The sequence below is a fragment of the Phyllobates terribilis genome, unplaced genomic scaffold (assembly GCF_046119375.1).
Source record: "Phyllobates terribilis strain yellow unplaced genomic scaffold, ASM4611937v1 Scaffold_22__1_contigs__length_20350403, whole genome shotgun sequence".
In the NCBI taxonomy this organism is placed as follows: Eukaryota; Metazoa; Chordata; class Amphibia; order Anura; family Dendrobatidae; genus Phyllobates; species Phyllobates terribilis.
In genome coordinates, this window is record NW_027362782.1 from 17950632 (window position 1) to 18238989 (window position 288358).

Below are 288358 nucleotides of genomic sequence, written 5' to 3' on the forward strand. Positions count from 1 at the left end.
TTCCGCTGACTTTTAAAAATGCTTCGGAACTCTTCCATTGTTCTCAAAATTCCGCTGACGTTTAAAAATGCTTCAGAACTTTTCCATTGTTCTCAGAATTCTGCTGACGTTTAAAAATGCTTCGGAACTCTTCCATTGTTCTCGGAATTCCGCTGACGTTTAAAAATGCTTCGGAACTCTTCCATTGTTCTCGGAATTCCGCTGACGTTTAAAAATGCTTCGAAACTCTTCTATTGTTCTCGGAATTCTGCTGAAGTTTAAAAATGCTTCAGAACTCTTCCATTGTTCTCGGAATTCCGCTGACATTTAATAATGCTTCGCAACTCTTTGATTGTTCTCGGAATTCCGCTGATGTTTAAAAATGCTTCGGAACTCTTCCATTGTTCTCGGAATTCCGTTAAAGTTTAAAAATGCTTCGAAACTCTTCCATTGTTCTCGGAATTCCGCTGACATTTAAAAATGCTTCGGAAATCTTCCATTGTTTTCAAAATTCCGCTGACGTTTAAAAATGCTTCAGAACTCTTCCATTGTTCTCGGAATTCCGCTGACATTTAAAAATGCTTCGGAACTCTGCCATTGTTCTCGGAATTCCGCTGACGTTTAAAAATTGTTCGGTACTCTTCCATTGTTCTCGGAATTCCGCTGACATATAAAAATGCTTCGGAAATCTTGCATTGTTCTCGGCATTCCGCTGACGTTTAAAAATGCTTCGGAAATCTTCCATTGTTTTCAAAATTCCGCTGATGTTTAAAAATGCTTCAGAACTCTTCCATTGTTCTCGGAATTCCGCTGACGTTTAAAACTGCTTTGGAACTCTTCCATTGTTCTCGGAATTCCGCTGAAGTTTAAAAATGCTTCGGAACTCTTCCATTGTTCTCAGAATTCCGCTGACATTTAAAAATGCTTCGGAACTCTTCCATTGTTCTCAGAATTCCGCTGACGTTTAAAAACGCTACGGAAATCTTCCATTGTTTTCAAAATTCCGCTGACGTTTAAAAATGCTTCAGAACTCTTCCATTGTTCTCGGAATTCCGCTGACGTTTAATAATGCTTCGCAACTCTTTCATTGTTCTCGGAATTCCGCTGACGTTTAAAAATGCTTCGGAACTCTTCCATTGTTCTTGGAATTCCGCTGACGTTTAAAAATGCTTCGGTACTCTTCCATTGTTCTCGGAATTCCGCTGACATATAAAAATGCTTCGGAAAACTTGCATTGTTCTCGGCATTCCGCTGACGTTTAAAAATGCTTCGGAACTCTTCAATTGTTCTCGGAATTCTGCTGAACTTTTAAAATGCTATGGAACTCTTCCATTGCTCTCGGAATTCGGGTGAAGTTTAAAAATGCTTCGGAACTCTTCTATTGTTCTCGGAATTCCGCTGAAGTTTAAAAATGCTTAAAATCTCTTCCATTGTTCTCGTAATTCTGCTCATGTTTAAAAATGCTTCGGAACTCTTCCATTGTTCTCGTAGTTCCGCTGAAGTTTAAAAATGCTTCGGAACTCTTCCATTGTTCTCGGAATTCCGATGACGTTTTAAAATGCTTCGGTACTCTTCCATTGTTCTCGGAATTCCGCTGACGTTTAAAAATGCTTCGGAACTCTTCCATTGTTCTCGGAATTCCACTGAAGTTTAAAAATGCTTCGGAACTCTTCCATTGTTCTAGGAATTCTGCTGAAGTCTAAAAATTCATCTGAACTCTTACATTATTCTCGGAATTCGTGTGAATTTTAAAAATGCTTCGGAACTCTTCTATTGTTCTCGGAATTCCGCTGAAGTTTAAAAATGCTTCACAACTCTTCCATTGTTCTCGGAATTCCGCTGACTTTTAAAAATGCTTCGGAACTTTTCCATTGTTCTCAGAATTCTGCTGACTTTTAAAAATGCTTCAGAACTCTTCCATTGTTCTCGGAATTCCGTTGAAGTTTAAAAATGCTTCGAAACTCTTCCATTGTTCTCGGAATTCTGCTGACGTTTAAAAATGTTTCGGAACTCTTCCATTGTTCTCGAAATTCCGTTGAAGTTTAAAAATGCTTTGGAACTCTTCCATTGTTCTCGGAATTCTGCTGAAGTTTAAAAATGCTTCACAACTCTTCCATTGTTCTCAGAATTTTGCTGACGTTTAAAAATGCTTCGGAACTCTTCCATTGTTCTCGGAATTCCGCTGACGTTTAAAAATGCTTCACAACTCTTCCATTGTTCTCGGAATTCCGCTGACTTTTAAAAATGCTTCGGAACTCTTCCATTGTTCTCAAAATTCCGCTGACGTTTAAAAATGCTTCAGAACTTTTCCATTGTTCTCAGAATTCTGCTGACGTTTAAAAATGCTTCGGAACTCTTCCATTGTTCTCGGAATTCCGCTGACGTTTAAAAATGCTTCGGAACTCTTCCATTGTTCTCGGAATTCCGCTGACATTTAAAAATGCTTCGGAACTCTTCCATTGTTCTCGGAATTCCGCTGACGTTTAAAAATTGTTCGGTACTCTTCCATTGTTCTCGGAATTCCGCTGACATATAAAAATGCTTCGGAAATCTTGCATTGTTCTCGGCATTCCGCTGACGTTTAAAAATGCTTCGGAAATCTTCCATTGTTTTCAAAATTCCGCTGACGTTTAAAAATGCTTCAGAACTCTTCCATTGTTCTCGGAATTCCGCTGACGTTTAAAAATGCTTTGGAACTCTTCCATTGTTCTCGGAATTCCGCTGAAGTTTAAAAATGCTTTGGAACTCTTCCATTGTTCTCAGAATTCCGCTGACATTTAAAAATGCTTCGGTACTCTTCCATTGTTCTCGGAATTCCGCTGACATATAAAAATGCTTCGGAAATCTTGCATTGTTCTCGGAATTCCACTGACGTTTAAAAATGCTTCGGAACTTTTCTATTGTTCTCGGAATTCTGCTGAAGTTTAAAAATGCTTCACAACTCTTCCATTGTTCTCGGAATTCCGCTGACTTTTAAAAATGCTTCGGAACTCTTCCATTGTTCTCAAAATTCCGCTGACGTTTAAAAATGCTTCAGAACTTTTCCATTGTTCTCAGAATTCTGCTGACGTTTAAAAATGCTTCAGAACTCTTCCATTGTTCTCGGAATTCCGTTGAAGTTTAAAAATGCTTCGAAACTCTTCCATTGTTCTCGGAATTCTGCTGAAGTTTAAAAATGCTTCGGAACTCTTCCATTGTTCTCGAAATTCCGTTGAAGTTTAAAAATGCTTTGGAACTCTTCCATTGTTCTCGGAATTCTGCTGAAGTTTAAACATGCTTCGGAACTCTTCCATTGTTCTCAGAATTCCGCTGACGTTTAAAAATGCTTCACAACTCTTCCATTGTTCTCGGAATTCCGCTGACTTTTAAAAATACTTCGGAACTCTTCCATTGTTCTCCAAATTCCGCTGAAGTTTAAAAATGCTTCGGAACCCTTCCATTGTTCTCGGAATTCTGCTGAAGTTTAAAAATGCTTCGGAACTCTTCCATTGTTCTCAGAATTCCGCTGACATTTAAAAATGCTTCGGAAATCTTCCATTGTTTTCAAAATTCCGCTGAAGTTTAAAAATGCTTCGGAACCCTTCCATTGTTCTCGAAATTCCGTTGAAGTTTAAAAATGCTTTGGAACTCTTCCATTGTTCTCGGAATTCTGCTGAAGTTTAAACATGCTTCGGAACTCTTCCATTGTTCTCAGAATTCCGCTGACGTTTAAAAATGCTTCACAACTCTTCCATTGTTCTCGGAATTCCGCTGACTTTTAAAAATACTTCGGAACTCTTCCATTGTTCTCCAAATTCCGCTGAAGTTTAAAAATGCTTCGGAACCCTTCCATTGTTCTCGGAATTCTGCTGAAGTTTAAAAATGCTTCGGAACTCTTCCATTGTTCTCAGAATTACGCTGACATTTAAAAATGCTTCGGAAATCTTCCATTGTTTTCAAAATTCCGCTGAAGTTTAAAAATGCTTCGGAACCCTTCCATTGTTCTCGGAATTCTGCTGAAGTTTAAAAATGCTTCAGAACTCTTCCATTGTTCTCGGAATTCCGCTGACGTTTAATAATGCTTCGCAACTCTTTCATTGTTCTCGGAATTCCGCTGACGTTTAAAAATGCTGCGGAACTCTTCCATTGTTCTTGGAATTCCGCTGACGTTTAAAAATGCTTCGGTACTCTTCCATTGTTCTCGGTATTCCGCTGACATATAAAAATGCTTCGGAAATCTTGCATTGTTCTCGGCATTCCGCTGACGTTTAAAAATGCTTCGGAACTCTTCAATTGTTCTCGGAATTCTGCTGAACTTTTAAAATGCTATGGAACTCTTCCATTGCTCTCGGAATTCGGGTGAAGTTTAAAAATGCTTCGGAACTCTTCTATTGTTCTCGGAATTCCGCTGAAGTTTAAAAATGCTTAAAATCTCTTACATTGTTCTCGGAATTCCGCTGAAGTTTAAAAATGCTTCGGAACTCTTCCATTGTTCTCGGAATTCTGCTGACGTTTAAAAATGCTTCGGAACTCTTCCATTGTTCTCGGAATTCCGTTGAAGTTTAAAAATGCTTCGAAACTCTTCCATTGTTCTCGTAATTCTGCTCATGTTTAAAAATGCTTCGGAACTCTTCCATTGTTCTCGTAATTCCACTGAAGTTTAAAAATGCTTCGGAACTCTTCCATTGTTCTCGGAATTCCGATGACGTTTTAAAATGCTTCGGTACTCTTCCATTGTTCTCGGAATTCCGCTGACGTTTAAAAATGCTTCGGAACTCTTCCATTGTTCTCGGAATTCCACTGAAGTTTAAAAATGCTTCGGAACTCTTCCATTGTTCTAGGAATTCTGCTGAAGTCTAAAAATTCATCTGAACTCTTCCATTATTCTCGGAATTCGTGTGAATTTTAAAAATGCTTCGGAACTCTTCTATTGTTCTCGGAATTCCGCTGAAGTTTAAAAATGCTTCGGAACTCTTCCATTGTTCTCGGAATTCCGATGACGTTTTAAAATGCTTCGGTACTCTTCCATTGTTCTCGGAATTCCGCTGACATATAAAAATGCTTCGGAAATCTTGCATTGTTCTCGGCATTCCGCTGACGTTTAAAAATGCTTCGGAAATCTTCCATTGTTTTCAAAATTCCGCTGACGTTTAAAAATGCTTCAGAACTCTTCCATTTTTCTCGGAATTCCGCTGACGTTTAAAAATGCTTTGGAGCTCTTCCATTGTTCTCGGAATTCCGCTGATGTTTAAAAATGCTTCGGAACTCTTCCATTGTTCTCAGAATTCCGCTGACATTTAAAAATGCTTCGGTACTCTTCCATTGTTCTCGGAATTCCGCTGACATATAAAAATGCTTCGGAAATCTTGCATTGTTCTCGACATTCCGCTGATGTTTAAAAATGCTTCGGAACTCTTCCATTGTTCTCAGAATTCCGCTGACGTTTAAAAATGCTACGGAAATCTTCCATTGTTTTCAAAATTCCGCTGACGTTTAAAAATGCTTCAGAACTCTTCCATTGTTCTCGGAATTCCGCTGACGGTTAATAATGCTTCGCAACTCTTTCATTGTTCTCGGAATTCCGCAGACGTTTAAAAATGCTTCGGAACTCTTCCATTGTTCTCAGAATTCCGCTGAAGTTTAAAAATGCTTCGGAACCCTTCCATTGTTCTCGGAATTCTGCTGAAGTTTAAAAATGCTTCGGAACTCTTCCATTGTTCTCAGAATTCCGCTGACATTTAAAAATGCTTTGGAAATCTTCCATTGTTTTCAAAATTCCGCTGACTCTTAAAAATGCTTCGGAACTCTTCCATTGTTCTCGGAATTCTGCTGACGTTTAAAAATGCTTCGGAACTCTTCCATTGTTCTCGGAATTCCGCTGATGTTTAAAAATGCTTCGGAACTCTTCCATTGTTCTTGGAATTCTGCTGAAGTTTTAAAATGCTTCGGTACTCTTCCATTGTTCTCGGAATTCCGCTGACATATAAAAATGCTTCAAAATCTTGCATTGTTCTCGGCATTCCGCTGACGTTTAAAAATGCTTCGGAACTCTTCCATTGTTCTCGGAATTCCGCTGACGTTTAAAAATGCTTCGGTACTCTTCCATTGTTCTCGGAATTCTGCTGACATATAAAAATGCTTCGGAAATCTTGCATTGTTCTCGGCATTCCGCTGACGTTTAAAAATGCTTCGGAACTCTTCAATTGTTCTCGGAATTCTGCTGAACTTTTAAAATGCTTTGGAACTCTTCCATTGTTCTCGGAATTCCGCTGAAGTTTAAAAATGCTTCGGAAATCTTACATTGTTTTCAAAATTCCGCTGACGTTTAAAAATGCTTCGGAACTCTTCCATTGTTCTCGGAATTCCACTGACGTTTAAAAATGCTTTGGAACTCTTCCATTGTTCTCGGAATTCCGCTGAAGTTTAAAAATGCTTCGGAACTCTTCCATTGTTCTCAGAATTCCGCTGACGTTTAAAAATGCTACGGAAATCTTCCATTGTTTTCAAAATTCCGCTGACGTTTAAAAATGCTTCAGAACTCTTCCATTGTTCTCGGAATTCCGCTGACGTTTAATAATGCTTCGCAACTCTTTCATTGTTCTCGGAATTCCGCTGACGTTTAAAAATGCTTCGGAACTCTTCCATTGTTCTTGGAATTCCGCTGACGTTTAAAAATGCATCGGTACTCTTCCATTGTTCTCGGTATTCCGCTGACATATAAAAATGCTTCGGAAATCTTGCATTGTTCTCGGCATTCCGCTGACGTTTAAAAATGCTTCGGAACTCTTCAATTGTTCTCGGAATTCTGCTGAACTTTTAAAATGCTATGGAACTCTTCCATTGCTCTCGGAATTCGGGTGAAGTTTAAAAATGCTTCGGAACTCTTCTATTGTTCTCGGAATTCCGCTGAAGTTAAAAAATGCTTAAAATCTCTTCCATTGTTCTCGTAATTCTGCTCATGTTTAAAAATGCTTCGGAACTCTTCCATTGTTCTCGTAATTCCACTGAAGTTTAAAAATGCTTCGGAACTCTTCCATTGTTCTCGGAATTCCGATGACGTTTTAAAATGCTTCGGTACTCTTCCATTGTTCTCGGAATTCCGCTGACGTTTAAAAATGCTTCGGAACTCTTCCATTGTTCTCGGAATTCCACTGAAGTTTAAAAATGCTTCGGAACTCTTCCATTGTTCTAGGAATTCTGCTGAAGTCTAAAAATTCATCTGAACTCTTCCATTATTCTCGGAATTCGTGTGAATTTTAAAAATGCTTCGGAACTCTTCTATTGTTCTCGGAATTCCGCTGAAGTTTAAAAATGCTTAAAATCTATTCCATTGTTCTCGTAATTCTGCTCATGTTTAAAAATGCTTCGGAACTCTTCCATTGTTCTCGTAATTCCGCTGAAGTTTAAAAATGCTTCGGAACTCTTCCATTGTTCTCGGAATTCCGATGACGTTTTAAAATGCTTCGGTACTCTTCCATTGTTCTCGGAATTCCGCTGACATATAAAAATGCTTCGGAAATCTTGCATTGTTCTCGGCATTCCGCTGATGTTTAAAAATGCTTCGGAACTCTTCAATTGTTCTCGGAATTCTGCTGAACTTTTAAAATGCTTTGGAACTCTTCCATTGTTCTCGGAATTCCGCTGAAGTTTAAAAATGCTTCGGAAATCTTACATTGTATTTCAAAATTCCGCTGACGTTTAAAAATGCTTCGGAACTCTTCCATTGTTCTCAGAATTCCACTGAAGTTTAAAAATGCTTCGGAACTCTTCCATTGTTCTCAGAATTCCACTGAAGTTTAAAAATGCTTCGGAACTCTTCCATTGTTCTCGGAATTCCACTGAAGTTTAAAAATGCTTCGGAACTCTTCCATTGTTCTAGGAATTCTGCTGAAGTCTAAAAATTCATCTGAACTCTTCCATTATTCTCGGAATTCGTGTGAATTTTAAAAATGCTTCGGAACTCTTCTATTGTTCTCGGAATTCCGCTGAAGTTTAAAAATGCTTAAAATCTATTCCATTGTTCTCGTAATTCTGCTCATGTTTAAAAATGCTTCGGAACTCTTCCATTGTTCTCGTAATTCCGCTGAAGTTTAAAAATGCTTCGGAACTCTTCCATTGTTCTCGGAATTCCGATGACGTTTTAAAATGCTTCGGTACTCTTTCATTGTTCTCGGAATTCCGCTGACGTTTAAAAATTCTTCGGAACTCTTCCATTGTTCTCGGAATTCCACTGAAGTTTAAAAATGCTTCGGAACTCTTCCATTGTTCTAGGAATTCTGCTGAAGTTTAAAAATTCATGTGAACTCTTCCATTATTCTCGGAATTCGTGTGAATTTTAAAAATGCTTCGGAACTTTTCTATTGTTCTCGGAATTCCGCTGAAGTTTAAATATGCTTAAAATCTCTTACATTGTTCTCGGAATTCCGCTGAAGTTTAAAAATGCTTCGGAACTCTTCCATTGTTCTCGGAATTCTGCTGAAGTTTAAAAATGCTTCAGAACTCTTCCATTGTTCTCAGAATTCCGCTGACGTTTAAAAATGCTTCGGAAATCTTCAATTGTTCTCGGAATTCTGCTGAACTTTTAAAATGCTTTGGAACTCTTCCATTTTTCTCGGAATTCCGCTGAAGTTTAAAAATGCTTCGGAAATCTTACATTGTATTTCAAAATTCCGCTGACGTTTAAAAATGCTTCGGAACTCTTCCATTGTTCTCAGAATTCCACTGAAGTTTAAAAATGCTTCGGAACTCTTCCATTGTTCTCAGAATTCCACTGAAGTTTAAAAATGCTTCGGAACTCTTCCATTGTTCTCGGAATTCCACTGAAGTTTAAAAATGCTTCGGAACTCTTCCATTGTTCTAGGAATTCTGCTGAAGTCTAAAAATTCATCTGAACTCTTCCATTATTCTCGGAATTCGTGTGAATTTTAAAAATGCTTCGGAACTCTTCTATTGTTCTCGGAATTCCGCTGAAGTTTAAAAATGCTTAAAATCTATTCCATTGTTCTCGTAATTCTGCTCATGTTTAAAAATGCTTCGGAACTCTTCCATTGTTCTCGTAATTCCGCTGAAGTTTAAAAATGCTTCGGAACTCTTCCATTGTTCTCGGAATTCCGATGACGTTTTAAAATGCTTCGGTACTCTTTCATTGTTCTCGGAATTCCGCTGACGTTTAAAAATTCTTCGGAACTCTTCCATTGTTCTCGGAATTCCACTGACGTTTAAAAATGCTTCGGAACTCTTCCATTGTTCTAGGAATTCTGCTGAAGTTTAAAAATTCATGTGAACTCTTCCATTATTCTCGGAATTCGTGTGAATTTTAAAAATGCTTCGGAACTTTTCTATTGTTCTCGGAATTCCGCTGAAGTTTAAATATGCTTAAAATCTCTTACATTGTTCTCGGAATTCCGCTGAAGTTTAAAAATGCTTCGGAACTCTTCCATTGTTCTCGGAATTCTGCTGAAGTTTAAAAATGCTTCAGAACTCTTCCATTGTTCTCAGAATTCCGCTGACGTTTAAAAATGCTTCGGAAATCTTCCATTGTTTTCAAAATTCCGCTGACGTTTAAAAATGCTTCAGAACTTTTCCATTGTTCTCAGAATTCTGCTGACGTTTAAAAATGCTTCGGAACTCTTCCATTGTTCTCGGAATTCCGCTGACGTTTAAAAATGCTTCGGAAATCTTCCATTGTTTTCAAAATTCCGCTGACTCTTAAAAATGCTTCAGAACTCTTCCATTGTTCTCGGAATTCTGCTGACGTTTAAAAATGCTTCGGAACTCTTTCATTGTTCTCGGAATTCCGCTGACGTTTAAAAATGCTTCGGAACTCTTCCATTGTTCTTGGAATTCTGCTGAAGTTTTAAAATGCTTCGGTACTCTTCCATTGTTCTCGGAATTCTGCTGACGTTTAAAAATGCTTCGGAACTCTTCCATTGTTCTCGGAATTCCGCTGACATATAAAAATGCTTCAAAATCTTGCATTGTTCTCGGCATTCCGCTGACGTTTAAAAATGCTTCGGAACTCTTCCATTGTTCTCAGAATTCCGCTGACATTTAAAAATGCTTCGGAAATCTTCCATTGTTTTCAAAATTCCGCTGACGTTTAAAAATGCTTCAGAACTCTTCCATTGTTCTCGGAATTCCGCTGACATTTAAAAATGCTTCGGAACTCTGCCATTGTTCTCGGAATTCCGCTGACGTTTAAAAATTGTTCGGTACTCTTCCATTGTTCTCGGAATTCCGCTGACATATAAAAATGCTTCGGAAATCTTGCATTGTTCTCGGCATTCCGCTGACGTTTAAAAATGCTTCGGAAATCTTCCATTGTTTTCAAAATTCCGCTGATGTTTAAAAATGCTTCAGAACTCTTCCATTGTTCTCGGAATTCCGCTGACGTTTAAAACTGCTTTGGAACTCTTCCATTGTTCTCGGAATTCCGCTGAAGTTTAAAAATGCTTCGGAACTCTTCCATTGTTCTCAGAATTCCGCTGACATTTAAAAATGCTTCGGAACTCTTCCATTGTTCTCAGAATTCCGCTGACGTTTAAAAATGCTACGGAAATCTTCCATTGTTTTCAAAATTCCGCTGACGTTTAAAAATGCTTCAGAACTCTTCCATTGTTCTCGGAATTCCGCTGACGTTTAATAATGCTTCGCAACTCTTTCATTGTTCTCGGAATTCCGCTGACGTTTAAAAATGCTTCGGAACTCTTCCATTGTTCTCGGAATTCCGATGACGTTTTAAAATGCATTGGAACTCTTCCATTGCTCTCGGAATTCGGGTGAAGTTTAAAAATGCTTCGGAACTCTTCTATTGTTCTCGGAATTCCGCTGAAGTTTAAAAATGCTTAAAATCTCTTCCATTGTTCTCGTAATTCTGCTCATGTTTAAAAATGCTTCGGAACTCTTCCATTGTTCTCGTAATTCCGCTGAAGTTTAAAAATGCTTCGGAACTCTTCCATTGTTCTCGGAATTCCGATGACGTTTTAAAATGCTTCGGTACTCTTCCATTGTTCTCGGAATTCCGCTGACGTTTAAAAATGCTTCGGAACTCTTCCATTGTTCTCGGAATTCCACTGAAGTTTAAAAATGCTTCGGAACTCTTCCATTGTTCTAGGAATTCTGCTGAAGTCTAAAAATTCATCTGAACTCTTCCATTATTCTCGGAATTCGTGTGAATTTTAAAAATGCTTCGGAACTCTTCTATTGTTCTCGGAATTCCGCTGAAGTTTAAAAATGCTTAAAATCTATTCCATTGTTCTAGTAATTCTGCTCATGTTTAAAAATGCTTCGGAACTCTTCCATTGTTCTCGTAATTCCGCTGAAGTTTAAAAATGCTTCGGAACTCTTCCATTGTTCTCGGAATTCCGATGACGTTTTAAAATGCTTCGGTACTCTTCCATTGTTCTCGGAATTCCGCTGACGTTTAAAAATTCTTCGGAACTCTTCCATTGTTCTCGGAATTCCACTGAAGTTTAAAAATGCTTCGGAACTCTTCCATTGTTCTAGGAATTCTGCTGAAGTTTAAAAATTCATGTGAACTCTTCCATTATTCTCGGAATTCGTGTGAATTTTAAAAATGCTTCGGAACTTTTCTATTGTTCTTGGAATTCCGCTGAAGTTTAAAAATGCTTCACAACTCTTCCATTGTTCTCGGAATTCCGCTGACATATAAAAATGCTTCGGAAATCTTGCATTGTTCTCGGCATTCCGCTGACGTTTAAAAATGCTTCGGAACTCTTCCATTGTTCTCGGAATTCCACTGAAGTTTAAAAATGCTTCGGAACTCTTCCATTGTTCTAGGAATTCTGCTGAAGTCTAAAAATTCATCTGAACTCTTCCATTATTCTCGGAATTCGTGTGAATTTTAAAAATGCTTCGGAACTCTTCTATTGTTCTCGGAATTCCGCTGAAGTTTAAAAATGCTTAAAATCTATTCCATTGTTCTCGTAATTCTGCTCATGTTTAAAAATGCTTCGGAACTCTTCCATTGTTCTCGTAATTCCGCTGAAGTTTAAAAATGCTTCGGAACTCTTCCATTGTTCTCGGAATTCCGATGACGTTTTAAAATGCTTCGGTACTCTTCCATTGTTCTCGGAATTCCGCTGACATATAAAAATGCTTCGGAAATCTTGCATTGTTCTCGGCATTCCGCTGATGTTTAAAAATGCTTCGGAACTCTTCAATTGTTCTCGGAATTCTGCTGAACTTTTAAAATGCTTTGGAACTCTTCCATTGTTCTCGGAATTCCGCTGAAGTTTAAAAATGCTTCGGAAATCTTACATTGTATTTCAAAATTCCGCTGACGTTTAAAAATGCTTCGGAACTCTTCCATTGTTCTCAGAATTCCACTGAAGTTTAAAAATGCTTCGGAACTCTTCCATTGTTCTCAGAATTCCACTGAAGTTTAAAAATGCTTCGGAACTCTTCCATTGTTCTCGGAATTCCACTGAAGTTTAAAAATGCTTCGGAACTCTTCCATTGTTCTAGGAATTCTGCTGAAGTCTAAAAATTCATCTGAACTCTTCCATTATTCTCGGAATTCGTGTGAATTTTAAAAATGCTTCGGAACTCTTCTATTGTTCTCGGAATTCCGCTGAAGTTTAAAAATGCTTAAAATCTATTCCATTGTTCTCGTAATTCTGCTCATGTTTAAAAATGCTTCGGAACTCTTCCATTGTTCTCGTAATTCCGCTGAAGTTTAAAAATGCTTCGGAACTCTTCCATTGTTCTCGGAATTCCGATGACGTTTTAAAATGCTTCGGTACTCTTTCATTGTTCTCGGAATTCCGCTGACGTTTAAAAATTCTTCGGAACTCTTCCATTGTTCTCGGAATTCCACTGAAGTTTAAAAATGCTTCGGAACTCTTCCATTGTTCTAGGAATTCTGCTGAAGTTTAAAAATTCATGTGAACTCTTCCATTATTCTCGGAATTCGTGTGAATTTTAAAAATGCTTCGGAACTTTTCTATTGTTCTCGGAATTCCGCTGAAGTTTAAATATGCTTAAAATCTCTTACATTGTTCTCGGAATTCCGCTGAAGTTTAAAAATGCTTCGGAACTCTTCCATTGTTCTCGGAATTCTGCTGAAGTTTAAAAATGCTTCAGAACTCTTCCATTGTTCTCAGAATTCCGCTGACGTTTAAAAATGCTTCGGAAATCTTCAATTGTTCTCGGAATTCTGCTGAACTTTTAAAATGCTTTGGAACTCTTCCATTGTTCTCGGAATTCCGCTGAAGTTTAAAAATGCTTCGGAAATCTTACATTGTATTTCAAAATTCCGCTGACGTTTAAAAATGCTTCGGAACTCTTCCATTGTTCTCAGAATTCCACTGAAGTTTAAAAATGCTTCGGAACTCTTCCATTGTTCTCAGAATTCCACTGAAGTTTAAAAATGCTTCGGAACTCTTCCATTGTTCTCGGAATTCCACTGAAGTTTAAAAATGCTTCGGAACTCTTCCATTGTTCTAGGAATTCTGCTGAAGTCTAAAAATTCATCTGAACTCTTCCATTATTCTCGGAATTCGTGTGAATTTTAAAAATGCTTCGGAACTCTTCTATTGTTCTCGGAATTCCGCTGAAGTTTAAAAATGCTTAAAATCTATTCCATTGTTCTCGTAATTCTGCTCATGTTTAAAAATGCTTCGGAACTCTTCCATTGTTCTCGTAATTCCGCTGAAGTTTAAAAATGCTTCGGAACTCTTCCATTGTTCTCGGAATTCCGATGACGTTTTAAAATGCTTCGGTACTCTTTCATTGTTCTCGGAATTCCGCTGACGTTTAAAAATTCTTCGGAACTCTTCCATTGTTCTCGGAATTCCACTGACGTTTAAAAATGCTTCGGAACTCTTCCATTGTTCTAGGAATTCTGCTGAAGTTTAAAAATTCATGTGAACTCTTCCATTATTCTCGGAATTCGTGTGAATTTTAAAAATGCTTCGGAACTTTTCTATTGTTCTCGGAATTCCGCTGAAGTTTAAATATGCTTAAAATCTCTTACATTGTTCTCGGAATTCCGCTGAAGTTTAAAAATGCTTCGGAACTCTTCCATTGTTCTCGGAATTCTGCTGAAGTTTAAAAATGCTTCAGAACTCTTCCATTGTTCTCAGAATTCCGCTGACGTTTAAAAATGCTTCGGAAATCTTCCATTGTTTTCAAAATTCCGCTGACGTTTAAAAATGCTTCAGAACTTTTCCATTGTTCTCAGAATTCTGCTGACGTTTAAAAATGCTTCGGAACTCTTCCATTGGTCTCGGAATTCCGCTGACGTTTAAAAATGCTTCGGAAATCTTCCATTGTTTTCAAAATTCCGCTGACTCTTAAAAATGCTTCAGAACTCTTCCATTGTTCTCGGAATTCTGCTGACGTTTAAAAATGCTTCGGAACTCTTTCATTGTTCTCGGAATTCCGCTGACGTTTAAAAATGCTTCGGAACTCTTCCATTGTTCTTGGAATTCTGCTGAAGTTTTAAAATGCTTCGGTACTCTTCCATTGTTCTCGGAATTCTGCTGACGTTTAAAAATGCTTCGGAACTCTTCCATTGTTCTCGGAATTCCGCTGACATATAAAAATGCTTCAAAATCTTGCATTGTTCTCGGCATTCCGCTGACGTTTAAAAATGCTTCGGAACTCTTCCATTGTTCTCAGAATTCCGCTGACATTTAAAAATGCTTCGGAAATCTTCCATTGTTTTCAAAATTCCGCTGACGTTTAAAAATGCTTCAGAACTCTTCCATTGTTCTCGGAATTCCGCTGACGTTTAAAAATGCTTCGGAACTCTTCCATTGTTCTCGGAATTCCGCTGACGTTTAAAAATGCTTCGGTACTCTTCCATTGTTCTCGGAATTCCGCTGACATATAAAAATGCTTCGGAAATCTTGCATTGTTCTCGGCATTCCGCTGACGTTTAAAAATGCTTCGGAACTCTTCAATTGTTCTCGGAATTCCGCTGACATTTAAAAATGCTTCGGAACTCTTCCATTGTTCTCGGAATTCCGTTGAAGTTTAAAAATGCTTCGAAACTCTTCCGTTGTTCTCGGAATTCCGCTGACATTTAAAAATGCTTCGGAAATCTTCCATTGTTTTCAAAATTCCGCTGACGTTTAAAAATGCTTCAGAACTCTTCCATTGTTCTCGGAATTCCGCTGACATTTAAAAATGCTTCGGAACTCTGCCATTGTTCTCGGAATTCCGCTGACGTTTAAAAATTGTTCGGTACTCTTCCATTGTTCTCGGAATTCCGCTGACATATAAAAATGCTTCGGAAATCTTGCATTGTTCTCGGCATTCCGCTGACGTTTAAAAATGCTTCGGAAATCTTCCATTGTTTTCAAAATTCCGCTGATGTTTAAAAATGCTTCAGAACTCTTCCATTGTTCTCGGAATTCCGCTGACGTTTAAAACTGCTTTGGAACTCTTCCATTGTTCTCGGAATTCCGCTGAAGTTTAAAAATGCTTCGGAACTCTTCCATTGTTCTCAGAATTCCGCTGACATTTAAAAATGCTTCGGAACTCTTCCATTGTTCTCAGAATTCCGCTGACGTTTAAAAATGCTACGGAAATCTTCCATTGTTTTCAAAATTCCGCTGACGTTTAAAAATGCTTCAGAACTCTTCCATTGTTCTCGGAATTCCGCTGACGTTTAATAATGCTTCGCAACTCTTTCATTGTTCTCGGAATTCCGCTGACGTTTAAAAATGCTTCGGAACTCTTCCATTGTTCTCGGAATTCCGATGACGTTTTAAAATGCATTGGAACTCTTCCATTGCTCTCGGAATTCGGGTGAAGTTTAAAAATGCTTCGGAACTCTTCTATTGTTCTCGGAATTCCGCTGAAGTTTAAAAATGCTTAAAATCTCTTCCATTGTTCTCGTAATTCTGCTCATGTTTAAAAATGCTTCGGAACTCTTCCATTGTTCTCGTAATTCCGCTGAAGTTTAAAAATGCTTCGGAACTCTTCCATTGTTCTCGGAATTCCGATGACGTTTTAAAATGCTTCGGTACTCTTCCATTGTTCTCGGAATTCCGCTGACGTTTAAAAATGCTTCGGAACTCTTCCATTGTTCTCGGAATTCCACTGAAGTTTAAAAATGCTTCGGAACTCTTCCATTGTTCTAGGAATTCTGCTGAAGTCTAAAAATTCATCTGAACTCTTCCATTATTCTCGGAATTCGTGTGAATTTTAAAAATGCTTCGGAACTCTTCTATTGTTCTCGGAATTCCGCTGAAGTTTAAAAATGCTTAAAATCTATTCCATTGTTCTAGTAATTCTGCTCATGTTTAAAAATGCTTCGGAACTCTTCCATTGTTCTCGTAATTCCGCTGAAGTTTAAAAATGCTTCGGAACTCTTCCATTGTTCTCGGAATTCCGATGACGTTTTAAAATGCTTCGGTACTCTTCCATTGTTCTCGGAATTCCGCTGACGTTTAAAAATTCTTCGGAACTCTTCCATTGTTCTCGGAATTCCACTGAAGTTTAAAAATGCTTCGGAACTCTTCCATTGTTCTAGGAATTCTGCTGAAGTTTAAAAATTCATGTGAACTCTTCCATTATTCTCGGAATTCGTGTGAATTTTAAAAATGCTTCGGAACTTTTCTATTGTTCTTGGAATTCCGCTGAAGTTTAAAAATGCTTCACAACTCTTCCATTGTTCTCGGAATTCCGCTGACTTTTAAAAATGCTTCGGAACTTTTCCATTGTTCTCAGAATTCTGCTGACGTTTAAAAATGCTTCAGAACTCTTCCATTGTTGTCGGAATTCCGTTGAAGTTTAAAAATGCTTCGAAACTCTTCCATTGTTCTCGGAATTCTGCTGACGTTTAAAAATGCTTCGGAACTCTTCCATTGTTCTCGAAATTCCGTTGAAGTTTAAAAATGCTTTGGAACTCTTCCATTGTTCTCGGAATTCTGCTGAAGTTTAAAAATGCTTCACAACTCTTCCATTGTTCTCAGAATTCTGCTGACGTTTAAAAATGCTTCGGAACTCTTCCATTGTTCTCGGAATTCCGCTGACGTTTAAAAATGCTTCACAACTCTTCCATTGTTCTCGGAATTCCGCTGACTTTTAAAAATGCTTCGGAACTCTTCCATTGTTCTCAAAATTCCGCTGACGTTTAAAAATGCTTCAGAACTTTTCCATTGTTCTCAGAATTCTGCTGACGTTTAAAAATGCTTCGGAACTCTTCCATTGTTCTCGGAATTCCGCTGACGTTTAAAAATGCTTCGGAACTCTTCCATTGTTCTCGGAATTCCGCTGACATTTAAAAATGCTTCGGAACTCTTCCATTGTTCTCGGAATTCCGCTGACGTTTAAAAATTGTTCGGTACTCTTCCATTGTTCTCGGAATTCCGCTGACATATAAAAATGCTTCGGAAATCTTGCATTGTTCTCGGCATTCCGCTGACGTTTAAAAATGCTTCGGAAATCTTCCATTGTTTTCAAAATTCCGCTGACGTTTAAAAATGCTTCAGAACTCTTCCATTGTTCTCGGAATTCCGTTGACGTTTAAAAATGCTTTGGAACTCTTCCATTGTTCTCGGAATTCCGCTGAAGTTTAAAAATGCTTTGGAACTCTTCCATTGTTCTCAGAATTCCGCTGACATTTAAAAATGCTTCGGTACTCTTCCATTGTTCTCGGAATTCCGCTGACATATAAAAATGCTTCGGAAATCTTGCATTGTTCTCGGAATTCCACTGACGTTTAAAAATGCTTCGCAACTTTTCTATTGTTCTCGGAATTCCGCTGAAGTTTAAAAATGCTTCACAACTCTTCCATTGTTCTCGGAATTCCGCTGACTTTTAAAAATGCTTCGGAACTCTTCCATTGTTCTCAGAATTCTGCTGACGTTTAAAAATGCTTCAGAACTCTTCCATTGTTCTCGGAATTCCGTTGAAGTTTAAAAATGCTTCGAAACTCTTCCATTGTTCTCGGAATTCTGCTGACGTTTAAAAATGCTTCGGAACTCTTCCATTGTTCTCGAAATTCCGTTGAAGTTTAAAAATGCTTTGGAACTCTTCCATTGTTCTCGGAATTCTGCTGAAGTTTAAACATGCTTCGGAACTCTTCCATTGTTCTCAGAATTCCGCTGACGTTTAAAAATGCTTCACAACTCTTCCATTGTTCTCGGAATTCCGCTGACTTTTAAAAATACTTCGGAACTCTTCCATTGTTCTCCAAATTCCGCTGAAGTTTAAAAATGCTTCGGAACCCTTCCATTGTTCTCGGAATTCTACTGAAGTTTAAAAATGCTTCGGAACTCTTCCATTGTTCTCAGAATTCCGCTGACATTTAAAAATGCTTCGGAAATCTTCCATTGTTTTCAAAATTCCGCTGAAGTTTAAAAATGCTTCGGAACCCTTCCATTGTTCTCGGAATTCTGCTGAAGTTTAAAAATGCTTCGGAACTCTTCCATTGTTCTCAGAATTCCGCTGACGTTTAAAAATGCTTCGGAACTCTTCCATTGTTCTCGGAAATCCACTGACGTTTAAAAATGCTTTGGAACTCTTCCATTGTTCTCGGAATTCCGCTGAAGTTTAAAAATGCTTCGGAACTCTTCCATTGTTCTCAGAATTCCGCTGACGTTTAAAAATGCTACGGAAATCTTCCATTGTTTTCAAAATTCCGCTGACGTTTAAAAATGCTTCAGAACTCTTCCATTGTTCTCGGAATTCCGCTGACGTTTAATAATGCTTCGCAACTCTTTCATTGTTCTCGGAATTCCGCTGACGTTTAAAAATGCTGCGGAACTCTTCCATTGTTCTTGGAATTCCGCTGACGTTTAAAAATGCTTCGGTACTCTTCCATTGTTCTCGGTATTCCGCTGACATATAAAAATGCTTCGGAAATCTTGCATTGTTCTCGGCATTCCGCTGACGTTTAAAAATGCTTCGGAACTCTTCAATTGTTCTCGGAATTCTGCTGAACTTTTAAAATGCTATGGAACTCTTCCATTGCTCTCGGAATTCGGGTGAAGTTTAAAACTGCTTCGGAACTCTTCTATTGTTCTCGGAATTCCGCTGAAGTTTAAAAATGCTTAAAATCTCTTCCATTGTTCTCGTAATTCTGCTCATGTTTAAAAATGCTTCGGAACTCTTCCATTGTTCTCGTAATTCCACTGAAGTTTAAAAATGCTTCGGAACTCTTCCATTGTTCTCGGAATTCCGATGACGTTTTAAAATGCTTCGGTACTCTTCCATTGTTCTCGGAATTCCGCTGACGTTTAAAAATGCTTCGGAACTCTTCCATTGTTCTCGGAATTCCACTGAAGTTTAAAAATGCTTCGGAACTCTTCCATTGTTCTAGGAATTCTGCTGAAGTCTAAAAATTCATCTGAACTCTTCCATTATTCTCGGAATTCGTGTGAATTTTAAAAATGCTTCGGAACTCTTCTATTGTTCTCGGAATTCCGCTGAAGATTAAAAATGCTTAAAATCTATTCCATTGTTCTCGTAATTCTGCTCATGTTTAAAAATGCTTCGGAACTCTTCCATTGTTCTCGTAATTCCGCTGAAGTTTAAAAATGCTTCGGAACTCTTCCATTGTTCTCGGAATTCCGATGACGTTTTAAAATGCTTCGGTACTCTTCCATTGTTCTCGGAATTCCGCTGACATATAAAAATGCTTCGGAAATCTTGCATTGTTCTCGGCATTCCGCTGACGTTTAAAAATGCTTCGGAACTCTTCCATTGTTCTCGTAATTCCGCTGAAGTTTAAAAATGCTTCGGAACTCTTCCATTGTTCTCGGAATTCCGATGACGTTTTAAAATGCTTCGGTACTCTTCCATTGTTCTCGGAATTCCGCTGACGTTTAAAAATGCTTCGGAACTCTTCCATTGTTCTCGGAATTCCACTGAAGTTTAAAAATGCTTCGGAAATCTTCCATTGTTTTCAAAATTCCGCTGATGTTTAAAAATGCTTCAGAACTCTTCCATTGTTCTCGGAATTCCGCTGACGTTTAAAACTGCTTTGGAACTCTTCCATTGTTCTCGGAATTCCGCTGAAGTTTAAAAATGCTTCGGAACTCTTCCATTGTTCTCAGAATTCTGCTGACATTTAAAAATGCTTCGGAACTCTTCCATTGTTCTCAGAATTCCGCTGACGTTTAAAAATGCTACGGAAATCTTCCATTGTTTTCAAAATTCCGCTGACGTTTAAAAATGCTTCAGAACTCTTCCATTGTTCTCGGAATTCCGCTGACGTTTAATAATGCTTCGCAACTCTTTCATTGTTCTCGGAATTCCGCTGACGTTTAAAAATGCTTCGGAACTCTTCCATTGTTCTCGGAATTCCGATGACGTTTTAAAATGCATTGGAACTCTTCCATTGCTCTCGGAATTCGGGTGAAGTTTAAAAATGCTTCGGAACTCTTCTATTGTTCTCGGAATTCCGCTGAAGTTTAAAAATGCTTAAAATCTCTTCCATTGTTCTCGTAATTCTGCTCATGTTTAAAAATGCTTCGGAACTCTTCCATTGTTCTCGTAATTCCGCTGAAGTTTAAAAATGCTTCGGAACTCTTCCATTGTTCTCGGAATTCCGATGACGTTTTAAAATGCTTCGGTACTCTTCCATTGTTCTCGGAATTCCGCTGACGTTTAAAAATGCTTCGGAACTCTTCCATTGTTCTCGGAATTCCACTGAAGTTTAAAAATGCTTCGGAACTCTTCCATTGTTCTAGGAATTCTGCTGAAGTCTAAAAATTCATCTGAACTCTTCCATTATTCTCGGAATTCGTGTGAATTTTAAAAATGCTTCGGAACTCTTCTATTGTTCTCGGAATTCCGCTGAAGTTTAAAAATGCTTAAAATCTATTCCATTGTTCTAGTAATTCTGCTCATGTTTAAAAATGCTTCAGAACTCTTCCATTGTTCTCGTAATTCCGCTGAAGTTTAAAAATGCTTCGGAACTCTTCCATTGTTCTCGGAATTCCGATGACGTTTTAAAATGCTTCGGTACTCTTCCATTGTTCTCGGAATTCCGCTGACGTTTAAAAATTCTTCGGAACTCTTCCATTGTTCTCGGAATTCCACTGAAGTTTAAAAATGCTTCGGAACTCTTCCATTGTTCTAGGAATTCTGCTGAAGTTTAAAAATTCATGTGAACTCTTCCATTATTCTCGGAATTCGTGTGAATTTTAAAAATGCTTCGGAACTTTTCTATTGTTCTTGGAATTCCGCTGAAGTTTAAAAATGCTTCACAACTCTTCCATTGTTCTCGGAATTCCGCTGACTTTTAAAAATGCTTCGGAACTTTTCCATTGTTCTCAGAATTCTGCTGACGTTTAAAAATGCTTCAGAACTCTTCCATTGTTGTCGGAATTCCGTTGAAGTTTAAAAATGCTTCGAAACTCTTCCATTGTTCTCGGAATTCTGCTGACGTTTAAAAATGCTTCGGAACTCTTCCATTGTTCTCGAAATTCCGTTGAAGTTTAAAAATGCTTTGGAACTCTTCCATTGTTCTCGGAATTCTGCTGAAGTTTAAAAATGCTTCACAACTCTTCCATTGTTCTCAGAATTCTGCTGACGTTTAAAAATGCTTCGGAACTCTTCCATTGTTCTCGGAATTCCGCTGACGTTTAAAAATGCTTCACAACTCTTCCATTGTTCTCGGAATTCCGCTGACTTTTAAAAATGCTTCGGAACTCTTCCATTGTTCTCAAAATTCCGCTGACGTTTAAAAATGCTTCAGAACTTTTCCATTGTTCTCAGAATTCTGCTGACGTTTAAAAATGCTTCGGAACTCTTCCATTGTTCTCGGAATTCCGCTGACGTTTAAAAATGCTTCGGAACTCTTCCATTGTTCTCGGAATTCCGCTGACATTTAAAAATGCTTCGGAACTCTTCCATTGTTCTCGGAATTCCGCTGACGTTTAAAAATTGTTCGCTACTCTTCCATTGTTCTCGGAATTCCGCTGACATATAAAAATGCTTCGGAAATCTTGCATTGTTCTCGGCATTCCGCTGACGTTTAAAAATGCTTCGGAACTCTTCCATTGTTCTCGTAATTCCGCTGAAGTTTAAAAATGCTTCGGAACTCTTCCATTGTTCTCGGAATTCCGATGACGTTTTAAAATGCTTCGGTACTCTTCCATTGTTCTCGGAATTCCGCTGACGTTTAAAAATGCTTCGGAACTCTTCCATTGTTCTCGGAATTCCACTGAAGTTTAAAAATGCTTCGGAAATCTTCCATTGTTTTCAAAATTCCGCTGATGTTTAAAAATGCTTCAGAACTCTTCCATTGTTCTCGGAATTCCGCTGACGTTTAAAACTGCTTTGGAACTCTTCCATTGTTCTCGGAATTCCGCTGAAGTTTAAAAATGCTTCGGAACTCTTCCATTGTTCTCAGAATTCCGCTGACATTTAAAAATGCTTCGGAACTCTTCCATTGTTCTCAGAATTCCGCTGACGTTTAAAAATGCTACGGAAATCTTCCATTGTTTTCAAAATTCCGCTGACGTTTAAAAATGCTTCAGAACTCTTCCATTGTTCTCGGAATTCCGCTGACGTTTAATAATGCTTCGCAACTCTTTCATTGTTCTCGGAATTCCGCTGACGTTTAAAAATGCTTCGGAACTCTACCATTGTTCTCGGAATTCCGATGACGTTTTAAAATGCATTGGAACTCTTCCATTGCTCTCGGAATTCGGGTGAAGTTTAAAAATGCTTCGGAACTCTTCTATTGTTCTCGGAATTCCGCTGAAGTTTAAAAATGCTTAAAATCTCTTCCATTGTTCTCGTAATTCTGCTCATGTTTAAAAATGCTTCGGAACTCTTCCATTGTTCTCGTAATTCCGCTGAAGTTTAAAAATGCTTCGGAACTCTTCCATTGTTCTCGGAATTCCGATGACGTTTTAAAATGCTTCGGTACTCTTCCATTGTTCTCGGAATTCCGCTGACGTTTAAAAATGCTTCGGAACTCTTCCATTGTTCTCGGAATTCCACTGAAGTTTAAAAATGCTTCGGAACTCTTCCATTGTTCTAGGAATTCTGCTGAAGTCTAAAAATTCATCTGAACTCTTCCATTATTCTCGGAATTCGTGTGAATTTTAAAAATGCTTCGGAACTCTTCTATTGTTCTCGGAATTCCGCTGAAGTTTAAAAATGCTTAAAATCTATTCCATTGTTCTAGTAATTCTGCTCATGTTTAAAAATGCTTCGGAACTCTTCCATTGTTCTCGTAATTCCGCTGAAGTTTAAAAATGCTTCGGAACTCTTCCATTGTTCTCGGAATTCCGATGACGTTTTAAAATGCTTCGGTACTCTTCCATTGTTCTCGGAATTCCGCTGACGTTTAAAAATTCTTCGGAACTCTTCCATTGTTCTCGGAATTCCACTGAAGTTTAAAAATGCTTCGGAACTCTTCCATTGTTCTAGGAATTCTGCTGAAGTTTAAAAATTCATGTGAACTCTTCCATTATTCTCGGAATTCGTGTGAATTTTAAAAATGCTTCGGAACTTTTCTATTGTTCTTGGAATTCCGCTGAAGTTTAAAAATGCTTCACAACTCTTCCATTGTTCTCGGAATTCCGCTGACTTTTAAAAATGCTTCGGAACTTTTCCATTGTTCTCAGAATTCTGCTGACGTTTAAAAATGCTTCAGAACTCTTCCATTGTTGTCGGAATTCCGTTGAAGTTTAAAAATGCTTCGAAACTCTTCCATTGTTCTCGGAATTCTGCTGACGTTTAAAAATGCTTCGGAACTCTTCCATTGTTCTCGAAATTCCGTTGAAGTTTAAAAATGCTTTGGAACTCTTCCATTGTTCTCGGAATTCTGCTGAAGTTTAAAAATGCTTCACAACTCTTCCATTGTTCTCAGAATTCTGCTGACGTTTAAAAATGCTTCGGAACTCTTCCATTGTTCTCGGAATTCCGCTGACGTTTAAAAATGCTTCACAACTCTTCCATTGTTCTCGGAATTCCGCTGACTTTTAAAAATGCTTCGGAACTCTTCCATTGTTCTCAAAATTCCGCTGACGTTTAAAAATGCTTCAGAACTTTTCCATTGTTCTCAGAATTCTGCTGACGTTTAAAAATGCTTCGGAACTCTTCCATTGTTCTCGGAATTCTGCTGACGTTTAAAAATGCTTCGGAACTCTTCCATTGTTCTCGGAATTCCGCTGACATTTAAAAATGCTTCGGAACTCTTCCATTGTTCTCGGAATTCCGCTGACGTTTAAAAATTGTTCGCTACTCTTCCATTGTTCTCGGAATTCCGCTGACATATAAAAATGCTTCGGAAATCTTGCATTGTTCTCGGCATTCCGCTGACGTTTAAAAATGCTTCGGAACTCTTCCATTGTTCTCGTAATTCCGCTGAAGTTTAAAAATGCTTCGGAACTCTTCCATTGTTCTCGGAATTCCGATGACGTTTTAAAATGCTTCGGTACTCTTCCATTGTTCTCGGAATTCCGCTGACGTTTAAAAATGCTTCGGAACTCTTCCATTGTTCTCGGAATTCCACTGAAGTTTAAAAATGCTTCGGAACTCTTCCATTGTTCTAGGAATTCTGCTGAAGTCTAAAAATTCATCTGAACTCTTCCATTATTCTCGGAATTCGTGTGAATTTTAAAAATGCTTCGGAACTCTTCTATTGTTCTCGGAATTCCGCTGAAGATTAAAAATGCTTAAAATCTATTCCATTGTTCTCGTAATTCTGCTCATGTTTAAAAATGCTTCGGAACTCTTCCATTGTTCTCGTAATTCCGCTGAAGTTTAAAAATGCTTCGGAACTCTTCCATTGTTCTCGGAATTCCGATGACGTTTTAAAATGCTTCGGTACTCTTCCATTGTTCTCGGAATTCCGCTGACATATAAAAATGCTTCGGAAATCTTGCATTGTTCTCGGCATTCCGCTGACGTTTAAAAATGCTTCGGAAATCTTCCATTGTTTTCAAAATTCCGCTGACGTTTAAAAATGCTTCAGAACTCTTCCATTGTTCTCGGAATTCCGATGACGTTTTAAAATGCTTCGGTACTCTTCCATTGTTCTCGGAATTCCGCTGACTTATAAAAAGGCTTCGGAAATCTTGCATTGTTCTCGACATTCCGCTGATGTTTAAAAATGCTTCGGAACTCTTCCATTGTTCTCAGAATTCCGCTGACGTTTAAAAATGCTACGGAAATCTTCCATTGTTTTCAAAATTCCGCTGACGTTTAAAAATGCTTCAGAACTCTTCCATTGTTCTCGGAATTCCGCTGACGGTTAATAATGCTTCGCAACTCTTTCATTGTTCTCGGAATTCCGCAGACGTTTAAAAATGCTTCGGAACTCTTCCATTGTTCTCAGAATTCCGCTGAAGTTTAAAAATGCTTCGGAACCCTTCCATTGTTCTCGGAATTCTGCTGAAGTTTAAAAATGCTTCGGAACTCTTCCATTGTTCTCGGAATTCCGCTGACGTTTAAAAATGCTTCGGAACTCTTCCATTGTTCTTGGAATTCTGCGGAAGTTTTAAAATGCTTCGGTACTCTTCCATTGTTCTCGGAATTCCGCTGACATATAAAAATGCTTCAAAATCTTGCATTGTTCTCGGCATTCCGCTGACGTTTAAAAATGCTTTGGAACTCTTCCATTGTTCTCGGAATTCCGCTGACGTTTAAAAATGCTTCGGTACTCTTCCATTGTTCTCGGAATTCTGCTGACATATAAAAATGCTTCGGAAATCTTGCATTGTTCTCGGCATTCTGCTGACGTTTAAAAATGCTTCGGAACTCTTCAATTGTTCTCGGAATTCTGCTGAACTTTTAAAATGCTTTGGAACTCTTCCATTGTTCTCGGAATTCCGCTGAAGTTTAAAAATGCTTCGGAAATCTTACATTGTTTTCAAAATTCCGCTGACGTTTAAAAATGCTTCGGAACTCTTCCATTGTTCTCGGAATTCCACTGACGTTTAAAAATGCTTTGGAACTCTTCCATTGTTCTCGGAATTCCGCTGAAGTTTAAAAATGCTTCGGAACTCTTCCATTGTTCTCAGAATTCCGCTGACGTTTAAAAATGCTACGGAAATCTTCCATTGTTTTCAAAATTCCGCTGACATTTAAAAATGCTTCAGAACTCTTCCATTGTTCTCGGAATTCCGCTGACGTTTAATAATGCTTCGCAACTCTTTCATTGTTCTCGGAATTCCGCTGACGTTTAAAAATGCTTCGGAACTCTTCCATTGTTCTTGGAATTCCGCTGTCGTTTAAAAATGCTTCGGTACTCTTCCATTGTTCTCGGTATTCCGCTGACATATAAAAATGCTTCGGAAATCTTGCATTGTTCTCGGCATTCCGCTGACGTTTAAAAATGCTTCAGAACTTTTCCATTGTTCTCAGAATTCTGCTGACGTTTAAAAATGCTTCGGAACTCTTCCATTGTTCTCAGAATTCCGCTGACATTTAAAAATGCTTCGGTACTCTTCCATTGTTCTCGGAATTCCGCTGACATATAAAAATGCTTCGGAAATCTTGCATTGTTCTCGGAATTCCACTGACATTTAAAAATGCTTCGGAACTTTTCTATTGTTCTCGGAATTCCGCTGAAGTTTAAAAATGCTTCACAACTCTTCCATTGTTCTCGGAATTCCGCTGACTTTTAAAAATGCTTCGGAACTCTTCCATTGTTCTCAGAATTCTGCTGACGTTTAAAAATGCTTCGGAACTCTTCCATTGTTCTCGGAATTCCGCTGACGTTTAAAAATGCTTCGGTACTCTTCCATTGTTCTCGGAATTCCGCTGACATATAAAAATGCTTCGGAAATCTTGCATTGTTCTCGGCATTCCGCTGACGTTTAAAAATGCTTCGGAACTCTTCAATTGTTCTCGGAATTCCGCTGACATTTAAAAATGCTTCGGAACTCTTCCATTGTTCTCGGAATTCCGTTGAAGTTTAAAAATGCTTCGAAACTCTTCCATTGTTCTCGGAATTCCGCTGACATTTAAAAATGCTTCGGAAATCTTCCATTGTTTTCAAAATTCCGCTGACGTTTAAAAATGCTTCAGAACTCTTCCATTGTTCTCGGAATTCCGCTGACATTTAAAAATGCTTCGGAACTCTGCCATTGTTCTCGGAATTCCGCTGACGTTTAAAAATTGTTCGGTACTCTTCTATTGTTCTCGGAATTCCGCTGACATATAAAAATGCTTCGGAAATCTTGCATTGTTCTCGGCATTCCGCTGACGTTTAAAAATGCTTCGGAAATCTTCCATTGTTTTCAAAATTCCGCTGATGTTTAAAAATGCTTCAGAACTCTTCCATTGTTCTCGGAATTCCGCTGACGTTTAAAACTGCTTTGGAACTCTTCCATTGTTCTCGGAATTCCGCTGAAGTTTAAAAATGCTTCGGAACTCTTCCATTGTTCTCAGAATTCCGCTGACATTTAAAAATGCTTCGGAACTCTTCCATTGTTCTCAGAATTCCGCTGACGTTTAAAAATGCTACGGAAATCTTCCATTGTTTTCAAAATTCCGCTGACGTTTAAAAATGCTTCAGAACTCTTCCATTGTTCTCGGAATTCCGCTGACGTTTAATAATGCTTCGCATCTCTTTCATTGTTCTCGGAATTCTGCTCATGTTTAAAAATGCTTCGGAACTCTTCCATTGTTCTCGTAATTCCGCTGAAGTTTAAAAATGCTTCGGAACTCTTCCATTGTTCTCGGAATTCCGATGACGTTTTAAAATGCTTCGGTACTCTTCCATTGTTCTCGGAATTCCGCTGACGTTTAAAAATGCTTCGGAACTCTTCCATTGTTCTCGGAATTCCACTGAAGTTTAAAAATGCTTCGGAACTCTTCCATTGTTCTAGGAATTCTGCTGAAGTCTAAAAATTCATCTGAACTCTTCCATTATTCTCGGAATTCGTGTGAATTTTAAAAATGCTTCGGAACTCTTCTATTGTTCTCGGAATTCCGCTGAAGTTTAAAAATGCTTCACAACTCTTCCATTGTTCTCGGAATTCCGCTGACTTTTAAAAATGCTTCGGAACTTTTCCATTGTTCTCAGAATTCTGCTGACGTTTAAAAATGCTTCAGAACTCTTCCATTGTTGTCGGAATTCCGTTGAAGTTTAAAAATGCTTCGAAACTCTTCCATTGTTCTCGGAATTCTGCTGACGTTTAAAAATGCTTCGGAACTCTTCCATTGTTCTCGAAATTCCGTTGAAGTTTAAAAATGCTTTGGAACTCTTCCATTGTTCTCGGAATTCTGCTGAAGTTTAAAAATGCTTCACAACTCTTCCATTGTTCTCAGAATTCTGCTGACGTTTAAAAATGCTTCGGAACTCTTCCATTGTTCTCAAAATTCCGCTGACGTTTAAAAATGCTTCAGAACTTTTCCATTGTTCTCAGAATTCTGCTGACGTTTAAAAATGCTTCGGAACTCTTCCATTGTTCTCGGAATTCCGCTGACGTTTAAAAATGCTTCAGAACTCTTCCATTGTTCTCGGAATTCCGCTGACATTTAAAAATGCTTCGGAACTCTTCCATTGTTCTCGGAATTCCGCTGACGTTTAAAAATTGTTCGGTACTCTTCCATTGTTCTCGGAATTCCGCTGACATATAAAAATGCTTCGGAAATCTTGCATTGTTCTCGGCATTCCGCTGACGTTTAAAAATGCTTCGGAAATCTTCCATTGTTTTCAAAATTCCGCTGACGTTTAAAAATGCTTCAGAACTCTTCCATTGTTCTCGGAATTCCGTTGACGTTTAAAAATGCTTTGGAACTCTTCCATTGTTCTCGGAATTCCGCTGAAGTTTAAAAATGCTTTGGAACTCTTCCATTGTTCTCAGAATTCCGCTGACATTTAAAAATGCTTCGGTACTCTTCCATTGTTCTCGGAATTCCGCTGACATATAAAAATGCTTCGGAAATCTTGCATTGTTCTCGGAATTCCACTGACGTTTAAAAATGCTTCGGAACTTTTCTATTGTTCTCGGAATTCCGCTGAAGTTTAAAAATGCTTCACAACTCTTCCATTGTTCTCGGAATTCCGCTGACTTTTAAAAATGCTTCGGAACTCTTCCATTGTTCTCAGAATTCTGCTGACGTTTAAAAATGCTTCAGAACTCTTCCATTGTTCTCGGAATTCCGTTGAAGTTTAAAAATGCTTCGAAACTCTTCCATTGTTCTCGGAATTCTGCTGACGTTTAAAAATGCTTCGGAACTCTTCCATTGTTCTCGAAATTCCGTTGAAGTTTAAAAATGCTTTGGAACTCTTCCATTGTTCTCGGAATTCTGCTGAAGTTTAAACATGCTTCGGAACTCTTCCATTGTTCTCAGAATTCCGCTGACGTTTAAAAATGCTTCACAACTCTTCCATTGTTCTCGGAATTCCGCTGACTTTTAAAAATACTTCGGAACTCTTCCATTGTTCTCCAAATTCCGCTGACATTTAAAAATGCTTCGGAAATCTTCCATTGTTTTCAAAATTCCGCTGAAGTTTAAAAATGCTTCGGAACCCTTCCATTGTTCTCGGAATTCTGCTGAAGTTTAAAAATGCTTCGGAACTCTTCCATTGTTCTCAGAATTCCGCTGACGTTTAAAAATGCTTCGGAACTCTTCCATTGTTCTCGGAAATCCACTGACGTTTAAAAATGCTTTGGAACTCTTCCATTGTTCTCGGAATTCCGCTGAAGTTTAAAAATGCTTCGGAACTCTTCCATTGTTCTCAGAATTCCGCTGACGTTTAAAAATGCTACGGAAATCTTCCATTGTTTTCAAAATTCCGCTGACGTTTAAAAATGCTTCAGAACTCTTCCATTGTTCTCGGAATTCCGCTGACGTTTAATAATGCTTCGCAACTCTTTCATTGTTCTCGGAATTCCGCTGACGTTTAAAAATGCTGCGGAACTCTTCCATTGTTCTTGGAATTCCGCTGACGTTTAAAAATGCTTCGGTACTCTTCCATTGTTCTCGGTATTCCGCTGACATATAAAAATGCTTCGGAAATCTTGCATTGTTCTCGGCATTCCGCTGACGTTTAAAAATGCTTCGGAACTCTTCAATTGTTCTCGGAATTCTGCTGAACTTTTAAAATGCTATGGAACTCTTCCATTGCTCTCGGAATTCGGGTGAAGTTTAAAACTGCTTCGGAACTCTTCTATTGTTCTCGGAATTCCGCTGAAGTTTAAAAATGCTTAAAATCTCTTCCATTGTTCTCGTAATTCTGCTCATGTTTAAAAATGCTTCGGAACTCTTCCATTGTTCTCGTAATTCCACTGAAGTTTAAAAATGCTTCGGAACTCTTCCATTGTTCTCGGTATTCCGATGACGTTTTAAAATGCTTCGGTACTCTTCCATTGTTCTCGGAATTCCGCTGACGTTTAAAAATGCTTCGGAACTCTTCCATTGTTCTCGGAATTCCACTGAAGTTTAAAAATGCTTCGGAACTCTTCCATTGTTCTAGGAATTCTGCTGAAGTCTAAAAATTCATCTGAACTCTTCCATTATTCTCGGAATTCGTGTGAATTTTAAAAATGCTTCGGAACTCTTCTATTGTTCTCGGAATTCCGCTGAAGATTAAAAATGCTTAAAATCTATTCCATTGTTCTCGTAATTCTGCTCATGTTTAAAAATGCTTCGGAAATCTTCCATTGTTTTCAAAATTCCGCTGACGTTTAAAAATGCTTCAGAACTCTTCCATTTTTCTCGGAATTCCGCTGACGTTTAAAAATGCTTTGGAACTCTTCCATTGTTCTCGGAATTCCGCTGATGTTTAAAAATGCTTCGGAACTCTTCCATTGTTCTCAGAATTCCGCTGACATTTAAAAATGCTTCGGTACTCTTCCATTGTTCTCGGAATTCCGCTGACTTATAAAAAGGCTTCGGAAATCTTGCATTGTTCTCGACATTCCGCTGATGTTTAAAAATGCTTCGGAACTCTTCCATTGTTCTCAGAATTCCGCTGACGTTTAAAAATGCTACGGAAATCTTCCATTGTTTTCAAAATTCCGCTGACGTTTAAAAATGCTTCAGAACTCTTCCATTGTTCTCGGAATTCCGCTGACGGTTAATAATGCTTCGCAACTCTTTCATTGTTCTCGGAATTCCGCAGACGTTTAAAAATGCTTCGGAACTCTTCCATTGTTCTCAGAATTCCGCTGAAGTTTAAAAATGCTTCGGAACCCTTCCATTGTTCTCGGAATTCTGCTGAAGTTTAAAAATGCTTCGGAACTCTTCCATTGTTCTCGGAATTCCGCTGACGTTTAAAAATGCTTCGGAACTCTTCCATTGTTCTTGGAATTCTGCTGAAGTTTTAAAATGCTTCGGTACTCTTCCATTGTTCTCGGAATTCCGCTGACATATAAAAATGCTCGGAATTCCGCTGACGTTTAAAAATGCTTCGGTACTCTTCCATTGTTCTCGGAATTCCGCTGACATATAAAAATGCTTTGGAAATCTTGCATTGTTCTCGGCATTCCGCTGACGTTTAAAAATGCTTCGGAACTCTTCAATTGTTCTCGGAATTCTGCTGAACTTTTAAAATGCTTTGGAACTCTTCCATTGTTCTCGGAATTCCGCTGAAGTTTAAAAATGCTTCGGAAATCTTACATTGTTTTCAAAATTCCGCTGACGTTTAAAAATGCTTCGGAACTCTTCCATTGTTCTCGGAATTCCACTGACGTTTAAAAATGCTTTGGAACTCTTCCATTGTTCTCGGAATTCCGCTGAAGTTTAAAAATGCTTCGGAACTCTTCCATTGTTCTCAGAATTCCGCTGACGTTTAAAAATGCTACGGAAATCTTCCATTGTTTTCAAAATTCCGCTGACGTTTAAAAATGCTTCAGAACTCTTCCATTGTTCTCGGAATTCCGCTGACGTTTAATAATGCTTCGCAACTCTTTCATTGTTCTCGGAATTCCGCTGACGTTTAAAAATGCTTCGGAACTCTTCCATTGTTCTTGGAATTCCGCTGACGTTTAAAAATGCTTCGGTACTCTTCCATTGTTCTCGGTATTCCGCTGACATATAAAAATGCTTCGGAAATCTTGCATTGTTCTCGGCATTCCGCTGACGTTTAAAAATGCTTCGGAACTCTTCAATTGTTCTCGGAATTCTGCTGAACTTTTAAAATGCTATGGAACTCTTCCATTGCTCTCGGAATTCGGGTGAAGTTTAAAAATGCTTCGGAACTCTTCTATTGTTCTCGGAATTCCGCTGAAGTTAAAAAATGCTTAAAATCTCTTCCATTGTTCTCGTAATTCTGCTCATGTTTAAAAATGCTTCGGAACTCTTCCATTGTTCTCGTAATTCCACTGAAGTTTAAAAATGCTTCGGAACTCTTCCATTGTTCTCGGAATTCCGATGACGTTTTAAAATGCTTCGGTACTCTTCCATTGTTCTCGGAATTCCGCTGAAGTTAAAAAATGCTTAAAATCTCTTCCATTGTTCTCATAATTCTGCTCATGTTTAAAAATGCTTCGGAACTCTTCCATTGTTCTCGGAATTCCACTGAAGTTTAAAAATGCTTCGGAACTCTTCCATTGTTCTAGGAATTCTGCTGAAGTCTAAAAATTCATCTGAACTCTTCCATTATTCTCGGAATTCGTGTGAATTTTAAAAATGCTTCGGAACTCTTCTATTGTTCTCGGAATTCCGCTGAAGTTTAAAAATGCTTAAAATCTATTCCATTGTTCTCGTAATTCTGCTCATGTTTAAAAATGCTTCGGAACTCTTCCATTGTTCTCGTAATTCCGCTGAAGTTTAAAAATGCTTCGTAACTCTTCCATTGTTCTCGGAATTCCGATGACGTTTTAAAATGCTTCGGTACTCTTCCATTGTTCTCGGAATTCCGCTGACATATAAAAATGCTTCGGAAATCTTGCATTGTTCTCAGCATTCCGCTGACGTTTAAAAATGCTTCAGAACTCTTCAATTGTTCTCGGAATTCTGCTGAACTTTTAAAATGCTTTGGAACTCTTCCATTGTTCTCGGAATTCCGCTGAAGTTTAAAAATGCTTCGGAAATCTTACATTGTTTTCAAAATTCCGCTGACGTTTAAAAATGCTTCGGAACTCTTCCATTGTTCTCAGAATTCCACTGAAGTTTAAAAATGCTTCGGAACTCTTCCATTGTTCTCAGAATTCCACTGAAGTTTAAAAATGCTTCGGAACTCTTCCATTGTTCTCGGAATTCCACTGAAGTTTAAAAATGCTTCGGAACTCTTCCATTGTTCTAGGAATTCTGCTGAAGTCTAAAAATTCATCTGAACTCTTCCATTATTCTCGGAATTCGTGTGAATTTTAAAAATGCTTCGGAACTCTTCTATTGTTCTCGGAATTCCGCTGAAGTTTAAAAATGCTTAAAATCTATTCCATTGTTCTCGTAATTCTGCTCATGTTTAAAAATGCTTCGGAACTCTTCCATTGTTCTCGTAATTCCGCTGAAGTTTAAAAATGCTTCGGAACTCTTCCATTGTTCTCGGAATTCCGATGACGTTTTAAAATGCTTCGGTACTCTTTCATTGTTCTCGGAATTCCGCTGACGTTTAAAAATTCTTCGGAACTCTTCCATTGTTCTCGGAATTCCACTGAAGTTTAAAAATGCTTCGGAACTTTTCTATTGTTCTCGGAATTCCGCTAAAGTTTAAAAATGCTTAAAATCTCTTACATTGTTCTCGGAATTCCGCTGAAGTTTAAAAATGCTTCGGAACTCTTCCATTGTTCTCAGAATTCCGCTGACGTTTAAAAATGCTTCGGAAATCTTCCATTGTTTTCAAAATTCCGCTGACGTTTAAAAATGCTTCAGAACTTTTCCATTGTTCTCAGAATTCTGCTGACGTTTAAAAATGCTTCGGAACTCTTCCATTGTTCTCGGAATTCCGCTGACGTTTAAAAATGCTTCAGAAATCTTGCATTGTTCTCGGCATTCCGCTGACGTTTAAAAATGCTTCGGAACTCTTCAATTGTTCTCGGAATTCTGCTGAACTTTTAAAATGCTTTAGAACTCTTCCATTGCTCTCAGAATTCTGCTGAAGTTTAAAAATGCTTCAGAACTCTTACAGTGTTCTCGGAATTCTGCTGACGTTTAAAAATGCTTCGGAACTCTTCCATTGTTCTGGAAATTCCGTTGAAGTTTAAAAATGCTTCGGAACTCTTCCATTGTTCTCGGAATTCTGCTGAAGTTTAAAAATGCTTCGGAACTCTTCCATTGTTCTCAGAATTCCGCTGACGTTTAAAAATGCTTCGGTACTTTTCTATTGTTCTCGGAATTCCGCTAAAGTTTAAAAATGCTTAAAATCTCTTACATTGTTCTCGGAATTCCGCTGAAGTTTAAAAATGCTTCGGAACTTTTCTATTGTTCTCGGAATTCCGCTAAAGTTTAAAAATGCTTAAAATCTCTTACATTGTTCTCGGAATTCCGCTGAAGTTTAAAAATGCTTCGGAACTCTTCCATTGTTCTCAGAATTCCGCTGACGTTTAAAAATGCTTCGGAAATCTTCCATTGTTTTCAAAATTCCGCTGACGTTTAAAAATGCTTCAGAACTTTTCCATTGTTCTCAGAATTCTGCTGACGTTTAAAAATGCTTCGGAACTCTTCCATTGTTCTCGGAATTCCGCTGACGTTTAAAAATGCTTCAGAAATCTTGCATTGTTCTCGGCATTCCGCTGACGTTTAAAAATGCTTCGGAACTCTTCAATTGTTCTCGGAATTCTGCTGAACTTTTAAAATGCTTTAGAACTCTTCCATTGCTCTCAGAATTCTGCTGAAGTTTAAAAATGCTTCAGAACTCTTACAGTGTTCTCGGAATTCTGCTGACGTTTAAAAATGCTTCGGAACTCTTCCATTGTTCTGGAAATTCCGTTGAAGTTTAAAAATGCTTCGGAACTCTTCCATTGTTCTCGGAATTCTGCTGAAGTTTAAAAATGCTTCGGAACTCTTCCATTGTTCTCAGAATTCCGCTGACGTTTAAAAATGCTTCGGTACTCTTCCATTGTTCTCGGAATTCTGCTGACGTTTAAAAATGCTTCGGAACTCTTCCATTGTTCTCGGAATTCCGATGACGTTTTAAAATGCTTCGGTACTCTTCCATTGTTCTCGGAATTCCGCTGACGTTTAAAAATTCTTCGGAACTCTTCCATTGTTCTCGGAATTCCACTGAAGTTTAAAAATGCTTCGGAACTCTTCCATTGTTCTAGGAATTCTGCTGAAGTTTAAAAATTCATGTGAACTCTTCCATTATTCTCGGAATTCGTGTGGATTTTAAAAATGCTTCGGAACTCTTCTATTGTTCTCGGAATTCCGCTGAAGTTTAAAAATGCTTAAAATCTCTTACATTGTTCTCGGAATTCGGCTGAAGTTTAAAAATGCTTCGGAACTCTTCCATTGTTCTCGGAATTCTGCTGAAGTTTAAAAATGCTTCAGAACTCTTCCATTGTTCTCAGAATTCCGCTGACGTTTAAAAATGTTTCACAACTCTTCCATTGTTCTCGGAATTCCGCTGACTTTTAAAAATGCTTCGGAACTCTTCCATTGTTCTCCAAATTCCGCTGAAGTTTAAAAATGCTTCGGAACCCTTCCATTGTTCTCGGAATTCTGCTGAAGTTTAAAAATGCTTCGGAACTCTTCCATTGTTCTCGGAATTCCGCTGACATATAAAAATGCTTCAAAATCTTGCATTGTTCTCGGCATTCCGCTGACGTTTAAAAATGCTTCGGAACTCTTCCATTGTTCTCAGAATTCCGCTGACATTTAAAAATGCTTCGGAAATCTTCCATTGTTTTCAAAATTCCGCTGACGTTTAAAAATGCTTCAGAACTCTTCCATTGTTCTCGGAATTCCGCTGACGTTTAAAAATGCTTCGGAACTCTTCCATTGTTCTCGGAATTCCGCTGACGTTTAAAAATGCTTCGGTACTCTTCCATTGTTCTCGGAATTCCGCTGACATATAAAAATGCTTCGGAAATCTTGCATTGTTCTCGGCATTCCGCTGACATTTAAAAATGCTTCGGAACTCTTCAATTGTTCTCGGAATTCTGCTGAACTTTTAAAATGCTTTGGAACTCTTCCATTGTTCTCGGAATTCCGCTGAAGTTTAAAAATGCTTCGGAAATCTTACATTATTTTCAAAATTCCGCTGACGTTTAAAAATGCTTCGGAACTCTTCCATTTTTCTCGGAAATCCACTGACGTTTAAAAATGCTTTGGAACTCTTCCATTGTTCTCGGAATTCCGCTGAAGTTTAAAAATGCTTCGGAACTCTTCCATTGTTCTCAGAATTCCGCTGACGTTTAAAAATGCTACGGAAATCTTCCATTGTTTTCAAAATTCCGCTGACGTTTAAAAATGCTTCAGAACTCTTCCATTGTTCTCGGAATTCCGCTGACGTTTAATAATGCTTCGCAACTCTTTCATTGTTCTCGGAATTCCGCTGACGTTTAAAAATGCTTCGGAACTCTTCCATTGTTCTTGGAATTCCGCTGACGTTTAAAAATGCTTCGGTACTCTTCCATTGTTCTCGGTATTCCGCTGACATATAAAAATGCTTCGGAAATCTAGCATTGTTCTCGGCATTCCGCTGACGTTTAAAAATGCTTCGGAACTCTTCAATTGTTCTCGGAATTCTGCTGAACTTTTAAAATGCTATGGAACTCTTCCATTGCTCTCGGAATTCGGGTGAAGTTTAAAAATGCTTCGGAACTCTTCTATTGTTCTCGGAATTCCGCTGAAGTTTAAAAATGCTTAAAATCTCTTCCATTGTTCTCGTAATTCTGCTCATGTTTAAAAATGCTTCGGAACTCTTCCATTGTTCTCGTAATTCCGCTGAAGTTTAAAAATGCTTCGGAACTCTTCCATTGTTCTCGGAATTCCGATGACGTTTTAAAATGCTTCGGTACTCTTCCATTGTTCTCGTAATTCCACTGAAGTTTAAAAATGCTTCGGAACTCTTCCATTGTTCTCGGAATTCCGATGACGTTTTAAAATGCTTCGGTACTCTTCCATTATTCTCGGAATTCGTGTGAATTTTAAAAATGCTTCGGAACTCTTCTATTGTTCTCGGAATTCCGCTGAAGTTTAAAAATGCTTAAAATCTATTCCATTGTTCTCGTAATTCTGCTCATGTTTAAAAATGCTTCGGAACTCTTCCATTGTTCTCGTAATTCCGCTGAAGTTTAAAAATGCTTCGGAACTCTTCCATTGTTCTCGGAATTCCGATGACGTTTTAAAATGCTTCGGTACTCTTCCATTGTTCTCGGAATTCCGCTGACATATAAAAATGCTTCGGAAATCTTGCATTGTTCTCGGCATTCCGCTGACGTTTAAAAATGCTTCAGAACTCTTCCATTGTTCTCGGAATTCCGCTGACGTTTAAAAATGCTTTGGAACTCTTCCATTGTTCTCGGAATTCCGCTGAAGTTTGAAAATGCTTCGGAACTCTTCCATTGTTCTCAGAATTCCCCTGACATTTAAAAATGCTTCGGTACTCTTCCATTGTTCTCGGAATTCCGCTGACATATAAAAATGCTTCGGAAATCTTGCATTGTTCTCGACATTCCGCTGATGTTTAAAAATGCTTCGGAACTCTTCCATTGTTCTCAGAATTCCGCTGACGTTTAAAAATGCTACGGAAATCTTCCATTGTTTTCAAAATTCCGCTGACGTTTAAAAATGCTTCAGAACTCTTCCATTGTTCTCGGAATTCCGCTGACGGTTAATAATGCTTCGCAACTCTTTCATTGTTCTCGGAATTCCGCAGACGTTTAAAAATGCTTCGGAACTCTTCCATTGTTCTCAGAATTCCGCTGAAGTTTAAAAATGCTTCGGAACCCTTCCATTGTTCTCGGAATTCTGCTGAAGTTTAAAAATGCTTCGGAACTCTTCCATTGTTCTCAGAATTCCGCTGACATTTAAAAATGCTTCGGAAATCTTCCATTGTTTTCAAAATTCCGCTGACTCTTAAAAATGCTTCGGAACTCTTCCATTGTTCTCGGAATTCTGCTGACGTTTAAAAATGCTTCGGAACTCTTCCATTGTTCTCGGAATTCCGCTGACGTTTAAAAATGCTTCGGAACTCTTCCATTGTTCTTGGAATTCTGCTGAAGTTTTAAAATGCTTCGGTACTCTTCCATTGTTCTCGGAATTCCGCTGACATATAAAAATGCTTCAAAATCTTGCATTGTTCTCGGCATTCCGCTGACGTTTAAAAATGCTTCGGAACTCTTCCATTGTTCTCGGAATTCCGCTGACGTTTAAAAATGCTTCGGTACTCTTCCATTGTTCTCGGAATTCCGCTGACATATAAAAATGCTTCGGAAATCTTGCATTGTTCTCGGCATTCCGCTGACGTTTAAAAATGCTTCGGAACTCTTCAATTGTTCTCGGAATTCTGCTGAACTTTTAAAATGCTTTGGAACTCTTCCATTGTTCTCGGAATTCCGCTGAAGTTTAAAAATGCTTCGGAAATCTTACATTGTTTTCAAAATTCCGCTGACGTTTAAAAATGCTTCGGAACTCTTCCATTGTTCTCGGAATTCCACTGACGTTTAAAAATGCTTTGGAACTCTTCCATTGTTCTCGGAATTCCGCTGAAGTTTAAAAATGCTTCGGAACTCTTCCATTGTTCTCAGAATTCCGCTGACGTTTAAAAATGCTACGGAAATCTTCCATTGTTTTCAAAATTCCGCTGACGTTTAAAAATGCTTCAGAACTCTTCCATTGTTCTCGGAATTCCGCTGACGTTTAATAATGCTTCGCAACTCTTTAATTGTTCTCGGAATTCTGCTGAACTTTTAAAATGCTATGGAACTCTTCCATTGCTCTCGGAATTCGGGTGAAGTTTAAAAATGCTTCGGAACTCTTCTATTGTTCTCGGAATTCCGCTGAAGTTAAAAAATGCTTAAAATCTCTTCCATTGTTCTCGTAATTCTGCTCATGTTTAAAAATGCTTCGGAACTCTTCCATTGTTCTCGTAATTCCACTGAAGTTTAAAAATGCTTCGGAACTCTTCCATTGTTCTCGGAATTCCGATGACGTTTTAAAATGCTTCGGTACTCTTCCATTGTTCTCGGAATTCCGCTGAAGTTAAAAAATGCTTAAAATCTCTTCCATTGTTCTCGTAATTCTGCTCATGTTTAAAAATGCTTCGGAACTCTTCCATTGTTCTCGGAATTCCACTGAAGTTTAAAAATGCTTCGGAACTCTTCCATTGTTCTAGGAATTCTGCTGAAGTCTAAAAATTCATCTGAACTCTTCCATTATTCTCGGAATTCGTGTGAATTTTAAAAATGCTTCGGAACTCTTCTATTGTTCTCGGAATTCCGCTGAAGTTTAAAAATGCTTAAAATCTATTCCATTGTTCTCGTAATTCTGCTCATGTTTAAAAATGCTTCGGAACTCTTCCACTGTTCTCGTAATTCCGCTGAAGTTTAAAAATGCTTCGTAACTCTTCCATTGTTCTCGGAATTCCGATGACGTTTTAAAATGCTTCGGTACTCTTCCATTGTTCTCGGAATTCCGCTGACATATAAAAATGCTTCGGAAATCTTGCATTGTTCTCAGCATTCCGCTGACGTTTAAAAATGCTTCAGAACTCTTCAATTGTTCTCGGAATTCTGCTGAACTTTTAAAATGCTTTGGAACTCTTCCATTGTTCTCGGAATTCCGCTGAAGTTTAAAAATGCTTCGGAAATCTTACATTGTTTTCAAAATTCCGCTGACGTTTAAAAATGCTTCGGAACTCTTCCATTGTTCTCAGAATTCCACTGAAGTTTAAAAATGCTTCGGAACTCTTCCATTGTTCTCAGAATTCCACTGAAGTTTAAAAATGCTTCGGAACTCTTCCATTGTTCTCGGAATTCCACTGAAGTTTAAAAATGCTTCGGAACTCTTCCATTGTTCTAGGAATTCTGCTGAAGTCTAAAAATTCATCTGAACTCTTCCATTATTCTCGGAATTCGTGTGAATTTTAAAAATGCTTCGGAACTCTTCTATTGTTCTCGGAATTCCGCTGAAGTTTAAAAATGCTTAAAATCTATTCCATTGTTCTCGTAATTCTGCTCATGTTTAAAAATGCTTCGGAACTCTTCCATTGTTCTCGTAATTCCGCTGAAGTTTAAAAATGCTTTGGAACTCTTCCATTGTTCTCGGAATTCCGATGACGTTTTAAAATGCTTCGGTACTCTTTCATTGTTCTCGGAATTCCGCTGACGTTTAAAAATTCTTCGGAACTCTTCCATTGTTCTCGGAATTCCACTGAAGTTTAAAAATGCTTCGGAACTCTTCCATTGTTCTAGGAATTCTTTTGAAGTTTAAAAATTCATGTGAACTCTTCCATTATTCTCGGAATTCGTGTGAATTTTAAAAATGCTTCGGAACTTTTCTATTGTTCTCGGAATTCCGCTAAAGTTTAAAAATGCTTAAAATCTCTTACATTGTTCTCGGAATTCCGCTGAAGTTTAAAAATGCTTCGGAACTCTTCCATTGTTCTCGGAATTCTGCTGAAGTTTAAAAATGCTTCAGAACTCTTCCATTGTTCTCAGAATTCCGCTGACGTTTAAAAATGCTTCGGAAATCTTCCATTGTTTACAAAATTCCGCTGACGTTTAAAAATGCTTCAGAACTTTTCCATTGTTCTCAGAATTCTGCTGACGTTTAAAAATGCTTCGGAACTCTTCCATTGTTCTCGGAATTCCGCTGACGTTTAAAAATGCTTCAGAAATCTTGCATTGTTCTCGGCATTCCGCTGACGTTTAAAAATGCTTCGGAACTCTTCAATTGTTCTCGGAATTCTGCTGAACTTTTAAAATGCTTTAGAACTCTTCCATTGCTCTCAGAATTCTGCTGAAGTTTAAAAATGCTTCAGAACTCTTACAGTGTTCTCGGAATTCTGCTGACGTTTAAAAATGCTTCGGAACTCTTCCATTGTTCTGGAAATTCCGTTGAAGTTTAAAAATGCTTCGGAACTCTTCCATTGTTCTCGGAATTCTGCTGAAGTTTAAAAATGCTTCGGAACTCTTCCATTGTTCTCAGAATTCCGCTGACGTTTAAAAATGCTTCGGTACTCTTCCATTGTTCTCGGAATTCTGCTGACGTTTAAAAATGCTTCGGAACTCTTCCATTGTTCTCGGAATTCCGATGACGTTTTAAAATGCTTCGGAACTCTTCCATTGTTCTCGGAATTCCGATGACGTTTTAAAATGCTTCGGTACTCTTCCATTGTTCTCGTAATTCCACTGAAGTTTAAAAATGCTTCGGAACTCTTCCATTGTTCTCGGAATTCCGATGACGTTTTAAAATGCTTCGGTACTCTTCCATTGTTCTCGGAATTCCGCTGACGTTTAAAGATGCTTCGGAACTCTTCCATTGTTCTCGGAATTCCACTGAAGTTTAAAAATGCTTCGGAACTCTTCCATTGTTCTAGGAATTCTGCTGAAGTCTAAAAATTCATCTGAACTCTTCCATTATTCTCGGAATTCGTGTGAATTTTAAAAATGCTTCGGAACTCTTCTATTGTTCTCGGAATTCCGCTGAAGTTTAAAAATGCTTAAAATCTATTCCATTGTTCTCGTAATTCTGCTCATGTTTAAAAATGCTTCGGAACTCTTCCATTGTTCTCGTAATTCCGCTGAAGTTTAAAAATGCTTCGGAACTCTTCCATTGTTCTCGGAATTCCGATGACGTTTTAAAATGCTTCGGTACTCTTCCATTGTTCTCGGAATTCCGCTGACATATAAAAATGCTTCGGAAATCTTCCATTGTTCTCGGAATTCCGCTGACGTTTAAAAATTCTTCGGAACTCTTCCATTGTTCTCGGAATTCCACTGAAGTTTAAAAATGCTTCGGAACTCTTCCATTGTTCTAGGAATTCTGCTGAAGTTTAAAAATTCATGTGAACTCTTCCATTATTCTCGGAATTCGTGTGGATTTTAAAAATGCTTCGGAACTCTTCTATTGTTCTCGGAATTCCGCTGAATTTTAAAAATGCTTAAAATCTCTTACATTGTTCTCGGAATTCGGCTGAAGTTTAAAAATGCTTCGGAACTCTTCCATTGTTCTCAGAATTCCGCTGACGTTTAAAAATGTTTCACAACTCTTCCATTGTTCTCGGAATTCCGCTGACTTTTAAAAATGCTTCGGAACTCTTCCATTGTTCTCAGAATTCCGCTGACGTTTAAAAATGCTTCGGAAATCTTCCATTGTTTTCAAAATTCCGCTGACGCTTAAAAATGCTTCAGAACTCTTCCATTGTTCTCGGAATTCCGCTGACGTTTAATAATGCTTCGCAACTCTTTCATTGTTCTCGGATTTCCGCTGACGTTTAAAAATGCTTCGGAACTCTTCCATTGTTCTCGGAATTCCGTTGAAGTTTAAAAATGCTTCGGAACTCTTCCATTGTTCTCCAAATTCCGCTGAAGTTTAAAAATGCTTCGGAACCCTTCCATTGTTCTCGGAATTCTGCTGAAGTTTAAAAATGCTTCGGAACTCTTCCATTGTTCTCAGAATTCCCCTGACGTTTAAAAATGTTTCGGAAATCTCCCATTGTTTTCAAAATTCCGCTGACGCTTAAAAATGCTTCAGAACTCTTCCATTGTTCTCGGAATTCCGTTGAAGTTTAAAAATGCTTCGGAACTCTTCCATTGTTCTAGGAATTCTGCTGAAGTCTAAAAATTCATCTGAACTCTTCCATTATTCTCGGAATTCGTGTGAATTTTAAAAATGCTTCGGAACTCTTCTATTGTTCTCGGAATTCCGCTGAAGTTTAAAAATGCTTAAAATCTATTCCATTGTTCTCGTAATTCTGCTCATGTTTAAAAATGCTTCGGAACTCTTCCATTGTTCTCGTAATTCCGCTGAAGTTTAAAAATGCTTCGTAACTCTTCCATTGTTCTCGGAATTCCGATGACGTTTTAAAATGCTTCGGTACTCTTCCATTGTTCTCGGAATTCCGCTGACATATAAAAATGCTTCGGAAATCTTGCATTGTTCTCAGCATTCCGCTGACGTTTAAAAATGCTTCAGAACTCTTCAATTGTTCTCGGAATTCTGCTGAACTTTTAAAATGCTTTGGAACTCTTCCATTGTTCTCGGAATTCCGCTGAAGTTTAAAAATGCTTCGGAAATCTTACATTGTTTTCAAAATTCCGCTGACGTTTAAAAATGCTTCGGAACTCTTCCATTGTTCTCAGAATTCCACTGAAGTTTAAAAATGCTTCGGAACTCTTCCATTGTTCTCGGAATTCCACTGAAGTTTAAAAATGCTTCGGAACTATTCCATTGTTCTAGGAATTCTGCTGAAGTCTAAAAATTCATCTGAACTCTTCCATTATTCTCGGAATTCGTGTGAATTTTAAAAATGCTTCGGAACTCTTCTATTGTTCTCGGAATTCCGCTGAAGTTTAAAAATGCTTAAAATCTATTCCATTGTTCTCGTAATTCTGCTCATGTTTAAAAATGCTTCGGAACTCTTCCATTGTTCTCGTAATTCCGCTGAAGTTTAAAAATGCTTCGGAACTCTTCCATTGTTCTCGGAATTCCGATGACGTTTTAAAATGCTTCGGTACTCTTTCATTGTTCTCGGAATTCCGCTGACGTTTAAAAATTCTTCGGAACTCTTCCATTGTTCTCGGAATTCCACTGAAGTTTAAAAATGCTTCGGAACTCTTCCATTGTTCTAGGAATTCTGCTGAAGTTTAAAAATTCATGTGAACTCTTCCATTATTCTCGGAATTCGTGTGAATTTTAAAAATGCTTTGGAACTTTTCTATTGTTCTCGGAATTCCGCTAAAGTTTAAAAATGCTTAAAATCTCTTACATTGTTCTTGGAATTCCGCTGAAGTTTAAAAATGCTTCGGAACTCTTCCATTGTTCTCGGAATTCTGCTGAAGTTTAAAAATGCTTCAGAACTCTTCCATTGTTCTCAGAATTCCGCTGACGTTTAAAAATGCTTCGGAAATCTTCCATTGTTTTCAAAATTCCGCTGACGTTTAAAAATGCTTCAGAACTTTTCCATTGTTCTCAGAATTCTGCTGACGTTTAAAAATGCTTCGGAACTCTTCAATTGTTCTCGGAATTCTGCTGAACTTTTAAAATGCTTTAGAACTCTTCCATTGCTCTCAGAATTCTGCTGAAGTTTAAAAATGCTTCAGAACTCTTACAGTGTTCTCGGAATTCTGCTGACGTTTAAAAATGCTTCGGAACTCTTCCATTGTTCTGGAAATTCCGTTGAAGTTTAAAAATGCTTCGGAACTCTTCCATTGTTCTCGGAATTCTGCTGAAGTTTAAAAATGCTTCGGAACTCTTCCATTGTTCTCAGAATTCCGCTGACGTTTAAAAATGCTTCGGTACTCTTCCATTGTTCTCGGAATTCTGCTGACGTTTAAAAATGCTTCGGAACTCTTCCATTGTTCTCGGAATTCCGATGACGTTTTAAAATGCTTCGGTACTCTTCCATTGTTCTCGGAATTCCGCTGACGTTTAAAAATTCTTCGGAACTCTTCCATTGTTCTCGGAATTCCACTGAAGTTTAAAAATGCTTCGGAACTCTTCCATTGTTCTAGGAATTCTGCTGAAGTTTAAAAATTCATGTGAACTCTTCCATTATTCTCGGAATTCGTGTGGATTTTAAAAATGCTTCGGAACTCTTCTATTGTTCTCGGAATTCCGCTGAAGTTTAAAAATGCTTAAAATCTCTTACATTGTTCTCGGAATTCGGCTGAAGTTTAAAAATGCTTCGGAACTCTTCCATTGTTCTCGGAATTCTGCTGAAGTTTAAAAATGCTTCGGAACTCTTCCATTGTTCTCAGAATTCCGCTGACGTTTAAAAATGTTTCACAACTCTTCCATTGTTCTCGGAATTCCGCTGACTTTTAAAAATACTTCGGAACTCTTCCATTGTTCTCCAAATTCCGCTGAAGTTTAAAAATGCTTCGGAACCCTTCCATTGTTCTCGGAATTCTGCTGAAGTTTAAAAATGCTTCGGAACTCTTCCATTGTTCTCAGAATTCCGCTGACGTTTAAAAATGCTTCGGAAATCTTCCATTGTTTTCAAAATTCCGCTGACGCTTAAAAATGCTTCAGAACTCTTCCATTGTTCTCGGAATTCCGCTGACGTTTAATAATGCTTCGCAACTCTTTCATTGTTCTCGGAATTCCGCTGACGTTTAAAAATGCTTCGGAACTCTTCCATTGTTCTCGGAATTCCGTTGAAGTTTAAAAATGCTTCGGAACTCTTCCATTGTTCTCAGAATTCCGCTGACTCTTAAAAATGCTTCAGAACTCTTCCATTGTTCTCGGAATTCCGCTGACGTTTAAAAATGCTTCGGACCTCTTCCATTTTTCTCGGAATTCCGCTGACGTTTAAAAATGCTTCGGAACTCTTCCATTGTTCTTGGAATTCTGCTGAAGTTTTAAAATGCTTCGGTACTCTTCCATTGTTCTCCAAATTCCGCTGAAGTTTAAAAATGCTTCGGAACCCTTCCATTTTTCTCGGAATTCTGCTGACATTTAAAAATGCTTCGGAAATCTTCCATTGTTTTCAAAATTCCGCTGACGTTTAAAAATGCTTCAGAACTCTTCCATTGTTCTCGGAATTCCGCTGACATTTAAAAATGCTTCGGAACTCTTCCATTGTTCTCGGAATTCCGCTGACGTTTAAAAATTGTTCGGTACTCTTCCATTGTTCTCGGAATTCCGCTGACATATAAAAATGCTTCGGAAATCTTGCATTGTTCTCGGCATTCCGCTGACGTTTAAAAATGCTTCGGAACTCTTCAATTGTTCTCGGAATTCTGCTGAACTTTTAAAAATACTTCGGAACTCTTCCATTGTTCTCCAAATTCCGCTGAAGTTTAAAAATGCTTCGGAACCCTTCCATTTTTCTCGGAATTCTGCTGAAGTTTAAAAATGCTTCGGAACTCTTCCATTGTTCTCAGAATTCCGCTGACTCTTAAAAATGCTTCAGAACTCTTCCATTGTTCTCGGAATTCCGCTGACGTTTAAAAATGCTTCGGAACTCTTCCATTGTTCTCGGAATTCCGCTGACGTTTAAAAATGCTTCGGAACTCTTCCATTGTTCTTGGAATTCTGCTGAAGTTTTAAAATGCTTCGGTACTCTTCCATTGTTCTCCAAATTCCGCTGAAGTTTAAAAATGCTTCGGAACCCTTCCATTTTTCTCGGAATTCTGCTGACATTTAAAAATGCTTCGGAAATCTTCCATTGTTTTCAAAATTCCGCTGACTCTTAAAAATGCTTCAGAACTCTTCCATTGTTCTCGGAATTCCGCTGACGTTTAAAAATGCTTCGGAACTCTTCCATTGTTCTCGGAATTCCGCTGACGTTTAAAAATGCTTCGGAACTCTTCCATTGTTCTTGGAATTCTGCTGAAGTTTTAAAATGCTTCTGTACTCTTCCATTGTTCTCGGAATTCTGCTGACGCTTAAAAATGCTTCGGAACTCTTCCATTGTTCTCGGAATTCCGCTGACGTTTAAAAATGCTTCGGAACTCTTCCATTGTTCTCGGAATTCCGCTGACATATAAAAATGCTTCGGAAATCTTGCTTTGTTCTCGGAATTCCGCTGACGTTTAAAAATGATTCGGAACTCTTCCATTGTTCTCGGAATTCCGATGACGTTTTAAAATGCTTCGGTACTCTTCCATTGTTCTCGGAATTCCGCTGACGTTTAAAAATTCTTCGGAACTCTTCCATTATTCTCGCAATTCGTGTGAATTTTAAAAATGCTTCGGAACTTTTCTATTGTTCTCGGAATTCCGCTGAAGTTTAAAAATGCTTAAAATCTCTTACATTGTTCTCGGAATTCCGCTGAAGTTTAAAAATGCTTCGGAACTCTTCCATTGTTCTCGGAATTCTGCTGAAGTTTAAAAATGCTTCAGAACTCTTCCATTGTTCTCAGAATTCCGCTGACGTTTAAAAATGCTTCGGAAATCTTCCATTGTTTTCAAAATTCCGCTGACGTTTAAAAATGCTTCAGAACTCTTCCATTGTTCTCGGAATTCCGCTGACATTTAAAAATGCTTCGGAACTCTTCCATTGTTCTCGGAATTCCGCTGACGTTTAAAAATTGTTCGGTACTCTTCCATTGTTCTCGGAATTCCGCTGACATATAAAAATGCTTCGGAAATCTTGTATTGTTCTCGGCATTCCGCTGACGTTTAAAAATGCTTCGGAACTCTTCAATTGTTCTCGGAATTCTGCTGAACTTTTAAAATGCTATGGAACTCTTCCATTGCTCTCGGAATTCGGGTGAAGTTTAAAAATGCTTCGGAACTCTTCTATTGTTCTCGGAATTCCGCTGAAGTTTAAAAATGCTTAAAATCTCTTCCATTGTTCTCGTAATTCTGCTCATGTTTAAAAATGCTTCGGAACTCTTCCATTGTTCTCGTAATTCCGCTGAAGTTTAAAAATGCTTCGGAACTCTTCCATTGTTCTCGGAATTCCGATGACGTTTTAAAATGCTTCGGTACTCTTCCATTGTTCTCGGAATTCCGCTGACAATTAAAAATGCTTCGGAACTCTTCCATTGTTCTAGGAATTCTGCTGAAGTCTAAAAATTCATCTGAACTCTTCCATTATTCTCGGAATTCATGTGAATTTTAAAAATGCTTCGGAACTCTTCTATTGTTCTCGGAATTCCGCTGAAGTTTCAAAATGCTTAAAATCTCTTACATTGTTCTCGGAATTCCGCTGAAGTTTAAAAATGCTTCGGAACTCTTCCATTGTTCTCGGAATTCTGCTGAAGTTTAAAAATGCTTCAGAACTCTTCCATTGTTCTCAGAATTCCGCTGACGTTTAAAAATGCTTCGGAAATCTTCCATTGTTCTCGGAATTCCGATGACATTTAAAAATGCTTCGGAAATCTTCCATTGTTCTCGGAATTCCGATGACGTCTAAAAATGCTTCACAACTCTTCCATTGTTCTCGGAATTCCGCTGACTTTTAAAAATGCTTCGGAACTCTTCCATTGTTCTCCAAATTCCGCTGAAGTTTAAAAATGCTTCGGAACCCTTCCATTGTTCTCGGAATTCTGCTGAAGTTTAAAAATGCTTCGGAACTCTTCCATTGTTCTCAGAATTCCCCTGACGTTTAAAAATGTTTCGGAAATCTCCCATTGTTTTCAAAATTCCGCTGACGCTTAAAAATGCTTCAGAACTCTTCCATTGTTCTCGGAATTCCGTTGAAGTTTAAAAATGCTTCGAAACTCTTCCATTGTTCTCGGAATTCCGCTGACGTTTAATAATGCTTCGCAACTCTTTCATTGTTCTCGGAATTCCGCTGCAATTTAAAAATGCTTCAGAACTCTTCCATTGTTCTCAGAATTCCGCTGACGTTTAAAAATGCTTCGGTACTCTTCCTTTGTTCTCGGAATTCCGCTGACATATAAAAATGCTTCGGAAATCTTGCATTGTTCTCGGCATTCCGCTGACGTTTAAAAATGCTTCAGAACTCTTCAATTGTTCTCGGAATTCTGCTGAACTTTTAAAATGCTTTGGAACTCTTCCATTGCTCTCAGAATTCTGCTGAAGTTTAAAAATGCTTCAGAACTCTTACATTGTTCTCGGAATTCTGCTGACGTTTAAAAATGCTTCGGAACTCTTCCATTGTTCTCGAAATTCCGTTGAAGTTTAAAAATGCTTCGGAACTCTTCCATTGTTCTCGGAATTCTGCTGACGTTTAAAAATGCTTCGGAACTCTTCCATTGTTCTCGGCATTCCGCTGACGTTTAAAAATGCTTCGGAACTCTTCAATTGTTCTCGGAATTCTGCTGAACTTTTAAAAATGCTTCGGAACTCTTCCATTGTTCTCGGAATTCCGCTGACGTTTAAAAATGCTTCGGAACTCTTCCATTGTTCTTGGAATTCTGCTGAAGTTTTAAAATGCTTCGGTACTCTTCCATTGTTCTCCAAATTCCGCTGAAGTTTAAAAATGCTTCGGAACCCTTCCATTTTTCTCGGAATTCTGCTGACATTTAAAAATGCTTCGGAAATCTTCCATTGTTTTCAAAATTCCGCTGACTCTTAAAAATGCTTCAGAACTCTTCCATTGTTCTCGGAATTCCGCTGACGTTTAAAAATGCTTCGGAACTCTTCCATTGTTCTCGGAATTCCGCTGACGTTTAAAAATGCTTCGGAACTCTTCCATTGTTCTTGGAATTCTGCTGAAGTTTTAAAATGCTTCGGTACTCTTCCATATTTCTCAGAATTCTGCTGACGCTTAAAAATGCTTCGGAACTCTTCCATTGTTCTCGGAATTCCGCTGACGTTTAAAAATGCTTCGGAACTCTTCCATTGTTCTCGGAATTCCGCTGACATATAAAAATGCTTCGGAAATCTTGCATTGTTCTCGGAATTCCGCTGACATATAAAAATGCTTCGGAACTCTTCCATTGTTCTCGGAATTCCGATGACGTTTTAAAATGCTTCGGTACTCTTCCATTGTTCTCGGAATTCCGCTGACGTTTAAAAATTCTTCGGAACTCTTCCATTATTCTCGCAATTCCTGTGAATTTTAAAAATGCTTCGGAACTTTTCTATTGTTCTCGGAATTCCGCTGAAGTTTAAAAATGCTTAAAATCTCTTACATTGTTCTCGGAATTCCGCTGAAGTTTAAAAATGCTTCGGAACTCTTCCATTGTTCTCGGAATTCTGCTGAAGTTTAAAAATGCTTCAGAACTCTTCCATTGTTCTCGGAATTCCGCTGACGTTTAATAATGCTTCGCAACTCTTTCCTTGTTCTCGGAATTCCGCTGACGTTTAAAAATGCTTCGGAACTCTTCCATTGTTCTCAAAATTCCGCTGAAGTTTAAAAATGCTTCGGAACCCTTCCATTTTTCTCGTAATTCTGCTGAAGTTTAAAAATGCTTCGGAACTCTTCCATTGTTCTCAGAATTCCGCTGACTCTTAAAAATGCTTCAGAACTCTTCCATTGTTCTCGGAATTCCGCTGACGTTTAAAAATGCTTCGGAACTCTTCCATTGTTCTCGGAATTCCGCTGACGTTTAAAAATGCTTCGGAACTCTTCCATTGTTCTTGGAATTCTGCTGAAGTTTTAAAATGCTTCGGTACTCTTCCATTGTTCTCCAAATTCCGCTGAAGTTTAAAAATGCTTCGGAACCCTTCCATTTTTCTCGGAATTCTGCTGACATTTAAAAATGCTTCGGAAATCTTCCATTGTTTTCAAAATTCCGCTGACTCTTAAAAATGCTTCAGAACTCTTCCATTGTTCTCGGAATTCCGCTGACGTTTAAAAATGCTTCGGAACTCTTCCATTGTTCTCGGAATTCCGCTGACGTTTAAAAATGCTTCGGAACTCTTCCATTGTTCTTGGAATTCTGCTGAAGTTTTAAAATGCTTCGGTACTCTTCCATTGTTCTCGGAATTCTGCTGACGCTTAAAAATGCTTCGGAACTCTTCCATTGTTCTCGGAATTCCGCTGACATTTAAAAATGCTTCGGAACTCTTCCATTGTTCTCGGAATTCCGCTGACATATAAAAATGCTTCGGAAATCTTGCATTGTTCTCGGAATTCCGCTGACGTTTAAAAATGCTTCGGAACTCTTCCATTGTTCTCGGAATTCCGATGACGTTTTAAAATGCTTCGGTACTCTTCCATTGTTCTCGGAATTCCGCTGACGTTTAAAAATTCTTCGGAACTCTTCCATTATTCTCGCAATTCGTGTGAATTTTAAAAATGCTTCGGAACTTTTCTATTGTTCTCGGAATTCCGCTGAAGTTTAAAAATGCTTAAAATCTCTTACATTGTTCTCGGAATTCCGCTGAAGTTTAAAAATGCTTCGGAACTCTTCCATTGTTCTCAGAATTCTGCTGACGTTTAAAAATGCTTCTGAACTCTTCCATTGTTCTCGGAATTCCGTTGAAGTTTAAAAATGCTTCGAAACTCTTCCATTGTTCTCGGAATTCTGCTGAAGTTTAAAAATGCTTCAGAACTCTTCCATTGTTCTCGGAATTCCGCTGACGTTTAAAAATGCTTCGGAAATCTTCCATTGTTCTCGGAATTCCGATGACGTTTAAAAATGCTTCACAACTCTTCCATTGTTCTCGGAATTCCGCTGACTTTTAAAAATGCTTCGGAACTCTTCCATTGCTCTCCAAATTCCGCTGAAGTTTAAAAATGATTCGGAACCCTTCCATTGTTCTCGGAATTCTGCTGAAGTTTAAAAATGCTTCGGAACTCTTCCATTGTTCTCAGAATTCCGCTGACGTTTAAAAATGCTTCGGAAATCTTCCATTGTTTTCAAAATTCCGCTGACGCTTAAAAATGCTTCAGAACTCTTCCATTGTTCTCGGAATTCTGTTGAAGTTTAAAAATGCTTCGGAACTCTTCTATTGTTCTCGGAATTCCGCTGAAGTTTAAAAATGCTTAAAATCTATTCCATTGTTCTCGTAATTCTGCTCATGTTTAAAAATGCTTCGGAACTCTTCCATTGTTCTCGTAATTCCGCTGAAGTTTAAAAATGCTTCGGAACTCTTCCATTGTTCTCGGAATTCCGATGACGTTTTAAAATGCTTCGGTACTCTTTCATTGTTCTCGGAATTCCGCTGACGTTTAAAAATTCTTCGGAACTCTTCCATTGTTCTCGGAATTCCACTGAAGTTTAAAAATGCTTCGGAACTCTTCCATTGTTCTAGGAATTCTGCTGAAGTTTAAAAATTCATGTGAACTCTTCCATTATTCTCGGAATTCGTGTGAATTTTAAAAATGCTTTGGAACTTTTCTATTGTTCTCGGAATTCCGCTAAAGTTTAAAAATGCTTAAAATCTCTTACATTGTTCTTGGAATTCCGCTGAAGTTTAAAAATGCTTCGGAACTCTTCCATTGTTCTCGGAATTCTGCTGAAGTTTAAAAATGCTTCAGAACTCTTCCATTGTTCTCAGAATTCCGCTGACGTTTAAAAATGCTTCGGAAATCTTCCATTGTTTTCAAAATTCCGCTGACGTTTAAAAATGCTTCAGAACTTTTCCATTGTTCTCAGAATTCTGCTGACGTTTAAAAATGCTTCGGAACTCTTCCATTGTTCTCGGAATTCCGCTGACGTTTAAAAATGCTTCACAAATCTTGCATTGTTCTCGGCATTCCGCTGACGTTTAAAAATGCTTCGGAACTCTTCAATTGTTCTCGGAATTCTGCTGAACTTTTAAAATGCTTTAGAACTCTTCCATTGCTCTCAGAATTCTGCTGAAGTTTAAAAATGCTTCAGAACTCTTACAGTGTTCTCGGAATTCTGCTGACGTTTAAAAATGCTTCGGAACTCTTCCATTGTTCTGGAAATTCCGTTGAAGTTTAAAAATGCTTCGGAACTCTTCCATTGTTCTCGGAATTCTGCTGAAGTTTAAAAATGCTTCGGAACTCTTCCATTGTTCTCAGAATTCCGCTGACGTTTAAAAATGCTTCGGTACTCTTCCATTGTTCTCGGAATTCTGCTGACGTTTAAAAATGCTTCGGAACTCTTCCATTGTTCTCGGAATTCCGATGACGTTTTAAAATGCTTCGGTACTCTTCCATTGTTCTCGGAATTCCGCTGACGTTTAAAAATTCTTCGGAACTCTTCCATTGTTCTCGGAATTCCACTGAAGTTTAAAAATGCTTCGGAACTCTTCCATTGTTCTAGGAATTCTGCTGAAGTTTAAAAATTCATGTGAACTCTTCCATTATTCTCGGAATTCGTGTGGATTTTAAAAATGCTTCGGAACTCTTCTATTGTTCTCGGAATTCCGCTGAAGTTTAAAAATGCTTAAAATCTCTTACATTGTTCTCGGAATTCGGCTGAAGTTTAAAAATGCTTCGGAACTCTTCCATTGTTCTCGGAATTCTGCTGAAGTTTAAAAATGCTTCGGAACTCTTCCATTGTTCTCAGAATTCCGCTGACGTTTAAAAATGTTTCACAACTCTTCCATTGTTCTCGGAATTCCGCTGACTTTTAAAAATACTTCGGAACTCTTCCATTGTTCTCCAAATTCCGCTGAAGTTTAAAAATGCTTCGGAACCCTTCCATTGTTCTCGGAATTCTGCTGAAGTTTAAAAATGCTTCGGAACTCTTCCATTGTTCTCAGAATTCCGCTGACGTTTAAAAATGCTTCGGAAATCTTCCATTGTTTTCAAAATTCCGCTGACGCTTAAAAATGCTTCAGAACTCTTCCATTGTTCTCGGAATTCCGCTGACGTTTAATAATGCTTCGCAACTCTTTCATTGTTCTCGGAATTCCGCTGACGTTTAAAAATGCTTCGGAACTCTTCCATTGTTCTCGGAATTCCGTTGAAGTTTAAAAATGCTTCGGAACTCTTCCATTGTTCTCAGAATTCCGCTGACTCTTAAAAATGCTTCAGAACTCTTCCATTGTTCTCGGAATTCCGCTGACGTTTAAAAATGCTTCGGACCTCTTCCATTTTTCTCGGAATTCCGCTGACGTTTAAAAATGCTTCGGAACTCTTCCATTGTTCTTGGAATTCTGCTGAAGTTTTAAAATGCTTCGGTACTCTTCCATTGTTCTCCAAATTCCGCTGAAGTTTAAAAATGCTTCGGAACCCTTCCATTTTTCTCGGAATTCTGCTGACATTTAAAAATGCTTCGGAAATCTTCCATTGTTTTCAAAATTCCGCTGACGTTTAAAAATGCTTCAGAACTCTTCCATTGTTCTCGGAATTCCGCTGACATTTAAAAATGCTTCGGAACTCTTCCATTGTTCTCGGAATTCCGCTGACGTTTAAAAATTGTTCGGTACTCTTCCATTGTTCTCGGAATTCCGCTGACATATAAAAATGCTTCGGAAATCTTGCATTGTTCTCGGCATTCCGCTGACGTTTAAAAATGCTTCGGAACTCTTCAATTGTTCTCGGAATTCTGCTGAACTTTTAAAAATACTTCGGAACTCTTCCATTGTTCTCCAAATTCCGCTGAAGTTTAAAAATGCTTCGGAACCCTTCCATTTTTCTCGGAATTCTGCTGAAGTTTAAAAATGCTTCGGAACTCTTCCATTGTTCTCAGAATTCCGCTGACTCTTAAAAATGCTTCAGAACTCTTCCATTGTTCTCGGAATTCCGCTGACGTTTAAAAATGCTTCGGAACTCTTCCATTGTTCTCGGAATTCCGCTGACGTTTAAAAATGCTTCGGAACTCTTCCATTGTTCTTGGAATTCTGCTGAAGTTTTAAAATGCTTCGGTACTCTTCCATTGTTCTCCAAATTCCGCTGAAGTTTAAAAATGCTTCGGAACCCTTCCATTTTTCTCGGAATTCTGCTGACATTTAAAAATGCTTCGGAAATCTTCCATTGTTTTCAAAATTCCGCTGACTCTTAAAAATGCTTCAGAACTCTTCCATTGTTCTCGGAATTCCGCTGACGTTTAAAAATGCTTCGGAACTCTTCCATTGTTCTTGGAATTCTGCTGAAGTTTTAAAATGCTTCTGTACTCTTCCATTGTTCTCGGAATTCTGCTGACGCTTAAAAATGCTTCGGAACTCTTCCATTGTTCTCGGAATTCCGCTGACGTTTAAAAATGCTTCGGAACTCTTCCATTGTTCTCGGAATTCCGCTGACATATAAAAATGCTTCGGAAATCTTGCTTTGTTCTCGGAATTCCGCTGACGTTTAAAAATGATTCGGAACTCTTCCATTGTTCTCGGAATTCCGATGACGTTTTAAAATGCTTCGGTACTCTTCCATTGTTCTCGGAATTCCGCTGACGTTTAAAAATTCTTCGGAACTCTTCCATTATTCTCGCAATTCGTGTGAATTTTAAAAATGCTTCGGAACTTTTCTATTGTTCTCGGAATTCCGCTGAAGTTTAAAAATGCTTAAAATCTCTTACATTGTTCTCGGAATTCCGCTGAAGTTTAAAAATGCTTCGGAACTCTTCCATTGTTCTCGGAATTCTGCTGAAGTTTAAAAATGCTTAAAATCTCTTACATTGTTCTCGGAATTCCGCTGAAGTTTAAAAATGCTTCAGAACTCTTCCATTGTTCTCAGAATTCCGCTGACGTTTAAAAATGCTTCGGAAATCTTCCATTGTTTTCAAAATTCCGCTGACGTTTAAAAATGCTTCAGAACTCTTCCATTGTTCTCGGAATTCCGCTGACGTTTAAAAATTGTTCGGTACTCTTCCATTGTTCTCGGAATTCCGCTGACATATAAAAATGCTTCGGAAATCTTGTATTGTTCTCGGCATTCCGCTGACGTTTAAAAATGCTTCGGAACTCTTCAATTGTTCTCGGAATTCTGCTGAACTTTTAAAATGCTATGGAACTCTTCCATTGCTCTCGGAATTCGGGTGAAGTTTAAAAATGCTTCGGAACTCTTCTATTGTTCTCGGAATTCCGCTGAAGTTTAAAAATGCTTAAAATCTCTTCCATTGTTCTCGTAATTCTGCTCATGTTTAAAAATGCTTCGGAACTCTTCCATTGTTCTCGTAATTCCGCTGAAGTTTAAAAATGCTTCGGAACTCTTCCATTGTTCTCGGAATTCCGATGACGTTTTAAAATGCTTCGGTACTCTTCCATTGTTCTCGGAATTCCGCTGACAATTAAAAATGCTTCGGAACTCTTCCATTGTTCTAGGAATTCTGCTGAAGTCTAAAAATTCATCTGAACTCTTCCATTATTCTCGGAATTCATGTGAATTTTAAAAATGCTTCGGAACTCTTCTATTGTTCTCGGAATTCCGCTGAAGTTTCAAAATGCTTAAAATCTCTTACATTGTTCTCGGAATTCCGCTGAAGTTTAAAAATGCTTCGGAACTCTTCCATTGTTCTCGGAATTCTGCTGAAGTTTAAAAATGCTTCAGAACTCTTCCATTGTTCTCAGAATTCCGCTGACGTTTAAAAATGCTTCGGAAATCTTCCATTGTTCTCGGAATTCCGATGACATTTAAAAATGCTTCGGAAATCTTCCATTGTTCTCGGAATTCCGATGACGTCTAAAAATGCTTCACAACTCTTCCATTGTTCTCGGAATTCCGCTGACTTTTAAAAATGCTTCGGAACTCTTCCATTGTTCTCCAAATTCCGCTGAAGTTTAAAAATGTTTCGGAACCCTTCCATTGTTCTCGGAATTCTGCTGAAGTTTAAAAATGCTTCGGAACTCTTCCATTGTTCTCAGAATTCCCCTGACGTTTAAAAATGTTTCGGAAATCTCCCATTGTTTTCAAAATTCCGCTGACGCTTAAAAATGCTTCAGAACTCTTCCATTGTTCTCGGAATTCCGTTGAAGTTTAAAAATGCTTCGAAACTCTTCCATTGTTCTCGGAATTCCGATGACGTTTAAAAATGCTTCACAACTCTTTCATTGTTCTCGGAATTCTGCTGACGTTTAATAATGCTTCGCAACTCTTTCATTGTTCTCGGAATTCCGCTGACATTTAAAAATGCTTCGGAACTCTTCCATTGTTCTCGGAATTCCGTTGAAGTTTAAAAATGCTTCGAAACTCTTCCATTGTTCTCAGAATTCTGCTGAAGTTTAAAAATGCTTCAGAACTCTTCCATTGTTCTCGGAATTCCGCTGACGTTTAATAATGCTTCGCAACTCTTTCATTGTTCTCGGAATTCCGCTGCAATTTAAAAATGCTTCAGAACTCTTCCATTGTTCTCAGAATTCCGCTGACGTTTAAAAATGCTTCGGTACTCTTCCTTTGTTCTCGGAATTCCGCTGACATATAAAAATGCTTCGGAAATCTTGCATTGTTCTCGGCATTCCGCTGACGTTTAAAAATGCTTCAGAACTCTTCAATTGTTCTCGGAATTCTGCTGAACTTTTAAAATGCTTTGGAACTCTTCCATTGCTCTCAGAATTCTGCTGAAGTTTAAAAATGCTTCAGAACTCTTACATTGTTCTCGGAATTCTGCTGACGTTTAAAAATGCTTCGGAACTCTTCCATTGTTCTCGAAATTCCGTTGAAGTTTAAAAATGCTTCGGAACTCTTCCATTGTTATCGGAATTCTGCTGACGTTTAAAAATGCTTCGGAACTCTTCCATTGTTCTCGGCATTCCGCTGACGTTTAAAAATGCTTCGGAACTCTTCAATTGTTCTCGGAATTCTGCTGAACTTTTAAAAATGCTTCGGAACTCTTCCATTGTTCTCGGAATTCCGCTGACGTTTAAAAATGCTTCGGAACTCTTCCATTGTTCTTGGAATTCTGCTGAAGTTTTAAAATGCTTCGGTACTCTTCCATTGTTCTCCAAATTCCGCTGAAGTTTAAAAATGCTTCGGAACCCTTCCATTTTTCTCGGAATTCTGCTGACATTTAAAAATGCTTCGGAAATCTTCCATTGTTTTCAAAATTCCGCTGACTCTTAAAAATGCTTCAGAACTCTTCCATTGTTCTCGGAATTCCGCTGACGTTTAAAAATGCTTCGGAACTCTTCCATTGTTCTCGGAATTCCGCTGACGTTTAAAAATGCTTCGGAACTCTTCCATTGTTCTTGGAATTCTGCTGAAGTTTTAAAATGCTTCGGTACTCTTCCATATTTCTCAGAATTCTGCTGACGCTTAAAAATGCTTCGGAACTCTTCCATTGTTCTCGGAATTCCGCTGACGTTTAAAAATGCTTCGGAACTCTTCCATTGTTCTCGGAATTCCGCTGACATATAAAAATGCTTCGGAAATCTTGCATTGTTCTCGGAATTCCGCTGACATATAAAAATGCTTCGGAACTCTTCCATTGTTCTCGGAATTCCGATGACGTTTTAAAATGCTTCGGTACTCTTCCATTGTTCTCGGAATTCCGCTGACGTTTAAAAATTCTTCGGAACTCTTCCATTATTCTCGCAATTCCTGTGAATTTTAAAAATGCTTCGGAACTTTTCTATTGTTCTCGGAATTCCGCTGAAGTTTAAAAATGCTTAAAATCTCTTACATTGTTCTCGGAATTCCGCTGAAGTTTAAAAATGCTTCGGAACTCTTCCATTGTTCTCGGAATTCTGCTGAAGTTTAAAAATGCTTCAGAACTCTTCCATTGTTCTCGGAATTCCGCTGACGTTTAATAATGCTTCGCAACTCTTTCCTTGTTCTCGGAATTCCGCTGACGTTTAAAAATGCTTCGGAACTCTTCCATTGTTCTCAAAATTCCGCTGAAGTTTAAAAATGCTTCGGAACCCTTCCATTTTTCTCGGAATTCTGCTGAAGTTTAAAAATGCTTCGGAACTCTTCCATTGTTCTCAGAATTCCGCTGACTCTTAAAAATGCTTCAGAACTCTTCCATTGTTCTCGGAATTCCGCTGACGTTTAAAAATGCTTCGGAACTCTTCCATTGTTCTCGGAATTCCGCTGACGTTTAAAAATGCTTCGGAACTCTTCCATTGTTCTTGGAATTCTGCTGAAGTTTTAAAATGCTTCGGTACTCTTCCATTGTTCTCCAAATTCCGCTGAAGTTTAAAAATGCTTCGGAACCCTTCCATTTTTCTCGGAATTCTGCTGACATTTAAAAATGCTTCGGAAATCTTCCATTGTTTTCAAAATTCCGCTGACTCTTAAAAATGCTTCAGAACTCTTCCATTGTTCTCGGAATTCCGCTGACGTTTAAAAATGCTTCGGAACTCTTCCATTGTTCTCGGAATTCCGCTGACGTTTAAAAATGCTTCGGAACTCTTCCATTGTTCTTGGAATTCTGCTGAAGTTTTAAAATGCTTCGGTACTCTTCCATTGTTCTCGGAATTCTGCTGACGCTTAAAAATGCTTCGGAACTCTTCCATTGTTCTCAGAATTCCGCTGACATTTAAAAATGCTTCGGAACTCTTCCATTGTTCTCGGAATTCCGCTGACATATAAAAATGCTTCGGAAATCTTGCATTGTTCTCGGAATTCCGCTGACGTTTAAAAATGCTTCGGAACTCTTCCATTGTTCTCGGAATTCCGATGACGTTTTAAAATGCTTCGGTACTCTTCCATTGTTCTCGGAATTCCGCTGACGTTTAAAAATTCTTCGGAACTCTTCCATTATTCTCGCAATTCGTGTGAATTTTAAAAATGCTTCGGAACTTTTCTATTGTTCTCGGAATTCCGCTGAAGTTTAAAAATGCTTAAAATCTCTTACATTGTTCTCGGAATTCCGCTGAAGTTTAAAAATGCTTCGGAACTCTTCCATTGTTCTCAGAATTCTGCTGACGTTTAAAAATGCTTCTGAACTCTTCCATTGTTCTCGGAATTCCGTTGAAGTTTAAAAATGCTTCGAAACTCTTCCATTGTTCTCGGAATTCTGCTGAAGTTTAAAAATGCTTCAGAACTCTTCCATTGTTCGCGGAATTCCGCTGACGTTTAAAAATGCTTCGGAAATCTTCCATTGTTCTCGGAATTCCGATGACGTTTAAAAATGCTTCACAACTCTTCCATTGTTCTCGGAATTCCGCTGACTTTTAAAAATGCTTCGGAACTCTTCCATTGCTCTCCAAATTCCGCTGAAGTTTAAAAATGATTCGGAACCCTTCCATTGTTCTCGGAATTCTGCTGAAGTTTAAAAATGCTTCGGAACTCTTCCATTGTTCTCAGAATTCCGCTGACGTTTAAAAATGCTTCGGAAATCTTCCATTGTTTTCAAAATTCCGCTGACGCTTAAAAATGCTTCAGAACTCTTCCATTGTTCTCGGAATTCTGTTGAAGTTTAAAAATGCTTCGAAACTCTTCCATTGTTCTCGGAATTCCGATGACGTTTAAAAATGCTTCAGAACTCTTTCATTGTTCTCGGAATTCCGCTGACGTTTAATAATGCTTCGGAACTCTTCCATTGTTCTCGGAATTCTGCTGAAGATTAAAAATGCTTCAGAACTCTTCCATTGTTCTCGGAATTCCGCTGACGTTTAATAATGCTTCGCAACTCTTTCATTGTTCTCGGAATTCCGCTGAAATTTAAAAATGCTTCAGAACTCTTCCATTGTTCTCAGAATTCCGCTGACGTTTAAAAATGCTTCGGTACTCTTCCTTTGTTCTCGGAATTCCGCTGACATATAAAAATGCTTCGGAAATCTTGCATTGTTCTCGGCATTCCGCTGACGTTTAAAAATGCTTCAGAACTCTTCAATTGTTCTCGGAATTCTGCTGAACTTTTAAAATGCTTTGGAACTCTTCCATTGCTCTCAGAATTCTGCTGAAGTTTAAAAATGCTTCAGAACTATTACATTGTTCTCGGAATTCTGCTGACGTTTAAAAATGCTTCGGAACTCTTCCATTGTTCTCGAAATTCCGTTGAAGTTTAAAAATGCTTCGGAACTCTTCCATTGTTCTCGGAATTCTGCTGAAGTTTAAATATGCTTCGAAACTCTTCCATTGTTCTCAGAATTCCGCTGACGTTTAAAAATGCTTCGGTACTCTTCCATTGTTCTCGGAATTCTGCTGACGTTTAAAAATGCTTCGGAACTCTTCCATTGTTCTCGGCATTCCGCTGACGTTTAAAAATGCTTCGGAACTCTTCAATTGTTCTCGGAATTCTGCTGAACTTTTAAAAATGCTTCGGAACTCTTCCATTGTTCTCGGAATTCCGCTGACGTTTAAAAATGCTTCGGAACTCTTCCATTGTTCTTGGAATTCTGCTGAAGTTTTAAAATGCTTCGGTACTCTTCCATTGTTCTCCAAATTCCGCTGAAGTTTAAAAATGCTTCGGAACTCTTCCATTGTTCTAGGAATTCTGCTGAAGTCTAAAAATTCATCTGAACTCTTCCATTATTCTCGGAATTCATGTGAATTTTAAAAATGCTTCGGAACTCTTCTATTGTTCTCGGAATTCCGCTGAAGTTTAAAAATGCTTAAAATCTCTTACATTGTTCTCGGAATTCCGCTGAAGTTTAAAAATGCTTCGGAACTGTTCCATTGTTCTCGGAATTCTGCTGAAGTTTAAAAATGCTTCAGAACTCTTCCATTGTTCTCAGAATTCCGCTGACGTTTAAAAATGCTTCGGAAATCTTCCATTGTTCTCGGAATTCCGCTGACTTTTAAAAATGCTTCGGAACTCTTCCATTGTTCTCCAAATTCCGCTGAAGTTTAAAAATGCTTCGGAACCCTTCCATTGTTCTCGGAATTCTGCTGAAGTTTAAAAATGCTTCGGAACTCTTCCATTGTTCTCAGAATTCCGCTGACGTTTAAAAATGCTTCGGAAATCTTCCATTGTTTTCAAAATTCCGCTGACGCTTAAAAATGCTTCAGAACTCTTCCATTGTTCTCGGAATTCCGTTGAAGTTTAAAAATGCTTCGAAACTCTTCCATTGTTCTCGGAATTCCGATGACGTTTAAAAATGCTTCACAACTCTTCCATTGTTCTCGGAATTCCGCTGACGTTTAATAATGCTTCGCAACTCTTTCATTGTTCTCGGAATTCCGCTGACGTTTAAAAATGCTTCGGAACTCTTCCATTGTTCTCGGAATTCCGTTAAAGTTTAAAAATGCTTCGAAACTCTTCCATTGTTCTCAGAATTCTGCTGAAGTTTAAAAATGCTTCGGAACTCTTCCATTGTTCTCGGAATTCCGCTGACGTTTAATAATGCTTCGCAACTCTTTCATTGTTCTCAGAATTCCGCTGAAATTTAAAAATGCTTCAGAACTCTTTCATTGTTCTCAGAATTCCGCTGACGTTTAAAAATGCTTCGGTACTCTTCCTTTGTTCTCGGAATTCCGCTGACATATAAAAATGCTTCGGAAATCTTGCATTGTTCTCGGCATTCCGCTGACGTTTAAAAATGCTTCAGAACTCTTCAATTGTTCTCGGAATTCTGCTGAACTTTTAAAATGCTTTGGAACTCTTCCATTGCTCTCAGAATTCTGCTGAAGTTTAAAAATGCTTCAGAACTCTTACATTGTTCTCGGAATTCTGCTGACGTTTAAAAATGCTTCGGAACTCTTCCATTGTTCTCGAAATTCCGTTGAAGTTTAAAAATGCTTCGGAACTCTTCCATTGTTCTCGGAATTCTGCTGAAGTTTAAAAATGCTTCGAAACTCTTCCATTGTTCTCAGAATTCCGCTGACGTTTAAAAATGCTTCGGTACTCTTCCATTGTTCTCGGAATTCTGCTGACGTTTAAAAATGCTTCGGAACTCTTCCATTGTTCTCGGCATTCCGCTGACGTTTAAAAATGCTTCGGAACTCTTCAATTGTTCTCGGAATTCTGCTGAACTTTTAAAAATGCTTCGGAACTCTTCCATTGTTCTCGGAATTCCGCTGACGTTTAAAAATGCTTCGGAACTCTTCCATTGTTCTTGGAATTCTGCTGAAGTTTTAAAATGCTTCGGTACTCTTCCATTGTTCTCCAAATTCCGCTGAAGTTTAAAAATGCTTCGGAACTCTTCCATTGTTCTAGGAATTCTGCTGAAGTCTAAAAATTCATCTGAACTCTTCCATTATTCTCGGAATTCATGTGAATTTTAAAAATGCTTCGGAACTCTTCTATTGTTCTCGGAATTCCGCTGAAGTTTAAAAATGCTTAAAATCTCTTACATTGTTCTCGGAATTCCGCTGAAGTTTAAAAATGCTTCGGAACTGTTCCATTGTTCTCGGAATTCTGCTGAAGTTTAAAAATGCTTCAGAACTCTTCCATTGTTCTCAGAATTCCGCTGACGTTTAAAAATGCTTCGGAAATCTTCCATTGTTCTCGGAATTCCGCTGACTTTTAAAAATGCTTCGGAACTCTTCCATTGTTCTCCAAATTCCGCTGAAGTTTAAAAATGCTTCGGAACCCTTCCATTGTTCTCGGAATTCTGCTGAAGTTTAAAAATGCTTCGGAACTCTTCCATTGTTCTCAGAATTCCGCTGACGTTTAAAAATGCTTCGGAAATCTTCCATTGTTTTCAAAATTCCGCTGACGCTTAAAAATGCTTCAGAACTCTTCCATTGTTCTCGGAATTCCGTTGAAGTTTAAAAATGCTTCGAAACTCTTCCATTGTTCTCGGAATTCCGATGACGTTTAAAAATGCTTCACAACTCTTCCATTGTTCTCGGAATTCCGCTGACGTTTAATAATGCTTCGCAACTCTTTCATTGTTCTCGGAATTCCGCTGACGTTTAAAAATGCTTCGGAACTCTTCCATTGTTCTCGGAATTCCGTTAAAGTTTAAAAATGCTTCGAAACTCTTCCATTGTTCTCAGAATTCTGCTGAAGTTTAAAAATGCTTCGGAACTCTTCCATTGTTCTCGGAATTCCGCTGACGTTTAATAATGCTTCGCAACTCTTTCATTGTTCTCAGAATTCCGCTGAAATTTAAAAATGCTTCAGAACTCTTTCATTGTTCTCAGAATTCCGCTGACGTTTAAAAATGCTTCGGTACTCTTTCTTTGTTCTCGGAATTCCGCTGACATATAAAAATGCTTGGAAATCTTGCATTGTTCTCGGCATTCCGCTGACGTTTAAAAATGCTTCAGAACTCTTCAATTGTTCTCGGAATTCTGCTGAACTTTTAAAATGCTTTGGAACTCTTCCATTGCTCTCAGAATTCTGCTGAAGTTTAAAAATGCTTCAGAACTCTTACATTGTTCTCGGAATTCTGCTGACGTTTAAAAATGCTTCGGAACTCTTCCATTGTTCTCGAAATTCCGTTGAAGTTTAAAAATGCTTCGGAACTCTTCCATTGTTCTCGGAATTCTGCTGAAGTTTAAAAATGCTTCGAAACTCTTCCATTGTTCTCAGAATTCCGCTGACGTTTAAAAATGCTTCGGTACTCTTCCATTGTTCTCGGAATTCTGCTGACGTTTAAAAATGCTTCGGAACTCTTCCATTGTTCTCGGCATTGCGCTGACGTTTAAAAATGCTTCGGAACTCTTCAATTGTTCTCGGAATTCTGCTGAACTTTTAAAAATGCTTCGGAACTCTTCCATTGTTCTCGGAATTCCGCTGACGTTTAAAAATGCTTCGGAACTCTTCCATTGTTCTTGGAATTCTGCTGAAGTTTTAAAATGCTTCGGTACTCTTCCATTGTTCTCCAAATTCCGCTGAAGTTTAAAAATGCTTCGGAACTCTTCCATTGTTCTAGGAATTCTGCTGAAGTCTAAAAATTCATCTGAACTCTTCCATTATTCTCGGAATTCATGTGAATTTTAAAAATGCTTCGGAACTCTTCTATTGTTCTCGGAATTCCGCTGAAGTTTAAAAATGCTTAAAATCTCTTACATTGTTCTCGGAATTCCGCTGAAGTTTAAAAATGCTTCGGAACTGTTCCATTGTTCTCGGAATTCTGCTGAAGTTTAAAAATGCTTCAGAACTCTTCCATTGTTCTCAGAATTCCGCTGACGTTTAAAAATGCTTCGGAAATCTTCCATTGTTCTCGGAATTCCGCTGACTTTTAAAAATGCTTCGGAACTCTTCCATTGTTCTCCAAATTCCGCTGAAGTTTAAAAATGCTTCGGAACCCTTCCATTGTTCTCGGAATTCTGCTGAAGTTTAAAAATGCTTCGGAACTCTTCCATTGTTCTCAGTATTCCGCTGACTCTTAAAAATGCTTCAGAACTCTTCCATTGTTCTCGGAATTCCGCTGACGTTTAAAAATGCTTCGAAACTCTTCCATTGTTCTCAGAATTCTGCTGAAGTTTAAAAATGCTTCGGAACTCTTCCATTGTTCTCGGAATTCCGCTGACGTTTAAAAATGCTTCTGAACTCTTCCATTGTTCTCGGAATTCCGTTGAAGTTTAAAAATGCTTCGAAACTCTTCCATTGTTCTCGGAATTCTGCTGAAGTTTAAAAATGCTTCAGAACTCTTCCATTGTTCTCGGAATTCCGCTGACGTTTAATAATGCTTCGCAACTCTTTCCTTGTTCTCGGAATTCCGCTGACGTTTAAAAATGCTTCGGAACTCTTCCATTGTTCTCGGAATTCCGCTGACGTTTAAAAATGCTTCGGAACTCTTCCATTGTTCTTGGAATTCTGCTGAAGTTTTAAAATGCTTCGGTACTCTTCCATTGTTCTCCAAATTCCGCTGAAGTTTAAAAATGCTTCGGAACCCTTCCATTTTTCTCGGAATTCTGCTGACATTTAAAAATGCTTCGGAAATCTTCCATTGTTTTCAAAATTCCGCTGACGTTTAAAAATGCTTCAGAACTCTTCCATTGTTCTCGGAATTCCGCTGACATTTAAAAATGCTTCGGAACTCTTCCATTGTTCTCGGAATTCCGCTGACGTTTAAAAATTGTTCGGTACTCTTCCATTGTTCTCGGAATTCCGCTGACATATAAAAATGCTTCGGAAATCTTGCATTGTTCTCGGCATTCCGCTGACGTTTAAAAATGCTTCGGAACTCTTCAATTGTTCTCGGAATTCTGCTGAACTTTTAAAAATACTTCGGAACTCTTCCATTGTTCTCCAAATTCCGCTGAAGTTTAAAAATGCTTCGGAACCCTTCCATTTTTCTCGGAATTCTGCTGAAGTTTAAAAATGCTTCGGAACTCTTCCATTGTTCTCAGAATTCCGCTGACTCTTAAAAATGCTTCAGAACTCTTCCATTGTTCTCGGAATTCCGCTGACGTTTAAAAATGCTTCGGAACTCTTCCATTGTTCTCGGAATTCCGCTGACGTTTAAAAATGCTTCGGAACTCTTCCATTGTTCTTGGAATTCTGCTGAAGTTTTAAAATGCTTCGGTACTCTTCCATTGTTCTCGGAATTCTGCTGACGCTTAAAAATGCTTCGGAACTCTTCCATTGTTCTCGGAATTCCGCTGACGTTTAAAAATGCTTCGGAACTCTTCCATTGTTCTCGGAATTCCGCTGACATATAAAAATGCTTCGGAAATCTTGCATTGTTCTCGGAATTCCGCTGACGTTTAAAAATGCTTCGGAACTCTTCCATTGTTCTCGGAATTCCGATGACGTTTTAAAATGCTTCGGTACTCTTCCATTGTTCTCGGAATTCCGCTGACGTTTAAAAATTCTTCGGAACTCTTCCATTATTCTCGCAATTCGTGTGAATTTTAAAAATGCTTCGGAACTTTTCTATTGTTCTCGGAATTCCGCTGAAGTTTAAAAATGCTTAAAATCTCTTACATTGTTCTCGGAATTCCGCTGAAGTTTAAAAATGCTTCGGAACTCTTCCATTGTTCTCGGAATTCTGCTGAAGTTTAAAAATGCTTCAGAACTCTTCCATTGTTCTCAGAATTCCGCTGACGTTTAAAAATGCTTCGGAAATCTTCCATTGTTTTCAAAATTCCGCTGACGTTTAAAAATGCTTCGGAACTTTTCCATTGTTCTCAGAATTCTGCTGACGTTTAAAAATGCTTCGGAACTCTTCCATTGTTCTCGGCATTCCGCTGACGTTTAAAAATGCTTCGGAACTCTTCAATTGTTCTCGGAATTCTGCTGAACTTTTAAAAATGCTTCGGAACTCTTCCATTGTTCTCGGAATTCCGCTGACGTTTAAAAATGCTTCGGAACTCTTCTATTGTTCTCGGAATTCCGCTGAAGTTTAAAAATGCTTAAAATCTCTTACATTGTTCTCGGAATTCCGCTGAAGTTTAAAAATGCTTCGGAACTCTTCCATTGTTCTCGGAATTCTGTTGAAGTTTAAAAATGCTTCAGAACTCTTCCATTGTTCTCAGAATTCCGCTGACGTTTAAAAATGCTTCGGAAATCTTCCATTGTTCTCGGAATTCCGATGACGTTTAAAAATGCTTCACAACTCTTCCATTGTTCTCGGAATTCCGCTGACTTTTAAAAATGCTTCGGAACTCTTCCATTGTTCTCCAAATTCCGATGAAGTTTAAAAATGCTTCGGAACCCTTCCATTGTTCTCGGAATTCTGCTGAAGTTTAAAAATGCTTCGGAACTCTTCCATTGTTCTCAGAATTCCGCTGACGTTTAAAAATGCTTCGGAAATCTTCCATTGTTTTCAAAATTCCGCTGACGCTTAAAAATGCTTCAGAACTCTTCCATTGTTCTCGGAATTCTGTTGAAGTTTAAAAATGCTTCGAAACTCTTCCATTGTTCTCGGAATTCCGATGACGTTTAAAAATGCTTCACAACTCTTTCATTGTTCTCGGAATTCCGCTGACGTTTAAAAATGCTTCGGAACTCTTCCATTGTTCTCGTAATTCCGTTGAAGTTTAAAAATGCTTCGAAACTCTTCCATTGTTCTCAGAATTCTGCTGAAGTTTAAAAATGCTTCAGAACTCTTCCATTGTTCTCGGAATTCCGCTGACGTTTAATAATGCTTCGCAACTCTTTCATTGTTCTCGGAATTCCGCTGAAATTTAAAAATGCTTCAGAACTCTTCCATTGTTCTCAGAATTCCGCTGACGTTTAAAAATGCTTCGGTACTCTTCCTTTGTTCTCGGAATTCCGCTGACATATAAAAATGCTTCGGAAATCTTGCATTGTTCTCGGCATTCCGCTGACATTTAAAAATGCTTCAGAACTCTTCAATTGTTCTCGGAATTCTGCTGAACTTTTAAAATGCTTTGGAACTCTTCCATTGCTCTCAGAATTCTGCTGAAGTTTAAAAATGCTTCAGAACTCTTACATTGTTCTCGGAATTCTGCTGACGTTTAAAAATGCTTCGGAACTCTTCCATTGTTCTCGAAATTCCGTTGAAGTTTAAAAATGCTTCGGAACTCTTCCATTGTTCTCGGAATTCTGCTGAAGTTTAAAAATGCTTCGAAACTCTTCCATTGTTCTCAGAATTCCGCTGACGTTTAAAAATGCTTCAGAACTCTTACATTGTTCTCGGAATTCTGCTGAAGTCAAAAAATTCATCTGAACTCTTCCATTATTCTCGGAATTCATGTGAATTTTAAAAATGCTTCGGAACTCTTCTATTGTTCTCGGAATTCCGCTGAAGTTTAAAAATGCTTAAAATCTCTTACATTGTTCTCGGAATTCCGCTGAAGTTTAAAAATGCTTCGGAACTGTTCCATTGTTCTCGGAATTCTGCTGAAGTTTAAAAATGCTTCAGAACTCTTCCATTGTTCTCAGAATTCCGCTGACGTTTAAAAATGCTTCGGAAATCTTCCATTGTTCTCGGAATTCCGCTGACTTTTAAAAATGCTTCGGAACTCTTCCATTGTTCTCCAAATTCCGCTGAAGTTTAAAAATGCTTCGGAACCCTTCCATTGTTCTCGGAATTCTGCTGAAGTTTAAAAATGCTTCGGAACTCTTCCATTGTTCTCAGTATTCCGCTGACGTTTAAAAATGCTTCGGAAATCTTCCATTGTTTTCAAAATTCCGCTGACGCTTAAAAATGCTTCAGAACTCTTCCATTGTTCTCGGAATTCCGTTGAAGTTTAAAAATGCTTCGAAACTCTTCCATTGTTCTCGGAATTCCGATGACATTTAAAAATGCTTCACAACTCTTCCATTGTTCTCGGAATTCCGCTGACGTTTAATAATGCTTCGCAACTCTTTCATTGTTCTCGGAATTCCGCTGACGTTTAAAAATGCTTCGGAACTCTTCCATTGTTCTCGGAATTCCGTTAAAGTTTAAAAATGCTTCGAAACTCTTCCATTGTTCTCAGAATTCTGCTGAAGTTTAAAAATGCTTCGGAACTCTTCCATTGTTCTCGGAATTCCGCTGACGTTTAAAAATGCTTCTGAACTCTTCCATTGTTCTCGGAATTCCGTTGAAGTTTAAAAATGCTTCGAAACTCTTCCATTGTTCTCGGAATTCTGCTGAAGTTTAAAAATGCTTCAGAACTCTTCCATTGTTCTCGGAATTCCGCTGACGTTTAATAATGCTTCGCAACTCTTTCCTTGTTCTCGGAATTCCGCTGACGTTTAAAAATGCTTCGGAACTCTTCCATTGTTCTCGGAATTCCGCTGACGTTTAAAAATGCTTCGGAACTCTTCCATTGTTCTTGGAATTCTGCTGAAGTTTTAAAATGCTTCGGTACTCTTCCATTGTTCTCCAAATTCCGCTGAAGTTTAAAAATGCTTCGGAACCCTTCCATTTTTCTCGGAATTCTGCTGACATTTAAAAATGCTTCGGAAATCTTCCATTGTTTTCAAAATTCCGCTGACGTTTAAAAATGCTTCAGAACTCTTCCATTGTTCTCGGAATTCCGCTGACATTTAAAAATGCTTCGGAACTCTTCCATTGTTCTCGGAATTCCGCTGACGTTTAAAAATTGTTCGGTACTCTTCCATTGTTCTCGGAATTCCGCTGACATATAAAAATGCTTCGGAAATCTTGCATTGTTCTCGGCATTCCGCTGACGTTTAAAAATGCTTCGGAACTCTTCAATTGTTCTCGGAATTCTGCTGAACTTTTAAAAATACTTCGGAACTCTTCCATTGTTCTCCAAATTCCGCTGAAGTTTAAAAATGCTTCGGAACCCTTCCATTTTTCTCGGAATTCTGCTGAAGTTTAAAAATGCTTCGGAACTCTTCCATTGTTCTCAGAATTCCGCTGACTCTTAAAAATGCTTCAGAACTCTTCCATTGTTCTCGGAATTCCGCTGACGTTTAAAAATGCTTCGGAACTCTTCCATTGTTCTCGGAATTCCGCTGACGTTTAAAAATGCTTCGGAACTCTTCCATTGTTCTTGGAATTCTGCTGAAGTTTTAAAATGCTTCGGTACTCTTCCATTGTTCTCCAAATTCCGCTGAAGTTTAAAAATGCTTCGGAACCCTTCCATTGTTCTCGGAATTCCGCTGACGTTTAAAAATGCTTCGGAACTCTTCCATTGTTCTCGGAATTCCGCTGATGTTTAAAAATGCTTCGGAACTCTTCCATTGTTCTCGGAATTCCGCTGACGTTTAAAAATGCTTCGGAACTCTTCCATTGTTCTCGGAATTCCGCTGACATATAAAAATGCTTCGGAAATCTTGCATTGTTCTCGGAATTCCGCTGACGTTTAAAAATGCTTCGGAACTCTTCCATTGTTCTCGGAATTCCGATGACGTTTTAAAATGCTTCGGTACTCTTCCATTGTTCTCGGAATTCCGCTGACGTTTAAAAATTCTTCGGAACTCTTCCATTATTCTCGCAATTCGTGTGAATTTTAAAAATGCTTCGGAACTTTTCTATTGTTCTCGGAATTCCGCTGAAGTTTAAAAATGCTTAAAATCTCTTACATTGTTCTCGGAATTCCGCTGAAGTTTAAAAATGCTTCGGAACTCTTCCATTGTTCTCGGAATTCTGCTGAAGTTTAAAAATGCTTCAGAACTCTTCCATTGTTCTCAGAATTCCGCTGACGTTTAAAAATGCTTCGGAAATCTTCCATTGTTTTCAAAATTCCGCTGACGTTTAAAAATGCTTCAGAACTTTTCCATTGTTCTCAGAATTCTGCTGACGTTTAAAAATGCTTCGGAACTCTTCCATTGTTCTCGGCATTCCGCTGAAGTTTAAAAATGCTTCGGAACCCTTCCATTTTTCTCGGAATTCTGCTGACATTTAAAAATGCTTCGGAAATCTTCCATTGTTTTCAAAATTCCGCTGACTCTTAAAAATTCTTCAGAACTCTTCCATTGTTCTCGGAATTCCGCTGACGTTTAAAAATGCTTCGGAACTCTTCCATTGTTCTCGGAATTCCGCTGACGTTTAAAAATGCTTCGGAACTCTTCCATTGTTCTTGGAATTCTGCTGAAGTTTTAAAATGCTTCGGTACTCTTCCATTGTTCTCGGAATTCTGCTGACGCTTAAAAATGCTTCGGAACTCTTCCATTGTTCTCGGAATTCCGCTGACATTTAAAAATGCTTCGGAACTCTTCCATTGTTCTTGGAATTCTGCTGAAGTTTTAAAATGCTTCGGTACTCTTCCATTGTTCTCCAAATTCCGCTGAAGTTTAAAAATGCTTCGGAACCCTTCCATTTTTCTCGGAATTCTGCAGACATTTAAAAATGCTTCGGAAATCTTCCATTGTTTTCAAAATTCCGCTGACGTTTAAAAATGCTTCAGAACTCTTCCATTGTTCTCGGAATTCCGCTGACATTTAAAAATGCTTCGGAACTCTTCCATTGTTCTCGGAATTCCGCTGACGTTTAAAAATTGTTCGGTACTCTTCCATTGTTCTCGGAATTCCGCTGACATATAAAAATGCTTCGGAAATCTTGCATTGTTCTCGGCATTCCGCTGACGTTTAAAAATGCTTCGGAACTCTTCAATTGTTCTCGGAATTCTGCTGAACTTTTAAAAATACTTCGGAACTCTTCCATTGTTCTCCAAATTCCGCTGAAGTTTAAAAATGCTTCGGAACCCTTCCATTTTTCTCGGAATTCTGCTGAAGTTTAAAAATGCTTCGGAACTCTTCCATTGTTCTCAGAATTCCGCTGACTCTTAAAAATGCTTCAGAACTCTTCCATTGTTCTCGGAATTCCGCTGACGTTTAAAAATGCTTCGGAACTCTTCCATTGTTCTCGGAATTCCGCTGACGTTTAAAAATGCTTCGGAAATCTTCCATTGTTTTCAAAATTCCGCTGACGCTTACAAATGCTTCAGAACTCTTCCATTGTTCTCGGAATTCTGTTGAAGTTTAAAAATGCTTCGAAACTCTTCCATTGTTCTCGGAATTCCGATGACGTTTAAAAATGCTTCACAACTCTTTCATTGTTCTCGGAATTCCGCTGACGTTTAAAAATGCTTCGGAACTCTTCCATTGTTCTCGTAATTCCGTTGAAGTTTAAAAATGCTTCGAAACTCTTCCATTGTTCTCAGAATTCTGCTGAAGTTTAAAAATGCTTCAGAACTCTTCCATTGTTCTCGGAATTCCGCTGACGTTTAATAATGCTTCGCAACTCTTTCATTGTTCTCGGAATTCCGCTGAAATTTAAAAATGCTTCAGAACTCTTCCATTGTTCTCAGAATTCCGCTGACGTTTAAAAATGCTTCGGTACTCTTCCTTTGTTCTCGGAATTCCGCTGACATATAAAAATGCTTCGGAAATCTTGCATTGTTCTCGGCATTCCGCTGACATTTAAAAATGCTTCAGAACTCTTCAATTGTTCTCGGAATTCTGCTGAACTTTTAAAATGCTTTGGAACTCTTCCATTGCTCTCAGAATTCTGCTGAAGTTTAAAAATGCTTCAGAACTCTTACATTGTTCTCGGAATTCTGCTGACGTTTAAAAATGCTTCGGAACTCTTCCATTGTTCTCGAAATTCCGTTGAAGTTTAAAAATGCTTCGGAACTCTTCCATTGTTCTCGGAATTCTGCTGAAGTTTAAAAATGCTTCGAAACTCTTCCATTGTTCTCAGAATTCCGCTGACGTTTAAAAATGCTTCAGAACTCTTACATTGTTCTCGGAATTCTGCTGAAGTCAAAAAATTCATCTGAACTCTTCCATTATTCTCGGAATTCATGTGAATTTTAAAAATGCTTCGGAACTCTTCTATTGTTCTCGGAATTCCGCTGAAGTTTAAAAATGCTTAAAATCTCTTACATTGTTCTCGGAATTCCGCTGAAGTTTAAAAATGCTTCGGAACTGTTCCATTGTTCTCGGAATTCTGCTGAAGTTTAAAAATGCTTCAGAACTCTTCCATTGTTCTCAGAATTCCGCTGACGTTTAAAAATGCTTCGGAAATCTTCCATTGTTTTCAAAATTCCGCTGACGTTTAAAAATGCTTCAGAACTCTTCCATTGTTCTCGGAATTCCGCTGACATTTAAAAATGCTTCGGAACTCTTCCATTGTTCTCGGAATTCCGCTGACGTTTAAAAATTGTTCGGTACTCTTCCATTGTTCTCGGAATTCCGCTGACATATAAAAATGCTTCGGAAATCTTGCATTGTTCTCGGCATTCCGCTGACGTTTAAAAATGCTTCGGAACTCTTCAATTGTTCTCGGAATTCTGCTGAACTTTTAAAAATACTTCGGAACTCTTCCATTGTTCTCCAAATTCCGCTGAAGTTTAAAAATGCTTCGGAACCCTTCCATTTTTCTCGGAATTCTGCTGAAGTTTAAAAATGCTTCGGAACTCTTCCATTGTTCTCAGAATTCCGCTGACTCTTAAAAATGCTTCAGAACTCTTCCATTGTTCTCGGAATTCCGCTGACGTTTAAAAATGCTTCGGAACTCTTCCATTGTTCTCGGAATTCCGCTGACGTTTAAAAATGCTTCGGAACTCTTCCATTGTTCTTGGAATTCTGCTGAAGTTTTAAAATGCTTCGGTACTCTTCCATTGTTCTCCAAATTCCGCTGAAGTTTAAAAATGCTTCGGAACCCTTCCATTGTTCTCGGAATTCCGCTGACGTTTAAAAATGCTTCGGAACTCTTCCATTGTTCTCGGAATTCCGCTGATGTTTAAAAATGCTTCGGAACTCTTCCATTGTTCTCGGAATTCCGCTGACGTTTAAAAATGCTTCGGAACTCTTCCATTGTTCTCGGAATTCCGCTGACATATAAAAATGCTTCGGAAATCTTGCATTGTTCTCGGAATTCCGCTGACGTTTAAAAATGCTTCGGAACTCTTCCATTGTTCTCGGAATTCCGATGACGTTTTAAAATGCTTCGGTACTCTTCCATTGTTCTCGGAATTCCGCTGACGTTTAAAAATTCTTCGGAACTCTTCCATTATTCTCGCAATTCGTGTGAATTTTAAAAATGCTTCGGAACTTTTCTATTGTTCTCGGAATTCCGCTGAAGTTTAAAAATGCTTAAAATCTCTTACATTGTTCTCGGAATTCCGCTGAAGTTTAAAAATGCTTCGGAACTCTTCCATTGTTCTCGGAATTCTGCTGAAGTTTAAAAATGCTTCAGAACTCTTCCATTGTTCTCAGAATTCCGCTGACGTTTAAAAATGCTTCGGAAATCTTCCATTGTTTTCAAAATTCCGCTGACGTTTAAAAATGCTTCAGAACTTTTCCATTGTTCTCAGAATTCTGCTGACGTTTAAAAATGCTTCGGAACTCTTCCATTGTTCTCGGCATTCCGCTGAAGTTTAAAAATGCTTCGGAACCCTTCCATTTTTCTCGGAATTCTGCTGACATTTAAAAATGCTTCGGAAATCTTCCATTGTTTTCAAAATTCCGCTGACTCTTAAAAATTCTTCAGAACTCTTCCATTGTTCTCGGAATTCCGCTGACGTTTAAAAATGCTTCGGAACTCTTCCATTGTTCTCGGAATTCCGCTGACGTTTAAAAATGCTTCGGAACTCTTCCATTGTTCTTGGAATTCTGCTGAAGTTTTAAAATGCTTCGGTACTCTTCCATTGTTCTCGGAATTCTGCTGACGCTTAAAAATGCTTCGGAACTCTTCCATTGTTCTCGGAATTCCGCTGACATTTAAAAATGCTTCGGAACTCTTCCATTGTTCTTGGAATTCTGCTGAAGTTTTAAAATGCTTCGGTACTCTTCCATTGTTCTCCAAATTCCGCTGAAGTTTAAAAATGCTTCGGAACCCTTCCATTTTTCTCGGAATTCTGCAGACATTTAAAAATGCTTCGGAAATCTTCCATTGTTTTCAAAATTCCGCTGACGTTTAAAAATGCTTCAGAACTCTTCCATTGTTCTCGGAATTCCGCTGACATTTAAAAATGCTTCGGAACTCTTCCATTGTTCTCGGAATTCCGCTGACGTTTAAAAATTGTTCGGTACTCTTCCATTGTTCTCGGAATTCCGCTGACATATAAAAATGCTTCGGAAATCTTGCATTGTTCTCGGCATTCCGCTGACGTTTAAAAATGCTTCGGAACTCTTCAATTGTTCTCGGAATTCTGCTGAACTTTTAAAAATACTTCGGAACTCTTCCATTGTTCTCCAAATTCCGCTGAAGTTTAAAAATGCTTCGGAACCCTTCCATTTTTCTCGGAATTCTGCTGAAGTTTAAAAATGCTTCGGAACTCTTCCATTGTTCTCAGAATTCCGCTGACTCTTAAAAATGCTTCAGAACTCTTCCATTGTTCTCGGAATTCCGCTGACGTTTAAAAATGCTTCGGAACTCTTCCATTGTTCTCGGAATTCCGCTGACGTTTAAAAATGCTTCGGAAATCTTCCATTGTTTTCAAAATTCCGCTGACGCTTACAAATGCTTCAGAACTCTTCCATTGTTCTCGGAATTCTGTTGAAGTTTAAAAATGCTTCGAAACTCTTCCATTGTTCTCGGAATTCCGATGACGTTTAAAAATGCTTCACAACTCTTTCATTGTTCTCGGAATTCCGCTGACGTTTAAAAATGCTTCGGAACTCTTCCATTGTTCTCGTAATTCCGTTGAAGTTTAAAAATGCTTCGAAACTCTTCCATTGTTCTCAGAATTCTGCTGAAGTTTAAAAATGCTTCAGAACTCTTCCATTGTTCTCGGAATTCCGCTGACGTTTAATAATGCTTCGCAACTCTTTCATTGTTCTCGGAATTCCGCTGAAATTTAAAAATGCTTCAGAACTCTTCCATTGTTCTCAGAATTCCGCTGACGTTTAAAAATGCTTCGGTACTCTTCCTTTGTTCTCGGAATTCCGCTGACATATAAAAATGCTTCGGAAATCTTGCATTGTTCTCGGCATTCCGCTGACATTTAAAAATGCTTCAGAACTCTTCAATTGTTCTCGGAATTCTGCTGAACTTTTAAAATGCTTTGGAACTCTTCCATTGCTCTCAGAATTCTGCTGAAGTTTAAAAATGCTTCAGAACTCTTACATTGTTCTCGGAATTCTGCTGACGTTTAAAAATGCTTCGGAACTCTTCCATTGTTCTCGAAATTCCGTTGAAGTTTAAAAATGCTTCGGAACTCTTCCATTGTTCTCGGAATTCTGCTGAAGTTTAAAAATGCTTCGAAACTCTTCCATTGTTCTCAGAATTCCGCTGACGTTTAAAAATGCTTCAGAACTCTTACATTGTTCTCGGAATTCTGCTGAAGTCAAAAAATTCATCTGAACTCTTCCATTATTCTCGGAATTCATGTGAATTTTAAAAATGCTTCGGAACTCTTCTATTGTTCTCGGAATTCCGCTGAAGTTTAAAAATGCTTAAAATCTCTTACATTGTTCTCGGAATTCCGCTGAAGTTTAAAAATGCTTCGGAACTGTTCCATTGTTCTCGGAATTCTGCTGAAGTTTAAAAATGCTTCAGAACTCTTCCATTGTTCTCAGAATTCCGCTGACGTTTAAAAATGCTTCGGAAATCTTCCATTGTTCTCGGAATTCCGCTGACTTTTAAAAATGCTTCGGAACTCTTCCATTGTTCTCCAAATTCCGCTGAAGTTTAAAAATGCTTCGGAACCCTTCCATTGTTCTCGGAATTCTGCTGAAGTTTAAAAATGCTTCGGAACTCTTCCATTGTTCTCAGTATTCCGCTGACGTTTAAAAATGCTTCGGAAATCTTCCATTGTTTTCAAAATTCCGCTGACGCTTAAAAATGCTTCAGAACTCTTCCATTGTTCTCGGAATTCCGTTGAAGTTTAAAAATGCTTCGAAACTCTTCCATTGTTCTCGGAATTCCGATGACATTTAAAAATGCTTCACAACTCTTCCATTGTTCTCGGAATTCCGCTGACGTTTAATAATGCTTCGCAACTCTTTCATTGTTCTCGGAATTCCGCTGACGTTTAAAAATGCTTCGGAACTCTTCCATTGTTCTCGGAATTCCGCTGACGTTTAAAAATGCTTCGGAACTCTTCCATTGTTCTCGGAATTCCGCTGACGTTTAAAAATGCTTCGGAACTCTTCCATTGTTCTTGGAATTCTGCTGAAGTTTTAAAATGCTTCGGTACTCTTCCATTGTTCTCCAAATTCCGCTGAAGTTTAAAAATGCTTCGGAACCCTTCCATTGTTCTCGGAATTCCGCTGACGTTTAAAAATGCTTCGGAACTCTTCCATTGTTCTCGGAATTCCGCTGATGTTTAAAAATGCTTCGGAACTCTTCCATTGTTCTCGGAATTCCGCTGACGTTTAAAAATGCTTCGGAACTCTTCCATTGTTCTCGGAATTCCGCTGACATATAAAAATGCTTCGGAAATCTTGCATTGTTCTCGGAATTCCGCTGACGTTTAAAAATGCTTCGGAACTCTTCCATTGTTCTCGGAATTCCGATGACGTTTTAAAATGCTTCGGTACTCTTCCATTGTTCTCGGAATTCCGCTGACGTTTAAAAATTCTTCGGAACTCTTCCATTATTCTCGCAATTCGTGTGAATTTTAAAAATGCTTCGGAACTTTTCTATTGTTCTCGGAATTCCGCTGAAGTTTAAAAATGCTTAAAATCTCTTACATTGTTCTCGGAATTCCGCTGAAGTTTAAAAATGCTTCGGAACTCTTCCATTGTTCTCGGAATTCTGCTGAAGTTTAAAAATGCTTCAGAACTCTTCCATTGTTCTCAGAATTCCGCTGACGTTTAAAAATGCTTCGGAAATCTTCCATTGTTTTCAAAATTCCGCTGACGTTTAAAAATGCTTCAGAACTTTTCCATTGTTCTCAGAATTCTGCTGACGTTTAAAAATGCTTCGGAACTCTTCCATTGTTCTCGGCATTCCGCTGAAGTTTAAAAATGCTTCGGAACCCTTCCATTTTTCTCGGAATTCTGCTGACATTTAAAAATGCTTCGGAAATCTTCCATTGTTTTCAAAATTCCGCTGACTCTTAAAAATTCTTCAGAACTCTTCCATTGTTCTCGGAATTCCGCTGACGTTTAAAAATGCTTCGGAACTCTTCCATTGTTCTCGGAATTCCGCTGACGTTTAAAAATGCTTCGGAACTCTTCCATTGTTCTTGGAATTCTGCTGAAGTTTTAAAATGCTTCGGTACTCTTCCATTGTTCTCGGAATTCTGCTGACGCTTAAAAATGCTTCGGAACTCTTCCATTGTTCTCGGAATTCCGCTGACATTTAAAAATGCTTCGGAACTCTTCCATTGTTCTTGGAATTCTGCTGAAGTTTTAAAATGCTTCGGTACTCTTCCATTGTTCTCCAAATTCCGCTGAAGTTTAAAAATGCTTCGGAACCCTTCCATTTTTCTCGGAATTCTGCAGACATTTAAAAATGCTTCGGAAATCTTCCATTGTTTTCAAAATTCCGCTGACGTTTAAAAATGCTTCAGAACTCTTCCATTGTTCTCGGAATTCCGCTGACATTTAAAAATGCTTCGGAACTCTTCCATTGTTCTCGGAATTCCGCTGACGTTTAAAAATTGTTCGGTACTCTTCCATTGTTCTCGGAATTCCGCTGACATATAAAAATGCTTCGGAAATCTTGCATTGTTCTCGGCATTCCGCTGACGTTTAAAAATGCTTCGGAACTCTTCAATTGTTCTCGGAATTCTGCTGAACTTTTAAAAATACTTCGGAACTCTTCCATTGTTCTCCAAATTCCGCTGAAGTTTAAAAATGCTTCGGAACCCTTCCATTTTTCTCGGAATTCTGCTGAAGTTTAAAAATGCTTCGGAACTCTTCCATTGTTCTCAGAATTCCGCTGACTCTTAAAAATGCTTCAGAACTCTTCCATTGTTCTCGGAATTCCGCTGACGTTTAAAAATGCTTCGGAACTCTTCCATTGTTCTCGGAATTCCGCTGACGTTTAAAAATGCTTCGGAAATCTTCCATTGTTTTCAAAATTCCGCTGACGCTTACAAATGCTTCAGAACTCTTCCATTGTTCTCGGAATTCTGTTGAAGTTTAAAAATGCTTCGAAACTCTTCCATTGTTCTCGGAATTCCGATGACGTTTAAAAATGCTTCACAACTCTTTCATTGTTCTCGGAATTCCGCTGACGTTTAAAAATGCTTCGGAACTCTTCCATTGTTCTCGTAATTCCGTTGAAGTTTAAAAATGCTTCGAAACTCTTCCATTGTTCTCAGAATTCTGCTGAAGTTTAAAAATGCTTCAGAACTCTTCCATTGTTCTCGGAATTCCGCTGACGTTTAATAATGCTTCGCAACTCTTTCATTGTTCTCGGAATTCCGCTGAAATTTAAAAATGCTTCAGAACTCTTCCATTGTTCTCAGAATTCCGCTGACGTTTAAAAATGCTTCGGTACTCTTCCTTTGTTCTCGGAATTCCGCTGACATATAAAAATGCTTCGGAAATCTTGCATTGTTCTCGGCATTCCGCTGACATTTAAAAATGCTTCAGAACTCTTCAATTGTTCTCGGAATTCTGCTGAACTTTTAAAATGCTTTGGAACTCTTCCATTGCTCTCAGAATTCTGCTGAAGTTTAAAAATGCTTCAGAACTCTTACATTGTTCTCGGAATTCTGCTGACGTTTAAAAATGCTTCGGAACTCTTCCATTGTTCTCGAAATTCCGTTGAAGTTTAAAAATGCTTCGGAACTCTTCCATTGTTCTCGGAATTCTGCTGAAGTTTAAAAATGCTTCGAAACTCTTCCATTGTTCTCAGAATTCCGCTGACGTTTAAAAATGCTTCAGAACTCTTACATTGTTCTCGGAATTCTGCTGAAGTCAAAAAATTCATCTGAACTCTTCCATTATTCTCGGAATTCATGTGAATTTTAAAAATGCTTCGGAACTCTTCTATTGTTCTCGGAATTCCGCTGAAGTTTAAAAATGCTTAAAATCTCTTACATTGTTCTCGGAATTCCGCTGAAGTTTAAAAATGCTTCGGAACTGTTCCATTGTTCTCGGAATTCTGCTGAAGTTTAAAAATGCTTCAGAACTCTTCCATTGTTCTCAGAATTCCGCTGACGTTTAAAAATGCTTCGGAAATCTTCCATTGTTCTCGGAATTCCGCTGACTTTTAAAAATGCTTCGGAACTCTTCCATTGTTCTCCAAATTCCGCTGAAGTTTAAAAATGCTTCGGAACCCTTCCATTGTTCTCGGAATTCTGCTGAAGTTTAAAAATGCTTCGGAACTCTTCCATTGTTCTCAGTATTCCGCTGACGTTTAAAAATGCTTCGGAAATCTTCCATTGTTTTCAAAATTCCGCTGACGCTTAAAAATGCTTCAGAACTCTTCCATTGTTCTCGGAATTCCGTTGAAGTTTAAAAATGCTTCGAAACTCTTCCATTGTTCTCGGAATTCCGATGACATTTAAAAATGCTTCACAACTCTTCCATTGTTCTCGGAATTCCGCTGACGTTTAATAATGCTTCGCAACTCTTTCATTGTTCTCGGAATTCCGCTGACGTTTAAAAATGCTTCGGAACTCTTCCATTGTTCTCGGAATTCCGCTGACGTTTAAAAATGCTTCGGAACTCTTCCATTGTTCTCGGAATTCCGCTGACGTTTAAAAATGCTTCGGAACTCTTCCATTGTTCTTGGAATTCTGCTGAAGTTTTAAAATGCTTCGGTACTCTTCCATTGTTCTCCAAATTCCGCTGAAGTTTAAAAATGCTTCGGAACCCTTCCATTGTTCTCGGAATTCCGCTGACGTTTAAAAATGCTTCGGAACTCTTCCATTGTTCTCGGAATTCCGCTGATGTTTAAAAATGCTTCGGAACTCTTCCATTGTTCTCGGAATTCCGCTGACGTTTAAAAATGCTTCGGAACTCTTCCATTGTTCTCGGAATTCCGCTGACATATAAAAATGCTTCGGAAATCTTGCATTGTTCTCGGAATTCCGCTGACGTTTAAAAATGCTTCGGAACTCTTCCATTGTTCTCGGAATTCCGATGACGTTTTAAAATGCTTCGGTACTCTTCCATTGTTCTCGGAATTCCGCTGACGTTTAAAAATTCTTCGGAACTCTTCCATTATTCTCGCAATTCGTGTGAATTTTAAAAATGCTTCGGAACTTTTCTATTGTTCTCGGAATTCCGCTGAAGTTTAAAAATGCTTAAAATCTCTTACATTGTTCTCGGAATTCCGCTGAAGTTTAAAAATGCTTCGGAACTCTTCCATTGTTCTCGGAATTCTGCTGAAGTTTAAAAATGCTTCAGAACTCTTCCATTGTTCTCAGAATTCCGCTGACGTTTAAAAATGCTTCGGAAATCTTCCATTGTTTTCAAAATTCCGCTGACGTTTAAAAATGCTTCAGAACTTTTCCATTGTTCTCAGAATTCTGCTGACGTTTAAAAATGCTTCGGAACTCTTCCATTGTTCTCGGCATTCCGCTGAAGTTTAAAAATGCTTCGGAACCCTTCCATTTTTCTCGGAATTCTGCTGACATTTAAAAATGCTTCGGAAATCTTCCATTGTTTTCAAAATTCCGCTGACTCTTAAAAATTCTTCAGAACTCTTCCATTGTTCTCGGAATTCCGCTGACGTTTAAAAATGCTTCGGAACTCTTCCATTGTTCTCGGAATTCCGCTGACGTTTAAAAATGCTTCGGAACTCTTCCATTGTTCTTGGAATTCTGCTGAAGTTTTAAAATGCTTCGGTACTCTTCCATTGTTCTCGGAATTCTGCTGACGCTTAAAAATGCTTCGGAACTCTTCCATTGTTCTCGGAATTCCGCTGACATTTAAAAATGCTTCGGAACTCTTCCATTGTTCTTGGAATTCTGCTGAAGTTTTAAAATGCTTCGGTACTCTTCCATTGTTCTCCAAATTCCGCTGAAGTTTAAAAATGCTTCGGAACCCTTCCATTTTTCTCGGAATTCTGCAGACATTTAAAAATGCTTCGGAAATCTTCCATTGTTTTCAAAATTCCGCTGACGTTTAAAAATGCTTCAGAACTCTTCCATTGTTCTCGGAATTCCGCTGACATTTAAAAATGCTTCGGAACTCTTCCATTGTTCTCGGAATTCCGCTGACGTTTAAAAATTGTTCGGTACTCTTCCATTGTTCTCGGAATTCCGCTGACATATAAAAATGCTTCGGAAATCTTGCATTGTTCTCGGCATTCCGCTGACGTTTAAAAATGCTTCGGAACTCTTCAATTGTTCTCGGAATTCTGCTGAACTTTTAAAAATACTTCGGAACTCTTCCATTGTTCTCCAAATTCCGCTGAAGTTTAAAAATGCTTCGGAACCCTTCCATTTTTCTCGGAATTCTGCTGAAGTTTAAAAATGCTTCGGAACTCTTCCATTGTTCTCAGAATTCCGCTGACTCTTAAAAATGCTTCAGAACTCTTCCATTGTTCTCGGAATTCCGCTGACGTTTAAAAATGCTTCGGAACTCTTCCATTGTTCTCGGAATTCCGCTGACGTTTAAAAATGCTTCGGAAATCTTCCATTGTTTTCAAAATTCCGCTGACGCTTACAAATGCTTCAGAACTCTTCCATTGTTCTCGGAATTCTGTTGAAGTTTAAAAATGCTTCGAAACTCTTCCATTGTTCTCGGAATTCCGATGACGTTTAAAAATGCTTCACAACTCTTTCATTGTTCTCGGAATTCCGCTGACGTTTAAAAATGCTTCGGAACTCTTCCATTGTTCTCGTAATTCCGTTGAAGTTTAAAAATGCTTCGAAACTCTTCCATTGTTCTCAGAATTCTGCTGAAGTTTAAAAATGCTTCAGAACTCTTCCATTGTTCTCGGAATTCCGCTGACGTTTAATAATGCTTCGCAACTCTTTCATTGTTCTCGGAATTCCGCTGAAATTTAAAAATGCTTCAGAACTCTTCCATTGTTCTCAGAATTCCGCTGACGTTTAAAAATGCTTCGGTACTCTTCCTTTGTTCTCGGAATTCCGCTGACATATAAAAATGCTTCGGAAATCTTGCATTGTTCTCGGCATTCCGCTGACATTTAAAAATGCTTCAGAACTCTTCAATTGTTCTCGGAATTCTGCTGAACTTTTAAAATGCTTTGGAACTCTTCCATTGCTCTCAGAATTCTGCTGAAGTTTAAAAATGCTTCAGAACTCTTACATTGTTCTCGGAATTCTGCTGACGTTTAAAAATGCTTCGGAACTCTTCCATTGTTCTCGAAATTCCGTTGAAGTTTAAAAATGCTTCGGAACTCTTCCATTGTTCTCGGAATTCTGCTGAAGTTTAAAAATGCTTCGAAACTCTTCCATTGTTCTCAGAATTCCGCTGACGTTTAAAAATGCTTCAGAACTCTTACATTGTTCTCGGAATTCTGCTGAAGTCAAAAAATTCATCTGAACTCTTCCATTATTCTCGGAATTCATGTGAATTTTAAAAATGCTTCGGAACTCTTCTATTGTTCTCGGAATTCCGCTGAAGTTTAAAAATGCTTAAAATCTCTTACATTGTTCTCGGAATTCCGCTGAAGTTTAAAAATGCTTCGGAACTGTTCCATTGTTCTCGGAATTCTGCTGAAGTTTAAAAATGCTTCAGAACTCTTCCATTGTTCTCAGAATTCCGCTGACGTTTAAAAATGCTTCGGAAATCTTCCATTGTTCTCGGAATTCCGCTGACTTTTAAAAATGCTTCGGAACTCTTCCATTGTTCTCCAAATTCCGCTGAAGTTTAAAAATGCTTCGGAACCCTTCCATTGTTCTCGGAATTCTGCTGAAGTTTAAAAATGCTTCGGAACTCTTCCATTGTTCTCAGTATTCCGCTGACGTTTAAAAATGCTTCGGAAATCTTCCATTGTTTTCAAAATTCCGCTGACGCTTAAAAATGCTTCAGAACTCTTCCATTGTTCTCGGAATTCCGTTGAAGTTTAAAAATGCTTCGAAACTCTTCCATTGTTCTCGGAATTCCGATGACATTTAAAAATGCTTCACAACTCTTCCATTGTTCTCGGAATTCCGCTGACGTTTAATAATGCTTCGCAACTCTTTCATTGTTCTCGGAATTCCGCTGACGTTTAAAAATGCTTCGGAACTCTTCCATTGTTCTCGGAATTCCGTTAAAGTTTAAAAATGCTTCGAAACTCTTCCATTGTTCTCAGAATTCTGCTGAAGTTTAAAAATGCTTCGGAACTCTTCCATTGTTCTCGGAATTCCGCTGACGTTTAAAAATGCTTCTGAACTCTTCCATTGTTCTCGGAATTCCGTTGAAGTTTAAAAATGCTTCGAAACTCTTCCATTGTTCTCGGAATTCTGCTGAAGTTTAAAAATGCTTCAGAACTCTTCCATTGTTCTCGGAATTCCGCTGACGTTTAATAATGCTTCGCAACTCTTTCCTTGTTCTCGGAATTCCGCTGACGTTTAAAAATGCTTCGGAACTCTTCCATTGTTCTCGGAATTCCGCTGACGTTTAAAAATGCTTCGGAACTCTTCCATTGTTCTTGGAATTCTGCTGAAGTTTTAAAATGCTTCGGTACTCTTCCATTGTTCTCCAAATTCCGCTGAAGTTTAAAAATGCTTCGGAACCCTTCCATTTTTCTCGGAATTCTGCTGACATTTAAAAATGCTTCGGAAATCTTCCATTGTTTTCAAAATTCCGCTGACGTTTAAAAATGCTTCAGAACTCTTCCATTGTTCTCGGAATTCCGCTGACATTTAAAAATGCTTCGGAACTCTTCCATTGTTCTCGGAATTCCGCTGACGTTTAAAAATTGTTCGGTACTCTTCCATTGTTCTCGGAATTCCGCTGACATATAAAAATGCTTCGGAAATCTTGCATTGTTCTCGGCATTCCGCTGACGTTTAAAAATGCTTCGGAACTCTTCAATTGTTCTCGGAATTCTGCTGAACTTTTAAAAATACTTCGGAACTCTTCCATTGTTCTCCAAATTCCGCTGAAGTTTAAAAATGCTTCGGAACCCTTCCATTTTTCTCGGAATTCTGCTGAAGTTTAAAAATGCTTCGGAACTCTTCCATTGTTCTCAGAATTCCGCTGACTCTTAAAAATGCTTCAGAACTCTTCCATTGTTCTCGGAATTCCGCTGACGTTTAAAAATGCTTCGGAACTCTTCCATTGTTCTCGGAATTCCGCTGACGTTTAAAAATGCTTCGGAACTCTTCCATTGTTCTTGGAATTCTGCTGAAGTTTTAAAATGCTTCGGTACTCTTCCATTGTTCTCCAAATTCCGCTGAAGTTTAAAAATGCTTCGGAACCCTTCCATTGTTCTCGGAATTCCGCTGACGTTTAAAAATGCTTCGGAACTCTTCCATTGTTCTCGGAATTCCGCTGATGTTTAAAAATGCTTCGGAACTCTTCCATTGTTCTCGGAATTCCGCTGACGTTTAAAAATGCTTCGGAACTCTTCCATTGTTCTCGGAATTCCGCTGACATATAAAAATGCTTCGGAAATCTTGCATTGTTCTCGGAATTCCGCTGACGTTTAAAAATGCTTCGGAACTCTTCCATTGTTCTCGGAATTCCGATGACGTTTTAAAATGCTTCGGTACTCTTCCATTGTTCTCGGAATTCCGCTGACGTTTAAAAATTCTTCGGAACTCTTCCATTATTCTCGCAATTCGTGTGAATTTTAAAAATGCTTCGGAACTTTTCTATTGTTCTCGGAATTCCGCTGAAGTTTAAAAATGCTTAAAATCTCTTACATTGTTCTCGGAATTCCGCTGAAGTTTAAAAATGCTTCGGAACTCTTCCATTGTTCTCGGAATTCTGCTGAAGTTTAAAAATGCTTCAGAACTCTTCCATTGTTCTCAGAATTCCGCTGACGTTTAAAAATGCTTCGGAAATCTTCCATTGTTTTCAAAATTCCGCTGACGTTTAAAAATGCTTCAGAACTTTTCCATTGTTCTCAGAATTCTGCTGACGTTTAAAAATGCTTCGGAACTCTTCCATTGTTCTCGGCATTCCGCTGAAGTTTAAAAATGCTTCGGAACCCTTCCATTTTTCTCGGAATTCTGCTGACATTTAAAAATGCTTCGGAAATCTTCCATTGTTTTCAAAATTCCGCTGACTCTTAAAAATTCTTCAGAACTCTTCCATTGTTCTCGGAATTCCGCTGACGTTTAAAAATGCTTCGGAACTCTTCCATTGTTCTCGGAATTCCGCTGACGTTTAAAAATGCTTCGGAACTCTTCCATTGTTCTTGGAATTCTGCTGAAGTTTTAAAATGCTTCGGTACTCTTCCATTGTTCTCGGAATTCTGCTGACGCTTAAAAATGCTTCGGAACTCTTCCATTGTTCTCGGAATTCCGCTGACATTTAAAAATGCTTCGGAACTCTTCCATTGTTCTTGGAATTCTGCTGAAGTTTTAAAATGCTTCGGTACTCTTCCATTGTTCTCCAAATTCCGCTGAAGTTTAAAAATGCTTCGGAACCCTTCCATTTTTCTCGGAATTCTGCAGACATTTAAAAATGCTTCGGAAATCTTCCATTGTTTTCAAAATTCCGCTGACGTTTAAAAATGCTTCAGAACTCTTCCATTGTTCTCGGAATTCCGCTGACATTTAAAAATGCTTCGGAACTCTTCCATTGTTCTCGGAATTCCGCTGACGTTTAAAAATTGTTCGGTACTCTTCCATTGTTCTCGGAATTCCGCTGACATATAAAAATGCTTCGGAAATCTTGCATTGTTCTCGGCATTCCGCTGACGTTTAAAAATGCTTCGGAACTCTTCAATTGTTCTCGGAATTCTGCTGAACTTTTAAAAATACTTCGGAACTCTTCCATTGTTCTCCAAATTCCGCTGAAGTTTAAAAATGCTTCGGAACCCTTCCATTTTTCTCGGAATTCTGCTGAAGTTTAAAAATGCTTCGGAACTCTTCCATTGTTCTCAGAATTCCGCTGACTCTTAAAAATGCTTCAGAACTCTTCCATTGTTCTCGGAATTCCGCTGACGTTTAAAAATGCTTCGGAACTCTTCCATTGTTCTCGGAATTCCGCTGACGTTTAAAAATGCTTCGGAACTCTTCCATTGTTCTCGGAATTCCGCTGATGTTTAAAAATGCTTCGGAACTCTTCCATTGTTCTTGGAATTCTGCTGAAGTTTTAAAATGCTTCGGTACTCTTCCATTGTTCTCGGAATTCTGCTGACGCTTAAAAATGCTTCGGAACTCTTCCATTGTTCTCGGAATTCCGCTGACATATAAAAATGCTTCGGAAATCTTGCATTGTTCTCGGCATTCCGCTGACGTTTAAAAATGCTTCGGAACTCTTCAATTGTTCTCGGAATTCCGCTGACGTTTAAAAATGCTTCGGAACTCTTCCATTGTTCTCGGAATTCCGCTGACGTTTAAAAATGCTTCGGAACTCTTCCATTGTTCTCCAAATTCCGCTGAAGTTTAAAAATGCTTCGGAACCCTTCCATTGTTCTCGGAATTCTGCTGAAGTTTAAAAATGCTTCGGAACTCTTCCATTGTTCTCAGAATTCCGCTGACGTTTAAAAATGCTTCGGAAATCTTCCATTGTTTTCAAAATTCCGCTGACGCTTAAAAATGCTTCAGAACTCTTCCATTGTTCTCGGAATTCCGTTGAAGTTTAAAAATGCTTCGAAACTCTTCCATTGTTCTCGGAATTCCGATGACGTTTAAAAATGCTTCACAACTCTTCCATTGTTCTCGGAATTCCGCTGACGTTTAATAATGCTTCGCAACTCTTTCATTGTTCTCGGAATTCCGCTGACGTTTAAAAATGCTTCGGAACTCTTCCATTGTTCTCGGAATTCCGTTAAAGTTTAAAAATGCTTCGAAACTCTTCCATTGTTCTCAGAATTCTGCTGAAGTTTAAAAATGCTTCGGAACTCTTCCATTGTTCTCGGAATTCCGCTGACGTTTAATAATGCTTCGCAACTCTTTCATTGTTCTCAGAATTCCGCTGAAATTTAAAAATGCTTCAGAACTCTTTCATTGTTCTCAGAATTCCGCTGACGTTTAAAAATGCTTCGGTACTCTTTCTTTGTTCTCGGAATTCCGCTGACATATAAAAATGCTTGGAAATCTTGCATTGTTCTCGGCATTCCGCTGACGTTTAAAAATGCTTCAGAACTCTTCAATTGTTCTCGGAATTCTGCTGAACTTTTAAAATGCTTTGGAACTCTTCCATTGCTCTCAGAATTCTGCTGAAGTTTAAAAATGCTTCAGAACTCTTACATTGTTCTCGGAATTCTGCTGACGTTTAAAAATGCTTCGGAACTCTTCCATTGTTCTCGAAATTCCGTTGAAGTTTAAAAATGCTTCGGAACTCTTCCATTGTTCTCGGAATTCTGCTGAAGTTTAAAAATGCTTCGAAACTCTTCCATTGTTCTCAGAATTCCGCTGACGTTTAAAAATGCTTCGGTACTCTTCCATTGTTCTCGGAATTCTGCTGACGTTTAAAAATGCTTCGGAACTCTTCCATTGTTCTCGGCATTCCGCTGACGTTTAAAAATGCTTCGGAACTCTTCAATTGTTCTCGGAATTCTGCTGAACTTTTAAAAATGCTTCGGAACTCTTCCATTGTTCTCGGAATTTCGCTGACGTTTAAAAATGCTTCGGAACTCTTCCATTGTTCTTGGAATTCTGCTGAAGTTTTAAAATGCTTCGGTACTCTTCCATTGTTCTCCAAATTCCGCTGAAGTTTAAAAATGCTTCGGAACTCTTCCATTGTTCTAGGAATTCTGCTGAAGTCTAAAAATTCATCTGAACTCTTCCATTATTCTCGGAATTCATGTGAATTTTAAAAATGCTTCGGAACTCTTCTATTGTTCTCGGAATTCCGCTGAAGTTTAAAAATGCTTAAAATCTCTTACATTGTTCTCGGAATTCCGCTGAAGTTTAAAAATGCTTCGGAACTGTTCCATTGTTCTCGGAATTCTGCTGAAGTTTAAAAATGCTTCAGAACTCTTCCATTGTTCTCAGAATTCCGCTGACGTTTAAAAATGCTTCGGAAATCTTCCATTGTTCTCGGAATTCCGCTGACTTTTAAAAATGCTTCGGAACTCTTCCATTGTTCTCCAAATTCCGCTGAAGTTTAAAAATGCTTCGGAACCCTTCCATTGTTCTCGGAATTCTGCTGAAGTTTAAAAATGCTTCGGAACTCTTCCATTGTTCTCAGTATTCCGCTGACGTTTAAAAATGCTTCGGAAATCTTCCATTGTTTTCAAAATTCCGCTGACGCTTAAAAATGCTTCAGAACTCTTCCATTGTTCTCGGAATTCCGTTGAAGTTTAAAAATGCTTCGAAACTCTTCCATTGTTCTCGGAATTCCGATGACGTTTAAAAATGCTTCACAACTCTTCCATTGTTCTCGGAATTCCGCTGACGTTTAATAATGCTTCGCAACTCTTTCATTGTTCTCGGAATTCCGCTGACGTTTAAAAATGCTTCGGAACTCTTCCATTGTTCTCGGAATTCCGTTAAAGTTTAAAAATGCTTCGAAACTCTTCCATTGTTCTCAGAATTCTGCTGAAGTTTAAAAATGCTTCGGAACTCTTCCATTGTTCTCGGAATTCCGCTGACGTTTAAAAATGCTTCTGAACTCTTCCATTGTTCTCGGAATTCCGTTGAAGTTTAAAAATGCTTCGAAACTCTTCCATTGTTCTCGGAATTCTGCTGAAGTTTAAAAATGCTTCAGAACTCTTCCATTGTTCTCGGAATTCCGCTGACGTTTAATAATGCTTCGCAACTCTTTCCTTGTTCTCGGAATTCCGCTGACGTTTAAAAATGCTTCGGAACTCTTCCATTGTTCTCGGAATTCCGCTGACGTTTAAAAATGCTTCGGAACTCTTCCATTGTTCTTGGAATTCTGCTGAAGTTTTAAAATGCTTCGGTACTCTTCCATTGTTCTCCAAATTCCGCTGAAGTTTAAAAATGCTTCGGAACCCTTCCATTTTTCTCGGAATTCTGCTGACATTTAAAAATGCTTCGGAAATCTTCCATTGTTTTCAAAATTCCGCTGACGTTTAAAAATGCTTCAGAACTCTTCCATTGTTCTCGGAATTCCGCTGACATTTAAAAATGCTTCGGAACTCTTCCATTGTTCTCGGAATTCCGCTGACGTTTAAAAATTGTTCGGTACTCTTCCATTGTTCTCGGAATTCCGCTGACATATAAAAATGCTTCGGAAATCTTGCATTGTTCTCGGCATTCCGCTGACGTTTAAAAATGCTTCGGAACTCTTCAATTGTTCTCGGAATTCTGCTGAACTTTTAAAAATACTTCGGAACTCTTCCATTGTTCTCCAAATTCCGCTGAAGTTTAAAAATGCTTCGGAACCCTTCCATTTTTCTCGGAATTCTGCTGAAGTTTAAAAATGCTTCGGAACTCTTCCATTGTTCTCAGAATTCCGCTGACTCTTAAAAATGCTTCAGAACTCTTCCATTGTTCTCGGAATTCCGCTGACGTTTAAAAATGCTTCGGAACTCTTCCATTGTTCTCGGAATTCCGCTGACGTTTAAAAATGCTTCGGAACTCTTCCATTGTTCTTGGAATTCTGCTGAAGTTTTAAAATGCTTCGGTACTCTTCCATTGTTCTCGGAATTCTGCTGACGCTTAAAAATGCTTCGGAACTCTTCCATTGTTCTCGGAATTCCGCTGACGTTTAAAAATGCTTCGGAACTCTTCCATTGTTCTCGGAATTCCGCTGACATATAAAAATGCTTCGGAAATCTTGCATTGTTCTCGGAATTCCGCTGACGTTTAAAAATGCTTCGGAACTCTTCCATTGTTCTCGGAATTCCGATGACGTTTTAAAATGCTTCGGTACTCTTCCATTGTTCTCGGAATTCCGCTGACGTTTAAAAATTCTTCGGAACTCTTCCATTATTCTCGCAATTCGTGTGAATTTTAAAAATGCTTCGGAACTTTTCTATTGTTCTCGGAATTCCGCTGAAGTTTAAAAATGCTTAAAATCTCTTACATTGTTCTCGGAATTCCGCTGAAGTTTAAAAATGCTTAAAATCTCTTACATTGTTCTCGGAATTCCGCTGAAGTTTAAAAATGCTTCGGAACTCTTCCATTGTTCTCGGAATTCTGCTGAAGTTTAAAAATGCTTCAGAACTCTTCCATTGTTCTCAGAATTCCGCTGACGTTTAAAAATGCTTCGGAAATCTTCCATTGTTTTCAAAATTCCGCTGACGTTTAAAAATGCTTCGGAACTTTTCCATTGTTCTCAGAATTCTGCTGACGTTTAAAAATGCTTCGGAACTCTTCCATTGTTCTCGGCATTCCGCTGACGTTTAAAAATGCTTCGGAACTCTTCAATTGTTCTCGGAATTCTGCTGAACTTTTAAAAATGCTTCGGAACTCTTCCATTGTTCTCGGAATTCCGCTGACGTTTAAAAATGCTTCGGAACTCTTCTATTGTTCTCGGAATTCCGCTGAAGTTTAAAAATGCTTAAAATCTCTTACATTGTTCTCGGAATTCCGCTGAAGTTTAAAAATGCTTCGGAACTCTTCCATTGTTCTCGGAATTCTGTTGAAGTTTAAAAATGCTTCAGAACTCTTCCATTGTTCTCAGAATTCCGCTGACGTTTAAAAATGCTTCGGAAATCTTCCATTGTTCTCGGAATTCCGATGACGTTTAAAAATGCTTCACAACTCTTCCATTGTTCTCGGAATTCCGCTGACTTTTAAAAATGCTTCGGAACTCTTCCATTGTTCTCCAAATTCCGATGAAGTTTAAAAATGCTTCGGAACCCTTCCATTGTTCTCGGAATTCTGCTGAAGTTTAAAAATGCTTCGGAACTCTTCCATTGTTCTCAGAATTCCGCTGACGTTTAAAAATGCTTCGGAAATCTTCCATTGTTTTCAAAATTCCGCTGACGCTTAAAAATGCTTCAGAACTCTTCCATTGTTCTCGGAATTCTGTTGAAGTTTAAAAATGCTTCGAAACTCTTCCATTGTTCTCGGAATTCCGATGACGTTTAAAAATGCTTCACAACTCTTTCATTGTTCTCGGAATTCCGCTGACGTTTAAAAATGCTTCGGAACTCTTCCATTGTTCTCGTAATTCCGTTGAAGTTTAAAAATGCTTCGAAACTCTTCCATTGTTCTCAGAATTCTGCTGAAGTTTAAAAATGCTTCAGAACTCTTCCATTGTTCTCGGAATTCCGCTGACGTTTAATAATGCTTCGCAACTCTTTCATTGTTCTCGGAATTCCGCTGAAATTTAAAAATGCTTCAGAACTCTTCCATTGTTCTCAGAATTCCGCTGACGTTTAAAAATGCTTCGGTACTCTTCCTTTGTTCTCGGAATTCCGCTGACATATAAAAATGCTTCGGAAATCTTGCATTGTTCTCGGCATTCCGCTGACATTTAAAAATGCTTCAGAACTCTTCAATTGTTCTCGGAATTCTGCTGAACTTTTAAAATGCTTTGGAACTCTTCCATTGCTCTCAGAATTCTGCTGAAGTTTAAAAATGCTTCAGAACTCTTACATTGTTCTCGGAATTCTGCTGACGTTTAAAAATGCTTCGGAACTCTTCCATTGTTCTCGAAATTCCGTTGAAGTTTAAAAATGCTTCGGAACTCTTCCATTGTTCTCGGAATTCTGCTGAAGTTTAAAAATGCTTCGAAACTCTTCCATTGTTCTCAGAATTCCGCTGACGTTTAAAAATGCTTCAGAACTCTTACATTGTTCTCGGAATTCTGCTGAAGTCAAAAAATTCATCTGAACTCTTCCATTATTCTCGGAATTCATGTGAATTTTAAAAATGCTTCGGAACTCTTCTATTGTTCTCGGAATTCCGCTGAAGTTTAAAAATGCTTAAAATCTCTTACATTGTTCTCGGAATTCCGCTGAAGTTTAAAAATGCTTCGGAACTGTTCCATTGTTCTCGGAATTCTGCTGAAGTTTAAAAATGCTTCAGAACTCTTCCATTGTTCTCAGAATTCCGCTGACGTTTAAAAATGCTTCGGAAATCTTCCATTGTTCTCGGAATTCCGCTGACTTTTAAAAATGCTTCGGAACTCTTCCATTGTTCTCCAAATTCCGCTGAAGTTTAAAAATGCTTCGGAACCCTTCCATTGTTCTCGGAATTCTGCTGAAGTTTAAAAATGCTTCGGAACTCTTCCATTGTTCTCAGTATTCCGCTGACGTTTAAAAATGCTTCGGAAATCTTCCATTGTTTTCAAAATTCCGCTGACGCTTAAAAATGCTTCAGAACTCTTCCATTGTTCTCGGAATTCCGTTGAAGTTTAAAAATGCTTCGAAACTCTTCCATTGTTCTCGGAATTCCGATGACATTTAAAAATGCTTCACAACTCTTCCATTGTTCTCGGAATTCCGCTGACGTTTAATAATGCTTCGCAACTCTTTCATTGTTCTCGGAATTCCGCTGACGTTTAAAAATGCTTCGGAACTCTTCCATTGTTCTCGGAATTCCGTTAAAGTTTAAAAATGCTTCGAAACTCTTCCATTGTTCTCAGAATTCTGCTGAAGTTTAAAAATGCTTCGGAACTCTTCCATTGTTCTCGGAATTCCGCTGACGTTTAAAAATGCTTCTGAACTCTTCCATTGTTCTCGGAATTCCGTTGAAGTTTAAAAATGCTTCGAAACTCTTCCATTGTTCTCGGAATTCTGCTGAAGTTTAAAAATGCTTCAGAACTCTTCCATTGTTCTCGGAATTCCGCTGACGTTTAATAATGCTTCGCAACTCTTTCCTTGTTCTCGGAATTCCGCTGACGTTTAAAAATGCTTCGGAACTCTTCCATTGTTCTCGGAATTCCGCTGACGTTTAAAAATGCTTCGGAACTCTTCCATTGTTCTTGGAATTCTGCTGAAGTTTTAAAATGCTTCGGTACTCTTCCATTGTTCTCCAAATTCCGCTGAAGTTTAAAAATGCTTCGGAACCCTTCCATTTTTCTCGGAATTCTGCTGACATTTAAAAATGCTTCGGAAATCTTCCATTGTTTTCAAAATTCCGCTGACGTTTAAAAATGCTTCAGAACTCTTCCATTGTTCTCGGAATTCCGCTGACATTTAAAAATGCTTCGGAACTCTTCCATTGTTCTCGGAATTCCGCTGACGTTTAAAAATTGTTCGGTACTCTTCCATTGTTCTCGGAATTCCGCTGACATATAAAAATGCTTCGGAAATCTTGCATTGTTCTCGGCATTCCGCTGACGTTTAAAAATGCTTCGGAACTCTTCAATTGTTCTCGGAATTCTGCTGAACTTTTAAAAATACTTCGGAACTCTTCCATTGTTCTCCAAATTCCGCTGAAGTTTAAAAATGCTTCGGAACCCTTCCATTTTTCTCGGAATTCTGCTGAAGTTTAAAAATGCTTCGGAACTCTTCCATTGTTCTCAGAATTCCGCTGACTCTTAAAAATGCTTCAGAACTCTTCCATTGTTCTCGGAATTCCGCTGACGTTTAAAAATGCTTCGGAACTCTTCCATTGTTCTCGGAATTCCGCTGACGTTTAAAAATGCTTCGGAACTCTTCCATTGTTCTTGGAATTCTGCTGAAGTTTTAAAATGCTTCGGTACTCTTCCATTGTTCTCCAAATTCCGCTGAAGTTTAAAAATGCTTCGGAACCCTTCCATTGTTCTCGGAATTCCGCTGACGTTTAAAAATGCTTCGGAACTCTTCCATTGTTCTCGGAATTCCGCTGATGTTTAAAAATGCTTCGGAACTCTTCCATTGTTCTCGGAATTCCGCTGACGTTTAAAAATGCTTCGGAACTCTTCCATTGTTCTCGGAATTCCGCTGACATATAAAAATGCTTCGGAAATCTTGCATTGTTCTCGGAATTCCGCTGACGTTTAAAAATGCTTCGGAACTCTTCCATTGTTCTCGGAATTCTGATGACGTTTTAAAATGCTTCGGTACTCTTCCATTGTTCTCGGAATTCCGCTGACGTTTAAAAATTCTTCGGAACTCTTCCATTATTCTCGCAATTCGTGTGAATTTTAAAAATGCTTCGGAACTTTTCTATTGTTCTCGGAATTCCGCTGAAGTTTAAAAATGCTTAAAATCTCTTACATTGTTCTCGGAATTCCGCTGAAGTTTAAAAATGCTTCGGAACTCTTCCATTGTTCTCGGAATTCTGCTGAAGTTTAAAAATGCTTCAGAACTCTTCCATTGTTCTCAGAATTCCGCTGACGTTTAAAAATGCTTCGGAAATCTTCCATTGTTTTCAAAATTCCGCTGACGTTTAAAAATGCTTCAGAACTTTTCCATTGTTCTCAGAATTCTGCTGACGTTTAAAAATGCTTCGGAACTCTTCCATTGTTCTCGGCATTCCGCTGAAGTTTAAAAATGCTTCGGAACCCTTCCATTTTTCTCGGAATTCTGCTGACATTTAAAAATGCTTCGGAAATCTTCCATTGTTTTCAAAATTCCGCTGACTCTTAAAAATGCTTCAGAACTCTTCCATTGTTCTCGGAATTCCGCTGACGTTTAAAAATGCTTCGGAACTCTTCCATTGTTCTCGGAATTCCGCTGACGTTTAAAAATGCTTCGGAACTCTTCCATTGTTCTTGGAATTCTGCTGAAGTTTTAAAATGCTTCGGTACTCTTCCATTGTTCTCGGAATTCTGCTGACGCTTAAAAATGCTTCGGAACTCTTCCATTGTTCTCGGAATTCCGCTGACGTTTAAAAATGCTTCGGAACTCTTCCATTGTTCTTGGAATTCTGCTGAAGTTTTAAAATGCTTCGGTACTCTTCCATTGTTCTCCAAATTCCGCTGAAGTTTAAAAATGCTTCGGAACCCTTCCATTTTTCTCGGAATTCTGCAGACATTTAAAAATGCTTCGGAAATCTTCCATTGTTTTCAAAATTCCGCTGACGTTTAAAAATGCTTCAGAACTCTTCCATTGTTCTCGGAATTCCGCTGACATTTAAAAATGCTTCGGAACTCTTCCATTGTTCTCGGAATTCCGCTGACGTTTAAAAATTGTTCGGTACTCTTCCATTGTTCTCGGAATTCCGCTGACATATAAAAATGCTTCGGAAATCTTGCATTGTTCTCGGCATTCCGCTGACGTTTAAAAATGCTTCGGAACTCTTCAATTGTTCTCGGAATTCTGCTGAACTTTTAAAAATACTTCGGAACTCTTCCATTGTTCTCCAAATTCCGCTGAAGTTTAAAAATGCTTCGGAACCCTTCCATTTTTCTCGGAATTCTGCTGAAGTTTAAAAATGCTTCGGAACTCTTCCATTGTTCTCAGAATTCCGCTGACTCTTAAAAATGCTTCAGAACTCTTCCATTGTTCTCGGAATTCCGCTGACGTTTAAAAATGCTTCGGAACTCTTCCATTGTTCTCGGAATTCCGCTGACGTTTAAAAATGCTTCGGAACTCTTCCATTGTTCTCGGAATTCCGCTGATGTTTAAAAATGCTTCGGAACTCTTCCATTGTTCTCGGAATTCCGCTGATGTTTAAAAATGCTTCGGAACTCTTCCATTGTTCTTGGAATTCTGCTGAAGTTTTAAAATGCTTCGGTACTCTTCCATTGTTCTCGGAATTCTGCTGACGCTTAAAAATGCTTCGGAACTCTTCCATTGTTCTCGGAATTCCGCTGACATATAAAAATGCTTCGGAAATCTTGCATTGTTCTCGGCATTCCGCTGACGTTTAAAAATGCTTCGGAACTCTTCAATTGTTCTCGGAATTCCGCTGACGTTTAAAAATGCTTCGGAACTCTTCCATTGTTCTCGGAATTCCGCTGACGTTTAAAAATGCTTCGGAACTCTTCCATTGTTCTTGGAATTCTGCTGAAGTTTTAAAATGCTTCGGTACTCTTCCATTGTTCTCCAAATTCCGCTGAAGTTTAAAAATGCTTCGGAACCCTTCCATTGTTCTCGGAATTCCGCTGACGTTTAAAAATGCTTCGGAACTCTTCCATTGTTCTCGGAATTCCGCTGATGTTTAAAAATGCTTCGGAACTCTTCCATTGTTCTTGGAATTCTGCTGAAGTTTTAAAATGCTTCGGTACTCTTCCATTGTTCTCGGAATTCTGCTGACGCTTAAAAATGCTTCGGAACTCTTCCATTGTTCTCGGAATTCCGCTGACGTTTAAAAATGCTTCGGAACTCTTCCATTGTTCTCGGAATTCCGCTGACATATAAAAATGCTTCGGAAATATTGCATTGTTCTCGGAATTCCGCTGACGTTTAAAAATGCTTCGGAACTCTTCCATTGTTCTCGGAATTCCGATGACGTTTTAAAATGCTTCGGTACTCTTCCATTGTTCTCGGAATTCCGCTGACGTTTAAAAATTCTTCGGAACTCTTCCATTATTCTCGCAATTCGTGTGAATTTTAAAAATGCTTCGGAACTTTTCTATTGTTCTCGGAATTCCGCTGAAGTTTAAAAATGCTTAAAATCTCTTACATTGTTCTCGGAATTCCGCTGAAGTTTAAAAATGCTTCGGAACTCTTCCATTGTTCTCGGAATTCTGCTGAAGTTTAAAAATGCTTCAGAACTCTTCCATTGTTCTCAGAATTCCGCTGACGTTTAAAAATGCTTCGGAAATCTTCCATTGTTTTCAAAATTCCGCTGACGTTTAAAAATGCTTCAGAACTTTTCCATTGTTCTCAGAATTCTGCTGACGTTTAAAAATGCTTCGGAACTCTTCCATTGTTCTCGGCATTCCGCTGAAGTTTAAAAATGCTTCGGAACCCTTCCATTTTTCTCGGAATTCTGCTGACATTTAAAAATGCTTCGGAAATCTTCCATTGTTTTCAAAATTCCGCTGACTCTTAAAAATGCTTCAGAACTCTTCCATTGTTCTCGGAATTCCGCTGACGTTTAAAAATGCTTCGGAACTCTTCCATTGTTCTCGGAATTCCGCTGACGTTTAAAAATGCTTCGGAACTCTTCCATTGTTCTTGGAATTCTGCTGAAGTTTTAAAATGCTTCGGTACTCTTCCATTGTTCTCGGAATTCTGCTGACGCTTAAAAATGCTTCGGAACTCTTCCATTGTTCTCGGAATTCCGCTGACGTTTAAAAATGCTTCGGAACTCTTCCATTGTTCTCGGAATTCCGCTGACATATAAAAATGCTTCGGAAATCTTGCATTGTTCTCGGAATTCCGCTGACGTTTAAAAATGCTTCGGAACTCTTCCATTGTTCTCGGAATTCCGATGACGTTTTAAAATGCTTCGGTACTCTTCCATTGTTCTCGGAATTCCGCTGACGTTTAAAAATTCTTCGGAACTCTTCCATTATTCTCGCAATTCGTGCGAATTTTAAAAATGCTTCGGAACTTTTCTATTGTTCTCGGAATTCCGCTGAAGTTTAAAAATGCTTAAAATCTCTTACATTGTTCTCGGAATTCCGCTGAAGTTTAAAAATGCTTCGGAACTCTTCCATTGTTCTCGGAATTCTGCTGAAGTTTAAAAATGCTTCAGAACTCTTCCATTGTTCTCAGAATTCCGCTGACGTTTAAAAATGCTTCGGAAATCTTCCATTGTTTTCAAAATTCCGCTGACGTTTAAAAATGCTTCGGAACTTTTCCATTGTTCTCAGAATTCTGCTGACGTTTAAAAATGCTTCGGAACTCTTCCATTGTTCTCGGCATTCCGCTGACGTTTAAAAATGCTTCGGAACTCTTCAATTGTTCTCGGAATTCTGCTGAACTTTTAAAAATGCTTCGGAACTCTTCCATTGTTCTCGGAATTCCGCTGACGTTTAAAAATGCTTCGGAACTCTTCCATTGTTCTCAGAATTCTGCTGACGTTTAAAAATGCTTCTGAACTCTTCCATTGTTCTCGGAATTCCGTTGAAGTTTAAAAATGCTTCGAAACTCTTCCATTATTCTCGGAATTCTGCTGAAGTTTAAAAATGCTTCAGAACTCTTCCATTGTTCTCGGAATTCCGCTGACGTTTAAAAATGCTTCGGAACTCTTCCATTGTTCTCGGAATTCCCTTGAAGTTTAAAAATGCTTCGAAACTCTTCCATTGTTCTCGGAATTCCGCTGACATTTAAAAATGCTTCGGAAATCTTGTATTGTTCTCGGCATTCCGCTGACATATAAAAATGCTTCGGAAATCTTGTATTGTTCTCGGCATTCCGCTGACGTTTAAAAATGCTTCGGAACTCTTCAATTGTTCTCGGAATTCTGCTGAACTTTTAAAATGCTATGGAACTCTTCCATTGCTCTCGGAATTCGGGTGAAGTTTAAAAATGCTTCGGAACTCTTCTATTGTTCTCGGAATTCCGCTGAAGTTTAAAAATGCTTAAAATCTCTTCCATTGTTCTCGTAATTCTGCTCATGTTTAAAAATGCTTCGGAACTCTTTCATTGTTCTCGTAATTCCGCTGAAGTTTAAAAATGCTTCGGAACTCTTCCATTGTTCTCGGAATTCCGATGACGTTTTAAAATGCTTCGGTACTCTTCCATTGTTCTCGGAATTCCGCTGACAATTAAAAATGCTTCGGAACTCTTCCATTGTTCTAGGAATTCTGCTGAAGTCTAAAAATTCATCTGAACTCTTCCATTATTCTCGGAATTCATGTGAATTTTAAAAATGCTTCGGAACTCTTCTATTGTTCTCGGAATTCCGCTGAAGTTTAAAAATGCTTAAAATCTCTTACATTGTTCTCGGAATTCCGCTGAAGTTTAAAAATGCTTCGTAACTCTTCCATTGTTCTCGGAATTCTGTTGAAGTTTAAAAATGCTTCAGAACTCTTCCATTGTTCTCAGAATTCCGCTGACGTTTAAAAATGCTTCGGAAATCTTCCATTGTTCTCGGAATTCCGATGACGTTTAAAAATGCTTCACAACTCTTCCATTGTTCTCGGAATTCCGCTGACTTTTAAAAATGCTTCGGAACTCTTCCATTGTTCTCCAAATTCCGCTGAAGTTTAAAAATGCTTCGGAACCCTTCCATTGTTCTCGGAATTCTGCTGAAGTTTAAAAATGCTTCGGAACTCTTCCATTGTTCTCAGAATTCCGCTGACGTTTAAAAATGCTTCGGAAATCTTCCATTGTTTTCAAAATTCCGCTGACGCTTAAAAATGCTTCAGAACTCTTCCATTGTTCTCGGAATTCTGTTGAAGTTTAAAAATGCTTCGAAACTCTTCCATTGTTCTCGGAATTCCGATGACGTTTAAAAATGCTTCAGAACTCTTCCATTGTTCTCGGAATTCCGCTGACGTTTAATAATGCTTCGCAACTCTTTCATTGTTCTCGGAATTCCGCTGAAATTTAAAAATGCTTCAGAACTCTTCCATTGTTCTCAGAATTCCGCTGACGTTTAAAAATGCTTCGGTACTCTTCCTTTGTTCTCGGAATTCCGCTGACATATAAAAATGCTTCGGAAATCTTGCATTGTTCACGGCATTCCGCTGACATTTAAAAATGCTTCAGAACTCTTCAATTGTTCTCGGAATTCTGCTGAACTTTTAAAATGCTTTGGAACTCTTCCATTGCTCTCAGAATTCTGCTGAAGTTTAAAAATGCTTCAGAACTCTTACATTGTTCTCGGAATTCTGCTGACGTTTAAAAATGCTTCGGAACTCTTCCATTGTTCTCGAAATTCCGTTGAAGTTTAAAAATGCTTCGGAACTCTTCCATTGTTCTCGGAATTCTGCTGAAGTTTAAAAATGCTTCGAAACTCTTCCATTGTTCTCAGAATTCCGCTGACGTTTAAAAATGCTTCGGTACTCTTCCATTGTTCTCGGAATTCTGCTGACGTTTAAAAATGCTTCGGAACTCTTCCATTGTTCTCGGAATTCCGCTGACATATAAAAATGCTTCGGAAATCTTGCATTGTTCTCGGAATTCCGCTGACGTTTAAAAATGCTTCGGAACTCTTCCATTGTTCTCGGAATTCCGATGACGTTTTAAAATGCTTCGGTACTCTTCCATTGTTCTCGGAATTCCGCTGACGTTTAAAAATTCTTCGGAACTCTTCCATTATTCTCGCAATTCGTGCGAATTTTAAAAATGCTTCGGAACTTTTCTATTGTTCTCGGAATTCCGCTGAAGTTTAAAAATGCTTAAAATCTCTTACATTGTTCTCGGAATTCCGCTGAAGTTTAAAAATGCTTCGGAACTCTTCCATTGTTCTCGGAATTCTGCTGAAGTTTAAAAATGCTTCAGAACTCTTCCATTGTTCTCAGAATTCCGCTGACGTTTAAAAATGCTTCGGAAATCTTCCATTGTTTTCAAAATTCCGCTGACGTTTAAAAATGCTTCGGAACTTTTCCATTGTTCTCAGAATTCTGCTGACGTTTAAAAATGCTTCGGAACTCTTCCATTGTTCTCGGCATTCCGCTGACGTTTAAAAATGCTTCGGAACTCTTCAATTGTTCTCGGAATTCTGCTGAACTTTTAAAAATGCTTCGGAACTCTTCCATTGTTCTCGGAATTCCGCTGACGTTTAAAAATGCTTCGGAACTCTTCCATTGTTCTCAGAATTCTGCTGACGTTTAAAAATGCTTCTGAACTCTTCCATTGTTCTCGGAATTCCGTTGAAGTTTAAAAATGCTTCGAAACTCTTCCATTATTCTCGGAATTCTGCTGAAGTTTAAAAATGCTTCAGAACTCTTCCATTGTTCTCGGAATTCCGCTGACGTTTAAAAATGCTTCGGAACTCTTCCATTGTTCTCGGAATTCCCTTGAAGTTTAAAAATGCTTCGAAACTCTTCCATTGTTCTCGGAATTCCGCTGACATTTAAAAATGCTTCGGAAATCTTGTATTGTTCTCGGCATTCCGCTGACATATAAAAATGCTTCGGAAATCTTGTATTGTTCTCGGCATTCCGCTGACGTTTAAAAATGCTTCGGAACTCTTCAATTGTTCTCGGAATTCTGCTGAACTTTTAAAATGCTATGGAACTCTTCCATTGCTCTCGGAATTCGGGTGAAGTTTAAAAATGCTTCGGAACTCTTCTATTGTTCTCGGAATTCCGCTGAAGTTTAAAAATGCTTAAAATCTCTTCCATTGTTCTCGTAATTCTGCTCATGTTTAAAAATGCTTCGGAACTCTTTCATTGTTCTCGTAATTCCGCTGAAGTTTAAAAATGCTTCGGAACTCTTCCATTGTTCTCGGAATTCCGATGACGTTTTAAAATGCTTCGGTACTCTTCCATTGTTCTCGGAATTCCGCTGACAATTAAAAATGCTTCGGAACTCTTCCATTGTTCTAGGAATTCTGCTGAAGTCTAAAAATTCATCTGAACTCTTCCATTATTCTCGGAATTCATGTGAATTTTAAAAATGCTTCGGAACTCTTCTATTGTTCTCGGAATTCCGCTGAAGTTTAAAAATGCTTAAAATCTCTTACATTGTTCTCGGAATTCCGCTGAAGTTTAAAAATGCTTCGTAACTCTTCCATTGTTCTCGGAATTCTGTTGAAGTTTAAAAATGCTTCAGAACTCTTCCATTGTTCTCAGAATTCCGCTGACGTTTAAAAATGCTTCGGAAATCTTCCATTGTTCTCGGAATTCCGATGACGTTTAAAAATGCTTCACAACTCTTCCATTGTTCTCGGAATTCCGCTGACTTTTAAAAATGCTTCGGAACTCTTCCATTGTTCTCCAAATTCCGCTGAAGTTTAAAAATGCTTCGGAACCCTTCCATTGTTCTCGGAATTCTGCTGAAGTTTAAAAATGCTTCGGAACTCTTCCATTGTTCTCAGAATTCCGCTGACGTTTAAAAATGCTTCGGAAATCTTCCATTGTTTTCAAAATTCCGCTGACGCTTAAAAATGCTTCAGAACTCTTCCATTGTTCTCGGAATTCTGTTGAAGTTTAAAAATGCTTCGAAACTCTTCCATTGTTCTCGGAATTCCGATGACGTTTAAAAATGCTTCAGAACTCTTCCATTGTTCTCGGAATTCCGCTGACGTTTAATAATGCTTCGCAACTCTTTCATTGTTCTCGGAATTCCGCTGAAATTTAAAAATGCTTCAGAACTCTTCCATTGTTCTCAGAATTCCGCTGACGTTTAAAAATGCTTCGGTACTCTTCCTTTGTTCTCGGAATTCCGCTGACATATAAAAATGCTTCGGAAATCTTGCATTGTTCACGGCATTCCGCTGACATTTAAAAATGCTTCAGAACTCTTCAATTGTTCTCGGAATTCTGCTGAACTTTTAAAATGCTTTGGAACTCTTCCATTGCTCTCAGAATTCTGCTGAAGTTTAAAAATGCTTCAGAACTCTTACATTGTTCTCGGAATTCTGCTGACGTTTAAAAATGCTTCGGAACTCTTCCATTGTTCTCGAAATTCCGTTGAAGTTTAAAAATGCTTCGGAACTCTTCCATTGTTCTCGGAATTCTGCTGAAGTTTAAAAATGCTTCGAAACTCTTCCATTGTTCTCAGAATTCCGCTGACGTTTAAAAATGCTTCGGTACTCTTCCATTGTTCTCGGAATTCTGCTGACGTTTAAAAATGCTTCGGAACTCTTCCATTGTTCTCGGCATTCCGCTGACGTTTAAAAATGCTTCGGAACTCTTCAATTGTTCTCGGAATTCTGCTGAACTTTTAAAAATGCTTCGGAACTCTTCCATTGTTCTCGGAATTCCGCTGACGTTTAAAAATGCTTCGGAACTCTTCCATTGTTCTTGGAATTCTGCTGAAGTTTTAAAATGCTTCGGTACTCTTCCATTGTTCTCCAAATTCCGCTGAAGTTTAAAAATGCTTCGGAACCCTTCCATTTTTCTCGGAATTCTGCTGACATTTAAAAATGCTTCGGAAATGTTCCATTGTTTTCAAAATTCCGCTGACTCTTAAAAATGCTTCAGAACTCTTCCATTGTTCTCGGAATTCCGCTGACGTTTAAAAATGCTTCGGAACTCTTCCATTGTTCTCGGAATTCCGCTGACGTTTAAAAATGCTTCGGAACTCTTCCATTGTTCTTGGAATTCTGCTGAAGTTTTAAAATGCTTCGGTACTCTTCCATTGTTCTCGGAATTCCGATGACGTTTTAAAATGCTTCGGTACTCTTCCATTGTTCTCGGAATTCCGCTGACGTTTAAAAATTCTTCGGAACTCTTCCATTATTCTCGCAATTCGTGTGAATTTTAAAAATGCTTCGGAACTTTTCTATTGTTCTCGGAATTCCGCTGAAGTTTAAAAATGCTTAAAATCTTTTACATTGTTCTCGGAATTCCGCTGAAGTTTAAAAATGCTTCGGAACTCTTCCATTGTTCTCGGAATTCCGCTGACGTTTAAAAATGCTTCGGAACTCTTCCATTGTTCTTGGAATTCTGCTGAAGTTTTAAAATGCTTCGGTACTCTTCCATTGTTCTCGGAATTCTGCTGACGCTTAAAAATGCTTCGGAACTCTTCCATTGTTCTCGGAATTCCGATGACGTTTTAAAATGCTTCGGTACTCTTCCATTGTTCTCGGAATTCCGCTGACGTTTAAAAATTCTTCGGAACTCTTCCATTATTCTCGCAATTCGTGCGAATTTTAAAAATGCTTCGGAACTTTTCTATTGTTCTCGGAATTCCGCTGAAGTTTAAAAATGCTTAAAATCTCTTACATTGTTCTCGGAATTCCGCTGAAGTTTAAAAATGCTTCGGAACTCTTCCATTGTTCTCAGAATTCCGCTGACGTTTAAAAATGCTTCGGAAATCTTCCATTGTTTTCAAAATTCCGCTGACGTTTAAAAATGCTTCAGAACTTTTCCATTGTTCTCAGAATTCTGCTGACGTTTAAAAATGCTTCGGAACTCTTCCATTGTTCTCAGCATTCCGCTGACGTTTAAAAATGCTTCGGAACTCTTCAATTGTTCTCGGAATTCTGCTGAACTTTTAAAAATGCTTCGGAACTCTTCCATTGTTCTCGGAATTCCGATGACATTTTAAAATGCTTCGGTACTCTTCCATTGTTCTCGGAATTCCGCTGACGTTTAAAAATTCTTCGGAACTCTTCCATTATTCTCGCAATTCGTGTGAATTTTAAAAATGCTTCGGAACTTTTCTATTGTTCTCGGAATTCCGCTGAAGTTTAAAAATGCTTAAAATCTCTTACATTGTTCTCGGAATTCCGCTGAAGTTTAAAAATGCTTCGGAACTCTTCCATTGTTCTCGGAATTCCGCTGACGTTTAAAAATGCTTCGGAACTCTTCCATTGTTCTTGGAATTCTGCTGAAGTTTTAAAATGCTTCGGTACTCTTCCATTGTTCTCGGAATTCTGCTGACGCTTAAAAATGCTTCGGAACTCTTCCATTGTTCTCGGAATTCCGATGACGTTTTAAAATGCTTCGGTACTCTTCCATTGTTCTCGGAATTCCGCTGACGTTTAAAAATTCTTCGGAACTCTTCCATTATTCTCGCAATTCGTGCGAATTTTAAAAATGCTTCGGAACTTTTCTATTGTTCTCGGAATTCCGCTGAAGTTTAAAAATGCTTAAAATCTCTTACATTGTTCTCGGAATTCCGCTGAAGTTTAAAAATGCTTCGGAACTCTTCCATTGTTCTCAGAATTCCGCTGACGTTTAAAAATGCTTCGGAAATCTTCCATTGTTTTCAAAATTCCGCTGACGTTTAAAAATGCTTCAGAACTTTTCCATTGTTCTCAGAATTCTGCTGACGTTTAAAAATGCTTCGGAACTCTTCCATTGTTCTCGGCATTCCGCTGACGTTTAAAAATGCTTCGGAACTCTTCAATTGTTCTCGGAATTCTGCTGAACTTTTAAAAATGCTTCGGAACTCTTCCATTGTTCTCGGAATTCCGCTGACGTTTAAAAATGCTTCGGAACTCTTCCATTGTTCTCAGAATTCTGCTGACGTTTAAAAATGCTTCTGAACTCTTCCATTGTTCTCGGAATTCCGTTGAAGTTTAAAAATGCTTCGATACTCTTCCATTGTTCTCGGAATTCTGCTGAAGTTTAAAAATGCTTCAGAACTCTTCCATTGTTCTCGGAATTCCGCTGACGTTTAAAAATGCTTCGGAACTCTTCCATTGTTCTCGGAATTCCGTTGAAGTTTAAAAATGCTTCAAAACTCTTCCATTGTTCTCGGAATTCCGCTGACATTTAAAAATGCTTCGGAAATCTTGTATTGTTCTCGGCATTCCGCTGACATATAAAAATGCTTCGGAAATCTTGTATTGTTCTCGGCATTCCGCTGACGTTTAAAAATGCTTCGGAACTCTTCAATTGTTCTCGGAATTCTGCTGAACTTTTAAAATGCTATGGAACTCTTCCATTGCTCTCGGAATTCGGGTGAAGTTTAAAAATGCTTCGGAACTCTTCTATTGTTCTCGGAATTCCGCTGAAGTTTAAAAATGCTTAAAATCTCTTCCATTGTTCTCGTAATTCTGCTCATGTTTAAAAATGCTTCGGAACTCTTTCATTGTTCTCGTAATTCCGCTGAAGTTTAAAAATGCTTCGGAACTCTTCCATTGTTCTCGGAATTCCGATGACGTTTTAAAATGCTTCGGTACTCTTCCATTGTTCTCGGAATTCCGCTGACAATTAAAAATGCTTCGGAACTCTTCCATTGTTCTAGGAATTCTGCTGAAGTCTAAAAATTCATCTGAACTCTTCCATTATTCTCGGAATTCATGTGAATTTTAAAAATGCTTCGGAACTCTTCAATTGTTCTCGGAATTCTGCTGAACTTTTAAAAATGCTTCGGAACTCTTCCATTGTTCTCGGAATTCCGCTGACGTTTAAAAATGCTTCGGAACTCTTCCATTGTTCTTGGAATTCTGCTGAAGTTTTAAAATGCTTCGGTACTCTTCCATTGTTCTCCAAATTCCGCTGAAGTTTAAAAATGCTTCGGAACCCTTCCATTTTTCTCGGAATTCTGCTGACATTTAAAAATGCTTCGGAAATGTTCCATTGTTTTCAAAATTCCGCTGACTCTTAAAAATGCTTCAGAACTCTTCCATTGTTCTCGGAATTCCGCTGACGTTTAAAAATGCTTCGGAACTCTTCCATTGTTCTCGGAATTCCGCTGACGTTTAAAAATGCTTCGGAACTCTTCCATTGTTCTTGGAATTCTGCTGAAGTTTTAAAATGCTTCGGTACTCTTCCATTGTTCTCGGAATTCTGCTGACGCTTAAAAATGCTTCGGAACTCTTCCATTGTTCTCGGAATTCCGCTGACGTTTAAAAATGCTTCGGAACTCTTCCATTGTTCTCGGAATTCCGCTGACATATAAAAATGCTTCGGAAATCTTGCATTGTTCTCGGAATTCCGCTGACGTTTAAAAATGCTTCGGAACTCTTCCATTGTTCTCGGAATTCCGATGACGTTTTAAAATGCTTCGGTACTCTTCCATTGTTCTCGGAATTCCGCTGACGTTTAAAAATTCTTCGGAACTCTTCCATTATTCTCGCAATTCGTGTGAATTTTAAAAATGCTTCGGAACTTTTCTATTGTTCTCGGAATTCCGCTGAAGTTTAAAAATGCTTAAAATCTCTTACATTGTTCTCGGAATTCCGCTGAAGTTTAAAAATGCTTCGGAACTCTTCCATTGTTCTCGGAATTCTGCTGAAGTTTAAAAATGCTTCAGAACTCTTCCATTGTTCTCAGAATTCCGCTGACGTTTAAAAATGCTTCGGAAATCTTCCATTGTTTTCAAAATTCCGCTGACGTTTAAAAATGCTTCAGAACTTTTCCATTGTTCTCAGAATTCTGCTGACGTTTAAAAATGCTTCGGAACTCTTCCATTGTTCTCGGCATTCCGCTGACGTTTAAAAATGCTTCGGAACTCTTCAATTGTTCTCGGAATTCTGCTGAACTTTTAAAAATGCTTCGGAACTCTTCCATTGTTCTCGGAATTCCGCTGACGTTTAAAAATGCTTCGGAACTCTTCCATTGTTCTCAGAATTCTGCTGACGTTTAAAAATGCTTCTGAACTCTTCCATTGTTCTCGGAATTCCGTTGAAGTTTAAAAATGCTTCGAAACTCTTCCATTGTTCTCGGAATTCTGCTGAAGTTTAAAAATGCTTCAGAACTCTTCCATTGTTCTCGGAATTCCGCTGACGTTTAAAAATGCTTCGGAACTCTTCCATTGTTCTCGGAATTCCGTTGAAGTTTAAAAATGCTTCGAAACTCTTCCATTGTTCTCGGAATTCCGCTGACATTTAAAAATGCTTCAGAAATCTTGTATTGTTCTCGGCATTCCGCTGACATATAAAAATGCTTCGGAAATCTTGTATTGTTCTCGGCATTCCGCTGACGTTTAAAAATGCTTCGGAACTCTTCAATTGTTCTCGGAATTCTGCTGAACTTTTAAAATGCTATGGAACTCTTCCATTGCTCTCGGAATTCGGGTGAAGTTTAAAAATGCTTCGGAACTCTTCTATTGTTCTCGGAATTCCGCTGAAGTTTAAAAATGCTTAAAATCTCTTCCATTGTTCTCGTAATTCTGCTCATGTTTAAAAATGCTTCGGAACTCTTTCATTGTTCTCGTAATTCCGCTGAAGTTTAAAAATGCTTCGGAACTCTTCCATTGTTCTCGGAATTCCGATGACGTTTTAAAATGCTTCGGTACTCTTCCATTGTTCTCGGAATTCCGCTGACAATTAAAAATGCTTCGGAACTCTTCCATTGTTCTCGTAATTCCGTTGAAGTTTAAAAATGCTTCGAAACTCTTCCATTGTTCTCAGAATTCTGCTGAAGTTTAAAAATGCTTCAGAACTCTTCCATTGTTCTCGGAATTCCGCTGACGTTTAATAATGCTTCGCAACTCTTTCATTGTTCTCGGAATTCCGCTGAAATTTAAAAATGCTTCAGAACTCTTCCATTGTTCTCAGAATTCCGCTGACGTTTAAAAATGCTTCGGTACTCTTCCTTTGTTCTCGGAATTCCGCTGACATATAAAAATGCTTCGGAAATCTTGCATTGTTCTCGGCATTCTGCTGACATTTAAAAATGCTTCAGAACTCTTCAATTGTTCTCGGAATTCTGCTGAACTTTTAAAATGCTTTGGAACTCTTCCATTGCTCTCAGAATTCTGCTGAAGTTTAAAAATGCTTCAGAACTCTTACATTGTTCTCGGAATTCTGCTGACGTTTAAAAATGCTTCGGAACTCTTCCATTGTTCTCGAAATTCCGTTGAAGTTTAAAAATGCTTCGGAACTCTTCCATTGTTCTCGGAATTCTGCTGAAGTTTAAAAATGCTTCAAAACTCTTCCATTGTTCTCAGAATTCCGCTGACGATTAAAAATGCTTCGGTACTCTTCCATTGTTCTCGGAATTCTGCTGACGTTTAAAAATGCTTCGGAACTCTTCCATTGTTCTCGGCATTCCGCTGACGTTTAAAAATGCTTCGGAACTCTTCAATTGTTCTCGGAATTCTGCTGAACTTTTAAAAATGCTTCGGAACTCTTCCATTGTTCTCGGAATTCCGCTGACGTTTAAAAATGCTTCGGAACTCTTCCATTGTTCTTGGAATTCTGCTGAAGTTTTAAAATGCTTCGGTACTCTTCCATTGTTCTCCAAATTCCGCTGAAGTTTAAAAATGCTTCGGAACCCTTCCATTTTTCTCGGAATTCTGCTGACATTTAAAAATGCTTCGGAAATGTTCCATTGTTTTCAAAATTCCGCTGACTCTTAAAAATGCTTCAGAACTCTTCCATTGTTCTCGGAATTCCGCTGACGTTTAAAAATGCTTCGGAACTCTTCCATTGTTCTCGGAATTCCGCTGACTTTTAAAAATGCTTCGGAACTCTTCCATTGTTCTCCAAATTCCGCTGAAGTTTAAAAATGCTTCGGAGCCCTTCCATTGTTCTCGGAATTCTGCTGAAGTTTAAAAATGCTTCGGAACTCTTCCATTGTTCTCAGAATTCCGCTGACGTTTAAAAATGCTTCGGAAATCTTCCATTGTTTTCAAAATTCCGCTGACGCTTAAAAATGCTTCAGAACTCTTCCATTGTTCTCGGAATTCTGTTGAAGTTTAAAAATGCTTCGAAACTCTTCCATTGTTCTCGGAATTCCGATGACGTTTAAAAATGCTTCACAACTCTTCCATTGTTCTCGGAATTCCGCTGACGTTTAATAATGCTTCGCAACTCTTTCATTGTTCTCGGAATTCCGCTGACGTTTAAAAATGCTTCGGAACTCTTCCATTGTTCTCGTAATTCCGTTGAAGTTTAAAAATGCTTCGAAACTCTTCCATTGTTCTCAGAATTCTGCTGAAGTTTAAAAATGCTTCAGAACTCTTCCATTGTTCTCGGAATTCCGCTGACGTTTAATAATGCTTCGCAACTCTTTCATTGTTCTCGGAATTCCGCTGAAATTTAAAAATGCTTCAGAACTCTTCCATTGTTCTCAGAATTCCGCTGACGTTTAAAAATGCTTCGGTACTCTTCCTTTGTTCTCGGAATTCCGCTGACATATAAAAATGCTTCGGAAATCTTGCATTGTTCTCGGCATTCCGCTGACATTTAAAAATGCTTCAGAACTCTTCAATTGTTCTCGGAATTCTGCTGAACTTTTAAAATGCTTTGGAACTCTTCCATTGCTCTCAGAATTCTGCTGAAGTTTAAAAATGCTTCAGAACTCTTACATTGTTCTCGGAATTCTGCTGACGTTTAAAAATGCTTCGGAACTCTTCCATTGTTCTCGAAATTCCGTTGAAGTTTAAAAATGCTTCGGAACTCTTCCATTGTTCTCGGAATTCTGCTGAAGTTTAAAAATGCTTCGAAACTCTTCCATTGTTCTCAGAATTCCGCTGACGTTTAAAAATGCTTCGGTACTCTTCCATTGTTCTCGGAATTCTGCTGACGTTTAAAAATGCTTCGGAACTCTTCCATTGTTCTCGGCATTCCGCTGACGTTTAAAAATGCTTCGGAACTCTTCAATTGTTCTCGGAATTCTGCTGAACTTTTAAAAATGCTTCGGAACTCTTCCATTGTTCTCGGAATTCCGCTGACGTTTAAAAATGCTTCGGAACTCTTCCATTGTTCTTGGAATTCTGCTGAAGTTTTAAAATGCTTCGGTACTCTTCCATTGTTCTCCAAATTCCGCTGAAGTTTAAAAATGCTTCGGAACCCTTCCATTTTTCTCGGAATTCTGCTGACATTTAAAAATGCTTCGGAAATGTTCCATTGTTTTCAAAATTCCGCTGACTCTTAAAAATGCTTCAGAACTCTTCCATTGTTCTCGGAATTCCGCTGACGTTTAAAAATGCTTCGGAACTCTTCCATTGTTCTCGGAATTCCGCTGACGTTTAAAAATGCTTCGGAACTCTTCCATTGTTCTTGGAATTCTGCTGAAGTTTTAAAATGCTTCGGTACTCTTCCATTGTTCTCGGAATTCCGATGACGTTTTAAAATGCTTCGGTACTCTTCCATTGTTCTCGGAATTCCGCTGACGTTTAAAAATTCTTCGGAACTCTTCCATTATTCTCGCAATTCGTGTGAATTTTAAAAATGCTTCGGAACTTTTCTATTGTTCTCGGAATTCCGCTGAAGTTTAAAAATGCTTAAAATCTCTTACATTGTTCTCGGAATTCCGCTGAAGTTTAAAAATGCTTCGGAACTCTTCCATTGTTCTCGGAATTCCGCTGACGTTTAAAAATGCTTCGGAACTCTTCCATTGTTCTTGGAATTCTGCTGAAGTTTTAAAATGCTTCGGTACTCTTCCATTGTTCTCGGAATTCTGCTGACGCTTAAAAATGCTTCGGAACTCTTCCATTGTTCTCGGAATTCCGATGACGTTTTAAAATGCTTCGGTACTCTTCCATTGTTCTCGGAATTCCGCTGACGTTTAAAAATTCTTCGGAACTCTTCCATTATTCTCGCAATTCGTGCGAATTTTAAAAATGCTTCGGAACTTTTCTATTGTTCTCGGAATTCCGCTGAAGTTTAAAAATGCTTAAAATCTCTTACATTGTTCTCGGAATTCCGCTGAAGTTTAAAAATGCTTCGGAACTCTTCCATTGTTCTCGGAATTCTGCTGAAGTTTAAAAATGCTTCAGAACTCTTCCATTGTTCTCAGAATTCCGCTGACGTTTAAAAATGCTTCGGAAATCTTCCATTGTTTTCAAAATTCCGCTGACGTTTAAAAATGCTTCAGAACTTTTCCATTGTTCTCAGAATTCTGCTGACGTTTAAAAATGCTTCGGAACTCTTCCATTGTTCTCGGCATTCCGCTGACGTTTAAAAATGCTTCGGAACTCTTCAATTGTTCTCGGAATTCTGCTGAACTTTTAAAAATGCTTCGGAACTCTTCCATTGTTCTCGGAATTCCGCTGACGTTTAAAAATGCTTCGGAACTCTTCCATTGTTCTCAGAATTCTGCTGACGTTTAAAAATGCTTCTGAACTCTTCCATTGTTCTCGGAATTCCGTTGAAGTTTAAAAATGCTTCGATACTCTTCCATTGTTCTCGGAATTCTGCTGAAGTTTAAAAATGCTTCAGAACTCTTCCATTGTTCTCGGAATTCCGCTGACGTTTAAAAATGCTTCGGAACTCTTCCATTGTTCTCGGAATTCCGTTGAAGTTTAAAAATGCTTCGAAACTCTTCCATTGTTCTCGGAATTCCGCTGACATTTAAAAATGCTTCGGAAATCTTGTATTGTTCTCGGCATTCCGCTGACATATAAAAATGCTTCGGAAATCTTGTATTGTTCTCGGCATTCCGCTGACGTTTAAAAATGCTTCGGAACTCTTCAATTGTTCTCGGAATTCTGCTGAACTTTTAAAATGCTATGGAACTCTTCCATTGCTCTCGGAATTCGGGTGAAGTTTAAAAATGCTTCGGAACTCTTCTATTGTTCTCGGAATTCCGCTGAAGTTTAAAAATGCTTAAAATCTCTTCCATTGTTCTCGTAATTCTGCTCATGTTTAAAAATGCTTCGGAACTCTTTCATTGTTCTCGTAATTCCGCTGAAGTTTAAAAATGCTTCGGAACTCTTCCATTGTTCTCGGAATTCCGATGACGTTTTAAAATGCTTCGGTACTCTTCCATTGTTCTCGGAATTCCGCTGACAATTAAAAATGCTTCGGAACTCTTCCATTGTTCTAGGAATTCTGCTGAAGTCTAAAAATTCATCTGAACTCTTCCATTATTCTCGGAATTCATGTGAATTTTAAAAATGCTTCGGAACTCTTCTATTGTTCTCGGAATTCCGCTGAAGTTTAAAAATGCTTAAAATCTCTTACATTGTTCTCGGAATTCCGCTGAAGTTTAAAAATGCTTCGGAACTCTTCCATTGTTCTCGGAATTCTGTTGAAGTTTAAAAATGCTTCAGAACTCTTCCATTGTTCTCAGAATTCCGCTGACGTTTAAAAATGCTTCGGAAATCTTCCATTGTTCTCGGAATTCCGATGACGTTTAAAAATGCTTCACAACTCTTCCATTGTTCTCGGAATTCCGCTGACTTTTAAAAATGCTTCGGAACTCTTCCATTGTTCTCCAAATTCCGCTGAAGTTTAAAAATGCTTCGGAACCCTTCCATTGTTCTCGGAATTCTGCTGAAGTTTAAAAATGCTTCGGAACTCTTCCATTGTTCTCAGAATTCCGCTGACGTTTAAAAATGCTTCGGAAATCTTCCATTGTTTTCAAAATTCCGCTGACGCTTAAAAATGCTTCAGAACTCTTCCATTGTTCTCGGAATTCTGTTGAAGTTTAAAAATGCTTCGAAACTCTTCCATTGTTCTCGGAATTCCGATGACGTTTAAAAATGCTTCACAACTCTTCCATTGTTCTCGGAATTCCGCTGACGTTTAATAATGCTTCGCAACTCTTTCATTGTTCTCGGAATTCCGCTGAAATTTAAAAATGCTTCAGAACTCTTCCATTGTTCTCAGAATTCCGCTGACGTTTAAAAATGCTTCGGTACTCTTCCTTTGTTCTCGGAATTCCGCTGACATATAAAAATGCTTCGGAAATCTTGCATTGTTCTCGGCATTCCGCTGACATTTAAAAATGCTTCAGAACTCTTCAATTGTTCTCGGAATTCTGCTGAACTTTTAAAATGCTTTGGAACTCTTCCATTGCTCTCAGAATTCTGCTGAAGTTTAAAAATGCTTCAGAACTCTTACATTGTTCTCGGAATTCTGCTGACGTTTAAAAATGCTTCGGAACTCTTCCATTGTTCTCGAAATTCCGTTGAAGTTTAAAAATGCTTCGGAACTCTTCCATTGTTCTCGGAATTCTGCTGAAGTTTAAAAATGCTTCGAAACTCTTCCATTGTTCTCAGAATTCCGCTGACGATTAAAAATGCTTCGGTACTCTTCCATTGTTCTCGGAATTCTGCTGACGTTTAAAAATGCTTCGGAACTCTTCCATTGTTCTCGGCATTCCGCTGACGTTTAAAAATGCTTCGGAACTCTTCAATTGTTCTCGGAATTCTGCTGAACTTTTAAAAATGCTTCGGAACTCTTCCATTGTTCTCGGAATTCCGCTGACGTTTAAAAATGCTTCGGAACTCTTCCATTGTTCTTGGAATTCTGCTGAAGTTTTAAAATGCTTCGGTACTCTTCCATTGTTCTCCAAATTCCGCTGAAGTTTAAAAATGCTTCGGAACCCTTCCATTTTTCTCGGAATTCTGCTGACATTTAAAAATGCTTCAGAAATGTTCCATTGTTTTCAAAATTCCGCTGACTCTTAAAAATGCTTCAGAACTCTTCCATTGTTCTCGGAATTCCGCTGACGTTTAAAAATGCTTCGGAACTCTTCCATTGTTCTCGGAATTCCGCTGACGTTTAAAAATGCTTCGGAACTCTTCCATTGTTCTCGGAATTCCGCTGACGTTTAAAAATGCTTCGGAACTCTTCCATTGTTCTTGGAATTCTGCTGAAGTTTTAAAATGCTTCGGTACTCTTCCATTGTTCTCCAAATTCCGCTGAAGTTTAAAAATGCTTCGGAACCCTTCCATTTTTCTCGGAATTCTGCTGACATTTAAAAATGCTTCGGAAATGTTCCATTGTTTTCAAAATTCCGCTGACTCTTAAAAATGCTTCAGAACTCTTCCATTGTTCTCGGAATTCCGCTGACGTTTAAAAATGCTTCGGAACTCTTCCATTGTTCTCGGAATTCCGCTGACGTTTAAAAATGCTTCGGAACTCTTCCATTGTTCTTGGAATTCTGCTGAAGTTTTAAAATGCTTCGGTACTCTTCCATTGTTCTCGGAATTCCGATGACGTTTTAAAATGCTTCGGTACTCTTCCATTGTTCTCGGAATTCCGCTGACGTTTAAAAATTCTTCGGAACTCTTCCATTATTCTCGCAATTCGTGTGAATTTTAAAAATGCTTCGGAACTTTTCTATTGTTCTCGGAATTCCGCTGAAGTTTAAAAATGCTTAAAATCTCTTACATTGTTCTCGGAATTCCGCTGAAGTTTAAAAATGCTTTGGAACTCTTCCATTGTTCTCGGAATTCCGCTGACGTTTAAAAATGCTTCGGAACTCTTCCATTGTTCTTGGAATTCTGCTGAAGTTTTAAAATGCTTCGGTACTCTTCCATTGTTCTCGGAATTCTGCTGACGCTTAAAAATGCTTCGGAACTCTTCCATTGTTCTCGGAATTCCGATGACGTTTTAAAATGCTTCGGTACTCTTCCATTGTTCTCGGAATTCCGCTGACGTTTAAAAATTCTTCGGAACTCTTCCATTATTCTCGCAATTCGTGCGAATTTTAAAAATGCTTCGGAACTTTTCTATTGTTCTCGGAATTCCGCTGAAGTTTAAAAATGCTTAAAATCTCTTACATTGTTCTCGGAATTCCGCTGAAGTTTAAAAATGCTTCGGAACTCTTCCATTGTTCTCGGAATTCTGCTGAAGTTTAAAAATGCTTCAGAACTCTTCCATTGTTCTCAGAATTCCGCTGACGTTTAAAAATGCTTCGGAAATCTTCCATTGTTTTCAAAATTCCGCTGACGTTTAAAAATGCTTCAGAACTTTTCCATTGTTCTCAGAATTCTGCTGACGTTTAAAAATGCTTCGGAACTCTTCCATTGTTCTCGGCATTCCGCTGACGTTTAAAAATGCTTCGGAACTCTTCAATTGTTCTCGGAATTCTGCTGAACTTTTAAAAATGCTTCGGAACTCTTCCATTGTTCTCGGAATTCCGCTGACGTTTAAAAATGCTTCGGAACTCTTCCATTGTTCTCAGAATTCTGCTGACGTTTAAAAATGCTTCTGAACTCTTCCATTGTTCTCGGAATTCCGTTGAAGTTTAAAAATGCTTCGATACTCTTCCATTGTTCTCGGAATTCTGCTGAAGTTTAAAAATGCTTCAGAACTCTTCCATTGTTCTCGGAATTCCGCTGACGTTTAAAAATGCTTCGGAACTCTTCCATTGTTCTCGGAATTCCGTTGAAGTTTAAAAATGCTTCGAAACTCTTCCATTGTTCTCGGAATTCCGCTGACATTTAAAAATGCTTCGGAAATCTTGTATTGTTCTCGGCATTCCGCTGACATATAAAAATGCTTCGGAAATCTTGTATTGTTCTCGGCATTCCGCTGACGTTTAAAAATGCTTCGGAACTCTTCAATTGTTCTCGGAATTCTGCTGAACTTTTAAAATGCTATGGAACTCTTCCATTGCTCTCGGAATTCGGGTGAAGTTTAAAAATGCTTCGGAACTCTTCTATTGTTCTCGGAATTCCGCTGAAGTTTAAAAATGCTTAAAATCTCTTCCATTGTTCTCGTAATTCTGCTCATGTTTAAAAATGCTTCGGAACTCTTTCATTGTTCTCGTAATTCCGCTGAAGTTTAAAAATGCTTCGGAACTCTTCCATTGTTCTCGGAATTCCGATGACGTTTTAAAATGCTTCGGTACTCTTCCATTGTTCTCGGAATTCCGCTGACAATTAAAAATGCTTCGGAACTCTTCCATTGTTCTAGGAATTCTGCTGAAGTCTAAAAATTCATCTGAACTCTTCCATTATTCTCGGAATTCATGTGAATTTTAAAAATGCTTCGGAACTCTTCTATTGTTCTCGGAATTCCGCTGAAGTTTAAAAATGCTTAAAATCTCTTACATTGTTCTCGGAATTCCGCTGAAGTTTAAAAATGCTTCGGAACTCTTCCATTGTTCTCGGAATTCTGTTGAAGTTTAAAAATGCTTCAGAACTCTTCCATTGTTCTCAGAATTCCGCTGACGTTTAAAAATGCTTCGGAAATCTTCCATTGTTCTCGGAATTCCGATGACGTTTAAAAATGCTTCACAACTCTTCCATTGTTCTCGGAATTCCGCTGACTTTTAAAAATGCTTCGGAACTCTTCCATTGTTCTCCAAATTCCGCTGAAGTTTAAAAATGCTTCGGAACCCTTCCATTGTTCTCGGAATTCTGCTGAAGTTTAAAAATGCTTCGGAACTCTTCCATTGTTCTCAGAATTCCGCTGACGTTTAAAAATGCTTCGGAAATCTTCCATTGTTTTCAAAATTCCGCTGACGCTTAAAAATGCTTCAGAACTCTTCCATTGTTCTCGGAATTCTGTTGAAGTTTAAAAATGCTTCGAAACTCTTCCATTGTTCTCGGAATTCCGATGACGTTTAAAAATGCTTCACAACTCTTCCATTGTTCTCGGAATTCCGCTGACGTTTAATAATGCTTCGCAACTCTTTCATTGTTCTCGGAATTCCGCTGACGTTTAAAAATGCTTCGGAACTCTTCCATTGTTCTCGTAATTCCGTTGAAGTTTAAAAATGCTTCGAAACTCTTCCATTGTTCTCAGAATTCTGCTGAAGTTTAAAAATGCTTCAGAACTCTTCCATTGTTCTCGGAATTCCGCTGACGTTTAATAATGCTTCGCAACTCTTTCATTGTTCTCGGAATTCCGCTGAAATTTAAAAATGCTTCAGAACTCTTCCATTGTTCTCAGAATTCCGCTGACGTTTAAAAATGCTTCGGTACTCTTCCTTTGTTCTCGGAATTCCGCTGACATATAAAAATGCTTCGGAAATCTTGCATTGTTCTCGGCATTCCGCTGACATTTAAAAATGCTTCAGAACTCTTCAATTGTTCTCGGAATTCTGCTGAACTTTTAAAATGCTTTGGAACTCTTCCATTGCTCTCAGAATTCTGCTGAAGTTTAAAAATGCTTCAGAACTCTTACATTGTTCTCGGAATTCTGCTGACGTTTAAAAATGCTTCGGAACTCTTCCATTGTTCTCGAAATTCCGTTGAAGTTTAAAAATGCTTCGGAACTCTTCCATTGTTCTCGGAATTCTGCTGAAGTTTAAAAATGCTTCGAAACTCTTCCATTGTTCTCAGAATTCCGCTGACGATTAAAAATGCTTCGGTACTCTTCCATTGTTCTCGGAATTCTGCTGACGTTTAAAAATGCTTCGGAACTCTTCCATTGTTCTCGGCATTCCGCTGACGTTTAAAAATGCTTCGGAACTCTTCAATTGTTCTCGGAATTCTGCTGAACTTTTAAAAATGCTTCGGAACTCTTCCATTGTTCTCGGAATTCCGCTGACGTTTAAAAATGCTTCGGAACTCTTCCATTGTTCTTGGAATTCTGCTGAAGTTTTAAAATGCTTCGGTACTCTTCCATTGTTCTCCAAATTCCGCTGAAGTTTAAAAATGCTTCGGAACCCTTCCATTTTTCTCGGAATTCTGCTGACATTTAAAAATGCTTCGGAAATGTTCCATTGTTTTCAAAATTCCGCTGACTCTTAAAAATGCTTCAGAACTCTTCCATTGTTCTCGGAATTCCGCTGACGTTTAAAAATGCTTCGGAACTCTTCCATTGTTCTCGGAATTCCGCTGACGTTTAAAAATGCTTCGGAACTCTTCCATTGTTCTCGGAATTCCGCTGACGTTTAAAAATGCTTCGGAACTCTTCCATTGTTCTTGGAATTCTGCTGAAGTTTTAAAATGCTTCGGTACTCTTCCATTGTTCTCCAAATTCCGCTGAAGTTTAAAAATGCTTCGGAACCCTTCCATTTTTCTCGGAATTCTGCTGACATTTAAAAATGCTTCGGAAATGTTCCATTGTTTTCAAAATTCCGCTGACTCTTAAAAATGCTTCAGAACTCTTCCATTGTTCTCGGAATTCCGCTGACGTTTAAAAATGCTTCGGAACTCTTCCATTGTTCTCGGAATTCCGCTGACGTTTAAAAATGCTTCGGAACTCTTCCATTGTTCTTGGAATTCTGCTGAAGTTTTAAAATGCTTCGGTACTCTTCCATTGTTCTCGGAATTCCGATGACGTTTTAAAATGCTTCGGTACTCTTCCATTGTTCTCGGAATTCCGCTGACGTTTAAAAATTCTTCGGAACTCTTCCATTATTCTCGCAATTCGTGTGAATTTTAAAAATGCTTCGGAACTTTTCTATTGTTCTCGGAATTCCGCTGAAGTTTAAAAATGCTTAAAATCTCTTACATTGTTCTCGGAATTCCGCTGAAGTTTAAAAATGCTTTGGAACTCTTCCATTGTTCTCGGAATTCCGCTGACGTTTAAAAATGCTTCGGAACTCTTCCATTGTTCTTGGAATTCTGCTGAAGTTTTAAAATGCTTCGGTACTCTTCCATTGTTCTCGGAATTCTGCTGACGCTTAAAAATGCTTCGGAACTCTTCCATTGTTCTCGGAATTCCGATGACGTTTTAAAATGCTTCGGTACTCTTCCATTGTTCTCGGAATTCCGCTGACGTTTAAAAATTCTTCGGAACTCTTCCATTATTCTCGCAATTCGTGCGAATTTTAAAAATGCTTCGGAACTTTTCTATTGTTCTCGGAATTCCGCTGAAGTTTAAAAATGCTTAAAATCTCTTACATTGTTCTCGGAATTCCGCTGAAGTTTAAAAATGCTTCGGAACTCTTCCATTGTTCTCGGAATTCTGCTGAAGTTTAAAAATGCTTCAGAACTCTTCCATTGTTCTCAGAATTCCGCTGACGTTTAAAAATGCTTCGGAAATCTTCCATTGTTTTCAAAATTCCGCTGACGTTTAAAAATGCTTCAGAACTTTTCCATTGTTCTCGGCATTCCGCTGACGTTTAAAAATGCTTCGGAACTCTTCAATTGTTCTCGGAATTCTGCTGAACTTTTAAAAATGCTTCGGAACTCTTCCATTGTTCTCGGAATTCCGCTGACGTTTAAAAAAGCTTCGGAACTCTTCCATTGTTCTCAGAATTCTGCTGACGTTTAAAAATGCTTCTGAACTCTTCCATTGTTCTCGGAATTCCGTTGAAGTTTAAAAATGCTTCGATACTCTTCCATTGTTCTCGGAATTCTGCTGAAGTTTAAAAATGCTTCAGAACTCTTCCATTGTTCTCGGAATTCCGCTGACGTTTAAAAATGCTTCGGAACTCTTCCATTGTTCTCGGAATTCCGTTGAAGTTTAAAAATGCTTCGAAACTCTTCCATTGTTCTCGGAATTCCGCTGACATTTAAAAATGCTTCGGAAATCTTGTATTGTTCTCGGCATTCCGCTGACATATAAAAATGCTTCGGAAATCTTGTATTGTTCTCGGCATTCCGCTGACGTTTAAAAATGCTTCGGAACTCTTCAATTGTTCTCGGAATTCTGCTGAACTTTTAAAATGCTATGGAACTCTTCCATTGCTCTCGGAATTCGGGTGAAGTTTAAAAATGCTTCGGAACTCTTCTATTGTTCTCGGAATTCCGCTGAAGTTTAAAAATGCTTAAAATCTCTTCCATTGTTCTCGTAATTCTGCTCATGTTTAAAAATGCTTCGGAACTCTTTCATTGTTCTCGTAATTCCGCTGAAGTTTAAAAATGCTTCGGAACTCTTCCATTGTTCTCGGAATTCCGATGACGTTTTAAAATGCTTCGGTACTCTTCCATTGTTCTCGGAATTCCGCTGACAATTAAAAATGCTTCGGAACTCTTCCATTGTTCTAGGAATTCTGCTGAAGTCTAAAAATTCATCTGAACTCTTCCATTATTCTCGGAATTCATGTGAATTTTAAAAATGCTTCGGAACTCTTCTATTGTTCTCGGAATTCCGCTGAAGTTTAAAAATGCTTAAAATCTCTTACATTGTTCTCGGAATTCCGCTGAAGTTTAAAAATGCTTCGGAACTCTTCCATTGTTCTCGGAATTCTGTTGAAGTTTAAAAATGCTTCAGAACTCTTCCATTGTTCTCAGAATTCCGCTGACGTTTAAAAATGCTTCGGAAATCTTCCATTGTTCTCGGAATTCCGATGACGTTTAAAAATGCTTCACAACTCTTCCATTGTTCTCGGAATTCCGCTGACTTTTAAAAATGCTTCGGAACTCTTCCATTGTTCTCCAAATTCCGCTGAAGTTTAAAAATGCTTCGGAACCCTTCCATTGTTCTCGGAATTCTGCTGAAGTTTAAAAATGCTTCGGAACTCTTCCATTGTTCTCAGAATTCCGCTGACGTTTAAAAATGCTTCGGAAATCTTCCATTGTTTTCAAAATTCCGCTGACGCTTAAAAATGCTTCAGAACTCTTCCATTGTTCTCGGAATTCTGTTGAAGTTTAAAAATGATTCGAAACTCTTCCATTGTTCTCGGAATTCCGATGACGTTTAAAAATGCTTCACAACTCTTCCATTGTTCTCGGAATTCCGCTGACGTTTAATAATGCTTCGCAACTCTTTCATTGTTCTCGGAATTCCGCTGACGTTTAAAAATGCTTCGGAACTCTTCCATTGTTCTCGTAATTCCGTTGAAGTTTAAAAATGCTTCGAAACTCTTCCATTGTTCTCAGAATTCTGCTGAAGTTTAAAAATGCTTCAGAACTCTTCCATTGTTCTCGGAATTCCGCTGACGTTTAATAATGCTTCGCAACTCTTTCATTGTTCTCGGAATTCCGCTGAAATTTAAAAATGCTTCAGAACTCTTCCATTGTTCTCAGAATTCCGCTGACGTTTAAAAATGCTTCGGTACTCTTCCTTTGTTCTCGGAATTCCGCTGACATATAAAAATGCTTCGGAAATCTTGCATTGTTCTCGGCATTCCGCTGACATTTAAAAATGCTTCAGAACTCTTCAATTGTTCTCGGAATTCTGCTGAACTTTTAAAATGCTTTGGAACTCTTCCATTGCTCTCAGAATTCTGCTGAAGTTTAAAAATGCTTCAGAACTCTTACATTGTTCTCGGAATTCTGCTGACGTTTAAAAATGCTTCGGAACTCTTCCATTGTTCTCGAAATTCCGTTGAAGTTTAAAAATGCTTCGGAACTCTTCCATTGTTCTCGGAATTCTGCTGAAGTTTAAAAATGCTTCGAAACTCTTCCATTGTTCTCAGAATTCCGCTGACGATTAAAAATGCTTCGGTACTCTTCCATTGTTCTCGGAATTCTGCTGACGTTTAAAAATGCTTCGGAACTCTTCCATTGTTCTCGGCATTCCGCTGACGTTTAAAAATGCTTCGGAACTCTTCAATTGTTCTCGGAATTCTGCTGAACTTTTAAAAATGCTTCGGAACTCTTCCATTGTTCTCGGAATTCCGCTGACGTTTAAAAATGCTTCGGAACTCTTCCATTGTTCTTGGAATTCTGCTGAAGTTTTAAAATGCTTCGGTACTCTTCCATTGTTCTCCAAATTCCGCTGAAGTTTAAAAATGCTTCGGAACCCTTCCATTTTTCTCGGAATTCTGCTGACATTTAAAAATGCTTCGGAAATGTTCCATTGTTTTCAAAATTCCGCTGACTCTTAAAAATGCTTCAGAACTCTTCCATTGTTCTCGGAATTCCGCTGACGTTTAAAAATGCTTCGGAACTCTTCCATTGTTCTCGGAATTCCGCTGACGTTTAAAAATGCTTCGGAACTCTTCCATTGTTCTTGGAATTCTGCTGAAGTTTTAAAATGCTTCGGTACTCTTCCATTGTTCTCGGAATTCTGCTGACGCTTAAAAATGCTTCGGAACTCTTCCATTGTTCTCGGAATTCCGCTGACGTTTAAAAATGCTTCGGAACTCTTCCATTGTTCTCGGAATTCCGCTGACATATAAAAATGCTTCGGAAATCTTGCATTGTTCTCGGAATTCCGCTGACGTTTAAAAATGCTTCGGAACTCTTCCATTGTTCTCGGAATTCCGATGACGTTTTAAAATGCTTCGGTACTCTTCCATTGTTCTCGGAATTCCGCTGACGTTTAAAAATTCTTCGGAACTCTTCCATTATTCTCGCAATTCGTGTGAATTTTAAAAATGCTTCGGAACTTTTCTATTGTTCTCGGAATTCCGCTGAAGTTTAAAAATGCTTAAAATCTCTTACATTGTTCTCGGAATTCCGCTGACATTTAAAAATGCTTCGGAAATCTTCCATTGTTTTCAAAATTCCGCTGACGTTTAAAAATGCTTCAGAACTCTTCCATTGTTCTCGGAATTCCGCTGACATTTAAAAATGCTTCGGAACTCTTCCATTGTTCTCGGAATTCCGCTGACGTTTAAAAATTGTTCGGTACTCTTCCATTGTTCTCGGAATTCCGCTGACATATAAAAATGCTTCGGAAATCTTGTATTGTTCTCGGCATTCCACTGACGTTTAAAAATGCTTCGGAACTCTTCAATTGTTCTCGGAATTCTGCTGAACTTTTAAAATGCTATGGAACTCTTCCATTGCTCTCGGAATTCAGGTGAAGTTTAAAAATGCTTCGGAACTCTTCTATTGTTCTCGGAATTCCGCTGAAGTATAAAAATGCTTAAAATCTCTTCCATTGTTCTCGTAATTCTGCTCATGTTTAAAAATGCTTCGGAACTCTTCCATTGTTCTCGTAATTCCGCTGAAGTTTAAAAATGCTTCGGAACTCTTCCATTGTTCTCGGAATTCCGATGACGTTTTAAAATGCTTCGGTACTCTTCCATTGTTCTCGGAATTCCGCTGACAATTAAAAATGCTTCGGAACTCTTCCATTGTTCTAGGAATTCTGCTGAAGTCTAAAAATTCATCTGAACTCTTCCATTATTCTCGGAATTCATGTGAATTTTAAAAATGCTTCGGAACTCTTCTATTGTTCTCGGAATTCCGCTGAAGTTTAAAAATGCTTAAAATCTCTTACATTGTTCTCGGAATTCCGCTGAAGTTTAAAAATGCTTCGGAACTCTTCCATTGTTCTCGGAATTCTGCTGAAGTTTAAAAATGCTTCAGAACTCTTCCATTGTTCTCAGAATTCCGCTGACGTTTAACAATGCTTCGGAAATCTTCCATTGTTCTCGGAATTCCGCTGACTTTTAAAAATGCTTCGGAACTCTTCCATTGTTCTCCAAATTCCGCTGAAGTTTAAAAATGCTTCGGAACCCTTCCATTGTTCTCGGAATTCTGCTGAAGTTTAAAAATGCTTCGGAACTCTTCCATTGTTCTCAGAATTCCGCTGACGTTTAAAAATGCTTCGGAAATCTTCCATTGTTTTCAAAATTCCGCTGACGCTTAAAAATGCTTCAGAACTCTTCCATTGTTCTCGGAATTCCGATGACGTTTAAAAATGCTTCACAACTCTTCCATTGTTCTTGGAATTCTGCTGAAGTTTTAAAATGCTTCGGTACTCTTCCATTGTTCTCCAAATTCCGCTGAAGTTTAAAAATGCTTCGGAACCCTTCCATTTTTCTCGGAATTCTGCTGACATTTAAAAATGCTTCGGAAATCTTCCATTGTTTTCAAAATTCCGCTGACTCTTAAAAATGCTTCAGAACTCTTACATTGTTCTCGGAATTCCGCTGACGTTTAAAAATGCTTCGGAACTCTTCCATTGTTCTCGGAATTCCGCTGACGTTTAAAAATGCTTCGGAACTCTTCCATTGTTCTTGGAATTCTGCTGAAGTTTTAAAATGCTTCGGTACTCTTCCATTGTTCTCGGAATTCTGCTGACGCTTAAAAATGCTTCGGAACTCTTCAATTGTTCTCGGAATTCTGCTGAACTTTTAAAATGCTATGGAACTCTTCCATTGCTCTCGGAATTCGGGTGAAGTTTAAAAATGCTTCGGAACTCTTCTATTGTTCTCGGAATTCCGCTGAAGTTTAAAAATGCTTAAAATCTCTTCCATTGTTCTCGTAATTCTGCTCATGTTTAAAAATGCTTCGGAACTCTTCCATTGTTCTCGTAATTCCGCTGAAGTTTAAAAATGCTTCGGTACTCTTCCATTGTTCTCGGAATTCCGCTGACAATTAAAAATGCTTCGGAACTCTTCCATTGTTCTCGGAATTCCACTGAAGTTTAAAAATGCTTCACAACTCTTCCATTGTTCTCGGAATTCCGCTGACGTTTAATAATGCTTCGCAACTCTTTCATTGTTCTCGGAATTCCGCTGACGTTTAAAAATGCTTCGGAACTCTTCCATTGTTCTCGGAATTCCGTTGAAGTTTAAAAATGCTTCGAAACTCTTCCATTGTTCTCAGAATTCTGCTGAAGTTTAAAAATGCTTCAGAACTCTTCCATTGTTCTCGGAATTCCGCTGACGTTTAAAAATGCTTCGGAACTCTTCCATTGTTCTCGGAATTTCGTTGAAGTTTAAAAATGCTTCGAAACTCTTCCATTGTTCTCGGAATTCTGCTGAAGTTTAAAAATGCTTCGGAACTCTTTCATTGTTCTCAGAATTCCGCTGACATTTAAAAATGCTTTGGTACTCTTCCATTGTTCTCGGAATTCCGCTGACATATAAAAATGCTTCGGAAATCTTGCATTGTTCTCGGCATTCCGCTGACGTTTAAAAATGCTTCAGAACTTTTCCATTGTTCTCCGAGTTCTGCTGACGTTTAAAAATGCTTCAGAACTCTTACATTGTTCTCGGAATTCTGCTGACGTTTAAAAATGCTTCGGAACTCTTCCATTGTTCTCGAAATTCCGTTGAAGTTTAAAAATGCTTCGGAACTCTTCCATTGTTCTCGGAATTCTGCTGAAGTTTAAAAATGCTTCGGAACTCTTCCATTGTTCTCAGAATTCCGCTGACGTTTAAAAATGCTTCGATACTCTTCCATTGTTCTCGGAATTCTTCTGACGTTTAAAAATGCTTCGGAACTCTTCCATTGTTCTCGAAATTCCGTTGAAGTTTAAAAATGCTTCGGAACTCTTCCATTGTTCTCGGAATTCTGCTGAAGTTTAAAAATGCTTCGGAACTCTTCCATTGTTCTCAGAATTCCGCTGACGTTTAAAAATGCTTCGATACTCTTCCATTGTTCTCAGAATTCTGCTGAAGTTTAAAAATTCATGTGAACTCTTCCATTATTCTCGGAATTCGTGTGAATTTTAAAAATGCTTCGGAACTTTTCTATTGTTCTCGGAATTCCGCTGAAGTTTAAAAATGCTTAAAATCTCTTACATTGTTCTCGGAATTCCGCTGAAGTTTAAAAATGCTTCGGAACGCTTCCATTGTTCTCGGAATTCTGCTGAAGTTTAACAATGCTTCAGAACTCTTCCATTGTTCTCAGAATTCCGCTGACGTTCAAAAATGCTTCGGAAATCTTCCATTGTTTTCAAAATTCCGCTGACGTTTAAAAATGCTTCAGAACTTTTCCATTGTTCTCCGAGTTCTGCTGACGTTTAAAAATGCTTCGGAACTCTTCCATTGTTCTCAGAATTCCGCTGACGTTTAAAAATGCTTCTGAACTCTTCCATTGTTCTCGGAATTCCGTTGAAGTTTAAAAATGCTTCGGAACTTTTCTATTGTTCTCGGAATTCCGCTGAAGTTTAAAAATGCTTAAAATCTCTTACATTGTTCTCGGAATTCCGCTGAAGTTTAAAAATGCTTCGGAACTCTTCCATTGTTCTCGGAATTCTGCTGAAGTTTAAAAATGCTTCGGAACTCTTCCATTGTTCTCAGAATTCCGCTGACGTTTAAAAATGCTTCGATACTCTTCCATTGTTCTCGGAATTCTTCTGACGTTTAAAAATGCTTCGGAACTCTTCCATTGTTCTTGGAATTCCGATGACGTTTTAAAATGCTTCGGTACTCTTCCATTGTTCTCGGAATTTCGCTGACGTTTAATAATGCTTCGCAACTCTTTCCTTGTTCTCGGAATTCCGCTGACATTTAAAAATGCTTCGAAACTCTTCCATTGTTCTCGGAATTCCGCTGATATTTAAAAATGCTTCGGAAATCTTCCATTGTTCTCGGAATTCCGCTGACGTTTAAAAATGCTTCAGAACTCTTCCATTGTTCTCAGAATTCCGCTGACATTTAAAAATGCTTCGGAACTCTTCCATTGTTCTCGGAATTCCGCTGACGTTTAAAAATTGTTCGGTACTCTTCCATTGTTCTCGGAATTCCGCTGACATATAAAAATGCTTCGGAAATCTTGTATTGTTCTCGGAATTCCGCTGAAGTTTAAAAATGCTTAAAATCTCTTCCATTGTTCTCGTAATTCTGCTCATGTTTAAAAATGATTCGGAACTCTTCTATTGTTCTCGGAATTCCGCTGAAGTTTAAAAATGCTTAAAATCTCTTCCATTGTTCTCGTAATTCTGCTCATGTTTAAAAATGCTTCGGAACTCTTCCATTGTTCTCGTAATTCCGCTGAAGTTTAAAAATGCTTCGGAACTCTTCCATTGTTCTCGGAATTCCGATGACGTTTTAAAATGCTTCGGTACTCTTCCATTGTTCTCGGAATTCCGCTGAAATTTAAAAATGCTTCGGAACTCTTCCATTGTTCTCAGAATTCCGCTGACGTTTAAAAATGCTTCGGTACTCTTCCTTTGCTCTCGGAATTCCGCTGACATATAAAAATGCTTCGGAAATCTTGCATTGTTCTCGGCATTCCGCTGACGTTTAAAAATGCTTCGGAACTCTTCAATTGTTCTCGGAATTCCGCTGACGTTTAATAATGCTTCGCAACTCTTTCATTGTTCTCGGAATTCCGCTGACGTTTAAAAATGCTTCGGAACTCTTCCATTGTTCTCGGAATTCCGTTGAAGTTTAAAAATGCTTCGAAACTCTTCCATTGTTCTCAGAATTCTGCTGAAGTTTAAAAATGCTTCAGAACTCTTCCATTGTTCTCGGAATTCCGCTGACGTTTAATAATGCTTCGCAACTCTTTCATTGTTCTCGGAATTCCGCTGAAATTTAAAAATGCTTCAGAACTCTTCCATTGTTCTCAGAATTCCGCTGACGTTTAAAAATGCTTCGGTACTCTTCCTTTGTTCTCGGAATTCCGCTGACATATAAAAATGCTTCGGAAATCTTGCATTGTTCTCGGCATTCCGCTGACGTTTAAAAATGCTTCGGAACTCATCAATTGTTCTCGGAATTCTGCTGAACTTTTAAAATGCTTTGGAACTCTTCCATTGCTCTCAGAATTCTGCTGAAGTTTAAAAATGCTTCAGAACTCTTACATTGTTCTCGGAATTCTGCTGACGTTTAAAAATGCTTCGGAACTCTTCCATTGTTCTTGAAATTCCGTTGAAGTTTAAAAATGCTTCGGAACTCTTACATTGTTCTCGGAATTCTGCTGAAGTTTAAAAATGCTTCGGAACTCTTCCATTGTTCTCAGAATTCCGCTGACGTTTAAAAATGCTTCGATACTCTTCCATTGTTCTCGGAATTCTTCTGACGTTTAAAAATGCTTCGGAACTCTTCCATTGTTCTTGGAATTCCGATGACGTTTTAAAATGCTTTGGTACTCTTCCATTGTTCTCGGAATTCCGCTGACGTTTAAAAATTCTTCGGAACTCTTCCATTGTTCTCGGAATTCCACTGAAGTTTAAAAATGCTTCAGAACTCTTCCATTGTTCTCGGAATTTCGCTGACGTTTAATAATGCTTCGCAACTCTTTCCTTGTTCTCGGAATTCCGCTGACGTTTAAAAATGCTTCGGAACTCTTCCATTGTTCTCGGAATTCCGTTGAAGTTTAAAAATGCTTTGAAACTCTTCCATTGTTCTCGGAATTCCGCTGACATTTAAAAATGCTTCGGAACTCTTCCATTGTTCTCGGAATTCCGCTGACGTTTAAAAATTGTTCGGTACTCTTCCATTGTTCTCGGAATTCCGCTGACATATAAAAATGCTTCGGAAATCTTGTATTGTTCTCGGAATTCCGCTGAAGTTTAAAAATGCTTAAAATCTCTTCCATTGTTCTCGTAATTCTGCTCATGTTTAAAAATGCTTCGGAACTCTTCTATTGTTCTCGGAATTCCGCTGAAGTTTAAAAATGCTTCAGAACTCTTACATTGTTCTCGGAATTCTGCTGACGTTTAAAAATGCTTCGGAACTCTTCTATTGTTCTCGGAATTCTGCTGAAGTTTAAAAATGCTTCAGAACTCTTCCATTGTTCTCGGAATTCTGCTGACGTTTAAAAATGCTTCGGAACTCTTCCATTGTTCTCGAAATTCCGTTGAAGTTTAAAAATGCTTCGGAACTCTTCCATTGTTCTCGGAATTCTGCTGAAGTTTAAAAATGCTTCGGAACTCTTCCATTGTTCTCAGAATTCCGCTGACGTTTAAAAATGCTTCGGTACTCTTCCATTGTTCTCGGAATTCTTCTGACGTTTAAAAATGCTTCGGAACTCTTCCATTGTTCTAGGAATTCTGCTGAAGTTTAAAAATTCATGTGAACTCTTCCATTATTCTCGGAATTCGTGTGAATTTTAAAAATGCTTCGGAACTTTTCTATTGTTCTCGGAATTCCGCTGAAGTTTAAAAATGCTTAAAATCTCTTACATTGTTCTCGGAATTCCGCTGAAGTTTAAAAATGCTTTGGAACTCTTCCATTGTTCTCGGAATTCTGCTGAAGTTTAACAATGCTTCAGAACTCTTCCATTGTTCTCAGAATTCCGCTGACGTTCAAAAATGCTTCGGAAATCTTCCATTGTTTTCAAAATTCCGCTGACGTTTAAAAATGCTTCAGAACTTTTCCATTGTTCTCCGAGTTCTGCTGACGTTTAAAAATGCTTCGGAACTCTTCCATTGTTCTCAGAATTCCGCTGACGTTTAAAAATGCTTCTGAACTCTTCCATTGTTCTCGGAATTCCGTTGAAGTTTAAAAATGCTTCGAAACTCTTCCATTGTTCTCGGAATTCTGCTGAAGTTTAAAAATGCTTCAGAACTCTTCCATTGTTCTCGGAATTTCGCTGACATTTAATAATGCTTCGCAACTCTTTCCTTGTTCTCGGAATTCCGCTGACGTTTAAAAATGCTTCGGAACTCTTCCATTGTTCTCGGAATTCCGTTGAAGTTTAAAAATGCTTCAAAACTCTTCCATTGTTATCGGAATTCAGCTGACATATAAAAATGCTTCGGAAATCTTGTATTGTTCTCGGAATTCGGGTGAAGTTTAAAAATGCTTCGGAACTCTTCTATTGTTCTCGGAATTCCGCTGAAGTTTAAAAATGCTTAAAATCTCTTCCATTGTTCTCGTAATTCTGCTCATGTTTAAAAATGCTTCGGAACTCTTCCATTGTTCTCGTAATTCCGCTGAAGTTTAAAAATGCTTCGGAACTCTTCCATTGGTCTCGGAATTCCGATGACGTTTTAAAATGCTTCGGTACTCTTCCATTGTTCTCGGAATTCCGCTGACAATTAAAAATGCTTCGGAACTCTTCCATTGTTCTCGGAATTCCACTGAAGTTTAAAAATGCTTCACAACTCTTCCATTGTTCTCGGAATTCCGCTGACGTTTAATAATGCTTCGCAACTCTTTCATTGTTCTCGGAATTCCGCTGACGTTTAAAAATGCTTCGGAACTCTTCCATTGTTCTCGGAATTCCGTTGAAGTTTAAAAATGCTTCGAAACTCTTCCATTGTTCTCAGAATTCTGCTGAAGTTTAAAAATGCTTCAGAACTCTTCCATTGTTCTCGGAATTCCGCTGACGTTTAAAAATGCTTCGGAACTCTTCCATTGTTCTCGGAATTTCGTTGAAGTTTAAAAATGCTTCGAAACTCTTCCATTGTTCTCGGAATTCTGCTGAAGTTTAAAAATGCTTCGGAACTCTTTCATTGTTCTCAGAATTCCGCTGACATTTAAAAATGCTTTGGTACTCTTCCATTGTTCTCGGAATTCCGCTGACATATAAAAATGCTTCGGAAATCTTGCATTGTTCTCGGCATTCCGCTGACGTTTAAAAATGCTTCGGAACTCTTCAATTGTTCTCGGAATTCTGCTGAACTTTTAAAATGCTTTGGAACTCTTCCATTGCTCTCGGAATTCTGCTGAAGTTTAAAAATGCTTCAGAACTCTTACATTGTTCTCGGAATTCTGCTGAAGTTTAAAAATGCTTCGGTACTCTTCCATTGTTCTCGAAATTCCGCTGACATATAAAAATGCTTCGGAAATCTTGCATTGTTCTCGGCATTCCGCTGACGTTTAAAAATGCTTCGGAACTCTTCCATTGTTTTCAAAATTCCGCTGACGTTTAAAAATGCTTCAGAACTATTAAATTGTATTCGGAATTCCGCTGACGTTTAAAAATGCTTTGCAACTCTTCCATTGTTCTCAGAATTCCGCTGAAGTTTAAAAATGCTTCAGAATTCTTCAATTGTTCTCGGAATTCTGCTGAACTTTTAAAATGCTTTGGAACTCTTCCATTGCTCTCGGAATTCTGCTGAAGTTTAAAAATGCTTCGGAACTCTTCCATTGTTCTCGGAATTCTGCTGAAGTTTAAAAATGCTTCGGAACTCTTCCATTGTTCTCGGAATTCCGTTGAAGTTTAAAAATGCTTCGAAACTCTTCCATTGTTCTCGGAATTCTGCTGAAGTTTAAAAATGCTTCGGAACTCTTCCATTGTTCTCAGAATTCCGCTAACGTTTAAAAATGCTTCGGAAATCTTCCATTGTTTTCAAAATTCCGCTGACGCTTAAAAATGCTTCAGAACTCTTCCATTGTTCTCGGAATTCCGCTGACGTTTAATAATGCTTCGCAACTCTTTCATTGTACTCGGAATTCCGCTAACGTTTAAAAATGCTTCGGAAATCTTCCATTGTTCTCGGAATTCCGTTGAAGTTTAAAAATGCTTCGAAACTCTTCCATTGTTCTGGGAATTCTGCTGAAGTTTAAAAATGCTTCAGAACTCTTCCATTGTTCTCGTAATTCCGCTGACGTTTAATAATGCTTCGCAACTCTTTCATTGTTCTCGGAATTCCGCTGATGTTTAAAAATGCTTCAGTACTCTTCCTTTGTTCTGGGAATTCCGTTGACATATAAAAATGCTTTGGAAATCTTGCATTGTTCTCGGCATTCCGCTGACGTTTAAAAATGCTTCGGAACTCTTCCATTGTTCTCAGAATTCCGCTGACGTTTAAAAATGCTTCTGAACTCTTCCATTGTTCTCGGAATTCCGTTGAAGTTTAAAAATGCTTCGAAACTCTTCCATTGTTCTCGGAATTCTGCTGAAGTTTAAAAATGCTTCAGAACTCTTCCATTGTTCTCGGAATTTCGCTGACTTTTAATAATGCTTCGCAACTCTTTCCTTGTTCTCGGAATTCCGCTGACGTTTAAAAATGCTTCGGAACTCTTCCATTGTTCTCGGAATTCCGTTGAAGTTTAAAAATGCTTCAAAACTCTTCCATTGTTCTCGGAATTCAGCTGACATATAAAAATGCTTCGGAAATCTTGTATTGTTCTCGGCATTCCGCTGACGTTTAAAAATGCTTCGGAACTCTTCAATTGTTCTCGGAATTCTGCTGAACTTTTAAAATGCTATGGAACTCTTCCATTGCTCTCGGAATTCGGGTGAAGTTTAAAAATGCTTCGGAACTCTTCTATTGTTCTCGGAATTCCGCTGAAGTTTAAAAATGCTTAAAATCTCTTCCATTGTTCTCGTAATTCTGCTCATGTTTAAAAATGCTTCGGAACTCTTCCATTGTTCTCGTAATTCCGCTGAAGTTTAAAAATGCTTCGGAACTCTTCCATTGGTCTCGGAATTCCGATGACGTTTTAAAATGCTTCGGTACTCTTCCATTGTTCTCGGAATTCCGCTGACAATTAAAAATGCTTCGGAACTCTTCCATTGTTCTCGGAATTCCACTGAAGTTTAAAAATGCTTCACAACTCTTCCATTGTTCTCGGAATTCCGCTGACGTTTAATAATGCTTCGCAACTCTTTCATTGTTCTCGGAATTCCGCTGACGTTTAAAAATGCTTCGGAACTCTTCCATTGTTCTCGGAATTCCGTTGAAGTTTAAAAATGCTTCGAAACTCTTCCATTGTTCTCAGAATTCTGCTGAAGTTTAAAAATGCTTCAGAACTCTTCCATTGTTCTCGGAATTCCGCTGACGTTTAAAAATGCTTCGGAACTCTTCCATTGTTCTCGGAATTTCGTTGAAGTTTAAAAATGCTTCGAAACTCTTCCATTGTTCTCGGAATTCTGCTGAAGTTTAAAAATGCTTCGGAACTCTTTCATTGTTCTCAGAATTCCGCTGACATTTAAAAATGCTTTGGTACTCTTCCATTGTTCTCGGAATTCCGCTGACATATAAAAATGCTTCGGAAATCTTGCATTGTTCTCGGCATTCCGCTGACGTTTAAAAATGCTTCGGAACTCTTCAATTGTTCTCGGAATTCTGCTGAACTTTTAAAATGCTTTGGAACTCTTCCATTGCTCTCGGAATTCTGCTGAAGTTTAAAAATGCTTCAGAACTCTTACATTGTTCTCGGAATTCTGCTGAAGTTTAAAAATGCTTCGGTACTCTTCCATTGTTCTCGAAATTCCGCTGACATATAAAAATGCTTCGGAAATCTTGCATTGTTCTCGGCATTCCGCTGACGTTTAAAAATGCTTCGGAACTCTTCCATTGTTTTCAAAATTCCGCTGACGTTTAAAAATGCTTCAGAACTATTAAATTGTTCTCGGAATTCCGCTGACGTTTAAAAATGCTTTGCAACTCTTCCATTGTTCTCAGAATTCCGCTGAAGTTTAAAAATGCTTCAGAATTCTTCAATTGTTCTCGGAATTCTGCTGAACTTTTAAAATGCTTTGGAACTCTTCCATTGCTCTCGGAATTCTGCTGAAGTTTAAAAATGCTTCGGAACTCTTCCATTGTTCTCGGAATTCTGCTGAAGTTTAAAAATGCTTCGGAACTCTTCCATTGTTCTCGGAATTCCGTTGAAGTTTAAAAATGCTTCGAAACTCTTCCATTGTTCTCGGAATTCTGCTGAAGTTTAAAAATGCTTCGGAACTCTTCCATTGTTCTCAGAATTCCGCTAACGTTTAAAAATGCTTCGGAAATCTTCCATTGTTTTCAAAATTCCGCTGACGCTTAAAAATGCTTCAGAACTCTTCCATTGTTCTCGGAATTCCGCTGACGTTTAATAATGCTTCGCAACTCTTTCATTGTACTCGGAATTCCGCTAACGTTTAAAAATGCTTCGGAACTCTTCCATTGTTCTCGGAATTCCGTTGAAGTTTAAAAATGCTTCGAAACTCTTCCATTGTTCTGGGAATTCTGCTGAAGTTTAAAAATGCTTCAGAACTCTTCCATTGTTCTCGGAATTCTGCTGTAGTTTAAAAATGCTTCGGAACTCTTCCATTGTTCTCAGAATTCCGCTGACGTTTAAAAATGCTTCGGAACTCTTCATTTGTTCTCGGAATTCTGCTGAACTTTTAAAATGCTTTGGAACTCTTCCATTGCTCTCTGAATTCTGCTGAAGTTTAAAAATGCTTCGGAACTCTTCCATTGTTCTCGGAATTCTGCTGAAGTTTAAAAATGTTTTGGAACTCTTCCATTGTTCTCAGAATTCCGCTGACGTTTAAAAATGCTTCGGAAATCTTCCATTGTTTTCAAAATTCCGCTGACATATAAAAATGCTTCGGAAATCTTGCATTGTTCTCGGCATTCCGCTGACGTTTAAAAATGCTTCAGAATTCCTCAATTGTTCTCGGAATTCTGCTGAAGTTTAAAAATGCTTCGGAACTCTTCCATTGTTCTCGGAATTCCGTTGAAGTTTAAAAATGCTTCGAAACTCTTCCATTGTTCTCGGAATTCTGCTGAAGTTTAAAAATGCTTCAGAACTCTTCCATTGTTCTCGGAATTCCGCTGACGTTTAATAATGCTTCGCAACTCTTTCATTGTTCTCGGAATTCCGCTGACGTTTAAAAATGCTTCGGAACTCTTCCATTGTTCTCGGAATTCCGTTGAAGTTTAAAAATGCTTCGAAACCCTTCCATTGTTCTCGGAATTCTGCTGAAGTTTAAAAATGCTTCGGAACTCTTTCATTGTTCTCAGAATTCCGCTGACATTTAAAAATGCTTTGGTACTCTTCCATTGTTCTTGGAATTCCGCTGACATATAAAAATGCTTCGAAAATCTTGCATTGTTCTCGGCATTCCGCTGACGTTTAAAAATGCTTCGGAACTCTTCCATTGTTCTCAGAATTCCGCTGACGTTTAAAAATGCTTCGGAAATCTTCCATTGTTTTCAAAATTCCGCTGACGTTTAAAAATGCTTCAGAACTCTTCCATTGTTCTCAGAATTCCGCTGACGTTTAAAAATGCTTTGGAACTCTTCCATTGTTCTTGGAATTCTGCTGAAGTTTAAAAATGCTTCGGAACTCTTCCATTGTTCTCAGAATTCCGCTGACGTTTAAAAATGCTTCGGTACTCTTCCATTGTTCTCGGAATTCCACTGACATATAAAAATACTTCGGAAATCTTGCATTGTTCTCGGCATTCCGCTGACGTTTAAAAATGCTTCGGAACTCTTCAATTGTTCTCGGAATTCTGCTGAACTTTTAAAATGCTTTGGAACTCTTCCATTGCTCTCGGAATTCTGCTGAAGTTTAAAAATGCTTCGGAACTCTTCCATTGTTCTCGGAATTCTGCTGAAGTTTAAAAATGTTTTGGAACTCTTCCATTGTTCACAGAATTCCGCTGACGTTTAAAAATGCTTCGGAAATCTTCCATTGTTTTCAAAATTCCGCTGACATATAAAAATGCTTCGGAAATCTTGCATTGTTCTCGGCATTCCGCTGACGTTTAAAAATGTTTCAGAATTCTTCAATTGTTCTCGGAATTCTGCTGAACTTTTAAAATGCTTTGGAACTCTTCTATTGCTCTCGGAATTCTGCTGAAGTTTAAAAATGCTTCGGAACTCTTCCATTGTTCTCGGAATTCTGCTGAAGTTTAAAAATGCTTCGGAACTCTTCCATTGTTCTCGGAATTCCGTTGAAGTTTAAAAATGCTTCGAAACTCTTCCATTGTTCTCGGAATTCTGCTGAAGTTTAAAAATGCTTCGGAACTCTTCCATTGTTCTCAGAATTCCGCTAACGTTTAAAAATGCTTCGGAAATCTTCCATTGTTTTCAAAATTCCGCTGACGCTTAAAAATGCTTTAGAACTCTTCCATTGTTCTCGGAATTCCGCTGACGTTTAATAATGCTTCGCAACTCTTTCATTGTACTCGGAATTCCGCTAACGTTTAAAAATGCTTCGGAAATCTTCCATTGTTCTCGGAATTCCGTTGAAGTTTAAAAATGCTTCGAAACTCTTCCATTGTTCTGGGAATTCTGCTGAAGTTTAAAAATGCTTCAGAACTCTTCCATTGTTCTCGTAATTCCGCTGACGTTTAATAATGCTTCGCAACTCTTTCATTGTTCTCGGAATTCCGCTGATGTTTAAAAATGCTTCAGTACTCTTCCTTTGTTCTGGGAATTCCGTTGACATATAAAAATGCTTTGGAAATCTTGCATTGTTCTCGGCATTCCGCTGACGTTTAAAAATGCTTCGGAACTCTTCCATTGTTCTCAGAATTCCGCTGACGTTTAAAAATGCTTCTGAACTCTTCCATTGTTCTCGGAATTCCGTTGAAGTTTAAAAATGCTTCGAAACTCTTCCATTGTTCTCGGAATTCTGCTGAAGTTTAAAAATGTTTCAGAACTCTTCCATTGTTCTCGGAATTTCGCTGACGTTTAATAATGCTTCGCAACTCTTTCCTTGTTCTCGGAATTCCGCTGACGTTTAAAAATGCTTCGGAACTCTTCCATTGTTCTCGGAATTCCGTTGAAGTTTAAAAATGCTTCAAAACTCTTCCATTGTTCTCGGAATTCAGCTGACATATAAAAATGCTTCGGAAATCTTGTATTGTTCTCGGCATTCCGCTGACGTTTAAAAATGCTTCGGAACTCTTCAATTGTTCTCGGAATTCTGCTGAACTTTGAAAATGCTATGGAACTCTTCCATTGCTCTCGGAATTCGGGTGAAGTTTAAAAATGCTTCGGAACTCTTCTATTGTTCTCGGAATTCCGCTGAAGTTTAAAAATGCTTAAAATCTCTTCCATTGTTCTCGTAATTCTGCTCATGTTTAAAAATGCTTCGGAACTCTTCCATTGTTCTCGTAATTCCGCTGAAGTTTAAAAATGCTTCGGAACTCTTCCATTGGTCTCGGAATTCCGATGACGTTTTAAAATGCTTCGGTACTCTTCCATTGTTCTCGGAATTCCGCTGACAATTAAAAATGCTTCGGAACTCTTCCATTGTTCTCGGAATTCCACTGAAGTTTAAAAATGCTTCACAACTCTTCCATTGTTCTCGGAATTCCGCTGACGTTTAATAATGCTTCGCAACTCTTTCATTGTTCTCGGAATTCCGCTGACGTTTAAAAATGCTTCGGAACTCTTCCATTGTTCTCGGAATTCCGTTGAAGTTTAAAAATGCTTCGAAACTCTTCCATTGTTCTCAGAATTCTGCTGAAGTTTAAAAATGCTTCAGAACTCTTCCATTGTTCTCGGAATTCCGCTGACGTTTAAAAATGCTTCGGAACTCTTCCATTGTTCTCGGAATTTCGTTGAAGTTTAAAAATGCTTCGAAACTCTTCCATTGTTCTCGGAATTCTGCTGAAGTTTAAAAATGCTTCGGAACTCTTTCATTGTTCTCAGAATTCCGCTGACATTTAAAAATGCTTTGGTACTCTTCCATTGTTCTCGGAATTCCGCTGACATATAAAAATGCTTCGGAAATCTTGCATTGTTCTCGGCATTCCGCTGACGTTTAAAAATGCTTCGGAACTCTTCAATTGTTCTCGGAATTCTGCTGAACTTTTAAAATGCTTTGGAACTCTTCCATTGCTCTCGGAATTCTGCTGAAGTTTAAAAATGCTTCAGAACTCTTACATTGTTCTCGGAATTCTGCTGAAGTTTAAAAATGCTTCGGTACTCTTCCATTGTTCTCGAAATTCCGCTGACATATAAAAATGCTTCGGAAATCTTGCATTGTTCTCGGCATTCCGCTGACGTTTAAAAATGCTTCGGAACTCTTCCATTGTTTTCAAAATTCCGCTGACGTTTAAAAATGCTTCAGAACTATTAAATTGTTCTCGGAATTCCGCTGACGTTTAAAAATGCTTTGCAACTCTTCCATTGTTCTCAGAATTCCGCTGAAGTTTAAAAATGCTTCAGAATTCTTCAATTGTTCTCGGAATTCTGCTGAACTTTTAAAATGCTTTGGAACTCTTCCATTGCTCTCGGAATTCTGCTGAAGTTTAAAAATGCTTCGGAACTCTTCCATTGTTCTCGGAATTCTGCTGAAGTTTAAAAATGCTTCGGAACTCTTCCATTGTTCTCGGAATTCCGTTGAAGTTTAAAAATGCTTCGAAACTCTTCCATTGTTCTCGGAATTCTGCTGAAGTTTAAAAATGCTTCGGAACTCTTCCATTGTTCTCAGAATTCCGCTAACGTTTAAAAATGCTTCGGAAATCTTCCATTGTTTTCAAAATTCCGCTGACGCTTAAAAATGCTTCAGAACTCTTCCATTGTTCTCGGAATTCCGCTGACGTTTAATAATGCTTCGCAACTCTTTCATTGTACTCGGAATTCCGCTAACGTTTAAAAATGCTTCGGAACTCTTCCATTGTTCTCGGAATTCCGTTGAAGTTTAAAAATGCTTCGAAACTCTTCCATTGTTCTGGGAATTCTGCTGAAGTTTAAAAATGCTTCAGAACTCTTCCATTGTTCTCGGAATTCCGCTGACGTTTAATAATGCTTCGCAACTCTTTCATTGTTCTCGGAATTCCGCTGATGTTTAAAAATGCTTCAGTACTCTTCCTTTGTTCTGGGAATTCCGTTGACATATAAAAATGCTTTGGAAATCTTGCATTGTTCTCGGCATTCCGCTGACATTTAAAAATGCTTCGGAACTCTTCAATTGTTCTCGGAATTCTGCTGAAGTTTAAAAATGCTTCAGAACTCTTCCATTGTTCTCGGAATTCTGCTGTAGTTTAAAAATGCTTCGGAACTCTTCCATTGTTCTCAGAATTCCGCTGACGTTTAAAAATGCTTCGGAACTCTTCAATTGTTCTCGGAATTCTGCTGAACTTTTAAAATGCTTCGGAACTCTTCCATTGTTCTCGGAATTCTGCTGAAGTTTAAAAATGTTTTGGAACTCTTCCATTGTTCACAGAATTCCGCTGACGTTTAAAAATGCTTCGGAAATCTTCCATTGTTTTCAAAATTCCGCTGACATATAAAAATGCTTCGGAAATCTTGCATTGTTCTCGGCATTCCGCTGACGTTTAAAAATGTTTCAGAATTCTTCAATTGTTCTCGGAATTCTGCTGAACTTTTAAAATGCTTTGGAACTCTTCTATTGCTCTCGGAATTCTGCTGAAGTTTAAAAATGCTTCGGAACTCTTCCATTGTTCTCGGAATTCTGCTGAAGTTTAAAAATGCTTCGGAACTCTTCCATTGTTCTCGGAATTCCGTTGAAGTTTAAAAATGCTTCGAAACTCTTCCATTGTTCTCGGAATTCTGCTGAAGTTTAAAAATGCTTTGGAACTCTTCCATTGTTCTCAGAATTCCGCTAACGTTTAAAAATGCTTCGGAAATCTTCCATTGTTTTCAAAATTCCGCTGACGCTTAAAAATGCTTCAGAACTCTTCCATTGTTCTCGGAATTCCGCTGACGTTTAATAATGCTTCGCAACTCTTTCATTGTACTCGGAATTCCGCTAACGTTTAAAAATGCTTCGGAAATCTTCCATTGTTCTCGGAATTCCGTTGAAGTTTAAAAATGCTTCGAAACTCTTCCATTGTTCTGGGAATTCTGCTGAAGTTTAAAAATGCTTCAGAACTCTTCCATTGTTCTCGTAATTCCGCTGACGTTTAATAATGCTTCGCAACTCTTTCATTGTTCTCGGAATTCCGCTGATGTTTAAAAATGCTTCAGTACTCTTCCTTTGTTCTGGGAATTCCGTTGACATATAAAAATGCTTTGGAAATCTTGCATTGTTCTCGGCATTCCGCTGACGTTTAAAAATGCTTCGGAACTCTTCCATTGTTCTCAGAATTCCGCTGATGTTTAAAAATGCTTCGGAACTCTTCCATTGTTCTCGGAATTCCGTTGAAGTTTAAAAATGCTTCAAAACTCTTCCATTGTTCTCGGAATTCAGCTGACATATAAAAATGCTTCGGAAATCTTGTATTGTTCTCGGCATTCCGCTGACGTTTAAAAATGCTTCGGAACTCTTCAATTGTTCTCGGAATTCTGCTGAACTTTTAAAATGCTATGGAACTCTTCCATTGCTCTCGGAATTCGGGTGAAGTTTAAAAATGCTTCGGAACTCTTCTATTGTTCTCGGAATTCCGCTGAAGTTTAAAAATGCTTAAAATCTCTTCCATTGTTCTCGTAATTCTGCTCATGTTTAAAAATGCTTCGGAACTCTTCCATTGTTCTCGTAATTCCGCTGAAGTTTAAAAATGCTTCGGAACTCTTCCATTGGTCTCGGAATTCCGATGACGTTTTAAAATGCTTCGGTACTCTTCCATTGTTCTCGGAATTCCGCTGACAATTAAAAATGCTTCGGAACTCTTCCATTGTTCTCGGAATTCCACTGAAGTTTAAAAATGCTTCACAACTCTTCCATTGTTCTCGGAATTCCGCTGACGTTTAATAATGCTTCGCAACTCTTTCATTGTTCTCGGAATTCCGCTGACGTTTAAAAATGCTTCGGAACTCTTCCATTGTTCTCGGAATTCCGTTGAAGTTTAAAAATGCTTCGAAACTCTTCCATTGTTCTCAGAATTCTGCTGAAGTTTAAAAATGCTTCAGAACTCTTCCATTGTTCTCGGAATTCCGCTGACGTTTAAAAATGCTTCGGAACTCTTCCATTGTTCTCGGAATTTCGTTGAAGTTTAAAAATGCTTCGAAACTCTTCCATTGTTCTCGGAATTCTGCTGAAGTTTAAAAATGCTTCGGAACTCTTTCATTGTTCTCAGAATTCCGCTGACATTTAAAAATGCTTTGGTACTCTTCCATTGTTCTCGGAATTCCGCTGACATATAAAAATGCTTCGGAAATCTTGCATTGTTCTCGGAATTCTGCTGAACTTTTAAAATGCTTTGGAACTCTTCCATTGCTCTCGGAATTCTGCTGAAGTTTAAAAATGCTTCAGAACTCTTACATTGTTCTCGGAATTCTGCTGAAGTTTAAAAATGCTTCGGTACTCTTCCATTGTTCTCGAAATTCCGCTGACATATAAAAATGCTTCGGAAATCTTGCATTGTTCTCGGCATTCCGCTGACGTTTAAAAATGCTTCGGAACTCTTCCATTGTTTTCAAAATTCCGCTGACGTTTAAAAATGCTTCAGAACTATTAAATTGTTCTCGGAATTCCGCTGACGTTTAAAAATGCTTTGCAACTCTTCCATTGTTCTCAGAATTCCGCTGAAGTTTAAAAATGCTTCAGAATTCTTCAATTGTTCTCGGAATTCTGCTGAACTTTTAAAATGCTTTGGAACTCTTCCATTGCTCTCGGAATTCTGCTGAAGTTTAAAAATGCTTCGGAACTCTTCCATTGTTCTCGGAATTCTGCTGAAGTTTAAAAATGCTTCGGAACTCTTCCATTGTTCTCGGAATTCCGTTGAAGTTTAAAAATGCTTCGAAACTCTTCCATTGTTCTCGGAATTCTGCTGAAGTTTAAAAATGCTTCGGAACTCTTCCATTGTTCTCAGAATTCCGCTAACGTTTAAAAATGCTTCGGAAATCTTCCATTGTTTTCAAAATTCCGCTGACGCTTAAAAATGCTTCAGAACTCTTCCATTGTTCTCGGAATTCCGCTGACGTTTAATAATGCTTCGCAACTCTTTCATTGTACTCGGAATTCCGCTAACGTTTAAAAATGCTTCGGAACTCTTCCATTGTTCTCGGAATTCCGTTGAAGTTTAAAAATGCTTCGAAACTCTTCCATTGTTCTGGGAATTCTGCTGAAGTTTAAAAATGCTTCAGAACTCTTCCATTGTTCTCGGAATTCCGCTGACGTTTAATAATGCTTCGCAACTCTTTCATTGTTCTCGGAATTCCGCTGATGTTTAAAAATGCTTCAGTACTCTTCCTTTGTTCTGGGAATTCCGTTGACATATAAAAATGCTTTGGAAATCTTGCATTGTTCTCGGCATTCCGCTGACATTTAAAAATGCTTCGGAACTCTTCAATTGTTCTCGGAATTCTGCTGAAGTTTAAAAATGCTTCAGAACTCTTCCATTGTTCTCGGAATTCTGCTGTGGTTTAAAAATGCTTCGGAACTCTTCCATTGTTCTCAGAATTCCGCTGACGTTTAAAAATGCTTCGGAACTCTTCAATTGTTCTCGGAATTCTGCTGAACTTTTAAAATGCTTTGGAACTCTTCCATTGCTCTCTGAATTCTGCTGAAGTTTAAAAATGCTTCGGAACTCTTCCATTGTTCTCGGAATTCTGCTGAAGTTTAAAAATGTTTTGGAACTCTTCCATTGTTCTCAGAATTCCGCTGACGTTTAAAAATGCTTCGGAAATCTTCCATTGTTTTCAAAATTCCGCTGACATATAAAAATGCTTCGGAAATCTTGCATTGTTCTCGGCATTCCGCTGACGTTTAAAAATGTTTCAGAATTCTTCAATTGTTCTCGGAATTCTGCTGAACTTTTAAAATGCTTTGGAACTCTTCTATTGCTCTCGGAATTCTGCTGAAGTTTAAAAATGCTTCGGAACTCTTCCATTGTTCTCGGAATTCTGCTGAAGTTTAAAAATGCTTCGGAACTCTACCATTGTTCTCGGAATTCCGTTGAAGTTTAAAAATGCTTCGAAACTCTTCCATTGTTCTCGGAATTCTGCTGAAGTTTAAAAATGCTTCGGAACTCTTCCATTGTTCTCGGAATTCCGTTGAAGTTTAAAAATGCTTCGAAACTCTTCCATTGTACTCGGAATTCCGCTAACGTTTAAAAATGCTTCGGAACTCTTCCATTGTTCTCGGAATTCCGTTGAAGTTTAAAAATGCTTCACAACTCTTCCATTGTTCTCGGAATTCCGCTGACTTTTAAAAATACGTCGAAACTCTTCCATTGTTCTCCAAATTCCGCTGAAGTTTAAAAATGCTTCGGAACCCTTCCATTGTTCTCGGAATTCTGCTGAAGTTTAAAAATGCTTCGGACCTCTTCCATTGTTCTAGGAATTCTGCTGAAGTCTAAAAATTCATCTGAACTCTTCCATTATTCTCGGAATTCGTGTGAATTTTAAAAATGCTTCGGAACTCTTCTATTGTTCTCGGAATTCCGCTGAAGTTTAAAAATGCTTAAAATCTCTTACATTGTACTCGGAATTCCGCTGAAGTTTAAAAATGCTTCGGAACTCTTCCATTGCTCTCGGAATTCTGCTGAAGTTTAAAAATGCTTCAGAACTCTTACATTGTTCTCGGAATTCTGCTGACGTTTACAAATGCTTCGGAACTCTTCCATTGTTCTCTGAATTCCGCTGACGTTTAAAAATGCTTCGGTACTCTTCCTTTGTTCTCGGAATTCCGCTGAAGTTTAAAAATGCTTCGGAACTCTTTCATTGTTCTCAGAATTCCGCTGACATTTAAAAATGCTTTGGTACTCTTCCATTGTTCTTGGAATTCCGCTGACATATAAAAATGCTTCGAAAATCTTGCATTGTTCTCGGCATTCCGCTGACGTTTAAAAATGCTTCGGAACTCTTCCATTGTTCTCAGAATTCCGCTGACGTTTAAAAATGCTTCGGAAATCTTCCATTGTTTTCAAAATTCCGCTGACGTTTAAAAATGCTTCAGAACTCTTCCATTGTTCTCAGAATTCCGCTGACGTTTAAAAATGCTTTGGAACTCTTCCATTGTTCTTGGAATTCTGCTGAAGTTTAAAAATGCTTCGGAACTCTTCCATTGTTCTCAGAATTCCGCTGACGTTTAAAAATGCTTCGGTACTCTTCCATTGTTCTCGGAATTCCACTGACATATAAAAATACTTCGGAAATCTTGCATTGTTCTCGGCATTCCGCTGACGTTTAAAAATGCTTCGGAACTCTTCAATTGTTCTCGGAATTCTGCTGAACTTTTAAAATGCTTTGGAACTCTTCCATTGCTCTCGGAATTCTGCTGAAGTTTAAAAATGCTTCGGAACTCTTCCATTGTTCTCGGAATTCTGCTGAAGTTTAAAAATGTTTTGGAACTCTTCCATTGTTCACAGAATTCCGCTGACGTTTAAAAATGCTTCGGAAATCTTCCATTGTTTTCAAAATTCCGCTGACATATAAAAATGCTTCGGAAATCTTGCATTGTTCTCGGCATTCCGCTGACGTTTAAAAATGTTTCAGAATTCTTCAATTGTTCTCGGAATTCTGCTGAACTTTTAAAATGCTTTGGAACTCTTCTATTGCTCTCGGAATTCTGCTGAAGTTTAAAAATGCTTCGGAACTCTTCCATTGTTCTCGGAATTCTGCTGAAGTTTAAAAATGCTTCGGAACTCTTCCATTGTTCTCGGAATTCCGTTGAAGTTTAAAAATGCTTCACAACTCTTCCATTGTTCTCGGAATTCCGCTGACTTTTAAAAATACGTCGAAACTCTTCCATTGTTCTCCAAATTCCGCTGAAGTTTAAAAATGCTTCGGAACCCTTCCATTGTTCTCGGAATTCTGCTGAAGTTTAAAAATGCTTCGGACCTCTTCCATTGTTCTAGGAATTCTGCTGAAGTCTAAAAATTCATCTGAACTCTTCCATTATTCTCGGAATTCGTGTGAATTTTAAAAATGCTTCGGAACTCTTCTATTGTTCTCGGAATTCCGCTGAAGTTTAAAAATGCTTAAAATCTCTTACATTGTACTCGGAATTCCGCTGAAGTTTAAAAATGCTTCGGAACTCTTCCATTGCTCTCGGAATTCTGCTGAAGTTTAAAAATGCTTCAGAACTCTTACATTGTTCTCGGAATTCTGCTGACGTTTACAAATGCTTCGGAACTCTTCCATTGTTCTCTGAATTCCGCTGACGTTTAAAAATGCTTCGGTACTCTTCCTTTGTTCTCGGAATTCCGCTGACATATAAAAATGCTTCGGAAATCTTGCATTGTTCTCGGCATTCCGCTGACGTTTAAAAATGCTTCGGAACTCTTCAATTGTTCTCGGAATTCTGCCGAACTTTTAAAATGCTTTGGAACTCTTCCATTGCTCTCGGAATTCTGCTGAAGTTTAAAAATGCTTCAGAACTCTTCCATTGTTCTCGGAATTCTGCTGTAGTTTAAAAATGCTTCGGAACTCTTCCATTGTTCTCAGAATTCCGCTGACGTTTAAAAATGCTTCGGAAATCTTCCATTGTTTTCAAAATTCCGCTGACGTTTAAAAATGCTTCAGAACTCTTCCATTGTTCTCGGAATTCCGCTGACGTTTTAAAATGCTTCGGTACTCTTCCATTGTTCTCGGAATTCCGCTGACATATAAAAATGCTTCGGAAATCTTGCATTGTTCTCGGCATTCCGCTGACGTTTAAAAATGCTTCGGAACTCTTCCATTGTTCTCAGAATTCCGCTGATGTTTAAAAATGCATCGGAAATCTTCCATAGTTTTCAAAATTCCGCTGACGTTTAAAAATGCTTCAGAACTCTTCCATTGTTCTCGGAATTCCGCTGACATTTAAAAATGCTTTGGAACTCTTCCATTATTCTCGGAAATCTGCTGAAGTTTAAAAATGCTTCGGAACTCTTCCATTGTTCTCAGAATTCCGCTGACGTTTAATAATGCTTCGCAACTTTTTCATTGTTCTCGGAATTCCGCTGACGGTTAAAAATGCTTCGGAACTCTTCAATTGTTCTCGGAATTCTGTTGAACTTTTAAAATGCTTTGGAACTCTTCCATTGCTCTTGGAATTCTGCTGAAGTTTAAAAATGCTTCAGAACTCTTACATTGTTCTCGGAATTCTGCTGACGTTTAAAAATTCTTCGGAACTCTACCATTGTTCTCGGAATTCCGTTGAAGTTTAAAAATGCTTCGAAACTCTTCCATTGTTCTCGGAATTCTGCTGAAGTTTAAAAATGCTTCGGAACTCTTCCATTGTTCTCGGAATTCCGCTGACGTTTAATAATGCTTCGCAACTCTTTCATTGTTCTCGGAATTCCACTGACGTTTAAAAATGCTTCGGAACTCTTCCATTGGTCTCGGAATTCCGATGACGTTTTAAAATGCTTCGGTACTCTTCCATTGTTCTCGGAATTCCGCTGACAATTAAAAATGCTTCGAAACTCTTCCATTGTTCTCGGAATTCCACTGAAGTTTAAAAATGCTTCACAACTCTTCCATTGTTCTCGGAATTCCGCTGACGTTTAATAATGCTTCGCAACTCTTTCATTGTTCTCGGAATTCCGCTGACGTTTAAAAATGCTTCGGAACTCTTCCATTGTTCTCGGAATTCCGTTGAAGTTTAAAAATGCTTCGAAACTCTTCCATTGTTCTCAGAATTCTGCTGAAGTTTAAAAATGCTTCAGAACTCTTCCATTGTTCTCGGAATTCCGCTGACGTTTAAAAATGCTTCGGAACTCTTCCATTGTTCTCGGAATTTCGTTGAAGTTTAAAAATGCTTCGAAACTCTTCCATTGTTCTCGGAATTCTGCTGAAGTTTAAAAATGCTTCAGAACTCTTCCATTGTTCTCGGAATTCCGCTGACGTTTACAAATGCTTCGGAACTCTTCCATTGTTCTCTGAATTCCGCTGACGTTTAAAAATGCTTCGGAAATCTTGCATTGTTCTCGGCATTCCGCTGACGTTTAAAAATGCTTCGGAACTCTTCAATTGTTCTCGGAATTCTGCCGAACTTTTAAAATGCTTTGGAACTCTTCCATTGCTCTCGGAATTCTGCTGAAGTTTAAAAATGCTTCAGAACTCTTCCATTGTTCTCGGAATTCTGCTGTAGTTTAAAAATGCTTCGGAACTCTTCCATTGTTCTCAGAATTCCGCTGACGTTTAAAAATGCTTCGGAAATCTTCCATTGTTTTCAAAATTCCGCTGACGTTTAAAAATGCTTCAGAACTCTTCCATTGTTCTCGGAATTCCGCTGACGTTTTAAAATGCTTCGGTACTCTTCCATTGTTCTCGGAATTCCGCTGACATATAAAAATGCTTCGGAAATCTTGCATTGTTCTCGGCATTCCGCTGACGTTTAAAAATGCTTCGGAACTCTTCCATTGTTCTCAGAATTCCGCTGATGTTTAAAAATGCATCGGAAATCTTCCATAGTTTTCAAAATTCCGCTGACGTTTAAAAATGCTTCAGAACTCTTCCATTGTTCTCGGAATTCCGCTGACGTTTAAAAATGCTTTGGAACTCTTCCATTATTCTCGGAAATCTGCTGAAGTTTAAAAATGCTTCGGAACTCTTCCATTGTTCTCAGAATTCCGCTGACGTTTAATAATGCTTCGCAACTTTTTCATTGTTCTCGGAATTCCGCTGACGGTTAAAAATGCTTCGGAACTCTTCAATTGTTCTCGGAATTCTGTTGAACTTTTAAAATGCTTTGGAACTCTTCCATTGCTCTCGGAATTCTGCTGAAGTTTAAAAATGCTTCGCAACTCTTTCATTGTTCTCGGAATTCCGCTGAAATTTAAAAATGCTTCGGAACTCTTCCATTGTTCTCAGAATTCCGCTGACGTTTAAAAATGCTTCGGTACTCTTCCTTTGCTCTCGGAATTCCGCTGACATATAAAAATGCTTCGGAAATCTTGCATTGTTCTCGGCATTCCGCTGACGTTTAAAAATGCTTCGGAACTCTTCAATTGTTCTCGGAATTCCGCTGACGTTTAATAATGCTTCGCAACTCTTTCATTGTTCTCGGAATTCCGCTGACGTTTAAAAATGCTTCGGAACTCTTCCATTGTTCTCGGAATTCCGTTGAAGTTTAAAAATGCTTCGAAACTCTTCCATTGTTCTCAGAATTCTGCTGAAGTTTAAAAATGCTTCAGAACTCTTCCATTGTTCTCGGAATTCCGCTGACGTTTAATAATGCTTCGCAACTCTTTCATTGTTCTCGGAATTCCGCTGAAATTTAAAAATGCTTCAGAACTCTTCCATTGTTCTCAGAATTCCGCTGACGTTTAAAAATGCTTCGGTACTCTTCCTTTGTTCTCGGAATTCCGCTGACATATAAAAATGCTTCGGAAATCTTGCATTGTTCTCGGCATTCCGCTGACGTTTAAAAATGCTTCGGAACTCTTCAATTGTTCTCGGAATTCTGCTGAACTTTTAAAATGCTTTGGAACTCTTCCATTGCTCTCAGAATTCCGCTGACGTTCAAAAATGCTTCGGAAATCTTCCATTGTTTTCAAAATTCCGCTGACGTTTAAAAATGCTTCAGAACTTTTCCATTGTTCTCCGAGTTCTGCTGACGTTTAAAAATGCTTCAGAACTCTTACATTGTTCTCGGAATTCTGCTGACGTTTAAAAATGCTTCGGAACTCTTCCATTGTTCTCGAAATTCCGTTGAAGTTTAAAAATGCTTCGGAACTCTTCCATTGTTCTCGGAATTCTGCTGAAGTTTAAAAATGCTTCGGAACTCTTCCATTGTTCTCAGAATTCCGCTGACGTTTAAAAATGCTTCGCTACTCTTCCATTGTTCTCGGAATTCTTCTGACGTTTAAAAATGCTTCGGAACTCTTCCATTGTTCTCGGAATTCCGATGAAGTTTTAAAATGCTTCGGTACTCTTCCATTGTTCTCGGAATTCCGCTGACGTTTAAAAATTCTTCGGAACTCTTCCATTGTTCTCGGAATTCCACTGAAGTTTAAAAATGCTTCGGAACTCTTCCATTGTTCTAGGAATTCTGCTGAAGTTTAAAAATTCATGTGAACTCTTCCATTATTCTCGGAATTCGTGTGAATTTTAAAAATGCTTCGGAACTTTTCTATTGTTCTCGGAATTCCGCTGAAGTTTAAAAATGCTTAAAATCTCTTACATTGTTCTCGGAATTCCGCTGAAGTTTAAAAATGCTTTGGAACTCTTCCATTGTTCTCGGAATTCTGCTGAAGTTTAACAATGCTTCAGAACTCTTCCATTGTTCTCGGAATTTCGCTGACGTTTAATAATTCTTCGCAACTCTTTCCTTGTTCTCGGAATTCCGCTGACGTTTAAAAATGCTTCGGAACTCTTCCATTGTTCTCGGAATTCCGTTGAAGTTTAAAAATGCTTTGAAACTCTTCCATTGTTCTCGGAATTCCGCTGACATTTAAAAATGCTTCGGAACTCTTCCATTGTTCTCGGAATTCCGCTGACGTTTAAAAATTGTTCGGTACTCTTCCATTGTTCTCGGAATTCCGCTGACATATAAAAATGCTTCGGAAATCTTGTATTGTTCTCGGAATTCCGCTGAAGTTTAAAAATGCTTAAAATCTCTTCCATTGTTCTCGTAATTCTGCTCATGTTTAAAAATGCTTCGGAACTCTTCTATTGTTCTCGGAATTCCGCTGAAGTTTAAAAATGCTTCAGAACTCTTACATTGTTCTCGGAATTCTGCTGACGTTTAAAAATGCTTCGGAACTCTTCTATTGTTCTCGGAATTCTGCTGAAGTTTAAAAATGCTTCAGAACTCTTACATTGTTCTCGGAATTCTGCTGACGTTTAAAAATGCTTCGGAACTCTTCCATTGTTCTCGAAATTCCGTTGAAGTTTAAAAATGCTTCGGAACTCTTCCATTGTTCTCGGAATTCTGCTGAAGTTTAAAAATGCTTCGGAACTCTTCCATTGTTCTCAGAATTCCGCTGACGTTTAAAAATGCTTCGGTACTCTTCCATTGTTCTCGGAATTCTTCTGACGTTTAAAAATGCTTCGGAACTCTTCCATTGTTCTAGGAATTCTGCTGAAGTTTAAAAATTCATGTGAACTCTTCCATTATTCTCGGAATTCGTGTGAATTTTAAAAATGCTTCGGAACTTTTCTATTGTTCTCGGAATTCCGCTGAAGTTTAAAAATGCTTAAAATCTCTTACATTGTTCTCGGAATTCCGCTGAAGTTTAAAAATGCTTTGGAACTCTTCCATTGTTCTCGGAATTCTGCTGAAGTTTAACAATGCTTCAGAACTCTTCCATTGTTCTCAGAATTCCGCTGACGTTCAAAAATGCTTCGGAAATCTTCCATTGTTTTCAAAATTCCGCTGACGTTTAAAAATGCTTCAGAACTTTTCCATTGTTCTCCGAGTTCTGCTGACGTTTAAAAATGCTTCGGAACTCTTCCATTGTTCTCAGAATTCCGCTGACGTTTAATAATGCTTCGCAACTTTTTCATTGTTCTCGGAATTCCGCTGACGGTTAAAAATGCTTCGGAACTCTTCAATTGTTCTCGGAATTCTGTTGAACTTTTAAAATGCTTTGGAACTCTTCCATTGCTCTTGGAATTCTGCTGAAGTTTAAAAATGCTTCAGAACTCTTACATTGTTCTCGGAATTCTGCTGACGTTTAAAAATTCTTCGGAACTCTACCATTGTTCTCGGAATTCCGTTGAAGTTTAAAAATGCTTCGAAACTCTTCCATTGTTCTCGGAATTCTGCTGAAGTTTAAAAATGCTTCGGAACTCTTCCATTGTTCTCGGAATTCCGCTGACGTTTAATAATGCTTCGCAACTCTTTCATTGTTCTCGGAATTCCACTGACGTTTAAAAATGCTTCGGAACTCTTCCATTGGTCTCGGAATTCCGATGACGTTTTAAAATGCTTCGGTACTCTTCCATTGTTCTCGGAATTCCGCTGACAATTAAAAATGCTTCGAAACTCTTCCATTGTTCTCGGAATTCCACTGAAGTTTAAAAATGCTTCACAACTCTTCCATTGTTCTCGGAATTCCGCTGACGTTTAATAATGCTTCGCAACTCTTTCATTGTTCTCGGAATTCCGCTGACGTTTAAAAATGCTTCGGAACTCTTCCATTGTTCTCGGAATTCCGTTGAAGTTTAAAAATGCTTCGAAACTCTTCCATTGTTCTCAGAATTCTGCTGAAGTTTAAAAATGCTTCAGAACTCTTCCATTGTTCTCGGAATTCCGCTGACGTTTAAAAATGCTTCGGAACTCTTCCATTGTTCTCGGAATTTCGTTGAAGTTTAAAAATGCTTCGAAACTCTTCCATTGTTCTCGGAATTCTGCTGAAGTTTAAAAATGCTTCAGAACTCTTCCATTGTTCTCGGAATTCCGCTGACGTTTACAAATGCTTCGGAACTCTTCCATTGTTCTCTGAATTCCGCTGACGTTTAAAAATGCTTCGGAAATCTTGCATTGTTCTCGGCATTCCGCTGACGTTTAAAAATGCTTCGGAACTCTTCAATTGTTCTCGGAATTCTGCCGAACTTTTAAAATGCTTTGGAACTCTTCCATTGCTCTCGGAATTCTGCTGAAGTTTAAAAATGCTTCAGAACTCTTCCATTGTTCTCGGAATTCTGCTGTAGTTTAAAAATGCTTCGGAACTCTTCCATTGTTCTCAGAATTCCGCTGACGTTTAAAAATGCTTCGGAAATCTTCCATTGTTTTCAAAATTCCGCTGACGTTTAAAAATGCTTCAGAACTCTTCCATTGTTCTCGGAATTCCGCTGACGTTTTAAAATGCTTCGGTACTCTTCCATTGTTCTCGGAATTCCGCTGACATATAAAAATGCTTCGGAAATCTTGCATTGTTCTCGGCATTCCGCTGACGTTTAAAAATGCTTCGGAACTCTTCCATTGTTCTCAGAATTCCGCTGATGTTTAAAAATGCATCGGAAATCTTCCATAGTTTTCAAAATTCCGCTGACGTTTAAAAATGCTTCAGAACTCTTCCATTGTTCTCGGAATTCCGCTGACGTTTAAAAATGCTTTGGAACTCTTCCATTATTCTCGGAAATCTGCTGAAGTTTAAAAATGCTTCGGAACTCTTCCATTGTTCTCAGAATTCCGCTGACGTTTAATAATGCTTCGCAACTTTTTCATTGTTCTCGGAATTCCGCTGACGGTTAAAAATGCTTCGGAACTCTTCAATTGTTCTCGGAATTCTGTTGAACTTTTAAAATGCTTTGGAACTCTTCCATTGCTCTCGGAATTCTGCTGAAGTTTAAAAATGCTTCGCAACTCTTTCATTGTTCTCGGAATTCCGCTGAAATTTAAAAATGCTTCGGAACTCTTCCATTGTTCTCAGAATTCCGCTGACGTTTAAAAATGCTTCGGTACTCTTCCTTTGCTCTCGGAATTCCGCTGACATATAAAAATGCTTCGGAAATCTTGCATTGTTCTCGGCATTCCGCTGACGTTTAAAAATGCTTCGGAACTCTTCAATTGTTCTCGGAATTCCGCTGACGTTTAATAATGCTTCGCAACTCTTTCATTGTTCTCGGAATTCCGCTGACGTTTAAAAATGCTTCGGAACTCTTCCATTGTTCTCGGAATTCCGTTGAAGTTTAAAAATGCTTCGAAACTCTTCCATTGTTCTCAGAATTCTGCTGAAGTTTAAAAATGCTTCAGAACTCTTCCATTGTTCTCGGAATTCCGCTGACGTTTAATAATGCTTCGCAACTCTTTCATTGTTCTCGGAATTCCGCTGAAATTTAAAAATGCTTCAGAACTCTTCCATTGTTCTCAGAATTCCGCTGACGTTTAAAAATGCTTCGGTACTCTTCCTTTGTTCTCGGAATTCCGCTGACATATAAAAATGCTTCGGAAATCTTGCATTGTTCTCGGCATTCCGCTGACGTTTAAAAATGCTTCGGAACTCTTCAATTGTTCTCGGAATTCTGCTGAACTTTTAAAATGCTTTGGAACTCTTCCATTGCTCTCAGAATTCCGCTGACGTTCAAAAATGCTTCGGAAATCTTCCATTGTTTTCAAAATTCCGCTGACGTTTAAAAATGCTTCAGAACTTTTCCATTGTTCTCCGAGTTCTGCTGACGTTTAAAAATGCTTCAGAACTCTTACATTGTTCTCGGAATTCTGCTGACGTTTAAAAATGCTTCGGAACTCTTCCATTGTTCTCGAAATTCCGTTGAAGTTTAAAAATGCTTCGGAACTCTTCCATTGTTCTCGGAATTCTGCTGAAGTTTAAAAATGCTTCGGAACTCTTCCATTGTTCTCAGAATTCCGCTGACGTTTAAAAATGCTTCGCTACTCTTCCATTGTTCTCGGAATTCTTCTGACGTTTAAAAATGCTTCGGAACTCTTCCATTGTTCTCGGAATTCCGATGAAGTTTTAAAATGCTTCGGTACTCTTCCATTGTTCTCGGAATTCCGCTGACGTTTAAAAATTCTTCGGAACTCTTCCATTGTTCTCGGAATTCCACTGAAGTTTAAAAATGCTTCGGAACTCTTCCATTGTTCTAGGAATTCTGCTGAAGTTTAAAAATTCATGTGAACTCTTCCATTATTCTCGGAATTCGTGTGAATTTTAAAAATGCTTCGGAACTTTTCTATTGTTCTCGGAATTCCGCTGAAGTTTAAAAATGCTTAAAATCTCTTACATTGTTCTCGGAATTCCGCTGAAGTTTAAAAATGCTTTGGAACTCTTCCATTGTTCTCGGAATTCTGCTGAAGTTTAACAATGCTTCAGAACTCTTCCATTGTTCTCGGAATTTCGCTGACGTTTAATAATTCTTCGCAACTCTTTCCTTGTTCTCGGAATTCCGCTGACGTTTAAAAATGCTTCGGAACTCTTCCATTGTTCTCGGAATTCCGTTGAAGTTTAAAAATGCTTTGAAACTCTTCCATTGTTCTCGGAATTCCGCTGACATTTAAAAATGCTTCGGAACTCTTCCATTGTTCTCGGAATTCCGCTGACGTTTAAAAATTGTTCGGTACTCTTCCATTGTTCTCGGAATTCCGCTGACATATAAAAATGCTTCGGAAATCTTGTATTGTTCTCGGAATTCCGCTGAAGTTTAAAAATGCTTAAAATCTCTTCCATTGTTCTCGTAATTCTGCTCATGTTTAAAAATGCTTCGGAACTCTTCTATTGTTCTCGGAATTCCGCTGAAGTTTAAAAATGCTTCAGAACTCTTACATTGTTCTCGGAATTCTGCTGACGTTTAAAAATGCTTCGGAACTCTTCTATTGTTCTCGGAATTCTGCTGAAGTTTAAAAATGCTTCAGAACTCTTACATTGTTCTCGGAATTCTGCTGACGTTTAAAAATGCTTCGGAACTCTTCCATTGTTCTCGAAATTCCGTTGAAGTTTAAAAATGCTTCGGAACTCTTCCATTGTTCTCGGAATTCTGCTGAAGTTTAAAAATGCTTCGGAACTCTTCCATTGTTCTCAGAATTCCGCTGACGTTTAAAAATGCTTCGGTACTCTTCCATTGTTCTCGGAATTCTTCTGACGTTTAAAAATGCTTCGGAACTCTTCCATTGTTCTAGGAATTCTGCTGAAGTTTAAAAATTCATGTGAACTCTTCCATTATTCTCGGAATTCGTGTGAATTTTAAAAATGCTTCGGAACTTTTCTATTGTTCTCGGAATTCCGCTGAAGTTTAAAAATGCTTAAAATCTCTTACATTGTTCTCGGAATTCCGCTGAAGTTTAAAAATGCTTTGGAACTCTTCCATTGTTCTCGGAATTCTGCTGAAGTTTAACAATGCTTCAGAACTCTTCCATTGTTCTCAGAATTCCGCTGACGTTCAAAAATGCTTCGGAAATCTTCCATTGTTTTCAAAATTCCGCTGACGTTTAAAAATGCTTCAGAACTTTTCCATTGTTCTCCGAGTTCTGCTGACGTTTAAAAATGCTTCGGAACTCTTCCATTGTTCTCAGAATTCCGCTGACGTTTAAAAATGCTTCTGAACTCTTCCATTGTTCTCGGAATTCCGTTGAAGTTTAAAAATGCTTCGAAACTCTTCCATTGTTCTCGGAATTCTGCTGAAGTTTAAAAATGCTTCAGAACTCTTCCATTGTTCTCGGAATTTCGCTGACGTTTAATAATGCTTCGCAACTCTTTCCTTGTTCTCGGAATTCCGCTGACGTTTAAAAATGCTTCGGAACTCTTCCATTGTTCTCGGAATTCCGTTGAAGTTTAAAAATGCTTCAAAACTCTTCCATTGTTCTCGGAATTCAGCTGACATATAAAAATGCTTCGGAAATCTTGTATTGTTCTCGGCATTCCGCTGACGTTTAAAAATGCTTCGGAACTCTTCAATTGTTCTCGGAATTCTGCTGAACTTTTAAAATGCTATGGAACTCTTCCATTGCTCTCGGAATTCGGGTGAAGTTTAAAAATGCTTCGGAACTCTTCTATTGTTCTCGGAATTCCGCTGAAGTTTAAAAATGCTTAAAATCTCTTCCATTGTTCTCGTAATTCTGCTCATGTTTAAAAATGCTTCGGAACTCTTCCATTGTTCTCGTAATTCCGCTGAAGTTTAAAAATGCTTCGGAACTCTTCCATTGGTCTCGGAATTCCGATGACGTTTTAAAATGCTTCGGTACTCTTCCATTGTTCTCGGAATTCCGCTGACAATTAAAAATGCTTCGGAACTCTTCCATTGTTCTCGGAATTCCACTGAAGTTTAAAAATGCTTCACAACTCTTCCATTGTTCTCGGAATTCCGCTGACGTTTAATAATGCTTCGCAACTCTTTCATTGTTCTCGGAATTCCGCTGACGTTTAAAAATGCTTCGGAACTCTTCCATTGTTCTCGGAATTCCGTTGAAGTTTAAAAATGCTTCGAAACTCTTCCATTGTTCTCAGAATTCTGCTGAAGTTTAAAAATGCTTCAGAACTCTTCCATTGTTCTCGGAATTCCGCTGACGTTTAAAAATGCTTCGGAACTCTTCCATTGTTCTCGGAATTTCGTTGAAGTTTAAAAATGCTTTGAAACTCTTCCATTGTTCTCGGAATTCTGCTGAAGTTTAACAATGCTTCAGAACTCTTCCATTGTTCTCGGAATTTCGCTGACGTTTAATAATTCTTCGCAACTCTTTCCTTGTTCTCGGAATTCCGCTGACGTTTAAAAATGCTTCGGAACTCTTCCATTGTTCTCGGAATTCCGTTGAAGTTTAAAAATGCTTTGAAACTCTTCCATTGTTCTCGGAATTCCGCTGACATTTAAAAATGCTTCGGAACTCTTCCATTGTTCTCGGAATTCCGCTGACGTTTAAAAATTGTTCGGTACTCTTCCATTGTTCTCGGAATTCCGCTGACATATAAAAATGCTTCGGAAATCTTGTATTGTTCTCGGAATTCCGCTGAAGTTTAAAAATGCTTAAAATCTCTTCCATTGTTCTCGTAATTCTGCTCATGTTTAAAAATGCTTCGGAACTCTTCTATTGTTCTCGGAATTCCGCTGAAGTTTAAAAATGCTTCAGAACTCTTACATTGTTCTCGGAATTCTGCTGACGTTTAAAAATGCTTCGGAACTCTTCTATTGTTCTCGGAATTCTGCTGAAGTTTAAAAATGCTTCAGAACTCTTACATTGTTCTCGGAATTCTGCTGACGTTTAAAAATGCTTCGGAACTCTTCCATTGTTCTCGAAATTCCGTTGAAGTTTAAAAATGCTTCGGAACTCTTCCATTGTTCTCGGAATTCTGCTGAAGTTTAAAAATGCTTCGGAACTCTTCCATTGTTCTCAGAATTCCGCTGACGTTTAAAAATGCTTCGGTACTCTTCCATTGTTCTCGGAATTCTTCTGACGTTTAAAAATGCTTCGGAACTCTTCCATTGTTCTAGGAATTCTGCTGAAGTTTAAAAATTCATGTGAACTCTTCCATTATTCTCGGAATTCGTGTGAATTTTAAAAATGCTTCGGAACGTTTCTATTGTTCTCGGAATTCCGCTGAAGTTTAAAAATGCTTAAAATCTCTTACATTGTTCTCGGAATTCCGCTGAAGTTTAAAAATGCTTTGGAACTCTTCCATTGTTCTCGGAATTCTGCTGAAGTTTAACAATGCTTCAGAACTCTTCCATTGTTCTCAGAATTCCGCTGACGTTCAAAAATGCTTCGGAAATCTTCCATTGTTTTCAAAATTCCGCTGACGTTTAAAAATGCTTCAGAACTTTTCCATTGTTCTCCGAGTTCTGCTGACGTTTAAAAATGCTTCGGAACTCTTCCATTGTTCTCAGAATTCCGCTGACGTTTAAAAATGCTTCTGAACTCTTCCATTGTTCTCGGAATTCCGTTGAAGTTTAAAAATGCTTCGAAACTCTTCCATTGTTCTCGGAATTCTGCTGAAGTTTAAAAATGCTTCAGAACTCTTCCATTGTTCTCGGAATTTCGCTGACGTTTAACAATGCTTCGCAACTCTTTCCTTGTTCTCGGAATTCCGCTGACGTTTAAAAATGCTTCGGAACTCTTCCATTGTTCTCGGAATTCCGTTGAAGTTTAAAAATGCTTCAAAACTCTTCCATTGTTCTCGGAATTCAGCTGACATATAAAAATGCTTCGGAAATCTTGTATTGTTCTCGGCATTCCGCTGACGTTTAAAAATGCTTCGGAACTCTTCAATTGTTCTCGGAATTCTGCTGAACTTTTAAAATGCTATGGAACTCTTCCATTGCTCTCGGAATTCGGGTGAAGTTTAAAAATGCTTCGGAACTCTTCTATTGTTCTCGGAATTCCGCTGAAGTTTAAAAATGCTTAAAATCTCTTCCATTGTTCTCGTAATTCTGCTCATGTTTAAAAATGCTTCGGAACTCTTCCATTGTTCTCGTAATTCCGCTGAAGTTTAAAAATGCTTCGGAACTCTTCCATTGGTCTCGGAATTCCGATGACGTTTTAAAATGCTTCGGTACTCTTCCATTGTTCTCGGAATTCCGCTGACAATTAAAAATGCTTCGGAACTCTTCCATTGTTCTCGGAATTCCACTGAAGTTTAAAAATGCTTCACAACTCTTCCATTGTTCTCGGAATTCCGCTGACGTTTAAAAATGCTTCGGAACTCTTCCATTGTTCTCGGAATTTCGTTGAAGTTTAAAAATGCTTTGAAACTCTTCCATTGTTCTCGGAATTCTGCTGAAGTTTAAAAATGCTTCGGAACTCTTTCATTGTTCTCAGAATTCCGCTGACATTTAAAAATGCTTTGGTACTCTTCCATTGTTCTCGGAATTCCGCTGACATATAAAAATGCTTCGGAAATCTTGCATTGTTCTCAGCATTCCGCTGACGTTTAAAAATGCTTCGGAACTCTTCAATTGTTCTCGGAATTCTGCTGAACTTTTAAAATGCTTTGGAACTCTTCCATTGCTCTCGGAATTCTGCTGAAGTTTAAAAATGCTTCAGAACTCTTACATTGTTCTCGGAATTCTGCTGAAGTTTAAAAATGCTTCGGTACTCTTCCATTGTTCTCGAAATTCCGCTGACATATAAAAATGCTTCGGAAATCTTGCATTGTTCTCGGCATTCCGCTGACGTTTAAAAATGCTTCGGAACTCTTCCATTGTTTTCAAAATTCCGCTGACGTTTAAAAATGCTTCAGAACTATTAAATTGTTCTCGGAATTCCGCTGACATTTAAAAATGCTTTGCAACTCTTCCATTGTTCTCAGAATTCCGCTGAAGTTTAAAAATGCTTCAGAATTCTTCAATTGTTCTCGGAATTCTGCTGAACTTTTAAAATGCTTTGGAACTCTTCCATTGCTCTCGGAATTCTGCTGAAGTTTAAAAATGCTTCGGAACTCTTCCATTGTTCTCGGAATTCTGCTGAAGTTTAAAAATGCTTCGGAACTCTTCCATTGTTCTCGGAATTCCGTTGAAGTTTAAAAATGCTTCGAAACTCTTCCATTGTTCTCGGAATTCTGCTGAAGTTTAAAAATGCTTCGGAACTCTTCCATTGTTCTCAGAATTCCGCTAACGTTTAAAAATGCTTCGGAAATCTTCCATTGTTTTCAAAATTCCGCTGACGCTTAAAAATGCTTCAGAACTCTTCCATTGTTCTCGGAATTCCGCTGACGTTTAATAATGCTTCGCAACTCTTTCATTGTACTCGGAATTCCGCTAACGTTTAAAAATGCTTCGGAACTCTTCCATTGTTCTCGGAATTCCGTTGAAGTTTAAAAATGCTTCGAAACTCTTCCATTGTTCTGGGAATTCTGCTGAAGTTTAAAAATGCTTCAGAACTCTTCCATTGTTCTCGGAATTCCGCTGACGTTTAATAATGCTTCGCAACTCTTTCATTGTTCTCGGAATTCCGCTGATGTTTAAAAATGCTTCAGTACTCTTCCTTTGTTCTGGGAATTCCGTTGACATATAAAAATGCTTTGGAAATCTTGCATTGTTCTCGGCATTCCGCTGACGTTTAAAAATGCTTCGGAACTCTTCAATTGTTCTCGGAATTCTGCTGAAGTTTAAAAATGCTTCAGAACTCTTCCATTGTTCTTGGAATTCTGCTGTAGTTTAAAAATGCTTCGGAACTCTTCCATTGTTCTCAGAATTCCGCTGACGTTTAAAAATGCTTCGGAACTCTTCAATTGTTCTCGGAATTCTGCTGAACTTTTAAAATGCTTTGGAACTCTTCCATTGTTCTCGGAATTCCACTGAAGTTTAAAAATGCTTCACAACTCTTCCATTGTTCTCGGAATTCCGCTGACGTTTAATAATGCTTCGCAACTCTTTCATTGTTCTCGGAATTCCGCTGACGTTTAAAAATGCTTCGGAACTCTTCCATTGTTCTCGGAATTCCGTTGAAGTTTAAAAATGCTTCGAAACTCTTCCATTGTTCTCAGAATTCTGCTGAAGTTTAAAAATGCTTCAGAACTCTTCCATTGTTCTCGGAATTCCGCTGACGTTTAAAAATGCTTCGGAACTCTTCCATTGTTCTCGGAATTTCGTTGAAGTTTAAAAATGCTTCGAAACTCTTCCATTGTTCTCGGAATTCTGCTGAAGTTTAAAAATGCTTCAGAACTCTTCCATTGTTCTCGGAATTCCGCTGACGTTTACAAATGCTTCGGAACTCTTCCATTGTTCTCTGAATTCCGCTGACGTTTAAAAATGCTTCGGTACTCTTCCTTTGTTCTCGGAATTCCGCTGACATATAAAAATGCTTCGGAAATCTTGCATTGTTCTCGGCATTCCGCTGACGTTTAAAAATGCTTCGGAACTCTTCAATTGTTCTCGGAATTCTGCCGAACTTTTAAAATGCTTTGGAACTCTTCCATTGCTCTCGGAATTCTGCTGAAGTTTAAAAATGCTTCAGAACTCTTCCATTGTTCTCGGAATTCTGCTGTAGTTTAAAAATGCTTCGGAACTCTTCCATTGTTCTCAGAATTCCGCTGACGTTTAAAAATGCTTCGGAAATCTTCCATTGTTTTCAAAATTCCGCTGACGTTTAAAAATGCTTCAGAACTCTTCCATTGTTCTCGGAATTCCGCTGACGTTTTAAAATGCTTCGGTACTCTTCCATTGTTCTCGGAATTCCGCTGACATATAAAAATGCTTCGGAAATCTTGCATTGTTCTCGGCATTCCGCTGACGTTTAAAAATGCTTCGGAACTCTTCCATTGTTCTCAGAATTCCGCTGATGTTTAAAAATGCATCGGAAATCTTCCATAGTTTTCAAAATTCCGCTGACGTTTAAAAATGCTTCAGAACTCTTCCATTGTTCTCGGAATTCCGCTGACGTTTAAAAATGCTTTGGAACTCTTCCATTATTCTCGGAAATCTGCTGAAGTTTAAAAATGCTTCGGAACTCTTCCATTGTTCTCAGAATTCCGCTGACGTTTAATAATGCTTCGCAACTTTTTCATTGTTCTCGGAATTCCGCTGACGGTTAAAAATGCTTCGGAACTCTTCAATTGTTCTCGGAATTCTGTTGAACTTTTAAAATGCTTTGGAACTCTTCCATTGCTCTCGGAATTCTGCTGAAGTTTAAAAATGCTTCGCAACTCTTTCATTGTTCTCGGAATTCCGCTGAAATTTAAAAATGCTTCGGAACTCTTCCATTGTTCTCAGAATTCCGCTGACGTTTAAAAATGCTTCGGTACTCTTCCTTTGCTCTCGGAATTCCGCTGACATATAAAAATGCTTCGGAAATCTTGCATTGTTCTCGGCATTCCGCTGACGTTTAAAAATGCTTCGGAACTCTTCAATTGTTCTCGGAATTCCGCTGACGTTTAATAATGCTTCGCAACTCTTTCATTGTTCTCGGAATTCCGCTGACGTTTAAAAATGCTTCGGAACTCTTCCATTGTTCTCGGAATTCCGTTGAAGTTTAAAAATGCTTCGAAACTCTTCCATTGTTCTCAGAATTCTGCTGAAGTTTAAAAATGCTTCAGAACTCTTCCATTGTTCTCGGAATTCCGCTGACGTTTAATAATGCTTCGCAACTCTTTCATTGTTCTCGGAATTCCGCTGAAATTTAAAAATGCTTCAGAACTCTTCCATTGTTCTCAGAATTCCGCTGACGTTTAAAAATGCTTCGGTACTCTTCCTTTGTTCTCGGAATTCCGCTGACATATAAAAATGCTTCGGAACTCTTCCATTGTTCTCGGAATTCCACTGAAGTTTAAAAATGCTTCACAACTCTTCCATTGTTCTCGGAATTCCGCTGACGTTTAATAATGCTTCGCAACTCTTTCATTGTTCTCGGAATTCCGCTGACGTTTAAAAATGCTTCGGAACTCTTCCATTGTTCTCGGAATTCCGTTGAAGTTTAAAAATGCTTCGAAACTCTTCCATTGTTCTCAGAATTCTGCTGAAGTTTAAAAATGCTTCAGAACTCTTCCATTGTTCTCGGAATTCCGCTGACGTTTAAAAATGCTTCGGAACTCTTCCATTGTTCTCGGAATTTCGTTGAAGTTTAAAAATGCTTTGAAACTCTTCCATTGTTCTCGGAATTCTGCTGAAGTTTAACAATGCTTCAGAACTCTTCCATTGTTCTCGGAATTTCGCTGACGTTTAATAATTCTTCGCAACTCTTTCCTTGTTCTCGGAATTCCGCTGACGTTTAAAAATGCTTCGGAACTCTTCCATTGTTCTCGGAATTCCGTTGAAGTTTAAAAATGCTTTGAAACTCTTCCATTGTTCTCGGAATTCCGCTGACATTTAAAAATGCTTCGGAACTCTTCCATTGTTCTCGGAATTCCGCTGACGTTTAAAAATTGTTCGGTACTCTTCCATTGTTCTCGGAATTCCGCTGACATATAAAAATGCTTCGGAAATCTTGTATTGTTCTCGGAATTCCGCTGAAGTTTAAAAATGCTTAAAATCTCTTCCATTGTTCTCGTAATTCTGCTCATGTTTAAAAATGCTTCGGAACTCTTCTATTGTTCTCGGAATTCCGCTGACATTTAAAAATGCTTCGGAACTCTTCCATTGTTCTCGGAATTCCGCTGACGTTTAAAAATTGTTCGGTACTCTTCCATTGTTCTCGGAATTCCGCTGACATATAAAAATGCTTCGGAAATCTTGTATTGTTCTCGGAATTCCGCTGAAGTTTAAAAATGCTTAAAATCTCTTCCATTGTTCTCGTAATTCTGCTCATGTTTAAAAATGCTTCGGAACTCTTCTATTGTTCTCGGAATTCCGCTGACATTTAAAAATGCTTCGGAACTCTTCCATTGTTCTCGGAATTCCGCTGACGTTTAAAAATTGTTCGGTACTCTTCCATTGTTCTCGGAATTCCGCTGACATATAAAAATGCTTCGGAAATCTTGTATTGTTCTCGGAATTCCGCTGAAGTTTAAAAATGCTTAAAATCTCTTCCATTGTTCTCGTAATTCTGCTCATGTTTAAAAATGCTTCGGAACTCTTCTATTGTTCTCGGAATTCCGCTGAAGTTTAAAAATGCTTCAGAACTCTTACATTGTTCTCGGAATTCTGCTGACGTTTAAAAATGCTTCGGAACTCTTCTATTGTTCTCGGAATTCTGCTGAAGTTTAAAAATGCTTCAGAACTCTTACATTGTTCTCGGAATTCTGCTGACGTTTAAAAATGCTTCGGAACTCTTCCATTGTTCTCGAAATTCCGTTGAAGTTTAAAAATGCTTCGGAACTCTTCCATTGTTCTCGGAATTCTGCTGAAGTTTAAAAATGCTTCGGAACTCTTCCATTGTTCTCAGAATTCCGCTGACGTTTAAAAATGCTTCGGTACTCTTCCATTGTTCTCGGAATTCTTCTGACGTTTAAAAATGCTTCGGAACTCTTCCATTGTTCTAGGAATTCTGCTGAAGTTTAAAAATTCATGTGAACTCTTCCATTATTCTCGGAATTCGTGTGAATTTTAAAAATGCTTCGGAACGTTTCTATTGTTCTCGGAATTCCGCTGAAGTTTAAAAATGCTTAAAATCTCTTACATTGTTCTCGGAATTCCGCTGAAGTTTAAAAATGCTTTGGAACTCTTCCATTGTTCTCGGAATTCTGCTGAAGTTTAACAATGCTTCAGAACTCTTCCATTGTTCTCAGAATTCCGCTGACGTTCAAAAATGCTTCGGAAATCTTCCATTGTTTTCAAAATTCCGCTGACGTTTAAAAATGCTTCAGAACTTTTCCATTGTTCTCCGAGTTCTGCTGACGTTTAAAAATGCTTCGGAACTCTTCCATTGTTCTCAGAATTCCGCTGACGTTTAAAAATGCTTCTGAACTCTTCCATTGTTCTCGGAATTCCGTTGAAGTTTAAAAATGCTTCGAAACTCTTCCATTGTTCTCGGAATTCTGCTGAAGTTTAAAAATGCTTCAGAACTCTTCCATTGTTCTCGGAATTTCGCTGACGTTTAACAATGCTTCGCAACTCTTTCCTTGTTCTCGGAATTCCGCTGACGTTTAAAAATGCTTCGGAACTCTTCCATTGTTCTCGGAATTCCGTTGAAGTTTAAAAATGCTTCAAAACTCTTCCATTGTTCTCGGAATTCAGCTGACATATAAAAATGCTTCGGAAATCTTGTATTGTTCTCGGCATTCCGCTGACGTTTAAAAATGCTTCGGAACTCTTCAATTGTTCTCGGAATTCTGCTGAACTTTTAAAATGCTATGGAACTCTTCCATTGCTCTCGGAATTCGGGTGAAGTTTAAAAATGCTTCGGAACTCTTCTATTGTTCTCGGAATTCCGCTGAAGTTTAAAAATGCTTAAAATCTCTTCCATTGTTCTCGTAATTCTGCTCATGTTTAAAAATGCTTCGGAACTCTTCCATTGTTCTCGTAATTCCGCTGAAGTTTAAAAATGCTTCGGAACTCTTCCATTGGTCTCGGAATTCCGATGACGTTTTAAAATGCTTCGGTACTCTTCCATTGTTCTCGGAATTCCGCTGACAATTAAAAATGCTTCGGAACTCTTCCATTGTTCTCGGAATTCCACTGAAGTTTAAAAATGCTTCACAACTCTTCCATTGTTCTCGGAATTCCGCTGACGTTTAATAATGCTTCGCAACTCTTTCATTGTTCTCGGAATTCCGCTGACGTTTAAAAATGCTTCGGAACTCTTCCATTGTTCTCGGAATTCCGTTGAAGTTTAAAAATGCTTCGAAACTCTTCCATTGTTCTCAGAATTCTGCTGAAGTTTAAAAATGCTTCAGAACTCTTCCATTGTTCTCGGAATTCCGCTGACGTTTAAAAATGCTTCGGAACTCTTCCATTGTTCTCGGAATTTCGTTGAAGTTTAAAAATGCTTTGAAACTCTTCCATTGTTCTCGGAATTCTGCTGAAGTTTAAAAATGCTTCGGAACTCTTTCATTGTTCTCAGAATTCCGCTGACATTTAAAAATGCTTTGGTACTCTTCCATTGTTCTCGGAATTCCGCTGACATATAAAAATGCTTCGGAAATCTTGCATTGTTCTCAGCATTCCGCTGACGTTTAAAAATGCTTCGGAACTCTTCAATTGTTCTCGGAATTCTGCTGAACTTTTAAAATGCTTTGGAACTCTTCCATTGCTCTCGGAATTCTGCTGAAGTTTAAAAATGCTTCAGAACTCTTACATTGTTCTCGGAATTCTGCTGAAGTTTAAAAATGCTTCGGTACTCTTCCATTGTTCTCGAAATTCCGCTGACATATAAAAATGCTTCGGAAATCTTGCATTGTTCTCGGCATTCCGCTGACGTTTAAAAATGCTTCGGAACTCTTCCATTGTTTTCAAAATTCCGCTGACGTTTAAAAATGCTTCAGAACTATTAAATTGTTCTCGGAATTCCGCTGACATTTAAAAATGCTTTGCAACTCTTCCATTGTTCTCAGAATTCCGCTGAAGTTTAAAAATGCTTCAGAATTCTTCAATTGTTCTCGGAATTCTGCTGAACTTTTAAAATGCTTTGGAACTCTTCCATTGCTCTCGGAATTCTGCTGAAGTTTAAAAATGCTTCGGAACTCTTCCATTGTTCTCGGAATTCTGCTGAAGTTTAAAAATGCTTCGGAACTCTTCCATTGTTCTCGGAATTCCGTTGAAGTTTAAAAATGCTTCGAAACTCTTCCATTGTTCTCGGAATTCTGCTGAAGTTTAAAAATGCTTCGGAACTCTTCCATTGTTCTCAGAATTCCGCTAACGTTTAAAAATGCTTCGGAAATCTTCCATTGTTTTCAAAATTCCGCTGACGCTTAAAAATGCTTCAGAACTCTTCCATTGTTCTCGGAATTCCGCTGACGTTTAATAATGCTTCGCAACTCTTTCATTGTACTCGGAATTCCGCTAACGTTTAAAAATGCTTCGGAACTCTTCCATTGTTCTCGGAATTCCGTTGAAGTTTAAAAATGCTTCGAAACTCTTCCATTGTTCTGGGAATTCTGCTGAAGTTTAAAAATGCTTCAGAACTCTTCCATTGTTCTCGGAATTCCGCTGACGTTTAATAATGCTTCGCAACTCTTTCATTGTTCTCGGAATTCCGCTGATGTTTAAAAATGCTTCAGTACTCTTCCTTTGTTCTGGGAATTCCGTTGACATATAAAAATGCTTTGGAAATCTTGCATTGTTCTCGGCATTCCGCTGACGTTTAAAAATGCTTCGGAACTCTTCAATTGTTCTCGGAATTCTGCTGAAGTTTAAAAATGCTTCAGAACTCTTCCATTGTTCTTGGAATTCTGCTGTAGTTTAAAAATGCTTCGGAACTCTTCCATTGTTCTCAGAATTCCGCTGACGTTTAAAAATGCTTCGGAACTCTTCAATTGTTCTCGGAATTCTGCTGAACTTTTAAAATGCTTTGGAACTCTTCCATTGCTCTCTGAATTCTGCTGAAGTTTAAAAATGCTTCGGAACTCTTCCATTGTTCTCGGAATTCTGCTGAAGTTTAAAAATGTTTTGGAACTCTTCCATTGTTCTCAGAATTCCGCTGACGTTTAAAAATGCTTCAGAAATCTTCCATTGTTTTCAAAATTCCGCTGACATATAAAAATGCTTCGGAAATCTTGCATTGTTCTCGGCATTCCGCTGACGTTTAAAAATGCTTCAGAATTCCTCAATTGTTCTCGGAATTCTGCTGAACTTTTAAAATGCTTTGGAACTCTTCCATTGCTCTCGGAATTCTGCTGAAGTTTAAAAATGCTTCGGAACTCTTCCATTGTTCTCGGAATTCCGTTGAAGTTTAAAAATGCTTCGAAACTCTTCCATTGTTCTCGGAATTCTGCTGAAGTTTAAAAATGCTTCAGAACTCTTCCATTGTTCTCGGAATTCCGCTGACGTTTAATAATGCTTCGCAACTCTTTCATTGTACTCGGAATTCCGCTGACGTTTAAAAATGCTTCGGAACTCTTCCATTGTTCTCGGAATTCCGTTGAAGTTTAAAAATGCTTCGAAACCCTTCCATTGTTCTCGGAATTCTGCTGAAGTTTAAAAATGCTTCGGAACTCTTTCATTGTTCTCAGAATTCCGCTGACATTTAAAAATGCTTTGGTACTCTTCCATTGTTCTTGGAATTCCGCTGACATATAAAAATGCTTCGAAAATCTTGCATTGTTCTCGGCATTCCGCTGACGTTTAAAAATGCTTCGGAACTCTTCAATTGTTCTCGGAATTCTGCTGAACTTTTAAAATGCTTTGGAACTCTTCCATTGCTCTCGGAATTCTGCTGAAGTTTAAAAATGCTTCAGAACTCTTACATTGTTCTCGGAATTCTGCTGAAGTTTAAAAATGCTTCGGTACTCTTCCATTGTTCTCGGAAGTCCGCTGACATATAAAAATGCTTCGGAAATCTTGCATTGTTCTCGGCATTCCGCTGACGTTTAAAAATGCTTCGGAACTCTTCCATTGTTCTCAGAATTCCGCTGACGTTTAAAAATGCTTCGGAAATCTTCCATTGTTTTCAAAATTCCGCTGACGTTTAAAAATGCTTCAGAACTCTTCCATTGTTCTCGGAATTCCGCTGACGTTTAAAAATGCTTTGGAACTCTTCCATTGTTCTTGGAATTCTGCTGAAGTTTAAAAATGCTTCGGAACTCTTCCATTGTTCTCAGAATTCCGCTGACGTTTAAAAATGCTTCGGTACTCTTCCATTGTTCTCGGAATTCCACTGACATATAAAAATACTTCGGAAATCTTGCATTGTTCTCGGCATTCCGCTGACGTTTAAAAATGCTTCGGAACTCTTCAATTGTTCTCGGAATTCTGCTGAACTTTTAAAATGCTTTGGAACTCTTCCATTGCTCTCGGAATTCTGCTGAAGTTTAAAAATGCTTCGGAACTCTTCCATTGTTCTCGGAATTCTGCTGAAGTTTAAAAATGTTTTGGAACTCTTCCATTGTTCACAGAATTCCGCTGACGTTTAAAAATGCTTCGGAAATCTTCCATTGTTTTCAAAATTCCGCTGACATATAAAAATGCTTCGGAAATCTTGCATTGTTCTCGGCATTCCGCTGACGTTTAAAAATGTTTCAGAATTCTTCAATTGTTCTCGGAATTCTGCTGAACTTTTAAAATGCTTTGGAACTCTTCTATTGCTCTCGGAATTCTGCTGAAGTTTAAAAATGCTTCGGAACTCTTCCATTGTTCTCAGAATTCCGCTGACGTTTAAAAATGCTTCGGAACTCTTCAATTGTTCTCGGAATTCTGCTGAACTTTTAAAATGCTTTGGAACTCTTCCATTGCTCTCTGAATTCTGCTGAAGTTTAAAAATGCTTCGGAACTCTTCCATTGTTCTCGGAATTCTGCTGAAGTTTAAAAATGTTTTGGAACTCTTCCATTGTTCTCAGAATTCCGCTGACGTTTAAAAATGCTTCAGAAATCTTCCATTGTTTTCAAAATTCCGCTGACATATAAAAATGCTTCGGAAATCTTGCATTGTTCTCGGCATTCCGCTGACGTTTAAAAATGCTTCAGAATTCCTCAATTGTTCTCGGAATTCTGCTGAACTTTTAAAATGCTTTGGAACTCTTCCATTGCTCTCGGAATTCTGCTGAAGTTTAAAAATGCTTCGGAACTCTTCCATTGTTCTCGGAATTCCGTTGAAGTTTAAAAATGCTTCGAAACTCTTCCATTGTTCTCGGAATTCTGCTGAAGTTTAAAAATGCTTCAGAACTCTTCCATTGTTCTCGGAATTCCGCTGACGTTTAATAATGCTTCGCAACTCTTTCATTGTACTCGGAATTCCGCTGACGTTTAAAAATGCTTCGGAACTCTTCCATTGTTCTCGGAATTCCGTTGAAGTTTAAAAATGCTTCGAAACCCTTCCATTGTTCTCGGAATTCTGCTGAAGTTTAAAAATGCTTCGGAACTCTTTCATTGTTCTCAGAATTCCGCTGACATTTAAAAATGCTTTGGTACTCTTCCATTGTTCTTGGAATTCCGCTGACATATAAAAATGCTTCGAAAATCTTGCATTGTTCTCGGCATTCCGCTGACGTTTAAAAATGCTTCGGAACTCTTCAATTGTTCTCGGAATTCTGCTGAACTTTTAAAATGCTTTGGAACTCTTCCATTGCTCTCGGAATTCTGCTGAAGTTTAAAAATGCTTCAGAACTCTTACATTGTTCTCGGAATTCTGCTGAAGTTTAAAAATGCTTCGGTACTCTTCCATTGTTCTCGGAAGTCCGCTGACATATAAAAATGCTTCGGAAATCTTGCATTGTTCTCGGCATTCCGCTGACGTTTAAAAATGCTTCGGAACTCTTCCATTGTTCTCAGAATTCCGCTGACGTTTAAAAATGCTTCGGAAATCTTCCATTGTTTTCAAAATTCCGCTGACGTTTAAAAATGCTTCAGAACTCTTCCATTGTTCTCGGAATTCCGCTGACGTTTAAAAATGCTTTGGAACTCTTCCATTGTTCTTGGAATTCTGCTGAAGTTTAAAAATGCTTCGGAACTCTTCCATTGTTCTCAGAATTCCGCTGACGTTTAAAAATGCTTCGGTACTCTTCCATTGTTCTCGGAATTCCACTGACATATAAAAATACTTCGGAAATCTTGCATTGTTCTCGGCATTCCGCTGACGTTTAAAAATGCTTCGGAACTCTTCAATTGTTCTCGGAATTCTGCTGAACTTTTAAAATGCTTTGGAACTCTTCCATTGCTCTCGGAATTCTGCTGAAGTTTAAAAATGCTTCGGAACTCTTCCATTGTTCTCGGAATTCTGCTGAAGTTTAAAAATGTTTTGGAACTCTTCCATTGTTCACAGAATTCCGCTGACGTTTAAAAATGCTTCGGAAATCTTCCATTGTTTTCAAAATTCCGCTGACATATAAAAATGCTTCGGAAATCTTGCATTGTTCTCGGCATTCCGCTGACGTTTAAAAATGTTTCAGAATTCTTCAATTGTTCTCGGAATTCTGCTGAACTTTTAAAATGCTTTGGAACTCTTCTATTGCTCTCGGAATTCTGCTGAAGTTTAAAAATGCTTCTGAACTCTTCCATTGTTCTCGGAATTCCGTTGAAGTTTAAAAATGCTTCGAAACTCTTCCATTGTTCTCGGAATTCTGCTGAAGTTTAAAAATGCTTCAGAACTCTTCCATTGTTCTCGGAATTTCGCTGACGTTTAATAATGCTTCGCAACTCTTTCCTTGTTCTCGGAATTCCGCTGACGTTTAAAAATGCTTCGGAACTCTTCCATTGTTCTCGGAATTCCGTTGAAGTTTAAAAATGCTTCAAAACTCTTCCATTGTTCTCGGAATTCAGCTGACATATAAAAATGCTTCGGAAATCTTGTATTGTTCTCGGCATTCCGCTGACGTTTAAAAATGCTTCGGAACTCTTCAATTGTTCTCGGAATTCTGCTGAACTTTTAAAATGCTATGGAACTCTTCCATTGCTCTCGGAATTCGGGTGAAGTTTAAAAATGCTTCGGAACTCTTCTATTGTTCTCGGAATTCCGCTGAAGTTTAAAAATGCTTAAAATCTCTTCCATTGTTCTCGTAATTCTGCTCATGTTTAAAAATGCTTCGGAACTCTTCCATTGTTCTCGTAATTCCGCTGAAGTTTAAAAATGCTTCGGAACTCTTCCATTGGTCTCGGAATTCCGATGACGTTTTAAAATGCTTCGGTACTCTTCCATTGTTCTCGGAATTCCGCTGACAATTAAAAATGCTTCGGAACTCTTCCATTGTTCTCGGAATTCCACTGAAGTTTAAAAATGCTTCACAACTCTTCCATTGTTCTCGGAATTCCGCTGACGTTTAATAATGCTTCGCAACTCTTTCATTGTTCTCGGAATTCCGCTGACGTTTAAAAATGCTTCGGAACTCTTCCATTGTTCTCGGAATTCCGTTGAAGTTTAAAAATGCTTCGAAACTCTTCCATTGTTCTCAGAATTCTGCTGAAGTTTAAAAATGCTTCAGAACTCTTCCATTGTTCTCGGAATTCCGCTGACGTTTAAAAATGCTTCGGAACTCTTCCATTGTTCTCGGAATTTCGTTGAAGTTTAAAAATGCTTTGAAACTCTTCCATTGTTCTCGGAATTCTGCTGAAGTTTAAAAATGCTTCGGAACTCTTTCATTGTTCTCAGAATTCCGCTGACATTTAAAAATGCTTTGGTACTCTTCCATTGTTCTCGGAATTCCGCTGACATATAAAAATGCTTCGGAAATCTTGCATTGTTCTCGGCATTCCGCTGACGTTTAAAAATGCTTCGGAACTCTTCAATTGTTCTCGGAATTCTGCTGAACTTTTAAAATGCTTTGGAACTCTTCCATTGCTCTCGGAATTCTGCTGAAGTTTAAAAATGCTTCAGAACTCTTACATTGTTCTCGGAATTCTGCTGAAGTTTAAAAATGCTTCGGTACTCTTCCATTGTTCTCGAAATTCCGCTGACATATAAAAATGCTTCGGAAATCTTGCATTGTTCTCGGCATTCCGCTGACGTTTAAAAATGCTTCGGAACTCTTCCATTGTTTTCAAAATTCCGCTGACGTTTAAAAATGCTTCAGAACTATTAAATTGTTCTCGGAATTCCGCTGACATTTAAAAATGCTTTGCAACTCTTCCATTGTTCTCAGAATTCCGCTGAAGTTTAAAAATGCTTCGGAACTCTTCCATTGTTCTCGGAATTCTGCTGAAGTTTAAAAATGTTTTGGAACTCTTCCATTGTTCACAGAATTCCGCTGACGTTTAAAAATGCTTCGGAAATCTTCCATTGTTTTCAAAATTCCGCTGACATATAAAAATGCTTCGGAAATCTTGCATTGTTCTCGGCATTCCGCTGACGTTTAAAAATGTTTCAGAATTCTTCAATTGTTCTCGGAATTCTTCTGAACTTTTAAAATGCTTTGGAACTCTTCTATTGCTCTCGGAATTCTGCTGAAGTTTAAAAATGCTTCGGAACTCTTCCATTGTTCTCGGAATTCTGCTGAAGTTTAAAAATGCTTCGGAACTCTTCCATTGTTCTCGGAATTCCGTTGAAGTTTAAAAATGCTTCGAAACTCTTCCATTGTTCTCGGAATTCGGCTGAAGTTTAAAAATGCTTCGGAACTCTTCCATTGTTCTCGGAATTCCGTTTAAGTTTAAAAATGCTTCGAAACTCTTCCATTGTACTCGGAATTCCGCTAACGTTTAAAAATGCTTCGGAACTCTTCCATTGTTCTCGGAATTCCGTTGAAGTTTAAAAATGCTTCACAACTCTTCCATTGTTCTCGGAATTCCGCTGACTTTTAAAAATACTTTGAAACTCTTCCATTGTTCTCCAAATTCCGCTGAAGTTTAAAAATGCTTCGGAACCCTTCCATTGTTCTCGGAATTCTGCTGAAGTTTAAAAATGCTTCGGAACTCTTCCATTGTTCTCAGAATTCTGCTGACGTTTAAAAATGCTTCGGAACTCTTCCATTGTTCTCGGAATTCCGCTGAAGTTTAATAATGCTTCGGACCTCTTCCATTGTTCTAGGAATTCTGCTGAAGTCTAAAAATTCATCTGAACTCTTCCATTATTCTCGGAATTCGTGTGAATTTTAAAAATGCTTCGGAACTCTTCTATTGTTCTCGGAATTCCGCTGAAGTTTAAAAATGCTTAAAATCTCTTACATTGTACTCGGAATTCCGCTGAAGTTTAAAAATGCTTCGGAACTCTTCCATTGCTCTCGGAATTCTGCTGAAGTTTAAAAATGCTTCAGAACTCTTACATTGTTCTCGGAATTCTGCTGACGTTTACAAATGCTTCGGAACTCTTCCATTGTTCTCTGAATTCCGCTGACATATAAAAATGCTTCGGAAATCTTGCATTGTTCTCGGCATTCCGCTGACGTTTAAAAATGCTTCGGAACTCTTCAATTGTTCTCGGAATTCTGCCGAACTTTTAAAATGCTTTGGAACTCTTCCATTGCTCTCGGAATTCTGCTGAAGTTTAAAAATGCTTCAGAACTCTTCCATTGTTCTCGGAATTCTGCTGTAGTTTAAAAATGCTTCGGAACTCTTCCATTGTTCTCAGAATTCCGCTGACGTTTAAAAATGCTTCGGAAATCTTCCATTGTTTTCAAAATTCCGCTGACGTTTAAAAATGCTTCAGAACTCTTCCATTGTTCTCGGAATTCCGCTGACGTTTTAAAATGCTTCGGTACTCTTCCATTGTTCTCGGAATTCCGCTGACATATAAAAATGCTTCGGAAATCTTGCATTGTTCTCGGCATTCCGCTGACGTTTAAAAATGCTTCGGAACTCTTCCATTGTTCTCAGAATTCCGCTGATGTTTAAAAATGCATCGGAAATCTTCCATAGTTTTCAAAATTCCGCTGACGTTTAAAAATGCTTCAGAACTCTTCCATTGTTCTCGGAATTCCGCTGACGTTTAAAAATGCTTTGGAACTCTTCCATTATTCTCGGAAATCTGCTGAAGTTTAAAAATGCTTCGGAACTCTTCCATTGTTCTCGGAATTCTGCTGAAGTTTAACAATGCTTCAGAACTCTTCCATTGTTCTCAGAATTCCGCTGACGTTCAAAAATGCTTCGGAAATCTTCCATTGTTTTCAAAATTCCGCTGACGTTTAAAAATGCTTCAGAACTTTTCCATTGTTCTCCGAGTTCTGCTGACGTTTAAAAATGCTTCGGAACTCTTCCATTGTTCTCAGAATTCCGCTGACGTTTAAAAATGCTTCTGAACTCTTCCATTGTTCTCGGAATTCCGTTGAAGTTTAAAAATGCTTCGAAACTCTTCCATTGTTCTCGGAATTCTGCTGAAGTTTAAAAATGCTTCAGAACTCTTCCATTGTTCTCGGAATTTCGCTGACGTTTAATAATGCTTCGCAACTCTTTCCTTGTTCTCGGAATTCCGCTGATGTTTAAAAATGCTTCGGAACTCTTCCATTGTTCTCGGAATTCCGTTGAAGTTTAAAAATGCTTCAAAACTCTTCCATTGTTCTCGGAATTCAGCTGACATATAAAAATGCTTCGGAAATCTTGTATTGTTCTCGGCATTCCGCTGACGTTTAAAAATGCTTCGGAACTCTTCAATTGTTCTCGGAATTCTGCTGAACTTTTAAAATGCTATGGAACTCTTCCATTGCTCTCGGAATTCGGGTGAAGTTTAAAAATGCTTCGGAACTCTTCTATTGTTCTCGGAATTCCGCTGAAGTTTAAAAATGCTTAAAATCTCTTCCATTGTTCTCGTAATTCTGCTCATGTTTAAAAATGCTTCGGAACTCTTCCATTGTTCTCGTAATTCCGCTGAAGTTTAAAAATGCTTCGGAACTCTTCCATTGGTCTCGGAATTCCGATGACGTTTTAAAATGCTTCGGTACTCTTCCATTGTTCTCGGAATTCCGCTGACAATTAAAAATGCTTCGGAACTCTTCCATTGTTCTCGGAATTCCACTGAAGTTTAAAAATGCTTCACAACTCTTCCATTGTTCTCGGAATTCTGCTGAAGTTTAAAAATGCTTCGGAACTCTTTCATTGTTCTCAGAATTCCGCTGACATTTAAAAATGCTTTGGTACTCTTCCATTGTTCTCGGAATTCCGCTGACATATAAAAATGCTTCGGAAATCTTGCATTGTTCTCGGCATTCCGCTGACATTTAAAAATGCTTCGGAACTCTTCAATTGTTCTCGGAATTCTGCTGAACTTTTAAAATGCTTTGGAACTCTTCCATTGCTCTCGGAATTCTGCTGAAGTTTAAAAATGCTTCAGAACTCTTACATTGTTCTCGGAATTCTGCTGAAGTTTAAAAATGCTTCAGAACTCTTTCATTGTTCTCGGAATTCCGCTGACGTTTAATAATGCTTCGCAACTCTTTCATTGTTCTCGGAATTCCGCTGACGTTTAAAAATGCTTCGGAACTCTTCCATTGTTCTCGGAATTCCGTTGAAGTTTAAAAATGCTTCGAAACCCTTCCATTGTTCTCGGAATTCTGCTGAAGTTTAAAAATGCTTCGGAACTCTTTCATTGTTCTCAGAATTCCGCTGACATTTAAAAATGCTTTGGTACTCTTCCATTGTTCTTGGAATTCCGCTGACATATAAAAATGCTTCGAAAATCTTGCATTGTTCTCGGCATTCCGCTGACGTTTAAAAATGCTTCGGAACTCTTCAATTGTTCTCGGAATTCTGCTGAACTTTTAAAATGCTTTGGAACTCTTCCATTGTTCTCGGAATTCCGTTGAAGTTTAAAAATGCTTCGAAACTCTTCCATTGTTCTCGGAATTCTGCTGAAGTTTAAAAATGCTTCGGAACTCTTCCATTGTTCTCAGAATTCCGCTAACGTTTAAAAATGCTTCGGAAATCTTCCATTGTTTTCAAAATTCCGCTGACGCTTAAAAATGCTTCAGAACTCTTCCATTGTTCTCGGAATTCCGCTGACGTTTAATAATGCTTCGCAACTCTTTCATTGTACTCGGAATTCCGCTAACGTTTAAAAATGCTTCGGAACTCTTCCATTGTTCTCGGAATTCCGTTGAAGTTTAAAAATGCTTCGAAACTCTTCCATTGTTCTGGGAATTCTGCTGAAGTTTAAAAATGCTTCAGAACTCTTCCATTGTTCTCGGAATTCCGCTGACGTTTAATAATGCTTCGCAACTCTTTCATTGTTCTCGGAATTCCGCTGATGTTTAAAAATGCTTCAGTACTCTTCCTTTGTTCTGGGAATTCCGTTGACATATAAAAATGCTTTGGAAATCTTGCATTGTTCTCGGCATTCCGCTGACGTTTAAAAATGCTTCGGAACTCTTCAATTGTTCTCGGAATTCTGCTGAAGTTTAAAAATGCTTCAGAACTCTTCCATTGTTCTTGGAATTCTGCTGTAGTTTAAAAATGCTTCGGAACTCTTCCATTGTTCTCAGAATTCCGCTGACGTTTAAAAATGCTTCGGAACTCTTCAATTGTTCTCGGAATTCTGCTGAACTTTTAAAATGCTTTGGAACTCTTCCATTGCTCTCTGAATTCTGCTGAAGTTTAAAAATGCTTCGGAACTCTTCCATTGTTCTCGGAATTCTGCTGAAGTTTAAAAATGTTTTGGAACTCTTCCATTGTTCTCAGAATTCCGCTGACGTTTAAAAATGCTTCGGAAATCTTCCATTGTTTTCAAAATTCCGCTGACATATAAAAATGCTTCGGAAATCTTGCATTGTTCTCGGCATTCCGCTGACGTTTAAAAATGCTTCAGAATTCCTCAATTGTTCTCGGAATTCTGCTGAACTTTTAAAATGCTTTGGAACTCTTCCATTGCTCTCGGAATTCTGCTGAAGTTTAAAAATGCTTCGGAACTCTTCCATTGTTCTCGGAATTCCGTTGAAGTTTAAAAATGCTTCGAAACTCTTCCATTGTTCTCGGAATTCTGCTGAAGTTTAAAAATGCTTCAGAACTCTTCCATTGTTCTCGGAATTCCGCTGACGTTTAATAATGCTTCGCAACTCTTTCATTGTACTCGGAATTCCGCTGACGTTTAAAAATGCTTCGGAACTCTTCCATTGTTCTCGGAATTCCGTTGAAGTTTAAAAATGCTTCGAAACCCTTCCATTGTTCTCGGAATTCTGCTGAAGTTTAAAAATGCTTCGGAACTCTTTCATTGTTCTCAGAATTCCGCTGACATTTAAAAATGCTTTGGTACTCTTCCATTGTTCTTGGAATTCCGCTGACATATAAAAATGCTTCGAAAATCTTGCATTGTTCTCGGCATTCCGCTGACGTTTAAAAATGCTTCGGAACTCTTCAATTGTTCTCGGAATTCTGCTGAACTTTTAAAATGCTTTGGAACTCTTCCATTGCTCTCGGAATTCTGCTGAAGTTTAAAAATGCTTCAGAACTCTTACATTGTTCTCGGAATTCTGCTGAAGTTTAAAAATGCTTCGGTACTCTTCCATTGTTCTCGGAAGTCCGCTGACATATAAAAATGCTTCGGAAATCTTGCATTGTTCTCGGCATTCCGCTGACGTTTAAAAATGCTTCGGAACTCTTCCATTGTTCTCAGAATTCCGCTGACGTTTAAAAATGCTTCGGAAATCTTCCATTGTTTTCAAAATTCCGCTGACGTTTAAAAATGCTTCAGAACTCTTCCATTGTTCTCGGAATTCCGCTGACGTTTAAAAATGCTTTGGAACTCTTCCATTGTTCTTGGAATTCTGCTGAAGTTTAAAAATGCTTCGGAACTCTTCCATTGTTCTCAGAATTCCGCTGACGTTTAAAAATGCTTCGGTACTCTTCCATTGTTCTCGGAATTCCACTGACATATAAAAATACTTCGGAAATCTTGCATTGTTCTCGGCATTCCGCTGACGTTTAAAAATGCTTCGGAACTCTTCAATTGTTCTCGGAATTCTGCTGAACTTTTAAAATGCTTTGGAACTCTTCCATTGCTCTCGGAATTCTGCTGAAGTTTAAAAATGCTTCGGAACTCTTCCATTGTTCTCGGAATTCTGCTGAAGTTTAAAAATGTTTTGGAACTCTTCCATTGTTCACAGAATTCCGCTGACGTTTAAAAATGCTTCGGAAATCTTCCATTGTTTTCAAAATTCCGCTGACATATAAAAATGCTTCGGAAATCTTGCATTGTTCTCGGCATTCCGCTGACGTTTAAAAATGTTTCAGAATTCTTCAATTGTTCTCGGAATTCTGCTGAACTTTTAAAATGCTTTGGAACTCTTCTATTGCTCTCGGAATTCTGCTGAAGTTTAAAAATGCTTCGGAACTCTTCCATTGTTCTCGGAATTCTGCTGAAGTTTAAAAATGCTTCGGAACTCTTCCATTGTTCTCGGAATTCCGTTGAAGTTTAAAAATGCTTCGAAACTCTTCCATTGTTCTCGGAATTCTGCTGAAGTTTAAAAATGCTTCGGAACTCTTCCATTGTTCTCGGAATTCCGTTTAAGTTTAAAAATGCTTCGAAACTCTTCCATTGTACTCGGAATTCCGCTAACGTTTAAAAATGCTTCGGAACTCTTCCATTGTTCTCGGAATTCCGTTGAAGTTTAAAAATGCTTCACAACTCTTCCATTGTTCTCGGAATTCCGCTGACTTTTAAAAATACTTTGAAACTCTTCCATTGTTCTCCAAATTCCGCTGAAGTTTAAAAATGCTTCGGAACCCTTCCATTGTTCTCGGAATTCTGCTGAAGTTTAAAAATGCTTCGGAACTCTTCCATTGTTCTCAGAATTCTGCTGACGTTTAAAAATGCTTCGGAACTCTTCCATTGTTCTCGGAATTCCGCTGAAGTTTAATAATGCTTCGGACCTCTTCCATTGTTCTAGGAATTCTGCTGAAGTCTAAAAATTCATCTGAACTCTTCCATTATTCTCGGAATTCGTGTGAATTTTAAAAATGCTTCGGAACTCTTCTATTGTTCTCGGAATTCCGCTGAAGTTTAAAAATGCTTAAAATCTCTTACATTGTACTCGGAATTCCGCTGAAGTTTAAAAATGCTTCGGAACTCTTCCATTGCTCTCGGAATTCTGCTGAAGTTTAAAAATGCTTCAGAACTCTTACATTGTTCTCGGAATTCTGCTGACGTTTACAAATGCTTCGGAACTCTTCCATTGTTCTCTGAATTCCGCTGACATATAAAAATGCTTCGGAAATCTTGCATTGTTCTCGGCATTCCGCTGACGTTTAAAAATGCTTCGGAACTCTTCAATTGTTCTCGGAATTCTGCCGAACTTTTAAAATGCTTTGGAACTCTTCCATTGCTCTCGGAATTCTGCTGAAGTTTAAAAATGCTTCAGAACTCTTCCATTGTTCTCGGAATTCTGCTGTAGTTTAAAAATGCTTCGGAACTCTTCCATTGTTCTCAGAATTCCGCTGACGTTTAAAAATGCTTCGGAAATCTTCCATTGTTTTCAAAATTCCGCTGACGTTTAAAAATGCTTCAGAACTCTTCCATTGTTCTCGGAATTCCGCTGACGTTTTAAAATGCTTCGGTACTCTTCCATTGTTCTCGGAATTCCGCTGACATATAAAAATGCTTCGGAAATCTTGCATTGTTCTCGGCATTCCGCTGACGTTTAAAAATGCTTCGGAACTCTTCCATTGTTCTCAGAATTCCGCTGATGTTTAAAAATGCATCGGAAATCTTCCATAGTTTTCAAAATTCCGCTGACGTTTAAAAATGCTTCAGAACTCTTCCATTGTTCTCGGAATTCCGCTGACGTTTAAAAATGCTTTGGAACTCTTCCATTATTCTCGGAAATCTGCTGAAGTTTAAAAATGCTTCGGAACTCTTCCATTGTTCTCGGAATTCTGCTGAAGTTTAACAATGCTTCAGAACTCTTCCATTGTTCTCAGAATTCCGCTGACGTTCAAAAATGCTTCGGAAATCTTCCATTGTTTTCAAAATTCCGCTGACGTTTAAAAATGCTTCAGAACTTTTCCATTGTTCTCCGAGTTCTGCTGACGTTTAAAAATGCTTCGGAACTCTTCCATTGTTCTCAGAATTCCGCTGACGTTTAAAAATGCTTCTGAACTCTTCCATTGTTCTCGGAATTCCGTTGAAGTTTAAAAATGCTTCGAAACTCTTCCATTGTTCTCGGAATTCTGCTGAAGTTTAAAAATGCTTCAGAACTCTTCCATTGTTCTCGGAATTTCGCTGACGTTTAATAATGCTTCGCAACTCTTTCCTTGTTCTCGGAATTCCGCTGACGTTTAAAAATGCTTCGGAACTCTTCCATTGTTCTCGGAATTCCGTTGAAGTTTAAAAATGCTTCAAAACTCTTCCATTGTTCTCGGAATTCAGCTGACATATAAAAATGCTTCGGAAATCTTGTATTGTTCTCGGCATTCCGCTGACGTTTAAAAATGCTTCGGAACTCTTCAATTGTTCTCGGAATTCTGCTGAACTTTTAAAATGCTATGGAACTCTTCCATTGCTCTCGGAATTCGGGTGAAGTTTAAAAATGCTTCGGAACTCTTCTATTGTTCTCGGAATTCCGCTGAAGTTTAAAAATGCTTAAAATCTCTTCCATTGTTCTCGTAATTCTGCTCATGTTTAAAAATGCTTCGGAACTCTTCCATTGTTCTCGTAATTCCGCTGAAGTTTAAAAATGCTTCGGAACTCTTCCATTGGTCTCGGAATTCCGATGACGTTTTAAAATGCTTCGGTACTCTTCCATTGTTCTCGGAATTCCGCTGACAATTAAAAATGCTTCGGAACTCTTCCATTGTTCTCGGAATTCCACTGAAGTTTAAAAATGCTTCACAACTCTTCCATTGTTCTCGGAATTCCGCTGACGTTTAATAATGCTTCGCAACTCTTTCATTGTTCTCGGAATTCCGCTGACGTTTAAAAATGCTTCGGAACTCTTCCATTGTTCTCGGAATTCCGTTGAAGTTTAAAAATGCTTCGAAACTCTTCCATTGTTCTCAGAATTCTGCTGAAGTTTAAAAATGCTTCAGAACTCTTCCATTGTTCTCGGAATTCCGCTGACGTTTAAAAATGCTTCGGAACTCTTCCATTGTTCTCGGAATTTCGTTGAAGTTTAAAAATGCTTTGAAACTCTTCCATTGTTCTCGGAATTCTGCTGAAGTTTAAAAATGCTTCGGAACTCTTTCATTGTTCTCAGAATTCCGCTGACATTTAAAAATGCTTTGGTACTCTTCCATTGTTCTCGGAATTCCGCTGACATATAAAAATGCTTCGGAAATCTTGCATTGTTCTCGGCATTCCGCTGACGTTTAAAAATGCTTCGGAACTCTTCCATTGTTTTCAAAATTCCGCTGACGTTTAAAAATGCTTCAGAACTATTAAATTGTTCTCGGAATTCCGCTGACATTTAAAAATGCTTTGCAACTCTTCCATTGTTCTCAGAATTCCGCTGAAGTTTAAAAATGCTTCAGAATTCTTCAATTGTTCTCGGAATTCTGCTGAACTTTTAAAATGCTTTGGAACTCTTCCATTGCTCTCGGAATTCTGCTGAAGTTTAAAAATGCTTCGGAACTCTTCCATTGTTCTCGGAATTCTGCTGAAGTTTAAAAATGCTTCGGAACTCTTCCATTGTTCTCGGAATTCCGTTGAAGTTTAAAAATGCTTCGAAACTCTTCCATTGTTCTCGGAATTCTGCTGAAGTTTAAAAATGCTTCGGAACTCTTCCATTGTTCTCAGAATTCCGCTAACGTTTAAAAATGCTTCGGAAATCTTCCATTGTTTTCAAAATTCCGCTGACGCTTAAAAATGCTTCAGAACTCTTCCATTGTTCTCGGAATTCCGCTGACGTTTAATAATGCTTCGCAACTCTTTCATTGTACTCGGAATTCCGCTAACGTTTAAAAATGCTTCGGAACTCTTCCATTGTTCTCGGAATTCCGTTGAAGTTTAAAAATGCTTCGAAACTCTTCCATTGTTCTGGGAATTCTGCTGAAGTTTAAAAATGCTTCAGAACTCTTCCATTGTTCTCGGAATTCCGCTGACGTTTAATAATGCTTCGCAACTCTTTCATTGTTCTCGGAATTCCGCTGATGTTTAAAAATGCTTCAGTACTCTTCCTTTGTTCTGGGAATTCCGTTGACATATAAAAATGCTTTGGAAATCTTGCATTGTTCTCGGCATTCCGCTGACGTTTAAAAATGCTTCGGAACTCTTCAATTGTTCTCGGAATTCTGCTGAAGTTTAAAAATGCTTCAGAACTCTTCCATTGTTCTTGGAATTCTGCTGTAGTTTAAAAATGCTTCGGAACTCTTCCATTGTTCTCAGAATTCCGCTGACGTTTAAAAATGCTTCGGAACTCTTCAATTGTTCTCGGAATTCTGCTGAACTTTTAAAATGCTTTGGAACTCTTCCATTGCTCTCTGAATTCTGCTGAAGTTTAAAAATGCTTCGGAACTCTTCCATTGTTCTCGGAATTCTGCTGAAGTTTAAAAATGTTTTGGAACTCTTCCATTGTTCTCAGAATTCCGCTGACGTTTAAAAATGCTTCGGAAATCTTCCATTGTTTTCAAAATTCCGCTGACATATAAAAATGCTTCGGAAATCTTGCATTGTTCTCGGCATTCCGCTGACGTTTAAAAATGCTTCAGAATTCCTCAATTGTTCTCGGAATTCTGCTGAACTTTTAAAATGCTTTGGAACTCTTCCATTGCTCTCGGAATTCTGCTGAAGTTTAAAAATGCTTCGGAACTCTTCCATTGTTCTCGGAATTCCGTTGAAGTTTAAAAATGCTTCGAAACTCTTCCATTGTTCTCGGAATTCTGCTGAAGTTTAAAAATGCTTCAGAACTCTTCCATTGTTCTCGGAATTCCGCTGACGTTTAATAATGCTTCGCAACTCTTTCATTGTTCTCGGAATTCCGCTGACGTTTAAAAATGCTTCGGAACTCTTCCATTGTTCTCGGAATTCCGTTGAAGTTTAAAAATGCTTCGAAACCCTTCCATTGTTCTCGGAATTCTGCTGAAGTTTAAAAATGCTTCGGAACTCTTTCATTGTTCTCAGAATTCCGCTGACATTTAAAAATGCTTTGGTACTCTTCCATTGTTCTTGGAATTCCGCTGACATATAAAAATGCTTCGAAAATCTTGCATTGTTCTCGGCATTCCGCTGACGTTTAAAAATGCTTCGGAACTCTTCAATTGTTCTCGGAATTCTGCTGAACTTTTAAAATGCTTTGGAACTCTTCCATTGCTCTCGGAATTCTGCTGAAGTTTAAAAATGCTTCAGAACTCTTACATTGTTCTCGGAATTCTGCTGAAGTTTAAAAATGCTTCGGTACTCTTCCATTGTTCTCGGAAGTCCGCTGACATATAAAAATGCTTCGGAAATCTTGCATTGTTCTCGGCATTCCGCTGACGTTTAAAAATGTTTCGGAACTCTTCCATTGTTCTCAGAATTCCGCTGACGTTTAAAAATGCTTCGGAAATCTTCCATTGTTTTCAAAATTCCGCTGACGTTTAAAAATGCTTCAGAACTCTTCCATTGTTCTCGGAATTCCGCTGACGTTTAAAAATGCTTTGGAACTCTTCCATTGTTCTTGGAATTCTGCTGAAGTTTAAAAATGCTTCGGAACTCTTCCATTGTTCTCAGAATTCCGCTGACGTTTAAAAATGCTTCGGTACTCTTCCATTGTTCTCGGAATTCCACTGACATATAAAAATACTTCGGAAATCTTGCATTGTTCTCGGCATTCCGCTGACGTTTAAAAATGCTTCGGAACTCTTCAATTGTTCTCGGAATTCTGCTGAACTTTTAAAATGCTTTGGAACTCTTCCATTGCTCTCGGAATTCTGCTGAAGTTTAAAAATGCTTCGGAACTCTTCCATTGTTCTCGGAATTCTGCTGAAGTTTAAAAATGTTTTGGAACTCTTCCATTGTTCACAGAATTCCGCTGACGTTTAAAAATGCTTCGGAAATCTTCCATTGTTTTCAAAATTCCGCTGACATATAAAAATGCTTCGGAAATCTTGCATTGTTCTCGGCATTCCGCTGACGTTTAAAAATGTTTCAGAATTCTTCAATTGTTCTCGGAATTCTGCTGAACTTTTAAAATGCTTTGGAACTCTTCTATTGCTCTCGGAATTCTGCTGAAGTTTAAAAATGCTTCGGAACTCTTCCATTGTTCTCGGAATTCTGCTGAAGTTTAAAAATGCTTCGGAACTCTTCCATTGTTCTCGGAATTCCGTTGAAGTTTAAAAATGCTTCGAAACTCTTCCATTGTTCTCGGAATTCTGCTGAAGTTTAAAAATGCTTCGGAACTCTTCCATTGTTCTCGGAATTCCGTTGAAGTTTAAAAATGCTTCGAAACTCTTCCATTGTACTCGGAATTCCGCTAACGTTTAAAAATGCTTCGGAACTCTTCCATTGTTCTCGGAATTCCGTTGAAGTTTAAAAATGCTTCACAACTCTTCCATTGTTCTCGGAATTCCGCTGACTTTTAAAAATACTTTGAAACTCTTCCATTGTTCTCCAAATTCCGCTGAAGTTTAAAAATGCTTCGGAACCCTTCCATTGTTCTCGGAATTCTGCTGAAGTTTAAAAATGCTTCGGAACTCTTCCATTGTTCTCAGAATTCTGCTGACGTTTAAAAATGCTTCGGAACTCTTCCATTGTTCTCGGAATTCCGCTGAAGTTTAATAATGCTTCGGACCTCTTCCATTGTTCTAGGAATTCTGCTGAAGTCTAAAAATTCATCTGAACTCTTCCATTATTCTCGGAATTCGTGTGAATTTTAAAAATGCTTCGGAACTCTTCTATTGTTCTCGGAATTCCGCTGAAGTTTAAAAATGCTTAAAATCTCTTACATTGTACTCGGAATTCCGCTGAAGTTTAAAAATGCTTCGGAACTCTTCCATTGCTCTCGGAATTCTGCTGAAGTTTAAAAATGCTTCAGAACTCTTACATTGTTCTCGGAATTCTGCTGACGTTTACAAATGCTTCGGAACTCTTCCATTGTTCTCTGAATTCCGCTGACGTTTAAAAATGCTTCGGTACTCTTCCTTTGTTCTCGGAATTCCGCTGACATATAAAAATGCTTCGGAAATCTTGCATTGTTCTCGGCATTCCGCTGACGTTTAAAAATGCTTCGGAACTCTTCAATTGTTCTCGGAATTCTGCCGAACTTTTAAAATGCTTTGGAACTCTTCCATTGCTCTCGGAATTCTGCTGAAGTTTAAAAATGCTTCAGAACTCTTCCATTGTTCTCGGAATTCTGCTGTAGTTTAAAAATGCTTCGGAACTCTTCCATTGTTCTCAGAATTCCGCTGACGTTTAAAAATGCTTCGGAAATCTTCCATTGTTTTCAAAATTCCGCTGACGTTTAAAAATGCTTCAGAACTCTTCCATTGTTCTCGGAATTCCGCTGACGTTTTAAAATGCTTCGGTACTCTTCCATTGTTCTCGGAATTCCGCTGACATATAAAAATGCTTCGGAAATCTTGCATTGTTCTCGGCATTCCGCTGACGTTTAAAAATGCTTCGGAACTCTTCCATTGTTCTCAGAATTCCGCTGATGTTTAAAAATGCATCGGAAATCTTCCATAGTTTTCAAAATTCCGCTGACGTTTAAAAATGCTTCAGAACTCTTCCATTGTTCTCGGAATTCCGCTGACGTTTAAAAATGCTTTGGAACTCTTCCATTATTCTCGGAAATCTGCTGAAGTTTAAAAATGCTTCGGAACTCTTCCATTGTTCTCAGAATTCCGCTGACGTTTAATAATGCTTCGCAACTTTTTCATTGTTCTCGGAATTCCGCTGACGGTTAAAAATGCTTCGGAACTCTTCAATTGTTCTCGGAATTCTGTTGAACTTTTAAAATGCTTTGGAACTCTTCCATTGCTCTCGGAATTCTGCTGAAGTTTAAAAATGCTTCAGAACTCTTACATTGTTCTCGGAATTCTGCTGACGTTTAAAAATTCTTCGGAACTCTACCATTGTTCTCGGAATTCCGTTGAAGTTTAAAAATGCTTCGAAACTCTTCCATTGTTCTCGGAATTCTGCTGAAGTTTAAAAATGCTTCGGAACTCTTCCATTGTTCTCGGAATTCCGCTGACGTTTAATAATGCTTCGCAACTCTTTCATTGTTCTCGGAATTCCACTGACGTTTAAAAATGCTTCGGAACTCTTCCATTGGTCTCGGAATTCCGATGACGTTTTAAAATGCTTCGGTACTCTTCCATTGTTCTCGGAATTCCGCTGACAATTAAAAATGCTTCGAAACTCTTCCATTGTTCTCGGAATTCCACTGAAGTTTAAAAATGCTTCACAACTCTTCCATTGTTCTCGGAATTCCGCTGACGTTTAATAATGCTTCGCAACTCTTTCATTGTTCTCGGAATTCCGCTGACGTTTAAAAATGCTTCGGAACTCTTCCATTGTTCTCGGAATTCCGTTGAAGTTTAAAAATGCTTCGAAACTCTTCCATTGTTCTCAGAATTCTGCTGAAGTTTAAAAATGCTTCAGAACTCTTCCATTGTTCTCGGAATTCCGCTGACGTTTAAAAATGCTTCGGAACTCTTCCATTGTTCTCGGAATTTCGTTGAAGTTTAAAAATGCTTCGAAACTCTTCCATTGTTCTCGGAATTCTGCTGAAGTTTAAAAATGCTTCAGAACTCTTACATTGTTCTCGGAATTCTGCTGACGTTTACAAATGCTTCGGAACTCTTCCATTTTTCTCTGAATTCCGCTGACGTTTAAAAATGCTTCGGTACTCTTCCTTTGTTCTGGGAATTCCGCTGACATATAAAAATGCTTCGGAAATCTTGCATTGTTCTCGGCATTCCGCTGACGTTTAAAAATGCTTCGGAACTCTTCAATTGTTCTCGGAATTCTGCCGAACTTTTAAAATGCTTTGGAACTCTTCCATTGCTCTCGGAATTCTGCTGAAGTTTAAAAATGCTTCAGAACTCTTCCATTGTTCTCGGAATTCTGCTGTAGTTTAAAAATGCTTCGGAACTCTTCCATTGTTCTCAGAATTCCGCTGACGTTTAAAAATGCTTCGGAAATCTTCCATTGTTTTCAAAATTCCGCTGACGTTTAAAAATGCTTCAGAACTCTTCCATTGTTCTCGGAATTCCGCTGACGTTTTAAAATGCTTCGGTACTCTTCCATTGTTCTCGGAATTCCGCTGACATATAAAAATGCTTCGGAAATCTTGCATTGTTCTCGGCATTCCGCTGACGTTTAAAAATGCTTCGGAACTCTTCCATTGTTCTCAGAATTCCGCTGATGTTTAAAAATGCATCGGAAATCTTCCATAGTTTTCAAAATTCCGCTGACGTTTAAAAATGCTTCAGAACTCTTCCATTGTTCTCGGAATTCCGCTGACGTTTAAAAATGCTTTGGAACTCTTCCATTATTCTCGGAAATCTGCTGAAGTTTAAAAATGCTTCGGAACTCTTCCATTGTTCTCAGAATTCCGCTGACGTTTAATAATGCTTCGCAACTTTTTCATTGTTCTCGGAATTCCGCTGACGGTTAAAAATGCTTCGGAACTCTTCAATTGTTCTCGGAATTCTGTTGAACTTTTAAAATGCTTTGGAACTCTTCCATTGCTCTCGGAATTCTGCTGAAGTTTAAAAATGCTTCAGAACTCTTACATTGTTCTCGGAATTCTGCTGACGTTTAAAAATGCTTCAGAACTCTTACATTGTTCTCGGAATTCTGCTGACGTTTAAAAATGCTTCGGAACTCTACCATTGTTCTCGGAATTCCGTTGAAGTTTAAAAATGCTTCGAAACTCTTCCATTGTTCTCGGAATTCTGCTGAAGTTTAAAAATGCTTCGGAACTCTTCCATTGTTCTCGGAATTCCGCTGACAATTAAAAATGCTTCGAAACTTTTCCATTGTTCTCGGAATTCCACTGAAGTTTAAAAATGCTTCACAACTCTTCCATTGTTCTCGGAATTCCGCTGACGTTTAATAATGCTTTGCAACTCTTTCATTGTTCTCGGAATTCCGCTGACGTTTAAAAATGCTTCGGAACTCTTCCATTGTTCTCGGAATTCCGTTGAAGTTTAAAAATGCTTCGAAACTCTTCCATTGTTCTCAGAATTCTGCTGAAGTTTAAAAATGCTTCAGAACTCTTCCATTGTTCTCGGAATTCCGCTGACGTTTAAAAATGCTTCGGAACTCTTCCATTGTTCTCGGAATTTCGTTGAAGTTTAAAAATGCTTCGAAACTCTTCCATTGTTCTCGGAATTCTGCTGAAGTTTAAAAATGCTTCGGAACTCTTTCATTGTTCTCAGAATTCCGCTGACATTTAAAAATGCTTTGGTACTCTTCCATTGTTCTCGGAATTCCGCTGACATATAAAAATGCTTCGGAAATCTTGCATTGTTCTCGGCATTCCGCTGACGTTTAAAAATGCTTCGGAACTCTTCCATTGTTTTCAAAATTCCGCTGACGTTTAAAAATGCTTCAGAACTATTAAATTGTTCTCGGAATTCCGCTGACGTTTAAAAATGCTTTGCAACTCTTCCATTGTTCTCAGAATTCCGCTGAAGTTTAGAAATGCTTCAGAATTCTTCCATTGTTCTCGGAATTCCGTTGAAGTTTAAAAATGCTTCGAAACTCTTCCATTGTTCTCGGAATTCTGCTGAAGTTTAAAAATGCTTCGGAACTCTTCCATTGTTCTCAGAATTCCGCTAACGTTTAAAAATGCTTCGGAAATCTTCCATTGTTTTCAAAATTCCGCTGACGCTTAAAAATGCTTCAGAACTCTTCCATTGTTCTCGGAATTCCGCTGACGTTTAATAATGCTTCGCAACTCTTTCATTGTACTCGGAATTCCGCTAACGTTTAAAAATGCTTCGGAACTCTTCCATTGTTCTCGGAATTCCGTTGAAGTTTAAAAATACTTCGAAACTCTTCCATTGTTCTGGGAATTCTGCTGAAGTTTAAAAATGCTTCAGAACTCTTCCATTGTTCTCGGAATTCCGCTGACGTTTAATAATGCTTCGCAACTCTTTCATTGTTCTCGGAATTCCGCTGATGTTTAAAAATGCTTCGGTACTCTTCCTTTGTTCTCGGAATTCCGCTGACATATAAAAATGCTTTGGAAATCTTGCATTGTTCTCGGCATTCCGCTGACGTTTAAAAATGCTTCGGAACTCTTCAATTGTTCTCGGAATTCTGCTGAAGTTTAAAAATGCTTCAGAACTCTTCCATTGTTCTCGGAATTCTGCTGTAGTTTAAAAATGCTTCGGAACTCTTCCATTGTTCTCAGAATTCCGCTGACGTTTAAAAATGCTTCGGAACTCTTCAATTGTTCTCGGAATTCTGCTGAACTTTTAAAATGCTTTGGAACTCTTCCATTGCTCTCTGAATTCTGCTGAAGTTTAAAAATGCTTCGGAACTCTTCCATTGTTCTCGGAATTCTGCTGAAGTTTAAAAATGTTTTGGAACTCTTCCATTGTTCTCAGAATTCCGCTGACGTTTAAAAATGCTTCGGAAATCTTCCATTGTTTTCAAAATTCCGCTGACATATAAAAATGCTTTGGAAATCTTGCATTGTTCTCGGCATTCCGCTGACGTTTAAAAATGCTTCAGAATTCTTCAATTGTTCTCGGAATTCTGCTGAACTTTTAAAATGCTTTGGAACTCTTCCATTGCTCTCGGAATTCTGCTGAAGTTTAAAAATGCTTCGGAACTCTTCCATTGTTCTCGGAATTCCGTTGAAGTTTAAAAATGCTTCGAAACTCTTCCATTGTTCTCGGAATTCTGCTGAAGTTTAAAAATGCTTCAGAACTCTTCCATTGTTCTCGGAATTCCGCTGACGTTTAATAATGCTTCGCAACTCTTTCATTGTTCTCGGAATTCCGCTGACGTTTAAAAATGCTTCGGAACTCTTCCATTGTTCTCGGAATTCCGTTGAAGTTTAAAAATGCTTCGAAACCCTTCCATTGTTCTCGGAATTCTGCTGAAGTTTAAAAATGCTTCGGAACTCTTTCATTGTTCTCAGAATTCCGCTGACATTTAAAAATGCTTTGGTACTCTTCCATTGTTCTCGGAATTCCGCTGACATATAAAAATGCTTCGAAAATCTTGCATTGTTCTCGGCATTCCGCTGACTTTTAAAAATGCTTCGGAACTCTTCAATTGTTCTCGGAATTCTGCTGAACTTTTAAAATGCTTTGGAACTCTTCCATTGCTCTCGGAATTCTGCTGAAGTTTAAAAATGCTTCAGAACTCTTACATTGTTCTCGGAATTCTGCTGAAGTTTAAAAATGCTTCGGTACTCTTCCATTGTTCTCGGAAGTCCGCTGACATATAAAAATGCTTCGGAAATCTTGCATTGTTCTCGGCATTCCGCTGACGTTTAAAAATGCTTCGGAACTCTTCCATTGTTCTCAGAATTCCGCTGACGTTTAAAAATGCTTCGGAAATCTTCCATTGTTATCAAAATTCCGCTGACGTTTAAAAATGCTTCAGAACTCTTCCATTGTTCTCGGAATTCCGCTGACGTTTAAAAATGCTTTGGAACTCTTCCATTGTTCTTGGAATTCTGCTGAAGTTTAAAAATGCTTCGGAACTCTTCCATTGTTCTCAGAATTCCGCTGACGTTTAAAAATGCTTCGGTACTCTTCCATTGTTCTCGGAATTCCACTGACATATAAAAATGCTTCGGAAATCTTGCATTGTTCTCGGCATTCCGCTGACGTTTAAAAATGCTTCAGAACTCTTCAATTGTTCTCGGAATTCTGCTGAACTTTTAAAATGCTTTGGAACTCTTCCATTGCTCTCGGAATTCTGCTGAAGTTTAAAAATGCTTCGGAACTCTTCCATTGTTCTCGGAATTCTGCTGAAGTTTAAAAATGTTTTGGAACTCTTCCATTGTTCTCAGAATTCCGCTGACGTTTAAAAATGCTTCGGAAATCTTCCATTGTTTTCAAAATTCCGCTGACATATAAAAATGCTTCGGAAATCTTGCATTGTTCTCGGCATTCCGCTGACGTTTAAAAATGTTTCAGAATTCTTCAATTGTTCTCGGAATTCTGCTGAACTTTTAAAATGCTTTGGAACTCTTCTATTGCTCTCGGAATTCTGCTGAAGTTTAAAAATGCTTCGGAACTCTTCCATTGTTCTCGGAATTCTGCTGAAGTTTAAAAATGCTTCGGAACTCTTCCATTGTTCTCGGAATTCCGTTGAAGTTTAAAAATGCTTCGAAACTCTTCCATTGTTCTCGGAATTCTGCTGAAGTTTAAAAATGCTTCGGAACTCTTCCATTGTTCTCGGAATTCCGTTGAAGTTTAAAAATGCTTCGAAACTCTTCCATTGTACTCGGAATTCCGCTAACGTTTAAAAATGCTTCGGAACTCTTCCATTGTTCTCGGAATTCCGTTGAAGTTTAAAAATGCTTCACAACTCTTCCATTGTTCTCGGAATTCCGCTGACTTTTAAAAATACTTCTAAACTCTTCCATTGTTCTCCAAATTCCGCTGAAGTTTAAAAATGCTTCGGAACCCTTCCATTGTTCTCGGAATTCTGCTGAAGTTTAAAAATGCTTCGGAACTCTTCCATTGTTCTCAGAATTCTGCTGACGTTTAAAAATGCTTCGGAACTCTTCCATTGTTCTCGGAATTCCGCTGAAGTTTAAAAATGCTTCGGACCTCTTCCATTGTTCTAGGAATTCTGCTGAAGTCTAAAAATTCATCTGAACTCTTCCATTATTCTCGGAATTCGTGTGAATTTTAAAAATGCTTCGGAACTCTTCTATTGTTCTCGGAATTCCGCTGAAGTTTAAAAATGCTTAAAATCTCTTACATTGTACTCGGAATTCCGCTGAAGTTTAAAAATGCTTCGGAACTCTTCCATTGCTCTCGGAATTCTGCTGAAGTTTAAAAATGCTTCAGAACTCTTACATTGTTCTCGGAATTCTGCTGACGTTTAAAAATGCTTCGGAACTCTTCCATTGTTCTCTGAATTCCGCTGACGTTTAAAAATGCTTCGGTACTCTTCCTTTGTTCTCGGAATTCCGCTGACATATAAAAATGCTTCGGAAATCTTGCATTGTTCTCGGCATTCCGCTGACGTTTAAAAATGCTTCGGAACTCTTCAATTGTTCTCGGAATTCTGCCGAACTTTTAAAATGCTTTGGAACTCTTCCATTGCTCTCGGAATTCTGCTGAAGTTTAAAAATGCTTCAGAACTCTTCCATTGTTCTCGGAATTCTGCTGTAGTTTAAAAATGCTTCGGAACTCTTCCATTGTTCTCAGAATTCCGCTGACGTTTAAAAATGCTTCGGAAATCTTCCATTGTTTTCAAAATTCCGCTGACGTTTAAAAATGCTTCAGAACTATTAAATTGTTCTCGGAATTCCGCTGACATTTAAAAATGCTTTGCAACTCTTCCATTGTTCTCAGAATTCCGCTGAAGTTTAGAAATGCTTCAGAATTCTTCCATTGTTCTCGGAATTCCGTTGAAGTTTAAAAATGCTTCGAAACTCTTCCATTGTTCTCGGAATTCTGCTGAAGTTTAAAAATGCTTCGGAACTCTTCCATTGTTCTCAGAATTCCGCTAACGTTTAAAAATGCTTCGGAAATCTTCCATTGTTTTCAAAATTCCGCTGACGCTTAAAAATGCTTCAGAACTCTTCCATTGTTCTCGGAATTCCGCTGACGTTTAATAATGCTTCGCAACTCTTTCATTGTACTCGGAATTCCGCTAACGTTTAAAAATGCTTCGGAACTCTTCCATTGTTCTCGGAATTCCGTTGAAGTTTAAAAATACTTCGAAACTCTTCCATTGTTCTGGGAATTCTGCTGAAGTTTAAAAATGCTTCAGAACTCTTCCATTGTTCTCGGAATTCCGCTGACGTTTAATAATGCTTCGCAACTCTTTCATTGTTCTCGGAATTCCGCTGATGTTTAAAAATGCTTCGGTACTCTTCCTTTGTTCTCGGAATTCCGCTGACATATAAAAATGCTTTGGAAATCTTGCATTGTTCTCGGCATTCCGCTGACGTTTAAAAATGCTTCAGAACTCTTCCATTGTTCTCGGAATTCTGCTGTAGTTTAAAAATGCTTCGGAACTCTTCCATTGTTCTCAGAATTCCGCTGACGTTTAAAAATGCTTCGGAACTCTTCAATTGTTCTCGGAATTCTGCTGAACTTTTAAAATGCTTTGGAACTCTTCCATTGCTCTCGGAATTCTGCTGAAGTTTAAAAATGCTTCAGAACTCTTACATTGTTCTCGGAATTCTGCTGAAGTTTAAAAATGCTTCGGTACTCTTCCATTGTTCTCGGAAGTCCGCTGACATATAAAAATGCTTCGGAAATCTTGCATTGTTCTCGGCATTCCGCTGACGTTTAAAAATGCTTCGGAACTCTTCCATTGTTCTCAGAATTCCGCTGACGTTTAAAAATGCTTCGGAAATCTTCCATTGTTATCAAAATTCCGCTGACGTTTAAAAATGCTTCAGAACTCTTCCATTGTTCTCGGAATTCCGCTGACGTTTAAAAATGCTTTGGAACTCTTCCATTGTTCTTGGAATTCTGCTGAAGTTTAAAAATGCTTCGGAACTCTTCCATTGTTCTCAGAATTCCGCTGACGTTTAAAAATGCTTCGGTACTCTTCCATTGTTCTCGGAATTCCACTGACATATAAAAATGCTTCGGAAATCTTGCATTGTTCTCGGCATTCCGCTGACGTTTAAAAATGCTTCAGAACTCTTTAATTGTTCTCGGAATTCTGCTGAACTTTTAAAATGCTTTGGAACTCTTCCATTGCTCTCGGAATTCTGCTGAAGTTTAAAAATGCTTCGGAACTCTTCCATTGTTCTCGGAATTCTGCTGAAGTTTAAAAATGTTTTGGAACTCTTCCATTGTTCTCAGAATTCCGCTGACGTTTAAAAATGCTTCGGAAATCTTCCATTGTTTTCAAAATTCCGCTGACATATAAAAATGCTTCGGAAATCTTGCATTGTTCTCGGCATTCCGCTGACGTTTAAAAATGTTTCAGAATTCTTCAATTGTTCTCGGAATTCTGCTGAACTTTTAAAATGCTTTGGAACTCTTCTATTGCTCTCGGAATTCTGCTGAAGTTTAAAAATGCTTCGGAACTCTTCCATTGTTCTCGGAATTCTGCTGAAGTTTAAAAATGCTTCGGAACTCTTCCATTGTTCTCGGAATTCCGTTGAAGTTTAAAAATGCTTCGAAACTCTTCCATTGTTCTCGGAATTCTGCTGAAGTTTAAAAATGCTTCGGAACTCTTCCATTGTTCTAGGAATTCTGCTGAAGTCTAAAAATTCATCTGAACTCTTCCATTATTCTCGGAATTCGTGTGAATTTTAAAAATGCTTCGGAACTCTTCTATTGTTCTCGGAATTCCGCTGAAGTTTAAAAATGCTTAAAATCTCTTACATTGTACTCGGAATTCCGCTAAAGTTTAAAAATGCTTCGGAACTCTTCCATTGCTCTCGGAATTCTGCTGAAGTTTAAAAATGCTTCAGAACTCTTACATTGTTCTCGGAATTCTGCTGACGTTTAAAAATGCTTCGGAACTCTTCCATTGTTCTCTGAATTCCGCTGACGTTTAAAAATGCTTCGGAAATCTTCCATTGTTTTCAAAATTCCGCTGACGTTTAAAAATGCTTCGGTACTCTTCCATTGTTCTCGGAATTCCGCTGACATATAAAAATGCTTCGGAAATCTTGCATTGTTCTCGGCATTCCGCTGACGTTTAAAAATGCTTCGGAACTCTTCCATTGTTCTCAGAATTCCGCTGACGTTTAAAAATGCATCGGAAATCTTCCATTGTTCTCAGAATTCCGCTGAAGTTTAAAAATGCTTCGGACCTCTTCCATTGTTCTAGGAATTCTGCTGAAGTTTAAAAATTCATCTGAACTCTTCCATTATTCTCGGAATTCGTGTGAATTTTAAAAATGCTTCGGAACTCTTCTATTGTTCTCGGAATTCCGCTGAAGTTTAAAAATGCTTAAAATCTCTTACATTGTACTCGGAAATCCGCTGAAGTTTAAAAATGCTTCGGAACTCTTCCTTTGCTCTCGGAATTCTGCTGAAGTTTAAAAATGCTTCAGAACTCTTACATTGTTCTCGGAATTCTGCTGACGTTTAAAAATGCTTCGGAACTCTTCCATTGTTCTCGGAATTCCGTTGAAGTTTAAAAATGCTTCGAAACTCTTCCATTGTTCTGGGAATTATGCTGAAGTTTAAAAATGCTTCAGAACTCTTCCATTGTTCTCGGAATTCCGCTGACGTTTAATAATGCTTCGCAACTCTTTCATTGTTCTCGGAATTCCGCTGATGTTTAAAAATGCTTCGGAACTCTTCCATTGTTCTCGGAATTCCGTTGAAGTTTAAAAATGCTTCGAAACTCTTCCATTGTTCTCGGAATTCTGCTGAAGTTTAAAAATGCTTCGGAACTCTTCCATTGTTCTCAGAATTCCGCTAACGTTTAAAAATGCTTCGGAAATCTTCCATTGTTTTCAAAATTCCGCTGACGCTTAAAAATGCTTCAGAACTCTTCCATTGTTCTCGGAATTCCGCTGACGTTTAATAATGCTTCGCAACTCTTTCATTGTACTCGGAATTCCGCTAACGTTTAAAAATACTTCGGAACTCTTCCATTGTTCTCGGAATTCCGTTGAAGTTTAAAAATGCTTCGAAACTCTTCCATTGTTCTCGGAATTCTGCTGAAGTTTAAAAATGCTTCGGAACTCTTCCATTGTTCTCAGAATTCCGCTAACGTTTAAAAATGCTTCGGAAATCTTCCATTGTTTTCAAAATTCCGCTGACGCTTACAAATGCTTCAGAACTCTTCCATTGTTCTCGGAATTCCGCTGACTTTTAAAAATACTTCGAAACTCTTCCATTGTTCTCCAAATTCCGCTGAAGTTTAAAAATGCTTCGGAACTCTTCCATTGTTCTCGGAATTCCGCTGACGTTTAAAAATGCTTCACAACTCTTCCATTGTTCTCGGAATTCCGCTGACTTTTAAAAATACTTCGAAACTCTTCCATTGTTCTCCAAATTCCGCTGAAGTTTAAAAATGCTTCGGAACCCTTCCATTGTTCTCGGAGTTCTGCTGAAGTTTAAAAATGCTTCGGAACTCTTTCATTGTTCTCAGAATTCTGCTGACGTTTAAAAATGCTTCGGAACTCTTCCATTGTTCTCGGAATTCCGCTGAAGTTTAAAAATGCTTCGGACCTCTTCCATTGTTCTAGGAATTCTGCTGAAGTCTAAAAATTCATCTGAACTCTTCCATTACTCTCGGAATCCGTGTGAATTTTAAAAATGCTTCGGAACTCTTCTATTGTTCTCGGAATTCCGCTGAAGTTTAAAAATGCTTAAAATCTCTTACATTGTACTCGGAATTCCGCTGAAGTTTAAAAATGCTTCGGAACTCTTCCATTGCTCTCGGAATTCTGCTGAAGTTTAAAAATGCTTCAGAACTCTTACATTGTTCTCGGAATTCTGCTGACGTTTAAAAATGCTTCGGAACTCTTCCATTGTTCTCTGAATTCCGCTGACGTTTAAAAATGCTTCGGTACTCTTCCTTTGTTCTCGGAATTCCGCTGACATATAAAAATGCTTCGGAAATCTTGCATTGTTCTCGGCATTCCGCTGATGTTTAAAAATGCTTCGGAACTCTTCAATTGTTCTCGGAATTCTGCCGAACTTTTAAAATGCTTTGGAACTCTTCCATTGCTCTCGGAATTCTGCTGAAGTTTAAAAATGCTTCAGAACTCTTCCATTGTTCTCGGAATTCTGCTGTAGTTTAAAAATGCTACGGAACTCTTCCATTGTTCTCAGAATTCCGCTGACGTTTAAAAATGCTTTGGAAATCTTCCATTGTTTTCAAAATTCCGCTGACGTTTAAAAATGCTTCAGAACTCTTCCATTGTTCTCGGAATTCCGCTGACGTTTTAAAATGCTTCGGTACTCTTCCATTGTTCTCGGAATTCTGCTGAAGTTTAAAAATGCTTCGGAACTCTTCCATTGTTCTCAGAATTCCGCTAACGTTTAAAAATGCTTCAGAAATCTTCCATTGTTTTCAAAATTCCGCTGACGCTTAAATATGCTTCAGAACTCTTCCATTGTTCTCGGAATTCCGCTGACGTTTAATAATGCTTCGCAACTCTTTCATTGTACTCGGAATTCCGCTAACGTTTAAAAATGCTTCGGAACTCTTCCATTGTTCTCGGAATTCCGTTGAAGTTTAAAAATGCTTCGAAACTCTTCCATTGTTCTGGGAATTCTGCTGAAGTTTAAAAATGCTTCAGAACTCTTCCATTGTTCTCGGAATTCCGCTGATGTTTAAACATGCTTCGGAACTCTTCCATTGTTCTCGGAATTCTGTTGAAGTTTAAAAATGCTTCTAAACTCTTCCATTGTTCTCGGAATTCTGCTGAAGTTTAAAAATGCTTCGGAACTCTTCCATTGTTCTCGGAATTCCGCTGACATATAAAAATGCTTCGGAAATCTTGCATTGTTCTCGGCATTCCGCTGACGTTTAAAAATGCTTCGGAACTCTTCAATTGTTCTCGGAATTCTGCTGAACTTTTAAAATGCTTTGGAACTCTTCCATTGCTCTCGCAATTCTGCTGACGTTTAAAAATGCTTCGGAACTCTTCCATTGTTCTCGGAATTCTGTTGACGTTTAAAAATGCTTCGGAACTCTTCCATTGTTCTCGGAATTCCGCTGACTTTTAAAAATACTTCGAAACTCTTCCATTGTTCTCCAAATTCCGCTGAAGTTTAAAAATGCTTCGGAACCCTTCCATTGTTCTCGGAATTCTGCTGAAGTTTAAAAATGTTTCGGAACTCTTCCATTGTTCTCAGAATTCCGCTGAAGTTTAAAAATGCTTCGGACCTCTTCCATTGTTCTAGGAATTCTGCTGAAGTTTAAAAATTCATCTGAACTCTTCCATTATTCTCGGAATTCGTGTGAATTTTAAAAATGCTTCGGAACTCTTCTATTGTTCTCGGAATTCCGCTGAAGTTTAAAAATGCTTAAAATCTCTTACATTGTACTCGGAAATCCGCTGAAGTTTAAAAATGCTTCGGAACTCTTCCATTGCTCTCGGAATTCTGCTGAAGTTTAAAAATGCTTCAGAACTCTTACATTGTTCTCGGAATTCTGCTGACGTTTAAAAATGCTTCGGAACTCTTCCATTGTTCTCGGAATTCCGTTGAAGTTTAAAAATGCTTCGAAACTCTTCCTTTGTTCTGGGAATTCTGCTGAAGTTTAAAAATGCTTCAGAACTCTTCCATTGTTCTCGGAATTCCGCTGACGTTTAATAATGCTTCGCAACTCTTTCATTGTTCTCGGAATTCCGCTGATGTTTAAAAATGCTTCGGAACTCTTCCATTGTTCTCGGAATTCCGTTGAAGTTTAAAAATGCTTCGAAACTCTTCCATTGTTCTCGGAATTCTGCTGAAGTTTAAAAATGCTTCGGAACTCTTCCATTGTTCTCAGAATTCCGCTAACGTTTAAAAATGCTTCGGAAATCTTCCATTGTTTTCAAAATTCCGCTGACGCTTAAAAATGCTTCAGAACTCTTCCATTGTTCTCGGAATTCCGCTGACGTTTAATAATGCTTCGCAACTCTTTCATTGTACTCGGAATTCCGCTAACGTTTAAAAATGCTTCGGAACTCTTCCATTGTTCTCGGAATTCCGTTGAAGTTTAAAAATGCTTCGAAACTCTTCCATTGTTCTCGGAATTCTGCTGAAGTTTAAAAATGCTTCGGAACTCTTCCATTGTTCTCAGAATTCCGCTAACGTTTAAAAATGCTTCGGAAATCTTCCATTGTTTTCAAAATTCCGCTGACGCTTACAAATGCTTCAGAACTTTTCCATTGTTCTCGGAATTCCGCTGACTTTTAAAAATACTTCGAAACTCTTCCATTGTTCTCCAAATTCCGCTGAAGTTTAAAAATGCTTCGGAACTCTTCCATTGTTCTCGGAATTCCGCTGACGTTTAAAAATGCTTCACAACTCTTCCATTGTTCTCGGAATTCCGCTGACTTTTAAAAATACTTCGAAACTCTTCCATTGTTCTCCAAATTCCGCTGAAGTTTAAAAATGCTTCGGAACCCTTCCATTGTTCTGGGAATTCTGCTGAAGTTTAAAAATGCTTCGGAACTCTTCCATTGTTCTCAGAATTCCGCTGACGTTTAAAAATGCTTCGGTACTCTTCCATTGTTCTCGCAATTCCACTGATATATAAAAATGCTTCGGAAATCTTGCATTGTTCTCGGCATTCCGCTGACGTTTAAAAATGCTTCGGAACTCTTCAATTGTTCTCGGAATTCTGCTGAAGTTTAAAATGCTTTGGAACTCTTCCATTGCTCTCGGAATTCTGCTGAAGTTTAAAAATGCTTCGGAACTCTTCCATTGTTCTTGGAATTCTGCTGAAGTTTAAAAATGTTTTGGAACTCTTCCATTGTTCTCAGAATTCCGCTGACGTTTAAAAATGCTTCGGAAATCTTCCATTGTTTTCAAAATTCCGCTGACATATAAAAATGCTTCGGAAATCTTGCATTGTTCTCGGCATTCCGCTGACGTTTAAAAATGCTTCAGAATTCTTCAATTGTTCTCGGAATTCTGCTGAACTTTTAAAATGCTTTGGAACTCTTCCATTGCTCTCGGAATTCTGCTGAAGTTTAAAAATGCTTCGGAACTCTTCCATTGTTCTCGGAATTCCGTTGAAGTTTAAAAATGCTTTGAAACTCTTCCATTGTTCTCGGAATTCTGCTGAAGTTTAAAAATGCTTCGGAACTCTTCCATTGTTCTCAGAATTCCGCTAACATTTAAAAATGCTTCAGAAATCTTCCATTGTTTTCAAAATTCCGCTGACGCTTAAATATGCTTCAGAACTCTTCCATTGTTCTCGGAATTCCGCTGACGTTTAATAATGCTTCGCAACTCTTTCATTGTACTCGGAATTCCGCTAACGTTTAAAAATGCTTCGGAACTCTTCCATTGTTCTCGGAATTCCGTTGAAGTTTAAAAATGCTTCGAAACTCTTCCATTGTTCTGGGAATTCTGCTGAAGTTTAAAAATGCTTCAGAACTCTTCCATTGTTCTCGGAATTCCGCTGATGTTTAAACATGCTTCGGAACTCATCCATTGTTCTCGGATTTCTGTTGAAGTTTAAAAATGCTTCTAAACTCTTCCATTGTTCTCGGAATTCTGCTGAAGTTTAAAAATGCTTCGGAACTCTTCCATTGTTCTCGGAATTCCGCTGACATATAAAAATGCTTCGGAAATCTTGCATTGTTCTCGGCATTCCGCTGACGTTTAAAAATGCTTCGGAACTCTTCAATTGTTCTCGGAATTCTGCTCAACTTTTAAAATGCTTTGGAACTCTTCCATTGCTCTCGCAATTCTGCTGACGTTTAAAAATGCTTCGGAACTCTTCAATTGTTCTCGGAATTCTGTTGAACTTTTAAAATGCTTTGGAACTCTTCCATTGCTCTCGGAATTCTGCTGAAGTTTAAAAATGCTTCAGAACTCTTACATTGTTCTCGGAATTCTGCTGACGTTTAAAAATGCTTCGGAACTCTACCATTGTTCTCGGAATTCCGTTGAAGTTTAAAAATGCTTCGAAACTCTTCCATTGTTCTCGGAATTCTGCTGAAGTTTAAAAATGCTTCGGAACTCTTCCATTGTTCTCGGAATTCCGCTGACGTTTAATAATGCTTCGCAACTCTTTCATTGTTCTCGGAATTCCACTGACGTTTAAAAATGCTTCAGAACGCTTCCATTGTTCTCGGAATTCCGTTGAAGTTTAAAAATGCTTCGAAACTCTTCCATTGTTCTCGGAATTCTGCTGAAGTTTAAAAATGCTTCGGAGCTCTTTCATTGTTCTCAGAATTCCGCTGACATTTAAAAATGCTTTGGTACTCTTCCATTGTTCTCGGAATTCCGCTGACATACAAAAATGCTTCGGAAATCTTGCATTGTTCTCGGCATTCCGCTGACGTTTAAAAATGCTTCGGAACTCTTCAATTGTTCTCGGAATTCTGCTGAACTTTTAAAATGCTTTGGAACTCTTCCATTGCTCTCGGAATTCTGCTGAAGTTTAAAAATGCTTCAGAACTCTTACATTGTTCTCGGAATTCTGCTGAAGTTTAAAAATGCTTCGGTACTCTTCCATTGTTCTCGGAATTCCGCTGACATATAAAAATGCTTCGGAAATCTTGCACTGTTCTCGGCATTCCGCTGACGTTTAAAAATGCTTCGGAACTCTTCCATTGTTCTCGGCATTCCGCTGACGTTTAAAAATGCTTCGGAAATCTTCCATTGTTTTCAAAATTCCGCTGACGTTTAAAAATGCTTCAGAACTCTTCCATTGTTCTCGGAATTCCGCTGACATTTAAAAATGCTTTGGAACTCTTCCATTGTTCTTGGAATTCTGCTGAAGTTTAAAAATGCTTCGGAACTCTTCCATTGTTCTCAGAATTCCGCTGACGTTTAAAAATGCTTCGGTACTCTTCCATTGTTCTCGGAATTCCACTGACATATAAAAATGCTTCGGAAATCTGGCATTGTTCTCGGCATTCCGCTGACGTTTAAAAATGCTTCGGAACTCTTCAATTGTTCTCGGAATTCTGCTGAAGTTTAAAATGCTTTGGAACTCTTCCATTGCTCTCGGAATTCTGCTGAAGTTTAAAAATGCTTCGGAACTCTTCCATTGTTCTCGGAATTCTGCTGAAGTTTAAAAATGTTTTGGAACTCTTCCATTGTTCTCAGAATTCCGCTGACGTTTAAAAATGCTTCGGAAATCTTCCATTGTTTTCAAAATTCCGCTGACATATAAAAATGCTTCGGAAATCTTGCATTGTTCTCGGCATTCCGCTGACGTTTAAAAATGCTTCAGAATTCTTCAATTGTTCTCGGAATTCTGCTGAACTTTTAAAATGCTTTGGAACTCTTCCATTGCTCTCGGAATTCTGCTGAAGTTTAAAAATGCTTCGGAACTCTTCCATTGTTCTCGGAATTCCGTTGAAGTTTAAAAATGCTTCGAAACTCTTCCATTGTTCTCGGAATTCTGCTGAAGTTTAAAAATGCTTCGGAACTCTTCCATTGTTCTCAGAATTCCGCTAACATTTAAAAATGCTTCAGAAATCTTCCATTGTTTTCAAAATTCCGCTGACGCTTAAATATGCTTCAGAACTCTTCCATTGTTCTCGGAATTCCGCTGACGTTTAATAATGCTTCGCAACTCTTACATTGTACTCGGAATTCCGCTGAAGTTTAAAAATGCTTCGGAACTCTTCCATTGCTCTCGGAATTCTGCTGAAGTTTAAAAATGCTTCAGAACTCTTACATTGTTCTCGGAATTCTGCTGACGTTTAAAAATGCTTCGGAACTCTTCCATTGTTCTCTGAATTCCGCTGACGTTTAAAAATGCTTCGGTACTCTTCCTTTGTTCTCGGAATTCCGCTGACATATAAAAATGCTTCGGAAATCTTGCATTGTTCTCGGCATTCCGCTGACGTTTAAAAATGCTTCGGAACTCTTCAATTGTTCTCGGAATTCTGCCGAACTTTTAAAATGCTTTGGAACTCTTCCATTGCTCTCGGAATTCTGCTGAAGTTTAAAAATGCTTCAGAACTCTTCCATTGTTCTCGGAATTCTGCTGTAGTTTAAAAATGCTTCGGAACTCTTCCATTGTTCTCAGAATTCCGCTGACGTTTAAAAATGCTTCGGAAATCTTCCATTGTTTTCAAAATTCCGCTGACGTTTAAAAATGCTTCAGAACTATTAAATTGTTCTCGGAATTCCGCTGACGTTTAAAAATGCTTTGCAACTCTTCCATTGTTCTCAGAATTCCGCTGAAGTTTAGAAATGCTTCAGAATTCTTCCATTGTTCTCGGAATTCCGTTGAAGTTTAAAAATGCTTCGAAACTCTTCCATTGTTCTCGGAATTCTGCTGAAGTTTAAAAATGCTTCGGAACTCTTCCATTGTTCTCAGAATTCCGCTAACGTTTAAAAATGCTTCGGAAATCTTCCATTGTTTTCAAAATTCCGCTGACGCTTAAAAATGCTTCAGAACTCTTCCATTGTTCTCGGAATTCCGCTGACGTTTAATAATGCTTCGCAACTCTTTCATTGTACTCGGAATTCCGCTAACGTTTAAAAATGCTTCGGAACTCTTCCATTGTTCTCGGAATTCCGTTGAAGTTTAAAAATACTTCGAAACTCTTCCATTGTTCTGGGAATTCTGCTGAAGTTTAAAAATGCTTCAGAACTCTTCCATTGTTCTCGGAATTCCGCTGACGTTTAATAATGCTTCGCAACTCTTTCATTGTTCTCGGAATTCCGCTGATGTTTAAAAATGCTTCGGTACTCTTCCTTTGTTCTCGGAATTCCGCTGACATATAAAAATGCTTTGGAAATCTTGCATTGTTCTCGGCATTCCGCTGACGTTTAAAAATGCTTCGGAACTCTTCAATTGTTCTCGGAATTCTGCTGAAGTTTAAAAATGCTTCAGAACTCTTCCATTGTTCTCGGAATTCTGCTGTAGTTTAAAAATGCTTCGGAACTCTTCCATTGTTCTCAGAATTCCGCTGACGTTTAAAAATGCTTCGGAACTCTTCAATTGTTCTCGGAATTCTGCTGAACTTTTAAAATGCTTTGGAACTCTTCCATTGCTCTCGGAATTCTGCTGAAGTTTAAAAATGCTTCAGAACTCTTACATTGTTCTCGGAATTCTGCTGAAGTTTAAAAATGCTTCGGTACTCTTCCATTGTTCTCGGAAGTCCGCTGACATATAAAAATGCTTCGGAAATCTTGCATTGTTCTCGGCATTCCGCTGACGTTTAAAAATGCTTCGGAACTCTTCCATTGTTCTCAGAATTCCGCTGACGTTTAAAAATGCTTCGGAAATCTTCCATTGTTATCAAAATTCCGCTGACGTTTAAAAATGCTTCAGAACTCTTCCATTGTTCTCGGAATTCCGCTGACGTTTAAAAATGCTTTGGAACTCTTCCATTGTTCTTGGAATTCTGCTGAAGTTTAAAAATGCTTCGGAACTCTTCCATTGTTCTCAGAATTCCGCTGACGTTTAAAAATGCTTCGGTACTCTTCCATTGTTCTCGGAATTCCACTGACATATAAAAATGCTTCGGAAATCTTGCATTGTTCTCGGCATTCCGCTGACGTTTAAAAATGCTTCAGAACTCTTCAATTGTTCTCGGAATTCTGCTGAACTTTTAAAATGCTTTGGAACTCTTCCATTGCTCTCGGAATTCTGCTGAAGTTTAAAAATGCTTCGGAACTCTTCCATTGTTCTCGGAATTCTGCTGAAGTTTAAAAATGTTTTGGAACTCTTCCATTGTTCTCAGAATTCCGCTGACGTTTAAAAATGCTTCGGAAATCTTCCATTGTTTTCAAAATTCCGCTGACATATAAAAATGCTTCGGAAATCTTGCATTGTTCTCGGCATTCCGCTGACGTTTAAAAATGTTTCAGAATTCTTCAATTGTTCTCGGAATTCTGCTGAACTTTTAAAATGCTTTGGAACTCTTCTATTGCTCTCGGAATTCTGCTGAAGTTTAAAAATGCTTCGGAACTCTTCCATTGTTCTCGGAATTCTGCTGAAGTTTAAAAATGCTTCGGAACTCTTCCATTGTTCTCGGAATTCCGTTGAAGTTTAAAAATGCTTCGAAACTCTTCCATTGTTCTCGGAATTCTGCTGAAGTTTAAAAATGCTTCGGAACTCTTCCATTGTTCTCGGAATTCCGTTGAAGTTTAAAAATGCTTCGAAACTCTTCCATTGTACTCGGAATTCCGCTAACGTTTAAAAATGCTTCGGAACTCTTCCATTGTTCTCGGAATTCCGTTGAAGTTTAAAAATGCTTCACAACTCTTCCATTGTTCTCGGAATTCCGCTGACTTTTAAAAATACTTCTAAACTCTTCCATTGTTCTCCAAATTCCGCTGAAGTTTAAAAATGCTTCGGAACCCTTCCATTGTTCTCGGAATTCTGCTGAAGTTTAAAAATGCTTCGGAACTCTTCCATTGTTCTCAGAATTCTGCTGACGTTTAAAAATGCTTCGGAACTCTTCCATTGTTCTCGGAATTCCGCTGAAGTTTAAAAATGCTTCGGACCTCTTCCATTGTTCTAGGAATTCTGCTGAAGTCTAAAAATTCATCTGAACTCTTCCATTATTCTCGGAATTCGTGTGAATTTTAAAAATGCTTCGGAACTCTTCTATTGTTCTCGGAATTCCGCTGAAGTTTAAAAATGCTTAAAATCTCTTACATTGTACTCGGAATTCCGCTGAAGTTTAAAAATGCTTCGGAACTCTTCCATTGCTCTCGGAATTCTGCTGAAGTTTAAAAATGCTTCAGAACTCTTACATTGTTCTCGGAATTCTGCTGACGTTTAAAAATGCTTCGGAACTCTTCCATTGTTCTCTGAATTCCGCTGACGTTTAAAAATGCTTCGGTACTCTTCCTTTGTTCTCGGAATTCCGCTGACATATAAAAATGCTTCGGAAATCTTGCATTGTTCTCGGCATTCCGCTGACGTTTAAAAATGCTTCGGAACTCTTCAATTGTTCTCGGAATTCTGCCGAACTTTTAAAATGCTTTGGAACTCTTCCATTGCTCTCGGAATTCTGCTGAAGTTTAAAAATGCTTCAGAACTCTTCCATTGTTCTCGGAATTCTGCTGTAGTTTAAAAATGCTTCGGAACTCTTCCATTGTTCTCAGAATTCCGCTGACGTTTAAAAATGCTTCGGAAATCTTCCATTGTTTTCAAAATTCCGCTGACGTTTAAAAATGCTTCGGTACTCTTCCATTGTTCTCGGAATTCCGCTGACATATAAAAATGCTTCGGAAATCTTGCATTGTTCTCGGCATTCCGCTGACGTTTAAAAATGCTTCGGAACTCTTCCATTGTTCTCAGAATTCCGCTGACGTTTAAAAATGCATCGGAAATCTTCCATTGTTCTCAGAATTCCGCTGAAGTTTAAAAATGCTTCGGACCTCTTCCATTGTTCTAGGAATTCTGCTGAAGTTTAAAAATTCATCTGAACTCTTCCATTATTCTCGGAATTCGTGTGAATTTTAAAAATGCTTCGGAACTCTTCTATTGTTCTCGGAATTCCGCTGAAGTTTAAAAATGCTTAAAATCTCTTACATTGTACTCGGAAATCCGCTGAAGTTTAAAAATGCTTCGGAACTCTTCCTTTGCTCTCGGAATTCTGCTGAAGTTTAAAAATGCTTCAGAACTCTTACATTGTTCTCGGAATTCTGCTGACGTTTAAAAATGCTTCGGAACTCTTCCATTGTTCTCGGAATTCCGTTGAAGTTTAAAAATGCTTCGAAACTCTTCCATTGTTCTGGGAATTATGCTGAAGTTTAAAAATGCTTCAGAACTCTTCCATTGTTCTCGGAATTCCGCTGACGTTTAATAATGCTTCGCAACTCTTTCATTGTTCTCGGAATTCCGCTGATGTTTAAAAATGCTTCGGAACTCTTCCATTGTTCTCGGAATTCCGTTGAAGTTTAAAAATGCTTCGAAACTCTTCCATTGTTCTCGGAATTCTGCTGAAGTTTAAAAATGCTTCGGAACTCTTCCATTGTTCTCAGAATTCCGCTAACGTTTAAAAATGCTTCGGAAATCTTCCATTGTTTTCAAAATTCCGCTGACGCTTAAAAATGCTTCAGAACTCTTCCATTGTTCTCGGAATTCCGCTGACGTTTAATAATGCTTCGCAACTCTTTCATTGTACTCGGAATTCCGCTAACGTTTAAAAATACTTCGGAACTCTTCCATTGTTCTCGGAATTCCGTTGAAGTTTAAAAATGCTTCGAAACTCTTCCATTGTTCTCGGAATTCTGCTGAAGTTTAAAAATGCTTCGGAACTCTTCCATTGTTCTCAGAATTCCGCTAACGTTTAAAAATGCTTCGGAAATCTTCCATTGTTTTCAAAATTCCGCTGACGCTTACAAATGCTTCAGAACTCTTCCATTGTTCTCGGAATTCCGCTGACTTTTAAAAATACTTCGAAACTCTTCCATTGTTCTCCAAATTCCGCTGAAGTTTAAAAATGCTTCGGAACTCTTCCATTGTTCTCGGAATTCCGCTGACGTTTAAAAATGCTTCACAACTCTTCCATTGTTCTCGGAATTCCGCTGACTTTTAAAAATACTTCGAAACTCTTCCATTGTTCTCCAAATTCCGCTGAAGTTTAAAAATGCTTCGGAACCCTTCCATTGTTCTCGGAGTTCTGCTGAAGTTTAAAAATGCTTCGGAACTCTTTCATTGTTCTCAGAATTCTGCTGACGTTTAAAAATGCTTCGGAACTCTTCCATTGTTCTCGGAATTCCGCTGAAGTTTAAAAATGCTTCGGACCTCTTCCATTGTTCTAGGAATTCTGCTGAAGTCTAAAAATTCATCTGAACTCTTCCATTACTCTCGGAATCCGTGTGAATTTTAAAAATGCTTCGGAACTCTTCTATTGTTCTCGGAATTCCGCTGAAGTTTAAAAATGCTTAAAATCTCTTACATTGTACTCGGAATTCCGCTGAAGTTTAAAAATGCTTCGGAACTCTTCCATTGCTCTCGGAATTCTGCTGAAGTTTAAAAATGCTTCAGAACTCTTACATTGTTCTCGGAATTCTGCTGACGTTTAAAAATGCTTCGGAACTCTTCCATTGTTCTCTGAATTCCGCTGACGTTTAAAAATGCTTCGGTACTCTTCCTTTGTTCTCGGAATTCCGCTGACATATAAAAATGCTTCGGAAATCTTGCATTGTTCTCGGCATTCCGCTGACGTTTAAAAATGCTTCGGAACTCTTCAATTGTTCTCGGAATTCTGCCGAACTTTTAAAATGCTTTGGAACTCTTCCATTGCTCTCGGAATTCTGCTGAAGTTTAAAAATGCTTCAGAACTCTTCCATTGTTCTCGGAATTCTGCTGTAGTTTAAAAATGCTACGGAACTCTTCCATTGTTCTCAGAATTCCGCTGACGTTTAAAAATGCTTTGGAAATCTTCCATTGTTTTCAAAATTCCGCTGACGTTTAAAAATGCTTCAGAACTCTTCCATTGTTCTCAGAATTCCGCTGACGTTTAAAAATGCTTCGGAAATCTTCCATTGTTTTCAAAATTCCGCTGACATATAAAAATGCTTCGGAAATCTTGCATTGTTCTCGGCATTCCGCTGACGTTTAAAAATGTTTCAGAATTCTTCAATTGTTCTCGGAATTCTGCTGAACTTTTAAAATGCTTTGGAACTCTTCTATTGCTCTCGGAATTCTGCTGAAGTTTAAAAATGCTTCGGAACTCTTCCATTGTTCTCGGAATTCTGCTGAAGTTTAAAAATGCTTCGGAACTCTTCCATTGTTCTCGGAATTCCGTTGAAGTTTAAAAATGCTTCGAAACTCTTCCATTGTTCTCGGAATTCTGCTGAAGTTTAAAAATGCTTCGGAACTCTTCCATTGTTCTCGGAATTCCGTTGAAGTTTAAAAATGCTTCGAAACTCTTCCATTGTACTCGGAATTCCGCTAACGTTTAAAAATGCTTCGGAACTCTTCCATTGTTCTCGGAATTCCGTTGAAGTTTAAAAATGCTTCACAACTCTTCCATTGTTCTCGGAATTCCGCTGACTTTTAAAAATACTTCTAAACTCTTCCATTGTTCTCCAAATTCCGCTGAAGTTTAAAAATGCTTCGGAACCCTTCCATTGTTCTCGGAATTCTGCTGAAGTTTAAAAATGCTTCGGAACTCTTCCATTGTTCTCAGAATTCTGCTGACGTTTAAAAATGCTTCGGAACTCTTCCATTGTTCTCGGAATTCCGCTGAAGTTTAAAAATGCTTCGGACCTCTTCCATTGTTCTAGGAATTCTGCTGAAGTCTAAAAATTCATCTGAACTCTTCCATTATTCTCGGAATTCGTGTGAATTTTAAAAATGCTTCGGAACTCTTCTATTGTTCTCGGAATTCCGCTGAAGTTTAAAAATGCTTAAAATCTCTTACATTGTACTCGGAATTCCGCTGAAGTTTAAAAATGCTTCGGAACTCTTCCATTGCTCTCGGAATTCTGCTGAAGTTTAAAAATGCTTCAGAACTCTTACATTGTTCTCGGAATTCTGCTGACGTTTAAAAATGCTTCGGAACTCTTCCATTGTTCTCTGAATTCCGCTGACGTTTAAAAATGCTTCGGTACTCTTCCTTTGTTCTCGGAATTCCGCTGACATATAAAAATGCTTCGGAAATCTTGCATTGTTCTCGGCATTCCGCTGACGTTTAAAAATGCTTCGGAACTCTTCAATTGTTCTCGGAATTCTGCCGAACTTTTAAAATGCTTTGGAACTCTTCCATTGCTCTCGGAATTCTGCTGAAGTTTAAAAATGCTTCAGAACTCTTCCATTGTTCTCGGAATTCTGCTGTAGTTTAAAAATGCTTCGGAACTCTTCCATTGTTCTCAGAATTCCGCTGACGTTTAAAAATGCTTCGGAAATCTTCCATTGTTTTCAAAATTCCGCTGACGTTTAAAAATGCTTCGGTACTCTTCCATTGTTCTCGGAATTCCGCTGACATATAAAAATGCTTCGGAAATCTTGCATTGTTCTCGGCATTCCGCTGACGTTTAAAAATGCTTCGGAACTCTTCCATTGTTCTCAGAATTCCGCTGACGTTTAAAAATGCATCGGAAATCTTCCATTGTTCTCAGAATTCCGCTGAAGTTTAAAAATGCTTCGGACCTCTTCCATTGTTCTAGGAATTCTGCTGAAGTTTAAAAATTCATCTGAACTCTTCCATTATTCTCGGAATTCGTGTGAATTTTAAAAATGCTTCAGAACTCTTCTATTGTTCTCGGAATTCCGCTGAAGTTTAAAAATGCTTAAAATCTCTTACATTGTACTCGGAAATCCGCTGAAGTTTAAAAATGCTTCGGAACTCTTCCTTTGCTCTCGGAATTCTGCTGAAGTTTAAAAATGCTTCAGAACTCTTACATTGTTCTCGGAATTCTGCTGACGTTTAAAAATGCTTCGGAACTCTTCCATTGTTCTCGGAATTCCGTTGAAGTTTAAAAATGCTTCGAAACTCTTCCATTGTTCTGGGAATTATGCTGAAGTTTAAAAATGCTTCAGAACTCTTCCATTGTTCTCGGAATTCCGCTGACGTTTAATAATGCTTCGCAACTCTTTCATTGTTCTCGGAATTCCGCTGATGTTTAAAAATGCTTCGGAACTCTTCCATTGTTCTCGGAATTCCGTTGAAGTTTAAAAATGCTTCGAAACTCTTCCATTGTTCTCGGAATTCTGCTGAAGTTTAAAAATGCTTCGGAACTCTTCCATTGTTCTCAGAATTCCGCTAACGTTTAAAAATGCTTCGGAAATCTTCCATTGTTTTCAAAATTCCGCTGACGCTTAAAAATGCTTCAGAACTCTTCCATTGTTCTCGGAATTCCGCTGACGTTTAATAATGCTTCGCAACTCTTTCATTGTACTCGGAATTCCGCTAACGTTTAAAAATACTTCGGAACTCTTCCATTGTTCTCGGAATTCCGTTGAAGTTTAAAAATGCTTCGAAACTCTTCCATTGTTCTCGGAATTCTGCTGAAGTTTAAAAATGCTTCGGAACTCTTCCATTGTTCTCAGAATTCCGCTAACGTTTAAAAATGCTTCGGAAATCTTCCATTGTTTTCAAAATTCCGCTGACGCTTACAAATGCTTCAGAACTCTTCCATTGTTCTCGGAATTCCGCTGACTTTTAAAAATACTTCGAAACTCTTCCATTGTTCTCCAAATTCCGCTGAAGTTTAAAAATGCTTCGGAACTCTTCCATTGTTCTCGGAATTCCGCTGACGTTTAAAAATGCTTCACAACTCTTCCATTGTTCTCGGAATTCCGCTGACTTTTAAAAATACTTCGAAACTCTTCCATTGTTCTCCAAATTCCGCTGAAGTTTAAAAATGCTTCGGAACCCTTCCATTGTTCTCGGAGTTCTGCTGAAGTTTAAAAATGCTTCGGAACTCTTTCATTGTTCTCAGAATTCTGCTGACGTTTAAAAATGCTTCGGAACTCTTCCATTGTTCTCGGAATTCCGCTGAAGTTTAAAAATGCTTCGGACCTCTTCCATTGTTCTAGGAATTCTGCTGAAGTCTAAAAATTCATCTGAACTCTTCCATTACTCTCGGAATCCGTGTGAATTTTAAAAATGCTTCGGAACTCTTCTATTGTTCTCGGAATTCCGCTGAAGTTTAAAAATGCTTAAAATCTCTTACATTGTACTCGGAATTCCGCTGAAGTTTAAAAATGCTTCGGAACTCTTCCATTGCTCTCGGAATTCTGCTGAAGTTTAAAAATGCTTCAGAACTCTTACATTGTTCTCGGAATTCTGCTGACGTTTAAAAATGCTTCGGAACTCTTCCATTGTTCTCTGAATTCCGCTGACGTTTAAAAATGCTTCGGTACTCTTCCTTTGTTCTCGGAATTCCGCTGACATATAAAAATGCTTCGGAAATCTTGCATTGTTCTCGGCATTCCGCTGACGTTTAAAAATGCTTCGGAACTCTTCAATTGTTCTCGGAATTCTGCCGAACTTTTAAAATGCTTTGGAACTCTTCCATTGCTCTCGGAATTCTGCTGAAGTTTAAAAATGCTTCAGAACTCTTCCATTGTTCTCGGAATTCTGCTGTAGTTTAAAAATGCTTCGGAACTCTTCCATTGTTCTCAGAATTCCGCTAACGTTTAAAAATGCTTCAGAAATCTTCCATTGTTTTCAAAATTCCGCTGACGCTTAAATATGCTTCAGAACTCTTCCATTGTTCTCGGAATTCCGCTGACGTTTAATAATGCTTCGCAACTCTTTCATTGTACTCGGAATTCCGCTAACGTTTAAAAATGCTTCGGAACTCTTCCATTGTTCTCGGAATTCCGTTGAAGTTTAAAAATGCTTCGAAACTCTTCCATTGTTCTGGGAATTCTGCTGAAGTTTAAAAATGCTTCAGAACTCTTCCATTGTTCTCGGAATTCCGCTGATGTTTAAACATGCTTCGGAACTCTTCCATTGTTCTCGGAATTCTGTTGAAGTTTAAAAATGCTTCTAAACTCTTCCATTGTTCTCGGAATTCTGCTGAAGTTTAAAAATGCTTCGGAACTCTTCCATTGTTCTCGGAATTCCGCTGACATATAAAAATGCTTCGGAAATCTTGCATTGTTCTCGGCATTCCGCTGACGTTTAAAAATGCTTCGGAACTCTTCAATTGTTCTCGGAATTCTGCTGAACTTTTAAAATGCTTTGGAACTCTTCCATTGCTCTCGCAATTCTGCTGACGTTTAAAAATGCTTCGGAACTCTTCCATTGTTCTCGGAATTCTGTTGACGTTTAAAAATGCTTCGGAACTCTTCCATTGTTCTCGGAATTCCGCTGAATTTTAAAAATACTTCGAAACTCTTCCATTGTTCTCCAAATTCCGCTGAAGTTTAAAAATGCTTCGGAACCCTTCCATTGTTCTCGGAATTCTGCTGAAGTTTAAAAATGTTTCGGAACTCTTCCATTGTTCTCAGAATTCCGCTGAAGTTTAAAAATGCTTCGGACCTCTTCCATTGTTCTAGGAATTCTGCTGAAGTTTAAAAATTCATCTGAACTCTTCCATTATTCTCGGAATTCGTGTGAATTTTAAAAATGCTTCGGAACTCTTCTATTGTTCTCGGAATTCCGCTGACGTTTAAAAATGCTTCGGTACTCTTCCATTGTTCTCGGAATTCCGCTGACATATAAAAATGCTTCGGAAATCTTGCATTGTTCTCGGCATTCCGCTGACGTTTAAAAATGCTTCGGAACTCTTCCATTGTTCTCAGAATTCCGCTGACGTTTAAAAATGCATCGGAAATCTTCCATTGTTCTCAGAATTCCGCTGAAGTTTAAAAATGCTTCGGACCTCTTCCATTGTTCTAGGAATTCTGCTGAAGTTTAAAAATTCATCTGAACTCTTCCATTATTCTCGGAATTCGTGTGAATTTTAAAAATGCTTCAGAACTCTTCTATTGTTCTCGGAATTCCGCTGAAGTTTAAAAATGCTTAAAATCTCTTACATTGTACTCGGAAATCCGCTGAAGTTTAAAAATGCTTCGGAACTCTTCCTTTGCTCTCGGAATTCTGCTGAAGTTTAAAAATGCTTCAGAACTCTTACATTGTTCTCGGAATTCTGCTGACGTTTAAAAATGCTTCGGAACTCTTCCATTGTTCTCGGAATTCCGTTGAAGTTTAAAAATGCTTCGAAACTCTTCCATTGTTCTGGGAATTATGCTGAAGTTTAAAAATGCTTCAGAACTCTTCCATTGTTCTCGGAATTCCGCTGACGTTTAATAATGCTTCGCAACTCTTTCATTGTTCTCGGAATTCCGCTGATGTTTAAAAATGCTTCGGAACTCTTCCATTGTTCTCGGAATTCCGTTGAAGTTTAAAAATGCTTCGAAACTCTTCCATTGTTCTCGGAATTCTGCTGAAGTTTAAAAATGCTTCGGAACTCTTCCATTGTTCTCAGAATTCCGCTAACGTTTAAAAATGCTTCGGAAATCTTCCATTGTTTTCAAAATTCCGCTGACGCTTAAAAATGCTTCAGAACTCTTCCATTGTTCTCGGAATTCCGCTGACGTTTAATAATGCTTCGCAACTCTTTCATTGTACTCGGAATTCCGCTAACGTTTAAAAATACTTCGGAACTCTTCCATTGTTCTCGGAATTCCGTTGAAGTTTAAAAATGCTTCGAAACTCTTCCATTGTTCTCGGAATTCTGCTGAAGTTTAAAAATGCTTCGGAACTCTTCCATTGTTCTCAGAATTCCGCTAACGTTTACAAATGCTTCGGAAATCTTCCATTGTTTTCAAAATTCCGCTGACGCTTACAAATGCTTCAGAACTCTTCCATTGTACTCGGAATTCCGCTGACTTTTAAAAATACTTCGAAACTCTTCCATTGTTCTCCAAATTCCGCTGAAGTTTAAAAATGCTTCGGAACTCTTCCATTGTTCTCGGAATTCCGCTGACGTTTAAAAATGCTTCACAACTCTTCCATTGTTCTCGGAATTCCGCTGACTTTTAAAAATACTTCGAAACTCTTCCATTGTTCTCCAAATTCCGCTGAAGTTTAAAAATGCTTCGGAACCCTTCCATTGTTCTCGGAGTTCTGCTGAAGTTTAAAAATGCTTCGGAACTCTTTCATTGTTCTCAGAATTCTGCTGACGTTTAAAAATGCTTCGGAACTCTTCCATTGTTCTCGGAATTCCGCTGAAGTTTAAAAATGCTTCGGACCTCTTCCATTGTTCTAGGAATTCTGCTGAAGTCTAAAAATTCATCTGAACTCTTCCATTACTCTCGGAATCCGTGTGAATTTTAAAAATGCTTCGGAACTCTTCTATTGTTCTCGGAATTCCGCTGAAGTTTAAAAATGCTTAAAATCTCTTACATTGTACTCGGAATTCCGCTGAAGTTTAAAAATGCTTCGGAACTCTTCCATTGCTCTCGGAATTCTGCTGAAGTTTAAAAATGCTTCAGAACTCTTACATTGTTCTCGGAATTCTGCTGACGTTTAAAAATGCTTCGGAACTCTTCCATTGTTCTCTGAATTCCGCTGACGTTTAAAAATGCTTCGGTACTCTTCCTTTGTTCTCGGAATTCCGCTGACATATAAAAATGCTTCGGAAATCTTGCATTGTTCTCGGCATTCCGCTGACGTTTAAAAATGCTTCGGAACTCTTCAATTGTTCTCGGAATTCTGCCGAACTTTTAAAATGCTTTGGAACTCTTCCATTGCTCTCGGAATTCTGCTGAAGTTTAAAAATGCTTCAGAACTCTTCCATTGTTCTCGGAATTCTGCTGTAGTTTAAAAATGCTTCGGAACTCTTCCATTGTTCTCAGAATTCCGCTAACGTTTAAAAATGCTTCAGAAATCTTCCATTGTTTTCAAAATTCCGCTGACGCTTAAATATGCTTCAGAACTCTTCCATTGTTCTCGGAATTCCGCTGACGTTTAATAATGCTTCGCAACTCTTTCATTGTACTCGGAATTCCGCTAACGTTTAAAAATGCTTCGGAACTCTTCCATTGTTCTCGGAATTCCGTTGAAGTTTAAAAATGCTTCGAAACTCTTCCATTGTTCTGGGAATTCTGCTGAAGTTTAAAAATGCTTCAGAACTCTTCCATTGTTCTCGGAATTCCGCTGATGTTTAAACATGCTTCGGAACTCTTCCATTGTTCTCGGAATTCTGTTGAAGTTTAAAAATGCTTCTAAACTCTTCCATTGTTCTCGGAATTCTGCTGAAGTTTAAAAATGCTTCGGAACTCTTCCATTGTTCTCGGAATTCCGCTGACATATAAAAATGCTTCGGAAATCTTGCATTGTTCTCGGCATTCCGCTGACGTTTAAAAATGCTTCGGAACTCTTCAATTGTTCTCGGAATTCTGCTGAACTTTTAAAATGCTTTGGAACTCTTCCATTGCTCTCGCAATTCTGCTGACGTTTAAAAATGCTTCGGAACTCTTCCATTGTTCTCGGAATTCTGTTGACGTTTAAAAATGCTTCGGAACTCTTCAATTGTTCTCGGAATTCTGCTGAACTTTTAAAATGCTTTGGAACTCTTCCATTGCTCTCGCAATTCTGCTGACGTTTAAAAATGCTTCGGAACTCTTCCATTGTTCTCGGAATTCTGTTGACGTTTAAAAATGCTTCGGAACTCTTCCATTGTTCTCGGAATTCCGCTGACTTTTAAAAATACTTCGAAACTCTTCCATTGTTCTCCAAATTCCGCTGAAGTTTAAAAATGCTTCGGAACCCTTCCATTGTTCTCGGAATTCTGCTGAAGTTTAAAAATGTTTCGGAACTCTTCCATTGTTCTCAGAATTCCGCTGAAGTTTAAAAATGCTTCGGACCTCTTCCATTGTTCTAGGAATTCTGCTGAAGTTTAAAAATTCATCTGAACTCTTCCATTATTCTCGGAATTCGTGTGAATTTTAAAAATGCTTCGGAACTCTTCTATTGTTCTCGGAATTCCGCTGAAGTTTAAAAATGCTTAAAATCTCTTACATTGTACTCGGAAATCCGCTGAAGTTTAAAAATGCTTCGGAACTCTTCCATTGCTCTCGGAATTCTGCTGAAGTTTAAAAATGCTTCAGAACTCTTACATTGTTCTCGGAATTCTGCTGACGTTTAAAAATGCTTCGGAACTCTTCCATTGTTCTCGGAATTCCGTTGAAGTTTAAAAATGCTTCGAAACTCTTCCTTTGTTCTGGGAATTCTGCTGAAGTTTAAAAATGCTTCAGAACTCTTCCATTGTTCTCGGAATTCCGCTGACGTTTAATAATGCTTCGCAACTCTTTCATTGTTCTCGGAATTCCGCTGATGTTTAAAAATGCTTCGGAACTCTTCCATTGTTCTCGGAATTCCGTTGAAGTTTAAAAATGCTTCGAAACTCTTCCATTGTTCTCGGAATTCTGCTGAAGTTTAAAAATGCTTCGGAACTCTTCCATTGTTCTCAGAATTCCGCTAACGTTTAAAAATGCTTCGGAAATCTTCCATTGTTTTCAAAATTCCGCTGACGCTTAAAAATGCTTCAGAACTCTTCCATTGTTCTCGGAATTCCGCTGCCGTTTAATAATGCTTCGCAACTCTTTCATTGTACTCGGAATTCCGCTAACGTTTAAAAATGCTTCGGAACTCTTCCATTGTTCTCGGAATTCCGTTGAAGTTTAAAAATGCTTCGAAACTCTTCCATTGTTCTCGGAATTCTGCTGAAGTTTAAAAATGCTTCGGAACTCTTCCATTGTTCTCAGAATTCCGCTAACGTTTAAAAATGCTTCGGAAATCTTCCATTGTTTTCAAAATTCCGCTGACGCTTACAAATGCTTCAGAACTTTTCCATTGTTCTCGGAATTCCGCTGACTTTTAAAAATACTTCGAAACTCTTCCATTGTTCTCCAAATTCCGCTGAAGTTTAAAAATGCTTCGGAACTCTTCCATTGTTCTCGGAATTCCGCTGACGTTTAAAAATGCTTCACAACTCTTCCATTGTTCTCGGAATTCCGCTGACTTTTAAAAATACTTCGAAACTCTTCCATTGTTCTCCAAATTCCGCTGAAGTTTAAAAATGCTTCGGAACCCTTCCATTGTTCTGGGAATTCTGCTGAAGTTTAAAAATGCTTCGGAACTCTTCCATTGTTCTCAGAATTCCGCTGACGTTTAAAAATGCTTCGGTACTCTTCCATTGTTCTCGCAATTCCACTGATATATAAAAATGCTTCGGAAATCTTGCATTGTTCTCGGCATTCCGCTGACGTTTAAAAATGCTTCGGAACTCTTCAATTGTTCTCGGAATTCTGCTGAAGTTTAAAATGCTTTGGAACTCTTCCATTGCTCTCGGAATTCTGCTGAAGTTTAAAAATGCTTCGGAACTCTTCCATTGTTCTTGGAATTCTGCTGAAGTTTAAAAATGTTTTGGAACTCTTCCATTGTTCTCAGAATTCCGCTGACGTTTAAAAATGCTTCGGAAATCTTCCATTGTTTTCAAAATTCCGCTGACATATAAAAATGCTTCGGAAATCTTGCATTGTTCTCGGCATTCCGCTGACGTTTAAAAATGTTTCAGAATTCTTCAATTGTTCTCGGAATTCTGCTGAACTTTTAAAATGCTTTGGAACTCTTCTATTGCTCTCGGAATTCTGCTGAAGTTTAAAAATGCTTCGGAACTCTTCCATTGTTCTCGGAATTCCGTTGAAGTTTAAAAATGCTTCGAAACTCTTCCATTGTTCTCGGAATTCTGCTGAAGTTTAAAAATGCTTCGGAACTCTTCCATTGTTCTCAGAATTCCGCTAACATTTAAAAATGCTTCAGAAATCTTCCATTGTTTTCAAAATTCCGCTGACGCTTAAATATGCTTCAGAACTCTTCCATTGTTCTCGGAATTCCGCTGACATTTAATAATGCTTCGAAACTCTTTCATTGTACTCGGAATTCCGCTAACGTTTAAAAATGCTTCGGAACTCTTCCATTGTTCTCGGAATTCCGTTGAAGTTTAAAAATGCTTCGAAACTCTTCCATTGTTCTGGGAATTCTGCTGAAGTTTAAAAATGCTTCAGAACTCTTCCATTGTTCTCGGAATTCCGCTGATGTTTAAACATGCTTCGGAACTCATCCATTGTTCTCGGATTTCTGTTGAAGTTTAAAAATGCTTCTAAACTCTTCCATTGTTCTCGGAATTCTGCTGAAGTTTAAAAATGCTTCGGAACTCTTCCATTGTTCTCGGAATTCCGCTGACATATAAAAATGCTTCGGAAATCTTGCATTGTTCTCGGCATTCCGCTGACGTTTAAAAATGCTTCGGAACTCTTCAATTGTTCTCGGAATTCTGCTCAACTTTTAAAATGCTTTGGAACTCTTCCATTGCTCTCGCAATTCTGCTGACGTTTAAAAATGCTTCGGAACTCTTCAATTGTTCTCGGAATTCTGTTGAACTTTTAAAATGCTTTGGAACTCTTCCATTGCTCTCGGAATTCTGCTGAAGTTTAAAAATGCTTCAGAACTCTTACATTGTTCTCGGAATTCTGCTGACGTTTAAAAATGCTTCGGAACTCTACCATTGTTCTCGGAATTCCGTTGAAGTTTAAAAATGCTTCGAAACTCTTCCATTGTTCTCGGAATTCTGCTGAAGTTTAAAAATGCTTCGGAACTCTTCCATTGTTCTCGGAATTCCGCTGACGTTTAATAATGCTTCGCAACTCTTTCATTGTTCTCGGAATTCCACTGACGTTTAAAAATGCTTCAGAACGCTTCCATTGTTCTCGGAATTCCGTTGAAGTTTAAAAATGCTTCGAAACTCTTCCATTGTTCTCGGAATTCTGCTGAAGTTTAAAAATGCTTCGGAGCTCTTTCATTGTTCTCAGAATTCCGCTGACATTTAAAAATGCTTTGGTACTCTTCCATTGTTCTCGGAATTCCGCTGACATACAAAAATGCTTCGGAAATCTTGCATTGTTCTCGGCATTCCGCTGACGTTTAAAAATGCTTCGGAACTCTTCAATTGTTCTCGGAATTCTGCTGAACTTTTAAAATGCTTTGGAACTCTTCCATTGCTCTCGGAATTCTGCTGAAGTTTAAAAATGCTTCAGAACTCTTACATTGTTCTCGGAATTCTGCTGAAGTTTAAAAATGCTTCGGTACTCTTCCATTGTTCTCGGAATTCCGCTGACATATAAAAATGCTTCGGAAATCTTGCACTGTTCTCGGCATTCCGCTGACGTTTAAAAATGCTTCGGAACTCTTCCATTGTTCTCGGCATTCCGCTGACGTTTAAAAATGCTTCGGAAATCTTCCATTGTTTTCAAAATTCCGCTGACGTTTAAAAATGCTTCAGAACTCTTCCATTGTTCTCGGAATTCCGCTGACATTTAAAAATGCTTTGGAACTCTTCCATTGTTCTTGGAATTCTGCTGAAGTTTAAAAATGCTTCGGAACTCTTCCATTGTTCTCAGAATTCCGCTGACGTTTAAAAATGCTTCGGTACTCTTCCATTGTTCTCGGAATTCCACTGACATATAAAAATGCTTCGGAAATCTGGCATTGTTCTCGGCATTCCGCTGACGTTTAAAAATGCTTCGGAACTCTTCAATTGTTCTCGGAATTCTGCTGAAGTTTAAAATGCTTTGGAACTCTTCCATTGCTCTCGGAATTCTGCTGAAGTTTAAAAATGCTTCGGAACTCTTCCATTGTTCTCGGAATTCTGCTGAAGTTTAAAAATGTTTTGGAACTCTTCCATTGTTCTCAGAATTCCGCTGACGTTTAAAAATGCTTCGGAAATCTTCCATTGTTTTCAAAATTCCGCTGACATATAAAAATGCTTCGGAAATCTTGCATTGTTCTCGGCATTCCGCTGACGTTTAAAAATGCTTCAGAATTCTTCAATTGTTCTCGGAATTCTGCTGAACTTTTAAAATGCTTTGGAACTCTTCCATTGCTCTCGGAATTCTGCTGAAGTTTAAAAATGCTTCGGAACTCTTCCATTGTTCTCGGAATTCCGTTGAAGTTTAAAAATGCTTCGAAACTCTTCCATTGTTCTCGGAATTCTGCTGAAGTTTAAAAATGCTTCGGAACTCTTCCATTGTTCTCAGAATTCCGCTAACATTTAAAAATGCTTCAGAAATCTTCCATTGTTTTCAAAATTCCGCTGACGCTTAAATATGCTTCAGAACTCTTCCATTGTTCTCGGAATTCCGCTGACGTTTAATAATGCTTCGCAACTCTTTCATTGTACTCGGAATTCCGCTAACGTTTAAAAATGCTTCGGAACTCTTCCATTGTTCTCGGAATTCCGTTGAAGTTTAAAAATGCTTCGAAACTCTTCCATTGTTCTGGGAATTCTGCTGAAGTTTAAAAATGCTTCAGAACTCTTCCATTGTTCTCGGAATTCCGCTGATGTTTAAACATGCTTCGGAACTCATCCATTGTTCTCGGATTTCTGATGAAGTTTAAAAATGCTTCTAAACTCTTCCATTGTTCTCGGAATTCTGCTGAAGTTTAAAAATGCTTCGGAACTCTTCCATTGTTCTCGGAATTCCGCTGACATATAAAAATGCTTCGGAAATCTTGCATTGTTCTCGGCATTCCGCTGACGTTTAAAAATGCTTCGGAACTCTTCAATTGTTCTCGGAATTCTGCTGAACTTTTAAAATGCTTTGGAACTCTTCCATTGCTCTCGCAATTCTGCTGACGTTTAAAAATGCTTCGGAACTCTTCAATTGTTCTCGGAATTCTGTTGAACTTTTAAAATGCTTTGGAACTCTTCCATTGCTCTCGGAATTCTGCTGAAGTTTAAATATGCTTCAGAACTCTTCCATTGTTCTCGGAATTCCGCTGACGTTTAATAATGCTTCGCAACTCTTTCATTGTACTCGGAATTCCGCTAACGTTTAAAAATGCTTCGGAACTCTTCCATTGTTCTCGGAATTCCGTTGAAGTTTAAAAATGCTTCGAAACTCTTCCATTGTTCTGGGAATTCTGCTGAAGTTTAAAAATGCTTCAGAACTCTTCCATTGTTCTCGGAATTCCGCTGATGTTTAAACATGCTTCGGAACTCATCCATTGTTCTCGGATTTCTGTTGAAGTTTAAAAATGCTTCTAAACTCTTCCATTGTTCTCGGAATTCTGCTGAAGTTTAAAAATGCTTCGGAACTCTTCCATTGTTCTCGGAATTCCGCTGACATATAAAAATGCTTCGGAAATCTTGCATTGTTCTCGGCATTCCGCTGACGTTTAAAAATGCTTCGGAACTCTTCAATTGTTCTCAGGATTCTGCTGAACTTTTAAAATGCTTTGGAACTCTTCCATTGCTCTCGCAATTCTGCTGACGTTTAAAAATGCTTCGGAACTCTTCAATTGTTCTCGGAATTCTGTTGAACTTTTAAAATGCTTTGGAACTCTTCCATTGCTCTCGGAATTCTGCTGAAGTTTAAAAATGCTTCAGAACTCTTACATTGTTCTCGGAATTCTGCTGACGTTTAAAAATGCTTCGGAAATCTTCCATTGTTTTCAAAATTCCGCTGACATATAAAAATGCTTCGGAAATCTTGCATTGTTCTCGGCATTCCGCTGACGTTTAAAAATGCTTCGGAACTCTTCAATTGTTCTCGGAATTCTGCTGAACTTTTAAAATGCTTTGGAACTCTTCCATTGCTCTCGCAATTCTGCTGACGTTTAAAAATGCTTCGGAACTCTTCCATTGTTCTCGGAATTCTGTTGACGTTTAAAAATGCTTCGGAACTCTTCCATTGTTCTCGGAATTCCGCTGACTTTTAAAAATACTTCGAAACTCTTCCATTGTTCTCCAAATTCCGCTGAAGTTTAAAAATGCTTCGGAACCCTTCCATTGTTCTCGGAATTCTGCTGAAGTTTAAAAATGTTTCGGAACTCTTCCATTGTTCTCAGAATTCCGCTGAAGTTTAAAAATGCTTCGGACCTCTTCCATTGTTCTAGGAATTCTGCTGAAGTTTAAAAATTCATCTGAACTCTTCCATTATTCTCGGAATTCTGCTGAAGTTTAAAAATGCTTCGGAACTCTTCCATTGTTCTCGGAATTCCGCTGACATTTAAAAATGCTTCGGAACTCTTCCATTGTTCTTGGAATTCTGCTGAAGTTTTAAAATGCTTCGGTACTCTTCCATTGTTCTCGGAATTCTGCTGACGTTTAAAAATGCTTCGGAACTCTTCCATTGTTCTCGGAATTCCGTTGAAGTTTAAAAATGCTTCGAAACTCTTCCTTTGTTCTGGGAATTCTGCTGAAGTTTAAAAATGCTTCAGAACTCTTCCATTGTTCTCGGAATTCCGCTGACGTTTAATAATGCTTCGCAACTCTTTCATTGTTCTCGGAATTCCGCTGATGTTTAAAAATGCTTCGGAACTCTTCCATTGTTCTCGGAATTCCGTTGAAGTTTAAAAATGCTTCGAAACTCTTCCATTGTTCTCGGAATTCTGCTGAAGTTTAAAAATGCTTCGGAACTCTTCCATTGTTCTCAGAATTCCGCTAACGTTTAAAAATGCTTCGGAAATCTTCCATTGTTTTCAAAATTCCGCTGACGCTTAAAAATGCTTCAGAACTCTTCCATTGTTCTCGGAATTCCGCTGACGTTTAATAATGCTTCGCAACTCTTTCATTGTACTCGGAATTCCGCTAACGTTTAAAAATGCTTCGGAACTCTTCCATTGTTCTCGGAATTCCGTTGAAGTTTAAAAATGCTTCGAAACTCTTCCATTGTTCTCGGAATTCTGCTGAAGTTTAAAAATGCTTCGGAACTCTTCCATTGTTCTCAGAATTCCGCTAACGTTTAAAAATGCTTCGGAAATCTTCCATTGTTTTCAAAATTCCGCTGACGCTTACAAATGCTTCAGAACTTTTCCATTGTTCTCGGAATTCCGCTGACTTTTAAAAATACTTCGAAACTCTTCCATTGTTCTCCAAATTCCGCTGAAGTTTAAAAATGCTTCGGAACTCTTCCATTGTTCTCGGAATTCCGCTGACGTTTAAAAATGCTTCACAACTCTTCCATTGTTCTCGGAATTCCGCTGACTTTTAAAAATACTTCGAAACTCTTCCATTGTTCTCCAAATTCCGCTGAAGTTTAAAAATGCTTCGGAACCCTTCCATTGTTCTGGGAATTCTGCTGAAGTTTAAAAATGCTTCGGAACTCTTCCATTGTTCTCAGAATTCCGCTGACGTTTAAAAATGCTTCGGTACTCTTCCATTGTTCTCGCAATTCCACTGATATATAAAAATGCTTCGGAAATCTTGCATTGTTCTCGGCATTCCGCTGACGTTTAAAAATGCTTCGGAACTCTTCAATTGTTCTCGGAATTCTGCTGAAGTTTAAAATGCTTTGGAACTCTTCCATTGCTCTCGGAATTCTGCTGAAGTTTAAAAATGCTTCGGAACTCTTCCATTGTTCTTGGAATTCTGCTGAAGTTTAAAAATGTTTTGGAACTCTTCCATTGTTCTCAGAATTCCGCTGACGTTTAAAAATGCTTCGGAAATCTTCCATTGTTTTCAAAATTCCGCTGACATATAAAAATGCTTCGGAAATCTTGCATTGTTCTCGGCATTCCGCTGACGTTTAAAAATGCTTCAGAATTCTTCAATTGTTCTCGGAATTCTGCTGAACTTTTAAAATGCTTTGGAACTCTTCCATTGCTCTCGGAATTCTGCTGAAGTTTAAAAATGCTTCGGAACTCTTCCATTGTTCTCGGAATTCCGTTGAAGTTTAAAAATGCTTCGAAACTCTTCCATTGTTCTCGGAATTCTGCTGAAGTTTAAAAATGCTTCGGAACTCTTCCATTGTTCTCAGAATTCCGCTAACATTTAAAAATGCTTCAGAAATCTTCCATTGTTTTCAAAATTCCGCTGACGCTTAAATATGCTTCAGAACTCTTCCATTGTTCTCGGAATTCCGCTGACGTTTAATAATGCTTCGCAACTCTTTCATTGTACTCGGAATTCCGCTAACGTTTAAAAATGCTTCGGAACTCTTCCATTGTTCTCGGAATTCCGTTGAAGTTTAAAAATGCTTCGAAACTCTTCCATTGTTCTGGGAATTCTGCTGAAGTTTAAAAATGCTTCAGAACTCTTCCATTGTTCTCGGAATTCCGCTGATGTTTAAACATGCTTCGGAACTCATCCATTGTTCTCGGATTTCTGTTGAAGTTTAAAAATGCTTCTAAACTCTTCCATTGTTCTCGGAATTCTGCTGAAGTTTAAAAATGCTTCGGAACTCTTCCATTGTTCTCGGAATTCCGCTGACATATAAAAATGCTTCGGAAATCTTGCATTGTTCTCGGCATTCCGCTGACGTTTAAAAATGCTTCGGAACTCTTCAATTGTTCTCGGAATTCTGCTGAACTTTTAAAATGCTTTGGAACTCTTCCATTGCTCTCGCAATTCTGCTGACGTTTAAAAATGCTTCGGAACTCTTCAATTGTTCTCGGAATTCTGTTGAACTTTTAAAATGCTTTGGAACTCTTCCATTGCTCTCGGAATTCTGCTGAAGTTTAAAAATGCTTCAGAACTCTTACATTGTTCTCGGAATTCTGCTGACGTTTAAAAATGCTTCGGAACTCTACCATTGTTCTCGGAATTCCGTTGAAGTTTAAAAATGCTTCGAAACTCTTCCATTGTTCTCGGAATTCTGCTGAAGTTTAAAAATGCTTCGGAACTCTTCCATTGTTCTCGGAATTCCGCTGACGTTTAATAATGCTTCGCAACTCTTTCATTGTTCTCGGAATTCCACTGACGTTTAAAAATGCTTCAGAACGCTTCCATTGTTCTCGGAATTCCGTTGAAGTTTAAAAATGCTTCGAAACTCTTCCATTGTTCTCGGAATTCTGCTGAAGTTTAAAAATGCTTCGGAGCTCTTTCATTGTTCTCAGAATTCCGCTGACATTTAAAAATGCTTTGGTACTCTTCCATTGTTCTCGGAATTCCGCTGACATATAAAAATGCTTCGGAAATCTTGCATTGTTCTCGGCATTCCGCTGACGTTTAAAAATGCTTCGGAACTCTTCAATTGTTCTCGGAATTCTGCTGAACTTTTAAAATGCTTTGGAACTCTTCCATTGCTCTCGGAATTCTGCTGAAGTTTAAAAATGCTTCAGAACTCTTACATTGTTCTCGGAATTCTGCTGAAGTTTAAAAATGCTTCGGTACTCTTCCATTGTTCTCGGAATTCCGCTGACATATAAAAATGCTTCGGAAATCTTGCACTGTTCTCGGCATTCCGCTGACGTTTAAAAATGCTTCGGAACTCTTCCATTGTTCTCGGCATTCCGCTGACGTTTAAAAATGCTTCGGAAATCTTCCATTGTTTTCAAAATTCCGCTGACGTTTAAAAATGCTTCAGAACTCTTCCATTGTTCTCGGAATTCCGCTGACATTTAAAAATGCTTTGGAACTCTTCCATTGTTCTTGGAATTCTGCTGAAGTTTAAAAATGCTTCGGAACTCTTCCATTGTTCTCAGAATTCCGCTGACGTTTAAAAATGCTTCGGTACTCTTCCATTGTTCTCGGAATTCCACTGACATATAAAAATGCTTCGGAAATCTGGCATTGTTCTCGGCATTCCGCTGACGTTTAAAAATGCTTCGGAACTCTTCAATTGTTCTCGGAATTCTGCTGAAGTTTAAAATGCTTTGGAACTCTTCCATTGCTCTCGGAATTCTGCTGAAGTTTAAAAATGCTTCGGAACTCTTCCATTGTTCTCGGAATTCTGCTGAAGTTTAAAAATGTTTTGGAACTCTTCCATTGTTCTCAGAATTCCGCTGACGTTTAAAAATGCTTCGGAAATCTTCCATTGTTTTCAAAATTCCGCTGACATATAAAAATGCTTCGGAAATCTTGCATTGTTCTCGGCATTCCGCTGACGTTTAAAAATGCTTCAGAATTCTTCAATTGTTCTCGGAATTCTGCTGAACTTTTAAAATGCTTTGGAACTCTTCCATTGCTCTCGGAATTCTGCTGAAGTTTAAAAATGCTTCGGAACTCTTCCATTGTTCTCGGAATTCCGTTGAAGTTTAAAAATGCTTCGAAACTCTTCCATTGTTCTCGGAATTCTGCTGAAGTTTAAAAATGCTTCGGAACTCTTCCATTGTTCTCAGAATTCCGCTAACATTTAAAAATGCTTCAGAAATCTTCCATTGTTTTCAAAATTCCGCTGACGCTTAAATATGCTTCAGAACTCTTCCATTGTTCTCGGAATTCCGCTGACGTTTAATAATGCTTCGCAACTCTTTCATTGTACTCGGAATTCCGCTAACGTTTAAAAATGCTTCGGAACTCTTCCATTGTTCTCGGAATTCCGTTGAAGTTTAAAAATGCTTCGAAACTCTTCCATTGTTCTGGGAATTCTGCTGAAGTTTAAAAATGCTTCAGAACTCTTCCATTGTTCTCGGAATTCCGCTGATGTTTAAACATGCTTCGGAACTCATCCATTGTTCTCGGATTTTTGATGAAGTTTAAAAATGCTTCTAAACTCTTCCATTGTTCTCGGAATTCTGCTGAAGTTTAAAAATGCTTCGGAACTCTTCCATTGTTCTCGGAATTCCGCTGACATATAAAAATGCTTCGGAAATCTTGCATTGTTCTCGGCATTCCGCTGACGTTTAAAAATGCTTCGGAACTCTTCAATTGTTCTCGGAATTCTGCTGAACTTTTAAAATGCTTTGGAACTCTTCCATTGCTCTCGCAATTCTGCTGACGTTTAAAAATGCTTCGGAACTCTTCAATTGTTCTCGGAATTCTGTTGAACTTTTAAAATGCTTTGGAACTCTTCCATTGCTCTCGGAATTCTGCTGAAGTTTAAATATGCTTCAGAACTCTTCCATTGTTCTCGGAATTCCGCTGACGTTTAATAATGCTTCGCAACTCTTTCATTGTACTCGGAATTCTGCTAACGTTTAAAAATGCTTCGGAACTCTTCCATTGTTCTCGGAATTCCGTTGAAGTTTAAAAATGCTTCGAAACTCTTCCATTGTTCTGGGAATTCTGCTGAAGTTTAAAAATGCTTCAGAACTCTTCCATTGTTCTCGGAAATCCGCTGATGTTTAAACATGCTTCGGAACTCATCCATTGTTCTCGGATTTCTGTTGAAGTTTAAAAATGCTTCTAAACTCTTCCATTGTTCTCGGAATTCTGCTGAAGTTTAAAAATGCTTCGGAACTCTTCCATTGTTCTCGGAATTCCGCTGACATATAAAAATGCTTCGGAAATCTTGCATTGTTCTCGGCATTCCGCTGACGTTTAAAAATGCTTCGGAACTCTTCAATTGTTCTCGGAATTCTGCTGAACTTTTAAAATGCTTTGGAACTCTTCCATTGCTCTCGCAATTCTGCTGACGTTTAAAAATGCTTCGGAACTCTTCAATTGTTCTCGGAATTCTGTTGAACTTTTAAAATGCTTTGGAACTCTTCCATTGCTCTCGGAATTCTGCTGAAGTTTAAAAATGCTTCAGAACTCTTACATTGTTCTCGGAATTCTGCTGACGTTTAAAAATGCTTCGGAAATCTTCCATTGTTTTCAAAATTCCGCTGACATATAAAAATGCTTCGGAAATCTTGCATTGTTCTCGGCATTCCGCTGACGTTTAAAAATGCTTCAGAATTCTTCAATTGTTCTCGGAATTCTGCTGAACTTTTAAAATGCTTTGGAACTCTTCCATTGCTCTCGGAATTCTGCTGAAGTTTAAAAATGCTTCGGAACTCTTCCATTGTTCTCGGAATTCCGTTGAAGTTTAAAAATGCTTCGAAACTCTTCCATTGTTCTCGGAATTCTGCTGAAGTTTAAAAATGCTTCGGAACTCTTCCATTGTTCTCAGAATTCCGCTAACATTTAAAAATGCTTCAGAAATCTTCCATTGTTTTCAAAATTCCGCTGACGTTTAAAAATGCTTCAGAACGCTTCCATTGTTCTCGGAATTCCGTTGAAGTTTAAAAATGCTTCGAAACTCTTCCATTGTTCTCGGAATTCTGCTGAAGTTTAAAAATGCTTCGGAACTCTTTCATTGTTCTCAGAATTCCGCTGACATTTAAAAATGCTTTGGTACTCTTCCATTGTTCTCGGAATTCCGCTGACATATAAAAATGCTTCGGAAATCTTGCATTGTTCTCGGCACTCCGCTGACGTTTAAAAATGCTTCGGAACTCTTCAATTGTTCTCGGAATTCTGCTGAACTTTTAAAATGCTTTGGAACTCTTCCATTGCTCTCGGAATTCTGCTGAAGTTTAAAAATGCTTCAGAACTCTTACATTGTTCTCGGAATTCTGCTGAAGTTTAAAAATGCTTCGGTACTCTTCCATTGTTCTCGGAATTCCGCTGACATATAAAAATGCTTCGGAAATCTTGCATTGTTCTCGGCATACCGCTGACGTTTAAAAATGCTTCGGAACTCTTCCATTGTTCTCGGCATTCCGCTGACGTTTAAAAATGCTTCGGAAATCTTCCATTGTTTTCAAAATTCCGCTGACGTTTAAAAATGCTTCAGAACTCTTCCATTGTTCTCGGAATTCCGCTGACATTTAAAAATGCTTTGGAACTCTTCCATTGTTCTTGGAATTCTGCTGAAGTTTAAAAATGCTTCGGAACTCTTCCATTGTTCTCAGAATTCCGCTGACGTTTAAAAATGCTTCGGTACTCTTCCATTGTTCTCGGAATTCCACTGACATATAAAAATGCTTCGGAAATCTGGCATTGTTCTCGGCATTCCGCTGACGTTTAAAAATGCTTCGGAACTCTTCAATTGTTCTCGGAATTCTGCTGAAGTTTAAAATGCTTTGGAACTCTTCCATTGCTCTCGGAATTCTGCTGAAGTTTAAAAATGCTTCGGAACTCTTCCATTGTTCTCGGAATTCTGCTGAAGTTTAAAAATGTTTTGGAACTCTTCCATTGTTCTCAGAATTCCGCTGACGTTTAAAAATGCTTCGGAAATCTTCCATTGTTTTCAAAATTCCGCTGACATATAAAAATGCTTCGGAAATCTTGCATTGTTCTCGGCATTCCGCTGACGTTTAAAAATGCTTCAGAATTCTTCAATTGTTCTCGGAATTCTGCTGAACTTTTAAAATGCTTTGGAACTCTTCCATTGCTCTCGGAATTCTGCTGAAGTTTAAAAATGCTTCGGAACTCTTCCATTGTTCTCGGAATTCCGTTGAAGTTTAAAAATGCTTCGAAACTCTTCCATTGTTCTCGGAATTCTGCTGAAGTTTAAAAATGCTTCGGAACACTTCCATTGTTCTCAGAATTCCGCTAACGTTTAAAAATGCTTCAGAAATCTTCCATTGTTTTCAAAATTCCGCTGACGCTTAAATATGCTTCAGAACTCTTCCAAAGTTCTCGGAATTCCGCTGACGTTTAATAATGCTTCGCAACTCTTTCATTGTACTCGGAATTCCGCTAACGTTTAAAAATGCTTCGGAACTCTTCCATTGTTCTCGGAATTCCGTTGAAGTTTAAAAATGCTTCGAAACTCTTCCATTGTTCTGGGAATTCTGCTGAAGTTTAAAAATGCTTCAGAACTCTTCCATTGTTCTCGGAATTCCGCTGATGTTTAAACATGCTTCGGAACTCTTCCATTGTTCTCGGAATTCTGTTGAAGTTTAAAAATGCTTCTAAACTCTTCCATTGTTCTCGGAATTCTGCTGAAGTTTAAAAATGCTTCGGAACTCTTCCATTGTTCTCGGAATTCCGCTGACATATAAAAATGCTTCGGAAATCTTGCATTGTTCTCGGCATTCCGCTGACGTTTAAAAATGCTTCGGAACTCTTCAATTGTTCTCGGAATTCTGCTGAACTTTTAATATGCTTTGGAACTCTTCCATTGCTCTCGCAATTCTGCTGACGTTTAAAAATGCTTCGGAACTCTTCCATTGTTCTCGGAATTCTGTTGATGTTTAAAAATGCTTCGGAACTCTTCCATTGTTCTCGGAATTCCGCTGACGTTTAAAAATGCTTCACAACTCTTCCATTGTTCTCGGAATTCCGCTGACTTTTAAAAATACTTCGAAACTCTTCCATTGTTCTCCAAATTCCGCTGAAGTTTAAAAATGCTTCGGAACCCTTCCATTGTTCTCGGAATTCTGCTGAAGTTTAAAAATGTTTCGGAACTCTTCCATTGTTCTCAGAATTCCGCTGAAGTTTAAAAATGCTTCGGACCTCTTCCATTGTTCTAGGAATTCTGCTGAAGTTTAAAAATTCATCTGAACTCTTCCATTATTCTCGGAATTCGTGTGAATTTTAAAAATGCTTCGGAACTCTTCTATTGTTCTCGGAATTCCGCTGAAGTTTAAAAATGCTTAAAATCTCTTACATTGTACTCGGAAATCCGCTGAAGTTTAAAAATGCTTCGGAACTCTTCCTTTGCTCTCGGAATTCTGCTGAAGTTTAAAAATGCTTCAGAACTCTTACATTGTTCTCGGAATTCTGCTGACGTTTAAAAATGCTTCGGAACTCTTCCATTGTTCTCGGAATTCCGTTGAAGTTTAAAAATGCTTCGAAACTCTTCCATTGTTCTGGGAATTCTGCTGAAGTTTAAAAATGCTTCAGAACTCTTCCATTGTTCTCGGAATTCCGCTGACGTTTAATAATGCTTCGCAACTCTTTCATTGTTCTCGGAATTCCGCTGATGTTTAAAAATGCTTCGGAACTCTTCCATTGTTCTCGGAATTCCGTTGAAGTTTAAAAATGCTTCGAAACTCTTCCATTGTTCTCGGAATTCTGCTGAAGTTTAAAAATGCTTCGGAACTCTTCCATTGTTCTCAGAATTCCGCTAACGTTTAAAAATGCTTCGGAAATCTTCCATTGTTTTCAAAATTCCGCTGACGCTTAAAAATGCTTCAGAACTCTTCCATTGTTCTCGGAATTCCGCTGACGTTTAATAATGCTTCGCAACTCTTTCATTGTACTCGGAATTCCGCTAACGTTTAAAAATGCTTCGGAACTCTTCCATTGTTCTCGGAATTCCGTTGAAGTTTAAAAATGCTTCGAAACTCTTCCATTGTTCTCGGAATTCTGCTGAAGTTTAAAAATGCTTCGGAACTCTTCCATTGTTCTCAGAATTCCGCTAACGTTTAAAAATGCTTCGGAAATCTTCCATTGTTTTCAAAATTCCGCTGACGCTTACAAATGCTTCAGAACTCTTCCATTGTTCTTGGAATTCCGCTGACTTTTAAAAATACTTCGAAACTCTTCCATTGTTCTCCAAATTCCGCTGAAGTTTAAAAATGCTTCGGAACTCTTCCATTGTTCTCGGAATTCCGCTGACGTTTAAAAATACTTCACAACTCTTCCATTGTTCTCGGAATTCCGCTGACTTTTAAAAATACTTCGAAACTCTTCCATTGTTCTCCAAATTCCGCTGAAGTTTAAAAATGCTTCGGAACCCTTCCATTGTTCTCGGAGTTCTGCTGAAGTTTAAAAATGCTTCGGAACTCTTTCATTGTTCTCAGAATTCTGCTGACGTTTAAAAATGCTTCGGAACTCTTCCATTGTTCTCGGAATTCCGCTGAAGTTTAAAAATGCTTCGGACCTCTTCCATTGTTCTAGGAATTCTGCTGAAGTCTAAAAATTCATCTGAACTCTTCCATTATTCTCGGAATTCGTGTGAATTTTAAAAATGCTTCGGAACTCTTCTATTGTTCTCGGAATTCCGCTGAAGTTTAAAAATGCTTAAAATCTCTTACATTGTACTCGGAATTCCGCTGAAGTTTAAAAATGCTTCGGAACTCTTCCATTGCTCTCGGAATTCTGCTGAAGTTTAAAAATGCTTCAGAACTCTTACATTGTTCTCGGAATTCTGCTGACGTTTAAAAATGCTTCGGAACTCTTCCATTGTTCTCTGAATTCCACTGACGTTTAAAAATGCTTCGGTACTCTTCCTTTGTTCTCGGAATTCCGCTGACATATAAAAATGCTTCGGAAATCTTGCATTGTTCTCGGCATTCCGCTGACGTTTAAAAATGCTTCGGAACTCTTCAATTGTTCTCGGAATTCTGCCGAACTTTTAAAATGCTTTGGAACTCTTCCATTGCTCTCGGAATTCTGCTGAAGTTTAAAAATGCTTCAGAACTCTTCCATTGTTCTCGGAATTCTGCTGTAGTTTAAAAATGCTACGGAACTCTTCCATTGTTCTCAGAATTCCGCTGACGTTTAAAAATGCTTTGGAAATCTTCCATTGTTTTCAAAATTCCGCTGACGTTTAAAAATGCTTCAGAACTCTTCCATTGTTCTCGGAATTCCGCTGACGTTTTAAAATGCTTCGGTACTCTTCCATTGTTCTCGGAATTCTGCTGAAGTTTAAAAATGCTTCGGAACTCTTCCATTGTTCTCAGAATTCCGCTAACGTTTAAAAATGCTTCAGAAATCTTCCATTGTTTTCAAAATTCCGCTGACGCTTAAATATGCTTCAGAACTCTTCCATTGTTCTCGGAATTCCGCTGACGTTTAATAATGCTTCGCAACTCTTTCATTGTACTCGGAATTCCGCTAACGTTTAAAAATGCTTCGGAACTCTTCCATTGTTCTCGGAATTCCGTTGAAGTTTAAAAATGCTTCGAAACTCTTCCATTGTTCTCGGAATTCTGCTGAAGTTTAAAAATGCTTCAGAACTCTTCCATTGTTCTCAGAATTCCGCTAACGTTTAAAAATGCTTCGGAAATCTTCCATTGTTTTCAAAATTCCGCTGACGCTTACAAATGCTTCAGAACTTTTCCATTGTTCTCGGAATTCCGCTGACTTTTAAAAATACTTCGAAACTCTTCCATTGTTCTCCAAATTCCGCTGAAGTTTAAAAATGCTTCGGAACTCTTCCATTGTTCTCGGAATTCCGCTGACGTTTAAAAATGCTTCACAACTCTTCCATTGTTCTCGGAATTCCGCTGACTTTTAAAAATACTTCGAAACTCTTCCATTGTTCTCCAAATTCCGCTGAAGTTTAAAAATGCTTCGGAACCCTTCCATTGTTCTGGGAATTCTGCTGAAGTTTAAAAATGCTTCGGAACTCTTCCATTGTTCTCAGAATTCCGCTGACGTTTAAAAATGCTTCGGTACTCTTCCATTGTTCTCGCAATTCCACTGACATATAAAAATGCTTCGGAAATCTTGCATTGTTCTCGGCATTCCGCTGACGTTTAAAAATGCTTCGGAACTCTTCAATTGTTCTCGGAATTCTGCTGAAGTTTAAAAATGCTTCGGAACTCTTCCATTGTTCTTGGAATTCTGCTGAAGTTTAAAAATGTTTTGGAACTCTTCCATTGTTCTCAGAATTCCGCTGACGTTTAAAAATGCTTCGGAAATCTTCCATTGTTTTCAAAATTCCGCTGACATATAAAAATGCTTCGGAAATCTTGCATTGTTCTCGGCATTCCGCTGACGTTTAAAAATGCTTCAGAATTCTTCAATTGTTCTCGGAATTCTGCTGAACTTTTAAAATGCTTTGGAACTCTTCCATTGCTCTCGGAATTCTGCTGAAGTTTAAAAATGCTTCGGAACTCTTCCATTGTTCTCGGAATTCCGTTGAAGTTTAAAAATGCTTCGAAACTCTTCCATTGTTCTCGGAATTCTGCTGAAGTTTAAAAATGCTTCGGTACTCTTCCTTTGTTCTCGGAATTCCGCTGACATATAAAAATGCTTCGGTACTCTTCCTTTGTTCTCGGAATTCCGCTGACATATAAAAATGCTTCGGAAATCTTGCATTGTTCTCGGCATTCCGCTGACGTTTAAAAATGCTTCGGAACTTTTCAATTGTTCTCGGAATTCTGCCGAACTTTTAAAATGCTTTGGAACTCTTCCATTGCTCTCGGAATTCTGCTGAAGTTTAAAAATGCTTCAGAACTCTTCCATTGTTCTCGGAATTCTGCTGTAGTTTAAAAATGCTTCGGAACTCTTCCATTGTTCTCAGAATTCCGCTGACGTTTAAAAATGCTTCGGAAATCTTCCATTGTTTTCAAAATTCCGCTGACGTTTAAAAATGCTTCAGAACTCTTCCATTGTTCTCGGAATTCCGCTGACTTTTAAAAATACTTCGAAACTCTTCCATTGTTCTACAAATTCTGCTGAAGTTTAAAAATGCTTCGGAACTCTTCCATTGTTCTCGGAATTCCGCTGACGTTTAAAAATGCTTCACAACTCTTCCATTGTTCTCGGAATTCCGCTGACTTTTAAAAATACTTCGAAACTCTTTCATTGTTCTCCAAATACCGCTGAAGTTTAAAAATGCTTCGGAACCCTTCCATTGTTCTCGGAATTCTGCTGAAGTTTAAAAATGCTTCGGAACTCTTCCATTGTTCTCAGAATTCTGCTGACGTTTAAAAATGCTTCGGAACTCTTCCATTGTTCTCGGAATTCTGCTGAAGTTTAAAAATGCTTCGGACCTCTTCCATTGTTCTAGGAATTCTGCTGAAGTCTAAAAATTCATCTGAACTCTTCCATTATTCTCGGAATTCGTGTGAATTTTAAAAATGCTTCGGAACTCTTCTATTGTTTTCGGAATTCCGCTGAAGTTTAAAAATACTTAAAATCTCTTACATTGTACTCGGAATTCCGCTGAAGTTTAAAAATGCTTCGGAACTCTTCCATTGCTCTCGGAATTCTGCTGAAGTTTAAAAATGCTTCAGAACTCTTACATTGTTCTCGGAATTCTGCTGACGTTTAAAAATGCTTCGGAACTCTTCCATTGTTCTCTGAATTCCGCTGACGTTTAAAAATGCTTCGGTACTCTTCCTTTGTTCTCGGAATTCCGCTGACATATAAAAATGCTTCGGAAATCTTGCATTGTTCTCGGCATTCCGCTGACGTTTAAAAATGCTTCGGAACTCTTCAATTGTTCTCGGAATTCTGCCGAACTTTTAAAATGCTTTGGAACTCTTCCATTGCTCTCGGAATTCTGCTGAAGTTTAAAAATGCTTCAGAACTCTTCCATTGTTCTCGGAATTCTGCTGTAGTTTAAAAATGCTTCGGAACTCTTCCATTGTTCTCAGAATTCCGCTGACGTTTAAAAATGCTTCGGAAATCTTCCATTGTTTTCAAAATTCCGCTGACGTTTAAAAATGCTTCAGAACTCTTCCATTGTTCTCGGAATTCCGCTGACGTTTTAAAATGCTTCGGTACTCTTCCATTGTTCTCGGAATTCCGCTGACATATAAAAATGCTTCGGAAATCTTGCATTGTTCTCGGCATTCCGCTGACGTTTAAAAATGCTTTGGAACTCTTCCATTGTTCTCAGAATTCCGCTGACGTTTAAAAATGCTTCGGAAATCTTCCATAGTTTTCAAAATTCCGCTGACGTTTAAAAATGCTTCAGAACTCTTCCATTGTTCTCGGAATTCCGCTGACGTTTAAAAATGCTTTGGAACTCTTCCATTATTCTCGGAAATCTGCTGAAGTTTAAAAATGCTTCGGAACTCTTCCATTGTTCTCAGAATTCCGCTGAAGTTTAGAAATGCTTCGGTACTCTTCCATTGTTCTCGGAATTCCGCTGACATATAAAAATGCTTCGGAAATCTTGCATTGTTCTCGGCATTCCGCTGACGTTTAAAAATGCTTCGGAACTCTTCCATTGTTCTCGGAATTCCGCTGACGTTTTAAAATGCTTCGGTACTCTTTCATTGTTCTCGGAATTCTGCTGAAGTTTAAAAATGCTTCGGAACTCTTCCATTGTTCTCAGAATTCCGCTAACGTTTAAAAATGCTTCAGAAATCTTCCATTGTTTTCAAAATTCCGCTGACGCTTAAATATGCTTCAGAACTCTTCCATTGTTCTCGGAATTCCGCTGACGTTTAATAATGCTTCGCAACTCTTTCATTGTACTCGGAATTCCGCTAACGTTTAAAAATGCTTCGGAACTCTTCCATTGTTCTCGGAATTCCGTTGAAGTTTAAAAATGCTTCGAAACTCTTCCATTGTTCTGGGAATTCTGCTGAAGTTTAAAAATGCTTCGGAACTCTTCCATTGTTCTCGGAATTCCGCTGACATATAAAAATGCTTCGGAAATCTTGCATTGTTCTCGGCATTCCGCTGACGTTTAAAAATGCTTCGGAACTCTTCAATTGTTCTCGGAATTCTGCCGAACTTTTAAAATGCTTTGGAACTCTTCCATTGCTCTCGGAATTCTGCTGAAGTTTAAAAATGCTTCAGAACTCTTCCATTGTTCTCGGAATTCTGCTGTAGTTTAAAAATGCTTCGGAACTCTTCCATTGTTCTCAGAATTCCGCTGACGTTTAAAAATGCTTCGGAAATCTTCCATTGTTTTCAAAATTCCGCTGACGTTTAAAAATGCTTCAGAACTCTTCCATTGTTCTCGGAATTCCGCTGACGTTTTAAAATGCTTCGGTACTCTTCCATTGTTCTCGGAATTCCGCTGACATATAAAAATGCTTCGGAAATCTTGCATTGTTCTCGGCATTCCGCTGACGTTTAAAAATGCTTTGGAACTCTTCCATTGTTCTCAGAATTCCGCTGACGTTTAAAAATGCTTCGGAAATCTTCCATAGTTTTCAAAATTCCGCTGACGTTTAAAAATGCTTCAGAACTCTTCCATTGTTCTCGGAATTCCGCTGACGTTTAAAAATGCTTTGGAACTCTTCCATTATTCTCGGAAATCTGCTGAAGCTTAAAAATGCTTCGGAACTCTTCCATTGTTCTCAGAATTCCGCTGAAGTTTAGAAATGCTTCGGTACTCTTCCATTGTTCTCGGAATTCCGCTGACATATAAAAATGCTTCGGAAATCTTGCATTGTTCTCGGCATTCCGCTGACGTTTAAAAATGCTTCGGAACTCTTCCATTGTTCTCGGAATTCCGCTGACGTTTTAAAATGCTTCGGTACTCTTCCATTGTTCTCGGAATTCTGCTGAAGTTTAAAAATGCTTCGGAACTCTTCCATTGTTCTCAGAATTCCGCTAACGTTTAAAAATGCTTCAGAAATCTTCCATTGTTTTCAAAATTCCGCTGACGCTTAAATATGCTTCAGAACTCTTCCATTGTTCTCGGAATTCCGCTGACGTTTAATAATGCTTCGCAACTCTTTCATTGTACTCGGAATTCCGCTAACGTTTAAAAATGCTTCGGAACTCTTCCATTGTTCTCGGAATTCCGTTGAAGTTTAAAAATGCTTCGAAACTCTTCCATTGTTCTGGGAATTCTGCTGAAGTTTAAAAATGCTTCGGAACTCTTCCATTGTTCTCGGAATTCCGCTGACATATAAAAATGCTTCGGAAATCTTGCATTGTTCTCGGCATTCCGCTGACGTTTAAAAATGCTTCGGAACTCTTCAATTGTTCTCGGAATTCTGCTGAACTTTTAAAATGCTTTGGAACTCTTCCATTGCTCTCGCAATTCTGCTGACGTTTAAAAATGCTTCGGAACTCTTCCATTGTTCTCGGAATTCTGTTGACGTTTAAAAATGCTTCGGAACTCTTCCATTGTTCTCGGAATTCCGCTGACTTTTAAAAATACTTCGAAACTCTTCCATTGTTCTCCAAATTCCGCTGAAGTTTAAAAATGCTTCGGAACCCTTCCATTGTTCTCGGAATTCTGCTGAAGTTTAAAAATGTTTCGGAACTCTTCCATTGTTCTCAGAATTCCGCTGAAGTTTAAAAATGCTTCGGACCTCTTCCATTGTTCTAGGAATTCTGCTGAAGTTTAAAAATTCATCTGAACTCTTCCATTATTCTCGGAATTCGTGTGAATTTTAAAAATGCTTCGGAACTCTTCTATTGTTCTCGGAATTCCGCTGAAGTTTAAAAATGCTTAAAATCTCTTACATTGTACTCGGAAATCCGCTGAAGTTTAAAAATGCTTCGGAACTCTTCCATTGCTCTCGGAATTCTGCTGAAGTTTAAAAATGCTTCAGAACTCTTACATTGTTCTCGGAATTCTGCTGACGTTTAAAAATGCTTCGGTACTCTTCCTTTGTTCTCGGAATTCCGCTGACATATAAAAATGCTTCGGTACTCTTCCTTTGTTCTCGGAATTCCGCTGACATATAAAAATGCTTCGGAAATCTTGCATTGTTCTCGGCATTCCGCTGACGTTTAAAAATGCTTCGGAACTTTTCAATTGTTCTCGGAATTCTGCCGAACTTTTAAAATGCTTTGGAACTCTTCCATTGCTCTCGGAATTCTGCTGAAGTTTAAAAATGCTTCAGAACTCTTCCATTGTTCTCGGAATTCTGCTGTAGTTTAAAAATGCTTCGGAACTCTTCCATTGTTCTCAGAATTCCGCTGACGTTTAAAAATGCTTCGGAAATCTTCCATTGTTTTCAAAATTCCGCTGACGTTTAAAAATGCTTCAGAACTCTTCCATTGTTCTCGGAATTCCGCTGACTTTTAAAAATACTTCGAAACTCTTCCATTGTTCTACAAATTCTGCTGAAGTTTAAAAATGCTTCGGAACTCTTCCATTGTTCTCGGAATTCCGCTGACGTTTAAAAATGCTTCACAACTCTTCCATTGTTCTCGGAATTCCGCTGACTTTTAAAAATACTTCGAAACTCTTTCATTGTTCTCGGAATTCCGCTGAAGTTTAAAAATGCTTAAAATCTCTTACATTGTACTCGGAAATCCGCTGAAGTTTAAAAATGCTTCGGAACTCTTCCATTGCTCTCGGAATTCCGCTGACGTTTAATAATGCTTCGCAACTCTTTCATTGTTCTCGGAATTCCGCTGATGTTTAAAAATGCTTCGGAACTCTTCCATTGTTCTCGGAATTCCGTTGAAGTTTAAAAATGCTTCGAAACTCATCCATTGTTCTCGGAATTCTGCTGAAGTTTAAAAATGCTTCGGAACTCTTCCATTGTTCTCAGAATTCCGCTAACGTTTAAAAATGCTTCGGAAATCTTCCATTGTTTTCAAAATTCCGCTGACGCTTAAAAATGCTTCAGAACTCTTCCATTGTTCTCGGAATTCCGCTGACGTTTAATAATGCTTCGCAACTCTTTCATTGTACTCGGAATTCCGCTAACGTTTAAAAATGCTTCGGAACTCTTCCATTGTTCTCGGAATTCCGTTGAAGTTTAAAAATGCTTCGAAACTCTTCCATTGTTCTCGGAATTCTGCTGAAGTTTAAAAATGCTTCAGAACTCTTCCATTGTTCTCAGAATTCCGCTAACGTTTAAAAATGCTTCGGAAATCTTCCATTGTTTTCAAAATTCCGCTGACGCTTACAAATGCTTCAGAACTTTTCCATTGTTCTCGGAATTCCGCTGACTTTTAAAAATACTTCGAAACTCTTCCATTGTTCTCCAAATTCCGCTGAAGTTTAAAAATGCTTCGGAACTCTTCCATTGTTCTCGGAATTCCGCTGACGTTTAAAAATGCTTCACAACTCTTCCATTGTTCTCGGAATTCCGCTGACTTTTAAAAATACTTCGAAACTCTTCCATTGTTCTCCAAATTCCGCTGAAGTTTAAAAATGCTTCGGAACCCTTCCATTGTTCTGGGAATTCTGCTGAAGTTTAAAAATGCTTCGGAACTCTTCCATTGTTCTCAGAATTCCGCTGACGTTTAAAAATGCTTCGGTACTCTTCCATTGTTCTCGCAATTCCACTGACATATAAAAATGCTTCGGAAATCTTGCATTGTTCTCGGCATTCCGCTGACGTTTAAAAATGCTTCGGAACTCTTCAATTGTTCTCGGAATTCTGCTGAAGTTTAAAATGCTTTGGAACTCTTCCATTGCTCTCGGAATTCTGCTGAAGTTTAAAAATGCTTCGGAACTCTTCCATTGTTCTTGGAATTCTGCTGAAGTTTAAAAATGTTTTGGAACTCTTCCATTGTTCTCAGAATTCCGCTGACGTTTAAAAATGCTTCGGAAATCTTCCATTGTTTTCAAAATTCCGCTGACATATAAAAATGCTTCGGAAATCTTGCATTGTTCTCGGCATTCCGCTGACGTTTAAAAATGCTTCAGAATTCTTCAATTGTTCTCGGAATTCTGCTGAACTTTTAAAATGCTTTGGAACTCTTCCATTGCTCTCGGAATTCTGCTGAAGTTTAAAAATGCTTCGGAACTCTTCCATTGTTCTCGGAATTCCGTTGAAGTTTAAAAATGCTTCGAAACTCTTCCATTGTTCTCGGAATTCTGCTGAAGTTTAAAAATGCTTCGGAACTCTTCCATTGTTCTCAGAATTCCGCTAACATTTAAAAATGCTTCAGAAATCTTCCATTGTTTTCAAAATTCCGCTGACGCTTAAATATGCTTCAGAACTCTTCCATTGTTCTCGGAATTCCGCTGACGTTTAATAATGCTTCGCAACTCTTTCATTGTACTCGGAATTCCGCTAACGTTTAAAAATGCTTCGGAACTCTTCCATTGTTCTCGGAATTCCGTTGAAGTTTAAAAATGCTTCGAAACTCTTCCATTGTTCTGGGAATTCTGCTGAAGTTTAAAAATGCTTCAGAACTCTTCCATTGTTCTCGGAATTCCGCTGATGTTTAAACATGCTTCGGAACTCATCCATTGTTCTCGGATTTCTGTTGAAGTTTAAAAATGCTTCTAAACTCTTCCATTGTTCTCGGAATTCTGCTGAAGTTTAAAAATGCTTCGGAACTCTTCCATTGTTCTGGGAATTCTGCTGAAGTTTAAAAATGCTTCGGAACTCTTCCATTGTTCTCGGAATTCCGCTGACATATAAAAATGCTTCGGAAATCTTGCATTGTTCTCGGCATTCCGCTGACGTTTAAAAATGCTTCGGAACTCTTCAATTGTTCTCGGAATTCTGCTGAACTTTTAAAATGCTTTGGAACTCTTCCATTGCTCTCGCAATTCTGCTGACGTTTAAAAATGCTTCGGAACTCTTCCATTGTTCTCGGAATTCTGTTGACGTTTAAAAATGCTTCGGAACTCTTCCATTGTTCTCGGAATTCCGCTGACTTTTAAAAATACTTCGAAACTCTTCCATTGTTCTCCAAATTCCGCTGAAGTTTAAAAATGCTTCGGAACCCTTCCATTGTTCTCGGAATTCTGCTGAAGTTTAAAAATGTTTCGGAACTCTTCCATTGTTCTCAGAATTCCGCTGAAGTTTAAAAATGCTTCGGACCTCTTCCATTGTTCTAGGAATTCTGCTGAAGTTTAAAAATTCATCTGAACTCTTCCATTATTCTCGGAATTCGTGTGAATTTTAAAAATGCTTCGGAACTCTTCTATTGTTCTCGGAATTCCGCTGAAGTTTAAAAATGCTTAAAATCTCTTACATTGTACTCGGAAATCCGCTGAAGTTTAAAAATGCTTCGGAACTCTTCCATTGCTCTCGGAATTCTGCTGAAGTTTAAAAATGCTTCAGAACTCTTACATTGTTCTCGGAATTCTGCTGACGTTTAAAAATGCTTCGGTACTCTTCCTTTGTTCTCGGAATTCCGCTGACATATAAAAATGCTTCGGTACTCTTCCTTTGTTCTCGGAATTCCGCTGACATATAAAAATGCTTCGGAAATCTTGCATTGTTCTCGGCATTCCGCTGACGTTTAAAAATGCTTCGGAACTTTTCAATTGTTCTCGGAATTCTGCCGAACTTTTAAAATGCTTTGGAACTCTTCCATTGCTCTCGGAATTCTGCTGAAGTTTAAAAATGCTTCAGAACTCTTCCATTGTTCTCGGAATTCTGCTGTAGTTTAAAAATGCTTCGGAACTCTTCCATTGTTCTCAGAATTCCGCTGACGTTTAAAAATGCTTCGGAAATCTTCCATTGTTTTCAAAATTCCGCTGACGTTTAAAAATGCTTCAGAACTCTTCCATTGTTCTCGGAATTCCGCTGACTTTTAAAAATACTTCGAAACTCTTCCATTGTTCTACAAATTCTGCTGAAGTTTAAAAATGCTTCGGAACTCTTCCATTGTTCTCGGAATTCCGCTGACGTTTAAAAATGCTTCACAACTCTTCCATTGTTCTCGGAATTCCGCTGACTTTTAAAAATACTTCGAAACTCTTTCATTGTTCTCCAAATTCCGCTGAAGTTTAAAAATGCTTCGGAACCCTTCCATTGTTCTCGGAATTCTGCTGAAGTTTAAAAATGCTTCGGAACTCTTCCATTGTTCTCAGAATTCTGCTGACGTTTAAAAATGCTTCGGAACTCTTCCATTGTTCTCGGAATTCCGCTGAAGTTTAAAAATGCTTCGGACCTCTTCCATTGTTCTAGGAATTCTGCTGAAGTCTAAAAATTCATCTGAACTCTTCCATTATTCTCGGAATTCGTGTGAATTTTAAAAATGCTTCGGAACTCTTCTATTGTTTTCGGAATTCCGCTGAAGTTTAAAAATACTTAAAATCTCTTACATTGTACTCGGAATTCCGCTGAAGTTTAAAAATGCTTCGGAACTCTTCCATTGCTCTCGGAATTCTGCTGAAGTTTAAAAATGCTTCAGAACTCTTACATTGTTCTCGGAATTCTGCTGACGTTTAAAAATGCTTCGGAACTCTTCCATTGTTCTCTGAATTCCGCTGACGTTTAAAAATGCTTCGGTACTCTTCCTTTGTTCTCGGAATTCCGCTGACATATAAAAATGCTTCGGAAATCTTGCATTGTTCTCGGCATTCCGCTGACGTTTAAAAATGCTTCGGAACTCTTCAATTGTTCTCGGAATTCTGCCGAACTTTTAAAATGCTTTGGAACTCTTCCATTGCTCTCGGAATTCTGCTGAAGTTTAAAAATGCTTCAGAACTCTTCCATTGTTCTCGGAATTCTGCTGTAGTTTAAAAATGCTTCGGAACTCTTCCATTGTTCTCAGAATTCCGCTGACGTTTAAAAATGCTTCGGAAATCTTCCATTGTTTTCAAAATTCCGCTGACGTTTAAAAATGCTTCAGAACTCTTCCATTGTTCTCGGAATTCCGCTGACGTTTTAAAATGCTTCGGTACTCTTCCATTGTTCTCGGAATTCCGCTGACATATAAAAATGCTTCGGAAATCTTGCATTGTTCTCGGCATTCCGCTGACGTTTAAAAATGCTTTGGAACTCTTCCATTGTTCTCAGAATTCCGCTGACGTTTAAAAATGCTTCGGAAATCTTCCATAGTTTTCAAAATTCCGCTGACGTTTAAAAATGCTTCAGAACTCTTCCATTGTTCTCGGAATTCCGCTGACGTTTAAAAATGCTTTGGAACTCTTCCATTATTCTCGGAAATCTGCTGAAGTTTAAAAATGCTTCGGAACTCTTCCATTGTTCTCAGAATTCCGCTGAAGTTTAGAAATGCTTCGGTACTCTTCCATTGTTCTCGGAATTCCGCTGACATATAAAAATGCTTCGGAAATCTTGCATTGTTCTCGGCATTCCGCTGACGTTTAAAAATGCTTCGGAACTCTTCAATTGTTCTCGGAATTCTGCTGAACTTTTAAAATGCTTTGGAACTCTTCCATTGCTCTCGGAATTCTGCTGAAGTTTAAAAATGCTTCAGAACTCTTCCATTGTTTTCGGAATTCTGCTGAAGTTTAAAAATGCTTCGGAACTCTTCCATTGTTCTCAGAATTCCACTGACGTTTAAAAATGCTTCGGAAATCTTCCATTGTTTTCAAAATTCCGCTGACGCTTAAAAATGCTTCAGAACTCTTCCATTGTTCTCGGAATTCCGCTGACGTTTAATAATGCTTCGCAACTTTTTCATTGTTCTCGGAATTCCGCTGACGGTTAAAAATGCTTCGGAACTCTTCAATTGTTCTCGGAATTCTGTTGAACTTTTAAAATGCTTTGGAACTCTTCCATTGCTCTCGGAATTCTGCTGAAGTTTAAAAATGCTTCAGAACTCTTACATTGTTCTCGGAATTCTGCTGACGTTTAAAAATGCTTCGGAACTCTTCCATTGTTCTCGGAATTCCGCTGACATATAAAAATGCTTCGGAAATCTTGCATTGTTCTCGGCATTCCGCTGACGTTTAAAAATGCTTCGGAACTCTTCAATTGTTCTCGGAATTCTGCTGAACTTTTAAAATGCTTTGGAACTCTTCCATTGCTCTCGCAATTCTGCTGACGTTTAAAAATGCTTCGGAACTCTTCCATTGTTCTCGGAATTCTGTTGACGTTTAAAAATGCTTCGGAACTCTTCCATTGTTCTCGGAATTCCGCTGACTTTTAAAAATACTTCGAAACTCTTCCATTGTTCTCCAAATTCCGCTGAAGTTTAAAAATGCTTCGGAACCCTTCCATTGTTCTCGGAATTCTGCTGAAGTTTAAAAATGTTTCGGAACTCTTCCATTGTTCTCAGAATTCCGCTGAAGTTTAAAAATGCTTCGGACCTCTTCCATTGTTCTAGGAATTCTGCTGAAGTTTAAAAATTCATCTGAACTCTTCCATTATTCTCGGAATTCGTGTGAATTTTAAAAATGCTTCGGAACTCTTCTATTGTTCTCAGAATTCCGCTGAAGTTTAAAAATGCTTAAAATCTCTTACATTGTACTCGGAAATCCGCTGAAGTTTAAAAATGCTTCGGAACTCTTCCATTGCTCTCGGAATTCTGCTGAAGTTTAAAAATGCTTCAGAACTCTTACATTGTTCTCGGAATTCTGCTGACGTTTAAAAATGCTTCGGTACTCTTCCTTTGTTCTCGGAATTCCGCTGACATATAAAAATGCTTCGGTACTCTTCCTTTGTTCTCGGAATTCCGCTGACATATAAAAATGCTTCGGAAATCTTGCATTGTTCTCGGCATTCCGCTGACGTTTAAAAATGCTTCGGAACTTTTCAATTGTTCTCGGAATTCTGCCGAACTTTTAAAATGCTTTGGAACTCTTCCATTGCTCTCGGAATTCTGCTGAAGTTTAAAAATGCTTCAGAACTCTTCCATTGTTCTCGGAATTCTGCTGTAGTTTAAAAATGCTTCGGAACTCTTCCATTGTTCTCAGAATTCCGCTGACGTTTAAAAATGCTTCGGAAATCTTCCATTGTTTTCAAAATTCCGCTGACGTTTAAAAATGCTTCAGAACTCTTCCATTGTTCTCGGAATTCCGCTGACTTTTAAAAATACTTCGAAACTCTTCCATTGTTCTACAAATTCTGCTGAAGTTTAAAAATGCTTCGGAACTCTTCCATTGTTCTCGGAATTCCGCTGACGTTTAAAAATGCTTCACAACTCTTCCATTGTTCTCGGAATTCCGCTGACTTTTAAAAATACTTCGAAACTCTTTCATTGTTCTCCAAATTCCGCTGAAGTTTAAAAATGCTTCGGAACCCTTCCATTGTTCTCGGAATTCTGCTGAAGTTTAAAAATGCTTCGGAACTCTTCCATTGTTCTCAGAATTCTGCTGACGTTTAAAAATGCTTCGGAACTCTTCCATTGTTCTCGGAATTCCGCTGAAGTTTAAAAATGCTTCGGACCTCTTCCATTGTTCTAGGAATTCTGCTGAAGTCTAAAAATTCATCTGAACTCTTCCATTATTCTCGGAATTCGTGTGAATTTTAAAAATGCTTCGGAACTCTTCTATTGTTTTCGGAATTCCGCTGAAGTTTAAAAATACTTAAAATCTCTTACATTGTACTCGGAATTCCGCTGAAGTTTAAAAATGCTTCGGAACTCTTCCATTGCTCTCGGAATTCTGCTGAAGTTTAAAAATGCTTCAGAACTCTTACATTGTTCTCGGAATTCTGCTGACGTTTAAAAATGCTTCGGAACTCTTCCATTGTTCTCTGAATTCCGCTGACGTTTAAAAATGCTTCGGTACTCTTCCTTTGTTCTCGGAATTCCGCTGACATATAAAAATGCTTCGGAAATCTTGCATTGTTCTCGGCATTCCGCTGACGTTTAAAAATGCTTCGGAACTCTTCAATTGTTCTCGGAATTCTGCCGAACTTTTAAAATGCTTTGGAACTCTTCCATTGCTCTCGGAATTCTGCTGAAGTTTAAAAATGCTTCAGAACTCTTCCATTGTTCTCGGAATTCTGCTGTAGTTTAAAAATGCTTCGGAACTCTTCCATTGTTCTCAGAATTCCGCTGACGTTTAAAAATGCTTCGGAAATCTTCCATTGTTTTCAAAATTCCGCTGACGTTTAAAAATGCTTCAGAACTCTTCCATTGTTCTCGGAATTCCGCTGACGTTTTAAAATGCTTCGGTACTCTTCCATTGTTCTCGGAATTCCGCTGACATATAAAAATGCTTCGAAACTCTTCAATTGTTCTCGGAATTCTGCTGAACTTTTAAAATGCTTTGGAACTCTTCCATTGCTCTCGGAATTCTGCTGAAGTTTAAAAATGCTTCAGAACTCTTCCATTGTTCTCGGAATTCTGCTGTAGTTTAAAAATGCTTCGGAACTCTTCCATTGTTCTCAGAATTCCGCTGACGTTTAAAAATGCTTCGGAAATCTTCCATTGTTTTCAAAATTCCGCTGACGTTTAAAAATGCTTCAGAACTCTTCCATTGTTCTCGGAATTCCGCTGACGTTTTAAAATGCTTCGGTACTCTTCCATTGTTCTCGGAATTCCGCTGACATATAAAAATGCTTCGGAAATCTTGCATTGTTCTCGGCATTCCGCTGACGTTTAAAAATGCTTTGGAACTCTTCCATTGTTCTCAGAATTCCGCTGACGTTTAAAAATGCTTCGGAAATCTTCCATAGTTTTCAAAATTCCGCTGACGTTTAAAAATGCTTCAGAACTCTTCCATTGTTCTCGGAATTCCGCTGACGTTTAAAAATGCTTTGGAACTCTTCCATTATTCTCGGAAATCTGCTGAAGTTTAAAAATGCTTCGGAACTCTTCCATTGTTCTCAGAATTCCGCTGAAGTTTAGAAATGCTTCGGTACTCTTCCATTGTTCTCGGAATTCCGCTGACATATAAAAATGCTTCGGAAATCTTGCATTGTTCTCGGCATTCCGCTGACGTTTAAAAATGCTTCGGAACTCTTCAATTGTTCTCGGAATTCTGCTGAACTTTTAAAATGCTTTGGAACTCTTCCATTGCTCTCGGAATTCTGCTGAAGTTTAAAAATGCTTCAGAACTCTTCCATTGTTTTCGGAATTCTGCTGAAGTTTAAAAATGCTTCGGAACTCTTCCATTGTTCTCAGAATTCCACTGACGTTTAAAAATGCTTCGGAAATCTTCCATTGTTTTCAAAATTCCGCTGACGCTTAAAAATGCTTCAGAACTCTTCCATTGTTCTCGGAATTCCGCTGACGTTTAATAATGCTTCGCAACTTTTTCATTGTTCTCGGAATTCCGCTGACGGTTAAAAATGCTTCGGAACTCTTCAATTGTTCTCGGAATTCTGTTGAACTTTTAAAATGCTTTGGAACTCTTCCATTGCTCTCGGAATTCTGCTGAAGTTTAAAAATGCTTCAGAACTCTTACATTGTTCTCGGAATTCTGCTGACGTTTAAAAATGCTTCGGAACTCTTCCATTGTTCTCGGAATTCCGCTGACATATAAAAATGCTTCGGAAATCTTGCATTGTTCTCGGCATTCCGCTGACGTTTAAAAATGCTTCGGAACTCTTCAATTGTTCTCGGAATTCTGCTGAACTTTTAAAATGCTTTGGAACTCTTCCATTGCTCTCGCAATTCTGCTGACGTTTAAAAATGCTTCGGAACTCTTCCATTGTTCTCGGAATTCTGTTGACGTTTAAAAATGCTTCGGAACTCTTCCATTGTTCTCGGAATTCCGCTGACTTTTAAAAATACTTCGAAACTCTTCCATTGTTCTCCAAATTCCGCTGAAGTTTAAAAATGCTTCGGAACCCTTCCATTGTTCTCGGAATTCTGCTGAAGTTTAAAAATGTTTCGGAACTCTTCCATTGTTCTCAGAATTCCGCTGAAGTTTAAAAATGCTTCGGACCTCTTCCATTGTTCTAGGAATTCTGCTGAAGTTTAAAAATTCATCTGAACTCTTCCATTATTCTCGGAATTCGTGTGAATTTTAAAAATGCTTCGGAACTCTTCTATTGTTCTCAGAATTCCGCTGAAGTTTAAAAATGCTTAAAATCTCTTACATTGTACTCGGAAATCCGCTGAAGTTTAAAAATGCTTCGGAACTCTTCCATTGCTCTCGGAATTCTGCTGAAGTTTAAAAATGCTTCAGAACTCTTACATTGTTCTCGGAATTCTGCTGACGTTTAAAAATGCTTCGGTACTCTTCCTTTGTTCTCGGAATTCCGCTGACATATAAAAATGCTTCGGTACTCTTCCTTTGTTCTCGGAATTCCGCTGACATATAAAAATGCTTCGGAAATCTTGCATTGTTCTCGGCATTCCGCTGACGTTTAAAAATGCTTCGGAACTTTTCAATTGTTCTCGGAATTCTGCCGAACTTTTAAAATGCTTTGGAACTCTTCCATTGCTCTCGGAATTCTGCTGAAGTTTAAAAATGCTTCAGAACTCTTCCATTGTTCTCGGAATTCTGCTGTAGTTTAAAAATGCTTCGGAACTCTTCCATTGTTCTCAGAATTCCGCTGACGTTTAAAAATGCTTCGGAAATCTTCCATTGTTTTCAAAATTCCGCTGACGTTTAAAAATGCTTCAGAACTCTTCCATTGTTCTCGGAATTCCGCTGACTTTTAAAAATACTTCGAAACTCTTCCATTGTTCTACAAATTCTGCTGAAGTTTAAAAATGCTTCGGAACTCTTCCATTGTTCTCGGAATTCCGCTGACGTTTAAAAATGCTTCACAACTCTTCCATTGTTCTCGGAATTCCGCTGACTTTTAAAAATACTTCGAAACTCTTTCATTGTTCTCCAAATTCCGCTGAAGTTTAAAAATGCTTCGGAACCCTTCCATTGTTCTCGGAATTCTGCTGAAGTTTAAAAATGCTTCGGAACTCTTCCATTGTTCTCAGAATTCTGCTGACGTTTAAAAATGCTTCGGAACTCTTCCATTGTTCTCGGAATTCCGCTGAAGTTTAAAAATGCTTCGGACCTCTTCCATTGTTCTAGGAATTCTGCTGAAGTCTAAAAATTCATCTGAACTCTTCCATTATTCTCGGAATTCGTGTGAATTTTAAAAATGCTTCGGAACTCTTCTATTGTTTTCGGAATTCCGCTGAAGTTTAAAAATACTTAAAATCTCTTACATTGTACTCGGAATTCCGCTGAAGTTTAAAAATGCTTCGGAACTCTTCCATTGCTCTCGGAATTCTGCTGAAGTTTAAAAATGCTTCAGAACTCTTACATTGTTCTCGGAATTCTGCTGACGTTTAAAAATGCTTCGGAACTCTTCCATTGTTCTCTGAATTCCGCTGACGTTTAAAAATGCTTCGGTACTCTTCCTTTGTTCTCGGAATTCCGCTGACATATAAAAATGCTTCGGAAATCTTGCATTGTTCTCGGCATTCCGCTGACGTTTAAAAATGCTTCGGAACTCTTCAATTGTTCTCGGAATTCTGCCGAACTTTTAAAATGCTTTGGAACTCTTCCATTGCTCTCGGAATTCTGCTGAAGTTTAAAAATGCTTCAGAACTCTTCCATTGTTCTCGGAATTCTGCTGTAGTTTAAAAATGCTTCGGAACTCTTCCATTGTTCTCAGAATTCCGCTGACGTTTAAAAATGCTTCGGAAATCTTCCATTGTTTTCAAAATTCCGCTGACGTTTAAAAATGCTTCAGAACTCTTCCATTGTTCTCGGAATTCCGCTGACGTTTTAAAATGCTTCGGTACTCTTCCATTGTTCTCGGAATTCCGCTGACATATAAAAATGCTTCGAAACTCTTCAATTGTTCTCGGAATTCTGCTGAACTTTTAAAATGCTTTGGAACTCTTCCATTGCTCTCGGAATTCTGCTGAAGTTTAAAAATGCTTCAGAACTCTTCCATTGTTCTCGGAATTCTGCTGTAGTTTAAAAATGCTTCGGAACTCTTCCATTGTTCTCAGAATTCCGCTGACGTTTAAAAATGCTTCGGAAATCTTCCATTGTTTTCAAAATTCCGCTGACGTTTAAAAATGCTTCAGAACTCTTCCATTGTTCTCGGAATTCCGCTGACGTTTTAAAATGCTTCGGTACTCTTCCATTGTTCTCGGAATTCCGCTGACATATAAAAATGCTTCGGAAATCTTGCATTGTTCTCGGCATTCCGCTGACGTTTAAAAATGCTTTGGAACTCTTCCATTGTTCTCAGAATTCCGCTGACGTTTAAAAATGCTTCGGAAATCTTCCATAGTTTTCAAAATTCCGCTGACGTTTAAAAATGCTTCAGAACTCTTCCATTGTTCTCGGAATTCCGCTGACGTTTAAAAATGCTTTGGAACTCTTCCATTATTCTCGGAAATCTGCTGAAGTTTAAAAATGCTTCGGAACTCTTCCATTGTTCTCAGAATTCCGCTGAAGTTTAGAAATGCTTCGGTACTCTTCCATTGTTCTCGGAATTCCGCTGACATATAAAAATGCTTCGGAAATCTTGCATTGTTCTCGGCATTCCGCTGACGTTTAAAAATGCTTCGGAACTCTTCAATTGTTCTCGGAATTCTGCTGAACTTTTAAAATGCTTTGGAACTCTTCCATTGCTCTCGGAATTCTGCTGAAGTTTAAAAATGCTTCAGAACTCTTCCATTGTTTTCGGAATTCTGCTGAAGTTTAAAAATGCTTCGGAACTCTTCCATTGTTCTCAGAATTCCACTGACGTTTAAAAATGCTTCGGAAATCTTCCATTGTTTTCAAAATTCCGCTGACGCTTAAAAATGCTTCAGAACTCTTCCATTGTTCTCGGAATTCCGCTGACGTTTAATAATGCTTCGCAACTTTTTCATTGTTCTCGGAATTCCGCTGACGGTTAAAAATGCTTCGGAACTCTTCAATTGTTCTCGGAATTCTGTTGAACTTTTAAAATGCTTTGGAACTCTTCCATTGCTCTCGGAATTCTGCTGAAGTTTAAAAATGCTTCAGAACTCTTACATTGTTCTCGGAATTCTGCTGACGTTTAAAAATGCTTCGGAACTCTACCATTGTTCTCGGAATTCCGTTGAAGTTTAAAAATGCTTCGAAACTCTTCCATTGTTCTCGGAATTCTGCTGAAGTTTAAAAATGCTTCGGAACTCTTCCATTGTTCTCGGAATTCCGCTGACGTTTAATAATGCTTCGCAACTCTTTCATTGTTCTCGGAATTCCACTGACGTTTAAAAATGCTTCGGAACGCTTCCATTGTTCTCGGAATTCCGTTGAAGTTTAAAAATGCTTCGAAACTCTTCCATTGTTCTCGGAATTCTGCTGAAGTTTAAAAATGCTTTGGAACTCTTTCATTGTTCTCAGAATTCCGCTGACATTTAAAAATGCTTTGGTACTCTTCCATTGTTCTCGGAATTCCGCTGACATATAAAAATGCTTCGGAAATCTTGCATTGTTCTCGGCATTCCGCTGACGTTTAAAAATGCTTCGGAACTCTTCCATTGTTCTCAGAATTCCGCTAACGTTTAAAAATGCTTCAGAAATCTTCCATTGTTTTCAAAATTCCGCTGACGCTTAAATATGCTTCAGAACTATTCCATTGTTCTCGGAATTCCGCTGACGTTTAATAATGCTTCGCAACTCTTTCATTGTACTCGGAATTCCGCTAACGTTTAAAAATGCTTCGGAACTCTTCCATTGTTCTCGGAATTCCGTTGAAGTTTAAAAATGCTTCGAAACTCTTCCATTGTTCTGGGAATTCTGCTGAAGTTTAAAAATGCTTCGGAACTCTTCCATTGTTCTCGGAATTCCGCTGACATATAAAAATGCTTCGGAAATCTTGCATTGTTCTCGGCATTCCGCTGACGTTTAAAAATGCTTCGGAACTCTTCAATTGTTCTCGGAATTCTGCTGAACTTTTAAAATGCTTTGGAACTCTTCCATTGCTCTCGCAATTCTGCTGACGTTTAAAAATGCTTCGGAACTCTTCCATTGTTCTCGGAATTCTGTTGACGTTTAAAAATGCTTCGGAACTCTTCCATTGTTCTCGGAATTCCGCTGACTTTTAAAAATACTTCGAAACTCTTCCATTGTTCTCCAAATTCCGCTGAAGTTTAAAAATGCTTCGGAACCCTTCCATTGTTCTCGGAATTCTGCTGAAGTTTAAAAATGTTTCGGAACTCTTCCATTGTTCTCAGAATTCCGCTGAAGTTTAAAAATGCTTCGGACCTCTTCCATTGTTCTAGGAATTCTGCTGAAGTTTAAAAATTCATCTGAACTCTTCCATTATTCTCGGAATTCGTGTGAATTTTAAAAATGCTTCGGAACTCTTCTATTGTTCTCGGAATTCCGCTGAAGTTTAAAAATGCTTAAAATCTCTTACATTGTACTCGGAAATCCGCTGAAGTTTAAAAATGCTTCGGAACTCTTCCATTGCTCTCGGAATTCCGCTGACGTTTAATAATGCTTCGCAACTCTTTCATTGTTCTCGGAATTCCGCTGATGTTTAAAAATGCTTCGGAACTCTTCCATTGTTCTCGGAATTCCGTTGAAGTTTAAAAATGCTTCGAAACTCATCCATTGTTCTCGGAATTCTGCTGAAGTTTAAAAATGCTTCGGAACTCTTCCATTGTTCTCAGAATTCCGCTAACGTTTAAAAATGCTTCGGAAATCTTCCATTGTTTTCAAAATTCCGTTGACGCTTAAAAATGCTTCAGAACTCTTCCATTGTTCTCGGAATTCCGCTGACGTTTAATAATGCTTCGCAACTCTTTCATTGTACTCGGAATTCCGCTAACGTTTAAAAATGCTTCGGAACTCTTCCATTGTTCTCGGAATTCCGTTGAAGTTTAAAAATGCTTCGAAACTCTTCCATTGTTCTCGGAATTCTGCTGAAGTTTAAAAATGCTTCAGAACTCTTCCATTGTTCTCAGAATTCCGCTAACGTTTAAAAATGCTTCGGAAATCTTCCATTGTTTTCAAAATTCCGCTGACGCTTACAAATGCTTCAGAACTTTTCCATTGTTCTCGGAATTCCGCTGACTTTTAAAAATACTTCGAAACTCTTCCATTGTTCTCCAAATTCCGCTGAAGTTTAAAAATGCTTCGGAACTCTTCCATTGTTCTCGGAATTCCGCTGACGTTTAAAAATGCTTCACAACTCTTCCATTGTTCTCGGAATTCCGCTGACTTTTAAAAATACTTCGAAACTCTTCCATTGTTCTCCAAATTCCGCTGAAGTTTAAAAATGCTTCGGAACCCTTCCATTGTTCTGGGAATTCTGCTGAAGTTTAAAAATGCTTCGGAACTCTTCCATTGTTCTCAGAATTCCGCTGACGTTTAAAAATGCTTCGGTACTCTTCCATTGTTCTCGGAATTCCGTTGAAGTTTAAAAATGCTTCGAAACTCTTCCATTGTTCTCGGAATTCTGCTGAAGTTTAAAAATGCTTCGGAACTCTTCCATTGTTCTCAGAATTCCGCTAACATTTAAAAATGCTTCAGAAATCTTCCATTGTTTTCAAAATTCCGCTGACGCTTAAATATGCTTCAGAACTCTTCCATTGTTCTCGGAATTCCGCTGACGTTTAATAATGCTTCGCAACTCTTTCATTGTACTCGGAATTCCGCTAACGTTTAAAAAGGCTTCGGAACTCTTCCATTGTTCTCGGAATTCCGTTGAAGTTTAAAAATGCTTCGAAACTCTTCCATTGTTCTGGGAATTCTGCTGAAGTTTAAAAATGCTTCAGAACTCTTACATTGTTCTCGGAATTCTGCTGACGTTTAAAAATGCTTCGGTACTCTTCCTTTGTTCTCGGAATTCCGCTGACATATAAAAATGCTTCGGTACTCTTCCTTTGTTCTCGGAATTCCGCTGACATATAAAAATGCTTTGAAACTCTTCAATTGTTCTCGGAATTCTGCTGAACTTTTAAAATGCTTTGGAACTCTTCCATTGCTCTCGGAATTCTGCTGAAGTTTAAAAATGCTTCAGAACTCTTCCATTGTTTTCGGAATTCTGCTGAAGTTTAAAAATGCTTCGGAACTCTTCCATTGTTCTCAGAATTCCACTGACGTTTAAAAATGCTTCGGAAATCTTCCATTGTTTTCAAAATTCCGCTGACGCTTAAAAATGCTTCAGAACTCTTCCATTGTTCTCGGAATTCCGCTGACGTTTAATAATGCTTCGCAACTTTTTCATTGTTCTCGGAATTCCGCTGACGGTTAAAAATGCTTCGGAACTCTTCAATTGTTCTCGGAATTCTGTTGAACTTTTAAAATGCTTTGTAACTCTTCCATTGCTCTCGGAATTCTGCTGAAGTTTAAAAATGCTTCAGAACTCTTACATTGTTCTCGGAATTCTGCTGAAGTTTAAAAATGCTTCGGAACTCTTCCATTGTTCTCGGAATTCCGCTGACGTTTAATAATGCTTCGCAACTCTTTCATTGTTCTCGGAATTCCACTGACGTTTAAAAATGCTTCGGAACGCTTCCATTGTTCTCGGAATTCCGTTGAAGTTTAAAAATGCTTCGAAACTCTTCCATTGTTCTCGGAATTCTGCTGAAGTTTAAAAATGCTTTGGAACTCTTTCATTGTTCTCAGAATTCCGCTGACATTTAAAAATGCTTTGGTACTCTTCCATTGTTCTCGGAATTCCGCTGACATATAAAAATGCTTCGGAAATCTTGCATTGTTCTCGGCATTCCGCTGACGTTTAAAAATGCTTCGGAACTCTTCAATTGTTCTCGGAATTCTGCTGAACTTTTAAAATGCTTTGGAACTCTTCCCTTGCTCTCGGAATTCTGCTGAAGTTTAAAAATGCTTCAGAACTCTTACATTGTTCTCGGAATTCTGCTGAAGTTTAAAAATGCTTCGGAACTCTTCCATTGTTCTCAGAATTCCGCTAACGTTTAAAAATGCTTCAGAAATCTTCCATTGTTTTCAAAATTCCGCTGACGCTTAAATATGCTTCAGAACTATTCCATTGTTCTCGGAATTCCGCTGACGTTTAATAATGCTTCGCAACTCTTTCATTGTACTCGGAATTCCGCTAACGTTTAAAAATGCTTCGGAACTCTTCCATTGTTCTCGGAATTCCGTTGAAGTTTAAAAATGCTTCGAAACTCTTCCATTGTTCTGGGAATTCTGCTGAAGTTTAAAAATGCTTCGGAACTCTTCCATTGTTCTCGGAATTCCGCTGACATATAAAAATGCTTCGGAAATCTTGCATTGTTCTCGGCATTCCGCTGACGTTTAAAAATGCTTCGGAACTCTTCAATTGTTCTCGGAATTCTGCTGAACTTTTAAAATGCTTTGGAACTCTTCCATTGCTCTCGCAATTCTGCTGACGTTTAAAAATGCTTCGGAACTCTTCCATTGTTCTCGGAATTCTGTTGACGTTTAAAAATGCTTCGGAACTCTTCCATTGTTCTCGGAATTCCGCTGACTTTTAAAAATACTTCGAAACTCTTCCATTGTTCTCCAAATTCCGCTGAAGTTTAAAAATGCTTCGGAACCCTTCCATTGTTCTCGGAATTCTGCTGAAGTTTAAAAATGTTTCGGAACTCTTCCATTGTTCTCAGAATTCCGCTGAAGTTTAAAAATGCTTCGGACCTCTTCCATTGTTCTAGGAATTCTGCTGAAGTTTAAAAATTCATCTGAACTCTTCCATTATTCTCGGAATTCGTGTGAATTTTAAAAATGCTTCGGAACTCTTCTATTGTTCTCGGAATTCCGCTGAAGTTTAAAAATGCTTAAAATCTCTTACATTGTACTCGGAAATCCGCTGAAGTTTAAAAATGCTTCGGAACTCTTCCATTGCTCTCGGAATTCCGCTGACGTTTAATAATGCTTCGCAACTCTTTCATTGTTCTCGGAATTCCGCTGATGTTTAAAAATGCTTCGGAACTCTTCCATTGTTCTCGGAATTCCGTTGAAGTTTAAAAATGCTTCGAAACTCATCCATTGTTCTCGGAATTCTGCTGAAGTTTAAAAATGCTTCGGAACTCTTCCATTGTTCTCAGAATTCCGCTAACGTTTAAAAATGCTTCGGAAATCTTCCATTGTTTTCAAAATTCCGCTGACGCTTAAAAATGCTTCAGAACTCTTCCATTGTTCTCGGAATTCCGCTGACGTTTAATAATGCTTCGCAACTCTTTCATTGTACTCGGAATTCCGCTAACGTTTAAAAATGCTTCGGAACTCTTCCATTGTTCTCGGAATTCCGTTGAAGTTTAAAAATGCTTCGAAACTCTTCCATTGTTCTCGGAATTCTGCTGAAGTTTAAAAATGCTTCAGAACTCTTCCATTGTTCTCAGAATTCCGCTAACGTTTAAAAATGCTTCGGAAATCTTCCATTGTTTTCAAAATTCCGCTGACGCTTACAAATGCTTCAGAACTCTTCCATTGTTCTCGGAATTCCGCTGACTTTTAAAAATACTTCGAAACTCTTCCATTGTTCTACAAATTCTGCTGAAGTTTAAAAATGCTTCGGAACTCTTCCATTGTTCTCGGAATTCCGCTGACGTTTAAAAATGCTTCAGAACTCTTCCATTGTTCTCGGAATTCTGCTGTAGTTTAAAAATGCTTCGGAACTCTTCCATTGTTCTCAGAATTCCGCTGACGTTTAAAAATGCTTCGGAAATCTTCCATTGTTTTCAAAATTCCGCTGACGTTTAAAAATGCTTCAGAACTCTTCCATTGTTCTCGGAATTCCGCTGACGTTTTAAAATGCTTCGGTACTCTTCCATTGTTCTCGGAATTCCGCTGACATATAAAAATGCTTCGGAAATCTTGCATTGTTCTCGGCATTCCGCTGACGTTTAAAAATGCTTTGGAACTCTTCCATTGTTCTCAGAATTCCGCTGACGTTTAAAAATGCTTCGGAAATCTTCCATAGTTTTCAAAATTCCGCTGACGTTTAAAAATGCTTCAGAACTCTTCCATTGTTCTCGGAATTCCGCTGACGTTTAAAAATGCTTTGGAACTCTTCCATTATTCTCGGAAATCTGCTGAAGTTTAAAAATGCTTCGGAACTCTTCCATTGTTCTCAGAATTCCGCTGAAGTTTAGAAATGCTTCGGTACTCTTCCATTGTTCTCGGAATTCCGCTGACATATAAAAATGCTTCGGAAATCTTGCATTGTTCTCGGCATTCCGCTGACGTTTAAAAATGCTTCGGAACTCTTCAATTGTTCTCGGAATTCTGCTGAACTTTTAAAATGCTTTGGAACTCTTCCATTGCTCTCGGAATTCTGCTGAAGTTTAAAAATGCTTCAGAACTCTTCCATTGTTTTCGGAATTCTGCTGAAGTTTAAAAATGCTTCGGAACTCTTCCATTGTTCTCAGAATTCCACTGACGTTTAAAAATGCTTCGGAAATCTTCCATTGTTTTCAAAATTCCGCTGACGCTTAAAAATGCTTCAGAACTCTTCCATTGTTCTCGGAATTCCGCTGACGTTTAATAATGCTTCGCAACTTTTTCATTGTTCTCGGAATTCCGCTGACGGTTAAAAATGCTTCGGAACTCTTCAATTGTTCTCGGAATTCTGTTGAACTTTTAAAATGCTTTGGAACTCTTCCATTGCTCTCGGAATTCTGCTGAAGTTTAAAAATGCTTCAGAACTCTTACATTGTTCTCGGAATTCTGCTGACGTTTAAAAATGCTTCGGAACTCTACCATTGTTCTCGGAATTCCGTTGAAGTTTAAAAATGCTTCGAAACTCTTCCATTGTTCTCGGAATTCTGCTGAAGTTTAAAAATGCTTCGGAACTCTTCCATTGTTCTCGGAATTCCGCTGACGTTTAATAATGCTTCGCAACTCTTTCATTGTTCTCGGAATTCCACTGACGTTTAAAAATGCTTCGGAACGCTTCCATTGTTCTCGGAATTCCGTTGAAGTTTAAAAATGCTTCGAAACTCTTCCATTGTTCTCGGAATTCTGCTGAAGTTTAAAAATGCTTTGGAACTCTTTCATTGTTCTCAGAATTCCGCTGACATTTAAAAATGCTTTGGTACTCTTCCATTGTTCTCGGAATTCCGCTGACATATAAAAATGCTTCGGAAATCTTGCATTGTTCTCGGCATTCCGCTGACGTTTAAAAATGCTTCGGAACTCTTCCATTGTTCTCAGAATTCCGCTAACGTTTAAAAATGCTTCAGAAATCTTCCATTGTTTTCAAAATTCCGCTGACGCTTAAATATGCTTCAGAACTATTCCATTGTTCTCGGAATTCCGCTGACGTTTAATAATGCTTCGCAACTCTTTCATTGTACTCGGAATTCCGCTAACGTTTAAAAATGCTTCGGAACTCTTCCATTGTTCTCGGAATTCCGTTGAAGTTTAAAAATGCTTCGAAACTCTTCCATTGTTCTGGGAATTCTGCTGAAGTTTAAAAATGCTTCGGAACTCTTCCATTGTTCTCGGAATTCCGCTGACATATAAAAATGCTTCGGAAATCTTGCATTGTTCTCGGCATTCCGCTGACGTTTAAAAATGCTTCGGAACTCTTCAATTGTTCTCGGAATTCTGCTGAACTTTTAAAATGCTTTGGAACTCTTCCATTGCTCTCGCAATTCTGCTGACGTTTAAAAATGCTTCGGAACTCTTCCATTGTTCTCGGAATTCTGTTGACGTTTAAAAATGCTTCGGAACTCTTCCATTGTTCTCGGAATTCCGCTGACTTTTAAAAATACTTCGAAACTCTTCCATTGTTCTCCAAATTCCGCTGAAGTTTAAAAATGCTTCGGAACCCTTCCATTGTTCTCGGAATTCTGCTGAAGTTTAAAAATGTTTCGGAACTCTTCCATTGTTCTCAGAATTCCGCTGAAGTTTAAAAATGCTTCGGACCTCTTCCATTGTTCTAGGAATTCTGCTGAAGTTTAAAAATTCATCTGAACTCTTCCATTATTCTCGGAATTCGTGTGAATTTTAAAAATGCTTCGGAACTCTTCTATTGTTCTCGGAATTCCGCTGAAGTTTAAAAATGCTTAAAATCTCTTACATTGTACTCGGAAATCCGCTGAAGTTTAAAAATGCTTCGGAACTCTTCCATTGCTCTCGGAATTCCGCTGACGTTTAATAATGCTTCGCAACTCTTTCATTGTTCTCGGAATTCCGCTGATGTTTAAAAATGCTTCGGAACTCTTCCATTGTTCTCGGAATTCCGTTGAAGTTTAAAAATGCTTCGAAACTCATCCATTGTTCTCGGAATTCTGCTGAAGTTTAAAAATGCTTCGGAACTCTTCCATTGTTCTCAGAATTCCGCTAACGTTTAAAAATGCTTCGGAAATCTTCCATTGTTTTCAAAATTCCGTTGACGCTTAAAAATGCTTCAGAACTCTTCCATTGTTCTCGGAATTCCGCTGACGTTTAATAATGCTTCGCAACTCTTTCATTGTACTCGGAATTCCGCTAACGTTTAAAAATGCTTCGGAACTCTTCCATTGTTCTCGGAATTCCGTTGAAGTTTAAAAATGCTTCGAAACTCTTCCATTGTTCTCGGAATTCTGCTGAAGTTTAAAAATGCTTCAGAACTCTTCCATTGTTCTCAGAATTCCGCTAACGTTTAAAAATGCTTCGGAAATCTTCCATTGTTTTCAAAATTCCGCTGACGCTTACAAATGCTTCAGAACTTTTCCATTGTTCTCGGAATTCCGCTGACTTTTAAAAATACTTCGAAACTCTTCCATTGTTCTCCAAATTCCGCTGAAGTTTAAAAATGCTTCGGAACTCTTCCATTGTTCTCGGAATTCCGCTGACGTTTAAAAATGCTTCACAACTCTTCCATTGTTCTCGGAATTCCGCTGACTTTTAAAAATACTTCGAAACTCTTCCATTGTTCTCCAAATTCCGCTGAAGTTTAAAAATGCTTCGGAACCCTTCCATTGTTCTGGGAATTCTGCTGAAGTTTAAAAATGCTTCGGAACTCTTCCATTGTTCTCAGAATTCCGCTGACGTTTAAAAATGCTTCGGTACTCTTCCATTGTTCTCGGAATTCCGTTGAAGTTTAAAAATGCTTCGAAACTCTTCCATTGTTCTCGGAATTCTGCTGAAGTTTAAAAATGCTTCGGAACTCTTCCATTGTTCTCAGAATTCCGCTAACATTTAAAAATGCTTCAGAAATCTTCCATTGTTTTCAAAATTCCGCTGACGCTTAAATATGCTTCAGAACTCTTCCATTGTTCTCGGAATTCCGCTGACGTTTAATAATGCTTCGCAACTCTTTCATTGTACTCGGAATTCCGCTAACGTTTAAAAAGGCTTCGGAACTCTTCCATTGTTCTCGGAATTCCGTTGAAGTTTAAAAATGCTTCGAAACTCTTCCATTGTTCTGGGAATTCTGCTGAAGTTTAAAAATGCTTCAGAACTCTTACATTGTTCTCGGAATTCTGCTGACGTTTAAAAATGCTTCGGTACTCTTCCTTTGTTCTCGGAATTCCGCTGACATATAAAAATGCTTCGGTACTCTTCCTTTGTTCTCGGAATTCCGCTGACATATAAAAATGCTTTGAAACTCTTCAATTGTTCTCGGAATTCTGCTGAACTTTTAAAATGCTTTGGAACTCTTCCATTGCTCTCGGAATTCTGCTGAAGTTTAAAAATGCTTCAGAACTCTTCCATTGTTTTCGGAATTCTGCTGAAGTTTAAAAATGCTTCGGAACTCTTCCATTGTTCTCAGAATTCCACTGACGTTTAAAAATGCTTCGGAAATCTTCCATTGTTTTCAAAATTCCGCTGACGCTTAAAAATGCTTCAGAACTCTTCCATTGTTCTCGGAATTCCGCTGACGTTTAATAATGCTTCGCAACTTTTTCATTGTTCTCGGAATTCCGCTGACGGTTAAAAATGCTTCGGAACTCTTCAATTGTTCTCGGAATTCTGTTGAACTTTTAAAATGCTTTGTAACTCTTCCATTGCTCTCGGAATTCTGCTGAAGTTTAAAAATGCTTCAGAACTCTTACATTGTTCTCGGAATTCTGCTGAAGTTTAAAAATGCTTCGGAACTCTTCCATTGTTCTCGGAATTCCGCTGACGTTTAATAATGCTTCGCAACTCTTTCATTGTTCTCGGAATTCCACTGACGTTTAAAAATGCTTCGGAACGCTTCCATTGTTCTCGGAATTCCGTTGAAGTTTAAAAATGCTTCGAAACTCTTCCATTGTTCTCGGAATTCTGCTGAAGTTTAAAAATGCTTTGGAACTCTTTCATTGTTCTCAGAATTCCGCTGACATTTAAAAATGCTTTGGTACTCTTCCATTGTTCTCGGAATTCCGCTGACATATAAAAATGCTTCGGAAATCTTGCATTGTTCTCGGCATTCCGCTGACGTTTAAAAATGCTTCGGAACTCTTCAATTGTTCTCGGAATTCTGCTGAACTTTTAAAATGCTTTGGAACTCTTCCCTTGCTCTCGGAATTCTGCTGAAGTTTAAAAATGCTTCAGAACTCTTACATTGTTCTCGGAATTCTGCTGAAGTTTAAAAATGCTTCGGAACTCTTCCATTGTTCTCAGAATTCCGCTAACGTTTAAAAATGCTTCAGAAATCTTCCATTGTTTTCAAAATTCCGCTGACGCTTAAATATGCTTCAGAACTATTCCATTGTTCTCGGAATTCCGCTGACGTTTAATAATGCTTCGCAACTCTTTCATTGTACTCGGAATTCCGCTAACGTTTAAAAATGCTTCGGAACTCTTCCATTGTTCTCGGAATTCCGTTGAAGTTTAAAAATGCTTCGAAACTCTTCCATTGTTCTGGGAATTCTGCTGAAGTTTAAAAATGCTTCGGAACTCTTCCATTGTTCTCGGAATTCCGCTGACATATAAAAATGCTTCGGAAATCTTGCATTGTTCTCGGCATTCCGCTGACGTTTAAAAATGCTTCGGAACTCTTCAATTGTTCTCGGAATTCTGCTGAACTTTTAAAATGCTTTGGAACTCTTCCATTGCTCTCGCAATTCTGCTGACGTTTAAAAATGCTTCGGAACTCTTCCATTGTTCTCGGAATTCTGTTGACGTTTAAAAATGCTTCGGAACTCTTCCATTGTTCTCGGAATTCCGCTGACTTTTAAAAATACTTCGAAACTCTTCCATTGTTCTCCAAATTCCGCTGAAGTTTAAAAATGCTTCGGAACCCTTCCATTGTTCTCGGAATTCTGCTGAAGTTTAAAAATGTTTCGGAACTCTTCCATTGTTCTCAGAATTCCGCTGAAGTTTAAAAATGCTTCGGACCTCTTCCATTGTTCTAGGAATTCTGCTGAAGTTTAAAAATTCATCTGAACTCTTCCATTATTCTCGGAATTCGTGTGAATTTTAAAAATGCTTCGGAACTCTTCTATTGTTCTCGGAATTCCGCTGAAGTTTAAAAATGCTTAAAATCTCTTACATTGTACTCGGAAATCCGCTGAAGTTTAAAAATGCTTCGGAACTCTTCCATTGCTCTCGGAATTCCGCTGACGTTTAATAATGCTTCGCAACTCTTTCATTGTTCTCGGAATTCCGCTGATGTTTAAAAATGCTTCGGAACTCTTCCATTGTTCTCGGAATTCCGTTGAAGTTTAAAAATGCTTCGAAACTCATCCATTGTTCTCGGAATTCTGCTGAAGTTTAAAAATGCTTCGGAACTCTTCCATTGTTCTCAGAATTCCGCTAACGTTTAAAAATGCTTCGGAAATCTTCCATTGTTTTCAAAATTCCGCTGACGCTTAAAAATGCTTCAGAACTCTTCCATTGTTCTCGGAATTCCGCTGACGTTTAATAATGCTTCGCAACTCTTTCATTGTACTCGGAATTCCGCTAACGTTTAAAAATGCTTCGGAACTCTTCCATTGTTCTCGGAATTCCGTTGAAGTTTAAAAATGCTTCGAAACTCTTCCATTGTTCTCGGAATTCTGCTGAAGTTTAAAAATGCTTCAGAACTCTTCCATTGTTCTCAGAATTCCGCTAACGTTTAAAAATGCTTCGGAAATCTTCCATTGTTTTCAAAATTCCGCTGACGCTTACAAATGCTTCAGAACTCTTCCATTGTTCTCGGAATTCCGCTGACTTTTAAAAATACTTCGAAACTCTTCCATTGTTCTACAAATTCTGCTGAAGTTTAAAAATGCTTCGGAACTCTTCCATTGTTCTCGGAATTCCGCTGACGTTTAAAAATGCTTCACAACTCTTCCATTGTTCTCGGAATTCCGCTGACTTTTAAAAATACTTCGAAACTCTTTCATTGTTCTCCAAATTCCGCTGAAGTTTAAAAATGCTTCGGAACCCTTCCATTGTTCTCGGAATTCTGCTGAAGTTTAAAAATGCTTCGGAACTCTTCCATTGTTCTCAGAATTCTGCTGACGTTTAAAAATGCTTCGGAACTCTTCCATTGTTCTCGGAATTCCGCTGAAGTTTAAAAATGCTTCGGACCTCTTCCATTGTTCTAGGAATTCTGCTGAAGTCTAAAAATTCATCTGAACTCTTCCATTATTCTCGGAATTCGTGTGAATTTTAAAAATGCTTCGGAACTCTTCTATTGTTTTCGGAATTCCGCTGAAGTTTAAAAATACTTAAAATCTCTTACATTGTACTCGGAATTCCGCTGAAGTTTAAAAATGCTTCGGAACTCTTCCATTGCTCTCGGAATTCTGCTGAAGTTTAAAAATGCTTCAGAACTCTTACATTGTTCTCGGAATTCTGCTGACGTTTAAAAATGCTTCGGAACTCTTCCATTGTTCTCTGAATTCCGCTGACGTTTAAAAATGCTTCGGTACTCTTCCTTTGTTCTCGGAATTCCGCTGACATATAAAAATGCTTCGGAAATCTTGCATTGTTCTCGGCATTCCGCTGACGTTTAAAAATGCTTCGGAACTCTTCAATTGTTCTCGGAATTCTGCCGAACTTTTAAAATGCTTTGGAACTCTTCCATTGCTCTCGGAATTCTGCTGAAGTTTAAAAATGCTTCAGAACTCTTCCATTGTTCTCGGAATTCTGCTGTAGTTTAAAAATGCTTCGGAACTCTTCCATTGTTCTCAGAATTCCGCTGACGTTTAAAAATGCTTCGGAAATCTTCCATTGTTTTCAAAATTCCGCTGACGTTTAAAAATGCTTCAGAACTCTTCCATTGTTCTCGGAATTCCGCTGACGTTTTAAAATGCTTCGGTACTCTTCCATTGTTCTCGGAATTCCGCTGACATATAAAAATGCTTCGAAACTCTTCAATTGTTCTCGGAATTCTGCTGAACTTTTAAAATGCTTTGGAACTCTTCCATTGCTCTCGGAATTCTGCTGAAGTTTAAAAATGCTTCAGAACTCTTCCATTGTTCTCGGAATTCTGCTGTAGTTTAAAAATGCTTCGGAACTCTTCCATTGTTCTCAGAATTCCGCTGACGTTTAAAAATGCTTCGGAAATCTTCCATTGTTTTCAAAATTCCGCTGACGTTTAAAAATGCTTCAGAACTCTTCCATTGTTCTCGGAATTCCGCTGACGTTTTAAAATGCTTCGGTACTCTTCCATTGTTCTCGGAATTCCGCTGACATATAAAAATGCTTCGGAAATCTTGCATTGTTCTCGGCATTCCGCTGACGTTTAAAAATGCTTTGGAACTCTTCCATTGTTCTCAGAATTCCGCTGACGTTTAAAAATGCTTCGGAAATCTTCCATAGTTTTCAAAATTCCGCTGACGTTTAAAAATGCTTCAGAACTCTTCCATTGTTCTCGGAATTCCGCTGACGTTTAAAAATGCTTTGGAACTCTTCCATTATTCTCGGAAATCTGCTGAAGTTTAAAAATGCTTCGGAACTCTTCCATTGTTCTCAGAATTCCGCTGAAGTTTAGAAATGCTTCGGTACTCTTCCATTGTTCTCGGAATTCCGCTGACATATAAAAATGCTTCGGAAATCTTGCATTGTTCTCGGCATTCCGCTGACGTTTAAAAATGCTTCGGAACTCTTCAATTGTTCTCGGAATTCTGCTGAACTTTTAAAATGCTTTGGAACTCTTCCATTGCTCTCGGAATTCTGCTGAAGTTTAAAAATGCTTCAGAACTCTTCCATTGTTTTCGGAATTCTGCTGAAGTTTAAAAATGCTTCGGAACTCTTCCATTGTTCTCAGAATTCCACTGACGTTTAAAAATGCTTCGGAAATCTTCCATTGTTTTCAAAATTCCGCTGACGCTTAAAAATGCTTCAGAACTCTTCCATTGTTCTCGGAATTCCGCTGACGTTTAATAATGCTTCGCAACTTTTTCATTGTTCTCGGAATTCCGCTGACGGTTAAAAATGCTTCGGAACTCTTCAATTGTTCTCGGAATTCTGTTGAACTTTTAAAATGCTTTGGAACTCTTCCATTGCTCTCGGAATTCTGCTGAAGTTTAAAAATGCTTCAGAACTCTTACATTGTTCTCGGAATTCTGCTGACGTTTAAAAATGCTTCGGAACTCTACCATTGTTCTCGGAATTCCGTTGAAGTTTAAAAATGCTTCGAAACTCTTCCATTGTTCTCGGAATTCTGCTGAAGTTTAAAAATGCTTCGGAACTCTTCCATTGTTCTCGGAATTCCGCTGACGTTTAATAATGCTTCGCAACTCTTTCATTGTTCTCGGAATTCCACTGACGTTTAAAAATGCTTCGGAACGCTTCCATTGTTCTCGGAATTCCGTTGAAGTTTAAAAATGCTTCGAAACTCTTCCATTGTTCTCGGAATTCTGCTGAAGTTTAAAAATGCTTTGGAACTCTTTCATTGTTCTCAGAATTCCGCTGACATTTAAAAATGCTTTGGTACTCTTCCATTGTTCTCGGAATTCCGCTGACATATAAAAATGCTTCGGAAATCTTGCATTGTTCTCGGCATTCCGCTGACGTTTAAAAATGCTTCGGAACTCTTCCATTGTTCTCAGAATTCCGCTAACGTTTAAAAATGCTTCAGAAATCTTCCATTGTTTTCAAAATTCCGCTGACGCTTAAATATGCTTCAGAACTATTCCATTGTTCTCGGAATTCCGCTGACGTTTAATAATGCTTCGCAACTCTTTCATTGTACTCGGAATTCCGCTAACGTTTAAAAATGCTTCGGAACTCTTCCATTGTTCTCGGAATTCCGTTGAAGTTTAAAAATGCTTCGAAACTCTTCCATTGTTCTGGGAATTCTGCTGAAGTTTAAAAATGCTTCGGAACTCTTCCATTGTTCTCGGAATTCCGCTGACATATAAAAATGCTTCGGAAATCTTGCATTGTTCTCGGCATTCCGCTGACGTTTAAAAATGCTTCGGAACTCTTCAATTGTTCTCGGAATTCTGCTGAACTTTTAAAATGCTTTGGAACTCTTCCATTGCTCTCGCAATTCTGCTGACGTTTAAAAATGCTTCGGAACTCTTCCATTGTTCTCGGAATTCTGTTGACGTTTAAAAATGCTTCGGAACTCTTCCATTGTTCTCGGAATTCCGCTGACTTTTAAAAATACTTCGAAACTCTTCCATTGTTCTCCAAATTCCGCTGAAGTTTAAAAATGCTTCGGAACCCTTCCATTGTTCTCGGAATTCTGCTGAAGTTTAAAAATGTTTCGGAACTCTTCCATTGTTCTCAGAATTCCGCTGAAGTTTAAAAATGCTTCGGACCTCTTCCATTGTTCTAGGAATTCTGCTGAAGTTTAAAAATTCATCTGAACTCTTCCATTATTCTCGGAATTCGTGTGAATTTTAAAAATGCTTCGGAACTCTTCTATTGTTCTCGGAATTCCGCTGAAGTTTAAAAATGCTTAAAATCTCTTACATTGTACTCGGAAATCCGCTGAAGTTTAAAAATGCTTCGGAACTCTTCCATTGCTCTCGGAATTCCGCTGACGTTTAATAATGCTTCGCAACTCTTTCATTGTTCTCGGAATTCCGCTGATGTTTAAAAATGCTTCGGAACTCTTCCATTGTTCTCGGAATTCCGTTGAAGTTTAAAAATGCTTCGAAACTCATCCATTGTTCTCGGAATTCTGCTGAAGTTTAAAAATGCTTCGGAACTCTTCCATTGTTCTCAGAATTCCGCTAACGTTTAAAAATGCTTCGGAAATCTTCCATTGTTTTCAAAATTCCGTTGACGCTTAAAAATGCTTCAGAACTCTTCCATTGTTCTCGGAATTCCGCTGACGTTTAATAATGCTTCGCAACTCTTTCATTGTACTCGGAATTCCGCTAACGTTTAAAAATGCTTCGGAACTCTTCCATTGTTCTCGGAATTCCGTTGAAGTTTAAAAATGCTTCGAAACTCTTCCATTGTTCTCGGAATTCTGCTGAAGTTTAAAAATGCTTCAGAACTCTTCCATTGTTCTCAGAATTCCGCTAACGTTTAAAAATGCTTCGGAAATCTTCCATTGTTTTCAAAATTCCGCTGACGCTTACAAATGCTTCAGAACTTTTCCATTGTTCTCGGAATTCCGCTGACTTTTAAAAATACTTCGAAACTCTTCCATTGTTCTCCAAATTCCGCTGAAGTTTAAAAATGCTTCGGAACTCTTCCATTGTTCTCGGAATTCCGCTGACGTTTAAAAATGCTTCACAACTCTTCCATTGTTCTCGGAATTCCGCTGACTTTTAAAAATACTTCGAAACTCTTCCATTGTTCTCCAAATTCCGCTGAAGTTTAAAAATGCTTCGGAACCCTTCCATTGTTCTGGGAATTCTGCTGAAGTTTAAAAATGCTTCGGAACTCTTCCATTGTTCTCAGAATTCCGCTGACGTTTAAAAATGCTTCGGTACTCTTCCATTGTTCTCGGAATTCCGTTGAAGTTTAAAAATGCTTCGAAACTCTTCCATTGTTCTCGGAATTCTGCTGAAGTTTAAAAATGCTTCGGAACTCTTCCATTGTTCTCAGAATTCCGCTAACATTTAAAAATGCTTCAGAAATCTTCCATTGTTTTCAAAATTCCGCTGACGCTTAAATATGCTTCAGAACTCTTCCATTGTTCTCGGAATTCCGCTGACGTTTAATAATGCTTCGCAACTCTTTCATTGTACTCGGAATTCCGCTAACGTTTAAAAATGCTTCGGAACTCTTCCATTGTTCTCGGAATTCCGTTGAAGTTTAAAAATGCTTCGAAACTCTTCCATTGTTCTGGGAATTCTGCTGAAGTTTAAAAATGCTTCAGAACTCTTACATTGTTCTCGGAATTCTGCTGACGTTTAAAAATGCTTCGGTACTCTTCCTTTGTTCTCGGAATTCCGCTGACATATAAAAATGCTTCGGTACTCTTCCTTTGTTCTCGGAATTCCGCTGACATATAAAAATGCTTTGAAACTCTTCAATTGTTCTCGGAATTCTGCTGAACTTTTAAAATGCTTTGGAACTCTTCCATTGCTCTCGGAATTCTGCTGAAGTTTAAAAATGCTTCAGAACTCTTCCATTGTTTTCGGAATTCTGCTGAAGTTTAAAAATGCTTCGGAACTCTTCCATTGTTCTCAGAATTCCACTGACGTTTAAAAATGCTTCGGAAATCTTCCATTGTTTTCAAAATTCCGCTGACGCTTAAAAATGCTTCAGAACTCTTCCATTGTTCTCGGAATTCCGCTGACGTTTAATAATGCTTCGCAACTTTTTCATTGTTCTCGGAATTCCGCTGACGGTTAAAAATGCTTCGGAACTCTTCAATTGTTCTCGGAATTCTGTTGAACTTTTAAAATGCTTTGTAACTCTTCCATTGCTCTCGGAATTCTGCTGAAGTTTAAAAATGCTTCAGAACTCTTACATTGTTCTCGGAATTCTGCTGAAGTTTAAAAATGCTTCGGAACTCTTCCATTGTTCTCGGAATTCTGTTGACGTTTAAAAATGCTTCGGAACTCTTCCATTGTTCTCGGAATTCCGCTGACTTTTAAAAATACTTCGAAACTCTTCCATTGTTCTCCAAATTCCGCTGAAGTTTAAAAATGCTTCGGAACCCTTCCATTGTTCTCGGAATTCTGCTGAAGTTTAAAAATGTTTCGGAACTCTTCCATTGTTCTCAGAATTCCGCTGAAGTTTAAAAATGCTTCGGACCTCTTCCATTGTTCTAGGAATTCTGCTGAAGTTTAAAAATTCATCTGAACTCTTCCATTATTCTCGGAATTCGTGTGAATTTTAAAAATGCTTCGGAACTCTTCTATTGTTCTCGGAATTCCGCTGAAGTTTAAAAATGCTTAAAATCTCTTACATTGTACTCGGAAATCCGCTGAAGTTTAAAAATGCTTCGGAACTCTTCCATTGCTCTCGGAATTCCGCTGACGTTTAATAATGCTTCGCAACTCTTTCATTGTTCTCGGAATTCCGCTGATGTTTAAAAATGCTTCGGAACTCTTCCATTGTTCTCGGAATTCCGTTGAAGTTTAAAAATGCTTCGAAACTCATCCATTGTTCTCGGAATTCTGCTGAAGTTTAAAAATGCTTCGGAACTCTTCCATTGTTCTCAGAATTCCGCTAACGTTTAAAAATGCTTCGGAAATCTTCCATTGTTTTCAAAATTCCGTTGACGCTTAAAAATGCTTCAGAACTCTTCCATTGTTCTCGGAATTCCGCTGACGTTTAATAATGCTTCGCAACTCTTTCATTGTACTCGGAATTCCGCTAACGTTTAAAAATGCTTCGGAACTCTTCCATTGTTCTCGGAATTCCGTTGAAGTTTAAAAATGCTTCGAAACTCTTCCATTGTTCTCGGAATTCTGCTGAAGTTTAAAAATGCTTCAGAACTCTTCCATTGTTCTCAGAATTCCGCTAACGTTTAAAAATGCTTCGGAAATCTTCCATTGTTTTCAAAATTCCGCTGACGCTTACAAATGCTTCAGAACTTTTCCATTGTTCTCGGAATTCCGCTGACTTTTAAAAATACTTCGAAACTCTTCCATTGTTCTCCAAATTCCGCTGAAGTTTAAAAATGCTTCGGAACTCTTCCATTGTTCTCGGAATTCCGCTGACGTTTAAAAATGCTTCACAACTCTTCCATTGTTCTCGGAATTCCGCTGACTTTTAAAAATACTTCGAAACTCTTCCATTGTTCTCCAAATTCCGCTGAAGTTTAAAAATGCTTCGGAACCCTTCCATTGTTCTGGGAATTCTGCTGAAGTTTAAAAATGCTTCGGAACTCTTCCATTGTTCTCAGAATTCCGCTGACGTTTAAAAATGCTTCGGTACTCTTCCATTGTTCTCGGAATTCCGTTGAAGTTTAAAAATGCTTCGAAACTCTTCCATTGTTCTCGGAATTCTGCTGAAGTTTAAAAATGCTTCGGAACTCTTCCATTGTTCTCAGAATTCCGCTAACATTTAAAAATGCTTCAGAAATCTTCCATTGTTTTCAAAATTCCGCTGACGCTTAAATATGCTTCAGAACTCTTCCATTGTTCTCGGAATTCCGCTGACGTTTAATAATGCTTCGCAACTCTTTCATTGTACTCGGAATTCCGCTAACGTTTAAAAAGGCTTCGGAACTCTTCCATTGTTCTCGGAATTCCGTTGAAGTTTAAAAATGCTTCGAAACTCTTCCATTGTTCTGGGAATTCTGCTGAAGTTTAAAAATGCTTCAGAACTCTTACATTGTTCTCGGAATTCTGCTGACGTTTAAAAATGCTTCGGTACTCTTCCTTTGTTCTCGGAATTCCGCTGACATATAAAAATGCTTCGGTACTCTTCCTTTGTTCTCGGAATTCCGCTGACATATAAAAATGCTTTGAAACTCTTCAATTGTTCTCGGAATTCTGCTGAACTTTTAAAATGCTTTGGAACTCTTCCATTGCTCTCGGAATTCTGCTGAAGTTTAAAAATGCTTCAGAACTCTTCCATTGTTTTCGGAATTCTGCTGAAGTTTAAAAATGCTTCGGAACTCTTCCATTGTTCTCAGAATTCCACTGACGTTTAAAAATGCTTCGGAAATCTTCCATTGTTTTCAAAATTCCGCTGACGCTTAAAAATGCTTCAGAACTCTTCCATTGTTCTCGGAATTCCGCTGACGTTTAATAATGCTTCGCAACTTTTTCATTGTTCTCGGAATTCCGCTGACGGTTAAAAATGCTTCGGAACTCTTCAATTGTTCTCGGAATTCTGTTGAACTTTTAAAATGCTTTGTAACTCTTCCATTGCTCTCGGAATTCTGCTGAAGTTTAAAAATGCTTCAGAACTCTTACATTGTTCTCGGAATTCTGCTGAAGTTTAAAAATGCTTCGGAACTCTTCCATTGTTCTCGGAATTCCGCTGACGTTTAATAATGCTTCGCAACTCTTTCATTGTTCTCGGAATTCCACTGACGTTTAAAAATGCTTCGGAACGCTTCCATTGTTCTCGGAATTCCGTTGAAGTTTAAAAATGCTTCGAAACTCTTCCATTGTTCTCGGAATTCTGCTGAAGTTTAAAAATGCTTTGGAACTCTTTCATTGTTCTCAGAATTCCGCTGACATTTAAAAATGCTTTGGTACTCTTCCATTGTTCTCGGAATTCCGCTGACATATAAAAATGCTTCGGAAATCTTGCATTGTTCTCGGCATTCCGCTGACGTTTAAAAATGCTTCGGAACTCTTCAATTGTTCTCGGAATTCTGCTGAACTTTTAAAATGCTTTGGAACTCTTCCCTTGCTCTCGGAATTCTGCTGAAGTTTAAAAATGCTTCAGAACTCTTACATTGTTCTCGGAATTCTGCTGAAGTTTAAAAATGCTTCGGAACTCTTCCATTGTTCTCAGAATTCCGCTAACGTTTAAAAATGCTTCAGAAATCTTCCATTGTTTTCAAAATTCCGCTGACGCTTAAATATGCTTCAGAACTATTCCATTGTTCTCGGAATTCCGCTGACGTTTAATAATGCTTCGCAACTCTTTCATTGTACTCGGAATTCCGCTAACGTTTAAAAATGCTTCGGAACTCTTCCATTGTTCTCGGAATTCCGTTGAAGTTTAAAAATGCTTCGAAACTCTTCCATTGTTCTGGGAATTCTGCTGAAGTTTAAAAATGCTTCGGAACTCTTCCATTGTTCTCGGAATTCCGCTGACATATAAAAATGCTTCGGAAATCTTGCATTGTTCTCGGCATTCCGCTGACGTTTAAAAATGCTTCGGAACTCTTCAATTGTTCTCGGAATTCTGCTGAACTTTTAAAATGCTTTGGAACTCTTCCATTGCTCTCGCAATTCTGCTGACGTTTAAAAATGCTTCGGAACTCTTCCATTGTTCTCGGAATTCTGTTGACGTTTAAAAATGCTTCGGAACTCTTCCATTGTTCTCGGAATTCCGCTGACTTTTAAAAATACTTCGAAACTCTTCCATTGTTCTCCAAATTCCGCTGAAGTTTAAAAATGCTTCGGAACCCTTCCATTGTTCTCGGAATTCTGCTGAAGTTTAAAAATGTTTCGGAACTCTTCCATTGTTCTCAGAATTCCGCTGAAGTTTAAAAATGCTTCGGACCTCTTCCATTGTTCTAGGAATTCTGCTGAAGTTTAAAAATTCATCTGAACTCTTCCATTATTCTCGGAATTCGTGTGAATTTTAAAAATGCTTCGGAACTCTTCTATTGTTCTCGGAATTCCGCTGAAGTTTAAAAATGCTTAAAATCTCTTACATTGTACTCGGAAATCCGCTGAAGTTTAAAAATGCTTCGGAACTCTTCCATTGCTCTCGGAATTCCGCTGACGTTTAATAATGCTTCGCAACTCTTTCATTGTTCTCGGAATTCCGCTGATGTTTAAAAATGCTTCGGAACTCTTCCATTGTTCTCGGAATTCCGTTGAAGTTTAAAAATGCTTCGAAACTCATCCATTGTTCTCGGAATTCTGCTGAAGTTTAAAAATGCTTCGGAACTCTTCCATTGTTCTCAGAATTCCGCTAACGTTTAAAAATGCTTCGGAAATCTTCCATTGTTTTCAAAATTCCGCTGACGCTTAAAAATGCTTCAGAACTCTTCCATTGTTCTCGGAATTCCGCTGACGTTTAATAATGCTTCGCAACTCTTTCATTGTACTCGGAATTCCGCTAACGTTTAAAAATGCTTCGGAACTCTTCCATTGTTCTCGGAATTCCGTTGAAGTTTAAAAATGCTTCGAAACTCTTCCATTGTTCTCGGAATTCTGCTGAAGTTTAAAAATGCTTCAGAACTCTTCCATTGTTCTCAGAATTCCGCTAACGTTTAAAAATGCTTCGGAAATCTTCCATTGTTTTCAAAATTCCGCTGACGCTTACAAATGCTTCAGAACTCTTCCATTGTTCTCGGAATTCCGCTGACTTTTAAAAATACTTCGAAACTCTTCCATTGTTCTACAAATTCTGCTGAAGTTTAAAAATGCTTCGGAACTCTTCCATTGTTCTCGGAATTCCGCTGACGTTTAAAAATGCTTCACAACTCTTCCATTGTTCTCGGAATTCCGCTGACTTTTAAAAATACTTCGAAACTCTTTCATTGTTCTCCAAATTCCGCTGAAGTTTAAAAATGCTTCGGAACCCTTCCATTGTTCTCGGAATTCTGCTGAAGTTTAAAAATGCTTCGGAACTCTTCCATTGTTCTCAGAATTCTGCTGACGTTTAAAAATGCTTCGGAACTCTTCCATTGTTCTCGGAATTCCGCTGAAGTTTAAAAATGCTTCGGACCTCTTCCATTGTTCTAGGAATTCTGCTGAAGTCTAAAAATTCATCTGAACTCTTCCATTATTCTCGGAATTCGTGTGAATTTTAAAAATGCTTCGGAACTCTTCTATTGTTTTCGGAATTCCGCTGAAGTTTAAAAATACTTAAAATCTCTTACATTGTACTCGGAATTCCGCTGAAGTTTAAAAATGCTTCGGAACTCTTCCATTGCTCTCGGAATTCTGCTGAAGTTTAAAAATGCTTCAGAACTCTTACATTGTTCTCGGAATTCTGCTGACGTTTAAAAATGCTTCGGAACTCTTCCATTGTTCTCTGAATTCCGCTGACGTTTAAAAATGCTTCGGTACTCTTCCTTTGTTCTCGGAATTCCGCTGACATATAAAAATGCTTCGGAAATCTTGCATTGTTCTCGGCATTCCGCTGACGTTTAAAAATGCTTCGGAACTCTTCAATTGTTCTCGGAATTCTGCCGAACTTTTAAAATGCTTTGGAACTCTTCCATTGCTCTCGGAATTCTGCTGAAGTTTAAAAATGCTTCAGAACTCTTCCATTGTTCTCGGAATTCTGCTGTAGTTTAAAAATGCTTCGGAACTCTTCCATTGTTCTCAGAATTCCGCTGACGTTTAAAAATGCTTCGGAAATCTTCCATTGTTTTCAAAATTCCGCTGACGTTTAAAAATGCTTCAGAACTCTTCCATTGTTCTCGGAATTCCGCTGACGTTTTAAAATGCTTCGGTACTCTTCCATTGTTCTCGGAATTCCGCTGACATATAAAAATGCTTCGAAACTCTTCAATTGTTCTCGGAATTCTGCTGAACTTTTAAAATGCTTTGGAACTCTTCCATTGCTCTCGGAATTCTGCTGAAGTTTAAAAATGCTTCAGAACTCTTCCATTGTTCTCGGAATTCTGCTGTAGTTTAAAAATGCTTCGGAACTCTTCCATTGTTCTCAGAATTCCGCTGACGTTTAAAAATGCTTCGGAAATCTTCCATTGTTTTCAAAATTCCGCTGACGTTTAAAAATGCTTCAGAACTCTTCCATTGTTCTCGGAATTCCGCTGACGTTTTAAAATGCTTCGGTACTCTTCCATTGTTCTCGGAATTCCGCTGACATATAAAAATGCTTCGGAAATCTTGCATTGTTCTCGGCATTCCGCTGACGTTTAAAAATGCTTTGGAACTCTTCCATTGTTCTCAGAATTCCGCTGACGTTTAAAAATGCTTCGGAAATCTTCCATAGTTTTCAAAATTCCGCTGACGTTTAAAAATGCTTCAGAACTCTTCCATTGTTCTCGGAATTCCGCTGACGTTTAAAAATGCTTTGGAACTCTTCCATTATTCTCGGAAATCTGCTGAAGTTTAAAAATGCTTCGGAACTCTTCCATTGTTCTCAGAATTCCGCTGAAGTTTAGAAATGCTTCGGTACTCTTCCATTGTTCTCGGAATTCCGCTGACATATAAAAATGCTTCGGAAATCTTGCATTGTTCTCGGCATTCCGCTGACGTTTAAAAATGCTTCGGAACTCTTCAATTGTTCTCGGAATTCTGCTGAACTTTTAAAATGCTTTGGAACTCTTCCATTGCTCTCGGAATTCTGCTGAAGTTTAAAAATGCTTCAGAACTCTTCCATTGTTTTCGGAATTCTGCTGAAGTTTAAAAATGCTTCGGAACTCTTCCATTGTTCTCGGAATTCCGCTGACGTTTAATAATGCTTCGCAACTTTTTCATTGTTCTCGGAATTCCGCTGACGGTTAAAAATGCTTCGGAACTCTTCAATTGTTCTCGGAATTCTGTTGAACTTTTAAAATGCTTTGGAACTCTTCCATTGCTCTCGGAATTCTGCTGAAGTTTAAAAATGCTTCAGAACTCTTACATTGTTCTCGGAATTCTGCTGACGTTTAAAAATGCTTCGGAACTCTACCATTGTTCTCGGAATTCCGTTGAAGTTTAAAAATGCTTCGAAACTCTTCCATTGTTCTCGGAATTCTGCTGAAGTTTAAAAATGCTTCGGAACTCTTCCATTGTTCTCGGAATTCCGCTGACGTTTAATAATGCTTCGCAACTCTTTCATTGTTCTCGGAATTCCACTGACGTTTAAAAATGCTTCGGAACGCTTCCATTGTTCTCGGAATTCCGTTGAAGTTTAAAAATGCTTCGAAACTCTTCCATTGTTCTCGGAATTCTGCTGAAGTTTAAAAATGCTTTGGAACTCTTTCATTGTTCTCAGAATTCCGCTGACATTTAAAAATGCTTTGGTACTCTTCCATTGTTCTCGGAATTCCGCTGACATATAAAAATGCTTCGGAAATCTTGCATTGTTCTCGGCATTCCGCTGACGTTTAAAAATGCTTCGGAACTCTTCAATTGTTCTCGGAATTCTGCTGAACTTTTAAAATGCTTTGGAACTCTTCCCTTGCTCTCGGAATTCTGCTGAAGTTTAAAAATGCTTCAGAACTCTTACATTGTTCTCGGAATTCTGCTGAAGTTTAATAATGCTTCGCAACTTTTTCATTGTTCTCGGAATTCCGCTGACGGTTAAAAATGCTTCGGAACTCTTCAATTGTTCTCGGAATTCTGTTGAACTTTTAAAATGCTTTGTAACTCTTCCATTGCTCTCGGAATTCTGCTGAAGTTTAAAAATGCTTCAGAACTCTTACATTGTTCTCGGAATTCTGCTGAAGTTTAAAAATGCTTCGGAACTCTTCCATTGTTCTCGGAATTCCGCTGACGTTTAATAATGCTTCGCAACTCTTTCATTGTTCTCGGAATTCCACTGACGTTTAAAAATGCTTCGGAACGCTTCCATTGTTCTCGGAATTCCGTTGAAGTTTAAAAATGCTTCGAAACTCTTCCATTGTTCTCGGAATTCTGCTGAAGTTTAAAAATGCTTTGGAACTCTTTCATTGTTCTCAGAATTCCGCTGACATTTAAAAATGCTTTGGTACTCTTCCATTGTTCTCGGAATTCCGCTGACATATAAAAATGCTTCGGAAATCTTGCATTGTTCTCGGCATTCCGCTGACGTTTAAAAATGCTTCGGAACTCTTCAATTGTTCTCGGAATTCTGCTGAACTTTTAAAATGCTTTGGAACTCTTCCCTTGCTCTCGGAATTCTGCTGAAGTTTAAAAATGCTTCAGAACTCTTACATTGTTCTCGGAATTCTGCTGAAGTTTAAAAATGCTTCGGAACTCTTCCATTGTTCTCAGAATTCCGCTAACGTTTAAAAATGCTTCAGAAATCTTCCATTGTTTTCAAAATTCCGCTGACGCTTAAATATGCTTCAGAACTATTCCATTGTTCTCGGAATTCCGCTGACGTTTAATAATGCTTCGCAACTCTTTCATTGTACTCGGAATTCCGCTAACGTTTAAAAATGCTTCGGAACTCTTCCATTGTTCTCGGAATTCCGTTGAAGTTTAAAAATGCTTCGAAACTCTTCCATTGTTCTGGGAATTCTGCTGAAGTTTAAAAATGCTTCGGAACTCTTCCATTGTTCTCGGAATTCCGCTGACATATAAAAATGCTTCGGAAATCTTGCATTGTTCTCGGCATTCCGCTGACGTTTAAAAATGCTTCGGAACTCTTCAATTGTTCTCGGAATTCTGCTGAACTTTTAAAATGCTTTGGAACTCTTCCATTGCTCTCGCAATTCTGCTGACGTTTAAAAATGCTTCGGAACTCTTCCATTGTTCTCGGAATTCTGTTGACGTTTAAAAATGCTTCGGAACTCTTCCATTGTTCTCGGAATTCCGCTGACTTTTAAAAATACTTCGAAACTCTTCCATTGTTCTCCAAATTCCGCTGAAGTTTAAAAATGCTTCGGAACCCTTCCATTGTTCTCGGAATTCTGCTGAAGTTTAAAAATGTTTCGGAACTCTTCCATTGTTCTCAGAATTCCGCTGAAGTTTAAAAATGCTTCGGACCTCTTCCATTGTTCTAGGAATTCTGCTGAAGTTTAAAAATTCATCTGAACTCTTCCATTATTCTCGGAATTCGTGTGAATTTTAAAAATGCTTCGGAACTCTTCTATTGTTCTCGGAATTCCGCTGAAGTTTAAAAATGCTTAAAATCTCTTACATTGTACTCGGAAATCCGCTGAAGTTTAAAAATGCTTCGGAACTCTTCCATTGCTCTCGGAATTCCGCTGACGTTTAATAATGCTTCGCAACTCTTTCATTGTTCTCGGAATTCCGCTGATGTTTAAAAATGCTTCGGAACTCTTCCATTGTTCTCGGAATTCCGTTGAAGTTTAAAAATGCTTCGAAACTCATCCATTGTTCTCGGAATTCTGCTGAAGTTTAAAAATGCTTCGGAACTCTTCCATTGTTCTCAGAATTCCGCTAACGTTTAAAAATGCTTCGGAAATCTTCCATTGTTTTCAAAATTCCGCTGACGCTTAAAAATGCTTCAGAACTCTTCCATTGTTCTCGGAATTCCGCTGACGTTTAATAATGCTTCGCAACTCTTTCATTGTACTCGGAATTCCGCTAACGTTTAAAAATGCTTCGGAACTCTTCCATTGTTCTCGGAATTCCGTTGAAGTTTAAAAATGCTTCGAAACTCTTCCATTGTTCTCGGAATTCTGCTGAAGTTTAAAAATGCTTCAGAACTCTTCCATTGTTCTCAGAATTCCGCTAACGTTTAAAAATGCTTCGGAAATCTTCCATTGTTTTCAAAATTCCGCTGACGCTTACAAATGCTTCAGAACTCTTCCATTGTTCTCGGAATTCCGCTGACTTTTAAAAATACTTCGAAACTCTTCCATTGTTCTACAAATTCTGCTGAAGTTTAAAAATGCTTCGGAACTCTTCCATTGTTCTCGGAATTCCGCTGACGTTTAAAAATGCTTCACAACTCTTCCATTGTTCTCGGAATTCCGCTGACTTTTAAAAATACTTCGAAACTCTTTCATTGTTCTCCAAATTCCGCTGAAGTTTAAAAATGCTTCGGAACCCTTCCATTGTTCTCGGAATTCTGCTGAAGTTTAAAAATGCTTCGGAACTCTTCCATTGTTCTCAGAATTCTGCTGACGTTTAAAAATGCTTCGGAACTCTTCCATTGTTCTCGGAATTCCGCTGAAGTTTAAAAATGCTTCGGACCTCTTCCATTGTTCTAGGAATTCTGCTGAAGTCTAAAAATTCATCTGAACTCTTCCATTATTCTCGGAATTCGTGTGAATTTTAAAAATGCTTCGGAACTCTTCTATTGTTTTCGGAATTCCGCTGAAGTTTAAAAATACTTAAAATCTCTTACATTGTACTCGGAATTCCGCTGAAGTTTAAAAATGCTTCGGAACTCTTCCATTGCTCTCGGAATTCTGCTGAAGTTTAAAAATGCTTCAGAACTCTTACATTGTTCTCGGAATTCTGCTGACGTTTAAAAATGCTTCGGAACTCTTCCATTGTTCTCTGAATTCCGCTGACGTTTAAAAATGCTTCGGTACTCTTCCTTTGTTCTCGGAATTCCGCTGACATATAAAAATGCTTCGGAAATCTTGCATTGTTCTCGGCATTCCGCTGACGTTTAAAAATGCTTCGGAACTCTTCAATTGTTCTCGGAATTCTGCCGAACTTTTAAAATGCTTTGGAACTCTTCCATTGCTCTCGGAATTCTGCTGAAGTTTAAAAATGCTTCAGAACTCTTCCATTGTTCTCGGAATTCTGCTGTAGTTTAAAAATGCTTCGGAACTCTTCCATTGTTCTCAGAATTCCGCTGACGTTTAAAAATGCTTCGGAAATCTTCCATTGTTTTCAAAATTCCGCTGACGTTTAAAAATGCTTCAGAACTCTTCCATTGTTCTCGGAATTCCGCTGACGTTTTAAAATGCTTCGGTACTCTTCCATTGTTCTCGGAATTCCGCTGACATATAAAAATGCTTCGAAACTCTTCAATTGTTCTCGGAATTCTGCTGAACTTTTAAAATGCTTTGGAACTCTTCCATTGCTCTCGGAATTCTGCTGAAGTTTAAAAATGCTTCAGAACTCTTCCATTGTTCTCGGAATTCTGCTGTAGTTTAAAAATGCTTCGGAACTCTTCCATTGTTCTCAGAATTCCGCTGACGTTTAAAAATGCTTCGGAAATCTTCCATTGTTTTCAAAATTCCGCTGACGTTTAAAAATGCTTCAGAACTCTTCCATTGTTCTCGGAATTCCGCTGACGTTTTAAAATGCTTCGGTACTCTTCCATTGTTCTCGGAATTCCGCTGACATATAAAAATGCTTCGGAAATCTTGCATTGTTCTCGGCATTCCGCTGACGTTTAAAAATGCTTTGGAACTCTTCCATTGTTCTCAGAATTCCGCTGACGTTTAAAAATGCTTCGGAAATCTTCCATAGTTTTCAAAATTCCGCTGACGTTTAAAAATGCTTCAGAACTCTTCCATTGTTCTCGGAATTCCGCTGACGTTTAAAAATGCTTTGGAACTCTTCCATTATTCTCGGAAATCTGCTGAAGTTTAAAAATGCTTCGGAACTCTTCCATTGTTCTCAGAATTCCGCTGAAGTTTAGAAATGCTTCGGTACTCTTCCATTGTTCTCGGAATTCCGCTGACATATAAAAATGCTTCGGAAATCTTGCATTGTTCTCGGCATTCCGCTGACGTTTAAAAATGCTTCGGAACTCTTCAATTGTTCTCGGAATTCTGCTGAACTTTTAAAATGCTTTGGAACTCTTCCATTGCTCTCGGAATTCTGCTGAAGTTTAAAAATGCTTCAGAACTCTTCCATTGTTTTCGGAATTCTGCTGAAGTTTAAAAATGCTTCGGAACTCTTCCATTGTTCTCGGAATTCCGCTGACGTTTAATAATGCTTCGCAACTTTTTCATTGTTCTCGGAATTCCGCTGACGGTTAAAAATGCTTCGGAACTCTTCAATTGTTCTCGGAATTCTGTTGAACTTTTAAAATGCTTTGGAACTCTTCCATTGCTCTCGGAATTCTGCTGAAGTTTAAAAATGCTTCAGAACTCTTACATTGTTCTCGGAATTCTGCTGACGTTTAAAAATGCTTCGGAACTCTACCATTGTTCTCGGAATTCCGTTGAAGTTTAAAAATGCTTCGAAACTCTTCCATTGTTCTCGGAATTCTGCTGAAGTTTAAAAATGCTTCGGAACTCTTCCATTGTTCTCGGAATTCCGCTGACGTTTAATAATGCTTCGCAACTCTTTCATTGTTCTCGGAATTCCACTGACGTTTAAAAATGCTTCGGAACGCTTCCATTGTTCTCGGAATTCCGTTGAAGTTTAAAAATGCTTCGAAACTCTTCCATTGTTCTCGGAATTCTGCTGAAGTTTAAAAATGCTTTGGAACTCTTTCATTGTTCTCAGAATTCCGCTGACATTTAAAAATGCTTTGGTACTCTTCCATTGTTCTCGGAATTCCGCTGACATATAAAAATGCTTCGGAAATCTTGCATTGTTCTCGGCATTCCGCTGACGTTTAAAAATGCTTCGGAACTCTTCCATTGTTCTCAGAATTCCGCTAACGTTTAAAAATGCTTCAGAAATCTTCCATTGTTTTCAAAATTCCGCTGACGCTTAAATATGCTTCAGAACTATTCCATTGTTCTCGGAATTCCGCTGACGTTTAATAATGCTTCGCAACTCTTTCATTGTACTCGGAATTCCGCTAACGTTTAAAAATGCTTCGGAACTCTTCCATTGTTCTCGGAATTCCGTTGAAGTTTAAAAATGCTTCGAAACTCTTCCATTGTTCTGGGAATTCTGCTGAAGTTTAAAAATGCTTCGGAACTCTTCCATTGTTCTCGGAATTCCGCTGACATATAAAAATGCTTCGGAAATCTTGCATTGTTCTCGGCATTCCGCTGACGTTTAAAAATGCTTCGGAACTCTTCAATTGTTCTCGGAATTCTGCTGAACTTTTAAAATGCTTTGGAACTCTTCCATTGCTCTCGCAATTCTGCTGACGTTTAAAAATGCTTCGGAACTCTTCCATTGTTCTCGGAATTCTGTTGACGTTTAAAAATGCTTCGGAACTCTTCCATTGTTCTCGGAATTCCGCTGACTTTTAAAAATACTTCGAAACTCTTCCATTGTTCTCCAAATTCCGCTGAAGTTTAAAAATGCTTCGGAACCCTTCCATTGTTCTCGGAATTCTGCTGAAGTTTAAAAATGTTTCGGAACTCTTCCATTGTTCTCAGAATTCCGCTGAAGTTTAAAAATGCTTCGGACCTCTTCCATTGTTCTAGGAATTCTGCTGAAGTTTAAAAATTCATCTGAACTCTTCCATTATTCTCGGAATTCGTGTGAATTTTAAAAATGCTTCGGAACTCTTCTATTGTTCTCGGAATTCCGCTGAAGTTTAAAAATGCTTAAAATCTCTTACATTGTACTCGGAAATCCGCTGAAGTTTAAAAATGCTTCGGAACTCTTCCATTGCTCTCGGAATTCCGCTGACGTTTAATAATGCTTCGCAACTCTTTCATTGTTCTCGGAATTCCGCTGATGTTTAAAAATGCTTCGGAACTCTTCCATTGTTCTCGGAATTCCGTTGAAGTTTAAAAATGCTTCGAAACTCATCCATTGTTCTCGGAATTCTGCTGAAGTTTAAAAATGCTTCGGAACTCTTCCATTGTTCTCAGAATTCCGCTAACGTTTAAAAATGCTTCGGAAATCTTCCATTGTTTTCAAAATTCCGTTGACGCTTAAAAATGCTTCAGAACTCTTCCATTGTTCTCGGAATTCCGCTGACGTTTAATAATGCTTCGCAACTCTTTCATTGTACTCGGAATTCCGCTAACGTTTAAAAATGCTTCGGAACTCTTCCATTGTTCTCGGAATTCCGTTGAAGTTTAAAAATGCTTCGAAACTCTTCCATTGTTCTCGGAATTCTGCTGAAGTTTAAAAATGCTTCAGAACTCTTCCATTGTTCTCAGAATTCCGCTAACGTTTAAAAATGCTTCGGAAATCTTCCATTGTTTTCAAAATTCCGCTGACGCTTACAAATGCTTCAGAACTTTTCCATTGTTCTCGGAATTCCGCTGACTTTTAAAAATACTTCGAAACTCTTCCATTGTTCTCCAAATTCCGCTGAAGTTTAAAAATGCTTCGGAACTCTTCCATTGTTCTCGGAATTCCGCTGACGTTTAAAAATGCTTCACAACTCTTCCATTGTTCTCGGAATTCCGCTGACTTTTAAAAATACTTCGAAACTCTTCCATTGTTCTCCAAATTCCGCTGAAGTTTAAAAATGCTTCGGAACCCTTCCATTGTTCTGGGAATTCTGCTGAAGTTTAAAAATGCTTCGGAACTCTTCCATTGTTCTCAGAATTCCGCTGACGTTTAAAAATGCTTCGGTACTCTTCCATTGTTCTCGGAATTCCGTTGAAGTTTAAAAATGCTTCGAAACTCTTCCATTGTTCTCGGAATTCTGCTGAAGTTTAAAAATGCTTCGGAACTCTTCCATTGTTCTCAGAATTCCGCTAACATTTAAAAATGCTTCAGAAATCTTCCATTGTTTTCAAAATTCCGCTGACGCTTAAATATGCTTCAGAACTCTTCCATTGTTCTCGGAATTCCGCTGACGTTTAATAATGCTTCGCAACTCTTTCATTGTACTCGGAATTCCGCTAACGTTTAAAAATGCTTCGGAACTCTTCCATTGTTCTCGGAATTCCGTTGAAGTTTAAAAATGCTTCGAAACTCTTCCATTGTTCTGGGAATTCTGCTGAAGTTTAAAAATGCTTCAGAACTCTTACATTGTTCTCGGAATTCTGCTGACGTTTAAAAATGCTTCGGTACTCTTCCTTTGTTCTCGGAATTCCGCTGACATATAAAAATGCTTCGGTACTCTTCCTTTGTTCTCGGAATTCCGCTGACATATAAAAATGCTTTGAAACTCTTCAATTGTTCTCGGAATTCTGCTGAACTTTTAAAATGCTTTGGAACTCTTCCATTGCTCTCGGAATTCTGCTGAAGTTTAAAAATGCTTCAGAACTCTTCCATTGTTTTCGGAATTCTGCTGAAGTTTAAAAATGCTTCGGAACTCTTCCATTGTTCTCAGAATTCCACTGACGTTTAAAAATGCTTCGGAAATCTTCCATTGTTTTCAAAATTCCGCTGACGCTTAAAAATGCTTCAGAACTCTTCCATTGTTCTCGGAATTCCGCTGACGTTTAATAATGCTTCGCAACTTTTTCATTGTTCTCGGAATTCCGCTGACGGTTAAAAATGCTTCGGAACTCTTCAATTGTTCTCGGAATTCTGTTGAACTTTTAAAATGCTTTGTAACTCTTCCATTGCTCTCGGAATTCTGCTGAAGTTTAAAAATGCTTCAGAACTCTTACATTGTTCTCGGAATTCTGCTGAAGTTTAAAAATGCTTCGGAACTCTTCCATTGTTCTCGGAATTCCGCTGACGTTTAATAATGCTTCGCAACTCTTTCATTGTTCTCGGAATTCCACTGACGTTTAAAAATGCTTCGGAACGCTTCCATTGTTCTCGGAATTCCGTTGAAGTTTAAAAATGCTTCGAAACTCTTCCATTGTTCTCGGAATTCTGCTGAAGTTTAAAAATGCTTTGGAACTCTTTCATTGTTCTCAGAATTCCGCTGACATTTAAAAATGCTTTGGTACTCTTCCATTGTTCTCGGAATTCCGCTGACATATAAAAATGCTTCGGAAATCTTGCATTGTTCTCGGAATTCCACTGACGTTTAAAAATGCTTCGGAACGCTTCCATTGTTCTCGGAATTCTGCTGAAGTTTAAAAATGCTTCAGAACTCTTACATTGTTCTCGGAATTCTGCTGAAGTTTAAAAATGCTTCGGAACTCTTCCATTGTTCTCAGAATTCCGCTAACGTTTAAAAATGCTTCAGAAATCTTCCATTGTTTTCAAAATTCCGCTGACGCTTAAATATGCTTCAGAACTATTCCATTGTTCTCGGAATTCCGCTGACGTTTAATAATGCTTCGCAACTCTTTCATTGTACTCGGAATTCCGCTAACGTTTAAAAATGCTTCGGAACTCTTCCATTGTTCTCGGAATTCCGTTGAAGTTTAAAAATGCTTCGAAACTCTTCCATTGTTCTGGGAATTCTGCTGAAGTTTAAAAATGCTTCGGAACTCTTCCATTGTTCTCGGAATTCCGCTGACATATAAAAATGCTTCGGAAATCTTGCATTGTTCTCGGCATTCCGCTGACGTTTAAAAATGCTTCGGAACTCTTCAATTGTTCTCGGAATTCTGCTGAACTTTTAAAATGCTTTGGAACTCTTCCATTGCTCTCGCAATTCTGCTGACGTTTAAAAATGCTTCGGAACTCTTCCATTGTTCTCGGAATTCTGTTGACGTTTAAAAATGCTTCGGAACTCTTCCATTGTTCTCGGAATTCCGCTGACTTTTAAAAATACTTCGAAACTCTTCCATTGTTCTCCAAATTCCGCTGAAGTTTAAAAATGCTTCGGAACCCTTCCATTGTTCTCGGAATTCTGCTGAAGTTTAAAAATGTTTCGGAACTCTTCCATTGTTCTCAGAATTCCGCTGAAGTTTAAAAATGCTTCGGACCTCTTCCATTGTTCTAGGAATTCTGCTGAAGTTTAAAAATTCATCTGAACTCTTCCATTATTCTCGGAATTCGTGTGAATTTTAAAAATGCTTCGGAACTCTTCTATTGTTCTCGGAATTCCGCTGAAGTTTAAAAATGCTTAAAATCTCTTACATTGTACTCGGAAATCCGCTGAAGTTTAAAAATGCTTCGGAACTCTTCCATTGCTCTCGGAATTCCGCTGACGTTTAATAATGCTTCGCAACTCTTTCATTGTTCTCGGAATTCCGCTGATGTTTAAAAATGCTTCGGAACTCTTCCATTGTTCTCGGAATTCCGTTGAAGTTTAAAAATGCTTCGAAACTCATCCATTGTTCTCGGAATTCTGCTGAAGTTTAAAAATGCTTCGGAACTCTTCCATTGTTCTCAGAATTCCGCTAACGTTTAAAAATGCTTCGGAAATCTTCCATTGTTTTCAAAATTCCGCTGACGCTTAAAAATGCTTCAGAACTCTTCCATTGTTCTCGGAATTCCGCTGACGTTTAATAATGCTTCGCAACTCTTTCATTGTACTCGGAATTCCGCTAACGTTTAAAAATGCTTCGGAACTCTTCCATTGTTCTCGGAATTCCGTTGAAGTTTAAAAATGCTTCGAAACTCTTCCATTGTTCTCGGAATTCTGCTGAAGTTTAAAAATGCTTCAGAACTCTTCCATTGTTCTCAGAATTCCGCTAACGTTTAAAAATGCTTCGGAAATCTTCCATTGTTTTCCAAATTCCGCTGACGCTTACAAATGCTTCAGAACTTTTCCATTGTTCTCGGAATTCCGCTGACTTTTAAAAATACTTCGAAACTCTTCCATTGTTCTCCAAATTCCGCTGAAGTTTAAAAATGCTTCGGAACTCTTCCATTGTTCTCGGAATTCCGCTGACGTTTAAAAATGCTTCACAACTCTTCCATTGTTCTCGGAATTCCGCTGACTTTTAAAAATACTTCGAAACTCTTCCATTGTTCTCCAAATTCCGCTGAAGTTTAAAAATGCTTCGGAACCCTTCCATTGTTCTGGGAATTCTGCTGAAGTTTAAAAATGCTTCGGAACTCTTCCATTGTTCTCAGAATTCCGCTGACGTTTAAAAATGCTTCGGTACTCTTCCATTGTTCTCGGAATTCCGTTGAAGTTTAAAAATGCTTCGAAACTCTTCCATTGTTCTCGGAATTCTGCTGAAGTTTAAAAATGCTTCGGAACTCTTCCATTGTTCTCAGAATTCCGCTAACATTTAAAAATGCTTCAGAAATCTTCCATTGTTTTCAAAATTCCGCTGACGCTTAAATATGCTTCAGAACTCTTCCATTGTTCTCGGAATTCCGCTGACGTTTAATAATGCTTCGCAACTCTTTCATTGTACTCGGAATTCCGCTAACGTTTAAAAATGCTTCGGAACTCTTCCATTGTTCTCGGAATTCCGTTGAAGTTTAAAAATGCTTCGAAACTCTTCCATTGTTCTGGGAATTCTGCTGAAGTTTAAAAATGCTTCAGAACTCTTACATTGTTCTCGGAATTCTGCTGACGTTTAAAAATGCTTCGGTACTCTTCCTTTGTTCTCGGAATTCCGCTGACATATAAAAATGCTTCGGTACTCTTCCTTTGTTCTCGGAATTCCGCTGACATATAAAAATGCTTCGAAACTCTTCAATTGTTCTCGGAATTCTGCTGAACTTTTAAAATGCTTTGGAACTCTTCCATTGCTCTCGGAATTCTGCTGAAGTTTAAAAATGCTTCAGAACTCTTCCATTGTTTTCGGAATTCTGCTGAAGTTTAAAAATGCTTCGGAACTCTTCCATTGTTCTCAGAATTCCACTGACGTTTAAAAATGCTTCGGAAATCTTCCATTGTTTTCAAAATTCCGCTGACGCTTAAAAATGCTTCAGAACTCTTCCATTGTTCTCGGAATTCCGCTGACGTTTAATAATGCTTCGCAACTTTTTCATTGTTCTCGGAATTCCGCTGACGGTTAAAAATGCTTCGGAACTCTTCAATTGTTCTCGGAATTCTGTTGAACTTTTAAAATGCTTTGGAACTCTTCCATTGCTCTCGGAATTCTGCTGAAGTTTAAAAATGCTTCAGAACTCTTACATTGTTCTCGGAATTCTGCTGACGTTTAAAAATGCTTCGGAACTCTACCATTGTTCTCGGAATTCCGTTGAAGTTTAAAAATGCTTCGAAACTCTTCCATTGTTCTCGGAATTCTGCTGAAGTTTAAAAATGCTTCGGAACTCTTCCATTGTTCTCGGAATTCCGCTGACGTTTAATAATGCTTCGCAACTCTTTCATTGTTCTCGGAATTCCACTGACGTTTAAAAATGCTTCGGAACGCTTCCATTGTTCTCGGAATTCCGTTGAAGTTTAAAAATGCTTCGAAACTCTTCCATTGTTCTCGGAATTCTGCTGAAGTTTAAAAATGCTTTGGAACTCTTTCATTGTTCTCAGAATTCCGCTGACATTTAAAAATGCTTTGGTACTCTTCCATTGTTCTCGGAATTCCGCTGACATATAAAAATGCTTCGGAAATCTTGCATTGTTCTCGGCATTCCGCTGACGTTTAAAAATGCTTCGGAACTCTTCAATTGTTCTCGGAATTCTGCTGAACTTTTAAAATGCTTTGGAACTCTTCCCTTGCTCTCGGAATTCTGCTGAAGTTTAAAAATGCTTCAGAACTCTTACATTGTTCTCGGAATTCTGCTGAAGTTTAAAAATGCTTCGGAACTCTTCCATTGTTCTCAGAATTCCGCTAACGTTTAAAAATGCTTCAGAAATCTTCCATTGTTTTCAAAATTCCGCTGACGCTTAAATATGCTTCAGAACTATTCCATTGTTCTCGGAATTCCGCTGACGTTTAATAATGCTTCGCAACTCTTTCATTGTACTCGGAATTCCGCTAACGTTTAAAAATGCTTCGGAACTCTTCCATTGTTCTCGGAATTCCGTTGAAGTTTAAAAATGCTTCGAAACTCTTCCATTGTTCTGGGAATTCTGCTGAAGTTTAAAAATGCTTCGGAACTCTTCCATTGTTCTCGGAATTCCGCTGACATATAAAAATGCTTCGGAAATCTTGCATTGTTCTCGGCATTCCGCTGACGTTTAAAAATGCTTCGGAACTCTTCAATTGTTCTCGGAATTCTGCTGAACTTTTAAAATGCTTTGGAACTCTTCCATTGCTCTCGCAATTCTGCTGACGTTTAAAAATGCTTCGGAACTCTTCCATTGTTCTCGGAATTCTGTTGACGTTTAAAAATGCTTCGGAACTCTTCCATTGTTCTCGGAATTCCGCTGACTTTTAAAAATACTTCGAAACTCTTCCATTGTTCTCCAAATTCCGCTGAAGTTTAAAAATGCTTCGGAACCCTTCCATTGTTCTCGGAATTCTGCTGAAGTTTAAAAATGTTTCGGAACTCTTCCATTGTTCTCAGAATTCCGCTGAAGTTTAAAAATGCTTCGGACCTCTTCCATTGTTCTAGGAATTCTGCTGAAGTTTAAAAATTCATCTGAACTCTTCCATTATTCTCGGAATTCGTGTGAATTTTAAAAATGCTTCGGAACTCTTCTATTGTTCTCGGAATTCCGCTGAAGTTTAAAAATGCTTAAAATCTCTTACATTGTACTCGGAAATCCGCTGAAGTTTAAAAATGCTTCGGAACTCTTCCATTGCTCTCGGAATTCCGCTGACGTTTAATAATGCTTCGCAACTCTTTCATTGTTCTCGGAATTCCGCTGATGTTTAAAAATGCTTCGGAACTCTTCCATTGTTCTCGGAATTCCGTTGAAGTTTAAAAATGCTTCGAAACTCATCCATTGTTCTCGGAATTCTGCTGAAGTTTAAAAATGCTTCGGAACTCTTCCATTGTTCTCAGAATTCCGCTAACGTTTAAAAATGCTTCGGAAATCTTCCATTGTTTTCAAAATTCCGCTGACGCTTAAAAATGCTTCAGAACTCTTCCATTGTTCTCGGAATTCCGCTGACGTTTAATAATGCTTCGCAACTCTTTCATTGTACTCGGAATTCCGCTAACGTTTAAAAATGCTTCGGAACTCTTCCATTGTTCTCGGAATTCCGTTGAAGTTTAAAAATGCTTCGAAACTCTTCCATTGTTCTCGGAATTCTGCTGAAGTTTAAAAATGCTTCGGAACTCTTCCATTGTTCTCAGAATTCCGCTAACGTTTAAAAATGCTTCGGAAATCTTCCATTGTTTTCAAAATTCCGCTGACGCTTACAAATGCTTCAGAACTTTTCCATTGTTCTCGGAATTCCGCTGACTTTTAAAAATACTTCGAAACTCTTCCATTGTTCTCCAAATTCCGCTGAAGTTTAAAAATGCTTCGGAACCCTTCCATTGTTCTGGGAATTCTGCTGAAGTTTAAAAATGCTTCGGAACTCTTCCATTGTTCTCAGAATTCCGCTGACGTTTAAAAATGCTTCGGTACTCTTCCATTGTTCTCGGAATTCCGTTGAAGTTTAAAAATGCTTCGAAACTCTTCCATTGTTCTCGGAATTCTGCTGAAGTTTAAAAATGCTTCGGAACTCTTCCATTGTTCTCAGAATTCCGCTAACATTTAAAAATGCTTCAGAAATCTTCCATTGTTTTCAAAATTCCGCTGACGCTTAAATATGCTTCAGAACTCTTCCATTGTTCTCGGAATTCCGCTGACGTTTAATAATGCTTCGCAACTCTTTCATTGTACTCGGAATTCCGCTAACGTTTAAAAATGCTTCGGAACTCTTCCATTGTTCTCGGAATTCCGTTGAAGTTTAAAAATGCTTCGAAACTCTTCCATTGTTCTGGGAATTCTGCTGAAGTTTAAAAATGCTTCAGAACTCTTACATTGTTCTCGGAATTCTGCTGACGTTTAAAAATGCTTCGGTACTCTTCCTTTGTTCTCGGAATTCCGCTGACATATAAAAATGCTTCGGTACTCTTCCTTTGTTCTCGGAATTCCGCTGACATATAAAAATGCTTCGGAAATCTTGCATTGTTCTCGGCATTCCGCTGACGTTTAAAAATGCTTCGGAACTTTTCAATTGTTCTCGGAATTCTGCCGAACTTTTAAAATGCTTTGGAACTCTTCCATTGCTCTCGGAATTCTGCTGAAGTTTAAAAATGCTTCAGAACTCTTCCATTGTTCTCGGAATTCTGCTGTAGTTTAAAAATGCTTCGGAACTCTTCCATTGTTCTCAGAATTCCGCTGACGTTTAAAAATGCTTCGGAAATCTTCCAT